At 37.1% G+C, this 288,358-nt stretch overlaps 1 protein-coding gene and 1 pseudogene across 2 annotated transcripts; both read left to right on the top strand.

Annotated features, from left to right (window-relative positions):
- The first annotated feature begins 56,711 nt into the window (after nt 1–56,711).
- On the top strand, nt 56,712–280,914 carry HDX (highly divergent homeobox). Of its 2 annotated transcripts, none has more exons than XM_041741274.1 (10): nt 56,712–56,797; nt 94,665–94,811; nt 100,460–101,566; nt 141,775–141,828; nt 185,031–185,177; nt 231,042–231,249; nt 244,161–244,237; nt 247,424–247,507; nt 275,794–275,916; nt 280,160–280,914. In XM_041741274.1, exons 2-10 carry the CDS (start codon nt 94,665–94,667, stop codon nt 280,283–280,285), a joined length of 2,073 nt encoding a protein of 690 aa, XP_041597208.1. In that variant the 5' UTR covers nt 56,712–56,797; the 3' UTR covers nt 280,286–280,914. The 2 variants fall into 2 exon arrangements, with proteins under 2 accessions (XP_041597208.1, XP_041597209.1); XM_041741275.1 differs by lacking the exon at nt 56,712–56,797 and adding an exon at nt 57,385–57,474.
- LOC121483063 lies at nt 262,584–263,836 on the top strand (annotated as a pseudogene).
- Nucleotides 280,915–288,358: the final 7,444 nt, after the last annotated feature.

Raw genomic sequence — 288,358 nt, 5'->3', positions numbered from 1 at the left:
TTTTCTCCAACTCCTTTGTGCAAGGTGCAAGGTTAGCTTTTGTATTTGAGTTCTTTCCAGTTTTTGGATGGATGCTTGTATTGCAATGAATTTCCCCCTCAGGACTGCTTTTGCTGTATCCCAAAGATTTTGAATGGCTGTGTCTTCATTCTCATTAGTTTCCATGAATCTTTTTAATTCTTTTCTAGTTTCCTGGTTGACCCTTTCATCTTTTAGCAGGATGATCCTTAACCTCCACGTGCTTGAAATCCTTCCAAACTTCTTTTCATTTAGTTCTAATTTCAAAGCATTATGGTCTGAAAATATGCAGGGGGGGGATCCCTGGGTGGCGCAGCGGTTCGGCGCCCGCCTTTGGCCCAGGGCGCGATCCTGGAGACCCGGGATCGAGTCCCACATCGGGCTCCCGGTGCATGGAGCCTGCTTCTCCCTCTGCCTGTGTCTCTGCCTCTCTCTCTCTCTCTCTGTGACTATCATAAATAAATAATAATAATAAAAAATTTTAAAAAAAAAAAGAAAATATGCAGGGGATGATCCCAATCTTTTGGTATAGGATAAGACTTGGTTTGTGACCCAGTATGTGGTCTATTCTGGAGAAAGTTCCATTTGCACTTGAGAAGAATGTGTATTCAGTTGTGTTTGGATGTAACGTTCTGTAATTATCTGTGAAATCCATCTGGTCCAGTGTATCAGTTAAAGCCCTTTTTTCTTTGGAGATGCTGTGCTTAGACAATCTGTCGATTGTAGCAAGCTCTACATTCAAGTCACCAAGTATAAGTGTATTATTATCTAAATATGTCTTAACTTTGGTTATTAATTGATTGATAAACTTGGCATAAATATTGATGATTGTTAAGTCCTCTTGTTGGATAGATTCTTTAAGCATGATATAGTGTCCCTCTTCATCTCTTACTACAGTATTCGGGATAAACTTTCATTATCTGATATAAGTATGGCTACCCCTGCTCTCTTTTGAGGATCATTTGAATGGTAAATGGTTCTCCAACCTTTCATTTTCAGGCTGTAGGTGTCCTTATGTCTAAAATGAGTCTCTTATAGACAGCAAATAGGTGAGTCTTGCTTTTTAATCCAGTCTGAAACCCGGTGCCTTTTAATGGGGTCATTAAGCCCATTCACGTCCAGAGTTACTATTAAAAGATATGAATTTCATGTCATCATTATATCTATTCAGTCCCTGTTTTTGTGGAGTGTTTCCTTGGACTTCCTCTTTCTTTTACAGAGTCCCCCTGAATATTTCTTGGAGAACTGGTTTGGTGGTCACATATTTTTTCAGTTCCTGCCTGTCTTGGAAGCTCTTTATCTCTCCTTCCATTCTGAATGAGAGCCTTGCTGGATAAAATATTCTTGGCTGCATGTTCTCATTTGGGACCCTGAATATATCCTGCCAGCCCTTTCTGGCCTGCCAGGTCTCTGTGGAGAGGTCTGCTGTTAATCTAATATTTCTCTCCATAAACATTAGAGATTTCTTGTCTCTTGCTGCTTTAAGGATCTTCTCTTTATCTTTGGAATTTGCAAGCTTCACTGTTAAATGTCGAGGAGTTGAGCGGTTTTTATTGACTTTAGGGGAGGATCTATTTCCTGGCACTCAATGCCTGTTTCCCTTCCCAGATTAGGAAAGTTTTCAGCTATGATTTGTTCAAATACACTTTCTGATCCTGTGTCCCTTTCGGTGTCCTCAGGAACCCCAATTAAACGTAGATTTTTCCTTCTGAGGCTGTAATTTATTTCCCTCGACCTATCTTCATGATCTTTTAATTGTTTTTCTCTTTTTTCCCCAGTTTCCCTCTTTGCCATCAACTTGTCTTCTATGTCACTCACTTGTTCTTCTACCTCGGTAACCCTCTTCGTTAGGACCTCTAGTTTGGATTGGGTCTCATTTAATGGCTTTTTAATTTCTGCCTGATTAGATCTAAATTCTGAAGTCATGAAGTCTCCTGAATCCTCTATGCTTTTTTTTCTAGAGCCACCAGTAGCTTTTTTTTTTTATGATAGTCACACAGAGAGAGAGAGAGGCAGAGACATAGGCAGAGGGAGAAGCAGGCTCCATGCACCAGGAGCCCGATGTGGGATTCGATCCCGGGTCTCCAGGATCGCGCCCTGGGCCAAAGGCAGGCGCTAAACCGCTGTGCCACCCAGGGATCCCCACCAGTAGCTTTTTAATAGTATTTCTGAATTGGCTTTCTGACATTGAATTGTAATCCAAATTTTGTAACTCTGTGTGAGAGAGGACTGTTTCTGATTCTTTTGAGGTGAGGTTTTCCTTCCTGTCATTTTTGCTCAGTGCAGAGTGGCCAAAAACAAGTTGTACTGGGTAAAGGAGAAGAGAGAAGAAAAAAAATAAAAGAAAAAAAAAAAAGAAGAAAAAAGAGAAAGGGAAAAAAAGGGGTGGGGGAACCAAACAGAAAATAAAAAACAAGGGGGCATATCATCTGATTCTATATACTGTAAATCTCTCGTCTTCCCCTGGAACTTTCCAGTGCTGCTTGGTCAATAACTTGCTTTTCCCCTGTCCTTCTAGCTGTTCCTCTGGGGGAGGGGCCTGCTTAGCTGATTCTCAGGTGTGAGCACCTGGGGGAGCTGGTCAACACCCTGCCTGGTGCATGGCTCAGTGGGAATTGTTTTTCATGTTTATCCTGTGAGGCCACTGTGAGGCTCAGTGGGGGTTGTTTATCCTGTGAGGCCCCTGGAGAAACAACAGTGGCGGCAGCCAGCTCTGCAGCCCTGGAGTCAGCTCCTGCAGTAACTACCTCAGCTCTCAGTCTGCAGGGGCCTGGATGCTCTGGGGACGGGGGCTGCTGATCTGCCCAGTTCGGGCCGCCCAGTGGCAGGAGCGTCCTGTGCCCTCCCGACCTCTGCTTGTCCCCGGGGGTAGCGCTGATCCTGGGCTGTGTCCCCCGGCACCCTGTGCTCCGGGGCCTGCATTGCTGGAATTGCTCCTGGGCCAAGCATCCTCCTCTGGGCGGAGCCGCTGCTCGAGCTGCTTTTGGGCCAGGCGGGCCTGGGCTGTAGCCCTTTAGAGAGCTTGGCCGCAGGGTCTGGCACTCTCCCCCAGGGCGCATGTCCTCTGTTAGTGTCCCTGGGAGCCTGAGAGCATCCCCGCCCCTCCTGGGATCCTGCTCCAACTCCCTGCCAGCTCCTTTCTGTCAAGGAAGATTGGTGAAGCTCCTGCTTCTCTGGTATGGGGCTTTCCTGTCCTGGGGCACTTGCAGTGTGGCCTTAGCATGGTTCCTTGCAGGCCCCTCCCCTTTGGATGCTTTTTATTTCTTTATTTTTTTTTCTGTTTCCCTACCTTGATAGAAGCTCGAACTCTTCTCGCTGTAGCCTTCCAGCTGTTCTCTCTTTAAGTCTTAGGCCGAATTCGTAGGTTTTCAGAAAGTTATCTAGGTAATTTGGTGGGGACAGGTGACTTGGGGACCCTACTCTTTGGCCATCTTGCCTCTCCTCTCTCTGTGTGTGCTTTCATTCCTATTTACAAACCTACTTGTTACTACAGTAGACATTCTCAAATTGTCTTATTTAACAATTAACTTGCAAAAGCATGTTAGAATGTGGGAAAATGCAAGAGTCTTACACTGGTAAATATTTCTTCCATTACTTATATTAACGAAATTGTAAGAATATTAGCTGGGCAACCTAATTAAATATGAAGAAACAGAATTTATTTTGCAGAGGTGAAAAACTAAACATTCATTGAGAAATATATACATAATTCCCAAAACAGAGAACTACATTAGTCAAGATTTAATTAAATTTGCCTCAAAGGTGTTAGTACAGATTTGAAAAGTAATAAGGATTAATTGATCAACTGGATTTTATCACTCTAGGCTCACTTTCTCTATACAATTTGTTTTTCAACTAACATTTTTTTGTTCTTTTTAATTTAAATTAAATTAATCAACATATAGTACATCATCAGTTTCAGATGTAGTGTTCAATAATTTATCAATTGCAAATAACACTCAGTGCTCATCACATCATATACCTTCCCTAATATCCATCACCCAATTACCCCATCCTCCTACCCATCTCTCTTCCAGCCACCCTCAGTTTTTTACCTATAGTTAAACATCGCTCATAGTTTTTCCCCGTTCAGTTTTCCCTCCCTTCCTCTATGATCCTTTGCACTGTTTCTTACATTCCACATATGAGTGAAACCATATAATAATTCTCTTTCTGTAATTGATTTACTTCACTCAGCATAATACCCTCCAGTTCCATCCACATCAGTGTAAATAGTAGGTATTCATTCTTTCTTATGGCTGAGTAATATTCATATATATACATATGTATATATATATATATATATATATATATATCTACATATATATCTCAAACCTTTATACATTCATCCTTCTGTATACAGTTTTGAAAAAGACTTGCATTAACAATTTTTTTCAAAGATTTTATTTATTTATTTATGACAGACACAGAGGTAGGGATTGGTGCAGAGACACAGGCAGAGGGGGAAGCAGGCTCCATGCAGGGAGCCTGAAGTGGGGCTCGATCCCAGGTCTCCAGGATCATGCCCTGGGCCAAAGGTGGTGCTAAACTGCTGAGCCACCCGGGCTGCCCTGCATTAACAACTTTTTTGGAATTTGATACATCTCACTTTTTGACAGAGGTCTTGTTTCTTTTTCTTTCTTTCTTTCTTTCTTTCTTTCTTTCTTTCTTTCTTTCTTTCTTTCTTTTTTTTTTTTTTAGAGGTCTTGTTTCTATCTGAAGTAATCTCTCCAGGAATGGAGACTCAATCTGCATTTTAAGAAGCTAAACCGCTGAGCCACCCCGGTGCCCTGTGTAGTTTTTATTGGCTCTTCTGTACTTCTGTCATTACCATGAGAATAATATACATTTATAACCATTGCTTCTTCAGTCTAACTACCAAGGTGAAACATTAGAAAAAACTGACAGATCTGCAGGCTGTAGAAAAACTTCTCCAATTGATCTACAGAAATATAAATGAGAAATAAGTGCTTGTTTTTGAGTAACATTGATATTTTGTGATTATTTTTTAAACAACAGTAGATGATTGATACAGTGTCTAGCCATTCAGCCATTTATCCATTCATATATATGTGCCAAATGAGATGTCTGGAGTGCTGTCTATTAAATGTTAACAATTGTTGCTTCTGAGTGTATAATTTAATTTTTAAAAATATATTATTTGTTTCTGTATGCATTATTTGAATGTTTATAAAGTCTCATTGCTACAAAAATATAGTTATTATTCCTTCAAAAAGTAGAAAAATATTAGGAAAATTAAATAAGAATGATGTTAGGAAATATTCTATCTTGTTAGGAAATTATTTCTGAGAAAAATTAGAAATTATTTCTTATTATCTCTGGTTTATTGGTATGTATCAAAGGGTTTCATGCACAGACATAAATTTTTGTTGCATCAAATTATATGAAACAACTATTACTTTGCTATCAAATCCCATATACATAAGTACAGGATACATTAAGAGCCAGCCCCCTGGGATAACTAGCTGCTAAATTTGGGGATATGCTAATTTCCCATAATTTATTAATTTTTTTATTTGATGTACTTTCTCTTACAACTTCCATAAAAGGTGACACATTCCATATCACTATAAAACAATAGATATTTAATAAAATGAAAAAGTGAGGTAGATTTTAGACAATGAGGTAAATTTAATTCCCCCCACACTTCCTATCTCGAGAAACTTTGTGGATTACATGAAAGGTTTACAGATGTGAAGAACCAACTTGATTTTTATTGCTTTGAAAAATAAATTCTTGGGCAGCCCGGGTGGCTGAGTGGTTTAGCACTGACTTCAGCCCAGGGCCTGATCCTGGAGACCCAGCATCGAGTTCCACGTCGGGCTCCCTGCAGGGAACCTACTTCTCCCTCTGCCTGTGTCTCTGCCTCTCTCTGTGTGTGTCTCTCATGAATAAATAAATAAAAATCTTTAAAAAAAAAGAAAAATAAATTCTCATTACCTCACAATCATGCCCTTAGTGGTAACTTGAAAAGTTTATTCTGTACTAACAACTATATTTAGGTTAGGGGGAAAAATAAGCTAAAGAGGAAAATGAGATCTGCCTTAAAATATTCCAAGGGGTCTCATGTGGAAAAGAATTATTTTCTATCTTCAAGAAAGAATAAAAGCCAGAGAGGGAAATCACAAATTGATAGATTTTAGTTCAATATCAGAAAGCACTGCATAACTACAAAGGTTCAAATGTGATACATGCAATGCTGTAAGTAAAGGACTCATAATTTTAAGTATTCAAGCAAAGCAAGGATTCATTATCTCAAGAAAGTTATGGAAGGAAATTCTGGTTTCATATTTGAATTTGGTAGAGATGAATATATATTTGAGCTATGAGAACTGAAGTACATTTCAACTCTAAGATTAGAGGATTCTTTTGCTTTGGAGTCAATTCTATTAGAAAATACAACTACTAAGATACCTCTAAAAATTTTCTGGTCTCAAAGCTAAAAGGCAAAAAGCAAGCTTGGGGGAAATGTTTGCAACATATATGATATGAAAGGTTGACTATCCCTACTATACAAAGAAATCATACAAATCAAACAAGAAAATGTGCCTTAGGAAAAAAAAAAAACAATTTACAAAGGAAGAAATACAGATAGCCAGTGAACATAGTATGTTTTGTTACATTAATAATCAAAGAAATGTAAATCATGAGCAACAAGGTGTCATTTTTCACCTATAAAATTGGGAAAAATTGATAATCCTAATGTTGTAAAGTGAATGGGAAATAATCACTCTAATTAATTGTTGTAAAATCAATTGACAACTGAATGACATTTTAAATAATAACAACATTTATTTAGCACTTGTCTGTGCCAAGTAGTCTTTAAGAGTTTTTCGTGAATTGTGTCATTCAGTTCTCCATATAAGAAAGGAAGCAATTATATTCATTTTTACAGATGAAAATAACTATATTTAGGAATTATGGTTCTATGCCAAAAGTCACGTATTTGCCAATTGGCAGAGTCCATGATCAAACAAAATCAGTCTGACCCAAAAGACAATGCTTCTCACCATTATATTATATTGACTCATATTTTCCTCATATCCCTGTGCAGTCTTTTCTATTTTTTCCACCCCCACACATTCCATCCTTCAGCCACTTTGAATGTCATCACTTTCTGAACCTATCTTGCATTTTTAAATGTTCCAATACTGTTTTTTAAATATTCTGCTTTTTTTTCAGATTTAGTGAGAGGACACCTTAAACTTATCCTATGTTCCCATGAGTGTAATTTCTGGAAAGAATCCTGCCTTTGATTTGTTTGCCTCTTCCTAATCTGCATTAAACTTAAAAAAAGATTTTATTTATTATTTTGAGAGAGAACAGGAGAGAGAACATGAACAGGAGATGGGAGAGAGGGAGAGAGAGAAACAGACTTTCCGATGAACAGGGAGCTGCCCTTGGGGCTCCATCCCAGGATCCTAAGATCATGACCTGAGCAGAAGGGAGGTGCTTAACTGAGTGAGCCACGCAGGTGCCCCACTAGTACGAAACTTTTAACCACTAAATTATATTTACAATAGACATCTTCCACTCTAGCCTAGTATTTTTTAAAAAATAATAATTAATTTTTTAAAAAATAATAATTAATTTTAAAATAGTTTTAGATTTCAGGAAAAGTTGAAAGAATATTACAGACATTTCCATACTCTGCGCTCAGAGTTTCCTTTTTTGTTGACATTATTATAATATATACCTCACAACTAATGAATCAATATTGATACATTATTATTATCTAAGTTTCATGCTTTTTTCTCCCTTAGTTTATTTATTTTTAAAGATTTTATTTATTTATTCATGAAAGGCACACACACACACACACAGAGGCAGAGACACAGGCAAAGGGAGAAGCAGGCTCCATGCAGGAAGACTAATTAGGGACTCGATCCCAGTACTCCAGGATCATGACCTGGGCCAAAGGCAGGCACTAAACCACTGAGCCACCCAGGAATCCCCTTCTCTTAGTTTATACCTAATAGTATTTTTAGTTTATACCTAATAGTATTTTTTTCCAGGATGCTATTCAGGATACTGCATCACTTTTAGTCATATTTCATGAGGTTCCTCTGGGATGCAATGACTTCTCAGACTCATCTTGTTTTTAATGAAACAGAGTTTTGAAGTATACTGGTTGGATATTTTGTATACTGTCCTTCAACTTGAGGTTTTCTGGTGCTTTGAATAGGTTTATAGGTTTTGGGGAGGGAGACCATTAGAGATAAAATACCAGCCACATCACATTAAATCAAGTATATATACTATCAATATGAGTTATCACTTTAGTAATGTTTTTCAGGTTGGTCCATTGTAGATGTAGTTTTTACTTTTTCATTCTTCACTTTATGGAAGAAAGTCACTATATGTAGCCAATACTTAAGCAGTGGAGAGCTCTACGATACTTCCTTGAGGGTGGAGTATTCACATAACTTAATTGTTTTTTTTCTAAATGGAGCTTTTGTCTATTGTTTCATTTATATTGTTATTCAATTATTTAAATTAGTATGAACTCAGGTATTTTATATACTGGGTTACCATCCAATGCTACTTTATTTTGTTCAAATCCTTCTAGCTTTTCCATTGAGAATCTTTTCATGTCGCTCTTATGATACTTTGCCATGTCCTCATCTCTCTTCCTCTTTTTGTATGTGTATGTGTTTGAGTATTTCTTTATTTTCAGGCACTAAATGATTGATGTTCCAGGGTCATCTTTGTATTCCCTGCTAAAGTTCTCTAATCTGCCATCTTTCCAAGAAGTCCAAGTTCTGTTTATTATCAAAAATCAAATGTGTTCATTGCTACTGTATTTTTATTGTTTTTAGACCCTTTCAGCTGACAGAATGAAGACATATAAGTATGTATACTAACCCATGTATATACACATGATTTATAATATTTCCATATGTATCCATCTGTATGTATATTAAGCTAAATATGAGTTCATAGTGATATCTCCAACACTAAGCCATTATCACATGGATCATTCTAGCCTTCCCTCCATTTGACTTTAACCTCCCACTCCAACAATGAGTATCTAGGATCCAACTATCTGCCATCATTTACTTAATCATCCAATTTAAGTATACAGGTGCAGTGATTTCAGAACTATTAACCCATACCTTGTGAGAAATAACTATCAACCAAAGTACAATATTTATGCACAGTCTCTATTGTCTTTAATATGACAGTCTTTAATCACTTCCAAAGTTTATTTAGGTCAGCATCTTACTACTCACCCTTTTCAGTGAATGTCTTTCATACATTTGTATACAGTCAAAATATTTTGTCACAATCTGCATCCCATATTGAGTTTTCCCTACTTCCTAATTGATTAGGTTTGATTTGTAAATATTGAGGTTTATTTTTTGTGCTATAAATTCCTATGGGTTTTGACAAATATGTAATGTATCCAGCATAATGATATCATAAAATAAGTTTACCACTCTAAAAAAAGATCTTATATTTTACACACTCAACCCTTCCAAAGTCACTGGCAACTATTTGCCAGTATACTGTTTCTATAGTTTTACCTTTTCCAGGATGTCATATAAGTAGAATTATACAGTATGTAGCCTTTTCAGAATAACAATTTTTACTTAAAAGTATGCATTTAAGATTCATATAGATTCTTGAGCAGATTGAAAATTCATTCATTTTTCTCCTTGAAAAATATGCCATTGTGGGTATGTACTAATTTGTTTATCCAATCACTAATTGAAAGACATTTTAGTTGATTCCAGTTTTTGGAAATTATGAATAAAACTGTTATAAATATTTGTGTGCAGGCTTTTATGTAGGTATATGTTTTCAAATCAGTTGAAAAACTCAGAGCATAATTACTGGAAAATGTGGTTAAGAGTACTTTAAGCATTATAGAAAACTGCCAAAATTATTTCCAAAATGACTGGCCATTTTGAATTTCACCAGTAATAAATGAGTGTTTCCATTGCCCTACATTCTATTTATTGTTATTGCTTGTCATTTGCTCAGTTTGAGTATTAGCAATATTCTCCAATATTGAGAATAGTCTAGAGTGGCCTCTTCACCTTCCACCTAGATATGAAGTTGAATCACAGATAGCCATAGCAGAAGGTATCTTCCAGCCTCATCTTCCCAGAAGGGCTACAACTTTTGAGGTAAGATGTAAGTGGGCCGAGTCGATAGTTTGCAGAGCAAAGTCCGTTGCTTTGTTGATCAAAGGACTTGATGATTAAAGAGATAAAATATCTATACCCTAAAAACTACAGAACACTTCTGAAAGAAATCAAAGAAGACACAAAGAGATGGAAAAATATTCCATGCTCATGGATTGGAAGAATTAATATTGTGATAATGTCTATGCTACCCAGAGCAATTTACACGTTCAATGAATTCCCTATCAAAATACCATGGACTTTCTTCACAGAGTTGGAACAAATCATCTTAAGATTTGTGTGGAATCAGAAAAGACCCTGAATAGCCAGGGGAATATTGAAAAAGAAAACCAGAGCCAGGGACATCACAATGGCATATTTCAAGTTGTACTACAAAGCTGTGATCATCAAGACAGTGTTGTACTGGAACAAAAACAGACACATAGATCAATGGAACAGAATAGAGAACCCCAAAATGGGCCCTCAACTTTATGGTGAACTCATATTCAACAAAGCAGGAAAGAGTATCCACTGGAAAAAGGACAGTCTCTTCAATAAGTGGTGCTGAGAAAATTGGACACCACATGCAGAAGAATAAAACTAGACCATTCTCTTACACCATACACAAAGATAAACTCAAAATGGTTGAAAGATCTAAATGTAGAATCCATCAAAATCCTAGAGGAGGACACAGGTCACACCCTTTTTGAACTTGGCCACAGCAACTTCTTGCAAGATACATCTTTGAAGGCAAGGAAAACAAAAGCAAAAAATGAACTATTGGGACTTCATCAAGATAAGAAGCTTCGCTTCTGCACAGCAAAAGAAACAGTCAACAAAACTAAAAGACAACCTACAGAATGGGAGAAGATATTTGCAAATGACCTATCAGATAAAGGGCTAATATCCAAGATCTATAAATAATGTATTAAACTCAACAGCAAAGAAACAAACAATCCAATCATGAAATGGGCAAAAGACATGCACAGAAATTTCACCAAAGAGGGCACACACATGGCCAATAAGCACATGAGGAAATGCTCCTCATCACTTGCCATCAGGGAAATACAAATTAAAATCACAATGAGATACCACCTCACACCAGTGAGAATGGGGAAAATTAACAAGACAGGAAACAGCAAATGTTGGGGAGGATGTGGAGAAAGGGGAACCCTCTTGCACTGTTGGTGGGAATGTGAACTGGTACAGCCACTCTGTACAACTGTGTGGGGTTTCCTCAAGGGTTAAAAATAGAGCTACCCTATGACCCAGTAATTGCACTTCTGGGGATTTACCCCAAAGATACAGATGCAGTGAAAAGGCGGAGACACCTGAACCCCAATGTTTATAGCAGCAATGTCCACAATATCCAAACTGTGGAAGAAGCCTCAGTGTCCATCGAAAGATGGATAAAGAAGATGTGGTATATATATGCAATGGAATATTACTCAGCCATTAGAAACAATGAATACTCACCATTTACTTCAACGTGGATAGAACTGGAGGGTATTATGCTGAGTGAAGTAAGTCAATCAGAGAAGGACAAACATTATATGGTTTAATTCATACAGGCAATATAAAAATAGTGAAAGGGATTAAAGGGGAAAGGAGAGAAAATGGGAAATATCAGAGAGGGAGACAGAACATGAGAGACTCTTAACTCTGGAAAATGAACAAGGGGTAGTGGAAGGGTAGGTGGGTGGGGGCCTGGGGTGACTGGGTGAAGGGCACTGAGATGGGCATTTGACAGGATTAGCACTGGGTGTTATGCTATATATTGGGGAATTGAACTCCAATAAAAAAAATTTACAAAAAAAAAAAACAACCCAAGAACTTGGGGTTTTCAGTAAGTTTGAGTTGAGACAGCAAAATTATTTACCAGTTTTAGAGTTGCTTCTCTCACTATCCCTGGTCAGAGAATCTACCTTGTAACCCCACTCATCACTGAATACAGCCTATAGCTTCTCTGACTTGGGATCCTTACCATAGCACATGAAAAGGAGTATAACTATTTAATGTACCTATGTATAGTGGCACTGAAATGGAGAGAATAGGGTGTGGCTTCCCTCATCTGCAGAACAAAATCAGGAGCCTTACCTGGTCAGGGAAGTCAGTGCACACTCTAGCTTGATTAAGATCCTGAAACAATGAGATATATAGGCACTGGGTCCCATCCTGATTCCCTGCCAAAGTAAGGAGCTAATTGATACCCCCACGTACTATATTAATAGAGTACCCAGTTCTAACCATCTAGTAAGCCTGACCAGAAAATCCCAGCAACCATGAAACCCATACTAGAACCTTACATAGGTATAGAATCAAGCCAGAAGTCCTATCTAACTTTTCTCAGCCAGCAGCACACTCTGCCACCTGTGTTCTCAGAGCTCCAACAGTTGCTTCACCAAAAATAAGTCGTAATTGCAAGCCACTCTTGGGGCACCAAGACATTCTCAGCAGATGAAATCAAAATCCCAAACTGAGCTACCTGGTGAATAACTGTCTCTGCCAAAGTAAAATTTAAAGTTAGAAGGTAAACTTGATTACTCGAATGAGCAGATACCAATGTAAGCAATCAAGGATCATAAAAATCCAAGTAAATATGACACAACGAAAGGAAACTAATTAAGTTCCAATAATTAACCCTGAAAAATTAAGGTCTATTAACTGTCAGACAACTAAACAAAATTAGGAAAACAATGCACAAACAAAACAAGAAATTTGAAAAGGAAATGATAACCATTAATAAGCACCAAACATAAATCCTACAGTTGAAAAATAAAATAACTGAGCTGAAAAATTCAACAGAGAATTTCAAAATAGACCTGATCATACAGAAGAATCAACAACTTGGAGGATAAGACATTGAAAATTACCCAAAGGGAAAAAAAAAAAAGAATGAAAAAGGACAGAGATGTCATGAACACAATGAAAAGAAATAATATTTGCATTATGGGAATTCCAGAAAAAAAGAGAAAGAAGAAGTAACAGAAAGTTACAGAAACAAAAATTGCTGAAAAATGCCAAAACCTGGAAAAGAAATGTACATCCAGATCCATGAAGCTGAAAGGATCTCAAATAGGTTGAACTCAAATAGGGCTACACAAAAACATTATACTTAAATTGTCAAAAGTCAAAGGAAAATAAAGAATTTCAAGAGCATCAAAAGGAAAGAGAGAAATTACATTCAGGGGAACCTCCATAAGACCTTCAGTGGATTTCTCAACAGAAACATTTTAGGCCAGGAAAGAATGGGATGACATATTCAAATATTTAAAAAAAAGCCTGTCAACCAAGAATAATATATCTAGTGAACTTGTCCTTCAGAAATGAGAAAGAGATAAAGACTTTCTTACACAAGCAAACCCAAAAGAATTTATTACCACTAGACATGCCTTACAAGAAATGTTAAAGGGAGTTATTTAAGTGGAAATAAAAGAACATTAATATCATAAAAGGGAAAAAAGGGCAGCCTGGGTGGCTCAGCAGTTTAGCACCTGCCTTCAGCTCAGGGCATGATCCTGGAGTCCTGGGATTGAGTTCCACATTGAGCTCCCTGCATGGAGCCTGCTTATCCCTCTGCCTCTCTCTGCCTCTCTCTCTCTGTCTGTCCCTCATGAATAAGTAAATAAAAAAATTTTTAAAAAATTAAAATAAATATAAAAAATTAAAATAAATAAAATAGAGCAGAAAAAATAGCATATATCTCACTGGTGATTATACATAATAGAGTCACAGTTAAATTCTACAATATAATAGCGGTGCATAATTTACTTATAACTGTAGTCTAAATTTTTTTAAAGAAACAGTAAAAATAATGTCAAAATCATTAATCTGTTATTGATTACACAATAGCTTAAAAATGTAAATTACAAAGACGCCTGGGTAGCTCAGCAGTTTAGCGCCTACCTTCGGCCCAGGGCATGGTCCTGGAGTGCCATGTCAGGCTCCCTGCATGGGGCCTGCTCTTCCCTCTGCCTGTGTCTCTGCCTCTCTCTCTGTCTGTCTCTCAGGGATAAATAAATAAAATCTTTTAAAAGATGTAAATTACAACAGCAACAACCTCAAATGTGAAGGTGGTGAAGGTGAAGAGAAGTGAAAGTGTCAAGTTCATGAATCCTATTGAAGTTAAGTTGTCAGTTTAAAATAGGGTGCTATAAGTTTAAGATATTTTATGTAAGCCTCATGGTACGACCAGAGAAATTACTGTAATATTACACAAAAGAACACAATAAAGAAGCCAAAGTATACATACTGATGCCAAAAGACATAAAACCACAAAGACAGCATGATGAGAAACAAGGAAAAAAACAGATCTTACAAAACAGCCAGAAAACAATTAAGAAATTGGCAATAAGTCCTTACCTGTCAATAATTACTTTAAGCATTAACTGATTAAATTTTGCAATTAAAAGACAAAGAATGTGTGGTGGATGTAAAAAACAAGCCAAAATCCAACAATATTCTTCCTACAAAAGACTCACTTTAGCCTTGATAACACAAGCTGGGAGTGAACAAATGGAAGAAGATATTTTATTCATTTTTTCTTTTTAAAAAAAGATTTTACTTATTAGAGAGAGAGAGAGCACAATCAGAAGGAGCTGCAGAGGCAGAAGGAGAAGCAAGTTCCCCACTGAGCAGGAAGCCTAACATGGCATTCAATCCCAGGACACTGGGACCATGATGTGAGCCAAAAGCAGATGCTTAACTGACTGAGCCACCCCGGGGCCCCAGAAGAAGACATTTTAAACAAATAATAACCAAAAACAAAAAAAAAAAGAAGAGGTAGTTATATCAGACAAAATACATTTTTTAAAAATGGTAAAAATAAAAAATAATAAAAATAAAATAAAAATGGTAAAAAGAGTCAAAGAAGTTCATTATGTAATGATAAAGTGGTCAATCCATCAAGAAGATATAACAATTTTAAGTGTTTTTGCACCCAAAATTAGAGTACCTAAATATATAAAATAAAAAGAAACAGAACAAACTGGAGAAATAAACAGTAATACAGCAATAGTTGGGAACTTTAGTACTCCACTCACAACAATAGACAAATGATTCCAACAGAGAATCAATAAGGAAACAGTGGTTTTAGACAACATTTCAGACCAAATGGATCTAACGGGCATATACGGAACATTCTATCCAACAACTGCAGAATACACATTCTTCTCTGGTGCACATGAAATGTTTTTTTTACTATAGATCATATGTTAAGCCACAAGACAAATCTTAGCAAATTCAAGAAGATTGAAATTATACCCAGTATCTTCTCTGATCACAATGACATTAAACTAGAAATCAGCAACAAGAAGAAAACTGGAATATTCACACACACATAAAATTAAACAGCACTTCCTAAATGACCAATGGATCAAATAATGAATTAAAGGGGAAATAAAAAGTCTTGAGAAAAATAAAACGGGGAAATAAAAAAATTTCTTGAGAAAAATGAAAATGGAAACACAGCATACCAGAATTTGTGGGATGCAGCTAAAGCAGTTCTAGGACAGAAGTTTATAGCAATAAATGCCTGCATTGAAAAGCAAGAAATATCTTAAATAAACAATTCAATTCTATGCCTTAAGGAATTAGAAAAACAAAACAAATATACCCTAAAGTTAGAACAAGAAAGGGAATAATAAAGATTACAGCAGAAATAAAAGAAATAGATAACAGAAAAAATGATGGAAAATAAAAGCAAACTAAGAGTTGCTACTTGGAAAAGATAAAGTTCACAAATCTTTAGATTAACCAAGGAAAAAAAGGACAGGACCCAAATTAACAAAATTAAAAAGGAGACATTACAACTGATAACACAAAAATTCAAAGGAAAATAAGAAGCTACTATGAACAACTATATGGCAAACAATGAACAAACTAGAAGAAAAGAAAAAAATTCTTAGATAAACTTACAAAGTTTCATCTCACTTGTTTGGAAAACCTAGGATTTACTAAGCTTGAATCAGGAGGAAATAGAAAGTCTGAATAGACCAATTACTAATACAGAGATTGAATCAATAATAAGAAATCTCACAACTAAGTAAAGACCAGGACCTGAGGGCCTCACTGGTGAATTTTTCCAAACATTTTTTTTTTTTTTTTTTTTTTTTTATTAATTAACTTTTATTGGTGTTTAATTTACCAACATACAGAAAAACACCCAGTGCTCATCCCGTCAAGTGTCCACCTCAGTGCCCGTCACCCATTCCCCTCCAACACCCGCCCTCCTCCCCTTCCACCACCCCTAGTTCGTTTCCCCGAGTTAGGAGTCTTTATGTTCTGTCTCCCTTCCTGATATTTCCCAACATTTCTTTTCCCTTCCTTTATATTCCCTTTCACTATTATTCATATTCCCCAAATGAATGAGAACATACACTGTTTGTCCTTCTCCGATTGACTTATTTCACTCAGCATAATACCCTCCAGTTCCATCCACGTTGAAGCAAATGGTGGGTATTTGTCGTTTCTAATTGCTGAGTAATATTCCATTGTATACATAAACCACATCTTCTTTATCCATTCATCTTTCGATGGACACCGAGGCTCCTTCCACAGTTTGGCTATTGTGGCCATTGCTGATAGAAACATCGGGGTGCAGGTGTCCCGACGTTTCATTGCATCTGAATCTTTGGGGTAAATCCCCAACAGTGCAATTGCTGGGTCGTAGGGCAGGTCTATTTTTAACTCTTTGAGGAACCTCCACACAGTTTTCCAGAGTGGCTGCACCAGTTCACATTCCCACCAACAGTGTAAGAGGGTTCCCTTTTCTCCGCATCCTCTCCAACATTTGTTGTTTCCTGCCTTGTTAATTTTCCCCATTCTCACTGGTGTGAGGTGGTATCTCATTGTGGTTTTGATTTGTATTTCCCTGATGGCAAGTGATGCAGAGCATTTTCTCATGTGCATGCTGGCCATGTCCATGTCTTCCTCTGTGAGATTTCTCTTCATGTCTTTTGCCCATTTCATGATTGGATTGTTTGTTTCTTTGGTGTTGAGTTTAATAAGTTCTTTATAGATTTTGGAAACTAGCCCTTTATCTGATATGTCATTTGCAAATATCTTCTCCCATTCTGTAGGTTGTCTTTTAGTTTTGTTGACTGTATCCTTTGCTGTGCAAAAGCTTCTTATCTTGATGAAGTCCCAATAGTTCATTTTTGCTTTTGTTTCTTTTGCCTTCGTGGATGTATCTTGCAAGAAGTTACTGTGGCCAAGTTCAAAAAGGGTGTTGCCTGTGTTCTCCTCTAGGATTTTGATGGAATCTTGTCTCACATTTAGATCTCTCATCCATTTTGAGTTTATCTTTGTGTATGGTGAAAGAGAGTGGTCCAGTTTCATTCTTCTGCATGTGGATGTCCAATTTTCCCAGCACCATTTATTGAAGAGACTGTCTTTCTTCCAATGGATAGTCTTTCCTCCTTTATCGAATATTAGATGGCCGTACATTTCAGGGTCCACTTCTGGGTTCTCTATTCTGTTCCATTGATCTATGTGTCTGTTTTTGTGCCAGTACCACACTGTCTTGATGACCACAGCTTTGTAATACAACCTGAAATCTGGCATTGTGATGCCCCCAGCTAAGGTTTTCTTTTTTAAAATTCCCCTGGCTATTCGGGGTCTTTTCTGATTCCACACAAATCTTAAAATAATTTGTTCTAACTCTCTGAAGAAAGTCCATGGTATTTTGATAGGGATTGCATTAAACGTATAAATTGCCCTGGGTAACATTGACATTTTTACAATATTAATTCTGCCAATCCATGAGCATGGAATATTTTTCCATCTCTTTGTGTCTTCCTCAATTTCTTTCAGAAGTGTTCTATAGTTTTTAGGGTATAGATCTTTTACCTCTTTGGTTAGGTTTATTCCTAGGTATCTTATGCTTTTGGGTGCAATTGTAAATGGGATTGACTCCTTAATTTCTCTTTCTTCAGTCTCATTGTTAGTGTATAGAAATGCCATTGATTTCTGGGCATTGATTTTGTATCCTGCCACGCTACCAAATTGCTGTATGAGTTCTAGCAATCTGGGGGTGGAGGCTTTTGGGTTTTCTATGTAGAGTATCATGTCATCGGCGAAGAGGGAGAGTTTGACTTCTTCTTTGCCAATTTGAATGCCTTTAATGTCTTTTTGTTGTCTGATTGCTGAGGCGAGGACTTCCAGAACTATGTTGAACAGCAGTGGTGAGAGTGGACATCCCTGTCTTGTTCCTGATCTTAGGGGAAAGGCTCCCAGTGCTTCCCCATTGAGAATGATATTTGCTGTGGGCTTTTCGTAGATGGCTTTTAAGATGTCGAGGAAAGTTCCCTCTATCCCAACACTCTGAAGGGTTTTGATCAGGAATGGATGCTGTATTTTGTCAAATGCTTTCTCTGCATCTAATGAGAGTATCATATGGTTCTTGGTTTTTCTCTTGCTGATATGATGAATCACATTGATGGTTTTACGAGTGTTGAACCAGCCTTGTGTCCCAGGGATAAATCCTACTTGGTCATGGTGAATAATTTTCTTAATGTGTTGTTGGATCCTATTGGCTAGTATCTTGTTGAGAATTTTTGCATCCATGTTCATCAGGGATATTGGTCTGTAATTCTCCTTTTTGGTGGGGTCTTTGTCTGGTTTCGGAATTAAGGTGATGCTGGCCTCATAGAACGAATTTGGAAGTACTCCATCTCTTTCTATCTTTCCAAACAGCTTTAGTAGAATAGGTATGATTTCTTCTTTAAACGTTTGATAGAATTCCCCTGGGAAGCCATCTGGCCCTGGACTCTTGTGTCTTGGGAGGTTTTTGATGACTGCTTCGATTTCCTCCCTGGTTATTGGCCTGTTCAGGTTTTCTATTTCTTCCTGCTCCAGTTTTGGTAGTTTGTGGCTTTCCAGGAATGCGTCCATTTCTTCTAGATTTCCTAATTTATTGGCGTACAGCTGTTCATAATATGTTTTTAAAATCGTTTGTATTTCCTTGGTGTTGGTAGTGATGTCCCCTTTCTCATTCATGATTTTATTAATTTGAGTCTTCTCTCTCTTCTTTTTAATAAGGTTGGCTAATGGTTTATCTATCTTATTAATTCTTTCAAAGAACCAACTCCTGGTTCTGTTGATCTGTTCCACAGTTCTTTTGGTCTCGATATCATTGAGTTCTGCTCGAATTTTAATTAACTCTCTTCTTCTGCTGGGGGTGGGGTCTATTTGTTGCTTTTTCTCTAGTTCCTTTATGTGTAAGGTGAGCTTTTGAATTTGAGATCTTTCCAGTCTTTGAATGGATGCTTGTATTGCGATGTATTTCCCCCTCAGGACTGCTTTTGCTGCATCCCAAAGATTTTGAACGGTTGTATCTTCATTTTCATTAGTTTCCATGAATCTTTTTAATTCTTCCTTAATTTCCTGGTTGACCTTTTCATCTTTTAGGAGGATGGTCCTTAACCTCCACGTGTTTGTGGTCCTTCCATATTTCTTGTTGTGATTAAGTTCTAATTTCAAGGCATTATGGTCTGAGAATATACAGGGGACTATCCCGATCTTTTGGTATCGGTTCAGACCCGATTTGTGACCCAGTATGTGGTCTATTCTGGATAAAGTTCCATGTGCACTTGAGAAGAATGTGTATTCAGTTGAGTTTGGATGTAAAGTTCTGTAGATATCTGTGAAATCCATCTGGTCCAGTGTATCATTTAAAGCTCTCGTTTCTTTGGAGATGTTGTGCTTAGAAGACCTATCCAGGGTAGAAAGAGCTAGATTGAAGTCACCAAGTATAAGTGTATTATTATCAAGGTATTTCTTGAGTTTGGTTATTAATTGGTTTAAATATTTGGCAGCTCCCACATTCGGGGCATATATATTGAGGATTGTTAAGTCCTCTTGTTGGATAGATCCTTTGAGTATGAGATAGTGTCCCTCTTCATCTCTCACTATAGTCTTCGGGGTAAATTTTAATTTATCTGATATAAGGATGGCAACCCCTGCTTTCTTTTGAGGACCATTTGAATGGTAAATGGTTCTCCAACCTTTTATTTTCAGGTTGTAGGTGTCCTTCTGTCTAAAATGAGTCTCTTGTAGACAGCAAATAGATGGGTCCTGCTTTTTTATCCAGTCTGAAACCCTGCGCCTTTTGATGGGGTCATTAAGCCCGTTCACATTCAGAGTTACTATTGATAGATATGAGTTTAGTGTCATCATATCTATTCAGTCCTTGTTTTTGTGGATTGTTCCACTGAACTTCTTCTTAAAGGGGAATTTTAAGAGTCCCCCTTAAAATTTCTTGCAGAGCTGGTTTGGAGGTTACATATTCTTTCAGTTCCTGCCTGTCTTGGAAGCTCTTTATCTCTCCTTCCATTTTGAATGAAAGCCTTGCGGGGTAAAGTATTCTTGGTTGCATGTTCTTTTCATTTAGGACCCTGAATATATCCTGCCAGCCCTTTCTGGCCTGCCAGGTCTCTGTGGAGAGGTCTGCTGTTACCCTAATATTCCTCCCCATAAAAGTCAGGGACTTTTTTTCTCTTGCTGCTTTAAGGATCTTCTCCTTATCTTTGGAATTTGCAAGCTTCACTATTAAATGTCGAGGTGTTGAACGGTTTTTGTTGATTTTAGGGGGGGATCTCTCTATTTCCTGGATCTGAATGCCTGTTTCCCTTCCCAGATTCGGAAAGTTTTCAGCTAGGATTTGTTCAAATACATATTCTGGCCCTCTGTCCCTTTCCACGCCCTCGGGAACCCCAATTAAACGTAGGTTTTTCTTCCTCAGGCTATCATTTATTTCCCTTAATCTATCCTCATGGTCTTTTAATTGCCTGTCTCTTTTTTCCTCAGTTTCCCTCTTTGCCATCAACTTGTCTTCTATGTCACTCACTCGTTCTTCCACCTCGTCAAGCCTCGTCGTTAGGACTTCTAGCTTGGATTGCATCTCATTTAATTGATTTTTAATTTCTGCCTGATTAGATCTAAATTCTGCAGTCATGAAGTCTCTTGAGTCCTTTATGGTTTTTTCTAGAGCCACCAGTAGCTGTAAAATAGTGCTTCTGAATTGGCTTTCTGACATTGAATTGTAATCCATATTTTGTAACTCTGTGGGAGAGTGGGCTGTTTCTGATTCTTTTTTTTGAGGGGTTTTCCTTCTAGTCATTTTGCTTAGTGCAGAGTGGCCAAAAACAAGTTGTATTGGGAAAAGGAGAAAAAGAGAGAGAAGGAAAGAAAAGAGAAAAAGAAAAAAGAGAAAGAAGAAAAAAATAGGGGAAAAAGAGAAGAAAAAGAAAGAAAAAGAAAGAAAGGAGAAAAAAGAAAAAAGGGGGGGTGGGGGAAGCAATCAGAAATCAAGAAGAAAGAGAGAAAAAAAAAAGCACAAAACAAAACAAAACAAAAAAAAACAAAAACAAAAACAAAAAAACAAAAAACAAAAAAAACCACGGGGGAGTATCTTCCGATTCTGTGTAGTTTAAGTCCCTTGATTTCCCTTGGAACTGGTCCGTCTCGCTGGTCTTCTGGGGGAGGGGCCTGCTGTGCTGATTCTCAGGTGTTAGCACTTGGGGGAGCTGCTCTGCCCCTGCCTGGTGCAGGGCTCGGTGGGGGTTGTTCACCCCGTGAGGCCCCGGGAGGAAGCCACAGTGGCGGGGGCAGCTCTGGGACCCTGGATTCAGCCCCCGCAGTAGCTCCGGGGCTCTCCTTCTGCAGGGCCTGGGGGCTCCGGGGCGGGGCCGCTGATCTGCTCAGTTCCAGGCAGGAGCGTCCTTGCTGTCCTGGGCCCTCCCGGCCTCTGCCTGTCCCGGGGGAGGCCGGATCCTGGGCTGTGTCCCGGCGCCCTGTGCTCCGGGGCCTGCGCTGTTGGATTCGCGCTCCCGGCGGTGCAGCCCCCTCCGCGGAGCCGCCGCCCGAGCCTCTCCGAGCTGTTCCCGGAGCCGCGCAGCCCCCTCCGCGCGGAGCTTCTTCCTCTGCGCGAGCCGCCGCCGCTGAGCTGTTCCCGGAGCCGCGCAGCCCCCTCCGCGGAGCCGCCGCCCGAGCCTCTCCGAGCTGTTCCCGGAGCCGCGCCGCCCCCTCCGCGGAGCTTCTTCCTCCGCCCGAGCCGCCGCCGCCGAGCTGTTCCCGGAGCCCCGCAGCCCCCTCCGCGGAGCCGCCGCCCGAGCCCCTCCGAGCTGCTCCGGGTCCCGCCGAGCGCTGCAGCCCTTAGGGAGCTCGGCGCACTCTCCCGGGCGCAGTTCCTCTGTTACTGTCCCAGGGAGCCCGAGGGCGTCCCCGCCTTTCTGGGGATCCTGCTCCAATTCCCGGGGAGCCCCTTTCCGCGGGGAAGGTTGGTGCAGCTCCTGCTCCTCCGGGACGGGGCTCTCCTGTCCTGGGGACACTCGCCCCGGCCTCAGCCCGGCTCCTCGCGGGGCCCCTCCCCCTTGGAGGCCTTTTGTGTCTTTATCTCTTTTTCCCCGTCTTCCTACCTTGATAGAAGCGCGAACTCTTCTCACTGTAGCGTTCCAGCTGGTCTCTCTTTAAATCTCAGGCCGAATTCGTAGGTTTTCAGGATGATTGGATGGTTTTCTAGGTAATTTGCTGAGGACAGGTGACCTGGAGACCCTGCTCCTCCGCCATCTTGCCCCTCCCCCCTTTCCAAACATTTAAAGAAGAATTAACACCAATTCTTCTCAAAGTCTTCCAAAAATCAAAGAGAGAAAGGTGTAATCCCAAACTCATCATATGAGGCCAGCATTATTTTGATGCCAAATCAGAAAACAATGCTACTAGACAACTACAGACTAATATCCTTGATGAATATAGATGCAAAAATTCTCAACAAATTACTAGCAAACAAAACTCAGAAGGACATTGAAATTTTTGTTCACCATAATAAACTGATTTATCCCTGAAATGCAAGGATAGTTCAACATATGCAAATCATTCAATGTGATAGGTCATATTAATAGAATAAAGGAAAAGAATCATATGATCATCTCAATAGACAGAGAAAGCAATTGACAACATTTAACACCCTTTCATGATAAAATTCAACAAATTAGAGAACTACCATATCTCAAAATAATAAAGGCCATACAAGACAAGTCCACAGCCAACATTATACTTAATAGTGAAGCCCTGAAAGCTTTTCTCTAAAATCAGGAACAAGACAAGGATGCCCACTCTTGCCACTCCTCTTCTGAAGTTCTAGATAGAGAAATCACACAAGAAAAAGAGATAAAAAGGTATTTTCCAATTCCAATCAGAATTGGAAAGGAAGAGGGGTGCCCGGGAGGCTCAGTTGGTTGAATGACTGCCTTTTACTCAGGTCTTGATCCCAGGCTCCCATATCAGTGGGGAGCCTGCTTCACTCCTTTCTATCTTTCCCCCTGTTCTTGCTCTCTCTTTCTCCCTCAAATAAATAAATAAAATATTTTTAAAATAATTGGAAAGGAAGAAGTAAAATTGTTCCTATGTGTAGGTGAAATGATTTTATATATTAGAAAATTCTGAAGACTCAACAAATTGTTAGATCAAATCAATGAATTCAGTAAAGTTCTAAAATACAAAATTAACACATAAAATTAGAAGCATTTCTATGCACTAAAAATGAATTCTCTGAAAAACAAATAAATTAATTCCATTTACAATAAAACCAAAAATAATAAAATACTTAGGAAATGGGCACCTGGGTGGCTTGGTTCAGCATGCAAGTCTTGGTTTTGGCTCAGGTCATGATGTCAAGGTCTTGAGATCAAGCCCCAGGTCAGGCTTTGCACTCAGTGGGGAGTTTGCTTCTCTCTCTCTCCCTCTGCCCCCACCCTGTTCATGCTCTCTCTCAAATAAATAAATAAATAAATAAATAAATAAATAAATAAATCTTTAAAAAATTTAACTAAGGAGGTGAAAGATCTCTACTCTGAAAACTATGAAACAATGATTCAAAAAATGGAAGACACAAAAGATCTCTCATGTTCATGGATTGGAAGCACTAACATTGTTAAAGTGTCAATAATAACAAAAGCCATCTAAAGATTCAATGCAATTCCTGTCAAGTTTTCATTACATAGTATTAGGTGAGCAAATCAAGTTAAAAACAGTGCCCTAGACATTGGGATATAAGGTGTGAACAAAACAGATATATTTTCTTCCTTCTTGGAAAAATGAGGAAAATAAACATAAAATTACTACATACAAAGTGGTATTATTTATGACAAAGAAGTGCAAGGTGCTTTCAGATGATATAACAGGGAATGTCTTCCAAAGCAAATGTTGCAGGCAGAAGGGATAGCATGTACAAGGGCCCTTAAGTAGAAGAGAAAGTGGTACATTCCAGGAACAGAAAATTTCAATATGACCAAGATACACAAAATAAAGGGTAGAATGTTATAAGAGGAGGCTTAGTATGTAAGCAGGTATTAGATCATGTAAGTTCTGTTATACCTCATGAAGTACCTACTTAGTACTGAAGGTAGAAGACATTAAACTCTATTCTCTAGGAATTTACAGTCAAGTAGGGGGTACATGAAAACCATCTGATTATTTATAATACAAAGAAAAATACACAGTGAAAGAAGTATATATAATTTTTGTATGTATATTGATGAAAAATAATAATTCCTCCTGGCTGGGGGATAAGGGTAAAGCAATATTTCCTGGAAGGCTTGGCATTTGGCATTTGGAGCAAACATTAATAAATGAAAACGATTTACCAAAGGTAGAAAGTGAGGAAAAGATTTACCAGAGGAAGAAGAGTTATGAGTATAAGCATAATTATAAAGAGGGAAACAGGGAGGCTTTTTCAGGAAATGATGAGATGTATATTTAGACTAAAGTGTAATGTATTTATAATAATAACTACCTTTCATTGGGTGCCAGACATTGCTCTGAGTATTCCATGTGTATTAATTAACTTAATCCTAACAAAAATCTTAAGAGGTTGGCCCATAGTTATTCTTCAATTTCCCACTCTTTAAGTGGGAAGATAGGATTCAAACCCAAGGATACCTAATACCAGATCTCTTGTATGTAACTGATTATGCATCCTAATATATTAAAAAGTAAAGATAGAAGATAAGGAAGGAAGGTAGATGGAGCTAAGAAAACAGAGGAAAGCTTTTTCTGTCAGGATAAAGAGAATTTTATTTGTTAGAGAATGGAGATCCACAGAAATTTTGTGAATAAAAAAAAGAAATATTGTGAATATAAGAGATATAAATAGAGTTATGTTTTAGGAAGGTGGACTTGGCCAATAGTGTAATGGAAAACCATGGATTAGAGTAGGGCTACTCACAGTGTTATCCCAGAACTGGCAGCATCAACATTGATTTGCTAATTACAAATTCTTACCCCACCTCCAGACCTACTTAATCAGAAACTAAACAAAAGCCCAAAGTTTCTGTTTTAATAAGCTTTTCATGCGATTCAGATGCACACGAAAGTTTGTGAATTCCTAGATAGGAAAGAGGAAAGGCCAGTGGTTAAAAAAAAAAAGTTGAAACAACAGTAATGATTTAAGTGAAAGATATTGAAAGTCTGGGTTAAGATAATTGTAAGGGAAAATATGGATTTGAGATTCCTCATGGCTCTAGAATTTGCTAATTCAGTCAATTCTTGGACGTGGATAGCAGGGAGATGGAGAAATAAAATAGAAAACTCAGGTCTTGCTAGTTTGAGAGAAGAATAATTTTGATTTTGAATACATTCTTCTTCAGTTAATTCCACCAAAAGGAATTTTTCAAACCTGATAGCTTACCACTCATACTCCCCAAGCCTAATTTAAACAAACAAACAAACAAACAAACAAACAAACAAACAAACAAATATATTTCTGCTTGTGGCATGTGACAACTTGTTTGGAGGAAACTTTTTTTATCTATAAAATAGATTTTGTGCATTTCTAACAAGTACAGAATTCACGCTAAAGCTCCAATAATGAAGCTGTAGCTACTCACATAAAACCACCAAAAAGCATAGAAACAGCTCATCAATTTTAATTGTATAGCCATTAATAAAAGTGGACTCTAACTAACTTTTCCTTTCCAGCCCCAGGTACTCAGAAATGATATTAGAGGGACACATGGTATTAGATATCAGAGGGACACACTTACAGCATTAATCTCAACTATTTGTAGTCTTATTGTACTAGTTAGCAAATTTTTTATTCTCCCCATCTGGCCCTCTTTGCTCCTTGTTTCAAAGGATAATGAACGTTTTGGGAAAAAATACCTCACATGATGCCTCCCACATACTAGGCAAGGGCTATAAATGTTGATTTGATTTAAAACAGTGTTTTTCAGCCACGTTTTTTTCAAGGCACAATGAGATCTCTGTGTAATTTAGATCCCTGTAGAATTATCTGTTGAATAAAATATAAATAACAGTAAAGAGTCCTTACCATAGGATTGAAACTTACTAAATAGAGCTATTCTAACTATAACAATAAACACTGAAATGGGAATAAAATGCTACAGGAGGTTATGAGAAGCAGATACCACCTATCCATTTATTTCTCTCCATTTTATATCAGTTACTGGTTTGAGTATATTTAGGACAGCTGTCATAACATTACCATTCTCCTACTGATTGAGTATGATAAACTATGTTTCTATTCCTCTTCCCCTACAGTCAGTTCACAACTAAAAGAAGAAACAGACTCTATACGACCCTTAATTAATCATCCCCTTTTAATTTTTGTTAATTGGTATACCCAAATAGGTTTACTTTTCTTTCTCTCACACTCCAATAGCCATCCTGCCAAAAGGTGAGAATATTCTTGTCAATAAAGGAAAGATGATATATCCATGAGTCTGGATGAGATATGGTCTAAAATATCAGGAAGGGAGACAGAACATAAAGACTCCTAACTCGGGGAAACGAACTAGGGGTGGTGGAAGGGGAGGAGGGCGGGTGTTGGAGGGGAATGGGTGACGGGCACTGAGGTGGACACTTGACGGGATGAGCACTGGGTGTTTTTCTGTATGTTGGTAAATTAAACACCAATAAAAGTTAATTAAAAAAAAAATAAAATGAGCTTTGCGATAATCCTACCATGTAAAGATGCAGAAAAGACCTGTAGGTTTCATTACAAAACTGAATATTGCTTAGGGCCCACACTTGAGTCCTACTTCTACCAATAAATACCAATAACTTTACATGAACTTCTTGCCCTCTTTTGGCCCCAACTTTCTAATTTGAAAAAGCAGATGACTATTCAGGGTCTTTTGTGGTTCCATACAAATTTTAGTATTATTTGTTCTAATTCTGTGAAAAATGATGTTGGTATTTTGATAGGGATTGCATTAAATCTATAGATTGCTTTGGATAGTATGCTTTGTAGTATGGACATTTTATCAATATTGGTTCTTCCAATCTATGAGCATGGAATATCTTTCCATTTGTGTCATCTTCAATTTCTATCATCAATCCTTTAGTTTTTAGAGTACAGGATTCCCATCTTTTTGTTAAGCTTATTCCTAGGCTTTACAACAACATAGATTATATGATTATATGTGTAGCTCTGGCCAATGAAATGGGAGCAAATATGGCAGCTTTTTCCAAATGTAACTTTGCCTAACTAGACTGATGCATCCACCTAACATAGTGGTTCTCTGCAGATTAAAAAAAAGAAAAGGTATATAAATTACTTAGCACAGTATCTAACTGTAATGAATACTTATAATTCTTTGTAGTTTCCATGCATCTTGAGCATCTGCTTGTGTTTTGGTAATTGTTCACTTTATGAAGCATATCCAACCTCCCACTTTTGAAGCTGACAATATCAACTATTACCTTTACCAACTTCCCTTGAAACTAAAGCATGAGGATATTATGACTCTACCAGTCAAAATCACCTACTTTGAGTGGAAGTTAGAAATGTGAGGACACTGGGGCCATTTAGAAGTAATTTTGGTGCTGGGTGATGGCAGTAGAAGCAATTATGTCCAATTACTGGAGTCACTGGCGGTATAGGTTTTAGTGGTAGTTTCCAGTATCTTATCAATACAACCTGTGAAACTTTCAAGTTTGGTTCTCTGAACTCATTAGACTGAGAGTGTATGAACTAGTCTTCGATGCTTGATTTAGCCTTTTTTGCAACCAAAAACCCTAATACATATACTAAGTCTTCAATATAAATTATCTATTATTTCTTGCAATTTATCTATTATTATTTCCTGCTGCTATCCTCTATTAGATAAAGACAGACACTTTGCTTTGTCTTTTTCTCCACAGAACCTAGCACAGTGCCAGTGATAGGGTTAGTAGTCAAAAAATAGATATAAAGTTTAATAAATCAAAGCACAAATGCTTTCTGGGAATTCAATAGACCTTTCTTTACCTCCACCTCAATTCTAAAGCTGTCAGCCTTTTATGATAATCTTTTCCTCCTTCTACAATAATTTTTCACAATGGAGCATTAACCATCAGGACTGATTTGAAAATGTGCTATTTATCTATATTCTGTGTGAATATTTTCTTTTGCATTACAGCATAATTTTAGGGAATCCTTTTTCATGTTGGGAGAACAGTAATGAAATTAAAATGCAGTTATAAGAACAAACTTTTGATTCTGATTATCACAAACCAATTTTTAGTTTTAATCTATTCATCTTGATTTGATTTTGTTTGGTGAAATGCCTTTACTACATCATCCATATAGCCTTTCTACTGAATATCTAATTCCCAAGCAACCATTTCCTGCCAGTCCTTGAAAGCTTTTGTTTTTGTTTTTGTATATATGACCTTGCACTAATCTCCTCAAAATTATGCACTTGCAAATGCAGGGTAGTTAGCATAATAACTTATATAAAGCAGACACTTGATATAGGCTTGTTGAAAGACCTTTGCCATTCTGACCCCACTATACTCACTTATGTTTTATGTCCAGATATGCATACTCTGAAAATGTTCAGCTCTGCTGGTGGAAAAAATCAGCTGGGGAACTCTTCTTTTCTCCATTCTCATTTGGTAATATCTGTGTTCAGCTGGAAGCTTATGGGTAGTGTCCTGAATTTGATAAAAAAAAATGTATGCAACATTGGTTTGGCCTACAATATTAGTCAGAAAAAAATAAATGCACTTGCCTACAGATATATCTATCATATGCAAAAAATAGTAACTAGTATAAACCTTTGAATATATGTGTAGCTATTTCTTCATGTAAAAACAAATACAAAAACTGATGGATACTCTTTCTACAGCAATATAATATAAACAATATAAGGCAAACATATATGATAAGGCCAGGTATAATGACAAAAAAAGCATAAAATCTTATAATATGCATGACACTTTTTAAAAATTTAAATTCAATTTGCCAACATACAGTATAACACCCAATGTTCATCACATCACTTGCTCTCCTTAGTGTATGATCTTTCATCTAGTAATTCTTAGACATTTATACTAAGGTATATTTATATTAGTATATTTATACTTAGTATATTTATACTGAGAGATGTATGAAAAAATTAATACATAATAATTTTCATTATATTATTTATAATAGTGAAAATTAGAAATAATCAAAATATCCAACAATGGAAAATTGTTCTATTTATAATAACTCTATATAGAGGTAAAGAATATACTACCTTTGGGATCCCTGGGTGGCGCAGCGGTTTGGCGCCTGCCTTTGGCCCAGGGCGCGATCCTGGAGATCCGGGATCGAGTCCCACGTCGGGCTCCCGGTGCATGGAGCCTGCTTCTCCCTCTGCCTGTGTCTCTGCCTCTCTCTCTCTCACTGTGTTCCTATCATAAATAAATAAAAATTAAAAAAAAAAAAAAAAGAATATACTACCTTTAAAAACCATATTGTTACTAAATATTTTTTGGCATGGGAAAATACAATCCAGTGCTAAATTAAAAATTTGGGGGTCAAAAAACATGTACAGTATGATACCACTTTAGAATATATACAGAAATATAATTATAAATGTAATTAAATATATATAAATATATATGCAGAAATGTTAACAATAATTATTTCTTGGTGTTAATATTACATATAATATCAATATTACATATAATATACTTTTTAATGTTTTAAAATTTTTCTGCATTTGAACCATATTTACATTTATAATTGGAAAAAAAATTTAAAAAGATCAGTTATGGTAATATCATAAAAGAGTTTGCTGTTAATAGCAATTCTTTTTTTTTTTAAAGATTTTAGGGATGCCTGGGTGGCTGGCTCAGTGGTTGAGCTTCTGCCTTGGGTTCAGGTTGTGATCCCAGGGTCCAGGGATCCAGCCCAGCACTGGGTTCCCCGCAGGGAGCCTGCTTCTCCCTCTGCCTATGTCTCTACCTCTTTTTCTGTTTCTCATAAATAAATATATTAATTAATTAATTCTAGGGAGCTGAATTTGTTTTCCTCTCAATAGATTGGAAGTACTTTGAGGTTAGAGGAAACTTGTTTATTGTTTTTCAACAACCCGTTTTCACATGTTCCTTCCTTCCTTACATACAAGCACACAATGTCAGTATAGTGCTTAGTATACTGACAGTATTTGATACAAAACAGTGGAGCTTATTTATACAAGGTACCTAATGCAGAATCTCTGTTCTGGGAATAACAATTGCTAGTTGGCTTGATCAACAAGGGCGGAATCAGTTTGTCTAAAATAGTTTATTGGGTTGGGCAAAAGTTGCTATTTTAGCAATCAGATCAGTATAGTTTAGAAGAGCTGCTCTGCTAAACTAGAGAGGAGGGGGACAGCTGGGACTTCATGGTTTAAGTTCAGTTAGGGAGGGAAAATGATTACAGTGAAAATACAAAGGAGGCAGGGCAAATGTGTAATTAAGAAGGAGCTATGTCTTGGGAAGTATCCATCTATGAACTGGTTTCATAAGTATGATTTCAGATGGAGTTTTCTAATGCCCAGGATACATTATTTTCTTTTTCTAAGTGAACCACTATCTTTGCAACACTTTCATACTCCAGTAAAAAGTACTCTGTCAGGTCAAGACAAAGTAAAGTAAAAATCATGCAATAATTGCTTCAATTGACAAATATAAGTTATTGATCTTATTTGGAGGTTTTGCCATGTGTATGTATGTATGAATGTATGTGTGAGAGAGAAACAGACAGACAGACAGAGACAGGTAGAACTACTTTTTTCACCCAAGCAAGTCTGTCCATTGCATATGCAGATAGATCCATCCTTACTTGGTCATGGGGTGATCAGTCATTGTGAGGGTGCATATAGGAAAGAAAACCAGTCATTTGGCCTAAGTCTTGGAGTAAAATATACATGGTACCAAAACGTGAAAACTATTTAATAAGTTGGACTTAGATTTGGGAGGCCATAAGTCCGTAAAGTATCTGTGATCGTCTTTGTTAGAACTTGATGACTTTCTTATGTGTTAAGGAAACCCTCTCCTTGCCAGAAATTACAATTATAATTTTACTTTTATGTCCCATGAGAGGAAGGGAATGCTCCCTCCTCCACTCTCTATGCATTGCTTCTTCTTTTAGCACAGGAAAGGCTGGCAAAAAGCTATACTACAACAACAGTTGCCATTTTGCTTCTCCGGGTAAATTTAGTTGGATTCACAATATTTCAATTTTTGCCTATGGTCTTAGTCCTCATACATTTATCCTTGACCATCTAAATATGGGGAAAATGTTTACACCCAAAACTTTCTAGTGTGATATTACATGCACAAAACTATAAAATCCAGCGTCTTTTTCTTCCATTTTTTTAAACTTAAGTCTCTGAAATTCCAATGTGGCATTGAAAGTGCAATCTAATTGAGGAATGGGAAGTTTATTATGTTAAAATTGGAAACGTGGAGCCAAAGGACTTTGTATTTTATGTCTAAGTTTTTCACAGGAAGACTAGTACACTTTGATTAACATTAGCAAATATGACACTACTTGAGTAAGCTTATGAGACAGAACCTACTGATAAGGAGTTAATTGGACACTTAGGTAGTTAGGGCTAGGATCCCCAGCAAGAAAACATGGAGCCGGGACAGCTAAGATGAAACTGTACTATCATCCTGTTTCACAAGACCACAATAGCATCCTGTCTAGCAGCCTCCACAGAAGTGACTTTTGCAAAATATCCTGAAACAAAACAATTAACCATAAAACGTTGGTCACTATTACAAGTTGAGGCAGTTAGTCTGCAGATGTCAGCCCCAAGGACCGTCCAGATGTGAACAGTAACCGGGTGGATGGATGGGTGCATGATCAAAGTCTTTATTGGCACAATGTAGCAGCCAATCCTCAGGGGGCCCACAGTCGACATGCTAAAGATAGTTCTGCAAAAGAGCTTATAGAAACCCCTAGATTTGAACAGAGTCTGTGCTACATTTTTGGAATGTTTTCTCAGCTAATCTATTGGCTTCCCATTCTTCAAAACCTAACTTGATTTCTTACCTTAAAATCCACACCCTGGTTACAACACTGATTTCTGTTAGCAGGAATTCATTCTAGCTATACATTTAGTTAATTTTTCTTAACTAATGTAGTTTTTTTCTTAAGTATGCATATTCACTGAAGAAACTGTAGAAAATGCAGATATACAAAGAGAATAAGATGTAAAACTACCCCCACGCCCTAGAATGGAAATTCTCTAACTATAGTGTGCAGAAGAATCACCTGTGCTGCTTGTTTAAACTTGGGAGCTCCTGGCCTCATTCTGAAATTTTATTCAATAAGTTTATGATGGAGGGGATCCCTGGTTGGCACAGTGGTTTAGCGCCTGACTTTGGCCCAGGGCGCAATCCTGGAGACCCAGGATCGAATCCCACGTCGGGCTCCCTGCAAGGAGCCTGCTTCTCCCTCTGCCTATGTCTCTGCCTCTCTCTCTCTGTGTATGACTATCATGAATAAATAAATAAAATCTTAAAAAAATAAGTTTATGATGGAACCTGAGAATCTGAATTTTTCAAGTGCCTAGGTGGTTCCAATATAAGCAATCTCCAGACCACAATTAAGAAAAATATCTTGAGTAGGTCAGATATGTCTATACTTCATCAGAGAACCTATCCTTGTTTTTAGGTCCATGAAAGAAAAAGTCGTATCTTTCTTGTTCAAAATTCTATCCTACAGGGCTTGGCAGGTACTGAGTGCTTGATAAATATTTCTTGAAGAAATGGTGAATTGTTTTTCTACTTAGCTTCTTTATTTTATTTTTTCAAATAGTAACTCATACTTGTGGATATATATTTTAAAAGTAGGCTGCAAAGATATATAAAAGTGAAACGTTATCCTCTGCTTCACAATCTCCACTTCCCTCCAATGCTTCTGAAGTGCTTAGTGGAAGCCTGGTTCATATCCTAGCTCAAATTATCTTTACTATGTGAATTTGTTAAATTATGGAATAATCTGTGGCTCCTGGGTGGCTCAGTCCATTAGTCGTCTGTCTTTGGCTCCAGTCATGTCTCAGGGTCTGGGATTGAGTCTCATGTTGGGCTCCCTGCTTAGTGGAGTGTCCGCTTCAAATAACGGAATTATTACCAGAAATAGAAACTATTTCTATTATATGTTCACTTAGATCCTAGAAAGTTAGAGCTAGTAGGGAATTCAAAAAACCTAAGTTTGACACCTTCATTTTTTTTTAGTTTTTATTTTAATTCCAGTTAGTTAACATATAGTGTTTTATTAGTTTCAGGTCTAAAATATAGGGATTCAACAATTCCATACATCACCCAGTGCTCATCACAAGTGCACTCTTTAATTACCATTACCAATTTAATCTATTCCCCCATCCCCCTGCCCTATGGTAAGCTCAGTTTGTTCTCTATAATTAAGAAATTGTTTCGGGGTGCCTGGGTGGTGCAGTGGGTTAAGCATCCAACTCTTGGTTTCAGTTCAGGCCATGATTTCTGGGTTGTGAGATGGAGCCCTGAGTTAGACTCCACACTCAGTGCAGAGTCAGCTTGGGGCTCTCTCCCCTCCCTCTGCCACTACCCTCAGTTTCTCCCTCTCTCTGTCAAATAAATAAATAAGTCTGTAAAAAAATAAACTTTCTTTTGTTTTATTTTTTGTTTTGTTGGTTTTTGTTTTTTGTTTCTTTGCTGGTTTCTTTCAGGTTTGTATTTAAATTCCAGCTAGTTAACATTAGTGCAATATTAGTTTCAGGAGTAGAATTTAGTGATCCATCACTTACATATAACACTCAGTGCTCATCATCACAAGTGTCCTCTTTAATATCCATCACCCATTTAACCTATGCCCCCACGCATCTCCTCTCCACCAACCCTCAGTTCTCTATAGTTAAGAGTCTATTTTATGGTTTGTCTCCTTTTTCCCCATATTCATCTCTTTTGTTTTTTTAAATTCCACATAAGTGAAATCATATGGTATTTGTAAGAGGCAGTTTCTTGATTTGTCTCTCTCTCTTTTTCCCCCTTGCTTATTTGTATTGTATTGTTTTATTGTTTCTTAAATTCCACATATAAGTGAAATCATATAGTATTTCTTTTTCTCTGACTTATTTGCTCAACATCATACTGTCTAGCTCCACCCATCCATGTCATTGAAACTGACAAAATTTCATTCTTTTATGGCTGATATATATATATATATATATATATATATATATATATATATATATCTTCTTTATGCAGTCATCAGTTGATGGACACATGGGCTGCTTCCATATCTTGGCTATTGTAAATAATCCAGCTATAAACATAGGGGTGCAAGTATCACTTTCAATTAACGTTCTTGTATTCTTTGGGTTATATGCCTAGTAGTGTGATTATTACAACACAGGGAAGTCCTATTTTAAATTTTTTGAGCAACCACCACACTGCTTTCTAGAGTGGCTGCACCAGTTTGCATTCCCACCAACAGTGTAGGAGGGTTTCCCTTTATCCATATCCTCACCAACACCTGTTGTTTCTTGTGTTGTTGATTTTAGCCATTCTGACAGGTATGGGGTGGTATCTCACTATAGTTTTAATTCTGATGGCAAGTGATGATGAAAAATTTTCCAGGGTTCTGTCAGCCCTCTGGATGTCTTCAGACAAATGTCTGTTCATGTCTTCTCCCCATTTTTAATTGGATTATTTATTTTTTTGAGTTATGAGTTTTACAAGTTCGTAACATGTTTTGGATACTAACCCTTTATCAGATATGTCATTTACAAATATCTTCTTTCATTCTTTAGGTCGACTTTTAGTTTTGTTGATTGTTTACTTCAATGTGCAGAAGATTTTTATTTTGATATAGCCAGAATATTTTTGTTTTTGGTATAATCACAAATTTTATCAACTCCTTGATTTCTCTTTCTTTGCTTCATTATTGATGTATGGAAATGCAACAGGTTTCTGTAAGTTGACTTTATATCCTACATCTTTGCTGATTTCATGTATCACTTCCAGCAATTTTTTACTGGAGTCTTTTGGGTTTTCTACATAGAGTATCATGTAACCTGCAAATAGTTAAAGTTTGACTTCTTCCTTGCAAATTTGGATGCCTTTTATTTCGTTTTGTTGTCTGATTGCTGGGGCTAAGAATTCCAGGACTTTGTTAAATAGTAATGGTGAGAGTAAACATACTTATCTTGTTACTGATCATAGGGGAAAGGATCTTGGTTTTTTTTTCCATCGAGGGTGATATTGGTTGTGGGTCTTTCATATATGACCTTTATTATGTTGAAGTATGTTCCCTCTATCCCTACCTTGCTGAGGGTTTTTATCAAGAGTGGATGCTATATTTTGTCAAATGCTTTTTCTGAATCTATTGAGAAGACCATATAGTTCTTATCCTTTCTTTTTTTTGTATATTTTTATTGGAGTTCGATTTGCCAACATATAGTATTCTTTTATTAATGTAGTGCTTCACATTAATTTGATTTGCAAATATTTAACCCACCTTGAAGCCAAGAAATAAATCACACTTGGTCATGGTGAATAATCATTTTTATGTACTGTTGGATCCTATTGGCTACTACTATCTTGATGAGAATTTTGGCATCCATGTTCATCAGGGATATTGGCCTATAATTCTCCTTTGAAGTGGGCTCTTTGTCTGGCTTTGGAATCAATGTAATACTAGCTTCATAGAATGAGTTCAGAAATTTTCCTTCCATTTCTATTTTTGGGACAGTTTGAGAAGAATAATTATTAACTTTTCTTTAAATTTCTGGTAGAATTCCCCTGTGAAGCCATCTAGCCCCAGACTTTTGTTAGTTGGGAGATTTTGATTACTGATTCAATTTCGTTTCTGGTTATGCATCTGTTCAAAGTTTCTATTTCTTCATGTTTCAGTTTTGGTAGTTTGTATGTTTCTAGGAATTTATTCATTTCTTCCAGATTAACCAGTTTGTTGGCATATAATTTTTTATAATGTTCTCTTATAATTGTGTTTCTGTGATATTGATTGTATTGTCTTCCCTTTCATTCATGAATTAATTTGTGTTCTTTCTCTTTTCTTTTTGATAAGACTAAGAGTTTATCAATTTTATTAGTACTTTCAAAACACCAGGTCTTAGTTTCACTGATCTGTTCTAGTGCTTTTTTTGCTTGTTTCTATATAGTTCATTTCTATTCTAATCTTTATCAATTCCCTACTTCTACTGGCTTTATGCTTTATTTGCTATTCCTTTTCTAGCTCCTTTAAGTGTAAGATTATATTGTGTATTTGAGACTTTTCTTGTTTTTTGAAGAAGGCCTGTATTGTGATTTACTTCCTCTTAGGATGGCCTTTGCTGCATCCCAAAGGTTTTGGACTGTCATGTTTTCATTTTCATTTGCTTCCATGTATTTTTAATTTTCTTCTTTAACTTCCTGATTAATCCACTGATTCTTTAGTAAGATGCTATTTAATCTTCATGTATTTATAGTCTTTCCAAATTTTTTCTGCTGGTTGACTTCAAGTTTCAAAGCATAGTGGTCTGAAAATATGCATGGTATGATCTTGATATTTTGCACTGGTTGAAACTTGATTTGTGACCCAGTAGGTAATCTATTCTAGAGAATGTTTCTTGTGCACTTGAAAAGAATATGTATTCTGCTGCTTTAGGATGAAATGTTCTTAATATATATGTTAAGTCCATCTTGTCAGGCTTGTCATTAATAACATTGTTTCATTAATACCATTGTTTCCTTGTTGATTTTCCAATCAGATGACCTGTCCATTGCTGTAAGTGGGCTGTTAATGTCCTCTACTCTAATTGTATTATCAGTGAACATTTTTGTGTTTTTTATTATTATTTTATATATTTGGGTACTTCTAAGTTGGGGACATAAATGTTTACAATTGTTAGATCTTCTTCATTGATAGCCCCTTAATTATGATGTAATGCCCTTCTTCATCTTTTGTTACAACCTTTGGTTTAAACTGGGTGTTTTTCTGTATGTTGGTAAATTAAACACCAATAAAAGTTAATTAAAAAAAAATAAATAAAATAAAATATAGTTTTTCTAATATAAGCATGGCTACTCTGGCTTTTTGTCAGCATACATTAGCATGATAAATGGTTCTCCACCCCTCACTATTAATCTTTTTAGGCCTAAAATGAACTCTTACAGGAAACATATAAATGGATCTTATTTTTTGTCCATTCTAATACATATATTTTTTGATAGGAGCATTTAGGCCATTAACATTCTGAGTGATTATTGAAAGATATAAATTTAGTTCAATTTTGTTACTTGTAAAGTTGGTGTTTCTGGTGATGTTTTCTGTTCCTTTCTAGTCTTTATTGCTTTTGATCTTTTATATTCCCACTCAAAGATTCCTCCTTAGTATTTCTTACAGGGCTGGTTTAGTGTACACAAACTCCTTTAGTTTCTGTTGCCTTGGAATCTCTTTCTCTCACCTTCTGTTCTTTTTTAATTTAATTTTTTAAAAGGTTTATTCATTTATTTATTTTAGAGAGAGAGATTAGAGGGAAGGGACAAAGGGAGAAGTAGAGAGAGTCTTAAGCAGACCCCCCCAAAGAGTGCAGAGACTGCCACAGGGCTCAATCTCATGACCCTAAGATTACAACCTGAGCCAAAAGTAAGTGTCAGACATTTAATTGACTGTGCCATCCAAGCACTACATTTCTCCTTCTATTCTGAATGACAGCCTTCCTGAATAAAATATTCTAGGCTGCATATTTTTCACATTCAGCATGTTGAATACATCCTGCCATTCACTTCTGGCCTGTCAAGTTTCTGTAAACAGAAATGCTGCAAGCCTGATCAGTCTTTCCTTCTAGGTTAAAAACTTCATTTCACTTGCTGCTTTCAGGCTTCTTTCTTTGTCTGTATTTTGTGAATTTGACTGTGGTATGCTTTGGCGATGGTGAATTTTTGTTGAATTTAACAGGAGTTCTCTGTGCTTCTTGAATTTTGATGCCTGTGTCTTTCCCCAAATTAGGGAAATATCAGGTATGTTTTGCTCAAATAAACCTTTTGCCCCTTTTTCTCTCTCTTCATCCTCTGGGAATCATATGATACAAATGTTATTTTGTTTTAACAATTAGCTGAGTTCTCTGTGTCTACTTTGTGATCCATTATGTCTGTTTTTTTCTCTATAGGTTTGCCTATTCTGGACATTTCCTATAAATGGTAACATGCATTATGTGGTCTTCTATGACTGTCTTTTTCACTTAGCATGGTATTTCTGAGGTTCATTCATGGTGTATCATGTATCAGTACTTCATTTCTTTATATTACCCACAAAATCTCCTTTATTAAAAATCCCTTCCTTCAAGCACAAATTAGTTCTGAATTTGGGCTGACCTCTCCAGTGAGTTCAACCCTAACTGGAGCCTGTTTCCTGGTGAACCAGCTTCAACATGTGACAAGGGCACCATCAGGGCAGGAATCCTATCCAGTATCTAGTCAAGGAGAGACAGATCTCGGGTTTTTTTCCGGGCCGTGGTCCATAGCAATCCCAGAATTCCTTGGAGAAACAATATGTGTCTCTGTGGATGGCAGGCAGGGACTGATGTCTGGATCCAAAGTGACTAAAGCTGATTGTGTCAGGTCTTTTCTCTGTTTTGCTTTTGTTCTTGGACTGAGTTTAGATTTTTAGATGAAAAGACTTCACTAAAAGCTGCTTCTCCTCCTACAAACCATTTGAAAATCCAGAAGTTTCTGTTACCAAAAAGCTTGATTTTGTTGCCACCTGCTGTTCTTCAACCAGAAACAGCTTTGGAAAAGATGAAGCCTTCTTCTGAACATGGCAAGAGTTACAGTCCTCACAAGGTTTTTCTGAGGCTATGCTTATAAATGTAGGTCTCTTCTTTATGTGCATATATTGTTTTCTACCTAAAGGTCTAGTCCCTTGAGAATGCATCATTAGATGGTTCTTCTAAAATTTTGTAAATAATAGAAGTTCATACAAGTTTTTTTTTAATTTTTAAAAATTTAAATTCAATTTGCCAATATGTAGTCTAACATGCAGTGCTCATCATATCATGCGCCATCCTTAATGCCCATCACCCAGTTACCCCATACCCCCAAACACCTCCCCTTCAGCAACCCTCTGTTTATTTCTCAGAGTCAAGAGTCTCTCATACTTTGTCTTCCTCTCAAATTTTTCTCCATTCAATTTCCCATGCTTCCCTCATGGTCCCTTTCACTATTTCTTACATTCCACATATGAGTGAAACCATATGATAATTGTCTGTCTCCGATTAACTTATTTCACTTAGCATAATACCATCCAATTCCATCCATGTTGATGTAAACGATACTTATTCATCCTTTCTGATGGCTGACTAATATTCCATTGTATACATATACCACATCTATATCCATTCATCTGTCAAAGGATATCATGGCTCCTTCCACAGTTTGACTATTGTGGACATTATTGCTATGAATATTGAAGTGCAGGTGTCCTATAGTTTTACTACATCGGTATCTTTGGGGTAATTATCCAGTAGTGCAATTCCTGGGTCATAGGGTAGCTCTATTTTTGACTTCTTGAGGAACCTCTACCCTATTTTCCAGAGTGGCTGTACCAGCTTGTATTCGCACCAACAGTGTAAGACAGTTCCCCTTTTTCCACATCCTCACCAACATTTATTGTTTCCTACCTTGTTAATTTTAGCCATTCTCACCAGTGTAAAGTGTTCATTGAGGTTTTGATTTGTATTTCCCTGATGACAAGTGATGTGGAGCATAGTTTCATGTTCCTGTTAGCTATGTGTAGGTCTTCTTTGGAAAAAAAATAGTCTTTTCATGTCTTCTGCCCATTTCTTGATTGGATTGTTTGTTTTTGGTGTTGAGTTTGATAAGTTCTTTATAGATCTTGGATGCTAGCCCATTATCCAATATGCCATTTGCAAATATCTTCTCCCGTTCCATAGGTTGTCTTTTAGTTTAGTTGACTGGTTCCTTTCCTGTGCATATTTTATCTTGATAAATCCCAATAGTTCATTTTTGCTTTTGTTTCCCTTGCCATTAGAGACATGTCTTGCAAGATGTTCCACTGCCTATGTTTTCCTCTAGAATTTTGATGGATTTCTATCTCACGTTTTGATATTTTAACCATTTTGAGTTTATCTTTGTGTATGGTGTAAAATAATTGTTTGGTTCATTCTTCTGCATGTGGCTGAACAATTTTCCCAACACCATTTATTGAAAAGCCTTTTTTTCCATTGGATATTCTTTCCTGCTTTGTTGAAGACCACTCGCTCATAGAATTTAGGGTCCATTTCTGGGTTTTCTATTTTGTTCTATTGATTTATGTGTCTGTTTTCATGTCAGTATAATGCTGCCTTGATGTTTAAAGCTTTGTAATATAGCTTGAAGCTAGGCATTGCAATGCCCCCCAATGCTTTGATTTTCTTTTTCAACATTCCTCTGGCTATTCAGGTTCTTTTCTGGTACCATGTAAATCTTAGGATTATTTGTTCCAACTCTGTGAAAGAAAATCATGGTATTTTGATAGGGATTGCATTGAATGTGTACATTGCCTTGGGTAGCACAGACATTTTCACAATATTTATTCTTCTAATCCATGAACATGGAATGCTTTTCCATTTCTTTGTGTCTTCCTCAATTTCCTTCATAAGTGTTCTGTAGTTTTTAAAGTACAGATCATTTACCTCTTTGGTTAAGTTTATTCCTAGATGTGTTATGGTTTTGGGTGCAATTGTAAATGGGATTGATTCTTTAATTTCTCTTTCTTCAGTCTTATTGTTAGTGTATAGAAATGCCACTGATTTTTGTGCATTGATTTTACATGCTGCCATATTGCTGAATTCCTGTATGAGTTCTAGCGATTTGGGGGTGGAGTCTTTTGGGTTTTCCACATAAAGTATCATGTCAGCTGTAAAGAGTGAGCGTTTGAATTCTTCTTTGCCAATTTGAATGCTTTTTCTGTCATTTTGTTGTCTAATTTCTGAGGCTAGGACTTTTAGTACTATGTTGAACAACAGTGGTGAGAGTTGACATTCCAGTTGTGTCCTTGACCTTAGGGGAAAAGTTCAGTTTTTCCCAGTTGAGAATGTTATTTTTTGTGTGCCTTGTACATATAGCTTATATGATATTGAGTTATGTTCTCTCTATCCCTACATTGTGGAAAGTTGTAATCAAGAAAAGATGCTTTATTTTTTCAAATGCTTTTTTTTTTTTGCATCAATTGAGAGGATCATATGTCTTTTGTCCTTTCTATTGTTAATGTGACGTGTCGTATTGATTGAATTGCAGATGTTGAACCAGGCTTGCAGCCCAGGAATAAATCCCACTTGGTCATGTTGAATAATCCTTTTAATGTACTGTTGGATCCTATTGGCTAGTATCTTGGTGAGAATTTTGACATCTTTGTTCAACAGGGATATTAGTCTGCAATTCTTTTTGGTGGAGTCTTTGTCTTGTTTTGTGATCAAGGTAATGCTGGCCTTGTAGAATAAGTTTGGAAATTTTCTTCTTGTTTCTCTTTTGAAACAGCTTCAGTAGAATAGGTATTATTTCTTCTTTAAATGTTTGGTAGACAGGACACCTGGGTGGCTCAGCAGATGGGCATCTGCCTTTGGCTCAGGGTGTGTTCCCGGGATCCGGAATTGAGTCCCACATCGGGCTCCCTCCATGAAGCCTGCTTCTCCATCTGCCTATCTCTCTGCTTCTCTCTCTGTGTGTCTCTCATGAATAAATAAATAAAATTAATAAAAATATTTGGTAGAATTCCCCTGGGAAGCATTCTGGCCATGGACTCTAGTTTGTTGGAAGATTGCTGATCTGTTTAGGTTTTCTATTTCTTCCTGATTCAGTTTTGGTAGTTTATATGTTTCTAGGAATACATTCATTTTTTTCCAGATTGCCTAACTTTTTGAGCAACTCTCATAATATGTCCTCATACTTGTATTTCCACAGTGTTGGTTGTGATATATCCTCTTTCATTCATGATTTTATTAATTTGAGTACTTTCTCTTTTCTTGTTGATAAGTTTGGCTAGGGATTTATTGATCTTACTAATTCTTTTAAAGAACCAGCTTCTAGTTTTGTTGATCTGTCCTACTGTTCTATTGGTTTCTATTTCATTGATTTCTGCTCTAATTTTTATTATTTCTCATCTTCTGCTTGATTTAGGCTTTATTTGCTGTGCTTTCCAGCTCCTTTAGTTGTTTGGTTTAGTTGTGTATTTGAGACTTTACTTGTTTCTTGAGAAAGGCTTGTATTGCTATGTACTTTTCTCTTAGAACTGCATTTGCTGCATCCCAAAGGTTTTGAACAGTTTGGCTTTCATTGTCATTCATTTCCATGAAGGTTTTTAATTCTCCTTTAATTTCCTGGTTTACACAGTCGGTTTTAGTAGGATGCTCTTTATCCTTCCTTCCAAATTTGGCTTCCTTCCAAATTCTTCTTGTGATTGAGTTCAAGACTCAAAGCATTTTGGTGTGAAAATATGCAAGGAATAATCCCAATCTTTGTTACTGGTTGAGACTTGAATTTTGACCCAGTATGTGATCTATTCTGGAGAATGTTCCATATGGATTCAAGAAGAATTTATATTCTATTGCTTTAGTATGGAATGCTCTGTATATATCCGTGAAGTCCATCTGGTCCTGTGTGTCATTCATAATATGAACAGCTATACGCCAATAAATTAGGCAATCTAGAAGAAATGGATGCATTCCTGAAAAGCCCCAAACTACCAAAACTGGAACAGGAAGAAATCGAAAACCTGAACAGGCCAATAACCAGGGAGGAAATTGAAGCAGTCGTCCAAAATCTCCCAAGACACAAAAGTCCAGGGCCAGATGGCTTCCCAGGGGAATTCTAATAAACGTTTAAAGAAGAAACCATACCTATTCTCCTTAAGCTGTTTGGAAAGATAGAAAGAGACGGAGTACTTCCAAATTCGTTCTATGAGGCCAGCATCACCTTCATTCCAAAACCAGACAAAGACCTCACCAAAAAGGAGAATTACAGACCAATATCCCTGATGAACATGGATGCAAAAACTCTCAACAAGATACTAGCCAATAGGATCCAACATTACATTAAGAAAATTATTCGCCATGACCAAGTAGGATTTATCCCCGGGACACAAGGCTGATTAAACACTTGTAAAACAATCAATGTGAATCATCATATCAGCAAGAGAAAAACCAAGAACCATATGATCCTTTCATTAGGTGCAGAGAAAGCATTTGACAAAATACAGCATCCATTCCATACCAAAACTCTTCAGAGTGTAGGGATAGAGGGAACATTCCTCAAAATCTTAAAAGCCATCTACAGAAAGCCCACAGCAAATATAATTCTCAATGGGGAAGCACTGGGAGCCTTTCCCCTAAGATCAGGAACAAGACAGGGATGTCCACTCTCACCACTGCTATTCAACATAGTACTGGAAGTCCTAGCCTCAGCAATCAGACAACAAAAAGACATTAAAGGCATTCAAATTGGCAAAGAAGTCAAACTGTCCCTCTTCGCCGATGACATGATACTCTACGTAGAAAACGCAAAAGCCTCCACCCCAAGATTGCTGGAACTCATACAGCAATTTGGTAGCATGGCAGGATACAAAATCAATGCCCAGAAGTCAGTGGCATTTCTATACACTAACAATGAGACTGAAGAAAGAGAAATTACGGAGTCAATCCCATTTACAATTGCACCCAAAAGCATAAGATACCTAGGAATAAACCTAACCAAAGAGGTAAAGGATCTATACCCTAAAAACTATAGAAGACTTCTAAAAGAAATTGAGGAAGGCACAAAGAGATGGAAAAATATTCCATGCTCATAGATTGGCAGAATTAATATTGTGAAAAAATGTTACCCAGGGCAATTTACATGTTTAATGCAATCCCTATAAAAATACCATGGAGTTTCTTCAGAGAGTTAGAACAAATTATTTTAAGATTTGTGTGGAATCAGAAAAAACCCCGAATAGCCAGGGGACTATGAAAAAAGAAGACCATATCTGTGGTCTTCAGGTTGTACTACAGATTTCAGGTTGTACTACAAAGCTGTGGTCATCAAGACAGTGTGGTACTGGCCCAAAAATAGACACATGGATCAATGGAACTGAATAGAGAATCCATAAGTGGACTCTAACTTTATGGTCAACTAATATTCGATAAAGGAGGAAAGACTATCCACTGGAAGAAAGACTGCCTGTTCAATAAATTGTGCTGGAAAATTGGACATCCACATGCAGAAGAATGAAACTAGACCACTCTCTTGCACCATACACAACGATCAACTCAAAATGGTTGAAAGATCTAAATGTGAGACAAGATTCCATCAAAATCCTAGAGGAGAACACAGGCAACACCCTTTTTGAACTCGGCCACATCAACTTCTTGCTAGATAGATCCACGAAGGCAAAAGAAACAAAAGCAAAAATGAACTATTGGGACTTTATCAAGATAAGAATCTTTTGCACAGCAAAAGATTCAGTCAACAAAACTAAAAGGCAACCTACGGAATGGGAGAAGATATTTGCAAATGACGTATCAGATAAAGGGCTAGTTTCCAAGATCTCAAAAGAACTTATTAAACTCAATACCAAAGAAACAAACAATCCAATACTGAAATGGGCAAAAGACATGAACAGAAATCTCACAGAGGAAGACATAGACATGGCCAACACGCACATGAGAAAATGCTCTGCATCACTTGCCATCAGGGAAATACAAATCAAAACCACAATGAGATACCACCTAACACCAGTGAGAATGGGGAAAATTAACAAGGCAGGAATCCACAAATGTTGGCAGGATGTGGATAAAGGGGAACAGTCTTGCACTGTTGGTGGGCATGTGAACTGGTGCAGCCACTCTGGAAAACTGTGTGGAGGTTCCTCAAAGAGTTAAAAATAGACTTGCCCTATGACCCAGTAATTGCACTGCTGGGGATTTACCCCAAAGATACAGATGCAATGGAACGCCAGGACACCTGCACCCCGATGTTTAAAGCAGCAATGTCCACAATACCCAAACTGTGGAAGGAGCCTCAGTGTCCATCGAAAGATGAATGGATAAAGAAGATGTAGTTTATGTATTCAGTGGAATATTACTCAGCCATTAGAAATGACAAATACCCACCATTTCCTTCAACATGGATGGAACTGGAGGGTATTATGCTGAGTGAAATGAGTCAATCGGAGAAGGACAAACATTATATGTTCTCATTCATTTGGGGAATATAAATAATATTGAAAGGCAATAGAAGGGAAGGGAGAAGAAATCTGTAGGAAATATCAGAAAGGGAGACAGAACATAAAGACTCCTAACTCTGGGAAACCAACTAGGGGTGGTGGAAGGGCAGGAGGGCGAGGGTGGGGGTGAATGGGTGACGGGCACTGAGGGGGGCACTTGACGTGATGAGCACTGGGTGTTTTTTTATGTTGGCAAATTGAACACCAATAAAAAATAATTTTTTAAAAAAAATGAAACACTTATTTCTACACAAAAATAAATTTGAATACGGTGAAAGGAAGCAAAAGTGAACAGTAGATCTCTAAAATGTAAATGAAAATGTAAATTAAAATAAGTCTTAAAAAGAAGAGTTAATAAAATAAGAAAATAGTTGAAATGGAAAAAAGAAAAAGAAAATTTTAAATTGGAATACCAAAGACTCATGAGAAAAAACCTCGAATCCCATATACTGTTTTCCCCGCATACAGTAGTTCTAGTTCTGTGTGATGTATAAACTCGGTATTAGTCTGATGTTCCTGCTCATCTTCTGGGATGGGGCCTTTCCACTGATTATCAGGTGGAGCTGAAGCAGAATTGCACAACCCTTTACCAGGAGGCTTGGCTCAGTGTAAGCTGCTTTGGGCTGCTCTATGTGGCTTTTGTTTCCTGAAGGCTTTCTGTGCAGCTTTGAAGAAGAAAAATAAATAAAAATGCAGTGTCCCAATCTCCAGCCCTGAAGCTGAATGATGTCAGTCCCCCTTTTCAGTGCACCCTCAGGGAAAAGCAGTCAATTTTTTTTTCGGCATAATCTCTACAGACCTCTGTGCTGCACACCCAATCAAATCCTCATGGGGGAAGAAGCATGATCTTACTGTGGTACTGCCACTTTCTGGGCACCTGCTCTGGCAGCAGTTGCTTGATCATACCTGACTTCACATTTTATGGCAACATGAGCTGAGAGCCCACTCTGGGGCTCACTGATTGTAGCCAACTTCCCTGCTCCAATGCTTAGTTCTCTGCCACACTCAGTCACTCCCATTCTTTCTGTGACCCCAAGGATCCTGAGACCATACTTTCCCACCTATGCTTTTGCCCACTTCTCCACCTTAGCAGCTTTCAGGCAAGGATGTCCCTTACCAGAGCAGACTTCTAAAAGTTCCAATTTTGCACTCTGCTGTCATATCACTTCCTGGTAGATGGCTTAGAGAGGCTTTCCCCCCACCCCGCCCATTTATCTTCCAGTATATCCCCTCAGGTTCACTTCTCTGCACTTCCTACTTTGCAAAAAGTTGTACTTTTATATTTGTAGAATTGAAGCAATTCTTTTCTTAGATCTCAGTTTGAAATCACAGGTTCAGAATGAATTGAGAGATATCTACGTGAATTCAAGGGACCAAATGAAAGACCAGTCCCCTATCTTTCCACCATTTTCCCTCCTCCGTTTACTAATTGGAATTTAAATTAAAACTTTTTTAAAAGGACAATGGTTAGATATATATTTATATTATATATAATATTTATATAATACATATATCCTTTTACTTATACATCCTCTGTGCTTTAAGCTTATATGGCTGCTATTTCTTTCTTTCTTTTTAAAAAGATTTTATTCATCCATTCATGAAAGACTCACACACACACACAGAGAGAGAGAGAGAGAGAGAGAGAGAGAGAGGCAGATACACAGGCAGAGGGAGAAGCAGGCTCCATGCAGGGAGCCCGATGTGGGACTCAAACCTGGGTCTCCAGGATCATGCCCCGGGGCGGAAAGCAGGCGCTAAACCGCCAAGCCACCCGGGCTGCCCTGGCTGCTATTTCTTGATTGGCCTTGATTCCCTGACCACTCAATTTTTTTATTATTAAATAAATCAAATTTGCCTGGCCTGAGTTTATCTTCTTTGATCTTTGGCTTCTTTCTTTTCAACCTGACTTTTGTATTTGAATCTGCCCATCTTTTTCCTGTCAACTTAGGTTCTAAAGTACTGTTTTCCCAGTACTTTGACTTCTTTTTGATGCTTATTTTCTTTAACTACATTCTTGATTTCTGTAACCCAGTCTTTCAGCTCTGAGTTCAGAATCTTGCCTTCTGTGAGTTTTGCTAAATATCTTTTTGCTTTTAAGAAAGAGGAGAGCAAAGGGAGAGGGAGAAGAGAGAATCCTAAGCAGACTCCATATCCAGTGAGCAGAGCCACTGTGGGACTAGATCTCAGGACTCTGAGATCATGACCTGAGCTGAAATCAAGAATTGAACAAATAAATGACTGAGCCACCTAAACACCCTCCTGCATGTCTTTTTCTGTTTTCCCTATCTATAATTCTGACTTCACTGTTTGCTTCTGACTGTTGGATATATATATACTAGGGTTTGTTCCGTTCACATGGTTTCAGATCATCAGTTCTACCTTGACTTAAGTCCAGCTCCTGGATCCATTAATTTGACTTGTCAAATCTTATTGCCTCCATTTACATCCATTATCTAGGCCTTAACATGACACAATTGTTAATAGTGACTTTCAAATAATCATGAACTCTATTTGATCAAAAGTATATCATTTAGTAAAGTACTGATCCATCGAAGTTAGGTAATTCACTTTGCTTTCTTTTACTTTGTTTTCCTCATTCATAAAAAGTGATGGCAAAATGATGTATAAAATGAGATAGGTTTAGGGCACCTGGGTGGCTCAGTGATTGAGTATCTGCCTTTGGCTCAGGTGATGATCCCAGGGTCCTGGGATCGAATCCTACATCAGAGTCCTCACAGGGAGCCTACTTCTCCTTCTGCCTATGTCTCTGGCTCTCTGTGTATCTCTCATGAATAAATAAAATCTTTTTAAAAAATAATGAAAAAATCTATCTCATTTTTAAAAAGATTTTATTTAAGAGCTCTTCTTTGTCTTTCCTTCCCCAATTCTCCCTCTAACTCAAATATTAGTTTAGAAAAATTAGGTTTTTTTACTATCTTCTTTGATAGCACAGATAGAAAGCATGTATCTGTGCTTCAGATACATTTTCCTTATTTGGGTAAATGTATTCTCAATGTATATACCTTGATTTGACCTGAGGACTACTGGTCCTTTCAAATCCTCAGATCTTTTAGTTTCCTTAGAGATAGATGAGATTTCATATCAAATTATGGATGTCTGGCTGATATATTTATGTGGTTTGGGGGTGAAAACTTGCAGAGGATACTAATTTGAGGCATTCTGGAATGGCCTATACCTCATAGTGCTAAATAACTAATCTCTTTCTGGATAATTTCTCTGGACTACTACTGGCACTTTTATGACCAAACATAATTTTTTGGACCATTTTGGTTTTCTTTTTTTTTTTTTGGACCATTTTTGAAGATACAACAAAAGAGTTATTTCCTACAGTCTACCCACTCCAGCAAGTTCATAGATGATCTATAGGAAATGTATGTATGTATGTGTGTATGTTTCTGGAGAAAGGATCCATGACTATGTCATAGTAACAAAAGGATCCCTGAATCCCCTGAGTGGCTGACAACAACTTTAAATTTAAAGAAAAGGCAGTTTAACATTGAGAAAGTAGTCTAATTCTTTTCTTATATAAATAGGCTTCAAATTGCTTCCTGAAGTCAATCAACACAAATATGTAGATCCCCTACATATCTGGTAAAATTCTGCAGATATATTTCAATATAGAATTAGAAAAACAAGAATCAATTTTATTATGTGCTCAAGGGAGATATTTTATAAGTGGACTTTTTCCTGGATGTATAAAAAATATTACTTTCTTTCTTTTTTTCCTTTGTAAATGTTTTTGCTATTGCACAACTGCCAAGTTAGAATAACTGAGGCTCTGGTCTCTTGCTTTATCTTGCCATCAATAGCGTGACTAAAGGGAAAAGCATCTGGAGCCATATGAGGAATATAGCTGTGGACATATGAGATATAGAACTCCATGATACAAAGACAATCACTTACACTCATAACTTTAGTTTTCCTGGATCCACTCACAATTCCTGCCCCCCATTCCACCTCTATGTCACTATTTTGCATTTTCTCTTTAAGTCTTTGACTACTGAATTAGTCTACAAATATTTTGAGGACAAAAATCATGATTTTAGCAAATTATATAAGACAACATAATAGGAGCTAAATCAAAGTTTGTGCAATGAAATTGCCTCTGATATTCCCTCTTATAACTTAATAAATTGGATTTCAATATTTATCATACACAAGGATTCTCTAGAGGGCTTGCTAAAACAGTGGTTGCTGAGTCTTACTCTCAGAATTTCTTAGTCTGTGGGTAGGGCCCTCAGATTTACATTTCTAACAAATTTCCAGATGATTATGCTATCGGTCCGGGGAAAACATGCTTGGTTTAAGTAGAAACAGATAGGAATATTAGTAATACACATTGCATTGCATCTCAAAAACCACAGTGCAACTTCAAAATCAGTTTCATTTTTGAAATTTACTAGGAGAACAAATTTCATTAAATATATTTTCTATAAAATGAAGTCCCTTAATAACTAAAGCACAAAGAAGAAATATAATATTCTGTAGAGGTTATTTATAGAGTTATATTAGGTATTTATCCAAAGAACACAAAAATAGTAATTTGAAGGGATCCATGCACCATGATACTTATAGCAGCATTATCAACAATAGCCAAATTATGGAAAGAGTCCCAATGTTCATCCACTCATGAATGGATAAAGAAGTTGTGGTATGTATATAAAATGGGATATTATTCAGCAATATAAAATAATGAAATCTTGCCATTTGCAATGACATGGATGGAGTTAGTATATGCTAAGCAAAATAAGCCAATCGGAGAAAGACAAATACCATAAGATTTCCTTCATATGTGGAATTTGAAAAGCAAAGGAAATGACAATAGGAGAAGAGAAAGAGTGAGGCAAACCAAGAAACAGGAAACTTTAGAGAACAAAGTGATGGTTACCAGAGGGTAGGTGGTGGTGGGGATGGGTTAAATAGGTGATGGGGATTAAGGAATGCACTTGTGATGAGCAGATGCTGATGTAACTGTTGAATCACTAGACTGTACACCGGAAACTAATATTACACTGTATGTTAACTGAAATTTAAATAAAATACTTTTCAAAAAAGTATCTTCAGAGCAGAAGAGGATATGTTGATGATTCTGAGGAGGTTCCCACCAAAGGTTTGTGCCATAGTATATTTTTCTTCTTGATTTTACTCTGACCTGGCCCACAGCTGAGGCAAGTTTTTTCAACTGGCATCTTTTTAACTAACCAGGATCCTAAGAATAAGACTGTCATGGATAATTGAAGTCTATTGAGAATGTATGAAGTCTATTGAGAACATACAAATTTAACATTGCGTTTTCTTTTTTTTTTTTTTGCATTTTCATTTGAAAATTGTTTTGCTTTGTATCAAGAACATTTAAAGGACAGCAGCTAATTTTAATTTTCTCATTAATCTTTGGTGTACAAATTTGATTGGCAATATCAGTAAGCTGAAAATGTCTAAAAGTTGGACAGCAAAAAAGTGAAAGAGAAGAGCCTCAATAATCTACAAAGCATTGAGCCTCTAATTAGTGAAGATTGGCCCTACCAGGGAGATCAATCTAATTTTCAGTACCTTACAAGTTAGTTTTTGAAAACTTTCTTTAATCCTAGCAAGCCATATTGTTAATAGCTGTGGTTTGGGATAATATGGTCAGGTTTCACATATTTTAATAAGTGACTGACTTGGTTAAGATGAACTGGAAATGAATTGCTTATTAATGCGGAACGTTTAAACAGCAAAAATAAAGGTCAAAAGCACTTTCTTTGGGGTCCCTGGGTGGATCAGTGATTGAGCGTCTGTCTTTGGTTCAGGTTGTGATCCCAGGATCCCGGGGTCCTGGGATTGGGGTCCTGGGATCCAGTCCTCATAAGCCTCGCAGCGGGAAGCCTGCTTCTCCCTCTGCCTACGTCTCTCTCTCTCTCTTATAAATAAATTTTAAAAATCTTTAAAAAAAAGAAAAGAAAGCACTTTCTTTGGTGCACAGAGCCCCACACTGACCCAAAATGCACTGCGAAAATGGTTTATTTAGATTCTGTCTACTGAAGAACTGGAAAGCAGTAATTTTTTGTCTTTTATTAGTGGCACCCCAACCTAGAACTTCCCTCCTATTCAGCTCCACCAAACCAAATCCTAAAAAAACAAACCCTCTTCTACTTTGAAGGCATATTCTGAACTAATTCTTATCTGAAACGACACAAAGATTAGAAAATTTCATGCTGGGGGACGCCTGGGTGGCTCAGCGGTTGGGCACATGCCTTTGGCTCAGGTCATGATCCTGGCATCCGGGATCTAGTTCCCCATCAGGCTCCCTGTGAGGAGCCTGCTTCTCCCTCTGCCTGTGTCTCTGCCTCTCTCAGTCTGTGTTTCTCATGAATAAATAAATCTTTAAAAAAGAAAATGAAAAATTCATTTTGGAATGGATTTTAGCAGTCACACAACATAGATAAGCCTTTCTTCCTGATTGATGGTTATTATGCTTAAACATTTCTAGTGATCTGATGCCTTTTGACTTCACAAAGCACCCCCCATCATTTTTGAACACTTGAATGTTAAAATGAAACTTGCCCCCTCATCAGTTCTCATTTTTGGCTTTGGTTTTGCCTTTTTGAGAACCACACAATAAGTCTGTCTTTCTTTTCTGGTAGTCTTTCAACTATTTTAAGGTAGTTCTATTTTCTCCAGATATTTCTTGAATTTAACTAAGCATCCTCACTTCCTGGAGCCTTGCCTCATATCATATATTTTTTAAGATGTTTCATCATTCCTGGTCTCTCTTCTCTAGATGCAGTCATTCATGAAATTTAAAAAATATTTTTATCTATCTATCTATCTATCTATCTATCTATCTATCTATCATCTATCTATCGTGCAAGCAAGGAAGGGGAAGAGGGAGAAAGAGTATCCTAAGGAGACTCTGTGGTGAGTGCAGAGCTCCATGTGGTGCCCCATCTCAGGACCCAAAGATCATGACCTGAGCTGAAATCAAGAGTCAGATGTTTAACTGAGCAAGCCACCCAGGTGCCCCCATTTATGAATTTTAAAAAAATAATCGACTGAATAGAGCAGATTTTATCTGATCAGGGTTAAGGATTATAGGACTCTTTCTTGCTTTAGATGTTAGCTTTTTTTTTTTAATTTTTATTTATTTATGATAGTCACAGAGAGATAGAGAGAGGCAGAGACACAGGCAGAGGGAGAAGCAGGCTCCATGCACCGGGAGCCCGACGTGGGATTCGATCCGGGGTCTCCGGGATCGCGCCCTGGGCCAAAGGCAGGCGCCAAACCGCTGCGCCACCCAGGGATCCCAGATGTTAACTTTTTAAATGTAGTTTAAGTCTTAATTATATTCCTTAATAGCTATGGTATATCAGCTCATACTGAATTTATAAATTTTTAAATAAATTTGCCCATCTTAAGTGTTTATTGCCCATCCTGTACTTGTGCAGTTGCTTTTTTATAAACTTAAAAGTAAGACTTAACTGTTCAGTGCTCTCAAATTTGATCTTGCTGCATTTGAATTTTGAGTCTTTGAGATCTTTGAAATCTTGGTTAATATCCATGCTTTAATTATTTTCCCAGATATTTTTTATCCACAAATTCAATAAATATGGTTTTAATTGATACATTGTGCGTAGAATAGGGATGGATATCTATGACATGGTACAAGAAATATCTCTGATTTCTAAAAACCAATTATTCTAGCTTACACGACACAATCTATGCTTTTCTACATCCATTCATTCAACAAAGTTTCATGCCAGGTACAATTCTAAGTACTGGGGATATAACAATAAATAAGAGAAATAAAATCCTAACCCATTAGGGAAAGGCAAAATAAACAAACAAATTATGTGATTTCCCAAAGTTATTTGAGAAGAATAATGCACAGCAAGAGAATGGAGGAGATAGTATGATTTGGAGATGCTATTTTAAACAGATTGTTCCACAAAGACACATATGAGGTGGTAAACTTTAGCTGGCCACCTGAGTGAAGTAGTATGCTATGTGAAGATCTGGAAGAGTTTTCTAAGAAGGCATTGCAAGTGCAAAGCCTCCAAAGAGGGAACAGGATTTCCAGAAAGAAAGAAGGAGAAAAAAAAATCAGTGTAGCATAGTGAACCAAGGTAGAAAGAAGTGGTAGGAAATAAACCATAACAAGGATTTTGGATTTTATTGTTAATGTGTTGGGAAGCATTTGGAGGGCTTTAGGTTGGGGAGTAATATGGTCCTATTCAACCTTATAAAGAATATTTTGACAGCAGTTAAGAGAAAGTATTAAAGAAGGTAGTAGTAGAAAATAGCAAACCATGTAAGATGATTTTTCATGGTTCAAGCTAAAAATGATAGTGACTTTGATTGTTGTAGTTGTAGTAGTAATGGAAGAAATAAGGTGTGCTCAGATTTTGGACATATTTTGAAGGTGCCACCTACAGGATTCAGAGATGACTTGGACATAGAGTGTGAAGGGAAAAGAAGAATAAGTGACTGGATGAATTTAATTACTTTTTTGTACTCTGGTTTCATATTTGTCTTCTTGTCAGTTGGACTATAAATTCTCTAAGGGTTGGGATCCTTCTTTTCTTCTTCTCTCAAATCACCTCAGTTCAGGATATACAGTAAGTACTGCAGTGCCTGGGTGTCTCAGTTGGTTAAGCCTCCAACTCTTGATTTCAGCTCAGGTCTTGATCTCAGGGTCGGGAGTTCAGGCCCTACATTGGGGTCCATGCTGGATATGGAGACTACTTAAAAATGATTAAATAAACTATGCAGTAATTACTTACTCTATAATAGGTATGCCATATCTGAATCCTCCATTTTCATCCTAATCATTCTTTATTTGAAATTCAATAATTTCTCTTCATTGCTGCTCTTATTATCCTGATCTAGGCCCAAGTCATCTAGAAAATGTATTACCATTACAACTGTCTAACTGATCTTTCTTTCTCCAGCCTATCGTCAATCGGATTCAAACTGCAAATTGATGACTAATTACTTCAAAAATTTGCTTTCAGTCATTCATTCAACAAATAGTTACTGATTTCTCTACCTTATATCCAGGACTCTTCTAGATGCCAGGGATATAAAAATATATAAGATAGACAAAAAATACTGCCCTTATGGAGCTTATGTTTTCAATAACTAAATACATAGAATATGTTACATAGCAATAAGTGCTATGAACAAAAATAAAACAGGAAAGGAATATAGGGAAGTAGATGAAATGTTGAGAAGATCACAATTTGAAATAGGGTTGCAGTGTGACTTCTTTAAAATCTTAAAAAGATTAATTTTAAAGAAGTTACATTTGAGCAGAGATGTGAATCAAATGATGGAGTAAAGTAATACAGAGATCAAACTGAACAATTGTGTAAGGGTCCTGATGTGATCATGAGATTAGTTTGAGAAATGGAAAGAAGGCCCTTGTGATTTGAAAGTAAGTTAATTGAAGAATGACAAAAGTTGAGGACAGAAATATGGTAAAGGCCAGCTCATTTAGGACCTTGAAACTATGGTAGGAAATACGCAGTTTATAGTATATGTGAATGTAAACTATTGGACAATCTGGAGCTGGGCATGATTTGACTTTCCTCTTAAAACAATCACTCAAGCTGCTTTGTAGATGATTGTAGAAGACTGAGGGTCTTCTTGCCCTAGAGTCTTCAGTTGCTTTTAATAAAATGAAAGCTCTCTGTCTACTTTCAAAGACGTTTATTATCAGCCAATTTCCCCACTAGTTCTCATATATGCTCTCTATTTGCTAAGCTGAGTTCATCATGGATTTCCTCATAGCACATGTATCTATGCTTTCCTACTTTTGCTTATTCTTCCTTTGTTAAGACAGTGGTTTCAGCCCTCTCTTCTCCACCATTCAAGAACCATCTCAAGTTTCAATTACAAAATAAAATTCTTCCCCACTATTATCACCTCACTAGTATTTCCAGTCATTAAACAATGTATCTCTTGTCTATAGTTGATGATTGAGCACCTAACAATGTACTTAATTTTATTGTCGTGAGTGCATGCAAATCTTGCCTTCTGAATGATGTTATAAATTCTGTAATAGGGGATCCCTGGGTGGCTTGGCGGCTTGGCGCCTGCCTTTGGTCCAGGGCGTGATCCTGGAGTCCCCGGATCGAGTCCCACGTCAGGCTCCTGGCATGGTGCCTGCTTCTCCCTCTGCCTGTGTCTCTGCCTCTCTATCTCTCTCTGTCTATGCCTATCATGAATAAATAAATAAAATCTTTAAAATAAATAAATAAATAAATTCTGTAATAGCATAGGACCAATAAATTGTGCATCTCTCATGGCACCCAGCAAATTTGGGGAGGGTACCAAGTGTGTGTTAACAGATGAAACATATGGCTTAAGTTCTTTCTTTATTGCTTGCTTGCTTCTTTTCTGCAAGGGTGTAATGGTGATCATGCAAGTAACTTCTGGCAGAACAGGGATTGAGGCTAGGTGAATAGAAATCATAGTTTTAATTTCTTGTTTTAGTCGCAGAGTCAGCTGGTCACATAAAACAGTACACTTGCTTTTATTGATAAATTCCAAAGGATTGATGGAGACCTTCTTGATTTTAGTAACACTGAGTATGTAAATGTCAATTGAACACTGACCACAAAAAAAAAAAAAAGCAACAACTATTAATTCTGTATGTGATCATTTGAGTTTGGAATGCAAAAATTCTGCTGAAAAAAGAATCTCAAATTGTAAGACCAGGCAGCACCTGCCCAAATGGAGGCATATAACTACTATAGTCACAGGGATGTTGGGTGTCCACAGCTATCCAGGAAGAGAGAGGTACAGAGAGGTCTGGCCTTGGACACAGCTGATATGCGCGGAGAAGAGGCAGCCCCACTGCAGGCAGCTATCTTTCCTCCCCCTCACCCCACTCTTGGGTTCTGGGCTGAGGCCAGGGACTGTCCGGAGCTGATCTCGGGCTCCCATTGGTCGCTGTCTTTTGTGACGTCACAATCATGATGAGAATTGATGATCGGACACGCTGATTTCATTGTCTGAGGAGACAGTGAGACCCAGGAAAAATCTTGCTGAATCTGCCTGCTCCAGCACCGGCCTGATTTGGGATTCTCCGATCCTTCCCGTGACCGCACCACGCCCCGAGGTAAGGACCCAGCCTGGGTGGGTGTGAAGGGCGAAGGAGGATGAACAAGGCAAGGAGCTAATGCTCTGCCCAGTGGGGGGCTTATAGGTCCAGAGGCCTAAAGAGGCTGCCAACAAACCCCTGCGTCTTTGGGGGAGCTAACTGCCTCTACTATTTGAGCCAAAGCTGGCAGCAGCATGAGGTTAAAAAAGAGCTGAGGCTAGGGATACAGTGGGTACTGCTAGAGAGCAAAGGACCTTACTCCGAGAGACGGCAATGTTTGGGATGCACTCTGGCTTCGGAGTAGGAGGAAGTGGCACCTCTGCCTGCGAAGAAAGGAGGCGGGGGGTTGGTAGTGAATTCTACCACTTCTAGATTTCACTGGACAGCAGATTTCTCACAGCCCTACTCAAACGCACTGAGTGCCGCGCTTGCGCATTGAAATCTTGGGGGGAGTGGGGAGTTCGTGGCGAGAAGAATAGACATGGAGTTTGCGCAGGCGCCTTTTCTGCTTCGCTGGAGGAGGTGGGGCTGAGCTCCGGGCCGAAAGGGCTGGGGAGTTGTCTGTGTGGTATTTCAAGCGCCTCTTGCTGGAGAGGGATCTGCCAGTTATTTTGAATCTGGCTTACTGGGCATACCCAGACCCCAAATGGACCTGATGAATTTAAGAAAGCAAGTTCTTAAGCTACAGATGTCAGGTTTGTAATAATTGAAAGAACTCGGAAAGTAATTTGTGGAATAGAAATTACTGAGATGAGAAACCATTTAAAAAAAGAACACTAATTATTCAAGCAAATCCAACTTTTAATTTTGAGTGAACTCTTATTTGATGTGCCACTCAGTGATTTTGAAACTTAAACTTTTTGGAGAGACTCAGAGTAAAAAAATTAACTTTCTTCTCTCTTTTTTTTTCTTTCTTGGGATGGTTTCTTACAAAGCCTTGGTTTCTCTTTCTGGTTTGGTACTGAGGCTTCCTTCCTTTCATCCTCTGTGTAAAACAAGAAAGTAAAATTCTGTTTGGGAGATCCTTTCTAACTCTCCTTCTTTGTGAGGGGCAATATTACTTAGCAGTTGTGAGGAACAACCTGCCTGTTTGTCCTTGGTAGAAAAATTGTACAGTAGTGTTAACTCCTGACTATTTCATGGAGAGCTCTGATTTTTTTTCTCGTTTCTTATAGTTAAGTGATTATCAAAATCCTGGTGAATTTTCCTTTGAAAGCTCACTCCTATAATTCTTCCTTTATTCTACAATCTAAGCTCTCATCACCCATGTAGTCATTCCAGGAATCTCCTAACCAGTTTTCACTTGTGCCCCAAATCCCTAATTCATCCTGCCAGATTAATAATGGTTAGTGAACACTCGTTTTAGCAAATCACTTTCTTCACCAAAATATTCTTGGAATTCTTTTTATTCTTCCAAGTCTAATTCCAGTCAGATTGCAAAAACTTAATAATCTGGCTTCATTGTATCATGGGAACCTTATTTTACTTGATTTTTCAGTGCACGATTCTCCTCAATATACCTGAACAATCTACCTCCAGAGCTTTGCTCTTTTCACCACTACCACTCCCTTAATCCAGGATGCCCTCACTTTCTGCCTATTCAGATCTTCCCCAATTTGGAGACTCAAGTTACACCTCTACATAAGTGCTTTCCAAGTGTAACCCAACTATTATTAAGCTCACCTTTTCTAGAACTCCTACATCAGTTCTTCTAGTTGTCACTTTCTTATAGCCTGTTTTATATCATCCCCTTATTTATGTGTGTGCGTGTGTTAGACTAAATTTCTCAACTGGATTTTAAACCCCTTCTTAAGTATTGGGACCGTGCAACCTCATTCTTTATCCTCTGCCTACAGCACCCAGATGATTATTTGAAATATCTATAACTATGCATTTTTTTTTTGTATTCCAATTTCTTGGGTAGCAAAGTATGATTGTTATAGTGAGAACTGTATATGTGTGAAAATGTATTCATCATTGGTCAGATAAGAGACCCTCCAGTGACTGAATAAACTTGAATGTGAGTCAGAGAATAGGTAACATGGATATATCTATATAGTGGGTGGCCCCCAAATATATACTGTCTTCATAAAGGAGACCAAAGGGACATTATCCCAGAAGTGGTTCTGTCTGTAATTTTCCCAGTTTTAAAAATACTAAGTCATTTTCTATTTTCTGTATTTCTCTTTGATGACATTACATCATGTATGCTTTGGTAGTACCTACTAATTGTTTACTCTTTTTGTTGCAATGTATCTTGCAATCACTGCTTTACATTGTCTATCACTGGTAGTTTTCATGTGTACATATATTGAGTCAGAGCTTATCATTGTGATGGCTGCCATAATTGCTACTGTATATCAGTATATCTACCCCTTCAGCTTCAAACTTCATTGTTTCATAAAGCTTAGTTATATTTGAAGGAAAGTGTGATTACAATTTAATATAGAGGTTTTCTACAGATTTCACTTTGGCTTCTACTTCCCAACCATTATCACATCAAAGTTTGTGGTTTAAGAAACATGGATAAAAAACATTCTAGAATAAGTATATAAGCTTTACATTTAAAAATCATTTTCCGGGATCCCTGGGTGGCGCAGCGGTTTGGCGCCTGTCTTTGGCCCAGGGCGCGATCCTGGAGACCCGGGATCGAATCCCACATCGGGCTCCCGGTACATGGAGCCTGCTTCTCCCTCTGCCTGTGTCTCTGCCTCTCTCTCTCTCTCTCTCTCTCTCTCTCTCTCTCTCTCTCTCTCTGTGACTATCATAAATAAAATTAAAAAATTAAAAAAGAAAAAAAAATCATTTTCCTATATCATTATTAGTGAACAATGAATGTTATTTATTATAAAGCAAATCCTTTATTCTCGACTTTTTCTCTTATTACCTACATTATGCAAATTCCCTCAAAGTGTTTTAGCTTGTAGCCATTTCATAGTAATTAATAAGACTTACCCAGACATTTACATGTAGACTAATAGACTAAACTGTTCAAAAGTCGGACACTCTAGATAGAATATGTAATGCTTAGCATTATGCTACCCATTTTAGAAAGCTTAAAATAAAATATAAAAAAATAAGAGTGTGGTATTCATGTTTTAAGATTTATTTTACAATTCCTGTCTGAATAAGAGGATGGCATTGGACTTTTCTCATTTAAGTTTTAGTTTGAGCTGGAGGGGATTTTATAATGATAAGCTAGTCCCCCCATTTTATGTATGAGGAAGCTGAAGTCTAGAGAAGTGAAGTAACTTAACAGAATTAATAAATGCTAATATTTATTAAGCACTTAATGCCAGGCATTGTGCTAACAACTTTACATATGTTTTCACATTTAAACCTCACCACATCCCTATGAGATAGTTTCTAGTATTATTTCTCATTTTACAAATGCAAAAACAGTAACTTAAAGTAGTTGACTTCCCTGGGGCCATACAACTACAAAATGTCACAGTCAGGATTCAAACATAGGTCTGCTTTGACTCTTAATCACCAAACTATACTTGACCAAGGTAATATGCAGTGAATCTTAGGCAGAGCTTTAGCAAGAATATAAGTCTCTCGAGTCCCAGCCCAATGTGTATGTGTGTGTGTGTGTGTGTGTGTGTGTGTGTGTGTTTTATATCATAATGTTTTCCATGAATAGCATACTACTTCTACAAAATCATTGATTTCTAAACTTGACCAAATGGTGTACACTTATATTTCTTTTTAGGTATTTTACTAAAACACACTTGCTCTGTCTTGGTTGAAAAGAATGGCATTACATTTTGTACAAAATATAATTTTTAAGATATTTAATTAGTTCTGCTTCAAAAATTGTACTTCCAGAAGGAATTATATATTTTTGTGTATTGTAACCCCAGAGTAAAAATACTTGAATTGTTGATTTTGATTTTACAGTGGAGTCAGCTAAACATGAAGTTGGTGGTGTCTTAATATACTTATATAGAGTATATTTTATCTAGGCATACTGGTTTGGAAGTAAGTAATGAGAATTTTAGAAAAATATATTTTTAATTAGAAGGGATCTGGAGATGTTAGTATATTCAGAAGCTATCATTAACACCCCGAGACCTTTCTGGTCTGTGTAAAATTTCAAGACAATAAACTGGAACCTATGTGTGCAAATGGAGTCATCCATATACCAACTAGTAGCAAAATTTTCTGGATTAACTGGAGATCTAGATACATGGCAACTGAATAAACGAGATTTTATCATGTCAACTAAATGCTATACTATACATTTGTCATCTATAAAGAACTCTACAATAGCAGCTGTCCTACCTTCTTGGTATCCTATTGTTTTACAACTAGAGTTATGTTCTAATTGGGTTGATCCTTAGAATCTTCAAAATGGAGGGAAATAGGGGTTTGAACAAAATCGGAAAAGGGGAGAATGATATATGGGCTTCCAGTTTTGGAATGAATAAGTCACAGGAATAAAAAGAAGATCCTAAGGACTGCAGTTAGTGATGTTGTAATAGCAATGTAATGGGACAATTGACAGTTATACTTGTGGTGAACATAGCATAATGCATAAACTCATAAACTTGTCATATCACTAAATTGTATACCTGAAACTAATGAAAAATATGTTGTCAGAGTGGCAAAAATTTAGGGAAACATTTTTGTAGCCTTGTTTCCCTTGGAGTTGGTGGAAATTTATTTTAAGATTCTTAAATGCAAAAATGCCCTAGGTAGGCACTTTTTTTATGTAGACAAGAATTTGTGCATGATGCTTGTCTAAGGTCATGCAAGTAGTCAGTTGCAGAGCCAGAGATTTAAAGCAGGTGTCATTCTAGATGCTGCACTCTTTACTAGGTTACAGACTGAAGAGCTAGAATGAGGCCCATCTTTATTTGTTTTTATAAATTGTTTATATGTTTGTGTATGTGTGCATGTGTATGTACATAATTACCCCTAACTTCTCTTTCTAAGTATTTAATGCCTGTGACATTTTCCTTTTTATATTAGTGGAGATACAAATTTTGAATAGAAATGCCAAGGTTTGGGAGAAAGGGATCATTGTGTTAACTTCCAATGGCTTTAGAGGCAAAAGGCAGATAGACCCACACACTATTTTTTTTTTCAATTGTCAAGTACTAAGTAATGGAAAAAGCATTTCTTCTTCAGGTTTTGTTTTACTACAGTAATATATTGTTTTCTTGTTTGTTTGTTTTAGTAATATATTGTTTTAATATGTTTCTTTATATATACATACTGTCTTACTTGATTGACTTGGTCTATGTATTGTGTATTTTATGGATGAAGTAGTTATGCCACTTAGGAAAGTAATTATCTAAGACCCATCCTACAAATAGTTTTGCCTTTCCATAGACCTGCTAGTTGTATTGAAATTTCTTCAATAGAGATCTGAGACATTATGAAATATGGAAGAAAAAATACATTCTATGGTAGTGGGCAATATTACATTAGGCATAGAATGCTCAGCATTGATTTATCTCCACTATCCTGAGACAACACAAAGTTATTTTTGAATATGTATGTAAGTTACTAAAATGATCATCTTATTTGGAGCCTCTAGTCTCACTTTTATTAACAATGAATGCTTAAAAGATGCTAAAGATCAGTTTGAGTTTTTTCTTCTTTCCTCAACTGCTAGTGCTTAATGTAAAGAGACATTAAAAAAAAAAACACAGTTTTTATAGTGCTGTGTAGCCAATTTACTTTTCTGGTAGGATTGAATGCATCTGTATCTATTTAATTCTTGCTCCTCAAAGTGTGTTCCATAGAGTACCAGCATGAGCATCACCTAGAAACTTCTTAGAAATTATGGAATCTCTGGCCTCAACCAAGACCTACTGAATCAGACTCTGCATTTTAATAAGTTCCTCAGGTGGTTCATATGCACATTACACTCTGAGAACCACTGATACAAAGTGAAATATGACTTCCTGTACAACTTAGACTTTTAAGAGCTGATAATAAGAAAAATTCCTTAATTTCTTTTTGACGGTTTTCACATATGTAAAGAAATATGTAATTGAAGTATTATCTATCTAATATACATCAGCTTTGCTCCATTTCGGCTTCTATCTCATTGAAAGAATAGCTACACGGGTATGGGTATTTTACATGGGTAAAATTGTTGAGTCTGAGTGAATCGAATTATTTTGGTGATAGTAATGGCCTTACCATTGAAACAATATTTTTCCTAATTGTCAACAGAGTGTTACAAAAGAATATGGATGTATTGGGGTCACTATCAGTAATATCTACAAGAACTGTACTTGGTTTTCTATTTCCTATTGTAAGAATCACTACAAACATAGTGGCTTAAAATAACACATGTATTGGGGTACCTAGGTGGTACAGCTGGCTAAACATCTGACACTTGGTTTTGGCTTAGGTCATGATCTCAGGTTCCTGGGGTTGAGCCCCACATTGGGCTCTACATTCAGCATGGAGTCTGCTTGAAATTTTCTCTCCCTCTGCCCATCCCACACATGTGCTTTCTCTTTTTTTTCTCTCTTTCCTTCTCTCTCTCTTTCAAATAAGTCTTTTAAAAAAATAAAACAACTTATCTTACTGTTTTGGCAGTTAGAAGTCTGAAATAAGTATCATTGGGTTAAAAATCAAGGTGTCAACAGGCATTTTTTCCCTAAAGCCTCTGGGAAATAATTTATTTCCTTACCTTTTTTAGCTTCTAGAGGCTATCCACATTCCTTGGCATATGGCCATATTCATCTTGAAAGCTAGCAATGGCAAATCAAATCTTTCTCATATCTCATCACTCTGACACTCTTCTGAATCTATTTTCCACATTTAAGGATCCTTGTGATTACATTGTGCCCATTCAGATAATCTAAAATAATATCTTTATTTTAAGGTCAGCTGATTAGGAACCTTAATTCCTCTGCAACCTTAATTCACTCTTGCCATGGGATCTAACATATTCACAGGCTCAGGAATTAGATATAAATATCTCTGGGTATGTTTGTGGGGGCACAAGATTTGATAACCTTTTTGGACAATAAAGAAAGTCAACCTCTAATCTTGTTATGAAAAGACGGGCACTGAGGGGGGCACTTGACGGGATGAGCACTGGGTGTTATTCTGTATGTTGGTAAATTGAACACCAAAAAAAAATAAATTTATTATTTAAAAAAAAAGAAAATAAGTATTTAGTGTTATGGGTTGAATTGTGCTTCCTCCCCCCAACCCCAAAATTCATGTGTTGAAGTTTTAATGCCCAGTAGCTCATAATGCGACCTTATATTGAAATAGGTTCATTGCAGATGTAAGTAGTTAATTTAAGATGAGGTGACAGTTGAGTAAAGTAAACCTTTAATCCAATATAACTGGTGCCTTTATAGAAGTAGGAAATTTGGATACTGTCACACATAAGGGGAGCATGCCATGTGAACATGAAGATGTCCATTTATAAGCAAGGAGAGATGCTTAGAACAGAGCCTTCTCTCACAGCCTTCAGAGACAACCAACCTTCCCAATACTTTGATTGCAGACTTCTGGCCTTCATAATTGTGAGACAATAAATTTCTGGTTAAGCCATCCAGTTTTTGGTACCTTGTTACAGCAGCCTAAGAAAAGTCAGCGTTGTCTTTCAGTCGATAATAAGTGTCATTCTCCTCAAAAGCACTTAATTAGTAAGTTTATATTCTGTAATGTGCTAGATGTTGGACAAAGTGAATTAGACATTAAAGAACTTATATATATTAGACAATTTTCATATAGCAAGCTCTGAAATAAATGACTTTTACACCTCTGGCCCTTCATTTATTCAACTATGAAAAGAGAGCATAGTATTCATAAAATCTAACAGCATTTCTAGCTTAAAAATCCATACTTCTATTTATTAATTGAATTTTAGGAAGTTATTATATCCATACATTAATAAAAAGTATTAAGTTCAGGCAAAGCCATCAAACTTGTCTTAAACTTTTCCTCAGGATCAGTATCTTAATTATTACCATCTCTGCTATTCATTGCCCACTTTCTATCCTTCGATTTTATTTTTTTTAAGTTTTTTAAAGTTTTATTTATTTATCTCTACACCCCATATCAGGGTCAAACTCATGACCTCAAGATCAAGAATTGTGCACTCCTCCAAATGAGCCAGCCGGGTGCTCCTATCCTTCAATTTTAAAGAGAAGTATTAAAGACATTTTTGAGAAACACTTTTGTTCTTTTGACTCGACCCATTTGAGGGATTGTTTTAAGGCTTATGTTCGGGGGTGCCTGGATGGCTACATTGGTTACGCATCCAACTCTTGATTTCAGCTAGGGTCATGATCTCATGGGTCCTGTGATTGAGCCCCATGTTGGACTCCATGCTCTGCATGGAGTGTGCTTGTGATTCTCTCTCTCTCTCCCTCTGACCCTCCTCACCTCCCGTAAAGCATGCTCTCTCTCTCTCTTTCTCTCAAATGAATAAAATCTTAAAAGAAAGACTTATGTTCAGGACATAGTATATTAGTGATACTTTTGCACATGATATATGCTTAATAAATATTTAAATAAATGAGTAAATTGTCAGAAACCTGAGGCAAGACATTTATATATTAAAAAATATTGAGAGCAATGACTTGAAGAGGAAATGGTTATTTTGAAAAAGTTATGCCCTGATTTCTCATTACTGCAAAGTATATTGGAGCAATATGTGCTCTCAGAATTCACGGATGGAGCTGTAGTAGACTTGAGAGTATTTTTGCAAATGGTTATCAGGTTTCCTGGATTAATTAACAGTAAAATAAAAATTGCTGATATGGTAATAATTAAACACTGGAGAGTATATTCCATGTATTCAGGTCTGGTCTGATTAACAACAAGGAATGTAATTGTAGTAAAATATTTAGAAACACATTAGTTGCGTAGCAGTCTCTGCATTAGTGCTTCATATCTACATGAAAACAAAATGACTAGGCAGGAGAAATGAAGTGCCAACAAAAACATTAGGGATCAATGTTAATATCATATTTCAAACATATGTATGTCTCTAATTTGACAGTAACATATGTTTTTTAACTTAATGTTATAGGCTTAACATAGGGCAGTGTCTCTCAAACTGAGGTCTGCAGACCCCTAGGGGCCCATGGACATGTTTTCAGAGGTCTGCAACTTTTATGGCTATTTTTAAATTTGAGGGTTTTATTTGATCTTGAAATAAATTATCTTAAAAAGTAAATGATGAACTTGAAAGAAAAATCCAAATTATGCATGCATTCACTCATACAGAAGGCCTTTCTACTAGGTATAAACACAAATCTTCTCTTTTATAGTCATAAATCACATTTAAAAGACATCTAATGGAATAAATTGAATATCTTAATAGAGAGTTCCTCAAAGTGACATCCAAAGATAGATTTTTGCGGGATAAGAAAGATATTTTTTGTTTTATTCTTTCAAGGGAAGAAGAAAGAATGGGCTTTACCTATGGCTTTCAGATTTGGGATGTACTCTATAAGGCTTTTAAGTTATTAAGCAGCTTCTTAGTCTATTCAAATTATTTGTGGAGATAAATTTATGCTTCCACTATTTGATGAATTAAATATGTGCACGTATCTCGTTTCAACACTCTATGCATGTATGTCCTTATATACTGCTACCTACTAATTTACCACTAGATGGTGTCCATTGAATCTAACCCTAATCCTAATCCTAATCCTAATCCTAATCCTAATCCTAATCCCAATCCTAATCCTTTCTCTAATCCTAAAAGAGGAGGATGTTTAATTTTTCCACTAATTTTTGCAGAAAAATTGAGAATGGAAGATACAAGGCATTTAATAGACTATCTCTTTGGTTCTAGGTGAAGCCATTTACTTAAATCTTACTATATGCCATTTAAATTTGATTCACAAAACACTAAAACAATATCTAGTCTAAGTAAATAAGTGTGGTTTTAACCCTATTAAATCTTACTATATGCCATTTAAATTTGATTCACAAAACACTAAAACAATATCTAGTCTAAGTAAATAAGTGTGGTTTTAACCCTATTAAAACAAATTTTAAATACCAATCAAAATTTTTGCTGGGAATGGGTTAGAGAATATGTAGACAGTATAGGATGGAGTTATGTGGATAATTTTAAAAAGGTTAAGAAAAAACTAATAAGTTTACAGCACAGTAAATTAAGGGGTGTATAGATTATTTAGATATGATGAATAATTTGTTAATAATTACTTTTCCAAAGTGTGGCTATGGAAAATTTCATAGAGATCCTCTAAAACGTAACTGAAAATGCAACCTACATTTTAAAGGTGTTAAACTAGAATGTGAATTGCAAGCTTGTTCATGGTCAGTGTTTGAAGCAGTGCAAACACTTTTATTTATTGGTAGAAGATATAAGTGATTTATATGCATAATTTGCTTGGGGCTAGAAATGTAAGAATAAAGCTTAATTAACAAAAATGTATAGAACAAATAGGTATTTGTGGCCCTACTTAGGCTACCAGGAGATGCTGTATATCACTGGTCATTAATCGTCATATATTTTGAATGAGGGTTTGTGGGATTGTATCAAAGCAGAATTAAGACAACAGGAAATCAATTATCCAATAAAGGTTCTATTTATGCCTCTGTTATCCAACTCATTATCTATTTGAAATTGATCTTATTTATTTTGTTTAAAAATGTGAGATTTGATGTCTGAGTATATGATAAGGTACTTGTAGTTTAAAGGTATTTTATTAATTTAACATTAGGATTTTGTAATAAAACAAGTGTCTTGGGCAGCCCTGGTGGCTCAGCGGTTTAGCGCCACCTTTGGTCCAGGGCGTGATCCTGGAGACCTGGGATTGAGTCCCATGTCAGACTTCCTGCATGGAGCCTGCTTCTCCCTGTCTATGTCTCTGCCTCGTGTGTGTGTGTGTGTGTGTGTGTGTGTGTATCTCATGAATAAATAAATAAAATCTTTAAAAAAATAAAACAAGTGTCTTAAAAGCTAATAAATAATTATATTTGATAAAACAAAATGAGGTCTAGCATATCTACTTACCAATGCTCTGTTTTTAAGCTTATTTTAATCAAAACTTACAAAAACTTTTATTCAGATATACATAAGATATTATATAAATTTCAGATGTACTATATAGTGATTTGACAATTGCACACAATAAGAAATGCTCACCACAATAAGTAGTTACTATCTATCACCATACAAAGTTCCTGCAATATTATTTATTTTATTCCTTATTCTATATTTTTGTCTCCATGCCTTATTTGTTTATTGTCTTAAGCTTTAATTTAAGTTCCAGTTAGTTAATATACAGTGTAATAGTAGTTTCAGGTGTAGAATTTAGTAATTCAACACTTACATAGGACACCCTGTGCTCATCACATGTCTATCCATGTCGTTGCACATGGCAAGGCTTCATTCTATTTTATGGCTAATATTCCATTGTGTATATATATACATATATGTGTATATATACCACACCTTTTTTTAAAAAAAGATTTTATTTATTTATTCATGAGAGACACACAGAGAGAGGCAGAGACATAGGCAGAGGGAGAAGCAGGCTTCCTGCAGGGAGCCTGAAGTGGGAATTGATCCCCAAACCCTGGGATTGCTACCTGAGCCAAAGGCAGATACTCAACCACTTAGCCATCCAGGTGCCCCTATAACACACCTTTTTTTTATCCATTCATCAATCGATGGACATTTGGACTTCTTTCATAATTTGGCTATTGTTGATAATGCTGCTATAAACATCTGGATGCATGTATCCCTTTGAATTAGTATTTTTGTATTCTTCGGGCAAACACCTAGAAGTGCAATTGATGGATCATAGGGTAGTTCTATTTTTGACTTTTTGAGGAACCTCTGTACCATTGTTTTCCAGAGTGGCTGCACCAGTTTGCATTCTCACCAACAGTGTAAAAGGGTTGACTCCCTTTCTCCACATCCTGGCTAGCACTTGTTTATTGTGTTAATTTTAGACATTCTGGTTGGTTTTAGGTGATATCTCATTGTAGTTTTGATTTAGGTTCCTTTGATGATGAGTTATGCTGAGCATCATTTCATGTGTCTGTGGTGGTTATCTGGATGTATTCTTTGAAAAAATGTCTATTTATGGCTTCTGTCCATTTTACTACTGGATTTTTTTGAGGGGGGCGTTGAGTTTTATAAATTCTTTGTATACTTTGTATACTAACCATTTATTGCAACTATCTTCCCCCATTCCTTAGGTTGCCTTTTAGTTTTGTTGAAAGGAAAAAGGAAACATCCTTCACAGTGTAGAAGCTTTTTATTTTGATAAAGTCTCAATAGTTCATTTTTGCTTCTGTTTCCCTTGCCTCAGGAGACATATCTAGTAAGAAGTTGCTATGGCCAATTTCAAAGAGGTTACTGCCTGTATTTTTCTCTAGGACTTTAATGGATTCCTGTCTGACATTTAGGTCTTTAATCCATTTTGAATTTATTTTTGTGTATGGTGTAAAGAAGTCCAGTTTCATCCTTTTGTATGTTGCTGTCCAGTTTTCCCAACACCATTTCTTGAAGAGACTGTTTCTCATTGGATATTCTTTCCTACTTTGTCAAAGATTAATTCACCATATCGTTATGGGTTCATTTCTGGGTTTCTGTTCTGTTCTTTTGGCCTATGTGTCTACCTTTGTGCCGATATCATACTATTTTCAACACTACAGCTTTGTAATATAAGATGAAGTCTGGAATTGTGTTGTCTTTGCTTCTGCTTTTCTTTTTCAAAGTTGCTTTGCCTGCTTGGAGTGTTTTGAGGTTTCATGCAAATTTTGTGATTATTCTACCTCTGAAAAATGCTGATGATATTTTGATAGGGTTTGCGTGAAACGTATAGATTGCTTTGGGTAATACAGACATTTTAACAATATCTGTTCTTCCAATCCATGAGGTTGGAATTTTTTCCATTTCTTCATGGCCTCTTCAGTTTCTTTCACAAGTATTCTACAGTTTTCAAACTACAAATCTTTTAGCTCTTTGGGTAAGTTTATTCCTAGGTCTCATATGGTTTTTGGTCCAATTGTAAATGGGATAAATTCCTTGATTTCTCTTTCTGTTGCTTCATTGTTGGTATATAGAAATACAACAGATTTCTGAACATTGATTTTACATCCTGTGAATGTACGAATTTGTCACTTCTAGCAATTTTTGGGTGCAGTCTTTTAGGTTTTCTAAATAGAGTATAATTTCATCTTCCTTCTTGCCGATATGATGCCTTTTATTTATTTTTCTTTTCTGACTGCTGTGGCAAGGACTTCCAGTACAATGTTAAGTAACAGTGGTGAGTGGAGATTGTGTGTTTTTCCTGACCTTAGAGAAAAGGTTTTTGTTTTTCCCCATTGAGGATGATATTAGCTGTGGGTTTTTCATATACGGACTTTATTATGTTGAGGTTTATTCCCTGTAACCCTACTTTGTGGAGGGTTTTTATCATCAGCCCATGTTATACTTTGCCAAATGCTTTCCCTGCATCCATTGAAATGAACATATTGTTCTTACCCTTTCTTTTCTAAATGTGGTGTATCACATTGATTGATTTGTGAATATTGAACCACCCTTGCAAGCCCAGGAATAAATTGCACTTGATCATGGTGAATGATTCATTTAATATACTGTTGGATTTGGTTTACTAATATTTTATAGATAATTTTTGTATCCATGTTCATTAGAGGTTTGGCCTTTTGTTCTCTTTTTTAGTGGAATCTTTGTTTGGTTTTGGAATCAAAACCATAGATTGAGTTTGCAAGTTTTCCTTCCGTTTCTATTTTGAAGTAGTTTGAGAAGAATGGGTGTTAACTCTTCTTTAAATGTTTTGTAGAATTTACCTGTGAAGCCATCTGGTATAGGACTTCTGTTTGTTGGTAGATTTTTAATTACTGATTCAATTTCTTTGCTGGCTACTGGTCTATTCAAGTGTTCTATTTCTTTCTTTTTCAGTTTTGGTAGATTGCATGTTTCTAGGAATTTATTCTTTTCTTCCAGGTTGTGTAATATGTTGGCATATAGTTTTTCATAATATTCTCTCTTTTCTTTAAAGATTTTATTTATTTATTCATGAGAGACAGAGAGAGAAGGCAGAGATGTAGGCGAGGGAGAAGCAGACTCCCTGCAGGGAGCCCGATGTGGGAACCTCTAGGATCACGTCCTGAGCCTAAGGCAGATGCTCAACAGCTGAGCTACCCAGGCGTCCTGCATAATATTCTGTTGTAATTGCTTATGTTTCTGTGGTTTTGGTTGTTATTTCTCCTTTCTAATATGTGATTTTATTTATTTGGGTCATTTGCCTTTTCTTTTTGATCAATTTTTTCTAAGAACCAACTCCTGGTTTTATTGATCTGTTCTCCTGTTTTTTTTTCTGTTTGTTTCTATATCATTTTTTTCTGATGTGGTCTTTATTATTTCCCTTCTGCTAGCTTTCATATTCATTTGTTGTTGTTTTCTAGCTCCTTTCTAAGGTTAGGTTGTTTATTTGAAGTATTTCTTGCTTCTTGAGATAGTCTTGTATTGCTATATACATCTCCCTTCTGACCACTTTTGCTGCATCACAAAGGTTTTGGAGCATTATATTTCATTTCCATTTGTTTCCATGTATTTTTTAATTTATTCTTTGATTTCCTGGTTGACCTATTCATTCTCTATTTAGTAGCATGTTGTTCAATCTCCATGTATTTGTGGTTTTTCATTATTTTTCTTTTGTTGCCTTCAAGTTTCATAGCACTGTGGTCAGAAAATATGTATGGTATGATCTCAACCTTTTTGTACTTGTGGAGACCTCATATGTGACCTAGAGTGTGACATATTCTGGAGGATGTCCCATGTGCACTTGAAAAGAATGTGCATTATGCTGCTTTAGGATGGAATGTCCTGAATATATTTGTTAGGTTCATCTGTTCCAGTGTGTCATTCAAAGCCATTGCTTCCTTGTTCATTAAATGATCTGTGCTTTGATGTGAGGTGTTAAAGTCCACTACTATTATTATATTATTATCAATGAGTTCCTTCATGTTTATTCATGTTAATTATTAATTGTTTTATACATTGGCTGCTCCCATGCTGGGGAATAAATATTCACAATTGTTAGATCTTCTTGTTCGCTATTCCCCTTTGTTATGATATAGTGCCCTTCTTCATCTCTTGTTGCAGTCTTTGGTTTAAAATATAGTTTGTCTGATACAAGTTTTGTTATTCTGACTTTCATTTGACTTCCACTTGTGTAACAAATATTTCTTTATCCCCTGACTTTCAGTTTTTAGGTGTCCTTAGATCTAAAATGAGTCTCTTATAGGCAGGATATAGTTGGGTCATGGTTTGTTTTTTTGTTTTTTTTTTGTTTTTTTTGTTTTTTATCCATTCTGACCCCTATAGTTCATTTACATTTAGTTCATTTACATTCAGAATAATTATTGATATATATATATTTGGTGTCATTTTATTACTTGTTTTGTCATTGATTCTGGAGATTTTCTCTGATCCTGTCTTGTCTTTATCACTTTTGGTTTTCCTTTCCACTCAGAGAGACCCCTTTAAACATTCCTTCCAGGGCTGGTTTAGTGGTCAAAAACTCTTTTGGTTTTTGTTTTTCTAGAAAATTCATTATCTGTCCTATTCTGAATGATAGCCTTTTTGGACAGAGTATTTTGGCTACATATTTTTCCCTTTCATCACACTGAATATATCATGCTACTCCCTTCTGGTTTGCTCCTTTTCTGTAGACAGATGTATAGCTATCCTTCTGGTTTCTCCCTTGCAAGATGGGGATTTCCTTTATCTTACTGCTGTTAAGATTTTCCTTATTGTTATATTTTGCAAATTTAATTACAATATGTCTTGGTGTTGGCCTATTTTGTTGCTTTTGATGGGAATTCCACGTGCCTCCTAGATTTGGATGTCTCTTTTCTTCCCCAGATTAGGGAAGTTTACAGCTATTATTTCCTCAAATAAATTTTTGCCCGCTTTTCTCTCTCTCCTTCTGGAAATCCTATAATATGAGTGTTATTACATTTGATGGAGTCACTGAGTTCCCTAAATCTATTCTCATGTTCCATAATTCTTTTTTCTCTCTTTTGCTAAACTTCATTATTTTCCATTATTTTTATCTTATGTATCACTAATTCATTCCTCTGCTTCTATCCTTGTGTTCATTCTACCAAGTCTACTTTCAGTCTCAATTATTGTATTTTTATTTTGGACTGATTGTTTTCTTTTTTTTATAAATTTATTTTTTATTGGTTTTCAATTTGCCAACATATAGAAAAACACCCAGTGCACATCCCATCAAGTGCCAACCTCAGTGCCTGTCACCCAGTCACCCCCACCCCCCGCCCACCTCCCTTTCTACCACCCTTAGTTCGTTTCCCAGAGTTAGGAGTCTGTTATGTTCTGTTACCCTCACTGATATTTACCACTCATTTTCTCTCCTTTCCCCTTTATTCCGTTTCACTGTTTTTATATTACCCAAATGAATGAGAACATATAATGTTTGTCCTTCTCCAATTGGTTTACTTCACTCAGCATGATACCCTCTAGTTCCATCCACATTGAAGCAAATGGTGGGTATTTGTTGTTTCTAATGGCTCAGTAATACCATTGTATACATAGACTACATCTTCTTTATCCATTCATCTTGTGATGGACAATGAGGCTGCTTCCACAGTTTGGCTATTGTGGACATTGCTGCTATAAACACTGGAGTGCAGGTATCCTGCTTTTTCACTGCATTTGTTTCTTTGAGGTACATCCCCAGGAGTCTAATTGCTGGGTCGTAGAGCAGTTCTATATTTAACTCTTTGAGGAACCTCCACACAGTATTCCAGAGTGGGTGCACCAGTTCACATTCCTATGAACAGTGCAAGAGGGTTCCCTTTTCTCCCCATGCTCTCCAACATTTGTGGTTTCCTGCCTTGTTAATTTTTACCATTCTCACTGGTGTGAGGTGGTATCTCATTGTGGTTTTGATTTGTATTTCCCTGATGGCAAGTAATGCAGAGCATTTTCTCATGTGCGTGTTGGCCATGCCTATGTCTTCCTCTGTGAAATTTCTGTTGCCCATTTCATGATTGGATTGTTTGTTTCTTTGTTGTTGAGTTTACTAAGTTCTTTATAGATCTTGGAAACTAGCCCTTTATCTGATACGTCATTTGCAAATATCTTCTTCCATTCTGTAGGTTGTCTTAGTTTTGGTGACTGTTTCTTTTGCTGTGCAGAAGCTTTTTATCTTGATGAAGTGCCAGTAGTTCATTTTAGCATTCGTTTCCCCTGCCTTCATGGATGTATCTGGCAAGAAGTTGCTGTGGCCAAGTTAAAAAAGGGTGTTGCCTGTGTTCTCCTCTAAGATTTTGATGTAATCTTATCTCACATTTAGATCTTTCATCCATTTTGAGTTTATCTTTGTGTATGGTGTAAGAAAATGGTCTAGTTTCAATCTTCTACACGTAGCTCTCCAGTTTTCCCAGCACGATTTTTTGAAGAGACTGTCCATTTTCGATTGGATAGTCTTTCCTTGCTTTGTTGAATTTTAGAAGACCATAGATTTGAGGGCCCATTTTTGGGTTCTCTATTCTGTTCCATTGATCTATGTGTCTGCTTTTGTGCCAGTACTACACTGTCTTGATGATCACAGCTTTGTATACTACCTGAAATCTGGCATTGTGATGCCTCTGGCTCTGGTTTTCTTTTTCAGTATTCTAGGGGCTATTTAGGGTCTTTTCTGATTCTACACAAATCTTAAAATGATTTGTTCCAACTCTCTGAAGAAAGTCCATGGTATTTTTTTATAATAAATTTATTTTTTATTGGTGTTCAATTTGCCAACGTACAGAATAACACCCAGTGCTCATCCCGTCAAGGGCCCCCCTCAGTGCCCGGCACCCATTCCCCCCCACCCTCCGCCCTCCTCCCCTTCCACCACCCCTAGTTCGTTTCCGAGAGTTAGGAGTCTATATGTTCTGTCTCCCTTTCTGATATTTCCCACAAACTTCTTCTCCCTTCCCTTATATTCCCTTTCACTATTATTTATATTCCCCAAATGAATGAGAACATACACTGTTTGTCCTTCTCCGATTGACTTCACGCAGCATAACCCCCTCCAGTTCCATCCATGTTGAAGCAAGTGGTGGGTATTTGTCATTTCTAATGGCTGAGTAATATTCCATTGTATACATAAACCACATCTTCTTTATCCATTCATCTTTTGATGGACCCAAAGGCTCCTTCCACAGTTTGGCTATGGTAGACATTGCTGCTAGAAACATCGGGGTGCAGGTGTCCCAGTGTTTCATTGCATCTGTATCTTTGGGGTAAATCCCCAACAGTGCAATTGCTGGGTCATAGGGCAGGTCTATTTTTAACTCTTTGAGGAACCTCCACACAGTTTTCCAGAGTGGCTGCACCAGTTCACATTCCCACCAACAGTGTAAGAGGGTTCCCTTTTCTCCACATCCTTTCCAACATTTGTGGTTTCCTGCCTTGTTAATTTTCCCCATTCTCACTGGTGTGAGGTGGTATCTCATTGTGGTTTTGATTTGTATTTCCCTGATGGGCAAGTGATACAGAGCATTTTCTCATGTGCGTCTTGGCCATGTCTATGTCTTCCTCTGTGAGATTTCTGTTCATGTCTTTTGCCAATTTCAGGATTGGGTTGTTTGTTTCTTTGGTGTGAGTTTAAAAATTTCTTTATAGATCTTGGAAACTAGCCCTTTATCTGATATGTCATTTGCAAATATCTTCTCCCATTCTGGAGGTTGTCTTTTAGTTTTGTTGACTGTATCCTTTGCTGTGCAAAAGCTTCTTATCTCGATGAAGTCCCAATAGTTCATTTTTGCTTTTGTTTATTTTGCCTTTGTGGATGTATCTTGCAAGAAGTTACTGTGGCCGAGTTCAAAAAGGGTGTTGCCTGTGTTCTCCTCTAGGATTTTGATGGAATCTTGTTTCACATTTAGATCTCTCAACCATTTTGAGTTTATCTTTGTGTATGGTGAAAGAGAGTGGTCTAGTTTCATTCTTCTGCATGTGGATGTCCAATTTTCCCACCACCATTTATTGAAGAGACTGTCTTCCAATGGATAGTCTTTCCTCCTTTTTCGAATATTAGTTGACCATAAAGTTCAGAGTCCACTTCTGGGTTCTCTATTTTTTTTTTTTTTTTTTTTTTTTTTTTTTTTAATTAACTTTTATTGGTGTTTAATTTACCAACATACAGAAAAACACCCAGTGCTCATCCCGTCAAGTGTCCACCTCAGTGCCCGTCACCCATTCCCCTCCAACACCCGCCCTCCTCCCCTTCCACCACCCCTAGTTCGTTTCCCCGAGTTAGGAGTCTTTATGTTCTGTCTCCCTTCCTGATATTTCCCAACATTTCTTTTCCCTTCCTTTATATTCCCTTTCACTATTATTCATATTCCCCAAATGAATGAGAACATACACTGTTTGTCCTTCTCCGATCTGTTCCATTGATCTATGTGTCTGTTTTTGTGCCAGTACCACACTGTCTTGATGACCACAGCTTTGTAGTACAACCTGAAATCTGGCGTTGTGATGCCTCCAGATATGGTTTTCTTTTTTAAAATTCCCCTGGCTATTCGGGGTCTCTTCTGATTCCACACAAATCTTAAAATAATTTTTTCCAACTCTCTGAAGAAAGTCCATGATATTTTGATAGGGATTGCATTAAACGTGTAAATTGCATTGACTTTTCACAATATTAATTCTGCCAATCCATGAGCGAGGAATATTTTTCCGTCACTTGGTGTCTTCCTCAATTTCTTTCAGAAGTGTTCTGTAGTTTTTAGGGCATAGATCCATTACGGCTTTGGTTATGTTTATTCCTAGGAATCCTATGTTTTTGGGTGCAATTGTAAATGAGATTGACTCCTTAATTTCTCTTTCTTCAGAGTCATTGTTAGTGTATAGAAATGCCACTGACTTCTGGGCATTGATTTTTGTATCCTGCCACACTGGCAAATTGCTGTATGAGTTCCAGCAATCTTGGAGTGGAGTCTTTTGTGTTTCCATGTACAGTATCATGACAACTGTGAATAGGGAAAGTTTGACTTCTTTTGTGCCAATTTGAATGGCCTTTTTTTCTTTTTGTTGCCTGATTGCTGAGGCCAGGACTTCTTGTATTCTGTTGAATAGCAGTAGTGGGAGTGGTCAGCCCTGTCGTGTTCCTGATCTTACGGGAAAGGCTCCCAGGGTTTCCCCATTGAGAATGATATTTGCTGTGGGCTTTTCATAGATGGCCTTCAAGATGCTGAGTAATGTTCCTTCCTTCCCAGTATGAAGAGCTTTGATCAGGAATGGATGCTGTATTTTGTCAAATGCTTTCTCTGCATCTATTGAGAGGATCATAGGTTCTTGTTTTTTCTCTTGCTGATATGATCAATCACATTGATTGTTTTATGAGTGTTGAGCCAGCCTTGCAGGCGAGGGATAAATCCCACTTGTTCTTGGTGAATAGTCTTCTTAAAGTACTGTTGGATCCTATTGGCTAGTATTTTGTTGAGAATTTTTGCATCCATGTTCATCAGGGATATTGGTCTGTAGTTCTCCTTTTTGGTGGGGCCATTGTCTGGTTTTGGAATTAAGGTGATGCTGGCCTCATAGAACGAATTTGAAAGTACTCCATCTCTTTCTATCTTTCCAAACAGCTTTAGTAGAATAGGTATGGTTTCTTCTTTAAACGTTTGATAGAATTCCCCTGGGAAGCCATCTGGCCCTGACTCTTGTGTCTTGGGAGGTTTTTGATGACTGCTTCAATTTCCTCCCTGGTTATTGGCCTGTTCAGGTTTTCTATTTCTTCCTGTTCCAGTTTTGGAATGCGTCCATTTCTTCTAGATTGCCTAATTTATTGGCGTATAGCTGTTCATAATATGTTTTTAAAGTCGTTTGTATTTCCTTGGTGTTGGTACTGATCTCTCCTTTCTCATTCATGATTTTATTAATTTGAGCCTTCTCTCTCTTTTTTTTAATAAGGTTGGCTAATGGTTTATCTATCTTATTAATTGTTTCAAAGAACTAACTCCTGGTTCTGTTGATCTGTTCCAAAGTTCTTCTGGTCTCGATTTTGTTGAGTTCTGCTCAATTCTTTATTAACTCTCTTCTGCTGGGTGTACGATCTATTTGCTGTTTTTTCTCTAGCTCCTTTATGTGTAAGGTTAGCTTTTGTATTTGAGTTCTTTCCAGTTTTTGAATGGATGCTTGTATTGCAATGTATTTCCCCTTCAGGCCTGCTTTTGCTCTATCCCAAAGATTTTGAATGGTTGTATCTTCATTCTCATTAGTTTCCATGAATCTTTTAAATTCTTCCTTAATTTCCCGGTTGATCCTTTCATCTTTTAGCAGGATGGTCCTTAACCTCTACGTGTTTGAAGTCCTTCCAAACTTCTTGCTGTGATTTAGTTCTAATTTCAAGGCATTATGGTCTGAGAATATGCAGGGGACGATCCCAATATTTTGGTATCGGTTCAGCCCCGATTTGTGACCCAGTATGTGGTCTATTCTGGAGAAAGTTCCATGTGCACTTGAGAAGAATGTGTATTCAGTTGCTTCTGGATGTAAAGTTGTGTAAATATCAGTGAAATCCATCTGGTCATGTGTATCCTTAAAGCTCTTGTTTCTTTGGAAATCTGCTTAGAATACCTGTCAATTGTAGAAAGCACTATATTCATGTCACCACGTATCAATGTATTATTATCTAAGTATGTCTTAACTTTGGTTATTAAATGATTGATATATTTGGCAACTCCCACATTCGGGGCATAAATATTGATGATTTGTAGGTTCTCTTGTTGGAGATATCCTTTAAGTATGATATAGGTCCCTCTTCATCTCTTACCACATTCTTTGGGATAAACTTTAATTTATCTGATATAAGGATCGCTATCCCTGCTTTCTTTTGAGGACCATTTGAATGGTAAATGGTCCTCCAGCCTTTTATTTTCAGGCTGTAGGTGTCCTTCTGTGTAAAATGAGTCTCTTGTAGACAGCAAATAGATGGGTCTTGCTTTTTTATCCAGTCTGAAACCCTGTGTCATTTGATGGGATCATTAAGCCCTTTCACGTTCAGAGTTACTTTTGAAAGATATAAATTTAGTGTCATCATAATACCTATTCCGTCCTGTTTTTGTGGATTATTTCCTTGAGCTTCCTCTTTCTTTTACAGGGTCCCACTTAGTATTTTTTGCAGAGCCGGTTTGGTGGTGACATATTCTTTCAGTTTCTGCCTATCTTGGAAGCTCTCTATCTCTTCTTCTATTCTGAATGAGAGCCTTGCTTGATAAAGTATTCTTGCCTGTATGTTTTTCTCATTTAGTACCCTGAATATATCCTACCAACCCTTTCTGGCCTGGCAGGTCTCTGTGGAGAGGTCTGCTGTTAATCTACTATTTCTCCCCCCATAAGTTAGGTATCTTTTTCTCTTGCTGTTTTAAGGATCTTCTCTTTTTCTTTGGAATTTGTAACTTTCACTATTAAATGTCGAGGTGTTGAATGGTGTTTATTGATTTTGGGGGGGAACCTTTCTATCTCCTGCATCTGAATGCCTATTTCCCTCCCTAAGTTAGGGAAGTTATCAGCTATGATTTGTTCAAATACACTTTCTGGTCCTCTGTCCATTTCAGCGCCCTCTGGAACCCCAATAAAACATAGATTTTTCCTTCTGAGGTAATCATTTATTTCCCTTAGCCTTTCCTCATGGTCTTTTCATTGTTTTTCTCTTTTTTCCTCAGCTTCCTTCCTTGCCATTAAGTTGTCTTCTCCGTCACTCGTTCTTCTACCTCATTATCCCTTGTCATTTGGACCTCCAGTTTGGATTGCATCTCATTTAATTTATTTTTAATTTAGGGCTGATTAGATCTAATTTCTTCAGTCATGACATCTCTTGAATCCTTTATGCTTTTTTCAGAGCCACCAGTAGCTTTATAATTGTGTTGCTGAATTGGCTTCCTGATATTGAATTGTGATCCAAATTCTGTAACTCTGTGGCAGAGAGTACTATTTCTGATTCTTTCTTTTGTGGTGAGTTCTTCTTTCTAGTCATTTTTCCTCAGGGCAGGGTGGCTAAAAACAAGTTGTACTGGAAAAAGGAAGAAAAGAGAAACGAACAAACAAGGAAGGGTATCCTCTGGTTCTGTATACTGTAAATGCCTCGACTTGCCCTGAGCTTTCCAGTGCTGCTCAGTGAAGAACTTGCCCTTCCACTGTCCTTCCAGCTGGTATTCTGGGGGAGGGTCCTGCTGTGCTAATTCTCATGTGTGTGCACCTGGGGGAGCTGCCCCACTCCCTGTCATGTGCTCAGCTCAGTTGCAGGTTTTTACTCTGTGAGGCACCTGTACCCTGGTGGTCCCGCCTCTCTCAGGCACAGGGTAACACCAGGAGGAACAACAATCTGGCGGGGCCAGCTCTGCAGCTCTGGAGTCAGCTCCTGCAGTAACTACCACAGTCTCCCAGTCCGCACTGGCCTGGATGCTCCAGGTACGGGGTTTGCTGGTCTGCACAGCTTGGGGTCGCCCAGCGGCAGGAGAGGCCTTGCTGTCCGGTTCCCTCCCCGCCTCCATCTGTCCTGCAGGGAGCACAGAATCCTGTGCTGTGTCCCCTGGCGCCCTGGGATCCAGGGCCTGTGCTGCTAGAATCGCGTTCCTGGGGCTGCGGCTCCTGAAGGCAGCAGAGTGCAGCTCCCTCTGTCCAGAGCTGCCTCCTGAGCTTCTCCCGAGGCCCCACTGGGCTCACGCTGCACCCTTTACTGAGATAGGCCAGTGGTGTGTGACAGGCACTTCCTCTGTTAGTGACCTCAGGAACCTGGAGTCTCCCGTGCCCTATGGCAGTTCTGCCTTGTTTCCCTGCTAAGCGCCTCTCCATCCGTGAAGAATCCAGTGCAGATATTTAAAGTTCCTGCTTCTTGGGACTGGGCTTTCCTATTCTGAAGGCTTTTGCAGCCCGGCCTTAGCGTGGCTCCTCACGGGCCCTTCCCCCACTTGATTCTTTTTTATTTATTTTTTCCACCTTCCTACCTTGTTAGAAGCACAAACTTCTCTCTGTTCCAGCTGTATCTGTACATGTACGAATGATATCTGTATTGTTCCAGCTATTCTCTCTTTAAATGTCAGGTCGAATTTGTAGGTTTTCAGGATGAGTTGAAAGTTATCTAGGTAAGTTGGTGGAGACAGGTGACTTGGGGACCCCACTCCTCCACCATATTGCCCTGCCCCCTATTGCTGGGGATATTTAGAGTGATTTGATAGTTATCCAGTTGTGTTCCATGGAAGAGATGAGCCTAAGGTCCTCCTACTATGCCATCTTCTTTGCTCCACCCTGTAGCTTATTTGTTTTAAAAATGAAAATTTGTTACTCTTAATTTCCTTCACCTATTTCGCCTGCCCCTCCATGGCCTCCCCTCTGGCATCCAGTTATTCTCCTATCTGTATTTTGTTGTTGTTCATTAATTCATTTATTCCATTTTCTTGTAGATTCTACATGTAAGTGAAGTCATATGGTATTTATCTTTCTCTGTCTTATTTCAAGATTTCATTATTTTTTTGGTTAAGTAATATTTCATTGCATACACACATGCCCTATCTTCCTTACACATTCATTTATTGATGGCATTTAGGTTGCTTTAATATTTTGGCTATTGTAAGTAATGTTATAATAAACATAGAGGTGTAGATATCTTTTTAATTAGTGTTCTTTGTTTTCTTCAGAAAACAAAAGTGGAAATACTAGATTATATGATATTTCCATTTTTAGTTTTTTGATAAATCTCCATAGTGTTTTCCACAGTGACTTCATCAAGTTAAATTCCCACTAACAGAGTTTGAGATTTTCTTTTTATCCATATCCTTGCCAACACTTGTTATTTTTTGTCTTTTTGTGTTTTTTTTTAAAGAACTTATTCATTAATTCATGAGAGACACAGAGAGAGAGAGTAAGAGACACAGGCAGAGGGAGAAGCAGGCCCCATGCAGGGAGCCCAATGTTGGACTTGATCCCGGGACTCCAGGATCACACCATGGGCTGAAGGCAGGCGCTAAACAACTGAGCCACCCAGGAATCCCCGAATTTTTGTCTTTTTGGTACTAGTCATTCTGACTAGTGTGAGGTGATACTCATTGTTTTGATTTGCATTTTCCTCATGATTAATAGTGTTTAGCATTTTTTCATGTCTCAGTTGATTGTATGATTGTATGTATGTCTCTGCCCATTTTTAATCAGATTTTTTTTTTTTTGGTGTTGAGTTGCTTAAGTTCTTTGTGTATTTTGGATATTAATTTATTATCAGATATCATTTGCAAATATCTTCTCTCATTAATTTTAATTAATTATTCATGAGAGACACACACAGCAAGGCAGAGACATAGGCAGAGGTAGCAGGCTACTTGTGGGGAGCCCGATGTGGGACTCAATCTCTGGACTATGGGACCATGCCTTGCGCCAAAGTCAGATGCTCAACCACTGAGCCACCCAGGCATCCCTGATTTTAAAAGTGAGAGTTTGTAACTCTCAATCTGTTTCACCTATTTTGCCTGCTACCTCCAATGTCATCCCCTGTGGCAAGCAACTATTCTCATATTTTGTTGTTTTTGTTATTCATTTGTTTTGGGATTTTTTTGTAGATTCCTCATGTAAGTGAAACCATATGGTGTTGTCGTTTCATTTTCTTGGTGATTTTTTTCACTGTGCAAAATATTTTTAGCTTGGTGTAATCTTGTTTATTTTTCTTTTGTTTCCTTTGTATGGTGAGACACATGCAGAAAAATATTGCAAAGGTCAATGTCCATGAGTTTACTACCTATATTTTCTTTTAGGAGTTTTATGTTTTCAGGTATTACATTAAGGTACTTAATACACTTTGAGTTTATTTTTGTGTATGGAAAGAAAGTGATCCAGTTTCATTCCTTTGAATATAGCTGTCCAATTTCCCAGAACCATTTATTGAAGAGACGTTTTTTTTTCCCAAAATACATTCTTGCTTCATTTGTCATAGATTAATTAACCACATAACGTGGGTTTATTCCTGGACTCTCAATTCTGTTCCATTGATTTGTGTTCTTACTTTCGTGCCAGCACTGTACTATTTTGATTACTATATATAGTTTTGTAGTATAGTTTGAAATCTGAGACTGGGATACCTGCAGGTTTGTTCTCTCTGAAGATCACTTTGGCTTTTCAGGGTTTCTTGTGGTTCCAGAAAAATACTATTGGTATATTAATAGGGATTTCATTTAATCTGTAGGTTATTTTGGATCATATGAACACTTTAACATTTAATTTTTCTAACATTTGAATATGCTATAATTTTCCATTGATTTGTTTCATGTTCAATTTATTTTGTCTGTGTGTAGTTTTCAGAGTACTGGTTATTTACCTCCTTGGAAAAATGTATTTTACATATTTTAATCTGTATACAGATGCAACATGTTTCTGTATATGGATTTTGTGTCTTGCAACTTCTCTGAATTCATTTATTAGTTGTAATAATTTTGGGAAGAATCCTTAGGGTCTTCTATGTATAGTATCATGCCATTTTGGAGACCTTTTATTACTTTTTTCTTGTCTGCTGTGGCCAGGACTTCTAGTACTATGTTGAATAATACTGGTGAGAATAAAAATCCTAGTGTTGTCACTTATCTTAAAGGGAAAGCTTTCAGGTTTTTACTGTTGTGTATGATGTTAGCAGTGGGATTGACATATACAGCCTTTATTATTTTGAACTATGTTCCTTCTATACATACTTTATTATTAATTTTTTAAGTAAATTGATACTGAATTTTGTCAAATGTTCTTTCTGCATCTGTTGAGATTATCCTAAGATTTTAATCATTCATTTTGTTAATGTGCTTTATTAGATTGATTTGCATATATTTTTTATTTTTTTTTATTTTTTTTTATTTTTTTTTTATTGGTGTTTAATTTACCAACATACAGAAAAACACCCAGTGCTCATCCCGTCAAGTGTCCACCTCAGTGCCCGTCACCCATTCCCCTCCAACACCCGCCCTCCTCCCCTTCCACCACCCCTAGTTCGTTTCCCCGAGTTAGGAGTCTTTATGTTCTGTCTCCCTTCCTGATATTTCCCAACATTTCTTTTCCCTTCCTTTATATTCCCTTTCACTATTATTCATATTCCCCAAATGAATGAGAACATACACTGTTTGTCCTTCTCCGATTGACTTATTTCACTCAGCATAATACCCTCCAGTTCCATCCACGTTGAAGCAAATGGTGGGTATTTGTCGTTTCTAATTGCTGAGTAATATTCCATTGTATACATAAACCACATCTTCTTTATCCATTCATCTTTCGATGGACACCGAGGCTCCTTCCACAGTTTGGCTATTGTGGCCATTGCTGATAGAAACATCGGGGTGCAGGTGTCCCGACGTTTCATTGCATCTGAATCTTTGGGGTAAATCCCCAACAGTGCAATTGCTGGGTCGTAGGGCAGGTCTATTTTTAACTCTTTGAGGAACCTCCACACAGTTTTCCAGAGTGGCTGCACAAATAGACCCCACCCCCAGCAGAAGAAGAGAGTTAATTAAAATTCGAGCAGAACTCAATGATATCGAGACCAAAAGAACTGTGGAACAGATCAACAGAACCAGGAGTTGGTTCTTTGAAAGAATTAATAAGATAGATAAACCATTAGCCAACCTTATTAAAAAGAAGAGAGAGAAGACTCAAATTAATAAAATCATGAATGAGAAAGGGGACATCACTACCAACACCAAGGAAATACAAACGATTTTAAAAACATATTATGAACAGCTGTACGCCAATAAATTAGGAAATCTAGAAGAAATGGACGCATTCCTGGAAAGCCACAAACTACCAAAACTGGAGCAGGAAGAAATAGAAAACCTGAACAGCCCAATAACCAGGGAGGAAATTGAAGCAGTCATCAAAAACCTCCCAAGACACAAGAGTCCAGGGCCAGATGGCTTCCCAGGGGAATTCTATCAAACGTTTAAAGAAGAAATCATACCTATTCTACTAAAGCTGTTTGGAAAGATAGAAAGAGATGGAGTACTTCCAAATTCGTTCTATGAGGCCAGCATCACCTTAATTCCGAAACCAGACAAAGACCCCACCAAAAAGGAGAATTACAGACCAATATCCCTGATGAACATGGATGCAAAAATTCTCAACAAGATACTAGCCAATAGGATCCAACAACACATTAAGAAAATTATTCACCATGACCAAGTAGGATTTATCCCTGGGACACAAGGCTGGTTCAACACTCGTAAAACCATCAATGTGATTCATCATATCAGCAAGAGAAAAACCAAGAACCATATGATACTCTCATTAGATGCAGAGAAAGCATTTGACAAAATACAGCATCCATTCTTGATTTGCATATATTGAACTATCTTTATATCCCTAGAATAAACTCCAGTTGATTGTGGTCAAAGATCCTTTTAATGTATTTTCAAATTTGGATTGCTAATATATTGTTAAGGATTTTTGCATCTGTGCTCATCAAGGGTTTTGGCCTGTAATTTTCTTTTCTCGTAGTGTTTTTGGATTTGATATAAGGTTAATGCTGACCTCATAGGATAAATTAGGAATAATTATTTTGTTTTTCTATGTTTTTTTTTGAATAATTAGTAAAGGATTGGTAGTAACTCTTCTTTAAATGTTTGGCATAATTCACCTGTGTAGCGAAATGGTTCTGGAGTTTTGTTGGGATTTTTTTTTTGATTATTGATTCAATTGCATTACTATAAATCAGTCTGTTTAAATTTTCTATTTCTTTGTAAATCGATCTAAGGAAATTGTATGTTTCTAGGAATTTATCCATTTCTCCTAGGTTGTTCAATATATTGGCATATAATTTTTCATGGTAGACTCATAATCCTCTGTGTTTGTGTGGTATCTGTTATAATTTCTCTCCTTTTGTTGTTGTTTTTTTGTTTCTGTTTTTATTTGAGTTCTTTCTCTTTTATCTTAATGAGTTTAGGTAAACATTTATCACTTTTGTTGATCTTGTCAAAAAATCATCCCTTGGTTTCATTGACCTTTTTTATTTTTTAGTCTCTATTTCATGCATTTTTGTTCTGATATTTATATTTACCTGCTTCTATTAGCTTTGGGCTTTGTTCTTCTTTTTCTAGCTCCTTTACTTGTATGTTTAGGTTGTTACTTGATATTTTGCTTGTTTCTAGAATTCAGCCTGTATTGTTATCAATTTCCTTCTTTTTTATATAGATTTATTTTTTATTAGTGTTCGATTTGCCAACATATAGAATAACACCCAGTGCACATCCCATCAAGTGCCCTCCTCAGTGCCCATCACCCAGTCACCCCCACCCCCCGCCCAACTCCCTTTCTACTACCCCTAGTTCGTTTCCCAGAGTTAGGTGTCTCTCATGTTCTGTCTCCTTCTCTGATATTTCCCACTCATCTATTTCTCCTTTCCCCTTTATTCCCTTTCACTATTCTTTATGTTCCCAAATGAATGGAACCATATAATGTTTGCCTTTCTCCAGCTGACTTATTTCACTCAGCATAATACCTTCGAGTTCCATCCATGTTGAAGCAAATGGTGGGTATTTGTCCTTTCTAATGGCTGAGTAATATTCCATTATATACATAGACCACATCTTCTTTATCCATTCATCTTTCTACGGACCCCAAGGCTCCTTCCACAGTTTGGCTATTGTGGACATTGCTGCTATAAACATCGGGGTGCAGGTGTCCTGGTGTTTCACTGCATCTGTATCTTTGGGGTAAATCCACAACAGTGCTATTGCTGGGTCGTAGGGCAGAACTATTTTTAACTCTTTGAGGAACGTCCACACAGTTTTCCAGAGTGGCTGCACCAGTTCACATTCCCACCAACAGTGCAAGAGGGTTCCCCTTTCTCCCCATCCTCTCCAACATTTGTGGTTTCCCGCCTTGTGAATTTTCCCCATTCTCACTGGTGTGAGATGATATCTCATTGTGGTTTTGATTTCTATTTCCCTGACGGCAAGTGATGCAGAGCATTTTCTCTTGTGCTTGTTGGCCATGTGTATGTCTTTCTCTGTGAGATTTCTGTTCGTGTCTTTTGCCCATTTCATGATTGCATTATTTGTTTCTTTGCTGTTGAGTTTAGTAAGTTCTTTATAGATCTTAGATACTAGCCCTTTATCTGACAGGTTATTTGCAAATATCTTCTCTCATTCTGTAGGTTGTCTTTTAGTTACAACAAAAGCAGTCATGAGGGAAATACATCACAATACAAGCATCCATCTAAAAACTGGAAAGAACTCAAATACAAAAGCTAACCTTGCACCTAAAGGAGCTAGAGAAAAAACCGCAAATAGATCCTACACCCAGCAGAAGAAGAGAGGTAATAAATATTCGAGCAGACTCAATGAAATAGAGACCAGAAGAACTGTGGAACAGATCAACAGAACCAGGAGTTGGTTCTTTGAAAGAACTAAGGTAGATAAACCATTAGTCAGCCTTATTAAAAAGAAGAGAGAAAAGACTCAAATTAATAAAATCATGAATGAGAAAGGAGAGATCACTACCAACACCAAGGAAATACTAACGATTTTAAAACATATTATGAACAGCTATATGCCAATAAGGTAAGCCAGATGGCTTCCCAGGGGAATTCTATCAAACGTTTAAAGAAGAAACTGTACCTATTCTACTAAAGCTGTTTGGAATGATAGAAAGAGATGGAATACTTCCAAACTCATTCTGTGAGGCCAGCATCACCTTAATTCCAAAAACAGACAAAAACCCCACCAAAAAGGAGAATTACAGACCAATATCCCAGATGAACATGGATGCAAAAATTCTCAACAAGATACCAGCCAATAGGATCCAACAATACATTAAGAAGATTATTCACCATGACCAAATGGGATTTATCCCCGGATGCACGGCTGGTTCAACTCTTGTAAAGCAATCATTGTGATTGATCATATCAGCAAGAGAAAAAACAAGAACCTATGATCCTCTCAATAGATGCAGAGAAAGCATTTGACAAAATAAACCATCCATTCCTAATCAAAACTCTTCAGAGTGTAGGGATAGAGGGAACATTCCTCCACATCTATAACGCCATCTACAAAAAGCCCACAGCAAATATAATTCTCAGTGTGGAAGCACTGGTAGCCTTTCCTCTAAGATCAGGAATAAGACAGGGATGTCCACTCTCACCACTGCTATTCAACAGAGTACGAGAAGTCCTAGCCTCAGCAATCAGGCAACAAAAAGAAATAAAAGGCATTCAAATTGGCAAAGAAGAAGTCAAACTCTCCGTCTTAGTAGATGATATGATACTGTGCATAGAAATCCCAAAAGCCTCCACCCCAAGATTGCTAGAACTCATACAGGATTTTGGCAGGGTGGCAGGATACAAAATCAATGCCCAGATGTCAGTCGCATTTCTCTACACTAACAATGAGACTGAAGAAAGATAAATTAAGGAGTCAATCCCATTGACAATTACACCCAAAAGCATCTGATACCTGGGAAGAAACCTAACCAAAGAGGGAAAGGATCTATGCCCTAAAAACTATAGAACACTTCTGAAAGAAATTGAGGAAGACACAAAGAGATGGAAAAATATTCCATGCTCTTAGAACGGAAGAATTGTTATTGTGAAAATGTCAATGCTACCTAGGGCAATTAATACATTTAATGCAATCCCTATCAAAATACTATGGACTTTCTTCAGAGAATTGGAACAAATCATCTTAAGATTTGTCTGGAATCAGAAAAGACCCTGAATAGCCAGGGGAATATTAAAAAAGAGAATCAAAGCTTGGGGCATCAAATGCCAGATTTTAGGTTGTACTAGAAAGCTGTGGTCATCAAGACAGTGTTGTACTGGCACAAAAACAGACACCTAGATCAATGGAACACAATAGAGAATCCAGAAGTGGACCCTCAACCTTATGGTCAACTAATATTCGACAAAGTAGGAAAGAGTATCCACTGGGAAAAAGACAGTCTCTTCAATAAATGGTGCTGGGAAAATTGGACATCCACATGCAGAAGAATGAAACTGGACCATTCTCTTTTACCAAACACAAAGATAAACTCAAAATGGATGAAAGACCTAAATGTGAGACAAGATTCCATCAAAATCCTAGCGGAGAACACGGGCAACACCTATGAACTTGGCCACAGTAACTTCTTGCAAGATACATCCATGAAAGCAAGAGAAACGAAAGCAAAAATGAACTATTGGGACTTCATCAAGATAAGAAGCTTTTGAACAGCAAAAGAAACAGTCAACAAAACTGAAAGACAACCTCCAGAATGGAAGAAGATATTTGCAAATGACGTATCAGATAAAGGGCTGGTGTCCAAGATCTATAAAGAACTTATTCAACTCAACAGCAAAGAAACAAACGAACCAATCATGAATTGGACAAAAGACCCGAACAGAAATCTCACAGCAGAAGACATACACATGGCCAACAAGCACAAGAGAAAATGCTCCGCGTCACTTGCCATCAGGGAAATACAAATCAAAACCACAATGAGATACCACCTCACACCAGTGAGAATGGCGAAAATTAACAAGGCAGGAAACAACAAATATTGGAGAGGATGCGGAGAAAAGGGAACCCTCTTACACTGTTGGTGGGAATGTGAACTGGTGCAGCCACTCTGGAAAACTGTGTGGAGGTTCCCCAAAGAGTTAAAAATAGACCTGTTCTCATTCATTTGGGGAATATGAATAATAGTGAAAGGGAATATAAAGGAAGGGAAAAGAAATGTTGGGAAATATCAGGAAGGGAGACAGAACATAAAGACTCCTAACTCGGGGAAACGAACTAGGGGTGGTGGAAGGGGAGGAGGGCGGGTGTTGGAGGGGAATGGGTGACGGGCACTGAGGTGGACACTTGACGGGATGAGCACTGGGTGTTTTTCTGTATGTTGGTAAATTAAACACCAATAAAAGTTAATTAAAAAAAAAAAAAAAGAAAAAAAAAATAGACCTGCCCTATCACCCAGCAATTGCACTGTTGGGGATTTACCCCAAAGATTCAGATGCAATGAAACGCCGGGACACCTTTACCCCGATGTTTATAGCAGCAATGTCCACAATAGCCAAACTGTGGAAGGAGCCTTGGGGTCCGTAGAAAGATGATTGGATAAAGAAGATGTGGTCTATGTATATAATGGAATATTACTCAGCCTTTAGGAATGAGAAATACCCACCATTTGCATTGACGTGGATGGAACTGGAGGGTATTATGGTAGTGAAACAAGTCAATCAGATAAGGACAAACATTATATGGTCTCATTCATTTGGGGAATATAAAAAATAGTGAAAGGGAATAAAGGGGAAAGGAGAAAAAATGAGTGGGAAATATCAGAAAGGGAGAGAAAACATGAGGGACTCCTAACTCTGGGAAACAAACAAGGGGTGTTAGAAAGGGAGGGGAGCGGGGGTTGGGTGTGACGGGCACTGACTGGGGCACGTGATGGGAGAAGCATTGGGTGTTATGGTATATGTTGGCAAATTTAACTCCAATTAAAAGAAAGAAAGAAAGAAAGAAAGAAAGAAGAAAGAAAGAAAATGCTTAATGTCATTACTCAGTAGGGAGATACAGATTAAATCCACAATAATAACATACAATTTTAAACCTTTTAGAATGGCTAGTTTTTATGTATTTTTTATTTTTTAAGTTTTTATTTGAATTCTAGTTAGCATGCAGTATAATATTAATTTCATGTGTACAATTTAGTGATTCAGTACTTCCATACAATTCCTGGTACTAATCAAGTATAACTTCTTAATCCCTATCACCTATTTTACCCATCCACTCACCCACCTCCCCTTGGGTAACTACATCAGTTTGTTCTCTAGAATTTTTTTGTTTGCCTCCCCCCTCTTTTTTTTGTTCATTTGTTTGGTTTCTTAAATTCCACATATTAGTGAAATCATATGGTATTTGTGTTTCTCTGATAGACTTATTTTGCTTAACATAATACTCTCAAACTCCATTCATCTCATTGCAAATGGCAAGATATCTTTTTTCTTATGGCTAATATTCCATTGAATATATATACCACTCATTCTTTATACATTTATTGGTTGATGGACAATTGGGCTGTTTCCACAATTTGGCTATTGTAGATAATCCTGCTATAAACATTGGGGTGTATGTATCCATTTGAATTAGCATTTTTGTATTCTCTGGGTAAATATTGAAACTGATGGATCATAGTGTAGTTGAATTTAATTTTAAAAAATATCTGATCATTGGGGCCCCTGGGTGGCTCAGTTGGTTAAATGTCCAACTCTTGATTTCAGTTCAGGTCATGATCTCTGCATTGTGAGATAGAGCTGTGCTTTATTTTAATGGCATTTCATACTTTATTTTAGAAAAAGAAGGCTTTTGGATTTTACCACTTACAAACCTACCTTTGGTATGTGTATATGACTGTGTCCTCAAACAAGAGCTGTTGGTGACCTTCTCCAAGAAAGGGCCAGGTCTCCTTCTCATGTGATGTTCCCAGCTCCCCAGGGACTGCTCAGTGGCGCCCTCGCTGCCCAGGGCATCAGTTCCTGCCTGGGTCCCTAAAGGAGTCACCCAGGCCCAGGCCGTGCACAGGCTTCCCCTCACCCTGTGAAAGCCCAGCTGTCCTCCCAGCTGGACAAGGGCTCTCCGTGGGCTGGGGAGGCCTTGGGAGTGGCTGTAGCACACACATCCAGGTGGACCCCACAGACCCTGGGCCAGCACCTCACTCTAACCGCTGAGGACGTTGAGCCAGTGAAGGGCTGCAGCACCTGGGGCAGGCAAATCGGAATTCCCAGGGAGAACACATACCAGCTTGGGCAGCCCCCCTGGCATCCTCAGGGCCTAACCCAGCTGCTGGCCTTGTGCTCACTGGGGAGTTGAACTGCTGGGAGAGGTGGTTCTGGCAAACTTACCTTCCCACCTTGCGGGGCCTAGGCATCTCTATCCTTTCAGATACCTGATCCCCACATAGCTGGTGGCGGTGGGGTGCATGTACCCTCACACCCCACCCACACTGGCCAGGCTGGAGCTGGCCATCTGATGCCAGGAGGAGACAGCTCTGAGGCGTGTGCCCTCCCTGGATGGCTCAGAGCCAGCAGAAATGGTCCAGCCTGTGGTTTTGCTCAGAGGGCAGAACCAAGCAGCAGGAATGGCTGAGGATTCCACCCTGAGGCTGCCAGGGACACAGCCAGGCGCTGAAGGAAGACTTGCCAGTGGCCCATCAAGTCCACTAAGGCGCTACCAGAACCAAAGACCAGGGGCTCTGTGGGCATTAGTTCTGGGTCCCTGGGGCCATTATCCTCACTGTTGCTGCTCTGAGACAGCTCCGCAGGACTCTCCAGGTGATGCAGTTCCAGGAAGATGGCAATAAGACTGGCAATGGCTTTCACGTCACTGCAGTGGCCTATGATGGCACTCTGGGTGAGGGGGTGGGAGAAACTTGTCGCAAACTGCAGCACTACGACATAGCCCTTCCCAAAATCCCAAAATGCTGGTGAGAACGTGAAAAAAAACTGAAACTTTCATACAATATTGCTGAGAAAGCAAATTTTTAGTCACTTTTGAGACCTGTGTAGTAGTTTCTTATAAAGTTAAACCTACACTTACCATAACAGAATCCCACACCTAGATATTTACTCCAGAGAAATGAAAAGACATTTGCAGATACCTGCACACAATTTTTTTTTTATCAACTCTATTCACGATAGCCAAGGACTTGAAAATTCCAGATGTTCTCCAATGGATGAATGGGTAAACGTTTGTACATTCTTTGCAATGGGCTACTACTGTGAAATAGAAAGGAGAAAACTATTAATACAGACAACACAGATAAATCTCAGATACATTATACTACTACACAGTAGTCTGCAGTGGAGCTAGCTAAGTGTAGTGGAGCTAAGTGAAAGATGTTAGTCTAAGAGGAATATGTATATACTCTATTATTCCATTTATATAGCATTCTTCAAAAGTCAAAATTATAGAACCAGATTAGTTGTTGCCCAGGGCTGGGGTAACTGGAGGATTTAATTATCAAGGAGCAGCATAAGGGAATTTTTTTGGAGTAATAGATTTGTTTTGTATCTTGGTTGTGGTGGTGGTTTCATTACTATGTATGTTTGTCTTAACTCATAAAACAGTATACCAAAAAGAGTGAAATTAACTATATATAAATTTAAAAGTTAATAATAATAGATAAAATAACAATGCTAATAGAGACTTATTGGTTAAGTTAAAGACTTTCAAAATGTTTTATTAATCTAGGTGCATCTCTTCGTAAACTAAAAAAAAATCAGTGGTTTACTTAAAATTAAAGCTTCTAATATTGGAAAGAATGTGTTATATTTGACTTAGTGATGATTTTATGGACTCAATCCATTTTTAGAATCAGCTTTCCAAGAGTGAGTACTTATGAGTAAAACTGTTTAGTACTTTTCAAATGATTCAACCAGTTAAGACATTATTAGGGCATTATTAGCTGGTTTTATGTATGACATCAGATGTATAAGAACAATGTCATGTAGAAATTTGTCGGAAATGTTCCCATGTGAAAATATGATCTAAGCTCAGTGGTACTGCTAAGAAGTCATTCTTAGAAGCTTCATTTTTCAAGTATTCCTGAAGCAATAAATTTATAACATTTTACTTATTGCTTTGCTTGTTTGAATAGAACACACTGAGCATAATCCTTTCAGTGGCTCAGGATCTTCACTAAAAACACTGAATCTTAAAGCTGAGAGTACCCTGAGATATCCCATATCTGAAAATGATAAAGTGAAGGGCCTAGTCATACTTATAAATGTTACAACTATAGCATGCTTTATAATTTAAGAAAATGAGTTCACATATCCTAAATTATTTGTAAAAACCCAGACTGGTAGGTAGAACATGTCATGTGTTCTAGTATTTTACAAACTAATAAATAGAGCCTCATAGAAATTAAGTGACTTACACAGTAATCTGCAGTGGAGCTAAGTGTAGTACACAGGTCATTTTATTCCTATGGGCTGTCATATGCTGAGTGAGTGGCACATTGCAAGGAGTATTAGATTAGTAAATTTTGAGGTAAATTCAAATAACTTTTTTTTATTTAAATAACTTTTAAAAAATATTTTATTTATTTATTCTTGAGAGACACACAAAGAGAGGCAGAGATGTAGGCAGAGGAAGATGTGGGACTCAATCCCAGGACCCCGGAATCACGACCTAAGCCGAAGGCAGGTGCTCAACCACTGAGCCACCCAGGCGGTTCTCCCATTGAGTGATTAAAAGTACATGGTTTACTTTTATGAAAATGCACATGATTTTGAATTTTGATTTATATACAATTATTTTGGTTAGTATTGCCTAAAGCAAAGATATTTTGAGTCACTAATAGTTCCTGTTTATTTTTAAGCTTTTTAAAATAATTTTTGTCTTAATATATAAAAATAACCCCTTTATCCAAGAAAGGAAAAATAAAAGCACCCCTTTATTTCAGACCACAATTTCTAGCTGTAAGACGTATGCCAAATGCCTTGTTTGATGAAAAATAGTGAGTGTCCTGTTGATAATCTATCATGAATGTATGGATACCACGATCTCTGGCTTTACTGGCCAAAAATATTTATTTCAGTGAAAGAATCTTCATTTCCCATGTAGTGACACTAGCCAGATAGGGTTTTCCTCTCTCTCTCTCTCTCTCTCTCACCCTCTCTCTCTTTGTCCTTAACATTGTTACTTCTTCTGAACAAATTTAATAACTTTTTGCATTATATATAATTTTCAGTTAGAACCTGTCTCCCTTTAGCACACAAATTATTGCCCACTACTGGGATTTAGTTCAATTAAATAAACCTTTCAGCTTTGAAGCATTGTAACTGTATCAAAAAGTGGGAGCATGAAATTCTGCGTATACCTAATTTTTATTCCAATTCTCAGAGTATCTTTCTTTTATTTTTAGATGAATCTACGTTCTGTATTTACTGTAGAACAACAAAGGATTTTACAGCGTTATTATGAAAATGGAATGACAAATCAAAGTAAAAATTGCTTTCAGCTCATATTACAGTGTGCACAGGAGACTAAGCTGGACTTCAGTGTAGTCAGGGTAAGTATTGAGGTCATAATTCTTGAATTTATAGCTTTTTATTATAAGTGATAATTGTTTAATATGAAAAAAACCTTCAAGAGTATGAAGTCACTAACTTTATAAACAGTTTCGTTTCCCTGGTATAAAAATACTACTTTAAAAAATAATAAATGGAGCTAATAATTTAGTATGTGTTTCTGTAAATACCTTGAAAACACCAAAACTTTCACATCATAAACATAGTTTTAAAAAATCCCAGTCCTTTGAACTACTGAATACTTTTAAGATTAGTTCCTTATCCTGTGCCTTCTTTAAATCCAGGATTGATCTTCATATAACCCTCCAAAATGATATTAGTAAAACATCATTTACCAAGAGACTATTATGTACCTAGCATATATTCTTGGTATATTTGAATTTTTTTAAATCAGACATTTTCAGTATTTTTTTTAGGAAAACCTGGCCTTTTTTAAAATGAATTCCCACTCCTCTTTTCTAAGTAAAATGCATGTGTTTTAATGGTTTAGCTAATGAGTAAGGAACAAGAAATCCCACGGGAGGAAATTTTCCTTTATTATGACCATAAGTATTCATCTGTAAAAATCAGAGCCACTTTCACTTTTGTGAAAGGCAATGGGAAGATGATAGGAGACAAGAGATAAATCTAATAGAACTAGTTACAGGTATTATTAAGTGCACAGGTCTGTCTGAACACGATGTTTTATGTTTGTCCGAACATGATGCAAATACTTCTCACTTGAAAACTTACGGATTCAGGGATCCCTGGGTGGCGCAGCAGTTTAGCGCCTGCCTTTGGCCCAGGGCGCGATCCTGGAGACCCGGGATGGAATCCCACATCGGGCTCCCAGTGCATGGAGCCTGCTTCTCCCTCTGCCTGTGTCTCTGCCCCTCTCTCTCTCTCTGTGTGTGTGACTATCATAAATAAATTTTAAAAAATTAAAAAAAAAGAAAACTTATGGATTCAAAGATTGGTGACTTTCCCATTCTTGTCATTCATTAGGGTAATTTGTCAAAGAGAAGGGACATCTGTTTTTAGGTTTATGTTTCTTTTGGAGGAACTTTCAAAGGACCCTAAATAAAAAAAAAAAAAAAAAACTCTTGATAAGAAGAATTGTTTGGAAAATTTCTTAAAAACTAAAAGATATATTCACCTTTGAACAGGGAATTATGACTCCAGTTCTAGGGGGGGAATATCACAGGATATCTGTTTTTTTTTAATTTCTGAAATCAACCAATATTTCAGATTGATGAGATTGTATTTTATAACTACAAACTCAGTTTTTTGAAGTACTGTTTTTCTTCTTTATTTCCTTTTATTTTATCATTACTTTAAAGTGAAAAGCCTTCTCAGAAAGCTGCTTTGTCGACTATGTGACCTTTTATATTTCTAATTTGTTATTGCAATTTCCCCTCAATAACTTGCTTGATTGTACTTGAATAGTGAGAATACTGAAATACAAAGATTTATATTTATGCTCCAATTTATGCTCCAAATGGTATGAAATATAAAACAATGGGAATAAAAGGAATAAACTCCTAGATTGTAAGCTTACAAGAAAGACGTTATTTAAGTTTTAAGGAATTGTGTAAAACAGATTCATTCTCTCTGTTCTAAAAAAATGTAAATTGTACAGAATTTCAGTCTTCCTAATCTAAATTCCAACACAATTTTAGTTGTTTTCCTGCCTGAGAAGGGAGTTGTTTATAGACATCATTCAATAACCTCTTCTGCCTTCAGTATTTTACTAGGTCTATATGTTCTACTTGAAAGATACCTTTATTATTTTTAATACAGTGTTTATTGTGTTTTTCCTCAGAACTCAAATCCCATGGCACTAAGGACCTGATCTCAATGCAATGTAAAATGAACTTAAAAGGCTAAAACATCCATGTAAAAACAGAGTAAGGGAACAGGGAAACAAAGAAGGAAGTATAGAAAAAGGAAAACAGGTTTAGAGACAGTGAATTTCACTTGATCATAGCCAAAAGGCCAAGAAGCAATGGAGACAGTGAATTTCAAAGACAGAAATGAAAGAGGATTTTATTAACTGGCGACCTAATATCTGCCTGTCTTTCTTTCTCTCTCTTTCTTTCTTCCTTTATCCTTTCTTTCTTTCTTTCTTTCTTTCTTTCTTTCTTTCTTTCTTTCTTTCTTTCTTTCTCTTTCTTCTTTTTTTTCTTTCTGTAGTATTACTTTGTTAGCTACAGACCCCAAATTCTCATCATATCAATTTTGTTTGACCCATTTTTTTTCTCTCACCAATGAGGCATTTGGAATGAGAATCATTTATATCCTGTAGGCACTCATTATTTTTGGATCGTGTCATTGAATGATTTAAATAAAATTTAATTCGGTTATTGGGAATGCTCAGGCAATACATTTTCTTTATTTTCAGAATTTTAAAAATATTTCTTAAGTATACACTTTCCCACTTTAACTTCAATGGAAAATATTGAATTGAACCTTTACTTTTTGACTCAGTTTCATTATTAAATGAATTACTGTACTATGCTATAAAATAATAATGCTCATAACATGGTTAGCTATATGGATTTATTTTCTCCTTCACTAAAGAACAACAAACTAATTATTTCTCACATTAATTCTCTTATGTTTTTCCTTACTTCTCCTTTTTTTTTACTTCCCCTTTTTAATGAGCAAAATATCATGGACATTCCATTTCGGTGCTATCAAGTTGCCTCCAATTGCAATCTCTATCACCAATGCTCTACTTATTTTGTTATTTCTAATTTGTTATAGATTAGAATACCAGATTTGGTGAAATTATGTATAAAATAAGAGGAAGTGTGTTTTAAGGTGGAGGATTGTGCTTTAGTAAAGTACATGTATCTTGTGATATCTATATTGTCTGTTCTGGACAAATGAAATTGTTAGATAGCTGAGCTTCATATGCATGTGATATGCTACTGCGTTTTACTTTTTGATGAGTATGTAATATAAATATCTAAAAATGGGTAGGAAATATCAGAAAGGGAGACAGAACATAAAGACTCCTAACTCTGGAAAATGAACTAGGGGTGGTGGAAGGGGAGGAGGGCGGGGAGTGGGGGAGAATGGGTGACGGGCACTGAGGGGGGCACTTGATGGGATGAGCACTGGGTGTTATTCTGTATCTTGGCAAATTGAACACCAATAAAAAATAAAATTATTTAAAAAATTAAAAATAAAAACTACATAAATTACTATATTTAGAAATATACATATATATAGAAATATACACATTGTATATACTGTATATTTCTATATATATGTATATATGTATATATATTATGCATATCATATACTATATATACTAAGCATTTCTATATATGTATATTTCTATATTTAGGTTGCAAATTTATGGCTTATTTAACATTTTATGTAAAACTATTCACTAAGATCACTCTTAAACTTCCTGCGTTAAGGTAGTTATAGTAGAGGACGTTTATTTGTTTTCTTAGAAATATTGCCCAGAGCTACCCTCCAGATTTAGTAGTCCTTGAGTTAAAATATTAAAAATTCACTATGCCATCCCACTGAAAGTTTTTGAGTGTAATGATTGTACATTTTAAAAAATTATGAACAAACACATTATACTTCCTATGCATGTTTTTCATACTTGAAAAACCATAAGAGAGTAACTTATTTTGAATATTTGTAAAATTCACCTTTTTGAACCATACCTTGAAATTATATTTATCCAAAAATATTTCGAGTATATACTTTAAAACCTTTCACTTTTTCTACTCTGCCTCATTCTCCTTTGACATTTTATTTCTTTGTTCCTCTGCTTGTAATTCTCACCTCTGCTGTTTAATAAAACTAAATTAGAATGAGTTTAAAATTCCCACAGCCTCATTTGAAGCAAAATAGAGCATCTACATCTCTAGAATATTTTCCTTGTTAGAAAAATACTAATTATAAAAGTAAAATGGCCAATAAAGATGACCATTTCAGGAGTTTCTTGTCATAGTGGAAGGAGATTTTGCTTTGAGGTCAAGTAAAATTGATTTTGAATCCTTGCTCCAACACTTGCTGACACGTTATCCTTCTATATGCTACTTAATACTTCTGAACCCCAGTTTTTTTTCATTTATACAATTAGAAAGAATAATCAAATAAGCTAATATATATAAACACATAATAGGGATTCAATATATGTTATCTTTTATTTGTAGAATTACAGCAACATTAATGGTGTAAGCATCAAAAACTGAGTAATTTTTGTGGTCTTAAAAAACACATCACATAAAAGTTAACAAATACACCCTGCACCATGTTTGTGGTAGTTTAGTTCATTTAATATTTTCACTTATTTTATTTTTTAAAAAAATATAATAATGTGTTTTGGTAGTTTATAAATATGGTATGCATTTTGAAATAGTTACAAAGTTTACTGATCACATTATGGAATGTAGTATTTCTTAGAGCATATTTCTTATTGCATAATTATGATTCAGTGTAATATCACTGTGATTGTTAAAACAAATTACTTATATAAAAGTACATATTTTTAAATTAAACCTAAATGCTAACCTATTGTATTATTTTATTAATAATGCTTTTTCTGTTTATAAAAGTAATACACATTTACTATATAAAATTTGGTAGGTAGAGAGAACTATAAAGAAGGAAATAACTACCATAAATTAATGACAGACTGGGAGAAGTATTTGTAACTTGTGATGAAGTGTTGCTATCTCTGGTAAAAAAATTGTTTTATATATCAATTTAAAAAGATAAATACTCCAATGTAAAAATGAGTAAAGTTAATGGATAGGCAGTTTATTAAAGTAATACAGTAACCATAGAAATTCCAATGAAAACAGTGATTATATACCTTATATTTACTCCTAGGCTACTAAAGACTACAAAAAGATAGCGCAAAATGTTGTTGAGGGTGTAGGGAAACCAGAACTCATACATCGGAGGGTACTTTGAAAGTATCAAAATGTCCAACACTTTCCCTTCTAGGATAGCATTCTAATGGACCAGTAGCACAAAGATGCACATATAGTGACATGTATTTCGGTATCATTTATAATAGTGAGTACTTCTAAAATAACCCTTTAGTATCTAGCAATAAATAAATTAACCAAGTTATGATGTATTTGTAGAACAGAAGTTGTCAAACCTGAAGATTACAAGTATATAGTTATTTAACAATACTCTGAGCATTTTCCAATGTTGTTAAGCATCCTACTTTTAGTATACTTCCAATTTTTCACTATTATAAATAAATATATGACGAACTTAATTGCATATAAACTTTGTATATATCTATGATTATTTTTAGGGTAAATTCCTAGAAACGGATTTACTAGGTCAAGGGATATAAACATTTTTAGGATTCTTGCTACAGATTAATTGAATGGATTTTGAGGAAAGAAGCAATAATACAATTCTGTTATCAAAGTTCCTAGATATTTGTTGAGTAAGCTCTTGTCTGACCTTATACTTTATTTATTTTTATTTTTTAATCTTATACTTTAGTTACTTTTTCTTTTATTGTATCTTTTTTGTTTTAAATTTGTATAGGACTTACTCCTATGACAAATGAGAGTACAGTTTATCACATTGAAAGTGTTTTTTCTTATTGTTTTTGTTAAGAACATTTTTATATTGTCATTTTTTATCCTTACAGACGTGGGTTGGCAATAAGAGAAGAAAAATGAGTAGTAAGAATTCTGAATCAGGAGCAACAACAGGAACACTTGCTGGTACCTCTTTGACAGCTCCAGACATTACAGTCAGAAATATAGTTAACATCACTAGACCCTCAAGCCAACAGTCTTCTTGGACATCTGCCAATAATGATGTCATTGTAACTGGTACATACAGTCCAGCAAGTTCATCAAGTAGGCAAGTGACAACCAAACTTTCAGATACACAACTTACAGAAGCACATAAAATTCCTGTTCAGAAAACAGCCAGTAAAAATGATACTGAGTTTCAGTTGCACATTCCTGTTCAAAGACAAGTAGCACACTGTAAAAATGCCTCTCTGCTCTTAGGTGAAAAAACAATTATCTTATCAAGACAGACAAGCGTGCTAAATGCTGGAAACTCAGTATACAGCCACACCAAGAAAAACTATGGAAGCTCTTCAATGCAAGCCTCTGAGATAATGGTACCTCAAAAGCCATCTGAATGCCACCGACCTTGCAAAATTGAACCAGTTGGAATTCAAAGGTCATATAAGCCTGAACACACAGGTCTAGCCTCACATAACTTATGTGGAAAAAAGCCACCTATTAGAGACCCTTACTGTAGAACACAAAACTTGGAAATCCGCGAAGTATTTTCATTGGCTGTTAGTGACTACCCCCAGAGAATTCTAGGAGGAAATGCCCCACAGAAGCATAGTTCAGCAGAAGGAACTTGTTTGTCCATTGCAATGGAGACTGGAGATGCTGATGATGAATATGCCAAAGAGGAAGAGTTGGCATTGATGGGAGCACAGATACCAAGCTACTCAAGATTTTATGAAAGTGGTAGATCCCATGGAGCAGAGAACCAAAGTACAGCATTGCCTGGAAGAAATATGCCAAATTCCCAAATGGTAAATATTAGAGATTTTTCAGACAATGTACTGTATCAAAACAGAGACTACCATTTGACACCACGGACCTCATTACATACAGTAGCTACTACAATGTACAGTAATACAAATCCATCACGGAGTAATTTTTCATCGCATTTTGCTTCATCAAACCAGCTGAGGTTATCACAAAACCAAAACAATTACCAGGTAATGTATACATTTATTCTATAAGTTTTTAAAAAGTTTTCTTTGGAATAAAAAGCTGTGCTTGATATCCAGTTAAACATGAAACTTGGCTCTCTTAACTCATATTTTGAAGTAATTTGAGATTTTTTTTTTTTGCTTCAAAGTGGCAGTTTGGCAAGGTAAGTCAGTCATTTCTCCAAGAGATAATGGTTAAGTCAGAGAATACAATAGCTCAGCCAATTGCTTTTTCTAAAAGTAAATGCCCTGTTAAAACATCAAATGGAATATTGATCAGGTTTTAAAAATATTTATAGGAAGAGTTGCTCAGAGTAAAATTTAAAGTAACTTTAAACCTGTGCAAAAAATAGGTATTATTTCTTCACTATTTTACATATTCAGTTGTTTATATATGCTTCAGATAATCTCAACAGTGAGGTGCAAGCCCACCTCAGAACATCTAAGACCATAGTTTTCTCTGAAAAATATGTTTCTGAGAATTTGAATAGCAGGATATGGGTGTTTGCTATTTTTCTTTGCTACTGGCTAGACCTTTTGAATTTTTCAGCCACAGTATTTAAGTTTAATCTGGACTTAAGATCCTTTGGCTATTTTCAACCAATGTAAGGAACCAATTTCTCTTAACTCCGGTTTATAGCTCCATGTTTCAATATGAGAAGCAGTAACAGGGTATCATCATTAATATTCATTTATTACTGAGAATCTACTCATTTTCCTGTGTTTGTTCTTTCCTAAAGCATGCTTAAAGCAACATTGAATCATACGATTAAGATTCTCCACCAAACCAGCTTTAATTCACCTTCTCTTTTGTATTTTTTAACCCCTTTAGTGTTGTTCTTAATAATTGTAATGACAATAACATTACCATCTGTTGAGGGACTTTCACATACTAGGCATCATCAGTCACTTTATATACCTGATGTTATATAATCTTCTGGACATATAGATATTTTATATATATTTCAATAACTTGTCCAGGATCACATAGCCAGTAAGTACATGAGAGAACCATTATTCCAACTAAGAAATATATCATGTGTATTTTTTCTGCTTTATCATACAGCCTAATGATTTCAACTGTGATAGAATTATCTGGAAGTCTGGATGTACAGTTTAATTTTTATTTTTTCATCAACCAACCACTCCCTTAAAAATAATTTAACCTATGCTTTTTTATACTCTCTATTTTTTCCTGACAGAAATTTAAAAGGGATTCAATTTGTTTTATTTAAAAGAACCCCTTAAAAGAAATACAACTTAGCAACTTTTCTGAATAGTAATCTCTTTATGGGATGCCTGGGTGGCTCAGTGGTTGAGTGTCTAACTTTGGCTCAGGGCATGATCCCAGAGTCCTGGGATGGAGCCCCACATCAGGCTTCCTGCATGGAGCCTGCTTCTCCCTCTGCCTATGTCTCTGCCTCTTTTTGTTCTCTCTCTCTCTCTGTCTTTCATGAATAAGTAAATAAAATCTTTAAAAAAATAGTAATCTCTTTAAAGAAAGGCAGTCTGACATAACAATGAAGGGCATTGACTTAGAGCCCAGTAGACTTGGATTCAAATCTAGGTTCTGCCACTTTCTACTTGTGTGACCTCAGGCAAGTGCCACAAATTCTTTGTGTAACAGTTTCTTTATTTGTATAATGTGGTTAATAATATCTATTTCCCAGGAAAGCTATGCCATGATTACATCACAATCCGTGTAAGGCTACTTGCGCATTACTTGAACATAAACTTTCTTACACTTTTTATGATGTAGTTGGAAAGTTAATGAAGCTCTGCTAGTCCAGGTCTCCTGTACATTCAATTTCAAGTAAAATATCATATTGCAGAGACCACAATTATCACAGGGTAGTTGAAGAAGAAATAGCCATAGTGCTGGCTGGAGATTAGCCATCAACTTTAACATAAGCTGTGTACTTATTTATATTATGCTGGATGTTCTCTAACTTGACCTTAGACAGTATGGCAAAAGGTGTTTGCAGAGAATCCTTGGGGCATCACTTTGCCCCACCTTTCTTTTAATTAGTTGAGATTTGAGGGAAATCAAAGCAGCCTGAGGAAGTGTAGTCCATAAAAATGTCTTAGTTCATTTGGGCTGCTAAAACAAACATACTATAGACTGGGTGAATTAAACAACAAATGTTTAAATCTCACAGTTATGGAAGCCAGGAAGCCCAAGATCAAGGTACTGACAGATTTGGTATCTGATAAAGGGATTCTTCTTTTATGCTTACCTAATTGTGGTATCTGGTAAAGGGATGCTTCCTTTATGCTTACCTAATTCATAAACGATTGGCCTCTTCCTATGTCCTCATATGGCGTAAGGGGCAAGGGAATTCTCTGGGTTCATTATTATAAGGGAAATAATCCCATTCATGACAGCTCCATTTTCATGACCTAATCACCTCTCAAAAGCCCAGCCTCAAAACATCATCACACTGAGGATTAGGCTTCAACATATGAATTCCACTGAGATATAAACATTCAATCCATGCTAGTTATTCTATAAGATTTTTTTATAATAAATCTATTCCTTATTGGTGTTCGATTTACCAACATACAGAATAACACCCATTGCTCATCCCGTCAAGAGCCCCCCCACAGTGGCCGTCACCCATTCACCCCTGCCACCGCCCTCCTCCCCTTCCACCAAACCTAGTTCGTTTTCCAGAGTTAGGAGTCTTTATGTTCTGTCTCCCTTTCTGATATTTCCCACACATTTCTTCTCCGTTCCCTTCTATTCCATTTCACTATTATTTATATTCCCCGAAAAATGAGAACGTACAATGTTTGTCCTTCTCCAATTGGCTTACTTCACTCAGCATAATCCAGTTCCATCCAGTTGAAGCAAATGGTGGGTATTTGTCGTTTCTAATGGCTGAGTAATATTCCATTGTATACATAAAACACATCTTCTTTATCCATTCATCTTTCGATGGACACCGAGGCTCCTTCCATAGTTTGGCTATTGTGGACATTGCCGCTAGAAACATCAGGGTGCAGGTGTCCGGCATTTCATTGCATCTGAATCTTTGGGGTAAATCCCCAAAAGTGCAAATGCTGGGTCGTAGGGCAGGTCTATTTTTAACTCTTTGAGGAACCTCCACACAGTTTTTCAGAGTGGCTGCACCATTTCACATTCCCACCAACAGTGTAAGAGGGTTCCCTTTTCTCCGCATCCTCTCCAACATTTGTGGTTTCTTGCCCTGTTAAATTTCCCCATTCTCCCTGGTGTGAGGTGGTATCTCATTGTGGTTTTGATTTGTATTTCCCTGATGGCAAGTGATGCAGAGCATTTTCTCATGTGCGTCTTGGCCATGTGATGTCTCCTCTGTGAGATTTCTGTTCATGTCTTTTGCCCATTTCAGGATTGGGTTCTTTGTTTTTTGATGTTGAGTTTAATAAGTTCTTTATAGATCTTGGAAACTAGCCCTTTATCTGATATGTCATTTGCAAATATCTTCTCCCATTCTGGAGGTTGTGTTTTAGTTTTGTTGACTGTATCCCTTGATGTGCAAAAGCTTCTAATCTTGATGAAGTCCCAATAGTTCATTTTTGCTTTTGTTTCTTTTGCCTTCGTGGATCTATCTTGCAAGAAGTTACTGTGGCCGAGTTTAAAAACGGTATTGCCTGTGTTCTCTTCTAGGATTTTGATGGACTCTTGTCTCACATTTAGATCTTTCATCCATTTTGAGTTTATCTTTGTGTATGGTGAAAGAGAGTGGTCTAGTTTCATTCTCCTGCATGTGGATGTCCAATTTTCCCAGCACCATTTATTGAAGAGACTGCCTTTCTTCCAGTGGATAGTCTTTCCTCCTCTATCGAATATTAGTTGACCATAAAGTTGAGGATCCACTTCTGGGTTCTCTATTCTGTTCCATTGATCTATGTGTCTGTTTTTGTGCCAGGACCACACTGTCTTAATGACCACAGCTTTGTAGTACAACCTGAAATCTGGCATTGTGATGCCCCAGATATGGTTTTCTTTTTAAAATTCCCCTGGCTATTCGGGTTTTTTCTGATTCTACACAAATCTTAAAATAATTTGTTCTAACTCTCTGAAGGAAGTCCATGGTATTTTGATAGGAATTGCATTAAACGTGTAAATTGCCCTGGGTAACATTGACACATTGACAATATTAATTCTGCCAATCCATGAGCAAGGAATATCTTTCCATCTCTTTGTGTCTTCCTCACTTTCTTTCAGAAGCATTCTATAGTTTTTACGGTATAGATCCTTTACCTCTTTGGTTAGGTTTATTCCTAGGTATCTTATGCTTTTGGGTGCATTTGTAAATGGGATTGACTAATTTCTCTTTTTTCAGTCTCATTGTTAATGTATAGAAATGCCATTGATGTCTGGGCATTGATTTTGTATCCTGCCACGCTACCAAATTGCTGTCTGAGTTCTAGCAATCTTGGGGTGGAGGCTTTTGGGTTTTCTATGTAGAGTATCATGTCATTGGGGAAGAGGGAGAATTTGAGTTCTTCTTTGCCAATTTGAATGCCTTTAATGTCTTTTTGTTGCCTGATTGCTGAGGCTAGGACTTCCAGTACTATGTAGAATAGAAGTGGTGAGAGTGGACATCCCTGATCTTAGGGGAAAGGCTCCCAGTGCTTCCCCATTGAGAAAGATATTTGCTGTGGGCTTTTAAGATGTTGAGGAATGTTCCCACTATACCTACACTCTGAAGAGTTTTGATCAGGAATGGATGCTATATTTTGTCAAATGCTTTCTCTGCATCTAAGGAGAGGATCATATGGGTCTTGGTTCTTCTCTTGCTGATATGATGAATCACATTGATTGTTTTACGAGTGTTGAACCAGCCTTGTGTCCCGGCGATTAATCCTACTTGGTCTTGGTGAATAATTTTCTTAATGTAGTGTTGGATCCTATTGGCTAGTATCTTGTTGAGAATTTTTGCATCCATGTTCATCAGGGATATTGGTCTGTAATTCTCCTTTTTGGTTGGGTCTTTGTCTGGTTTTGGAATTAAGGTGATGCTGGCCTCATAGAGCGAATTTGGAAGTACTCCATCTCTTTCTATCTTTCCAAACAACTTTAGTAGAATTGGTATGGTTTCTTCTTTAAATGTTTGATAGAATTCCCCTGGGAAGCCATCTGGCCCTGGACTTTTGTGTCTTGGGAGGTTTATGATGACTGCTTCAATTTCCTCCCTGATTATTGGCCTGTTCAGGTTTTCTATTTCTTCCTGCTCCAGTTTTGGTAGTTTGTGGCTTTCCAGGAATGCGTCCATTTTTTCTATATTGCCTAATTTTTGGCATATAGCTGTTCATAATATGTTTTTAAAATCGTTTGTATTTCCTTGGTGTTGGTAGTGATCTCTCCTTTCTCATTCATGATTTTAGTAATTTGAGTCTTCTCTTCTTTTTAATAAGGTTGGCTAATGGTTTATCTATCTTATTAATTCTTTCAAAGAACGAACTCCTGGTTTTGTTGATCTGTTCCACAGTTCTTCTGGTCTCAATTTCGTTGAGTTCTGCTCGAATCTTAATTAACTCTCTTCTTCTGCTGGGTGTAGGATCTATTTGCTGTTTTTTCTCTAGCTCCTTTATGTGTAAGGTTATCTTTTGTATTTGAGTTCTTTCCAGTTTTTGAATGGATGCTTGTATTGCGATGTATTTCCCCCTTAGGACTGCTTTTGCTGCATCCCAAAGATTTTGAATTGTTGTATCTTCATTCTCATTAGTTTCCATGAATCTTTTTAATTCTTCCTTAATGTCCTGGTTGACCCTTTCATCTTTTAGCAGGATGGTCCTTAATCTCCACGTGTTTGAGGTCTTTCCAAACTTCTTGTTGTGATTTAGTTCTGATTTCAAGGCATTATGGTCTGAGAATATGCAGGGGACAATCCCAATCTTTTGGTATCAGTTCAGACCCGATTTGTGACCCAGTATGTGGTCTATTCTGGAGAAAGTTCCATGTGCACTTGAGAAGAATGTGTATTCAGTTGAGTTTGGATGTAAAGTTCTGTAGATATCTATGAAATCCATCTGGTCCAGTGTATCATTTAAAGCTCTCGTTTCTTTGGAGATGTTGTGCTTAGAAGACCTATTCAGTATAGAAAGAGCTAGATTGAAGTCACCAAGTATAAGTGTATTATTATCTTAGTATGTCTTCACTTTGGTTATTAATTGGTTTAAATATTTGGCAGCTCTCACATTCGGGGCATATATATTGAGGATTGTTAAGTCCGCTTGTTGGATAGATCCTTTGAGTATGATATAGTGTACCTCTTCATCTCTCACTACAGTCTTCAGGGTAAATTTTAGTTTATCTGATAGAAGGATGGCTACCCCTGCTTTCTTTTGAGGACCATTTGAATGGTAAATGGTTCTCCGACCTTTTATTTTCAGGTTGTAGGTGTCCTTCTGTCTACAATGAGTCTCTTGTAGACAGCAAATAGATGGGTCCTTCTTTTTAATCCAGTCTGAAACCCTGCGCCTTTTGATGGGGTCATTAAGCCCGTTCACGTTCAGAGTTAGTATTGAAAGGTATGAGTTTAGTGTCATCATGATATGTATTCAGTCCTTGTTTTTGTGGATTGTTCCACTGAACTTCTTCTTAAAGGGGAATTTTAAGGGTCCCCCTTAAAATTTCTTGCAGAGCTGGTTTGGAGGTCACATATTCTTTCAGTTCCTGCCTGTCTTGGAAGCTCTTTATCTCTCCTTCCATTTTGAATGAGTGCCTTGCTGGATAAAGTATTCTTGGTTGCATGTTCTTCTCATTTAGGATCCTTAATATATCTTGCCAGCCCTTTCTGGCCTGCCAGGTCTCTGTGGAGAGGTCTGCTGTTACCCTCATACTCCTCCCCATAAAAATGAGGGATTTCTTGTATCTTGCTGCTTTAAGGATCTTCTGTTTATATTTGTAATTTGCAAGCTTAACTATTAAATGTCGAGGTTTGATCAGTTTTTATTGATTTTAGAGGGGATCTCTCTATTTCCTGGATCTGAATGCCTGTTTCCCTTCCCAGATTAGGATAGTTTTCAGCTATGATTTGTTCAAATACATATTCTGGTCCTCTGTCCCTTTCGGTGCCCTCGGGAACCCCAATTAAACATAGGTTTTTCTTCCTCAGGCTGTCCTTTATTTCCCTTAATCTGTCTTCATGGTCTTTTAATTGTCTGTCTCTTTTTTCCTGTTTCCCTCTTTACCATCAACTTGTCTTCTGTGTCACTCACTCGTTCTTCCACCTCGTTGACACTCATCATTAGGACTTCTAGTTTGGATTGCTTCTCATTCAATTGATTTTTAATTTCTGCCTGTTTAAATCTAAATTCTGCAGTCATGAAGTCTCTTGAGTCCTTTTGGCTTTTTTCTAGAGACACCAGTAGCTGTATAGTAGTGCTTCTGAATTGGCTTTCTGACATTGAATTGTAATCCAGATTTTGTAACTCTGTGAGAGAGGATTGTTTCTGATTCTTTCTTCTGAGGTGAGGTTTTCCTTCTAGTCATTTTGCTCAGTGTAGAGTGGCCAAAAACAATTTGTATTGGGAAAAGGAGAGAAAGAGAGGAGAGAATGAAGGAAAGAAAAGAGAAAAAGAGAAAAGAAAGAAAAAATTTAAAAAAAAGAGAAGAAAAGGAGAAAGGAAGAAAGGGAAAAAATGGGTGGGGGAAGCAAACAGAAATCAAAAAGCAAACAAAACAAAACAAAACAAAAAAACAAAACAAAAGAAACAAAGACACAAAAAAATAAAACCATGGGGGAGTATCTTCTGATTCTGTATACTTAAAGTCCCTTGACTTCCCTTGGAACTTGTCCGTCTAGCTGGTCTTCTGGGGTAGTGTCTGTTGTGCTGATTTTCAGGTGTTAGCACTTTGGGGAGCTGCTCTGCCCCCTGCCTGGTTCAGGGCTCAGTGGGGGTTGTTTACCCCCTGAGGCCGCAGGAGGAACAACCGCAGTGGCAGCGGCCATCTCTGTAGCCCTGGATTCAGCTCCCGCAGTAAATATGGAGCTCTCTGTCTGCAGGGGACTGTATGCTCCGGGGCGGCCTGCTCATCTGCTCAGCTCGGGGCAGGCGCGTCCTTGCTGTTCTGGGCCCTCCCGGCCTCTGCTTGTCCCGGGGGGAGGCCGGATCCTGGGCTGTGTCCCGGGCGCCCTGTGCTCTGGGGCCTCCGCTGTTGCATTAGCGCTCCATCCATGCAGCCACCTCTCCGCCGAGCCGCCACCCGAGCCCCTCAGAGCTGCTCCCGGTCAATGCGTGCGCGCTGCAGCCCGTTAGGGAGCTCGGTGCACTCTCCCCGGGGTGCAGGTGCCTGTTAGTGTCCCAGGGAGCCCGAGGGCATCCCCGCCCTCCTGGGGTCCTGCTCTAACTCCCTGCGGGCCCCTTTCCACCCGAGAAGATTGGTGAAGCTCCTGCTTCTCCTGGACGGAGCTTTCTTGTCCTGGGGACACTAGCCCCGGCCTTAGCCGGGCTCCACGTGGGGCCCCGCCCCCTTGGATGCCTTTTGTTTCTTTATTTCTTTTTCCCCGTCTTCCTACCTTAATAGAAGTGCGAACTCTTCTCACTGTAGCATTCCAGCTGTTCTCTCTTTAAATCTCAGGCCAAATTCGTAGATTTTCAGGATTATTTGAAGGTTATCTAGGTAATTTGGTGGGCACAGGTGATTTGAGGACCCTACTCTTCTGCCATCTTGCCCCTCCTCTATTCTATAAGATTTTGATGAAGTTTTATTACCAAGCTATATTACTGTTAGGTGATACTTAGAAAAATAGGACCTGCAGACATATTGGCAACTTTGTTTCTAAGAAACTACGAGCAATTCTCAATAGTTTCTCACTGTAGGACTATATAGCAGAGATATCTGCCTCTTCTTCCTGTTAAACCAGAGATCTTCAACTTGATGTCCCATTTCTGGAAGATAATCTAAATCCAAGCAATCTAGGTGAGTGAGTACAAATTGAAGGAGTCCTAAAAGTTGCTGGAAAGTTGAAATCAGCTCTGTTTTGGAATGCCTTGGGAATACCATATTAAGGGTTGAATTTGTAGTAAGGAAACTGTCAGAGGATGGCTATATCAGGATACTATAATTCAGTTCTAATTTTTTTTCTTTATAGGCCAATTTATTTCATTTTGCATACATGTGTTTTTGTTGTACTTTCAAGTTTCTATTTAAATTCCAGTTAGTTAATATACACTATAATAATAGTTTCAAGTTTTAATTTAGTGATTTATCATTTACATACAACACTCAGTGCTCATCACAAGTGTCCTCCTTAATACCCATTGCCCATTTAACCCACCTCCCCACCAACCTGTCCTTCAGCATCCCTCAGTTTGTTCTCTATAGTTAAGACCCGGGAGACCTGGGATCGAGTCCCACGTCAGGGTCCCTGCATGGAGCCTGCTTCTCCCTCTGCCTGTGTCCCTGCTGCAGTCTATTTCTGTGTGTCTCTCATTAACAAATAAATGAAATATTTTTAAAAAAGGTTTGTATTTCAACATTATTCTGTATGATCTCTCCTATTTCATTCATGATTTTATTAATTAGAGTCTTTTCTCTTTTGGTTTTAATAAGGCTGGCTAATGGTTTATGTATCTCATTGATTCTTTCAAAGAATCAACTCCTGGTTTTGTTGATCTGTTCTACTGTTCTTCTGGTCTTTATTTCATTGAGTTCTGCACGAATCTTTATTAACTCTCTTCTTCTTCTGGGTGTAGGTTTTATTTACTGTTCTTTCTCCAGTTTCTTTAGGTGCGAGGTTAACTTGTGTATTTGAGTTTTTTCCAATTTTTTGAGGGATGCTTGTATTGCAATGTATTTCCCTCTTCGGACTGCTTTTGCTGTGTCCCAAAGACTACACGGTTGTATCTTCATTAGTTTCAATGAATCTTTTTAATTCTTTTCTAATTTCCTGGTTGACCTATTCATCTTTAGCAGGATGCTCTTTTTTTTTGTATATTTTTTATTGGAGTTCAATTTGTGAACATATAGCAGAACACCCAGTGCTCATCCCATCAAGTGCCCCCCCCCAGTGCCTGTCACCCAGTCACCCCAACCTCCCGCCCACCTCCCTTTCTACCACTTCTTGTTCGTTTCCCAGAGTTAGGTATCTCTCATGTTCTGTCTCCATCACTGATGCTCTGTTAGAGTTTCTCCCACATTTCTTCTTGTGATTGAGTTCTAGGTCCAAAGCATTATGGTCTGAAAACATGCTGGGGACAATCCCAATCTTTTGGTATTGGTTGAGACCTGATTTGTGACCCAGTATGTCGTGTGTTCTGGAGAAAGGTCCATGTGGACTTGAGAGGAATGTGTATTCAGTTGACTTTAAATGCAAAGTTCTGTAAGTATCTGTGAAATCCATCTGGTCCAGTGTATCATTTAAAGCTCTTTTTTCTTTGGTAATGTTGGTTTTATAATATCAGTCATTTGCAGATAGTGCTGTGTTGAAGTCTACCAGTATTAGCATATTATTATATCTAAGTATGTCTTTACTTTGGTTATTAATTGATATACTTGGCTTCTCCCACATTAGGGGCATAAATATTCATGATTATTAGGCCTTCTTGTTGTATAGACCCTTTAAGTATGATATAGTGTCCCTCTTCATCTCTTACTACAGTCTTTGGGATAAGCTTTAATTTATCTGATATGAGGATTGCTACCCCTGCTTTCTTTTGAGGACCATTTGAATGGTAAATGGTTCTCCAGCCTTTCATTTTCAGGCTGGAGGTGTCATTAGGTCTAAAATGAGTCTCTTGTTGACAGCAAATAGATGGGTCTTGCTTTTTTCTCCCGTCTGAACCCCTGTGTCTTTTGATGGGATCATTTAGCCCATTCACATTTAGAGTAACTACTGAATGATGATTTTAATGTCATCATGATACCTATTCAGTCTCTGTTTTTGTGGCTTACTTCTTTGGGCTTCCTCTTTGTTTTACAGGGTCCCCCTTAATATTTCTTGCAGAGCTGGTTTGATGGTCACATATTCTTTCAGTTTCTGCCTATCTTGGAAGCTCTTTATCTCTCCTTCTATTCTGAATGAGAGCCTTGCTGGATAAAGAATTCTTGGCTGCATGTTCTTCTCATTTAGGATCCTATATAAATCTTGCCAGCCCTTTGTGGCCTGCCAGGTCTCTAGAGAGGTCTGCTGTTACCCTAATACTCCTCCCCATAAAAATCAGGGATTTCTTGTCTCTTGCTGCTTTAAGGATCTTCTCTTTATCTTTGAAATTTGCAAGTTTCACTATTAAATGTTGAGGTGTTGAGCGGTTTTTATTAATTTTTGGGGGGCCTCTCCATCTCCTGGTTCTGAATGCCTGTTTCCCTCCCCAATTAGGGAAGTTCTCAGCTATGATTTGTTCAAATACACTTTCTGGTCCTCTGTCCCTTTCGGCGCCTCTGGAACCCCAATTAAATGTAATTTTTCCTTCTGAGGCTGTTATTTATTTCCCTTAACCTTTCTTCATGGTCTTTTAATTGTTTTGCTCTTTATGTCTCACCTTCCTTCCTTGCCATCAACTTGTCCTCTATGTCACTCAGTCTTTCTTCTACCTCATTATCCCTCGTCGTTAGGACCTCCAGTTTGGATTGCATCTCATTTAATTGATTTTTAATTTCGGCCTAATTAGATCTAAATTCTTCAGTCATGAAGTCTCTTCAATCCTTTATGCTTTTTCCAGAGCCACCAGTATCTTTATAATTGTGTTTCTGAATTGGCTTTCTGACATCGAATTGTAATCCAAATTCTGTAACTTTGTGACAGATGGTACTGTTTCTGACTATTTCTTTTGTGGCAAGTTCTTCCTTCTATTCATTTTGCTCAGTGCAGCTTGGCTGTATGAGTAGGCTGCGTCAGGAATATCAACCTCGACCTAAGTAAATTTCAACCTTGATGATTCTGACGAAGTCAGAGACCAGAAATTGAAGACAAAGATTAGAACAAAATAAAACAAAATGACCACTAAAGTGAAAAACAAATTTTACAACAAGGTAGTAAAAAAGTTCAAAAATACCAAATAATTAAAAAACAAAGGAAAAGAAAAAAGAAGAGAATAGAAACAAAAGTAAAGTGGGGAAAAAAGAAAGAAAAGGAGAAAAAAATGGGTGGACTGGGAGATGGTGGTGGTGATGATGTTGTTTTGGGGGAGAATATAGTCTACCTGGGGGTCCTAGAGGCTGATCCTTTTGGTTCTGAGTATATTAAGTTCTGTATGTTAGAAGATGGTCAGTTTATATAAATCAGAAATAGTTGTAGAAAGCCTCAACACTGACCTCCAAAACATGAATGAGATAAAACGGGGAGGCAGAATGGGAATCAGGAATCTCACAGAATGAACCTGCATGGTATATCACTTAGTTCTGGGTGCATGCTGGTCATGTTTTAGAAGTTATTAACTTCTGCCATTGTAGAACAAAATGAGGCAGAGAAAACAAAAAAACACAAAACAAACAAAAACATATCTTGTATATCTCCCAAAATTATGTTGAGCATATTGAAGGGAATCTAGAAGTGGAAAATATATCTAAGAACTTTATTGTGGAAATATGAAAGTCCAAAAGGGAGAAACTTAAAAATGAAGACGTGGTAAAATATTGTAGTTAAGGTAGGAAAAGAAAAAAAAATTGGAAATTTACAGTCTGATATAAAAACGAGTTGTATTGGAAAAAGGAAGAAAAAAATTGGAAGGGTATCCTCTAGTTCTATATAGTATAAAGCCCTCTGACTTCCCTTGGAGCATTCCAGCACTGCTTGGTCAAGAACTTCCTCTTCCCCTGTCGTTCCAGCCAGTCTTCTGGGGTAGGGCCTTCTATGCTGATTCTCAGGTGTGTGTGCCTGGCGGAGCTGCCCTTCCACCTGCCATGTGCGGGGCTCAGTGGGAGCTGTTTACCCCGTGAGGCCTTTGTTCCCTGGAGGCTCTACCTCTTCCAGGCACAAAGTGAAACAAGGAGGAACAACAACAATGGCAGGGGCCAGATTTCCAGCCCTAGAGTCAGCTCCCTGCTAGTAACTAATACAGTCTCCCAGTCCACACTGGCCTAGAAGCTCCCGGTGTGGCGCCGGGTGCACTGATCTGCTAGCTTGCAGGGCGCCCGGTGGCAGGAGAGTCCTTGCTGTCCTGTGCCCTCCCCATTTCCACCTGTCCTGGTGGTGTAAATATGGAAATGCCACATTGGTTAAGTGCCATCATTTGTAATGCAGTGTGTCATTTGAAAAGAGATTTGAAGAAGCTGACAGCTAAAAAAACAAATGGGAAACCCAAGGAATTCTTAGCAATTAAAAACAAACTATAACATCCTTTGTTTTCAAAATGAATAGTGTACCTTTGAAGCACAAAGTCCAGTCTGGTATAGAAGTGCCATGCCCATTCCCTGCCTCTTTCATAGGACACTTCACTGCCATTTTCTATGCACATGAAAGAAAAATAAATGTGGAAATTTCATCCTTGGAAAAAAAAAATCATGGGCTGTGTCTGCTTGGTGCCCTGGGATCCCGGGCCCTATGCTGCTGGAATTGCACTGAAGGGGGGGGAGGGGAGGAGGGAGGGGTTCGTGGCTCCAGCAGGGAATGGGGCGCAGACCCCTCAGTCCAGAGCCCCCCGACTGATGACCGGCTTCTCCAGGATGCCCCCTGCCCTCCAGCCCTTTGAGATTGGCCCACAGTTTGTGGCTTGCATTACCCCTGGGCCCACTTCCTGTATTAGTGACTCTGGGAGATTGGATGCTTTATTGTCCCTCCTGCGATTCTGCCTGATTTCCCTGGTACGTGCCTTTCCATCCAGGAAGAATCCGGGGTGGATTTTTTAAAGTTTCTGCTACTCGGGCAGCCCGGGTGGTTCAGCAGTTTAGTGCCGCCTTCAGCCCCGGGCGTGATCCTGGACTCCCCGGGATTGAGTCCCATATTGGGCTCCCAGCATGGAGCCTGCTTCTCTCTCTGCCTGTGTCTCTGCCTCTCTCTCTCTCTGTGTCTCTATGAATAAATAAATAAATAAATAAATAAATACATAAATAAATAAATCTTAAAAAAATAAATTCTAAAGTTCCTGCTTCTTGAGGACAGGTCTTTCCTGTTGAGGAGGCTTACACTCTGCCTGCCTTAGCCTGGCTCCTCACGATGCCCCTCTCCAACTTGATTCTTTTTTATTATTTTCCACCTTCCTACCTTTTTAGAAGTGAAAACCTTTTTCTCTGTAGCATTCTGGCTGCTCTCTTTAAATCTCAGGACGAATTTGTAGGTGTTCAGGATGTTTTGAAAGGTATCTAGGTAAGTTGGTGGGGCCAGGTGAGTTGACGACCCCTATTCCTCTGGCTTCTTGCCCCTCCTGTTTCAGTTTTGATAGTTTTTTATGTTTCTAAGAATTTATCCATTTCTTCTGTATTGCCCAGTTTGTTGGCATATAATTTTCATAACATTCTTTGGTAATTGTTTGTATTTCTGAGGTATTGGTTTTGATTTTTCTTCTCTCTTTGGATTTTATTTGCATTCATATTTATTTGCATTTGATAAGTCTGGTTGGAGTTTCAGTTTTATTAAGGTTTTCAAAGAACCAGCTCCTGGTTTCATTGATCTGTTCTACTGTTTTGTTGTTGTCATGTCTATATCATTTACTTCTACTCTAATATTTATTATTTCCCTTACTATACTGGCTTTAGGCTTCTTTTGTTGTTCTATTTCTGTTTTATGTTTATTTGAAAATATTCTTGCTTCTTGAAGTAAGTATGTATTGCTATACACTTACCTCTTTTTTTTTATTTTTTTTTTATTTTTTTTTAACTTTTATTGGTGTTTAATTTACCAACATACAGAAAAACACCCAGTGCTCATCCCGTCAAGTGTCCACCTCAGTGCCCGTCACCCATTCCCCTCCAACACCCGCCCTCCTCCCCTTCCACCACCCCTAGTTCGTTTCCCCGAGTTAGGAGTCTTTATGTTCTGTCTCCCTTCCTGATATTTCCCAACATTTCTTTTCCCTTCCTTTATATTCCCTTTCACTATTATTCATATTCCCCAAATGAATGAGAACATACACTGTTTGTCCTTCTCCGATTGACTTATTTCACTCAGCATAATACCCTCCAGTTCCATCCTCTTATGTCTGCTTTTGCTGCATCCTAAAGGTTTTGAACTTTCTTGCACTGTGCAGTTAACTTATGCAGGTTTGACCCAGAAGGACCTTTGCACTAAAGTGCAGGAGCATGGGGTTTGGAGTAAAGCACAGTAGAGTCAGTGTCCATGTTAGTTGCCATCAGCAGGTGTCTCTGGGCCTATGCTGCGGGCTAGGGAAGGAATATGGCATCTGCAGCTCCTTGTCTCAGTGTGTCCCATGGGATTCTCACATTGCTCCTTCTGCCCCCAGGCTATCTGTCTGCCTTCTGTGCAGGAGCATCACAGTGTCCTCAGGGCTGTATACTAGCCACACCAAGGACCTCTAAATCTCAACTTTGAGCCCCACTGGTTGCAAAAACTCAGGAAAACCACCCCCTCTTTTTTCCCCAGTCAATGGCTTTGGTGAAGTGTTTTCCTTGCATGATCCTCTGTGTGCTGCTCTCCTCTCCTCTGTCTGTGACCATGGCTCCTCCTCTCTGCAGCACCTGAAATCTCTTTTTCCCCTAAACCATGTCTCCACATCTCCTACTTTCCATGATGTTGCCTCTTCTCTCCCTCTAGTTGTGCAGTTTATGTCAGTCCTCAGATATCTTGGGTATTCAGAATGATTTGATATTTATCTAGCTGTATTCAAAGGATGAGTCAAGCCTACGGTCCTCCTACTGCTCTACCACCTTAGCTCTTCCTCTTTCCAGTTCTATCTTAAAAAGAAAAAAAAAAAACCTTCCAGACTAACTTCACTCCTTTGGGGCCACACTGTTACCATATTGGTCTCCAAAGTGCCATTTATGTTTTATAATATCTCTATGTTAGTTCACCTTCTTGTTGTAAGAGTACTGTGATGATTGGAGATTAATATTTGATCATTTATTTGAAGATACTGGAGCATTTTGGGAGACAGGTGCTATAAGTATAGGATATGTTTGTTGCAATTATTATTATGGCTTATCAATTAACTGCATTCCCATCTCTCATGGTCTTCATAAGGACTTAGGAGTTAATAGCTGAGTACTTTGAATTTCCTTTATTACTTTTTTGTCTTTGTTTCTAGGAATCTTTAATGACATTTTAAAAGGTACTTAATAAAATAATGCATCTCCATCTGTGAAAGTGCTTTGGTAGTGCACTCCAACTTTATTCAAGTATTTGTGAACGTTAGCGTATTATGAAATTTTGATAGTTGTAGAAACTTTAAAATCATTCAATTCTCAGCCAATACGGAGGATCCCTGGGTGGCTCAGTGGTTTAGTGCCTGCCTTTGGCCCAGGGCACAATCTTGGGTCCCGGGATTGAGTTCCGCATGGAGCTCCCATGCCTGGGACAAAGGCAGATGCTTAACTGCCTGAGCCACCCAGGTGCTCTATTCTGGATATTATTTTAAATGGAATCATACAATATATGGCCTTTTGTGACTGGTTTCTTTCAGTTAGCATGTTTTCAAGGTTTGTCCATGTTGTAATATGTATCAGTACTACATTATTTTTTATTTCTCTATGATATTCCCCTGTGTGTATATAGCATGTATGGCTTATCTATTCATTAGTTAATGGATATTTGATTTGTTTCCACATTTGTTTTTCATGAATAATGCTGCTGGAAGCATTCATATACAAATTTTTATGTGGACATGTATTCAAATATCTTGAATCTATATCTGGAAGTAAATTTCTAATATTATAACTCTGTGCTTAAAACTCTGAGGAACTGTAAAAATTTTTCAAACTCCCACCATCATTGTATAAGGTGTCCAATTTCTCCACATCTTGATCAACAATTGTTATGTAGATCATTTTGATTATAGCCACTATCATTGGTGTAAAATATCTGATACAATTTTTTTTTATTCGTGAGAGACACACAGAGATAGAGGCAGAAACACAGGCAGAGGGAGAAGCAGGCTCCATGCAGGGAGTCCGATGTGGGACTCGATTCCGGCACTCTGGGATCATGCCTTGAGCCGAAGGCAGACACTCAACCCTGAGCCCCCCAGGCGCCCCTCTGATGGAATTTTTATCTGCATTGCCATTTAAGTGTCTGACTTTGGCTCAGGTCCTGATAGCTTAAGGTCCCGGGATCAAACCTCATGTCAGGATCCCTGCTCAGCAGGGAGTCTGCTTCTCCCTCTCTCTCTGCCCCTTCCCACTGTTTGTTTTTTCTCTCTCTCAAATAAAAACATAAAATATTTTTTTTAAAAAAAGAATCACATGCTTCACTGAGTGAGCCAGCCAAGTGCCCCCAGTTCCACTTGTTTATTTTTTTACTGCACTGCTTGTGTTTTAAATATCATATACCAAAAAAGTTATCACCAAGACCCATGTCAAGGAGATTTTTACCTATCCTTTCTGCTAGGAGTTTTATGGTTTACAATCTTACCTTTAAGTCTTTAATCCTTTTTGAGTTTATTTTTGTAAGTCTTGTATCATTATTTTGTATGTGAATATACAATTCTTCCAGAGCCATTTATTGAGGAGACTGTTTTCTTCATTGAGTATTCTTTGCTTTTTTGTCAAATATTAGTTGACCATATATGCATTAACTCATTTCTAGGGTCTCAATTCTGTTCCATTCATCTATATGCCAGTACATACTACTTTGATTACTATCATTTTTTATCTTGCTTGAAGTCAGGAAGTATGATTCCCCCTTCTTTGTTCTTTCTCAGGATTGTTTTGGCTATCTGGAGTCTTTGGTGGTTCCATATAAATTTTAGGGTTATTTCCTACTCTGGTAAAAAATATTTCATTGGAATCTTGATAGAGAATGCATTGAATCTATAGATGGATTTTGATAGTATGGACATTTTAACAATATTAATTTTTCCAAAACATGAACATAAGATATTGTTTCATTTATTTGTGTCTTTTTCAATATCTTTCATCAATGCCATGAAGTTTTTAGAGTAGAGGTATTTCACTTTTTTGGTTAAGTTTGTTCTTAAGTATTTTATTCTTTTTGATTCCAGTGAAAGTGAAATCATTTTCTTTATTTCTTTTTCAAATAATTTGTTGTTAGCATACAGAAATATTACTGATTTTTGCATGTTAATTTTTTCTTGCAACTATATTGAATTTGTTGATTGGATATAGGTTTTTTGTGGAGTCTTTAGGGTTTTCTACATATAATATCATGTCATCTCCAGATAGAGCCAATTTTATGTCTTTTCCAATTCTGATGCCTTTTCCTTTCCTTACTTGATTGTTGTGGCTAGGACTTCCAGTACTAGGCTAAATAAGAGTGATGAGTGGGCACAGTTGTCTTATTTCTTATCCTAGAGGAAAAGAGTTAAACCATTGAATATTGAGTATAATGTTATTTGTGGACTTTTTATATATGGCTATTTTTAAAAGATTTTTAAAATTAATATATTCATGAGAGAGAGAGAGAGAGAGAGAGAGAGAGAGAGGTAGAGACACAGGCAGAGGGAGAAGCAGGCTTCATGCCAGGAGCCTGAAGCGGAACTTGATCCTGGGACTCTAGGACCACGCCCTGGTCCAAAGGCAGGCGCTAAACTGCTGAGCCACCCCGGGATCCCCCATATATGGCTATTTTTAATGTTGAGATCTCTTCTGCTATGCCTAATTTATTAAGACGTTTTAGCATTAATAGATGTTGAGTTTTGTCAAAATCTTTTTCTGCATCAACTGAGATGATTATATAATTTTTCTCTTTCATTCTATTAATGAATACCTTGTATCACATTGATTGATTTGTGTATGTTAAACCATCTTTAAGGATTTATCATGCTTGAATATGGTGAATGATCCTTTTTTTTTTAAATTAAAAAAATTTTTTTTTAATCTCTAGGATAATTATTTTTTTTAATTTTTTTTTAAATTTTTATTTATTTATGATAGTCACAGAGAGAAAGAGAGGCAGAGACATAGGCAGAGGGAGAAGCAGGCTCCATGCACCGGGAGCCTGATGTGGGATTCGATCCTGGGTCTCCAGGATCGCGCCCTGGGCCAAAGGCAGGCGCCAAACCGCTGCGCCACCCAGGGATCCCTAATATGGTGAATGATCCTTTTAATGGGCTGCTGGATTTGGTTTGCAAGTATTTTATTATTTTATTTTATTTTATTTTATTTTATTTTATTTTATTTTATTTTATTTTTTACATGTTGGACATTAAGATTTAAACTTAGGTCCTTCACCAGTCTCTTTCTTCTGCCTTTCAGTCTTTCTCAGGCTGCTTTTACTTACCACTGAAGTGGGGTGACTGCAGGTGGAGTGGGGTGTGAGAGATCACATGCTGGCATTGGTGATTTTTCTCTTTAAGGTTTAATTTTGATAAAGTTGAATTTATTTTTTTCCTTTCATGAATTGTGCTTTGCTTTTCCCCCCCGTATCTAAAAACTCATACCTAACCCAAAGAATATGCAGATTTTCTTACATTTTTGTCTACCAGTTTTGTAAATTTGTGTAAATATAGTGTGTACATACGAGTATAATTAAGCCTGATTCATTTTGAGTTATTTTTTATGCAAAGTGTGAGGTACGTATTGTTCACTTTTTAAAAACGGGTGTCCATGTGTTCTAGCAGTTTGTTAACAGAAAAAAAATTTGTCCTCCATTGAGTTGCGTTTGTGAAACATCCAGTTATGTGAGTCTGTTTCTAGGCTCTTTATTCTGCTCTACTAATCTACATAATTAACTAAATATGTCCATTATTTAGTTAATGCCACACTGTTTTCATTACTATACGTAAGTCCGGAAGTTTGGTAGTGTGAGTACTCTGACTTCATTCTTTTTTTCAGAATTGTTCTGCCTATTCTAGTGCCTTTGCCTTTCTATATGCTCTAAATAAATTTTAAAGTCTATTTTTGTCAATTTCTACAAAAAAACATTCATTAGGGAATTGTATTGAAACTATAGAACAATTTACAGAAAATTATAATCTTAACTAAGGATCCATGAATAATGCATATTAATCCATTTATGTAGGTCTTTGATTTCTCTACATTTTTCTATATTTTTTAGTATACACACCTTTTATATCCTTCACTACTTATTCCTAATTATTTAATATTTTTGGTACTCTTGTAAATGGTATTTGTTTTTTTGTTTTCAATTTCTTATTGTTTGTTGCTATTATATAGATGCACAGTTGCTTTTATATATTTTCATTCTACATTCTTCTAAAAGTCATTCAGCTCCAATAGCTATTTTTGTAGATTCCATTCAATTTTCTACATAATCATATTTTTTGTGAACATGATTTTCTTCCTTTCTTTATCTGGATGACTTTTCTTTAGCTTGCCTAGTTACACTAATTTGAATTTCCAATAGAATGTTGGAGATAAGTGGTGAAAATGGACATCCATTTATTGTCACCGATCTTAGGGCTAAAGTATTTAGGCTTTTATATTAAGTATGATATTGGTTGAAATTTTTTGTAGATGACCATTGTCAGATTGAGGAAGTTCCTTTTTATTTGTAGTTTGCTGAGAAGTTTTCTTTAATGATTTTATTTATTTGAGAGAGAGAAAGAGAGAGAGAGCACACGCAGGAGAAGCAGCAGATGGAGAAGGAGAAGCAGGCTCCCCTCTAGGCAGGGATTCCAATGTGGGGCTTGATCTCAGGACTCTAGGATCATGACCTGAGCCAAAGGCAGATGCTCAACCAACTGAGCCACCCAGTCGCCCCTTGCTGAGAGTTTTTTTTATGAATGGATGTTGGATGTTGTCAAGTGATTTTTCTTCATCTCAGATAACTCTTAAAAGATTATTAATATGGTGAATTACATTGATTTCTTTTTTTTGGTTTCAAGTTTTTACTTAAATTCCACTTAGTTAACATATAGTGTAATATTAGTTTCAGGAGTAGAATTTAGTAATTCATCACTTACATATAACACTCAGTGCTCTAAATAAAATCTTTAAAAATAAATAAAAAATAAATTGGGAAGCCCTGGGGGCTCGGTGGTTTAGTGCCGCCTTCAGCCCAGGGCATGATCCTGGAGACCTGGGATTGAGTCCCATGTTGGGCTCCCTGCATGGAGCCTGCTTCTCCCTCTGCTTGTGTCTCTGTCCACCCCCTCTCTCTGTCATGAATAAATAAATAAAATCTTAAAAAAAATAAACAGTGCTCATCAAAAGTACCTTCCTTAATACTCATCACAGATTTAGCTCAATGCTCTACTCCTCTCCCCTCCAGCAGCCCTCAGTTTGTTCTCTATAGTTAAGACCAACCCCACATTCCTGGGACAAGCCCCACATCATCATGATGCAGTATCCTACTACTGTGTTGTTGGATTTGATTTGCTAAAATTTTGTTATAATTTTGCATCTATGTCAATGAGAGGTGTTGATCTGAGTTTTCTTATAAAAGAAAACTGTCTGATTTATAAGTATAATGCCAAACCTGTAAAATGAGTTATGAAGTATTTTTTCTTCTTCGATTTTTTGGTAAAAGTATGTATATAGCTGGTCTTATTTTTTCCTCAGATGTTTGATAGAGTTCACTAATGAAGCCATCTGTGCCTGGAGTTTACAGTGTGGGATTTTACTTTCTTCAATATAGGAGTATACAGGCTATCTATTTCTTCTTGAATAGCTTTAGTAGTGTTTTTCTTGTTTAATTGTGTAAAAAACATAACATAAAATTCACCATATTACCTATTATTACGTGTAGAGTACTAGATTGTTAATTATATTCACACTGTTATGAATCAGATTTCTAGAAGTTTTTCATCTTGCAAAACTGAAACTCTATAGCCATTGAACTACAATTCCTCATTTCCTCCTTCCATTATCCCCTGGAAGTCATCGTCCTACTTCCTGTTTCCATGAGTTTGAATAGTTTAGCTTCTTCATATAAGTAGATTCATACAGTATTTATCTTTTTTTGTGACTGGTTTATTTCATAGAGCATAAGGTTATCAAGGTTCATTCATGTGGTAGAATGTGACAGGATTTCCTTCTCTTTTTTAAATTTTTTTAAAAGTTTTATTTATTTATGATAGTCACACACACACACACATAGAGAGAGAGAGAGAGAGAGAGAGAGGCAGAGACACAGGCAGAGGGAGAAGCAGGCTCCATGCACCGGGAACCCGATGCGGGATTCGATCCCGGGTCTCCAGGATCACGCCCTGGGCCAAAGGCAGGCGCCAAACCGCTGCACCACCCAGGGATCCCAGGATTTCCTTCTCTTTTTGAGACTCTACACAATGTATACAGCCATACATTGTAGATATATACAACATTTTCTTTATCCATTCATCCAAAGATGGATATTTGGTTTGCTTCCACCTCTTAACTAATTGTGAATAATTTTTTAATAAATATATCAGGCAAATATCTCTTCAATATCCTGCTTTTAATTCTTTTGGGTATATACCAAGCAGTAAGATTAGATTGCTGGATCATATAGTAATTTTATTTTTAATTTTTTTGAAGAACTACCATACTTCCCATAGTAGCTACACCATTTTACATCCCATCAACAATGCACAACAGTTCCAGTTTCTTTACATCCTAACAACGGTTTTTTTTTTTTAAGTGCTCCCACAATGAGTGAGACAATACTTCATTTTGGTTTTGATTTACATTTCTCTAATTATTACTACCGTTAAGCATCTTTTCATATCCTTGTTGGCTTGCCAGTATTTCTTTTTACTTTTTAAAATATTTTATTTATTTATTCATGAGAGAGAGAGAGAGAGAGAGAGAGAGAGAGAGAGGCAGAGACACAGGCCGAGGGAGAAGCAGGCTCCATGCAGGGAGCCTCACGTGGGACTTGATCCTGGGTCTCCAGGGTCAGGCCATGGGCTGAAGGCGGTGCTAAACCGCTGAGCCACCCAGGCTGCCCAAGTTTGCCAGTATTTCAATGAGAATTTGAGCATTTATATTCATCAGTGGTATTGGCTTGTAATGTTCTTTTCTGATAGTGCCCTTTTCTGCCCTTGGTATCAGGGTAATGCTGCCCATATGAAATGAGTTTCAGAGTGTTCCCTCCTCTTGGGCTTTTTAGAAGATTTTGAGAACAATTGCCATTAATTCTTCCTTAAATGTTTCCTAAGAGTTACCAGTGAAGTCATTTGAACCTGGGACTTTTTTTGTTGGGAGATTTTTGATTATGGGTTCAATCTCCTTATGAGTAATTGGTCTGTTCAAATTTTCTTTTTATTCCTAATTGAGCCTTATTACCCTTCACATTTCTGTGGAGTCAGTAGTAATGGTTTATTTTTCACTTATAATTTTGTTAAGTTATGGTCTAACTCTCATTTCTGTATGTAATCAACTAAAGGTTTGTCAAATTTGCCATTAAAACCACAACAACTCTTAGGTTTGTCATTTTTTCCTAATTTTTCTGTTTTCTGTTTCATTTATTTCTATTTATTAAATCCTTCTATCTGCTACTTTTGGGTTCAGTTTGTTCATTTTTAGTTTCTTGAAGCATAGAGATAGATTATTTGAGATCTTTCTTGTTTTGTAATATAGGCATTTGCTCTTATTAACTTTGTTTTCAAAATGGCTTTTGCTGAATCCTACATATTTTGGAGTGTTGTATTTCCATTTTTGTTGGTCTCAGGATTTTTTAATCGTCCCTTTAATTTTTTCATTGATTCATTGGTTATTCAAGAGAATATTGTTTAATTTCCATGTATTTGTGAGTTTACACTTTTCCTCCTATTATTGATTTCCAGTTTTATACAATTGTGGTGAGAAAAGAAACTTGGTACGATTCCAGTCTCCTTGAATTTACTAAGACATGTTTTGTGACCTAACATAATGCCTGTCTTGGAAAATGTTCCATGTGCACTTAGGAAGAATGTGTATTGGGCTATTGTCAAATACAATGATCCGTATAGCTCTGTTAGCCCCATTTGGTCTATATTGTAGTTCAAGTTTGCTGTTTTTTATTGATTACTAGTCAAGATGATCTTCTTGATACTGTAGAATTAAAGTCCCCAGTTGAAAATGATATTAACTGTGGATTTTTCCTATATGGCCTTTATTATGTTGTGATACTTTCCCTCTAACCCTGTTTTGTTGAAATTTTTTTTTTATCATGAATGGATGTTGTACTTTGTCAAATGATTTTTTCTGCATCTATTGAAATGATTATATGACTTTTATTTTTTATCTTTTTATTTAGATTCTACTTAGTTAATATACAGTGTAATGTTAGTTTGAGGTGTACAATTAGGTGATTAATTACAACAATTGCTCTCCTTAATTTTTAACCCACCCACACATCCAATTCCCCTCTGGTATCCATGAGTTTGTTCTCTATACTTAAAAGTCAGTTTCTTGGTTTGCTATTCTTTTTCTTTCTCCCTATATTCATTTGTTTTGTTTCTTAAATTCTACATATGAGTGAAATCATATGATATTTGACTTTCTCCGACTGACTTATTTTGCTTAGCAGGATACTGTCTCACTCCTTCCATGTCATTGAAAATGGTATGATTTCATTCTTTTTAATGGCTGAGTAATATTTCATTGTATACATATACTACTTCTCCTTTAGGCATTCATCAGTTGGTGGAAATTTGGGTTATTTCCATAATTTGCCTATTGTAGATTATGCTGCTATAAACATTGAGGTGCATGCATTCCTTTGAATTAGTATTTTTTCATTTTTAGGGTAAATACCATGTTGTGCAGTTACTGGATCCTAGGGCAGTTCTACTTGTAACTTTTTAAGGAACGTCCATACTGTTTTCCAGAGTAGCTGCACCGTATTGCATTCCCACCTACAGTGTAAGAGTGTTACCCTTTCTCCACATCCTTAAAACACAAACACCTGTTCTTTCTTATGTTAATTTTAGCAATACTGACAGTTATCTCATTATAGTTTTGGTTTGTGTTTCTCTGATGTTGGGGGATGTTGAACATCTTTTCATGTGTCTGTTAGCCATCTAGATGTCTTTTTTGGAAAAATGTTGATTCATGTCTTTCCATTTTTAAAAGGGATTATTTGGTTTTGGGAGTTGAATTTGATAAATTCTTCATATAATTTGGATACTAACCCTTTATCAGATATATCATTTGCAAATATCTTCTCCCATTCCATAGGTTGGTTTTTTAGTTTTGTTGATTGTTTCCTTTGCTGTTTAGAAGCTTTTTACCTTGATGAAGTCCCAATAATTCATTTTTGCTTTTGTTTCCCTGGCCTCAGGAGATGTAACTAGTAAGAAGTTGTTATTGCTTAAGTCAAAGAGGTTATTGCCTGGTTCTCCTCTTTCCTGTCTCACATTTAGGTCTTACATCCATTTTTAATTTATTTTTGTATATGGCCTAAGAAAGTGGTCCAGTTTCATTCTTCTACATGTTCCTGTCCTGTTTTCCCAACAAAAAAAGTCTTTTTTTTTCCTTTGGATATTCTGTCCTGCTTTGTCAAAAATTAAGTGACCATATAGTTTTGTGTTCATTTCTCGGTTTTCTATTCTGTTCCAGTGATGCATTTGTTTTTATGCCAGTACCCTAGTGTCTTGATCACTATAGCTTTGTAATGTAGCTTGAAATCTGGAATTGTGATGACTCCACCTTTGCTTTTTTTTTTTTTAAAGTTGCTTTGGCTACTCAGAGTCTTTTTTGATTCTATACAAACTTTAAGATTGTTTGTTTTAGCTCTTTGAAAAATGATTTTGGTATTTTAATAAAGATTGCATTAAATATATAGATTGCTTTGAGTAGCATAAACGTTTTAAACGGTATTTGTTTTCCCAATCCATGAATATAGAATGTTTTTCCATTTTTTATGTCCTCTTCAATTTCTTTCATCAGTGTTTTATACTTCTCACAGTACAGTTCTTTTACCTGTTTCGTTAGATTTATTTCTAGGTATCTTATGGGGTTTCGTGCAATTGTAAATGGGATTAATGCCTTGATTTCTCTTTCTGCTGCTTCACTATTGGTGTATATATTTCTGTACATTGGTTTTGTATCATGAAACTTTACTGAATTCATATATCAGTTTTGGCAATATTTTGGTGAAGTGTCTCAGGTTTTCTGCATACTGTATCATGTCACCTGCAAATAGTGAAAAGTGACCTCCTTCTTGCCTTTTGGATACCTTTAATTTCTGTTTTCTGATTGCTGTGGCTAGGATTTCCAATATTATGTAAGATAACAGTGGTCAGAGTGGACATCCCTATCTTTTTCCTGACAATAAAGGAGAAGCTCTCAACTTTTCCCCATTGAGGACGATATTAGCTGTTTGTTGTATATGAAATTTTTTTTGCTGAATATGTTCTCTCTAATCCTACTTTGTTGACTTTTTTTTGTCAGGAATAGATATTGTACTTTGCCAAATGGTTTTTCTGCATTTACTGAGAGAATCGGATGGTTCTTATAATTTCTTTTATTACTGTTGACTGATTTGTGAATAGAGATCCATTCTGTATCCCAGGAATAATCCCACTTGATTATGATGAATGATTTTTTAAAGATTTTATTTATTTATTCATGAAAGACACAGGGAGAGAAAGAGAGAGGCAGAGACACAGGCAGAGGGAGAAGCAGGCTCCATGCAGGGAGCCTGAGTGGGACTGGATCCCAGGTCTTCAAGATCATGTCCTGGGCTGAAGGCAGTGCTAAACTGCTGAGCCACCCGGGCTGCCCGGTGAATGATTATTTTAATGTACTTTCGGATTTGTTATGCTTGTATTTAATTGAGAATTTTATATCCATATTCATCAGGGATATTGGCCTATTGTTCTCTTATTTAGTGGAGTCTTCATGTATCCAGTTTTGGTTTCAGGGTAATGCTAGCCTCCTAGAATGAATTTTTTTTTTTTTTTAAATTTATGATAGCCACAGAGAGAGAGAGAGAGGCAGAGACACAGGCGGAGTGAGAAGCAGGCTCCATGCACCGGGAGCCCGATGTGGGATTCGATCCCGGGTCTCCAGGATCGCGCCCTGGGCCAAAGGCAGGCGCCAAACCGCTGCGCCACCCAGGGATCCCCCTAGAATGAATTTTTAAAAAGATTTTATTTATTTTTTTCATGAGAGACACAGAGAGAGGCAGAGACATAGGCAGAGAGAGAAACAGGCTCCCTGTGGGGAGCCTGCTTTGGGACTCAATCCCATTACCCTGGAATCAGGACCGGAGCTAAAAGCAGATACTCAACCACTGAGCCACCCAGGTGCCCCTGATAGAATGAATTTTGAAGTTTTCCTTCCATTTCTATTTTTTTGAATAGTTTGTTTAAATGTTTGGTAGAATTCACCTGTGAAGCCACCTGGCCCTGGAGTTTGTTGGTAATTTTCCGATTACTGATTCAATTTCTTAGCTGGTTATCAGTCTGCTTGAGTTTTCTATTTCTTCCTATTTCAGTGTTGGTATTTATATGTTGCTAGAAATTTATCAATTTTTTGCAGATTTTCTAATTTAATGCCATTCGATTTTCATATTTTCTTACAATTCTTTGTATTTCTCTGGCATTGGTTATTTCTCCTCTCTCATTAGTGATTTTATTTATTTGGGTCTTTTTTTTTCTTTCAACTCTGGCTATGGGCTTACCAATTTTTTTTCCAATTTTTTCAAAAAACCAGCTCCTTGTTTCATTGAGCTAGTTTATTGTTTTTTAGTTTCTATATCATTTATTTCTGCTCTAATCTTCTATTATGTCACTCCTTCCTTGGCTTTAGGCTTTATTTGTTGTTTTTCTTCTAGCTCCTTTAGATAGATATAAGGTTCAGTTATTTATTTGAGATTTTTCTTGTTTCTTGAGGTAGGCCTGTATTGCTTTATACTTACCTTTGAAGACCACTTTTGCTGTATCCCAAAGGTTTTGGACTGTTGCACTTTAATTTTCACTTGTTTACAATTTTGGTGGGGATGAAAATTAGTGCAGCCACTCTGGAAAACAGTATGGAGATTCTTCAAGAAGTTAAAAGTAGAACTATCCTAAGAACAGTTATTGCACTACTAAGCATTTATCCAAAGAATCCAACAATACCAATTCAAAGTGATATATGCATCATGAAGTTCATAGCAGTATTATCAACAATAGCCAAATCATAGAAAGAGCCCAAATATTACATATATTTTAGGGAAAGAGTCCAAATGTCTATCAACTGATAAAGAGATAGAATGGTGTATACACGAACACACACAATGGGATATTATTCAGCTGTAAAAAGAATGAAATCTTATCATTTGCAACAACATGGATGGATATAGAGAATATTATGTTAAGTGAAATCAATCAATCAGAGAAAGACAAATACCATCTTATTTTACTCATATGTGGAATTTAAGAAACAAAACAAATGATCATAGAGGAAAAAGGGGAAGAGGCAAACCAAGAAACAATCTTTAAAAAAATCAAATTAACATAGAGTGTAGTATTGGTTTTAGGAATAGAAATTAGTGATTATCACTTACATATAACACCCTGTGCTCATCCAAACAAGTGCCCTCCCTAATACCCATCACACATTCAGCCCATCCCCCCACTCATCTCCCTCCAGCAATCCTCAGTTTGTTCTCTGTAGTTAAGAGTCTGTTTTATGGTTTGTCTCCCTGTCTGTATTTATTTTTTGTTTTACCTCCCTTCCTCTATGTTCATCCGTTTTGTTTCTTATATTCCACATATGAGTGAAATCTCATATTTTTCTTTCTCTTACTGACTTATTTCACTTCACATAATGTACTCTAGTTCCATCTATGTTGTTTCAAATGACAAGATTTCATTCTTTTGATGGCTAATATTCCATTGTGTGTGTATTCACCTCTTCTTTATTCATTTATCAGTCGATGGACATTTCGGCTCTTTCCATAATTTGGCTATTGCTGATAGGGCTGCTGTAAACATTGAGGTACATGAGCCCCTTCAAATCAGCATTTTTATTCCTTTGAGTAAATTCCTACTAGTACAATTACTGGATCATGTGGTAGCTCTGTTTTTAACTTTTCGAGGATGTTCCATACTGTTTTCCAGGGTGGCTGCAGCAGTTTGCATTCCCACCAACAGTGAAAAAGTGTTTCCCTTCAAGAAACAGACTAAACATAGAAAGCAAACTGATGAGTACTAGAGGTGATGTGGTTGGGGGTTGGGTTAAATAAGTGATGGTTATTAAGGAGTACACCTGTTGTGATGAGATCTGGGTGTTATATTTAAATGTTGAATCACTAAAATGTTGAATCACTAAGCTGTACCTCTGAAACTAATACTAGACTGTATATTATCTTACTAAAGTTTAAATAAAAACTTAAAAAGTATAAAGTGACCAACTATGGCTATATTATTGTTTATTTTTTATCTCTTTTAGTTTTTACTTTATATATTTAGGTCCTCTGATGTTGGGAGCATAAACATCTACAATTATTGTCTTGATGGATTGGACCCCCTTATCATTATATGATGATTTTCTTTGTCTCTTTTAACCTTTTTATAGTGTAGTCTAATTTGTCTGATATAATTATAGATATTCCTGATTTCTTTTACAGTTTCCTTGAAATGTTTTTCTGTCTCTTCAATGTTAGTCTATGTATATCTTTAAAGGTAAAGTGAGTCTCTTGTAGGCAGTGTGTTATTGAATCATGCCTTTTCATACATTAAGCCATTCTGTTTCTTTTCATTTTATTTCTCCCCATCCATATTTTGGATTATAGATGTTGCAGTTTACATTTTTTTTTGTTGTATAACAAGTAACACATTTTGTTACCTACAGTTGTATTTTACTATACATTTTAACTTTTAAACTACTGGGGTAAGCAAATTATACACTACCACTTCCATATTATAGAATCTAACTTTGACTATATATTTAAAATTACCATTGAGTTTTAGTCTACCTTTACATGTTTTTATGGAGTTATTTATCATCTTTTTACTTTCACTATTAGATCTCCCTTTAGTATTTATTGTAAGGCAGGCTTAGTATGATAAACTCCCTCAGCTTTTATTTATTCAAGAAAGTATTTCTGAAGGACAGCTTTGCTGGGTATAGATCTTTGGTTGACAGTTCTTTTCTTTTCTTTTTTTAAAAAAATTATTTGGGAAAAAGAGATAAAGTGAGAGAGAGTGTGAGAAAGAGAGAGCAAGCACATAGGTGAAAGGAGGGGCAGGGGCAGAGGGAGTAAATCTTCAAGCAGATTTCCCGGTGAATTCAGAGGCTGACACAGGGCCTGATCTCATGATCCATGAAATCATGACCTGAGCTAAAACCAAGAGTTAGATGCTTAACTGACTGAGCCACCCCTCAGGTACTCCAGTTTTTTTTTTTTTCAATATTTTGAATGTATCATTCCATTATCTTCTGGCCTGAAGAGGTTCTGCTAAGGAATCTGCCTATGATTTTATGAGTTCCCTTGTATGTAACTTACTTTATATCACTAATTTAAAATCTTTCATTGTCTTTGACTTTTGAAAATTTAGTTATAATGTATCTCAGCTTAGCCCTGCTCAGGTTCAAACCATTTGGGATCCTTTGGAACTCATGGATATGGATGTTCATTTTTCTCCCCACATTTGGGAAGTTTTCAGCCATTATTGCTTCAAATATATTTTCTGTCTTATCCTCTTTCTCTTTTCCTTCTGATATTCTCATAATGTGTATATTTTTTTATCATGCCCCATAAATTCCATGGGCTTTCTTCCCTCTTTTTCATACTTTTTTTTTTCCTTTTTTCCTTTTCTGTCTGTGTAATTTCAAATGGTCTATCTTCTAGGTCTCTGATTCTTTCTTCTGCATGATTGAACCTGGTTTTGAAGCTCTCCATTGAATTCTTCAGGTCAGTCATGATATTTTTCAGATCTAGGCTTTCTGGTTGTTGTTTTTGTTTTCAGTGGTTTTTATTGTTGAGCTTCTCTTGTTGCTCATGCATTGTTTCCTTAATTTGATATCTTTGTGTTCTTGTAGTTCAGTTCACTAGTACACTTATTTAAAAAGGATTGTTCTAAGTTCTTTTTTTTAATGTTCATAGACCTCCATTGCTTTAGGGGCAGTTATTTAAATTTTATTAGTTTCCTTTGGTGATGTCATGTGACCTGATTTTTCATGATCCTTGATTGTTTACTTTGGTGCCTTTGCATTTGAATAAGCAGTCTCCCCTTCCAGAATTTACATGTTCTCTTTGGCAGAGACAGTTCTTTACCAGTCAGCTCATTTTGGGTTTCTGAATATGTCTCCTGGTAATGTCCTTGGGAAGGTGGAACTTGCTATCAGTATCTATTTTGGGGGCAAAAACACTGCCTGAGCTCTGAGTTTAATTGGGTTTCCTCTGGCTGAAATCAGTTGAATAGGACTTCTTGTGGTTTGCTTCTCTGCACAAGCAAGGCAAGTTACCTTGTAGGTTATGTTCCACAGTTGCCTGGGTTCCATGGACAGGCTTCTTAAATAATTAAGTCTGGGTACTATACTCAGTAATAGTTGATGCTTTGAAATTGTTCAGTGTAATAGAACAGGCCCCAGGTTCTTCATAACTCCTTGTTTAGGGATTTAAATCAGGCAAGACTACATTCTGAATTCCCTAGCCAGATAGGCCACCAGTTTTGCTTTGCAGATGGGGAAAGCTATTGGCTTTGCTTTCTGTTTAAGTCCCACTGTAAGCAGAGCTGTTGGATGAGGTGTGCAACTTTCCATGTTAGGTTCCTTGGATGCTTAAATGGAAAGTTGTATTCAACATTGGGAAGTGCTAAAATTAATTTCTCTACCTGAGTGGAGCAGACAGAGAAAAGGCTGGAAAGGCTCTTCACTTTTAATCTTGACTGAAGTCAAACCACCTCACCAATTTACCTGGCTGAAGGGGGCCACTGCCTTTGCTCTGTGGATAATTAGCTATTCCTGCCAGATTCTCCACTTAAGCATTGCTGAGCTCTGCACATGTTTCAGCCAGGTTTTCTTGTCAGGTGGTACTGGGAACTACACTTAGTAGTGAGTATGGTAGGATGTAGCTCCCCATCTACAAACAGAATGGCCAGCCCCAAGCAACCTCCCATGTATTCCAAGTCAAGGTCGAGAGAGTCTGGAGCTATGCTCCTCAATGAAGGGAATTGCAGATTAACTCCCTTAACTTGGGAAGAGTGGGTAAACTGACTCCAATCTGGGAAAAGCTCTTTATTTATTATCTTCATTCAAGTTGGCCCACTGTCCTTGTTCCCTAGTTGAACAGTGCCACTGGCTGTGTTCTGTGGATAATCAGCTTTGCCTGCCACACTCTGTGGTAGTGATGCTGAATTATGCAGCTTCCAGGTATTCTGGCTAGCCTTTCTGATTAGGAATGGTTAAAAAAAAAAAGGAATGGTTAAGAGCTACACTCAGCAGTTGGTTGGATTATGACTTTGCAACCTAGGGGAAAACTGTACTGCAGAGCTTGAAAGCTCTTTATTTGAGCACCCGAACTGGGCAGACCTGCACCTTGCTGAGTTCCTTGGTCAGACTGTACATCCATGTCGACTCTGTAGAAGAAGCCATACCACTGAGTGGAACTACTGCCTGGGCATTGCAGTTAAGAATTTGGTCTGCTGAAATCTGAGTAGTGGTTGCTGTGAGCCCCTGTGTATAGTGAGTCTCTTTTGCTGCTTTCAGGATTCTCTCCTTGTATGTGTCTTTTGACAGTTTGATTATAATGTATCTCCTTGTGAATCCCTTCCAATTTATCCTAGTTAGAATTGAGCTTAGTGGATTGTGGATTTTTATGTCAATGACTCTCCTCAGATTTGAGAAGTTTTCAGTTTTTATTTATTCAAATCATTTCTCTGCCCCTTTTTCTTTTCCTTTTACTTTTGAGACTTCTATAATACACATATTGGTTTGCTTGTTAATGTTCCATAAGTTTCTTAAACCCTGTTTACTTTTTCTCATCCTTTTTACTTTTTGGTCTTCAAACACAATAATATCAAATTATATTTCTTCAAGTCCACTGGTTCTTTCTTCTACCTCTTCCATTTTCTGTTAAACTCTTTTAGTTAATTTTTCACTTCAATTATTGCACTTGTGAGTTCCAAAATTCCTGTTTTGTTCTTTTTGTAATTTATATTTCTTGGATGACATTCTCATTTTGTTAATATACCTTCTTCCTTTTTTCCCTTAGTTCTTTGTTCTTGTTTTCCTTTAGCTCTTTGAGCATATTTAAGACCATTGTTTTAACATATTTGTCTGGGAAGTCTGATGTCTTCAGGGATATATTCTACAGAATTTTTCCTTTGAATGGGCAATGTTTTCCTGTTCCTTTATACATATTGTGATTTTTTTTAAATTGGGCATTTGAAAAACAATTGTCTTCCAGTCCTTGCAGTCTGGGTCAGTGCACTTTAAGACCTTCACTAATTTGCCTGGTATAAAGGCGTAACGCCTTTGCAGGCCTTTTCTGGGCGTGTGTCTCCCCTGGTCCTGTGTACATGCTTTTTATTGATTATCCTATGAAAGGTCTTCATTTCCCAAAGAGCATCACTTATGCTTCTCCTAGAACTCTAGGTTGGTCTATTATCTCCTCAATCAGTAATCTTTTTATCGAGCTGTCTGTGGGTCTGTGGTGGCCTTGGAGTTTTCTTGAGCCTTGCTTGCTACTTACTCTTATTTTCCCTAGCCTGAGATGTGATTCATGCCACTTTTAGCTATCTGAGCTCCAACTTAGGTGCTAAAGAGATTAATCACTCAGGCAGCCCAAATCCAGGTTATAATGCTATAAATTCAGTCTGTTCTATTCTTTGGTTCACATAAGATAATTGGAAACCAGTCTAATACTTCTCCTGAACTGTGTCACGCTCCACCAGAAAGTGAGTATGACAAGATCAAGTCAAAATTACATAAAACTTCCTACCATTTACAATGTGTAATTTTTTGGTTGGGCTTTTGCCTGATTGCTGTAGATATTTGAATGATTTATAAAGCTACCATAATGTAACTTTTGTCATTCTCTAATTTTTTAATATTTCCATGGGGGATGAGACTATGGAGCTGCTTATTTATCTTGCTGGCATCTCTCTGTTTTTTAAATTACAGGGTAAATGTAGTCCATATAGTGTTATTGCAAAAAATATCCAGGGTGTTTGATTTCTTTTAGATGCCTATCTTTTGGTTAAACAAGGAACCATGTGTAAAGCAAAGACTTGGAATCATAATTAATATTAAGAAACCTGGCCTAACCTAGCAGGAATTTTAACTTGATAAGAACTATAAATCTTTTTCTTTTGTTTAAGGAACTGATCTCTGAATATACCTGTAATAAAACATTTCATTTCAGTTGTATATTTATAACTTAAGGATACTATTTGACAATTTATTTTCTGATGATAGTAAAGAATTTATATTTTTATAATTTATAAAATTTCTCTTATATGAGTAAAATTAATGTAATATTTTAAAATATGTTAGAGTATAATTTCAGGGTATCCAGATTTGTAATTGTATACTCCCCAAGGCCATTGGATCAGAAATAATCATTCCACATGCTAAGTTATATTATTTTTCTAATATCCTTCCATTATTTTTCACAAATAGTATCTCTAGAATCAGTATGGTGAAATCAAGTTAGTTAATGTTATGTCTGACTACTTTTTATAATTCCATTTAACATCTTGGGATTTGAGTTTCCCTGATTTTAGTCTCTTGTGCTTTATGAAATTTAACTACTAAAATTATGTAGGAAAAAGAATAATCCCAAATATCATCTTGGTTTTTGCTTGCAAGAACTTTTCAGGATGATAAGATTTTCTAAACACAAGTTTATTATCATCACTTAATAGAAAAAAAAATCATATGCTTAAATAAGGTGTTAGTTGCTTGGTCAAAAGTTGAAGTATTGGAATTTCAATTTGTAAAGCTTATTTCTGAAAGCTTTTCCAGATTTGGTAGAGAGATCAGAGGGAAGTATTTTTAAATAAGCCAGTACATCTTTTCTCCTTTGCTCCAGAACAGATTGTTCTCTACCAGAAGCTAATTATTCCCTCCTCCCAATGGCCTACCTGCATAGAATGGTCTCTAGTACATTTCCACGCTTGGCCTTTTGTTGAATTTCAGCAAGTAAAACTAGTGTGTAGTGATGGTGCATGATTAATTCAATCAATCAGCATATATTTATTGATTGCTTACCACATACCTAGCAGTATATTCTGTGTGATAAATCTTATAATTTTAAAATATCTAGGAAGCTTTGATGATTAAAGCAGAATGATTGATAGGTTTTATTGTTCAGCTGACATTAGAATAACTGATGGAAAGCTAAAATATTGGTTTACAAATCTGTTACTGATATACTTATCTGATAGACATGATTATTGTCTGATTATTTTAGTTAATCAATTTTTTAAATAGAATATCCAGAATATGTATAGAATTGTTTTGTGGGTTTTTTTGTGGTTTTGTTTTGTTTTGCTCTGTTAGAAAGAGAGGGAAAGAGTGAGGGAGATGGGGTAGAGGGAGAGGGAGACCAAGAAACTAAAGCAGGCTCCATGGAGCCTGACTTGGGGTTTGATCTCACAACCATGAGATCATGACCTGAGCCAGAATCAAGAGTCAAACACTTAACTGAGCCACTCAGGTGCCCTTAGAATTGTTTGTATAAGAAAGTGTTTTGAAATCACATAAATGCTTTTTTGTATATATTCATGTGTAACTATAATTAGACTAAATTGATATGATACTTTGCCCTTAAGAATCTCATAGTCCAACAGAAATATTACAGCAGAGTCATATGTAGGGTCTAAATTGTGTAAAATGAAATGTAGTAAAATTATTTTTAAAAATCCCTTAAATCATTTATAAAAGTAACTATAAACATGCCTTCCCGTGAATGCATACTCATGTACAGAAATATATATATATATATATACATATAATTTATATTATGATATATAGTACCTATGTTAAACATAAATTTCCACAAAAAATATAAGTATGTTATAGTTGGGTTCACAAACCTTAACTATCCATATGATGTGGCTCCAGTTTATATGCCAATAAATGTATTGCTTCCTTTGGTATATCTACTTTTAGCCATGAGAAGCAGATTTACAACATTAGGCACTTCCTTGCATTCACATCCAAAATTGTGACTCTCCAACTCTCTTTTTGTTTGAGTAGGCCAGCCATTTGGAGAGGCGGTCTTATGAGGGCCATAAAAAAACTATTCCAGTGATTTACTGCCTGTCTAGTTATCTTCAATCTCATGCAGATGACCTGTTTTCTGAAACGTATTTTATATGCCTCTTCTCAATTACTACCTCCCCTAACTTTATTCCAAGCCTAGATTGCCTCTTGCCTAAACTATTTTAAGTTTCCATATTTATTCAATTTACTATACACATTGAGTTAAATCAGTCATCTTAATGTATAAAAATATATTTTGACCAAACAACTCATTTGCTTAAAAACATTCAGTGGTTCCCTATTTTCCACTGAATTAGATGTGTATGTACTTTGTTATTCATGGCTTCCCCAAAGTAACCTCAATTCTACTTTGAGGTCTAGTTGAACTGACTATTCCCAAACACATCCTATTTTATTCGACTATGCTCATGCCATTATTTCCCCCTTAAATGCTCTTTTTTATTTCTATTAAAATTCTACTCATTTTTAAAGGTCCAGCTGAGATATAAATCCTCAAGTTTTTTTTTTCACTCTGAATCACTTTACCCAAAAGAGGGTTTTGAATTGAGACCTTCATTACTACCAATAACTGAGTTTACCTAATCTCTAGCACTTTGTTTATCTTTATTATTTTTTTAAATAATAAATTTATTTTTATTGGTGTTCAATTTGCCAACATATAGAATGACACCCAGTGCTCATCCCATCAAGTGCCCACCTCAGTGCCTGCCACCCAGTCACCCCCACCCCCCGCCCACCTCCCCTTCCACCACCCCTAGTTCATTTCCCAGAGTTTGGAGTCTTCCATGTTCTGTCTCCCTTTCTGATATTTCCCACTTATTTTTCCTCCTTTCCCCTTTATTCCCTTTCACTATTATTTATGTTCCCCAAATGAATGAGACCATATAATGTTTGTCCTCCACAAGTTTAAAGTAATTTTGCCATATCTTGAACTCCTGTTGCATTTAAATTGTACCTTTTTTATGACACTTATCATAATATTCTTTATGTTAATGTCATTCACGTTCCTTTCTTACCTTTCCCTCTCGTATCATAATTCTTACCCTCCAGGAAATTATGTTTTACACATCTTTTTTTTTTATTTCCAATAGTACCTAAAACTCACCTATTGTAGAAGAGATGCCTGATAAATATCTGAACAGAATTCAATTAGTTACTTTGGAAAGTTATCTATCTATACTTATTTCAATAATGTTTAATATGTCAAAAAGTTATTGAAGTTCTTTTTAATTGCTTTTAAGGCCTATGAGATTTTTTTAAATGCTCTCACTGGTGGCAAATCTTCATCATTTGAGGGAGAATTTGATTTTGTAAAATAGAATTTATTTTAAGCCACATTTAGTGAACAATATCGATATCCAATTTGGGCTTTTATATTTTCAGTTAAATCAATGGGAATACAAAATAATGAGACAGTCTCTGGGTGTTATGGATTACCAACTTTGAAAGAAAAGTTCCCAAGATGTTTTAAACAATGGCAACATCATTGTAATGACTTTATAATTTCTAAGTTTTCTACTTTGAAACACACAGTACTCATTTGGATGTGTAAGTTTGAATATATTTGTTGAATCAGTTTTTTCTCTTTGTCAGTTAATTTTGCAGTTTTCCAAATCAGGGTGTTAGAAAATGCATTTGGAATTTAAATGTCATTTAAATGATGAATGTGGTATGCTTTTCATTTGAAATACTATTTTTATAGCTTCTGATGAGGGAGAAATCTTATAATCACTATTGACCAAACAAAACTACCGGAATTTGAAGAATATATTTTTACAGCATTATTATTCAAAAAAGCATACAATTTTACCTGCTATCCTTGGCTTTCCTGAATTCTGCCAGAAACATAAAGAACTGAAAAAAGATTTGAAGTAAACAGGGGAAGATAGTTGAATATATCATTTGAGTATTTTGTAACTGGTGTCACAGAATTTTTTTAAAAAGTATGAAACTTCATCTCTTCCTAATGCTCATGGAATTGATAAGATTTGTATGTGAAAGTGCTTATAAGAGTTTTCTATTTTCTTGGTTACATACAATTGACTTAAGCAGAAAACCAAATTTAATTAATTAATTAATTCATTTATTTATTTATTTTCAAACAGGGGGGGGGGAGCTCAAGTAGAGGGGAGGGGCAGAGGAAGAGAATCTCAAGCATTCAGCCCTGAGTGTGGAGCCGAATGTGGGGTTCAGTTCCATGACCCTGAGTTCATTACCTGAGTCAAAATCAAGAGTCGAGTGCTTAACAGACTGAGCTACACAAGCACTCCTCAAAACCACATTTATGTTCTTAAAATGTATAATGCCCATTTTTAAAGACATTCGATTGCCATGTATATTATATGTATCATTTTTTAATTTCACATGCAACTTTTTATTGCTTACTGGTTTATGGGTTTTGGTTTTTCTTTTTTGCAATTCATTTGATTTAACATGTTTTCTTTAGCAACTTTATATAGCTAGTTTCAAATTATCCTCATTAATAGGTGGGAGCATATGCACAGATAATACAAAATAGTTGGATATCTCTATTTTTTCAAGACTATATCATGTGATTATTATAGTAGCATCACCTCCTTCATAGCACCAGCAACTAATTGGGGCACTTGGGTGGCTCAGTGGTTGAGCGTTTGCCTTTGCGTCAGGTCATGGTCTTGGGGTCCTGCATTAGGCTCCCCAAAAGGAGCCTGCTTCTCCTTCTGCCTATGTCTCTGCCTCTCTCTGTGTGTCTCTCATGAGTAAATAAATAAAAATCTTTAAAAAAAGACTAGCAACCAATTTACTTTGCAAGCATATTATATACAAAGTATTGATGGGAGGAAAAGAAAGTATACATTTTGAAGAATTTTTTCCATAGAAATTTCATATTCACTCAGTTTACCATTTAGTATTTATATATTTATGTATTTATTTATTTACTTTTTAGTTTACCAACTTAATAATCAGTTACTCAAAACTTCATGATCCTGAAGCATTAAAGTTTATTGCCATGTTACTGTAATGGGATTTTAACTCAAGTAAAATTAGTTTTGATATTTTTTACTTAAAAGTATTATTTGGAGTTTATATAATTACATTTTTTAGCCTAACCCTAGTATGTTGGTGTATTTTGAACTCAAAATTTCAGATCTAGTAACAGGGACAGTAATATTTTACATGAATTTTGAATAAAGGACATTACTATTTGAATTGTCTGTTCGATTATCATTCCTCATCAGTAAGCATAATACTAATTCATAGGTCATCACTAAATATAATTTTATCAAGAACAAGTGTTCAAGTGAATACCATATTCTCAGCATCACCATTTAGTAAGCTGATTTGACTTGTCAGTCTCTCAGGAGGTATTTATTTGGAAGGAAAGGAGATGGCAAGTGGAGAATTTGGAGTGTTCCTTAAAATTTATGTATGCCAGCAAAAAGTATGGTTACATCTAGGCTACCCTGTGCTGTAGCTCACAGGACCACCTTGGTCTCCCAGAATCCAACTGGAGTAGCACCTATCTTCTTGTGTGTCAATGCTGATGTAATAAGGTGTTGCTGGTTATTCATTTTAGTAGTTTCTGCTTAAAAAGGAACTTGCAGTTACGTAGGATAATTCTAGAGAACTAATACATAGCATGATGACTATAGTTAATAACTTAATTATTGTAACTTATATATTCTACAGAGTACTTAATTTTTACTATAAAAATTTATTTTTATAAGATTTTATTTATTTGAGAGTTAGATACAAACAGGGGCAAGGGGCAGAGAAAGAGCAGACTACCTGCGGAGCAGGGAGTTCAAGACCCCAGGATCATGTCCTGAGCCAATGGCAGATGCTTAACCAACTGAGCCACCCTATAAAAATTATCTTGTCTACAGAATACCTCCAGGCCCCAACAACACCCTAGAAATTTTCTTGAATTTCCCAGGGGAACTATACAACTTCTAAAATTTTCCTACAAAAGAAGGCCCTTTAAATCTGTTGTGTTCAATAAGGAGATGACATTGTCTATGTGGGAGATATGCTCTGAATGCAGACCTATCTTGACATCTTTCTTATATGAATTCTTTGTTGTTGATCAGCATTCCAAGTAGTATCAATTCATACCTTACTGAAATTCCATTTGTTGTTTCCACAGATTTCAGGAAACCTTACTGTGCCTTGGATTACAGGGTGTTCTAGAAAAAGAGCAGTAAGTAATATTTTATTTAAAGCAGCAAGCAGGGTTTTACCCTGTGCTGTTGATAAGAATGACATTGAGAAAATTGTCATGATATTTGTAAAGTTGGCAAAATTGAATCTCAATAAGACAGCATTATCTCAAAGGACATATTTTGAGATCATATTTATATATATTACAAATGTAACCTTAACTAAAATGTAATCAGTACACCATCTAAACTTTGACCAGGTTTTTGCAATTTTAAAAAGCACTCTAAGGTAATAAATGATATAGGTGAAATAGATAAAGGAAATTAAGAGGTACACTTATCATAATGACCATTGATTAATGTGTAGAATTGTTGGATCATTATAGTGTACACTATATAGTGAAACTGATATAACACTATATATTAATTATATATCAATAAAAAGATAATTAATAAAGTATCATAATGTTTTTACTTCTAATTATCCCAGTTAATTTGATCATATAATTGAGTCATGATTGATATAAATATCTCAATCAAAATTAAGAAATTCACATTACTATTTATTATTAGTGCATTTTGGGATTTAGAAGCAATGAGTAACTAGTATTTTAAGTCTTATTTCGCTTTTCTGACTTCCTACTACAGTTTTTGCGATTTGTGTAATATTAATATTAAAAAAAATTAAAATTGTGTTTTCTCAAAGAATCTTACTCATTTGGTCTACATAAGACCTATACATCTGAATTTTAACAAGTACCTTAGGAAATTTTGATGTCAATAGATGGGAAACTATTTTTTTAAAGATTCTATTTCTTTATTCATGAGAGACACACAGAGAGAGGCCGAGACACAGGCACAGACAGAAGCAGGCTCCTTTCAGGATGCAGAACTCAGTCCCTGGACCTGGGATTATGCCCTGAGCCGAAGGCAGATGCCCAACCACTGAGCCACCCAGACATTGCAATAGATGGCAAACTATTAATGGACTTTAATTATAAAAGAGACATGAGTAGACTTTTAGAAAGATACGTTACTTTATGGTAGGTAGGGATAATAAAACTGAAGCTAGGAATTTTTTAATTGAACAATATTGTGTAGACTCTTTTTCTCCTTTTTTTTCTTCCCCAAAAAGTAGAGATATAAACCATGGAAAAATTAGGATGCCACCAGTGGAGATCTCTGAAAGTTGGAAAGGAAGCAACTGGTTAGTAACTCCATGACTTGGAAGAACTACAGGGTATTTTGCCTCCCAATTAACAACAGAAGGTAACTCAGGCCAGGCAACTCATGACCCCCAATATAACAAGAAAAAACAGCTTGAGTAGGCTCATTTCTTCTACTGATGGGATGGGAGTCCCCAAACAGAATGAAGTGATCCTAGAAAGATTGGAAAAGGAGCTCAATTGGAAGCCTCAGTGACAATTAGCAACCAGAGAAGTGCTCTTCTTCTCTGTTGTGCCTGAACCTTTCCTCCCTTGGTTGAGATACCAGGTAGTAATGCTGAAGGAGATTCTACAAAAAGTATTCTGACCTGGAAAGCCTCTTTTTCCCTGTAGGACAGAGAATTCTTTCCCCCAATTAAAGAATCATATGGCTTGGTTAGCACCAACAAAAATGATCAAGACACTAAATGTGCACAGCTTATTAAGTGTGCTATTCATCCCTGAAGGGTGGAAAATCTATTTTCCCACATAGAGACAGTAGCCCATGTGGTACCAAATAAACCAAGCAAATTAAAATAATACCAAAATGATTTGAAAATTAAAATACCACCAGAAAGTACCATTGGAACCACAACACATAAATGTAGACGAGAACCCACGTGCCCGCCTGATAAAATAAAAAAAAGATTTAAATAAAACCTAGAATCTCCTAACATAATGGCTAAAGTGTTCAGGAAACAATAAATCACCCAGCATACCAAGAACCAGGAAAGTCAAAACTTGAATGATAAAAGAAAATCAACTGACACAAATGCTGAGGTGAATGAGATAATGGAATTATCTGACAAGCATTTTATTTTGTTTTTTTTTTCTGACAAGTATTTCAGAGCATCCATTATGAAACTGTTCCAACATGCAATTACACATTACCTTGAAACAATGAAAAAATAGAAAATCTCAAGAAAGCAATTAATGTTATAAAAAACCGAATTAGAATTATGGTTTCAATCATCATATGGTTTCACCCATATGTGGAATATAAGAAATAGTTAAAGGGATTATAAGGGAAAGGAGAGGAACTGAGTGGGAAAAATTAGAGGGAGACAAACCATGAGATACTCCTCTAACTCTGGGGAAAAAAAAGGGTTGTGGAAGGGGAGATGGGCAGTGGGTTGGAGTAACTGAGTGAAGGGCACTGAGGAGGGCACTTGATGGTATGAGCACTGGGTGTTATACTATATGTTGGCAAATCAAATTTAAATAAAATAAGATTTAAAAATAGAATTACACTACTAAAAGTTACAACAAACCTACAGGATTCCTTAAGATTTGAGTAGTTATAAAAGAGAAGCAAATCAATTAACCTGAGTACAGATTGTTAGAATGTACCCAATTGGAACAACACTGATAAAATAGACTGAAAAATAAATAGAGCCTCAAAATCCTGTGGGGCAATAACAAAAATTCAATATTTGTATCATGGAAATCCTACAATAAGAGGAAAGAAAGAACAGAACTTAAAGAATACTCACAGAAATAATGGCCAAAGCTTCTCAAATTTGGGGAAAAATCTAACCTAAAACTGCAGATTCAAGAAGCTGAGTGAATTCCAAGCAAGATACATGAAAAGAAAGCTGCTGCACCTAGGCACATAATAATTAAACTGAAAAATAAAGACAAAGCAAAAAATCTTGAATTCTGATAGATAGAAATGATGCATTACTTATGGGGGAATACCAATTCAAATGACAGTGGATTTCTCATCTGAAACCTTGGAGACCAGGTCTATAGTTCTGCCCTCTATTTCATTGAGTTCTTCTCTAGTCTTTATTATCTCTCTTCTCCTTGGTTTAGGCTTTATTTGCAGTTATTTCTCCAATTCCTTTAGGTGAGTGGTAAGCTTGTGTATTTGAGTTTTTTTTCCAATTTTTTGAGGGATGCTTGTATTGCAATATATTTCCTTCTTAGGACTGCAAATCCCAAAATTTTGAACAGTTGTATTTTCATTAGTTTCCATGATTCTTTTTAATTCTTTTCTAATTTCCTGGTTGACCCATTCATCTTTTAGTAGGATGCCCTTTAACCTCCAAGTGTTTGAGTTCCTTTCAATTTCTTCTTTTGATTGAGTTCTAGTTTCAAAGCATTGTGGTCTGAAAATATGCAGGGGATAATCTCAATCTTTTGGTATCAGTTGAGTCCTTATTTGTGACCCAGCATGTGGTCTATTCTGGAGAAAGTTCCATGTGCACTTGAGAAGAATGTGTATTCTGTTGCGTTAGCGTGGAATGTTCTGCATATATCTGTGAAATCCATTGCATCCAATGTATCATGCAAGGCCCTTGTGTCTTTGCTGATGTTCTGTTTAGAATATCTGTCTTTTGCTGAGAGTGCTGTGTTGAAGTCTCCTACTATTAACGTATTATTATCTGTGTATTTGTTTACTTTGGTTATTAATTGGTTGATATACTTGGAAGCTCTCACATTTAGGGAGGTTATTAATTGGTTTGGTTATTAATTGGTTGATATACTTGGAAGCTCCCACATTAGGGGCATAAATATTCATAATTGTTAGATCTTCTTGTTGGATACACCCTTTAAGTATGATATAGTGGCCTTCTTCATCTCTTATTACAGTCTTTGGTATAAAATCTAATTTATCTGAAACTAGGATTGCTACCCTAACTTTCTTTTGAGGACCATTTGAATGGTAAATGGTTCTTCACCCCTTCACCCCTTGGAGATGTCCTTAAGTCTGAAACGAGTCTCTTGTAGACAGCATATAAATGAGTCTTGCTTTTTTAACCAGTCTGATAACTTATGTCTTTTGATGGGATCATTTAGTCCATTCATGTTCACAGTAACTTTTGAAAGATATGAATTTAGTGTCATAGTATTACCTATACAGTCCTTATTTCTGCAGATTTTTTTTTCGGGGGGCTCCCTCCATGTCTTACAAGGTCCCCCTTAATATTTCTTGCAAAGCCACTTTGGTGGTCACATATTCTTTCAGTTTCTGTCTTTCCTGGAAACTCTTTATCTCTCCTTCTATTCTGAAAGACAGACTTTCTGGATAAAGTATTCTTGGCTGCATGTTTTTCTTGTATAGTACCCTAAATATTTCATGCCAGTGCTTTCTGGCCTGCCAGGTCTCTGTGGAGACATCTGATGTTAATCTGATGTTTATCCCCATATATGGTAAGAATCACTTGTCTCTAGCTGCTTTTAGAATTTTCTCTTTATTTTTGAAATATGCAAGCTTCACTATTATATGTCAGGGTGTTGATTGGTTTTTGTTAATTTTTTTTGGGGGGGTCCTTTTTATCTTTTGGATCTGAATGCCTGTTTCCTTCCCCAGATTAGGGAAGTTCTCAGTTATGAGTTGCTCAAATATACTTTGAGATCATCTCTCTATCTCTATTTCTACTGGAATCCCAATAAGATTATTCCTTCTCAAGCTATCATTTATTTCCTGAAGTCTTTCCTTGTGGGTTCTTGTTTTTCTCTTTCTCCTCACCCTTTCCTTTCCATCAACTTGTCTTTGATGTCACTCACTCTCTCTTCCACCTCATTAACCCTAGCAGTTACAGCATCCAGTTTAGACTGAATCTAAGTTAAAGTATTTTTAATTTCAGCCTGATTGGATTTCAATTCTGCAGTAAGAGAATCTCAAGTCCCTTATGCTTTTTTCCAGAGGCACCAGTAATTTTATAATTGTAGTTGTGAATGTTATCTCTGACATAATACTTAAATCCATATCAAGTAGGTCTGTGGCAGAGAATATTTCTTCTGATTCCTTCTTTTGTGTTGAATTTTCCCTTCTAGTCATTTTGTCCAGTGCAGAATGGTTATATGAGTGAGCAGAGTGAAAAATATCAGCCAAGACCTAAGTAAATTACAATGTAGACAATGCCAAAGAGGTCAGAGACCAGAAAATAAAAGAAAAAGAAGAACAGAACAAAATAAAAGTACCAGGAAAGTGAAAAACAAATTTTAAAAAATAGAACTTTAGAAAGGGTGGGGAGTAGGAGTGACAGAGAGACAATATGGTCTCATAGAGTGGACGTAGATGGTGATCCTTTTGGTTCTGGGTGTATTTTGTTGTGTTTATTAGAAGATGCTAAATCCCAAATTTATATAACCAGCAAAACTTATATAGAGACCCAACATCAGCCACCAAAACAGAAACAAGATAAGAGGGGGGTAGAATGGGAAAGAACAGAGAATATAATCTCACAGAATGAACCAACATGATGTTCCATTTGGTTCTGGGTGTATTTTGATCCATGTGTTAGAAGGTACTAACTTCCACCATTATAAAACAAAACAAGACAGGAAAAAAAAAAACCAAAACCAAAACCAAAAACCCATAGTTCATATATCTCCCAAAATTAACTTGAATACATTTAAAGGAATGCAAAAGTGAAGAATATATTTAAGACATGTAATTGTAGAAATATGAAAGTCAAAAAGGAAAAAGCTTAAAAACAAAGAGTTGGTAAAATATTGAAATTAAGGCAGGGAAAGAGAAAAAGTATTGGAAATTTTTAACCTGAAAGATAAACGAATCATAAGGAAAGAACTTTGAGTTCTATATACTATTTTTCCTCAGTCCTGGAGGCTTCCAGTGCTGCTTCATCAGTAACCTTGCTCTTCCTTTGTTCTTCCAGCTGGTCTTCTTGGGGAGGGGCCTGCTGCACTGATTCTCAGGTATCTGTGCCTGGGCGGGGATGCCCTGTCCCTTGCCAGTTAGCCCGGCTCAGTGTGAGCTATTTATCCTGTGAGGCCTTTGTTCCTTAGAGGCCTTGCCTCTCCCTGGTGAAAGGCAAAAAGAAAAAAAATGGCGGCCAGATCTCCAGCCCCTGAACCAAGAGTTCCTCACATGTACTGAACCACAGTCTCTCAGTGCACACTGGCCTAGATCATCCTGGGGGCAGATGTGAGGGCACTGATCTGCACAAATTGAAGAGGGCCCAGTGGCAGGAGAGTTCTTGCCATATTGTGCCCTCCCTGGTTTCACCTGTCCTGGAGGGAATGGAGGATAGCTGGCTTTTCCCACTTTAGTGCCCTCAGATTGAGGGCCCTGTGCCACTGTACCCATGCTCCTGGGGTTCACCTCTCACAAAGGGAATGGAAGACAGCCTGCCTCCATCCATTGCAGAGCTCTAGAGTAAAGAGAGCTCAGGTGATAGTCCATGCACCCAGCCGGCTTCTCCCAGATGCTCCGGGAGGGTTATGGCATTCCAACCCTTTACTGAGATCCTACTGCAGTTTGTGATGAGCTTTCTCCCAGGCGACCCTATTCTTGTTGTGTCTCTGGTAATATTGAGATTTCACTGCCCCTCCTAAGATTCTGCTCTATTTCTCCATGAGCACTTTGAAGTCAGAGAAGACTCTTTCAGGCACAGATTTCTAAAGTTCCCGATTGTCCACTGTGGTGCTTTCCTGCCAAGGCTTTCCACAGCTCCTCTCCCCCACCTTTCCTCTTCTCTGCCATCCTGTCTTGTCAAAAGTGATCACTTTTCTCTTTGTAGGATTCCAGCTATTCTCACTTTACATCTCATGTTGGATTCATAGGTGTTCAGAATGATTTGTAAGTTATCTAGTTAAGTTTGGCGGACCTGATGAATCAAGGACTCCTACTTTTCTACCATCTTGCCTAGACAAGGTAAATGAAATCTGAAGCTGGCTATGAAAGAATTAATAATATAGATAAACCCCTAGTCAGCATCATTAAAAAGAAAACAGAAAGAACCCAAATTAATAAAACCAACAACAAAATAGGAGAGATCACAACCAATACCAAGGAAATAGAAGTGATTTTAGAAAACACATTATGAGCAACAATATGCCAACAAATTAGGCAATCTGGAAGAAATGGATGCATTTCTGGAAACCTATAAATTACCAAAACTGGAACAGGAAGAAATAGAAAACCTGAATAGGTCAATAACTAGTGAAGAATATGAAGCAGTCATCAAAAACCTCACAAGACACAAAACTCCAGGGCCAGATGGCTTCTCAGGAGAATTCTAACAAGCATTTAGAGAATGATTAATACTTACTCTACTAAAGCTATTTCAAAGGAAAGAAATGGTGGGAATACTTCCAAACTCGTTATGAGGCCAGCATTACTTCGATCCCAAAACCAGACGAAGATCCCACCAAAAAGGAGAATTATAGACCAATATCCCTGGTGAACATGAATGCAAAAATTCTCACCAAGATACTAGCCAATAGGATCCAGCAGTACATTTAGAGGATTATTCACCATGTCCAAGTGGGATTTATCCCTGGGATGCAAGGGTGGTTTAACATTCATAAAACGACTTTGCAATCACTTCAATAACATAAAACACAAAAACCATATTATCCTTTGAGTAGGAGCAGAGAAAGCATTTGACAAAATACAGCATCAATTCCTGATCAAAAGTCTTTAGAGTGTAGGGATAGAGGGAACATTCCTCAATATCATAAAAGCCATTTATGAAAAGCCCACAGTGAATATCATTCTCAATGGGGAAACACTGGGAGCCTTTCCCCTAAGATCAGGAACACGACAGGGATGTCCACTCTCATTGCTGTTATTCAACATAGTACTAGAAGTCCTAGCCACAGCAGACACAAAAAGAAAGAAAAGGCATTAAAATTGGCAAAGAAGAAGTCAAACTCTCCCTGTTTGCAGATGATGTGATACTGTTTTCTATAAAACCCAAAAGACTCTATTCCAAGATCACTGGAACCCATACAGCAATTCAGCAGTGTGGCAGGGTACAAAATCAGTGCCCAGAAATCAGTGGTATTTCTATACACTAACAATGAGACTGAAGAAAGAGAAATTAAGGCACCCAAAACCATTAGATATTTAGGAATAAATCTAACCATAGAGGTAAAGTAACTATACTCCAAATACTACAGAACACTTATGAAGAAATCAAGGAAGATGTAAAGAGATGGAAAAACATTCCTTTCTCATGGATTGGAAGAATAAATATTTTAAAAATGTCTATGCTACCCAGAGCAATTTACACATTCAATGCAATCCCTATCAAAATACCATGGACTCTCTTCACAGAGTTGGAACAAATAATCCTAAGATATGTATGGAATCAGAAAAAAACCCTGAATAGCCAGGCAAATGTTGAAAATGAAAACTAAGGCTGGGGGCATCACAATGCCAGACTTGACACTACGTTATTAAGTTGTAATCATCAAGAGAGTATGGTACTGACACAAAGACAGACACGTAGATGAATGGAACAGAACAGAGAACCCAGACATGGATCCTCAACATTGTGGTCAACTCATCTTTGACAAAGGAGTAAAGAATATCCAGTGGAAAAAAGACAATCTCTTCAATAAATGGTGTTTGGATAATTGGACAGCCACGTGCAGAAGAATGAAACTGGACCATCTCTTACACCATACACAAAAATAAACTCAAAATGGTTGAAAGATATAAATGTGAGACAAGAATCGATCAAAATCCTAGAAGAGAACAGGCAACACTGTTTTGAACTTGGCCACAGCAACTTCTTGTGAGACACATCTGTGAAGGTAAGGGAAACAAAAGCAAAAATGAACTATTGGGACTTTGTCAAGATAAAATGTTTCTGCACAGTAAAAGAAACAGTCAACAAAACTAAAAGACAACATACACAATGGGAATAGATAATTGCAAGTGACATATCAGCTACACAGATTTCCAAGATCTATAAAGAACTTATCAAACTCAATACCCAAGAACAGTCAAGAAATGAGCAGAAGATATGAACAGACTATTTCTCAAAAAAAGACCTACACATTTCCAACAAGCACATGAAAAATTGCTTCACATTCCTTGCCACTTTACGCCGGTGAAAATGGCTAAAATTAATATGACAGGAAACAACAAATGTTGACCAGTTGTGGAGAAAGGAGAACCTTCTTGCACTGTTGGTGGGAATGTAAGCTGGTACTGCCACTCTGGAAAAACAGTGTGGAGATTCCTTAGGAAGTTAAAAATAGAGCTACCCTATGACCCAGGTATTGAACTACTGGGTATTTACACCAAAGTTACATACAGGTGTAGTGAATTGACAAGAATCCTGCACCCCAATGTTCATAGTAGCAACATCCACGATAGCCACTGTGGAAGGAGCTGATATGTCCTTTGAAAAATGAATGGGTAAAGAAGATATTATACATATACACACATATCTATCTATCATCTACCTATCTATCTATCTATCTATCTATCTATCTATCTATCTATCTATCTATCTATCATCTACACACACACACACACAATAGAATATCATTCAGCCATCAGAAAGACGAATACCTGCCATTTACACTGACATGGATGGAAATGAAAGGTATTTCACTTCGTGAAATATGTCAGTCTGAGAAAGACGATCATTATATGGTTTCACTCATATGTGGAATATATGAAATAGTGAAAGAGACCAATGTCAATCCAATTTTATACTGTGTCCTTTTTTAAAAAAAAAGATTTTATTTATTAATGAGAGACACAGAGAGAGAGAGAGGCAGAGACAAGGCAGAGAGAGAAACAGGCCCCATGCAGGGAGCCTGACGTGGGACTCGATCCCGGGTCCCCAGGATCACACCCCGGGCCGAAGGCATTGCCAAACCGCTGGGCCAGTGTGGCTGCCCAAAATATGGCCTTAATACCTATCATCCATCTAACCCATATCCCGCTCACCAATCTCCATCAACCCTCAGTTTGTTCTCTATTTTTTAGAATCTCTTTTGGTTTGTTTCCCTCTCTTATTTTCCCCTACCAATTTGGTCATCTGTTTCATTTTCTAAATTCCACATTAGCGAAATCAAATGGTACTTTTCTTTCTCTGACCAATTTAATTCACTTAGCATAACACATTCTTGTTCTATCCACGTTGTTTCATATGGCAAGATTTCATTTTTGTATTAGCTGAGTAATATTCATTTATATATGCATACATATGCATGTGTACACACATGTATATACATGTACATAAATCTCACATCTTTATCCATTCATCATTCGATGAATATTTGGGTTGTTTTCATTGTTGGCCTATTGTTGATAATGCTGCTGTAAACATTGGGGAGAATATACACGTTCAAATTTATATTTTTGTATCATTTACTTAAATGCCCAGTAGTGCAATTACTAAGTCACAGGATAGTTCTCTTTTTTTACTGTTTGATCAACCTCCATACTGTTTTCCAGAATGCCAGTACCAGTTTGCATTCCCACCGACAGTTTCTCTTTCCCACCAGAAAGTTTCTCTTTCTCCCCATCTTTGACAATATCTGTTGTTTCCTGAGTTGTTAAATATATTCATTCTGATAGATGTGAAGTGGTATCTCACTATAGTTTTGACTTGTATTTCCCTGGTGATGAGTGATGTTAAACATGTTCTTTTTAAAAGATTTTGTTTATTCATGAGAAACAGAGAGAGGCAGAGACATAGGCAGAGGGAGAAGCAGGCTTCCTGTAGGGATCCTGATTCAGGACTTGATCCCGGGACACAGGGATCACAGCTTGAGCCAAAGGCAGACACTCAACAACTGAGCCACCCAGGCACTCCCGAGCATGTTTTAATATCTGAATGCCTTCTTTGTAAAAGGATCTATTCATCTCTTCTGTCCATTTCTTAACTGGATTATTTGTTTTTTTAGATGTTGTGTTTCGTAAGTTCCTTATAGGTTTTGGATACTAACCCTTTATCATATATTATGCAAATATCTTCCATGGGCTGCCTTTTAGCTTTATTTATTGCTTCTCTCTACATTAAAACTATGTACTACATGCTGGCTAACTGGATTTAAATTAATAAATTAAAAAATACCACCAGCATTTTTCACAGATCTATAACAACAGTCCTAAAATTTGTATGGAACCAAAAAAGACCCTGAATAGCCAAAGCAATCCTGAAAAAGAAAACCAAAGCTTGAGACATCATGATCCCAGACACCAAGCAATATTACAAAGCTTTGATTGTCAAGACATTCTGGTACAGGCACAAAAACAGACACATAGGCAATGGAACAGAATAGAAAACTAAGAATTGGACCCATAAATATATGGTCAAATAAAGTTCAACAAAGCTGAAAGAATACCCAATTTGAAAAAGACAATCTCCCTTCCTTTATATTCCCTTTCAATATTATTTATATTCCCCAAATGAATGAGAACATACACTGTTTGTCCTTCTCCGATTGACTTATTTCACTCAGCATAATACCCTCCAGTTCCATCCACGTTGAAGCAAATGGTGGGTATTTGTTGTTTCTAATGGCTGAGTAATATTCCATTGTATACATAAACCACATCTTCTTTATCCATTCATCTTTCGATGGACACCCAGGCTCCTTCCACAGTTTGGCTATTGTGGCCATTGCTGCTAGAAACATCAGGGTGCAGGTGTCCCGGCATTCCATTGCATCTGAATCTTTGGGGTAACTCCCCAACAGTGCAATTGCTGGGTCCTAGGGCAAGTCTATTTTTAACTCTTTGAGGAACCTCCACACAGTTTTCCAGAGTGGCTGCACCAGTTCACATTCCCACCAACAGTGTAAGAGGGTTCCCTTTTCTCCGCATCCTCTCCAACATTTGTGGTTTCCTGCCTTGTTAATTTTCCCCATTCTCACTAGAGTGAGGTGGTATCTCATTGGGGTTTTGATTTGTATTTCCCGGATGTCAAGTGATGCAGAGCGTTTTCTCATGTGCATGTTGGCCATGTCTAGGACTTCCTCTGTGAGACTTCTGTTCGTGTCTTTTGCCCGTTTTATGATTGCATTGTTTGTTTCTTTGATGTTGAGTTTCATAAGTTCTTTATAGATCTTGGAAACTAGCCCTTTATCTGATACGTCATTTGCAAATATCTTCTCCCATTCTGGAGGTTGTCTTTAAGTTTGGTTGACTGTTTCTTTTCTTGCGCAAAAGCTTCTGATCTTGATGAAGTCCTAATAGTTCATTTTTGCTTTTGTTTCTTTTGCCTTCGTGAATGTATCTTGCAAGAAGTTACTGTGGTTGAGTTCAAAAACGGTGTTGCCTGTGTTCTCCTCTAGGATTTTGAATGGAATCTTGTCTCACATTTAGATCTTTCATCCGTTTTGAGTTTATCTTTGTGTATGGTGAAAGAGAGTGGTCTAGTTTCATTCTCCTGCATGTGGATGTCCAATTTTCCCAGCACCATTTATTGAAGAGGCTTTCTTCCAATGGATAGTCTTTCATCCTTTATTGAATATTAGTTGACCAAAAATTTGAGAGTCCACTTCTGGGTTCTCTATTCTGTTCCATTGATCCATGTGTCGGTTTTTTTTTTTTTTTTTTTTTTTTTTTTAAATTTTTTTTTTTTATTTATTTATGATAGTCACAGAGAGAGAGAGAGAGGCAGAGACACAGGCGGAGGGAGAAGCAGGCTCCATGCACCGGGAGCCTGATGTGGGATTCGATCCCGGGTCTCCAGGATCGCGCCCTGGGCCAAAGGCAGGCGCCAAACCGCTGCGCCACCCAGGGATCCCCATGTGTCTGTTTTTGTGCCAGTACCACACTGTCTTGATGACCACAGCTTTGTAGTACAACCTGAAATCTGGCATTGTGATGCCCCCAGCTATGGTTTTCTTTTTTAAAATTCCCCTGGCGGGATCCCTGGGTGGCGCAGCGGTTTGGCGCCTGCCTTTGGCCCAGGGCGCGATCCTGGAGACCCGGGATCGAATCCCACATCAGGCTCCCGGTGCATGGAGCCTGCTTCTCCCTCCACCTGTGTCTCTGCCCCTCTCTCTCTCTCTGTGACTATCATAAATAAATAAATAAATTTAGAAAAAAAAAATAAAATAAAATTCCCCTGGCTATTCGGGGTCTTTTCTGATTCCACACAAATGTTAAAATACTTTGTTCTAAGTCTCTGAAGAAAGTCCATGGTATTTTGATAGGGATTGCATTAAACGTGTAAATTGCCCTGGTTAACATTGATATTTTCACAATATTAATTCTGCCAATCCATGAGCATGGAATATTTTTCATCTCTTTGTGTCTTCCTCAATTTCTTTCAGAAGTGTTCTATAGTTTTTAGGGTAAAGATCCTTTACCTCTTTGGTTAGGTTTATTCCTAGGTATCTTATGCTTTTGGGTGCAATTGTAAATGGGATTGACTCCTTAATTTCTCTTTCTTCAGTCTCATTGTTAGTGTATAGAAATGCCATTGATTTCTGGGCATTGATTTTGTATCCTGCCACGCTACCAAATTGCTGTATGAGTTCTAGCAATCTTGGGGTGGAGGCTTTTGGGTTTTCTATGTAGAGTATCATGTCATCAGTGAAGAGGGAGAGTTTGACTTCTTCTTTGCCTATTTGAATGCTTTAATGTCTTTTAGTTGTCTGATTGCTGAGGCTAGGACTTGCAGCACTATGTTGAATAGCAGTGCTGAGAGTGGACACCCCTGTCTTGTTCCTGATCTTAGGGGAAAGGCTCCCAGTGCTTCCCCATTGAGAATGATATTTGCTGTGGCCTTTTCGTAGATGGCTTTTAAGATGTTGAGGAATGTTCCCTCTATCCCTACACTCGGAAGAGTTTTGATCAGGAATGTATTCTGTATTTTGTCAAATGCTTTCTCTGCATCTAATGACAGGATCATATGGTTCTTGGTTTTTCTCTTGCTGATATGATGTATCACATTGATTGTTTTACAAGTGTTGAACCATCCTTGTGTCCCAGGAATAAATCCTACTTTGTCATGGTGAATACTTTTCTTAATGTAGTGTTGGATCCTATTAGCTAGTATCTTGTTGAGAATTTTTGCATCCATGTTCATCAGGGATAATGGTCCGTAATTCTCCTTTTTGGTTGGTTCTTTGTCTGGTTTTGGAATTAGGGTGATGCTGGCCTCATAGAACGAATTTGGAAGTACTCCATCTCTTTCTATCTTTCCAAACAGCTTCAGTACAATAGGTATGGTTTCTTCCTTAAACGTTTCATAGAATTCCCCTGGGAAGTCATCTGGCCCTGGACTTTTGTGTCTTGGGAGGTTTTGATGACTGCTTTAATTGCCTCCCTGGTTCTTGGCCTGTTCAGGTTTTCTATTTCTTCCTGTTCCAGTTTTGGTAGTTTGTGGCTTTCCAGGAATGCGTCCATTTCTTCTAGATTGCCTAATTTATTGGCGTATAGCTGTTCATAATATGTTTTTAAAATCGTTTGTGTTTCCTTGGTGTTGGTGGTGATCTCTCCTTTCTCATTCATGATTTTATTAATTTGAATCTTCTCTCTCTTCTTTTTAATAACGCTGGCTAATGGTTTATCTATCTTATTAATTCCTTCAAAGAACCAACTCCTGGTTCTGTTGATCTGTTCCACAGTTCGTCTGGTCTCGATTTCGTTGAGTTCTGCTCGAATCTTTATTAACTCTCTTCTTCTGCTGGGTGTAGGATCTATTTGCTGTTTTTTTCTCTAGCTCTTTTATATGTAATGTTAGCTTTTGTATTTGAGTTCTTTCCAGTTTTTAAATGGATGCTTATAGTGCGATGTATTTCCCCCTCAGGACTGCTTTTGCTGCATCCAAAGATTTTGAACGGTTGTATCTTCATTCTCATTAGTTTCCAGGATTATTTTTAATTTTTCTTTAATTTCCTGGTTGACCCTTTCATCTTTTAACAGGATGGTCCTTAACCTCCACGTGTTTGAAACCCTTCCAAACTTCTTCTTGTGATTTAGTTCTAGTTTCAAATCATTTTGGTCTGAAAATATGCAGGGGAGGATCCCAATCTTTTGATATTGGTTAAGACCTGATTTGTGACCCAGTATGTGGTCTATTCTGGAGAAAGTTCCATGTGCATTTGAGAAGAATGTGTGTTCAGTTGAGTTTGGATGTAAAGTTCTGTAGATATCTGTGAAATCCATCTGGTCCAGTGTATCATTTAAAGCTCTCGTTTCTTTGGAGATGTTGTGCTTAGAAGACCTATCAAGTATAGAACAAGCTAGATCGAAGTCACCAAGTATAAGTGTATATTATCTAAGTATTTCTTCACTTTGGTTATTAATTGATTTAAATATTTGGCAGCTTGCACATTCGGAGCATATGTATTGAGGATTGTTAAGTCCTCTTGTTGGATAGACCCTTGAGTATGAGATAGTGTCCCTCTTCGTCACTCACTACAGTCTTCGGGGTAAATTTTAGTTTATCTGATAGAAGGATGGCTACCTCTGCTTTCTTTTGAGGGCCATTTGATTGGTAAATGGTTCTCCAACCTTTTATTTTAAGGCTGTAGGTGTCCTTCTGTCTAAAATGAGTGTCTTGTAGACAGCAAATAGATGGTTCCTGCTTTTTTATCCAGTCTGAAACCCTGCACCTTTATTGGGGTCATTAATCCCATCATTTTCAGAGTTACTATTGAAAGATATGTTTAGTGTCATCATGATATCTATTCAGTCCTTGTTTTTGTGGATTGTTCCACTGAACTTCTTCTTAAAGGGGAATTTTAAGAGTCCCCCTTAAAATTTCTTGCAGAGCTGGTTTGGAGGTCACATATTCTTTCAGTTCCTGCTTCTCTTGGAAGGTCATTATCTCTCCTTCCATTTTGAATGAGAGCCTTGCTGGATAAAGTATTCTTGGTTGCATGTTCTTCTCATTTAGGACACTTAAGATATCCTGCCAGCCCTTTCTGGCCTGCCAGGTCTCTGTAGAGAGGCCTACTGTTACCCTAATTCTCCTCCCCATAAAAGTCAGGGATTTCTTGTCTCTTGCTGCTTTAAGGATCTTCTCTTTATCTTTGGAATTTGCAAGCTTAACTATTAAATGTCGAGGTTTGATCGGTTTTTCTTGATTTTAGGGGGGGATCTCTCTTATGTCCTGGATCTGAATGCCTGTTTCCCTTCCCAGATTAGGAAGGTTTTCAGATAAGGGATCCCTGGGTGGCGCAGCGGTTTGGCGCCTGCCTTTGGCCCAGGGCGCAATCCTGGAGACCCGGGATCGAATCCCACGTCGGGCTCCCGGTGCATGGAGCCTGCTTCTCCCTCTGCCTGTGTGTCTGCCTCTCTCTCTCTCTCTCTGTGACTATCATAAATAAATAAAAATTAAAAAAAAAATTTAAAAAAAAAAAGGAAGGTTTTCAGATATGATTTGTTCAAATACATATTCTGGACCTTTGGCCCTTTTGGCGCCCTCAGGAACCCCAATTAAACGTAGGTTTTTCTTCCTCAGATTGTCATTTATTTCCCTTAATCTATCCTCATGGTCTTTTAATTGTTTGTCTCTTTTTTCCTCAGTTTCCCTCTTTGCCATCAACTTGTCTTCTATATCACTCACTCATTCTTCCACCTCGTTAACCCTCATCGTTAGGACTTCTAGTTTGGATTGCATCTCATTCAATTGATTTTTAATTTCTGCCTGATTAGATCTAAATTCTGCTGTCATGAAGTTTCTTGAGTCCTTTATGCTTTTTTCTAGAGCCACCAGCAGCTGTATAATAGTGCTTCTGAATTGGCTTTCTGACATTGAATTGTAATCCAGAGTGTGTAACTCTGTGGGAGAGAGGATTGTTTCTGATTCTTTCTTTTGAGGTGAGGTTTTCCTTCTAGTCATTTTGCTCAGGGAAGAGTGGTCAAAAACAAGTTGTATTGGGAAAAGGGGAAAAAGAGAGTGGAGAAAGAAGGAAAGAAAACAGAATAAGAAAAAAGAAAAAAGGAAGAAAAAAAAGGAGAAGAAATGGAGAAAGAAAAAGAAAGAATGAAAAAAAAGGGTTGGGGAAGCAAATAGAAATCAAAAGGAAAAATAAAACCACGGGGGAGTATCTTCTGATTCTGTATACTTTAAGTCCCTTGACTTCCCGTGGAACTTGTCCGTCTAGCTGGTCTTCTGGGGGAGGGGCCTGTTGTGCTGATTTTCAGGTGTTAGCACTTCGGAGAACTGCTCTGCCCCCTGCCTGGTGCAGGGCTTAGTGGGGTTTGTTCACCCTGTGAGGCCCCAGGAGCAACATCCCGCAGTGGTGGCAGCCATCTCTGGAGCCCTGGATTCACCTCCCGCAGGAACTACGGAGCTCTCAGTCTGGAAGGGCCTGAATGGTCCACGGGCAGGGCCGCTAACCTGCTCAGCTCGGGGCAGGAGCGTCCTTGCTGTCCTCGGCCCTCCTGGCCTCTGCCTGTCCCGGGGGGAGGCCGGATCCTGGGCTGTGTCCCGGGCGCCCTGTGCTCCGGAGCCTGCGCTGTTGGATTCGCGCTCCGGTCTCGCAGCCACCTCTCCGCGGAGCCTCTGCCCAATCCCCTCCGCGCTGCTCCCGGAGCCGCTCAGCCCCCTCCGCACCGAGCCTCTTCCTCTGCTGGAGCCGCCTCCAAAGCAGCTGCCCGGACACGTAGCCCTCTCTCCGCTGAGCTGCCGCCGGAGCCCCTCCGAGCTGCTCCCGTGTCCAGCCGTGTGTGCTGCAGCCCTTAGGGAGCTCGGCGCACTCTCCCAGGTGCGCAGTTGCTCTGATAGTGCCCCAGGGAGCCCGAGGGCATCCCCGCCCTCGTGGGGTCCTGCTCTAACTCCCTGCGAGCGCCTTTCTGCCGGGGAAGGTTGGTGCAGCTCCTGCTTCTCCGGGATGGGGCTCTCTTGCCATGGGGTCAGGCACTCGCCTGGCCTTATCCAGGCTCCTCACAGCGCCCTTCCCCCTTGGATGCCTTTTGTTTCTTTATTTCTTTTTTCCCGTCTTCCTACCTTGATAGAAGCGTGAACTCTTCTCACTGTAGCATTCCAGCTGTTCTCTCTTTAAATATCAGGCCGAATTCATAGATTTTCGGGATGATTTGAAGGTTATCTAGGTAATTTGGTGGGGACAGGTGATTTGGGGACCCTACTCTTCCGGCATCTTGCCCCTCCTCCTCATGACTTTTCTCTGTCAGTTTATGTGACACCAATAATTTAATGTCAATGCTGTAGAAATAATCTGGAACCCATGTCTTTATTTCACTTCATCTCATTTTTCTCAACTTACTTTCTCTTAAAACATATTCTACTAGATGAAGACTGAGAATGGGAATTCTGAATCACAACATCTGCCATTTGTTCATTCAATTCATATTTTGATTAGAGTGCTTACCACTAGCACATGTAGCTAGACTGTTGCTTACTTTGAATGTGCCTAATGCAGCTGAGGAACTAAATTTTCACACTTTTATTTCATTATTTTAAATTAAAATTTAAAATCTGATACATCAATTTCCACTTCTGACCTATATAGAATAATACTGGATTTATGTTCCTACCTGAAATAACTGGAAAACTGACCTAAATATATGAATCAAAAATGTTCAAAACACCGGACACCTGGCATTAGTTATCTATTGCTGCATAACAAATTGCCACAATCTTAGTACTTAAAATAATATGCATCTATTATCTCACCATTTCTGTGAGTCAGGAGTCCAGGCATACCTTAGCTGGATTTCATGCTTAAGGTCTCACAAGGATGCTAATCAAGGGGGTGGCTAGATTGTATTCACATGTAGGGGCTTGAATGAAAATGAATATACTTTTAACTTCACACATATTGTTGGAACAATACATTCTTTGTGAGTCTAAGTATGAGGCTTTGGCATATTGTTGGTTTTTACGTAGACGTTACTCTCATATCCTAGAAGAGGCTTCCTACAGTTCTAGTGGGCATTTCTTAGTTCCTAGAGTTTATCCACAGGTCCTATATGCGTCTCACAGTTTCTTGTCATATAGGTTTTTAAAAATATTTCCACTTATGTTTTCAAGCAATGAAGGAGTGTCTCTAGAATCTAGAGTGAGTCTGCTAGCAAGACAAAGTACCTTATAATGTAACATTATTATAAGAGTGACATCCGATCATTTTTACTATATTCTGTTGGTTAGCAGCAGATTGCAAATCCCTCCCATATTAAGAGGAAGGGATTATAGAAAGATATGAATACCAGGTGGTGGGATAATGAGGTTGCCACCTTAGAGACTACCACAGCAATGAACAATAGTGATGCTAAAGCTTCCTGGCATGTATTACTATCTTCAGAAACCTACTAGACTCTGATGTAGGGAGGAAAAGCCCAAGTGGAGCCTAAACGGACTCCTTCAGTTGAAAAGATGGAACTTTTTTAGGCCAGAGAGAACAAAATGACTAAAATTTGCTGGACAGACTATTGGAGTGGAGAGAGCTACACATAGAGAGAATTCAGGAAATCTGCAGAAGCTTATCCTTGAATAGTCAACTGAATACTGGTTACCCCTGTGTATGGAGAAACTAAGTCTGGAAAAAGACCTATCTGAAAAGATTAGAAATGTGTTAGTGTTCATATGGGCCAGGAATAGTGACTTTTCCTACCAACCATACTGGAAAACAATTCATGAGCCATTGAACCATTTTGTAAGGCACACAAAAAGCTCATTGTAAACTATATACTGCTCATATTCTCCCTAACAAATCCTAAAAGCAAGTCATTTTCCAAGTAACCCAGAACAAAGTTAAGTATTTATGGAAATTTAAAAATATATAGCACTAAACAAGGTAAAATTTACAGCGCCTGTCATTCATCAAAAACTACCAGAAAAAGAAGCAAAGGAAAACATGGAGAAGTAGGAAAATATGCCCCTTGATAAGTAGAAAAAATAGTTAAAGTAAAATGACCCTGAATTGACACATGCTAGAATTAGCACAAGAGGATATGAGTGCAGTTATTTTAGCTGTATTTTATATGTTTTAGAAATTAAATGGAGATGTGTGAGATATTAAAAAAACAAATAAAACTTCTAGAGATAAAACCTACAATGTTTAAAGTGGGGGGAAAACATGGGATGGGATTAATGGAAACATATATTGCAAAAGAAAACGTCATTGAGTTTTAAGGGACAACAATTCAAAATACCAAAGTGAAATGGAAAGAAAATATTAAAAGAGGAGCATCAGTCATCTGTGAGAGAATTTCAAGTAGCCCAATATATCTTGTAATTGAAGTCTCTCAAAGAGTTGGAGAGGAGACGGAAAAATATTTGAATAAATAATATATTAAAATGTTCCAAATTTGATGTAACTATAAACACACAGACTCAAGAAGCTCAAAGAAGCTTAAGTACAAGAAATACAAAGGCACATCACAAAAATTTTTAATACTAATGATAAAGAGAAAAATTAAAAAGCTGCCAGAGAAAGATGTTATGAACAGAGGAAAGATAGTATCAGGTTTTTCATGAGAAACAATACGGTGATAAGACAGTGGTACAGTACTTTTATTAAATCACTGGAAGAAAAACTCAATCAGACTGTTTTACCAAATAGAATATCATTCACAACTGATCATGAAATAAGGACTTTTTTCCAGATATATATCAATTGAAAGACTTCATCAAGCAGTTTGGATCCAGTGGAGTTTATCCCAGCAATACATGTTTAGTTTAACATTAAAAAATCAACATAGTCATGACACTACCAAATAAAAAGAATATTTATGTGGTTATATCAATTGATGCAGAAAGAACATCTGACAAAATCTAACATCCGTTATTGATAAACACTCAGAAAACTGTAAGTAGAAGGGAACTTCCTCAACTTTATAAATTGCATGCACAAAATACCTATACTTAACATCATACTTGATTTTGAAAAGCCGAGTGATTCCTTGCTAAGGTCAAACACAAAACATAGATACCCACTCTCACCACTTACATACCACATTGTGTTGGGAATTATAGACAGTGCTGTAAGACAAGAAAAAAATATTCAAATTGGAAGGAAGAATTGAAAGTATCCTTATTCCTAGATGATATGATCATTTATTTAGATAATTCAATAGAATTCATAAATTTCAACTAGAATTCATCTATTTCAACTAGAAATAAATGAGTTTAGAAAGATTATAGGATGTAAGATGTGTATTTACAATCCAAAAAATAATCAAATTGAAATTTTAAAAAATTGAAAATATCATAGAAATATTAAAAAACAAGGGATAGACCTGACAAGCTCCAAAATTAAAACAGTTACTATTTCTTGGTAAAATTTAAAGGCTTAAATTAATTAAGATATATTTCAGGATCAAGATATTTAATATTCCTAAAATCCTATTTTCTCCATATTTATCTATATATTCACAACAGCTCTAAACAAAGCACAGGGTTTTTTTTGTAGAAAATGAAAAAAAAGAAAATGAAAAAAATTACTAAAATTTATATTGTAATTCAAAGTATATACATATAATGGAATATTTCTCAGCCATTAGAAACGATGAATACCCACCATTTGCTTCAACATGGTTGGAATTAGAGGGTATTATGCTGAGTGAAGTACGTCAATCAGAGAACAATCATCACATGGTTTCACTCATATGGGGAATATAAAAATTAGTAAAGGGATTATAGGACAAAGGAGAGAAAATGAGTGGGAGAAATCAGAGAGGGTGACAGAACATGAGAGACTCCTAACTCTGGGAAATGAACAATGGGTAGTGGAAGGGGAGGTGGGCACTGAGGGGGGCACTTGACAGGATGAGCACTGGGTATTATACTATAAGTTGGCATATCGAACTCCAATAAAAAATGTACAAAAAATAAAAATATATATACACATAAAAATAAATTAGAATGAAAGAAAAACAAAGTATATAAAAAGCCAAAACAACTTCTACTTTGAAAAAAAAACATAGCTGTATTTGGGGGAGAGAAAGATGGCAGGAGAATAGGGGAAGCCTAGACTTAACTCACCCCATGAACATAACTAGATATCTATCAAATCATCCTAAATGTCACAGAAATAGATCTGAAGATTGAGACAAAAGTCTCCACAACTAAAGGGAGAGGGGAGGCCACACTGAAGAAGGTAGGAAGTGCAGACATATAGTTTAGGGGAGAAATGAATCTCCTCTAGGATTTTGATGGATTCTTGTCTCACATTTAGATCTTTCATCCATTTTGAGTTTATCTTTGTGTATGGTATAAGAGAATGGTCTAGTTTCATTCTTCTGCATGTAGATGTCCAATTTTCCTAGCACCATTTATTGAAGAGACTGTCTTTTTTCCAGGGAATAGTCTTTCCTGCTTTGTCAAATATTAGTTGACCATAAAGTTGAGGGTGCACTTCAGGATTCTCTATTGTGTTCCATTGATCTATGTGTCTGTTTTTGTGCCAGTACCACACTGTCTTGATGACCACAGCTTTGTAGTACAACCTGAAATCTGGCATTGTGATGCCCCCAGCTATGGTTTTCTCTTTTCATATTCCCCTGGCTATTCGGGGTCTTTTCTGCTTCCACACAAATCTTAAGATGATTTGTTCCAACTCTCTGAAGAAAATCCATGTTATTTTGATAGGGATTGCATTTAATGTGTAAATTACCCTGGGTAACATTGACATTTTCACAATATTAATTCTTCCAATCCATGAGCATGGAATATTTTTCCATTACTTGTGTCTTCCTCAATTTCTTTCAGAAGTGGTCTGTAGTTTTTAGAGTATAGATCCTTTACCTCTTTGGTTAGGGTTATTCCTAGGTATCTTATGCTTTTGGGTGCAACTGTAAATGGGATTGACTCCTTAATTTCCCTTTCTTCAGTATCATTGTTAGTGTAGAGTAATACCTCTGATTTCTGGGCATTTATTTTGTATCCTGCCACACTGCTGAATTGCTGTATGAGGTCTAGCAATCTTGGGGTGGAGTCTTTTGGGTTTTCTATGGACAGTATCATGTCATCTGCAAAGAGGAATAGGTTGGCTTCTTCTTTGCCAATTTGAATGCCTTTTTTATGTCTTTTTGTTGCCTGATTGCTGAGGCTAGGACTTCTAGTACTATGTTGAAGAGCAGTGGTGAGAGTGGACATCCCTATATTGTTTCTGATCTTAGGGGAAAGGCTCCCAGTGCTTCCCCATTGAGAATGATATTTGCTGTGGTCTTTTTGTAGATGGCTTTTAAGATGTTGAGGAATGTTCCCTCTATCCCTACACTCTGAAAAGTTTTGATCAGGAATGGATGCTGTATTTTGTCAAATGCTTTCTGTGCGTCTATTGAAAGGATCAAAGGATTCTTGTTTTTCCTCTTGCTGATATGATCAGTCACATTGATTGCTTTATGAATATTGAACCAGCCTTGCGTCTCGGGGATAAATTCACTTGGTCATAGTGAATAATCTTCTTAATGTATTGTTGGATCCTATTGGCTAGTATCTTGTTGAGAATTTTTGCATCTGTGTTCATCAGCGATATTGGCCTATAATTCTCCTTTTTGGTGGGGTCTTTGTCTGGTTTTGGAATTAAGGTGATGCTGGCCTCATAGAACGAGTTTGGAACCACTCCATCTCTTTCTATCTTTCCGAACAACTTTAGTAGAGTAGCTATTGTTTCTTCTTTAAACGTTTGATACAATTCCCATGGGAAACCATCTGGCCTTGGACTTTTGTGTCTTGAGACGTTTTTGATGACTGCTTCAATTTCCTCCCTGGTTATTGGCATGTTCAGGTTTTCTATTTCTTCCTGTTCCAGTTTTGGTAGTTTGTGGTTTTCCAGAAATGCATCCATTTCTTCTAGACTGCCTAATTTATTGGCGTATAGCTTCTCATATAAGTTTTTAAAATCGTTTGTATTTCCTTGGTATTGGTGGTGATCTCTCCTTTCTCATTCATGATTTTATTAATTTGAGTGTTTTATCTCTTCTTTTTAATAAGGCTGGCTAATGGTTTATCTACCTTATTAATTCTTTCAAAGAACCAACTCCTGGTTTTGTTGATCTGTTCCACAGTTCTTCTAGTCTCTATTTAATTGAGTTCTGCTCGAATCTTTATTAATTCTCATCTTCTCCTGGGTGTAGGATCTATTCGCTGTTTTTTTTTTCCAGCTCCTTTAGGTGCAAGATTAGCTTTTGTATTTGAGTTCTTTCCAGTTTCGGAGGGATGCTTGTATTGCGATGTATTGCCCCCTCAGGACTGCTTTTGCTGTATCCCAAAGATTTTGAACGGTTGTATCTTCATTCTCATTAGTTTCCAGGAATCTTTTTAATTCTTCCGTAATTTCCTGGTTGACCCTTTCATCTTTATCAGTATGGTTCTTAACCTCCACGTGTTTGAAACCCTTCCAAACTTCTTCTTGTGATTTAGTTCTAGTTTCAAATCATTTTGGTCTGAAAATATGCAGGGGATGATCCCAATCTTTTGATATTGGTTAAGACCTGATTTGTGACCCAGTATGTGGTCTCTTCTGGAGAAAGTTCCATGTGCACTTGAGAAAAATGTGTATTCAGTTGCGTTTGGATGTAAAGTTCTGTAAATATCTGTGAAATCCGTCTCATCCAGTGTATCCTTTAAAGCTCTTGTTTCTTTGGAAATGTTGTGCTTAGAAGATCTGTCGACTGTAGAAAGTGGTATATTCAAGTTACCAAGTATAAGTGTATTATTATCTAAGTAAGTCTTATGGTTGTTAATTGATTGATATACTTAGCAGATCCCACATTCGGGGCATAAATTTTTATGATTGTTAGTCCTTTTTTTGGATAGATCCTTTAAGTATGTTATAGTGTCCCTCTTCATGTTTTACTACAGTCATGGGATAAACTTTAATTTATCTGATCTGGGGCGGCTACCCCTGCTTTCTTTTGAGGACCATTTGAACGGTAAATGGTTCTTCAACCTTTTATTTTCAGGCTGGATGTGTCCTTAGGTCTAAAATGAGTCTCTTGGAGACAGCAAATAGATGGGCCTTGCTTTTTTATCCAGTCAGAAACCCTGCGCCTTTTGATGGGGTCATTAAGCCCATTCACATTCAGAGTTACTATTGAAAGATATGAATTTAGTGTCATTATGATACCTATTCCAGATTGCAAAGGAAAAAGTACAAATTACTTTATTCACAGATGACATGATATGATATATATAAAACTTAAGGAAGCTATAAAAATTTACTAGACTTGATAAGAAATATACCACTATTTCAGGATATCGGATCTATATACATACTTATTCCTATATGCTAACATGAACAATCAAAAACTGAATTTGAGGAAATGGTTTCATTCAAAAAGATGGTACGCTAAAAGTTAAAAATCTTTGCTATGAGAAATTAAAATTCTAAATAAATTGAGAGATATTCCATGTTAACGAGTTGGAAGACTCAAATTGATCTATAGATGCATTGAAATTCCTAAGACTGTGAAGTTTTCCCAGAAATTATCAAGCAGCTCCTAAAATTCATATAGAAATGAAAACATTGGAAGGGTTAAAACATTTTGAAAAAGAAGAGCAAATTTAGAAAATTATCATTTCCTCATTCCAAAACTTACTGTAAAGCTTCAGTAATCAATACAATGTGGTTCTGACATAAAGATAGACTAATAGAACCATGGAACATAATTACGAGTCCAGAAACAATTTTTTATATTTATAGTCAATTGATTTTATACAAAGATGTCAGGTCAATTTATGAGTGTGTGTGTGGGGAGATAGTCTGTTCAACAAATGATACTGGGACAACTGGATATGCACACAAAAAATTAATCCAAAATAGATCATGGACCTAAATTTAAGAGCTATACCAATAAAATTATTAGGAGAAAATCTTTCAGACCTGTAGTTAAGCAAAGTTTTCCTAGATAAGAAACTAGCACAGTCAATAAGATAAAAAAATGAGGGATCCCTGGGTGGCGCAGCGGTTTGGCGCCTGCCTTTGGCCCAGGGCGCGATCCTGGAGACCCGGGATCGAATCCCACGTCGGGCTCCCAGGCATGGAGCCTGCTTCTCCCTCTGCCTGTGTCTCTGCCTCTCTCTCTCTGTGACTATCATGAATAAATAAATTAAATCTTTAAAAATAAAAAAAAGATAAAAAAATGATAAGTTGGATTTCAACAAAATTCAAAACTTTAGCACACCATGAATAAAATGAAAAGATAAGCAACAGACTCTAAAGAAATGTTTGAAAATCACTTACCCAATAAAAGAATTGTATCCAGAGTATGCAAAAAAATCTTATATTCAATAAAAAACTTATGAATAAATGGACAAAAGATATAAACAGGTATCTTACCAAAACAATTACATTAATATTTAATAAGTGCATAAAAATGCTCAAAATCATTGTTTTATTTGGGAAATGCGTTTTAAAAGCAAAATAAGATATTTCACCCTCTCTCGAATGGCTGTAAGATGAGAAATAACAAATATTGGCAAAAATAGGGAAATAAGGGGAAAATCGTACGTTGATAGTGGGAATGGAAAACAATTTTTGTAGTTTCTCAAAATGTTGAATATAAAACTACCATACAACCCACCACTTCTGCTCATAAGTATCTGCCAATGCAAAACAAAAACATATCCACACGTAGGCTTACATGCAAATGTTCATATCAGCATTAATAATAGCCAAAATTTAGAAACCACATAAATGCTTATCAACTTGCGAATAGACCTAAAAAATACAGTATATCCATACAATGTAATAAAATTCAGCAATAAAAAGAAATCAAGTGCTGACACCTGCTGCATCATAGATGAACCTCAAAAACATCTGCAGTGTGACAGAAGTGGGACACAGGAGACCAAATATTGTATAATTCTGTTTATATGATGTGTCCAGAAAAGACAAAAATGAATTGACAGAGACAAAAAGTAGATCTGTTGTTCTGGGTATGGAAACATGGGATAACTAGAGATAGATATGAGAGGTATCTTGAAGAGATTAAAATTGGCCAAAACTGCTAGGTGATGATGTTTGCACCACCAACTGAATTTACTAAAAATGATTGAATTGTGTACTTGAAATGGGGAATTGTATTATAGGTAAGCATATACTGTACCAAAGTTTTTTTTAAAAAAAAAAAAAAAACACAATTAAGAGAAAGAAAAAAAAAACAAGTCACAGATAGGGATAAAATAATTAAAGTGGTGCATCTGATAAAAGACCTGGAATAGAATATATGAAGAATTCATAAAATTCAGTAATAGGGGAACACAACACAATAACAAATTGGCAAAATTGAAAAAAAATTAGTCACTTCGTCAAAAAAAAGATATGAAAATAACTAATATGCACGTGAAGTAGTCATATGATAAAAGTCATAAGATAAATGTAAATTTTAACCACAGCATGAGCACTACATGTCCATTATGTAATATATCTAAAATTAGAAAGACTGATTGTACCAAATTCTGGTGATGATGTGAAGGAATTGGGACTGAAATACAATGCCATCAGGAATGTGAAATGGTACAACCACTCTGGAAAACAGTTGTGCAGTTTATTAAATAGTTAACTTACACCTGCCCATGATCTAGCTATCCCATAAGTATTTACCCAAGAGAGAGGTTAGCACATATTCATGCAAAGACTTACAAGTGCTGATAGCAGCTTTATTTGTAATAGCCAAACACTGGAAACAAACCAAATATCCATTAACAGGTAAATGAATAAACAAATTGTTTTTAGTCATATGGAGATATACTGCTTAACAATAAAAAATGAACTATTGATACACACAAGAACATGGATAAATCTCAAAATAATCAGGCTGAGTGGGAAAAAAATTTAAATAAGAACACATACTATATGCTTCCATCTATAAAAAAACTACTGAAAATGAAAACTAGTGACAGGAAGTATCTACTTCTCTCTACTAGAAGTAGAAGGGGAAAGGTAGGGGAAATTGGTTGAACGTGGGCATTAGGAAACTTTTGGAGGGCAGCCCGGGTGGCTCAGCAGTTTAGCACAGCCTTCAGCCCAGGGCATGATCCTGAAGACCTGGGATCAAGTCCCATGTCAGGCTCCCTGAATGGAGCCTGTTTCTCCCTCTGCCTCTCTCTCTCTCTCTCTCTCTCTCTCTCTCTGTCTCTGTCTCTCATGAAAAAATAAGTAAAATCTTAAAAAAAAAAAAAGGGAAACTTTTGGAGATGGTGGATATGTTTCCTGAGTGTATACACTTATCAAAATATCTAATTGTACAGTTTAAATACATGAAAAAAATTTTACGTTAATTGTATCTCAGAAAGCTTTAAAAAACCTAAATTTGATTATTAAGGAGCCTAATATTTGAATATATTTTTTCAACTATTAATCTTATAAAATTTACATAGAAATCAAGTTTGGCGATTGATATTTAGCATTCAAAAATCTATGGCATGTCTCAGTAAGAGAATGTTAGAAATAACTTATTAGAGGATTTTGGCTTTGAGTTATTTTGGTGGGGTGTAAGGAAGTTAGGATTTGTTCTAGATTGGTACTGTGAGAGAGTGGGGGCAATTCTATCATTGTATTTTTTGTGTGATGTAACAGCCTTGGTTTTGTCTGTGTTTAGACAAAATTATGAAGTAGCCTTGTTTTGTTTCATTTTATTATGGTGTCAGAGTAATCTTGTTTTAGATTGTAGTCTGTGAAATGATGTCCAACAAGTCAACAAAATGGCCTGCCTGAGTGTCAGGCCAGCTTGTAGTAATAATATTGAGATCTAGCTCTGAACATCAGATCAGTTTTGGAGGACAGTGGCTACTTTTATTTTCTTTCTTATCAATGATGTATATCTAGACCTCATTGTGCACACTGTTTCTAATATTCTATTCATGCAATAGTTATTGTTCACAAACACATCATCCCGAAAGGTCATTTTTGTGAAACTGATTGTTAAATGAACAGTTTGTATCAATAAGTGTCCATGCAGGAAAACAGAAAACATGCCAGAGGAATTTAATATGATATATTGTTTAGACAAATTTTAGATAATTTTTAAAACCAAAGAGGAAACTTTGAAGCAACAAGAGTGTAAATGTGTGAGGTTGCTGTCACACCTGGGGCTAAGAAGACAAAGTGAAGTTTGGATTTTCAGAAGCTACAAAATTAAATGAGGGGATCTGCTAAGCTAAGACTCAGATTTCCGAGTATTGGTACCCTGCCAGCTAATGCTGTTACCTCTGGGGGCACAAGGAGGCTGATTCAAGTAATGTGAGAAAACAGAAACTGATTGCTACTATTACCAGCAATCAATGCCAGGATGAACTGCTATTCCTAGGATGATGCTGACAGAAATAGAAAACAAAATGAAAGGAAGGAACATCTACCACTCTGTTGGCAAAATCTCATTCAAAGACAATTGGTTCAAAGGCAGAAATGTGGTTTACAGAAAGCCTCAGAAAGATTATTGAAGACTGTGCTTAGAAATGTAAAAATGGGGGATCCCTGGGTGGCGCAGCGGTTTGGCACCTGCCTTTGGCCCAGGGCGCGATCCTGGAGACCCGGGATCGAATCCCACGTCGGGCTCCTGGTGCATGGAACCTGCTTCTCCCTCTGCCTATGTCTTTGCCTCTCTCTCTCTCTCTCTCTCTCTCTGTGTGTGTGTGACTATCATAAATAAGTAAAAACTTATTAAAAAAATAAAGAAATGTAAAAATGGGGTTCATTCCCAATACAGAAAAAAATGATGAATTTTGTGTGCTTTAGTTTCTTGTATTAACCAAACTGTAAGAAAATATTCTTTCATTCCACTTGTGGAATGAAAATAGGTCTATATAAATTAGGGAATTAAAGTAGCATTTTAAAAATCTGGATGCTGTATTTTTGAATTTTATGAACTACAAAATCATTCTGATTGTTATTATAACAATCTATGTATGGAAATACTACTTGTATTAGATTTTGGCTCTTCAGTAGTAAAAATCATTCTAACATATGCATAGTTATTTATAGTTTAAAGGTACAATTGACCCTTGAACAACATGGGTCTGAACTGCATGGGTCTACTTACATGCAGATTTTTAAATACAGTACATTATTATAAATGCATTTTCTTTTATAATTTTATTAATAACATGTTCTTCTCTAGCTTACTTCATTGTAAGAATACAGTATGTATTTGTTAATCAAATGTTTATTTCATTGGTAAGAATTCTGGTCAACTGTAGGCCCTTAGTACTTATGGCTTTGAGGAGTCAAAGTTATACACAGATTTTTGACTTTGCAGAGGTTAGTGCCCCTAACTTTCATATTATTCAAGGCTCAACTATATTTTATTTATGCCACCTTATTCTAATCTGTGCAAAAATTTTAAAAGATAGATAGGGTAGACATTTTTATTTATATTTCCTTTATGAAAATACTAAATGCAGAATGATTAAATGATTTGAAAATACTGTATATCTATCAAATGATTAAACTTTGATTAGAACTCAAGTCTCTTCTGACTTGTGATCTAACAATCTTTAGTATTTTGCCTTGTAGTAGAATCAGCAAAGCAAGAAAGCTATTGTTTGTATGGGTCCTCAGCTTTTCTTTCTAGTAAGATCGCCTATTTATTTTTATTTCCTTGGAGTCTTGCCATGTTTAGGATAATGTTTGGACTACAAGGAGAGTGGAAGAAAGAGGATGGGGTAGCTGTTCCAGTCAGATTTGGAAAAATATGGAGGTTTAACTTTTTAAGCAAGTCACTGATAATGGGTACTAATAGCATTCTCTTCTTTTCAGCCCCTGGAATGTAGGGCAAGCCTGGAAAGCAGTCAGTAACTTGAATCTGTCAAGGCAGTATACTGTTCCCCAACCTTGCCTTACCATAGGAATCACTGTGTGTTGAGGGTGGATGTGCTGTGTCAAAATAAATGTCTGGATATTATCCAAAATCTAGCAAATCAGAATCTCTAGGGTAAGACCTAAAAATAGTATTCTTAATAAATGGCCAGCTGAGGGGTGCCTGGGTGGCTCAGTCGGTTAAGCATCTGCCTTTGGATCAGGTCAAATCTTAGGGTCCTGGGATTGAGCCCTATGTCAGGGTCCCTGCCCAGAGGGGGGTCTGCTCTATATCTCCCTCTGCCCCACCCCTCTGCTCATTCTCTCTCTCTCTCTCTCAAATAAATAAAATCTTTTAAAAAATGGCCAGGTGATTCTTATGATGAGTCAAGGTTGTAAAACACTGTCCTCATTCTTCTGGTTAGGGTGCACTGATCAGACTCCATTGTCTGTCAGTAATTAAGCCATATTATGAAAATAAACTTACCAAAATTTTAAGTGACTTTTTTATTCCCAAAAGGACTATAGGTCTATGAAACCTACTGGATTTATTTGTAATTTCATTTGAATTCTAATTTCTGTTAATTCTATCTTTACCCTGAGATTTTCTTAAAATATCTTCTCATAACTTTTAGCAGAAAGAAGAAATTTACAAATTAAATTAGTATTTAACAAGCTACTCACTTAGGTAAATTGCAATATATTTTAAGATCTTTTAACAACTTTACATGATTTTAGGATTTATAAAAAATCAACATTGAGAGCCAAAGAGCACTACAATGTTTCAAATATGTAATGTAATACAATTTAAAACTGCCAAAATATAATATGTTCTCTTTAGGAAAAAAAAAGAGTAATACATGAGAGTCATATAAACTAATAATCAGGCTAAACCTTTGAAATTCTAGTGTTAACCTATAAAAAAATAATGGAGTGATGTCAGCAAGATAGTAGAATAGGAAGCCCTGAACTGTCTTTCCCCTCACAGACCTATCAGTTCCACAGCAATACACAAAGAAGTTCTTTTGTGAGAAATCAAGAAACAAGCTAGAGGTTCCTGCACCCAGGGCAACTGGAAAACTAGCCACATTGAAACTGGTAAGAAAATTGGAGATACTCTTTCATTATAATCCCTACCATTGGCATAGCACCATAGTATTAGGAGGAAACCCTTCGATCCCAGCTTCTTCTTGAAGAGGGTAAGAGATGTATCAAATATTCAGTATCCCAGATTTTCAGAGTGCTACCAAGCAACTGGTTTCTACCTCCTCTGTCTCAGAATGGTAATGGGATGCTACATACACTAGGTCTATGAAAGCTGTAAAAAAAAAAAAAAAAGGCAAGAACACACCCAAACACATTTTTAGAGGCCGGCATTACCCTGATACAAAGTCAGACAAAGGCACTATAAGATAACTACAGACCAATAACCCCGATGAATATACATGCAAAAAATTTTCAAACAAGTAGTAGCAAACTGAATTAAACAGCATATTAAAAGATTCATAAATTGTGACCAAGTTGAATTTATCCTGGGATGCAAGAACTCTCTTTGGGGGAGGGGGTTCTTTTTTTTTTTTTTTGAGGGGGTTCTATATACTCTTTATTTTTTATTTTATTTTTATTTCTTTTAAACTTTAATTTAAATTCCAATTAGTTAACATACAGTGTAATATTAATTTAGGGTGTACAATATAGTGATTAAGTACTTATGACACCTGGTGATCATCAGAAGTGCACTCCTTAATGCCTATCATCTATTTAAACCATCCCTCCGAGGAGGGGCAAGATGGCGGAGGAGTAGGGTCTCCAAATCACCTGTCCTCAACAAATTACCTAGAAAACCATCCAATCATCCTGAAAATCTACGAATTCAGCCTGAGATTTAAACAGAGACCAGCTGGAACGCTACAGTGAGAAGAGTTCGCGCTTCTATCAAGGTAGGAAGATGGGAAAAAAGAAATAAAGGAACAAAAGGCCTCCAAGGGGGAGGGGCCCCGCGAGGAGCCGGGCTGAGGCCGGGGCGAGTGTCCCCAGGACAGGAGAGCCCCGTCCCGGAGGAGCAGGAGCTGCACCGACCTTCCCGGGCGGAAAAGGCACTGACAGGGAGTTAGAGCAGGACCCCAGGAGGGGCGGGGATGCCCTCAGGCTCCCTGGGACACTAACAGACACCTGCGCCCCCGGGAGAGTGCGCCGAGCTCCCTAAGGGCTGCAGCGCTCGGCGGGACCTGGAGCAGCTCGGAGGGGCTCGGGCGGCGGCTCCGCGGAGGGGGCTGCGGGGCTCCGGGAACAGCTCGGAGGGGCTCGGGCAGCGGCTCCAAGCGGAGGGGGCTGCGGGGGGGAGCGCGAATCCAACAGCGCAGGCCCGGGACCACAGGGTGCCAGGGACACAGCCCAGAATCCGTCCTCCCCCTGGGACAGGCAGAGGCCAGGAGGGCCCAGGACAGCAAGGACTCTCCTGCCCGAAGCTGAGCAGATCAGCGGCCCCGCCCATGGAGCATCCAGGCCCTGCAGACGGAGAGCTCTGTAGCTACTGCGGGAGCTGAATCCAGGGCTCCATACCTGGCCGCCACCACTGTGGTTGTACCTCCTGGGGCCACACCGGCTAAACAACCCCCACTGAGCCCTGCACCAGGCAAAGAGCTGAGCAGCTCCCCCAAGTGCTAACACCTGAAAATCAGCACAACAGGCCTCTCCCCCAGAAGACCAGCTAGAGGGACAAGTTCCGGGGGAAGTCAAGGGACTTAAAGTATACAGAATCAGAAGATACTCCCCAGTTTTCTTTTTTTTTTTCTTTTTGATTTCTGTTCACTTCCCGCACCCTTTTTTTCCTTTGTTTCTTTTTCTTTTTCTTCTCTTTTTTCTTTTTCTCTTCCTTTTTTCTTTTTTCTTTTTCTCTTTTCTTTCCTTGTTTCTCTACTCTCTTTTTCTCCTTTCCCGAATACTCCTTTTTGGCCACTCTGCACTGAGCAAAATGACTAGAAGGAAAACCTCACCTCAGAAGAAAGAATCAGAAACAGTCCTCTCTCTCACAGAGTTACAAAATCTGGATGACAATTCAATGTCAGAAAGCCAACTCAGAAGCACTATTATAAAGCTACTGCTAGCTCTAGAAAAAAGCATAAAGGACTCAAGAGACTTCATGACTGCAGAATTTAGATCTACTCAGGGAGAAATTAAAAATCAATTGAATGAGATGCAATCCAAACTAGAAGTCCTAATGATGAGGGTTAATGAGGTGGAAGAATGAGTGAGTGATATAGAAGACAAGTTGATGGCAAAGAAGAAAACTGAGGAAAAAAGAGACAAACAATTAAAATACCATGATGATGGATTAAGGGAAATAAATCAGCCTGAGGATGAAAAACCTATGTTTAATTGGGGTTCCCGAGGGCGCCGAAAGGGACACTGGTCCAGAATATGTAATTGAAAAATGATAGCTGAAAACATTAATCTAGGAAGGGAGACAGGTATTCAGATCCAGGAAATAGATCCCCCCCTAAAATCAATAAAAACCGTTCAACACCTCGACATTTAATAGTTAAGCATGCAAATTCCAAAGATAAAGAGAGGATCCTAAAAGAAGCAAGAGGCAAGAAATCCCTGACTTTTATGGGGAGGAGTATTAGGGTAACAGCAGACCTCTCCACAGAGACCTGGCAGGCCAGAAAGGGCTGGCAGAATATATTCAGGGTCCTCAATGAGAAAACCATGCCACCAAGAATACTTTATCGAGCAAGGCTCTCATTCAAAATGGAAAGAGAGATAAAGAGCTTCCAAGACAGGCAGGAACTGAAAGACTATCCAAACCAGCTCTGCAAGAAATTTTAAGGGGGACTCTTAAAATTCCCGTTTAAGAGGAGTCCAGTGGAACAATCCACAAAAACAAGGACTGAACAGATATCATGATGACACTAAACTCATATCTATCAATAGTACCTCTGAATGTGAACGGGCTTAATGACCCCATCAAAAGGCGCAGGGTGTCAGACTGGATAAAAAAGCAGGACCCATCTATTTGCTGTCTATAAGAGACTCATTTTAGACAGAAGGACAACTATAGCCTGAAAATAAAAGGTTGGAGAACCATTTACCATTCAAATGGTCCTCAAAAGAAAGCAGGGGTAGCCATCCTTATATCAGATAAACTAAAATTTACCCCAAAGACTGTAGTGAGAGATGAAGAGGGACACTATATCATACTTCAAGGATCTACCTAACAAGAGGATTTAACAATCCTCAATATATATGCCCCGAATGTGGAAGCTGCCAAAATATCAATCAATTAATAACGAAAGTTAAGGCATACTTAGATAATAATAAACTTATACTTGGTGACTTCAATCTAGCACTTTCTACACTCAATACGTCTTCTAAACACAACATCTCCAAAGAAACTAGAGCTTTAAATGATACACTGGACCAGATGGATTTCACAGATATCTACAGAACTTTACATCCAAACTCAACCGAATACACATTCTTAGCAAGTGCACATGGAACTTTATCCAGAATAGACCACATACCGGGTCACAAATTGGGTCTGAACCGATACCAAAATGGGGATCATCCTCTGCATATTCTAAGACCATAATGCCTTCAAATTAGAAAAAAATCACAACAGAAAGTTTGGAAGGACTTCAAATATTTGGAGGTTAAGGACCATCCTGCTAAAAGATGAAAGGGTCAACCAGGAAATTTAGGAAGAATTTAAAAGATTCATGGAAACTAATGAGAATGAAGATACAACCATTCAAAATCTTTGGGATGCAGCAAAAGCAGTCCTGAGGGGGAACAACATCGCAGACAAGCATCCATCCAAAAACTGGAAAGGACTCAAACACTAAAGCTAACCTTACACCTAAAGGAGCTGGAGAAAAAACGGCAAATAGATTCTACACCCAGCAGAACAAGAGAGTTAATAAAGATTAGAGCAAAACTCAATGAAATTGAGACCAGAAGAACTGTGGAACAGATCAACAAAACCAGGAGTTGGTTCTTTGAAAGAATTAATAAGATAGATAAACCATTAGCCAGCCTTATTTAAAAGAAGAGAGAGAAGACTCAAATTAATAAAATCATGAATGAGAAAGGAGAGATCACTACCAACACCAAGGAAATACAAACGATTTTAAAAACATATTATGAACAGCTATACTCCAATAAATTAGGCAATCTAGAAGAAATGGACGCATTCCTGGAAAGCCACAAACTACCAAAACTGGAACAGGAAGAAACAGAAAACCTGAACAGGCCAATAACCAGGGAGGAAATTGAAGCAGTCACCCAAAACCTCCCAAGACGCAAAAGTCCAGGGCCAGATGGCTTCCCTGGGGAATTCTATCAAACGTTTAAAGAAGAAACCATAACTATTCTACTAAAGCTGTTAGGAAAGATAGAAAGAGGTGGAATACTTCCAAATTCGTTCTATGAGGCCAGCATCACCTTCATTCCAAAACCAGACAAAGACCCCACCAAAAAGGAGAATTACAGACCAGTATCCCTAATGAACATGGATGCAAAAATTCTCAACAAGATACCAGCCAATAGGATCCAATAGTACATTAAGAAAATTATTCTCCATGACCATGTGGGATTTATTCCCACGACACAAGGCTGGTTCAACACTCGTAAAACAATCAATGTGATTAATCCTATCAGCAAAAGAAAAACCAAGAACCATATGATCTTCTCATTACATGAAGAGAAAGCACTTGACAAAATACAGCATCCATTCCTGATCAAAACTTTTCAGAGGGTAGGGACAGAGGGAATATTTCTCAACAACTTAAAAGCCATCTACGAAAAGCCCACCGCAAATATCATTCTCAATGGAAAGCACTGGGAGCCTTTCCCCTAAGATCAGGAACAAGGTAGGGATGTCTACTCTTGCCACTGCTATTCAACATAGTACTGGAAGTCCTAGGCTTAGCAATCAGACAACAAAAAGACATTAAAGGCATTCAAATTGGCAAAGAAGAAGTCAAACTCTCCCTCTTCCCCAGTGACATGATCCTCTACGTGAAAAACCCAAAAGCCTCCACCCCAAGATTGCTAGAACTCATACAGCAATTTGGCAGTGTGGCAGGATACAAAATCAATGCCCAGAAATTAGTGGCATTTCTATAACAATGAGACTTAAGAAAGAGACATTAAGGAGTCAATCCCATTTACAATTGCACCCAAAAGCATAAGATACTTAGGAATAAACCTAACCTAAGAGGTAAAGGATCTATACCCTAAGAACTATAGAACACTTCTGAAAGAAATTGAGGAAGACACAAAGAGATGCAAAAATATTCCATGCTCATGGATTGGCAGAATTAATATTGTGAAAATGTCAATGTTACCCAGGGTAATTTACACATTCAATGCAATCCCTATCAAAATACCATGGATTTTCTTCAGAGAGTTGGAACAAATAATCTTAAGATTTGTGTGGAAGCAGAAAAGACCCCGAATAGCCAGGGAAATTTTAAAAAAGAAAACGATAGCTGGGGGCATCACAATGCCAGATTTCAGGTTGTACTACAAAGCTGTGGTCATCAAGACAGTGTGGTACTGGCACAAAAACAGACACATAGATCAACGGAACAGAATAGAGAATCCAGAAGTGGACCCTCAACTTTATGGTCAACTAATATTCGATAAAGGAGGAAAGACTATCCACTGGAAAAAAGACAGTCTCTTCAATAAATGGTGCTGGGAAAATTGGACATCCACATGCAGAAGAATGAAACTGGACCACTCTCTTTCACCATACACAAGGATAAACTCAAAACGGATGAAAGATCTAAATGTGAGACCGGATTCCATCAAAATCCTAGAGGAGAACACAGGCAACACCCTTTTTGAACTTGGCCACAGTAACTTCTTGCAAGATACATCCACGAACTTAAATGAAATAAAAGCAAAAATGAACTTTTGGGATTTCATCAAGGTTAGAAGCTTTTGCACAGCAAAGGATACAGTCAACAAAACTAAATGACAACCTACAGAATGGGAGAAGGTATTTGCAAATGATGTATCAGATAAAGGGCTAGTTTCCAAGATCTATAAAGAACTTACGAAACTCAACACCAAAGAAACAAACAATCCAATCATGAAATGGGCGAAATATATGAAGAGAAATCTCACAGAGGAAGACATAGAGATTGCCAACAAGCGCATGAGACAATGCTCTGCGTCACTGGCCATCAGGGAAATTCAAATCAAAACCACAATGAGATACCACTTCACACCAGTGAGAATGGGGAAAATTAACAAGGCAGGAAACCACAAATGCTGGAGAGGATGCGGAGAAAAGGGAGCCCTCTTACACTGTTGGTGGGAATGTGAAATGGTGCAGCCACTCTGGAAAAATGTGTGGAAGATCCTCAAAGAGTTAAAAATAGATCTGCCCTAGGACCTAGCAGTTGCACTGTTGGGGATTTACCCCAAATATACAGATGCAATGAAATGCCGGGACACCTGCACCCCGATGTTTCTAGCAGCAATGGCCACAATAGCCAAACTGTGGAAAGAGCCTTGGTGTCCATCGAAAGATGAATGGATAAAGAAGATGTGGTCTCTGTGTACAATGGAGCCATTAGAAATGACAAATACCCACCATTTGCTTCGACATGGATGGAACTGGAGGGTATTATGCGGAGTGAAATAAGTCAATCGGAGAAAGACAAACATTATATGTTTTCATTCATTTGGGGAATATAAGTAATAGTGAAAGGGAATATAAGGGAAGGGAGAAGAAATGGGTAGGAAATATCAGAAAGGAAGACAGAACATAAAGACTCCTCACTCTGGGAAATGAGGTAGGGGTGGTGGAAGAGGAGGAGGGCGGGAGGTGGGGGTGAACATGTGACGGGCACTGAGGGGGGCACTTGACAGGATGAGCACTAGGTGTTATTCTGTATGTTGGCAAATTGAACACCAATAAAAAATAAGTTTATTATTTAAAAAGGAGGAAATTACTGATTGCAGTTGTCTTTGGTGTTTAGATTAGGAATTTATAAATAAGGAAGAGAGGATGTAGCTTATTTTCTACCTTTCTGAGAGTTTGACTGTTTTTTTAATCAAGTACCTTATTAATTCATTTTTACAGTAAAAATAAAAGTAAAGAGGTATGATCTCTGCTATTAATGAGCCCATTGTCAAGTGGAAAGACAAACAGAATTTCATAAAACAAGTTTGATATCTCAACAGTGCTGCCTAGTGTCTGGATTGACGATTGAAATAGACCTGAACAGTGCACAGCCTACGGAACACTAAAGGAATAAGCAGAGGGAAGTATCAGTTGGATTAGAAATTTTTAATGTTCCTGATTTCAAAGGGGTTACCTCTGAATGCAAATAAATAGTTTAGTTCTACATTTAACTAAGATACACATTTAAAACAGGAAACTGTGCTCCCCAACATCACCCTTTTGACATCTAATTCTATTTTTTAAAAGAAAAACAAATAACTAAATTCCTAGAAATGTTATTGAAGCTGGTGAAGAGGCCAGAAATTTTCTGTTGTATTAAATATAATACACATAAAATCAACACAATTATCTGGTCACTTGGGCCAAGCCTCAGCTTTCACCTAAATTGTCAAGGAATGTAACTGGAATGTCACTCTTTTCACAAAATCAGCAAGAGCGTTGTGTAATATGTCTCTCTAACTTGAGCCAGTGGCTTAGGCTGTAAGTTTCTTTGTAAAGTGAAAGTGGCTTTAGAGCTCAATTGAAAAACAGAACTGATTTTTGACTTCAAGACAGTTATCTACCTTATTCTTTGGGTCCACCTTTTTATCCTTCTCTAAGTCAATATTTACAGTTATAATGCTAAATTATTTTTGTTACCTTATTTATTTGCTTGGTTAAAATATGCTCTTAATAACCTTTTTAAAATTTATTTATTTATTCATGAGAGACAGAGAAAGAGAGAGGCAGAGACATAGGCAGAGGGAGAATCAGGCTCGCCTCAGGAAGCCTGATGTGGGACTCAATCCCTGAACCCCAGGATCATACCCTGAGCTGAAAGCAGAGCTTAACCAATGAGGCATCCAGCCATCCCCTCTTAAGAACTTTAAAAATAGGGACGCTTGGGTGGCTCAGTGTTTGAGCATATGCCTTTGGCTCAGGCATGATCCTGGGTTCCTGGGATCAAGTCCTGCATGGGGCTCCCCAGGGGGAGCCTGCTTCTCCCTCTGCCTATGTCTCTGCCTCTCTCTCTGAGTCTCATGAATAAATAAATATAAACCTTTAAAAAAAGAACTTTAAAAAAAATAAAATAAAAAAAGAACTTTAAATGTAACTACTCTTCCCCCACAAACTTCTACTTAATAAGCAAAAAGAGGGCAGCCCAGGTGGCTCAGTAGTTTAGTGCCACCTTTGGTCCAGGGCCTAATCCTGGAAGACCCGGGGTGGAGTCCCACATCAGGCTCCCTGCATGGAGCCTGCTTCTCCCTCTGCCTGTGTCTCTGCCTCTCTCTCTCTCTCTCGTGAATAAATTAATAAAATCTTTTTAAAAATAAGCAAAAAGTTTCTATCAACATTGCTAATGTTGAGACCCCTTGATTCTAACAAATCAAGTTAGGTTTTATTTAGTTCAATTCAAGGAATGAATCAGCTTTGGGTGTCTTCTAAATGAATTACAAATTAATGGCTGAGTGTGTTTAGTGTTCTAATTATTCCTTCCATTCTGACAGTAATATAGGCTGTCTTTCACTGGAGAATTTGATGCAATGAAAATATATGAGAATACTTATGCTGGCTGTTATGGTGGATTATTTGAATCTACATAGAACTTGACTACCATTTATTTTGCTTTCCATTTTGAGAATTTTAATTATAAAACTATTATTTCAATCAATATAGAATAAAAACCTAATGAGATTTTTTTTAATTTTTATTTATTTATGATAGTCACAGAGAGAGAGAGAGAGAGAGGCAGAGACATAGGCAGAGGGAGAAGCAGGCTCCATGCACCAAGAGCCCGATGTGGGATTCGATCCCGGGTCTCCAGGATCACGCCCTGGGCCAAAGGCAGGTGCTAAACCACTGTGCCACCCAGGGATCCCCCCCTAATGAGATTTTTATGTAAATAACTTGAGGTTATGTGACTTGTTTTTAAAAAGAAGGCTTGGATGGAATATTTTGATTCATTTATTAGGAGCATGTAATTCAGTACTAGTACTTATGATACATGTTACTTATCAGGGCTTTTTAAGTAGAAGAACAGATTTATCTGATAAGCAATTTGGTTGATTAACATACACACAGAACAACTGTATCATATTTCTTACAAATAGACAAACAGGTTAATTATACAACCTAAATTCACTCTTTTGGTAGTAAACCATGCATTCATATATTGCTTTCATTCCTAATGTTTAAAATTCTTTTTCGAAAGATTGTAGCTTTAAAACAAATTTGCACTTGTTGCTTAGTATTGTATTAGTTTTAGTTATGATAACTCTTTTATATAAGTCATTTTATATGTTGTATATATTATTTTCCATTATTATTCAAATCCAGTTTAGGAAAGGGCTCCATTCTAAATTTCAGTTAGAAAAAGAATATTGAAATCTGTATATGTTGGGGTACCTGGGTGGCTTAGTCAGTTAAGCATCTACCTTCCTCTCAGGTCATGATCTCAGGTTCCTGCGATCTAGCCCCACATTGGGCTCCCTGTTCAGTGAGGAGTCTGCTTCCCCCTCTGCCTCTCCTTCCCTCTACTTCTGCTCTCTCCCTCAAATAAATAAATAAATAAATAAAATCCTAAAAAGAAAGAAATTAGTATATCTCTACAAAGGATTTGAAGTGCAGCCTATATGAGACTGGACGATATCTTCTTAGGTGGAGGGCAGCATCAGAACCTCATACCTCATTCCATGATCTGCAGCATTTCTCCTCAACTCATTCTCAAAGATTTTTTTTCTCTCACTCTCTTGTTCTCCAATTCTTGTTATCTCATCACAAAAATATATATACACATACAGGGCTTTGTAGGATATATATTTTTAACTAAAATTTATTTTTAGATTTTTTCGCTACCCTGTGAGATAATTGGAGACATCATGGGGTGAAGTTACTAGAAAAATATCAGATTTCTATTTCTATCTCTGCTATGGACATTCTATGCCCTGTTGAATGAAATCCATAACTCTGCTTTTCTGACTCCTTATCAGTAAAATGGAAGTCATTATTCCATCATACTTCTTAAAAAAGTTTTTATTTATTCATTCATTCATGAGAGACATACAGAGAGAGGCAGAGACATAGGCAGAGGGAGAAGTAGACTCTTTCATAGATCCCAATGTGGGACTCGATCCCAGGACCCTGGGATCATGACCTGAGCCAAAGGCAGATGCTCAACCACTGAGCCACCCAGGGCCCCTCCATTAGGCTTCTAATTTACTTCCTAGGGATGCCTCCAGGATTCATTGAATTAAAATAATATATAGAGACCATAGTTGATTGGATTAAAAAATCTAAGACCAAAAGGGATAGGAACAAATAGAATAGAATTCTATTCTATTATGAAACTTTCTGAAGCCATAAACATGATTTTTATGGCTACCTTTCCTTCTTATATTTCTTTTATTTATACTTTTAATTATAACAGTAGTACAAGATATATGTATGGCAAATCTAGATTAATTTATCCAAAAATAACACAGTGATGTGATCCTGTTTGTATGTATATATGTATGTATGTGTGTATGTATTTATTTATTTATTGTTGAAAGACATTTTATTATCAGTGTTCCATTCCATCTACTCAGGGCACTGGATGAGATGGCAGCTCAAGCAGAGGAGCTGGAGACAAACCCCCACCCTCCTATCCTATTATTTTTGAAATGTGTATAGTGTAAATGTGAATATGGGTATCATAGAAAAATTTTTGATAAATGCACATCATAATTTCAACAAGTGCTATTTCCAGAATTGTGGGTGATTTAAATTCTTTTTAAAAAATTTATCTGTATTTTATAGTGACATTATATTATTTAAGTGATTATAACCATTTAAGGGGAAGCCCCTATGGCCCAGTGGTTTAGTGCTGCCTTCAGCCCGGGGTGTGATCCTGGAGACCCGGGATAGAGTCCCACGTCAGGCTCCCTGCATGAAGCCTGCTTCTCCCTCAGCCTGTGCCTCTGCCTCTCTCTGTGTCTGTCATGAAAAAATATATTAAAAAAATAACCATTTAAAATCAGTACTGCTTAATTGATAACAAATAAAATTTTTTACTTATCTTATTCTAGTATACTTTCATATTATGGAAATAAATATCATAGAAAGGCCCATTTCAGAATATTAAGAACTGTGAATTAGGAGTGCCTGGGTGTCACAGGCCGCTGACTCTTGGTATCGGCTCAGGTTGTGATCTTAGAATCATGAGATTGAACCCAGCATCAGGCTCCACACTGAACATGGAGCTTGCTTAAGATTCTCTCTACCTCTCCCTCTACCCCTCCTCCCACTCTTTCTCATAAATAAATAAATAATAAATAAATAAATAAATATTTTGTTTAAAAAGTACTATGAAATTAATTTCACTACTGTTATGTGTTTAAATTAACCTAGCATGTGTCACCCAGATGGTTCTTTCTATGATATTCTTTCCTTTGATTATTCTAATTATTTTAAATCTGTTTTACAGCTACAAGATCGCACTCAGTTCAGTGACCGAGACTTAGCCACCCTTAAGAAGTACTGGGACAATGGAATGACCAGCCTTGGTTCTGTCTGTAGAGAGAAGATTGAAGCAGTTGCAACTGAATTAAATGTTGACTGTGAAATAGTTCGGGTAAGACATTTTCAATAATTATCATGCTGTGGCTGAAGATTGTCATAAATGAAAGCTTTAAAAATTGCAAAGGTGCTCTAAACAAGAACATCAATAAAGTGAAAAAGATAACCCACAGAATGGGAGGAAATATGTTCAAATCACGTATCTGATAAATAACTTGTATTCAGGTTACATAAAAATCTCTTACATCTTAATAATGAAAACAAATAATGAAATTTAAAATGGGCAGAGAATTGGAATATACATTTATCCAAAGGACATATACAAATGGTCAATAAATGCAAAAATATTCATCATTTGTAATTATGGAAATGAAAACCAGCATAATATGCTGAGTGAAATAAGTCAATCGGAGAAGGACAAACAGTGTATGTTCTCATTCATTTGGGGAATATGAATAATAGTGAAAGGGAATATAAAGGAAGGGAAAAGAAATGTTGGGAAATATCAGGAAGGGAGACAGAACATAAAGACTCCTAACTCGGGGAAACGAACTAGGGGTGGTGGAAGGGGAGGAGGGGTGACGATAGAGGGGTGTTGGAGGGGAATGGGTGACGGGCACTGAGGTGGACACTTGATGGGATGAGCACTGGGTGTTGTTCTGTATGTTGGTAAATTGAACACCAATAAAAATTAATTTAAAAAAAAATAAAAATAAAATAAAATAAATTCAAAAAAAAAAAAAAAGGAAATGAAAACCAGAATGAGATACCACTTAACAGGCAATATGAGGTCTATGATAAAAAAGATAGATGGTAAAAAAAAAACAAAAACAAAAACAAAACAAAAAAAAAGATAGATGGTAACAAGTACTGACCAGGATGTGGATAAATTGGAACTATTATACACTTCTGGCAAAAATGTAAAATATTTTAACTACATTAGAAAACAGTCCTCAAAATTTTAAACATAGAATTATCATATGATCCAGCAATTCCAGTCCAAGTCACATACCCAAAAGAAATGAAATGTATATATACTAAAAAACTTACATATGCATATTTGTTTTGTTTCTTAAACTCAATATATGAGTGAAATCATATAATATTTTTCATTGTCTGACTTATTTCACTTAATGTAATACTCTGCATTTCCATTGATGTCATTGTAAATGTTAAGATTTCATTCTTTGCTATGGCTGACTAATATTTCATTCATCATTCAATGCACACTTGGGCTATTTCCATAATTTGGCTATCGTAGATAATGCTGATGTTAATATTGGCCTACATCTATTGCTTTGAACAAGTATTTTTGTATTCTTTAGATAAACACATAGTAATGCAACTGCTGGGTCATAGGGTAATTCTATTTTTAGCTTTTAGAGATGCTTCATAGTGTTTTCCATAGTGGCTGTACTAGTTTGCATTCCACAAACAATACAAGAGGACTCCCCGTTCTCCACATTCTTGCCAACACCTGTAGTTTCCTGTGTTGTTAATTTTAGCCATTTTGACAGGAGTGAGGTGATGGCTCATTGTAGTTTTTGCTATTTCCCTGATGATCAGTAATGGTGAGCATCTTTTCATGTGTCTGTGGGCCGTCTTCGTGTCTTCTTTGGAAAATGTCTATTTTGTCTTCTGTTCATTTTTTTAACTGGATTATTCATTTTGGGGTGTTGAGTTTTATAACTTCTTTGTAGATTTTGGATACTAACCCTTTATCAGATATGTCCTTTGCCAGTATCTTCTCCTATTCTCTAAGTTGCCTTTTGCTTGTTGATTGTTTCTTTTACTGTGCAGAAGTTTGTTATTTTGATGAAACAAATGAGAATAGGGGAAAGAGAGATAGAGGGAGAGAGGGGAATAAAGAGAGAGAGAGAGAGAGAGAGAGAGAGAGAGAGAGAGAGAGAAACCAAGAAACAGACTCTTAACTACAGAGAACAAACTGATAATTTCAAGGGGGGATTTAGTTTGGGGGATGGGTTAAATAGGTGCTGGGGATTAAGGAGTGTACTTGTGATGAGCACCAGATGTTGCATGTAAGTGTTGAATCACTAAACTGTACACCTGAAACTAATATTACACTGTATGTTAACCTACTGGAATTTAAATGAAAAATTAAACACGTTATACATGAATGTTCATAACAGCATTGTTCATAATAGCCAAAAGTGAGGGAAAAACAAATATCCATCAAGTGAATGCATATAAAATGTGATATATACATATAATGCAATACTATATGACCATGTAAAGGAATGAAACATTGAAACATACTACAGAATAGATGATTCTTGAAAACATGCTAAGTGAAGAAACCAGTCACCAAAGACCACATATTTTATAATTCCATTTATATGAAATGTCCATAGTCACATCTACAGAGATGGAAAGTAGATTAGTAATTGCCAAGGGCTTGAGATAAGGAGGAATGGAGAATGACTACTGAGGATAGGGTTTCTTTTTGGCATGCTAAAAGTATTCTGGAATTAGAAAAATTGTTGCACAAATCTATGAATATATTTTTGGAAAAACCTTTTTATCATATACATGAAATAAGTGAATTGCATGATATACTAAACATATCTCAGTAACACTACTTAAAACATTGTATGATGCAATGTGAAATATATCTCACATTTTATGTAATGAATATTAGATTGAAAAATTATATTGATCAGTCAGGGAAACAGTAGTTTACATTCAATTTGAAAGATGTGGATATAAGATTTAAGTAGTAGCAGTAGTATGATGGTAAATATTTTTAAGGAAAAATACCCTGATTTAAAGTATTTGTTGATTTCTGTGGCATAAAGATTCCCATCCATGGCTGACTTCATGGATCATTCAGTGTGTAAATCGGAAAAGATTCTTACAGCTGGCCCTTTCAAGAAAATACAAGTAGGCTTCAGCTCACACTGGAGAGTCATCCCAGAAGATCATAAAGGAAATGCTATTAAAGAAAAAAATGGCAAAACACAAATTATTCTAAAGGAAGAAATCAAGTATTATCCCATAAATACATGAAGAAAAAGAGAATATAGAGATAAATCATGGAGCACAGGGTTATAAAAAGAAATACTATTTTCAAAATAAACAGTGCCTTGTTCAGAGCCTTGCCTTTTATTTTGTTAGGATCCATAAGGAAAATCAAATTAAATCCTGAGTTTGCTGAATATGCTATGGTATATATACTAACAAAGAAGTAGAAATGCATTAGACACTTTTTCTCTTTTTAAGGAGATTGGAGTCTAGAAGAGGGATAATACAAGAATACAAATGGCTGGAGAGGAACTGGAGTAGGATATTGGTATGAGAAGCCTAAATGCCAAAATAAGGAACATCAGAGCATATTTTTATTGTTATTATCTTTTTTACTTTTTTAAAAATCAAAGTTATACATGCACATAGCTTAAAGAGTTAAGTTCCATAAAACTTGCTATAAAACCAATATTCCTTACTGCTCCTTTACTACTATTTCCTAATGGCTAGAATCAACCACTTTTCACTCTTCTAGATAATTCATTTAGCATTTATTTCCATCTATGAATAAGGTGCTGTATTAATTAGAATTAGGTTTGACTGTAACAAGAAGATTCAAAGTAACAGTGACTTAGCAAGATTTCTTAATTTCATGGACAAGTCCAGGGGTATACAATTTAAAGTTGGCATGGCAATTCTGCCCCATGAATTATCATTTTGTGCAGAACCCTCTAGCCCTATGGAAAATCTTAACACACAGGAAAAGGAAGAAGTGTTACCATTTTCTTTTTGCTTATGACTAGTTAAACTTTTTACTAAAACATAGGGAAATTCTTGCTATCATTATGTTTCTAGTGATTTTCCAAATGCCAGCATCACCACAGTAGAGAGAAAATTTGGAAATATGATGTCTTGTAAGACCTCTTCCATAATGTTTGATAGGTTAATTCCAAAGAAGATGTTTGCCACATGAATATACTCTTAAGATTTCAAGAGAAACTCGATGTAGATGTTTTCAAGTCTAATAGACCTTCTGGTTATTGATCACCAAAACGAAATTTGCCTCAGTATGTCTAGTTAATCATTATTTGTGATATAATTTGGAAATTTTAGAATGTTTCCTTGTTATATTTTATTCTTCTAGAATATATTTCTTTTTAACTTAAAATGTCATTCCCACATTAGTGCCTATTACGTATTGAAATATTCATTCACCAAAGGTAAACTGAACACCTGTTATGGACCACAGCTCTTCGAGGTGCAATGAAAAATTCAGCTCTCCTAAGGAACTTGCAATTTAGCATAGTCAATTTTTTTAGTAGCTGTGCTTCAGTTAGCAGTAAATTGAAGCAATTTAACAAAGGGGCTATTTTGAGAAAATACATGTAAATAATAAGTGCAAAGCACCATAATTCCTAGGTAAAAGTTAATTCCTTCCCCTATCTCTCTACAATTCAGTTTAATGCCTATCCTTTCCATATGTTTTAGTTATAGTTGACATATGTCTGAATGTACTCTTGTATGGTGAAATATTTGTGTAAGAAACATGTGTCTGGTGTTTGAAATACATTTTGAAAAACAAATTTCCTGAAAAATGTATGTTTTTACATTTTAGATTATGTTTATTTTCTAAGGAATATGGCTAGATTAAAAATGTCTTTAAATAGAAGAGTGACTTTCACTTATACTGTTTTTAACCTTGCCTTTTGCATTAAATATAAGCCTCTACCCCCAACGTTTGTACCAAAAAATAATAGTAAAGTTTCTATTATCTAACATAGATATTGACTCAAGGTTGGTAAGTACCTTGAGGTTGAATTCTATACTATTATTTTATATAAGAATAATGAGCAAAAAAGAAAGTTTCAAGATTGTGTTGTGGGAAGTTTCTGAAAACATCTCCGATAGACACACCAAATCTATGTCTACATATGGATCATTTCCCACTGAAAAATATCTGAAAACCCAATGGACTGCTATCCACAACAAAGGATAAATAGACCACACTGAGATGTAGAGACATGGTCTCACAAAACCCTACCCCAGCAACAATAGGGGTTGAATTTGGGAGGTATCTCACCATACAGACAATTATGGAGGAGGAAGGGTAGGTGCCCCACACTGGTTACTCAAGCACCTGGGATCTGCACCAGACAGAGGACCAGGATGTCTGGCTTGGAAAACCAATGAAGCTGAAATATAGAGGTCTCAAAGTGCTATAGGAAACTGAGGTTCCCCTCTTGGAGGGCACATGGGCAGTCTTGTTCACCCTAAGACCCAGCAGTAAAACAACAACTTAAAAAGTACCTAGAGTTGATGACATTCCCTTAAAAACCAGGAAAGCCATCTATTCACTCATAGAAGGAACTCTGCATTACCTCCCTTGCCTTCCTCTCCTACCCCTGGAGAAATGCGGTCTTTGGAATGGCAAAAGCAGCTCCTGATTTTCCCTGGTAGGAAGCACTGTCTAAGGGAAATAGCTAGATACATTCATTCGTGCATGATTTGCTCAGCGGACATGCAGTTGGGCTACTATCTGCCCAGGATTCTATAAGGTGCTGCATACCTTCCAGTAGTTACTTTGGCTTTCATCTCTGATACCAAAATGTGGAATTGGAAACCTGTGGCTGAGGGGCCATGTGACATCAAGGAGGTTCCCTTCTGGCGCTGTGCTTCAATTTATTCTTCATAAAATGCAGCCTGGTTCTATCCTTTCTCTGCCTGGTGGGGATAGTGTGAAGGCAGGCAGGGTGACATCTTATTTGGGGTTGGTTCTAATAATGCAAGGCTGTCTTACCAATAGGTAGACCTGGCTGACCTCCTACACATGAATGAACTCAAAGAATTACCACTGATTTTGTTTTAAAATGGGGAAACTGGTATTTTTGAAGCTGCTATATTTTTCTATTTCTCTGTTAATTTCCTTGTAATAATTGGGTTGGAGTCTTATTATTTGGTGGGGGAAGGGAGCTTTTATTAAGGTAGGAAATTATATAAGGCAGAAGTTACAAGGCACAGTCTCTGCTGTGTTTAAAATCCTTTTGTATTTGTTGCCAATATTTGAAACTTGAGAGATTGCATAAAAAAGCTGGTTTTCTGGGTGGAGGATGGGGCATGCCATTAAGTCTGGTTTGCTATAATCCCCCTGCCCTGGAACCCTCCTCCCACCCACCTAGTCCACCCCACCACTGTACTTCACTCATCTGTGCCACCTGCCTGGTCCTGGTGGACATTTGAGTTTACAAACCTGTGGCATAAAGGGTGGTATACATATTTTTCATTACTTTCAGTTTCCCTGGTGACTAGTTGAAGAGAGAAGGTCTTTACTAAGATTTCTGTTCTGCTTCCCAACTGGGAAACATGGGACTACTTCAGAGGAAGTAGAGGAAATTTTGGAGAGCTGGGTGTGAGAAGCAGACAAACGGGAGAGTAGCTAGAGGGCAGGGGGTGGGAATGGGGCCTTGGCTCCAAGAACTTGGAGACACCCAGAGCAGAGGCTGGGGAACAGCTGGCAATTCACAGACTCCCTGCTGGTAGAGCCTCTCCACATAACAGCTTATTCTCTGAATTTAAGACTCTGAGCTTGTCAAAAGTTCATCAGGAATCCAAATGAGAGGTCTCCAAGGTCCCTTCCTTCCCTCAAGGGAGCTCACAATGTGGTGTCCTTAGGGACAAAAGAATGCACGCAACCCCTCACTTTGCAAGATTCAGAGACAAGATGCCCCATTCCCCACCTACCACCTTCTGGGGAACAGAATTTCTCTGAAAGCTGGATGGAAGCAGAAAAGCTGGACAGAGTAGAAAGCCGTCCATTTGTTGATTTTTTTTCCAGTCCAGTATTTCTTCTTAAAAAAAAAAAAAAGATACTTTTTTGAGATACTTTGGGACTCAGGTTGGCTTTTTCGACACATGGCAAAGATAAGCATGATCTTTTAAGGAATAATCTGGTTGATATTTTTTTTAATTAATTTTTATTGGTTTTCAATTTACCAACATACGGAAAAACACCCAGTGCTCATCCCGTCAAGTGTCTGCCTCAGTGCCCGTCACCCATTCCCCTCCAACACCCGCCCTCCTCCCCTTCCACCACCCCTAGTTCGTTTCCCAGAGTTAGGAGTCTTTATGTTCTGTCTCCCTTCCTGATATTTCCCAACATTTCTTTTCCCTTCCTTTATATTCCCTTTCACTATTATTTATATTCCCCAAATGAATGAGAACATACACTATCTGTCCTTCTCCGATTGACTTATTTCACTCAGCATAATACCCTCCAGTTCCATCCACGTTGAAGCAAATGGTGGGTATTTGTCGTTTCTAATTGCTGAGTAATATTCCATTGTATACATAAACCACATCTTCTTTATCCATTCATCTTTCGATGGACACCCAGGCTCCTTCCACAGTTTGGCTATTGTGGCCATTGCTGCTAGAAACATCGGGGTGCAGGTGTCCCGATGTTTCATTGCATCTGAATCTTTGGGGTAAATCCCCAACAGTGCAATTGCTGGGTCGTAGGGCAGGTGTATTTTTAACTCTTTGAGGAACCTCCACACAGTTTTCCAGAGTGGCTGCACCAGATCACATTCCCACCAACAGTGTAAGAGGGTTCCCTTTTCTCCACATCCTCTCCAACATTTGTTGTTTCCTGCCTTGTTAATTTTCCCCATTCTCACTGGTGTGAGGTGGTATCTCATTGTGGTTTTGATTTGTATTTCCCTGATGGCAAGTGATGCAGAGCATTTTCTCATGTGCATGTTGGCCATGTCCATGTCTTCCTCTGTGAGATTTCTCTTCATGTCTTTTGCCCATTTCATGATTGGATTGTTTGTTTCTTTGGTGTTGAGTTTAATAAGTTCTTTATACATTTTGGAAACTAGCCCTTTATCTGATATGTCATTTGCAAATATCTTCTCCCATTCTGGAGGTTGTCTTTTAGTTTTTTTGACTGTATCCTTTGCTGTGCAAAAGCTTCTTATCTTGATGAAATCCCAATAGTTCATTTTTGCTTTTATCTCTTTTGCTTTTGTGGATGTATCTTGCAAGAAGTTACTGTGGCCGAGTTCAAAATGGGTGTTGCCTGTGTTCTCTTCTATGATTTTGATGGACTCTTGTCTCACATTTAGATCTCTCATCCATTTTGAGTTTATCTTTGTGTATGGTGAAAGAGAGTGGTCCAGTTTCATTCTTCTGCATGTGGATGTCCAATTTTCCAACCACCATTTATTGAAGAGACTGTCTTTCTTCCAATGTCTTTCCTCCTTTATCGAATATTAGATGACCATACATTTCAGGGTCCACTTCTGGGTTCTCTATTCTGTTCCATTGATCTATGTGTCTGTTTTTGTGCCAGTACCACACTGTCTTGATGACCACAGCTTTGTAGTACAACCTGAAATCTGGCATTGTGATGCCCCCAGCTATGGTTTTCTTTTTTAAAATTCCCCTGGCTATTCGGGGTCTTTTCTGATTCCACACAAATCTTAAAATACTTTGTTCTAACTCTCTGAAGAAAGTCCATGGTATTTTGATAGGGATTGCATTGAATGTGTAAATTGCCCTGGGTAACATTGACATTTTCACAATATTAATTCTGCCAATCCATGAGCATGGAATATTTTTCCATCTCTTTGTGTCTTCCTCAATTTCTTTCAGAAGTGTTCTATGGTTTTTAGGGTATAGATCTTTTACCTCTTTGGTTAGGTTTATTCCTAGGTATCTTATGCCTTGGGGTGCAACTGTAAATGGGATTGACTCCTTAATTTCTCTTTCTTCAGTCTCATTGTTAGTGTATAGAAATGCCATTGATTTCTGGGCATTGATTTTGTATCCTGCCACGCTACCAAATTGCTGTATGAGTTCTAGCAATCTTGGGGTGGAGGCTTTTGGGTTTTCTATGTAGAGTATCATGTCATCGGTGAAGAGGGAGAGTTTGACTTCTTCTTTGCCAATTTGAATGTCTTTAATGTCTTTTTGTTGTCTGATTGCTGAGGCGAGGACTTCCAGAACTATGTTGAACAGCAGTGGTGAGAGTGGACATCCCTGTCTTGTTCCTGATCTTAGGGGAAAGGCTCCCAGTGCTTCCCCATTGAGAATGATATTTGCTGTGGGCTTTTCGTAAATGGCTTTTAAGATGTCGAGGAAAGTTCCCTCTATCCCAACACTCTGAAGGGTTTTGATCAGGAATGGATGCTGTCTTTTGTCAAATGCTTTCTCTGCATCTAATGAGAGTATCATATGGTTCTTGGTTTTTCTCTTGCTGATATGATGAATCACATTGATGGTTTTACGAGTGTTGAACCAGCCTTGTGTCCCGGGGATAAATCCTACTTGGTCATGGTGAATAATTTTCTTAATGTGTTGTTGGATCCTATTGGCTAGTATCTTTTTGAGAATTTTTGCATCCATGTTCATCGGGGATATTGGTCTGTAATTCTCCTTTTTCGTGGGGTCTTTGTCTGGTTTTGGAATTAAGGTGATGCTGGCCTCATAGAACGAATTTGGAAGTACTCCATCTCTTTCTATCTTTCCAAACAGCTTTAGTGGAATACGTATGATTTCTTCTTTAAATGTTTGATAGAATTCTCCTGGGAAGCCATCTGGCCCTGGACTCTTGTGTCTTGGGAGGTTTTTGATGAGTGCTTCAAATTCCTCCCTGGTTATTGGCCTGTTCAGGTTTTCTATTTCTTCCTGTTCCAGTTTTGGTAGTTTGTGGCTTTCCAGGAATGCGTCCATTTCTTATAGATTTCCTAATTTATTGGTGTACAGCTGTTCATAATATGTTTTTAAAACCGTTTGTATTTCCTTGGTGTTGGTAGTGATCTCTCCTTTCTCATTCATGATTTTATTAATTTGAGTCTTCTCTCTCTTCTTTTTAATAAGGTTGGCTAATGGTTTATCTATCTTATTAATTCTTTCAAAGAACCAACTCCTGGTTCTGTTGATCTGTTTCACAGTTCTTCTGGTCTCGATTTCATTTAGTTCTGCTCGAATTTTAATTAACTGTCTTCTTCTGCTGGGGTTGGGGTCCATTTGTTGCTTTTTCTCTAGTTCCTTTATGTGTAAGGTGAGCTTTTGAATTTGAGTTCTTTCCAGTTTTTGAATGGATGCTTGTATTGCGATGTATTTCCCCCTCAGGACTGCTTTTGCTGCATCCCAAAGATTTTGAACGGTTGTATCTTCATTCTCATTAGTGTCCATGAATCTTTTTAATTCTTCCATAATTTCCTGGTTGACCTTTTCATCTTTTAGCTGGATGGTCCTTAACCTCCACGTGTTTGTGGTCCTTCCAAACTTCTTGTTGTGATTAAGTTCTAATTTCAAGGCATTATGGTCTGAGAATATGCAGGGGACTATCCCGATCTTTTGGTATCGGTTCAGACCCGATTTGTGACCCAGTATGTGGTCTATTCTGGAGAAAGTTCCATGTGCTCTTGAGAAGAATGTGTATTCAGTTGAGTTTGGATGTAAAGTTCTGTAGATATCTGTGAAATCCATCTGGTCCAGTGTATCATTTAAAGCTCTCGTTTCTTTGGAGATGTTTTGCTTAGAAGACCTATCAAGGGTAGAAAGAGCTAGATTGAAGTCACCAAGTATAAGTGTATTATTATCAAAGTATTTCTTCAGTTTGGTTATTAATTGGTTTAAATATTTGGCAGCTCCCACATTCGGGGCATATATATTGAGGATTGTTAATCCTCTTGTTGGATAGATCCTTTGAGTATGAGATAGTGTCCCTCTTCATCTCTCACTATAGTCTTCTGGGTAAATTTTAATTTATCTGATATAAGGATGCCTACCCCTGCTTTCTTTTGAGGACCATTTGAATGGTAAATGGTTCTCCAACCTTTTATTTTCAGGATGTAGGTGTCTTTCTGTCTAAAATGAGTCTCTTGTAGACAGCAAATAGATGGGTCCTGCTTTTTTATCCAGTCTGAAACCCTGCGCCTTTTGATGGGGTCATTAAGCCCGTTCACGTTCAGAGTTACTATTGGTAGATATGAGTTTAGTGTCATCATTTCTATTCAGTCCTTGTTTTTGTGGATTTTTCCACTGAGCTTCTTCTTAAAGGGGAATTCTAAGAGTTCCCCTTAAAATTTCTTGCAGAGCTGGTTTGGAGGTTACATATTCTTTCAGTTCCTGCCTGTCTTGGAAGCTCTTTATCTCTCCTTCCATTTTGAATGAGAGTCTTGCTGGATAAAGTATTCTTGGTTGCATGTTCTTCTCATTTAGGACCCTGAATATATCCTGCCAGCCCTTTCTGGCCTGCAAGGTCTCTGTGGAGAGGTGTGCTGTTACCCTAATATTCCTCCCCATAAAAGTCAGGGACTTTTTTTCTCTTGCTGGTTTAAGGATCTTCTTCTTATCTTTGGAATTTGCAAGCTTCAGTATTAAATGTCGAGGTGTTGAACGGTTTTTGTTGATTTTAGGGGGGGATCTCTCTATTTCCTGGATCTGAATGCCTGTTTCCCTTCCCAGATTCGGAAAATTTTCAGCTTTGATTTGTTCAAATACATATTCTGGCCCTCTGTCCCTTTCGGCGCCCTCGGGAACCCCAATTAAACGTAGGTTTTTCTTCCTCAGGCTGTCATTTATCTCCCTTAATCTATCCTCATGGTCTTTTCATTGCCTGTCTCTTTTTTCCTCAGTTTCCCTCTTTGCCATCAACTTCTCTTCTATGTCACTCACTCGTTCTTCCACCTCGTTAAGCCTCGTCGTTAGGACTTCTAGCTTGGATTGCATCTCATTTAATTGATTTTTAATTTCTGCCTGATTGGATCTAAATTCTGCAGTCATGAAGTCTCTTGAGTCCTTTATGGTTTTTTCTAGAGCCACCAGTAGCTGTAAAATAGTGCTTCTGAATTGGCTTTCTGACATTGAATTGTAATCCAGATTTTGTAACTCTGTGGGAGAGAGGGCTGTTTCTGATTCTTTTTTTTTGAGGTGAGGTTTTCCTTCTAGTCAATTTGCTCAGTGCAGAGTGGCCAACAACAAGTTGTATTGGGAAAAGGAGAAAAAGAGAGAGAACGAAAGAAAAGAGAAAAAGAAAAAAGAGATAGAAGAAAAAAAAGGGGAAAAAGAGAAAGAAAAAGAAAGAAAGGAGAAAAAAAGGGGGGTGGGGAAGCAATCAGAAATCAAGAAGAAAGAAAGAAAAAAAAAAAAGCCCAACACAAAACAAAAACAAAAAAACACGGGGGAGTATCTTCTGATTCTGTATACTTTAAGTCCCTTGACTTCGCCTGGAACTGGTCCGTGTCGCTGGTCTTCTGGGGGAGGGGCCTGCTGTGCTGATTTTCAGGTGTTAGCACTTGGGGGATCTGCACTGCCCCTGCCTGGTGCAGGGCTCAGTGGGGGGTGTTTACCCCGTGAGGCCCCGGGAGGAAGCCACAGTGGCGGGGCGGCACCTCTGGAGCCCTGGAGTTAGCCCCTGCAGTAGCTCCGGGGCTCTCCGTCTGCAGGGCCTGGGGGCTCCCGGGCGGGGCCGCTGATCTGCTCAGCTCCGAGCAGGAGCATCCTTGCTGTTCTGGGCCCTCCCAGCCTCTGCCTGTCCCGGGGGAGGCCGGATCCTGGGCTGTGTCCGGGCGCCCTGTGCTGCGGGGCCTGTGCTGTTGGATTCGCGCTCCCGCCCCGCAGCCCCCTTCGCGGAGCCGCCGCCCGAGCCCCTCGGAGCTGTTCCCGGAGCCGCGCCGCCCCCTCCGCGGAGCTTCTTCCTCCGCCCGAGCCGCCGCCACTGAGCTGCTCCCGGAGCCCCGCAGACCCCTCCGCGGAGCCGCCGCCCGAGCCCCTCCGAGCTGCTCCGGGTCCCGCCGAGCGCTGCAGCCCTTAGGGAGCTCGGCGCATCTCCCCGGGGTGCAGTTCCTCTGTTAGTGTCCCAGGGAGCCCGAGGGCATCCCCGCCTTTCTGGGGATCCTGCTCCAATTCCCCAGGAGGCCTTTCCACCCGGGAAGGTTGGTGCAGCTCCTGCTCCTCCGGGACGGGGCTCTCCTGTCCTGGGGACACTCGCCCCGGCCTCAGCCCGGCTCCTCGCGGGGCCCCTCCCCCTTGGAGGCCTTTTGTTTCTTTATTTCTTTTTTCCTGTCTTCCTACCTTGATAGAAGCGTGAACTCTTCTCACTGTAGCATTCCAGCTGGTCTCTCTTTAAATCTCAGGCCGAATTCGTGGATTTTCAGGATGATTGTAAGGGGTTCTAGGTAATTTGGTGGGGACAGGTGATTTGGAGACCCTACTCTGCCGCCATCTTGCCCCTCCCCCCTCCTTAAAGCTTTTGGTTGATATTTTTTTAGCAGACAGAAGAGTTAGGTGCTGGAAGGGATGACCTTGGTGGTACGTCTCTTCCCGCAGGACTCTCAGAAGGCATGAAGATTGGGGTGGGCCAGGTGAGGGCCTCCAGGCAAGTCACAGTTGGGGCTGGTGCATATTAATCCTTCTAACATGGCAGTAGTTGTGCTGCTTCTGACTTGGATCAATAATTCCTTGTGTCTAATGAAACCGAATAGTACCTCAAAAAAAAGTGCCTAGACTACATATGAAGGCAATTCATTTGCTGACCTAGAGGCATCAGCTGGAAGAGTAAGAGACAGTTGAGATGCTCCCTGGAGATAGAGAGGCTGGTAGACAACATTTTTTCTCTCTTCACATAGCCTGCTAGTACTGGTAAGTAAGCTCAAACATGGCATCTTCCTGCCACTGTGCTGGGACAGGTAGGGGTGAGCAGTCATGTCACTTACTAGAGAAAATGAGTAGTAGCAGTGCTCCTTCACTTTCTGGCTGGAATGGGTGAACAAAAATGCTTACAGAGTTCTCCCACTCTTTAGCTAAAGATTGCAAGTGCAAGCAGTTGTAACACTCCCTTGCACTCTGACTTGGCTGGCACATGCCTTGTCATGACATTCTCCTGCTCACAGCCTAAAGCCAACACATGCATAGGCAAGGCACTCCCTGCTGCATTGTTGAAACCCACTGGTGCACACTGTCAAGACAACTTCCCACTGCCTTTCTGAAACTGGTGAACTTGCCCCATTCCTGACACATTCCAGCTGCCTTGCTAAAGCCACTGGGTATGTATGATAGACATAGGGGATACCCTTTGATTGCCTGGCCTTGATGGTCCTGATGGCTAATCTTACAGAGCTTCACGGGAACTGAAAGAATCAGAGAACCAATTCTTGACAGGCCACCACACCTAATGCACTGTACAAATAGCAGAAAAAACCACAACCTCTCTATTAGCCTGGAGCTACAGCCAGAGACACAGGCTTCAGGTTATCCACACATTTAGAGACTAAGGAGACACTCCTAGGGAACATAAGCAGGAAGACACCAGCTTTGTGCACCCACCTGGCCTCATTTCATCTCAATAACTCTTTCTCCAAGATGAGCTTATCACTTGTGTAAAGCCCCAGTATTGACAAATGTCACCCAGGGGACATCTATCTTAGTTCAGAGGCCAGGAGAGAATAGAATTATATCCCCATAGAGCTACATATATTTGCATAGTTCAAGAGCTGCTGCCTGAAGGTCTCGTCTGGCTTCTAGTCAGCCTGAAAGTAGATGCTAAATGAGATTCCTCCACTTGGATTACTGAAAGGTCTTATGTTCAATAATGGGGGCATATTAAGAATAAGGCAGTTTAGACAATCCCAAGGTTCAAGAGGCAACCAAGAGTTAGGACAAGATTAAACAAGAGGATTTAACATAGCTACTCCTTCACTCTTGGCCTAATACCTAGAAAAAAATGCAGAGTAAAGCAAAATGAAAAAAAAAATCAAAACAAAACAGAAAAATGTTCCAAACGAAAGAACAAGGAAAAAGAATTAAAAGTGATTATAGTAATACAGAGATAAGTAATCTCCTGATAAAGAATTCAAATTAATGAACATAAAGATGCTCACCAAACTCAAAAGAATGGGTGGATATAGTGAGAGCATCAAGAATAGAATATAAAGCTTAAGGAAGTACAAAATACAAGTCACAGGGCTGAAGAATACAATAACTAAACTGAAAAATACAATAAGGGATTCAACAACAGACTGGATGAAGCAGAACAAAGCTGGAAGAAAAAGCAATGGAACTCACCCAGACAGAGTAGCAAACAGAAACAATTTTTTAAAATAAAGATAACTTATGAGAACTCTATGACAACATCAAGTGAAATAACATTTACATTATAAGGGCCCCAAAAAGGGAAGAGATAGAAAGGGGAGAAAACTTATTTGAAGAAATAATGATTGAAAATTTCCCTAGCAGACATCCAAGTCAAGAAAGCCCAGAGAGTTCCAAACAAGATGAACCCAAAAGAAGACACACCAATACACACTATAATTAAAATTTCAAAAGTTAAAGAGCAAATATTAAAGCAGCAAGAGAAAAATAGTTACATATTAGGAAACCCTAAAGCTATCAGCAGATTTCTCAGAAGAAACTGAAATCCAGAAAAGAGTGGCATGAGATATTTAAAGTGCTGAAAGGGGAAAAAAAAAAAAAAACCCTTCCAATCAAGAATACTCTACCAAATTCAGATTTGAAGGAGATATAAAGTTTCCAGATGAGCAAAAGCTAATCACTACTTAAAACTGAGTTTGTCACTACTAAAAACTGTTCTTAAACTGTCCTTAAAAATATTAAAGGAGTGGCTGCACCAGATCACATTCCCACCAACAGTGTAAGAGGGTTCCTTTTTCTCCGCATCCTCTCCAACATTTGTTGTTTCCTGCCTTGTTAATTTTTCCCCATTCTCTGTGGAGGTTCCTCAAAGAGTTAAAAATAGACCTGCCCTACGACCCAGCAATTGCACTGTTGGGGATTTACCCCAAAGATTCAGATGCAATGAAACGTCGGGACACCTGCTCCCCGATGTTTCTATCAGCAATGGCCACAATAGCCAAACTGTGGAAGGAGCCTCGGTGTCCATCGAAAGATGAATGGATAAAGAAGATGTGATTTATGTATACAATGGAATATTACTCAGCAATTAGAAACGACAAATACCCACCATTTGCTTCAACGTGGATGGAACTGGAGGGTATTATGCTGAGTGAAATAAGTCAATCGGAGAAGGACAAGCAGTTTATGTTCTCATTCATTTGGGGAATATAAATAATAGTGAAAGGGAATATAAAGGAAGGGAGAAGAAATGTGTGGGAAATATCAGGAAGGGAGACAGAACATAAAGACTCCTAACTCGGGGAAATGAACTAGGGGTGGTGGAAGGGGGGAGGAGGGCGGGTGTTGGAGGGGAATGGGTGACGGGCACTGAGGTGGACACTTGACGGGATGAGCACTGGGTGTTTTTCTGTATGTTGGTAAATTGAACACCAATAAAAATTAATTTAAAAAAAATATTAAAGGAGTTTCTTTAAGCTGAAAAGTAATAGCACTAATTAGTTACAAGAAAACATACAAAAGTAAAATCTAAATGGCAAATGTAAAAATGCAGTACAGGTAATGGATTAATCACTTATAAAGCTATTTGAAAGGTAAAAGACAAAAGTAGGAAAATTAATTAAACTACAATAATTAGTTAACGGATACATAAAATAAAAAGGTGGGAATAGTGACATCAAAGCATAAAATGAGGAGTAAAAATGTAGTTTTGAAATGTGTTCAAATTTCAGTCGCTATCATCTTAGACTGTTACATAGGTAAGATAAAATGGGAATCTCATGGTAACTGTAAAGTAAAAACACAAAAGAAAATGAGAAAAATATCTAAAAACACCAAGGAAAGTCATAAAATCACAGAGAGAAAATACTAGAAAGAAGAGAATAGAACTATGAAAATATCCAAAAGACTATTAAAATGGAAATAAGCACAAAGCTATTAATAATTACTTTAAATGTAAATGGGCTAAATTTGTGAATCAAAGACTGTAGCATGGCCGAATGGATAAAAAAACAATTCACATACATACCTACATTGTCTACAACAGACTCACTTCAGAAGAACACACAGAGAGTGAAAGGATAAACAATGATATTCCATGCAAATGGAAATAAAATGAAAGATGCTGTAGCTATGACCTTATCAGATGAAATAGACTTAAAACAGATTCTAGGGATGCTGGGTGGCTCAGTGGTTGAGTATCTGCCTTCGGCTTAGGGTGTGATCCCAGTCTCGGGATCATGTCCCCACATCAGGCTCACTGCAAGAAGCCTGCTTCTCCCTCTGCCTCTCTCTCTCTCTCTCTCTCTCTCTCTCTGTCTCAAATAAACAAACAAACAAAATCTTTAAAAAACAGATTCTAATAAAAAGAGGAGTACTACATAATGATAGTCAAGCCATCAAAAGATATAACATTTATAAATATATATGCACCCAACATAGGAGTACCAGGATATATATCAACAGACATAAAGGGAGAAATTAATTGTTCTTTTCTAGCTCCTTAAAGTGTTATGTTAGGTGGTTTGTTTGAGATTTTCCTTGTTTCCTGAGGTAGGCTTGTATTGCTACACTTTTTCCACTTAGGACAGAGTTTTCTGCTTCTCAAAGAGTTTGAATCATTCTGTTTTTATTTGTATTTGTCTTCGTGTGGTTTTTTTAAAAAAATTATTTCTTGGTCAATCCATTCATTGTTTAGTAGCATGTTATTTAGCCTCCCTGCATTTGTGTGCCTTCCATATTTTTCTTGTGATTGATTTCCAATTTCAATTATTTTGATTCAAAAAGATATATGATATTGTCTCAATCTTTTTTCATTTGTTGAGACTTGTTTTGTGGCCTAATATATAGTCAATCCTGCAGAATGTGCGATGTGTACTTGAAGAGAATATGTATTGCACTGTATTGAGACGGAATGTTCTGAATTGATCTGTTAGATCCATCTGGTGCAATGTGTCATGCAAAGCCACTGTTTCTTTCTTGATTTTATGTTTGCATAATCTATCCATTGATGGTTAAAGTCCCCTACTACTATTCTATTACTATCAACTTTTCTTCTATTTCTGTTTCTAGCAGCTTTCTTTATTTAGGTGCTCCTATATTGAGTGAATAAGTATTTACAATTCTTGCATCCTTTTGTTGGACTGTTCCCTTTATAATTATGTAGTGTCCTTCTCTGTCTCTTGTTACAAACTTGGTTTTAAGGTCTATTTTTGTCTGATATAAGTATTGCTACACCATCTTTGTTTTTGCGTCCATTTGCACAGTAAATGTTTCTCCATCCCTTCACCTTTTTTCAGCATGAGTCTTTAGTTCTAAAATGATTTCCCTTTGGCAGTATATAGATGAGTTTTTCTTTTTTATCCACTCTATCACCCTATATTTTATGATTGGACCATTTAGTCCATTTATATGGATGCAAAGATTCTAAGTGAAATACTAGCAAACCAAATCCAACAATACATTAAAATAATCATTAACCATGATAACATATGATTTACTCCGGGGTTGCAGGGATGGTTCCATATTCACAAATCAATCAATGTGATACACATTAATAAAAGAAAGGATAAGAGCCATATGATCCTCTTAATAGATGTAGACAAAATATTTCACAAAGGACATCATCAACTCATGATAAAAAACCTCCTACAGGGATCCCTGGGTGGCGCAGCGGTTTAGCGCCTGCCTTTAGCCCAGGGCGCGATCCTGGAGACCCGGGATCGAATCCCACGTCGGGCTCCCAGTGCATGGAGCCTGCTTCTCTCTCTGCCTGTGTCTCTGCCCCTCTCTCTCTCTCTGTGACTATCATAAATAAATAAAAATTAAAAAAAAAAACCTCCTACAAAGTAGGTGTACAGGAAACATACCTCAATATAATAGAGGTCATACATGAAAAACACAAAGCTAATGTCATCTTCAATGGGGAACAACTGAGAGATTTTCTTGTATGGTCAGGAACAAAACACAGATGTCTACTTTCACTGCTGTTACTTAACAGCACTGGTACTCCTAGCCACAGCAATCAGATAACAAAAATAAAAGATACCCAAATCATCAAGGAAGAAGTGAAACTTTGACTATTTGCAGGTGACATGATACTCTACATAGAAAACCTGAAACATGCAACAAAAAAATTGTTAGAACCAATAAACTAATTCACTAAATTTGCAGGATAAAGAAATAAATGTACAGAAATCTGTTGAGCTTCTACAGAGAAATAATGAAATAGCAGAAAGAGAAATTGAGGAATTAATCCCATTAAGAATTGCACCAAAACTCATAAACTACCTAAACATAAACCTAACCAAAGTGATGAACAATGTGTACTCTAAAAAAATATAAAACAGTGATAAATAAATCGAGGAGCACAGAACAAAATGGAAAAACATTATATATTCATGGTTTGGAAGGACAAATATTGTTAAAATGACTATATTACCCAAAACAATCTACACATTTAATGCAAACCCACCATTTGCTTCAACGTGGATGGAACTGGAGGGTATTATGCTGAGTGAAATAAGTCAATCGGAGAAGGACAAACAGTGTATGTTCTCATTCATTTGGGGAATATGAATAATAGTGAAAGGGAATATAAAGGAAGGGAAAAAAAATGTTGGGAAATATCAGGAAGGGAGACAGAACATAAAGACTCCTAACTCTGGGAAACTAACTAGGGGTGGTGGAAGGGGAGGAGGGCGGGTGTTGGAGGGGAATGGGTGACGGGCACTGAGGTGGACACTTGACGGGATGAGCACTGGGTGTTTTTCTGTATGTTGGTAAATTAAACACCAATAAAAGTTAATTTTAAAAAAAAAATACCACCAGCATTTTCACAGATCTAGAACAAGCAATTCTAAAATTGTATGAAACTACAAAGATCCGTAATAGACAAAGCAATATTGAAAAAAAGCAAGCTGGAGGTATCAAAATTCCAGACATCAAGTTACATTGTAAAGCTGTAGTGATCAAGACAGTATGATACTGACACAAAAAAAGAAACATATATCCATGGAATAGAATATAAAATCCAGAAATTAGCCCAGAACTATATGCTTTACTAATCTTTGTCAAAGCAGGAAAGAATACCCAATGGGAAAAAGACAGTCTCTTCAACAAGTGGTGTTGGGAAAACTGGACAGCAACATGCAAAAGAATGAAACTGGTCAACTTTCTTCAAACATATGTGAAAATAAATTCAAAATAGTTAAAAGACTTAATGTAAGACAGGAAACCATTAAAATCCTAGAAGAAAACACAGTGAGTAATCTCTTTGACATTGGCTATAGTAGCATCTTTCTAGACATGTCTTCTGAGGCAAGAGAAACAAAAGCAAAAATAAACTATCAGGACTTAATCAAAAGAGAAAGCTGCACAGCGAAGTCAACAAACAAACTAAAAGGCAACCTATGGAATGGGATAAGATATTTGTAAATGACACATCTGATAAAGGGTTAATATTCAAAATATATAAAGACCTTATAAAACTCAACATCCAAATAATGAATAATCCAGTTAACAAATGGGCAGAAGACAGGGATAGACATTTTTACAAAGAAAACATACATTTGCTGTGCAAAAGCTTCTTATCTTGATGAAGTCCCAATAGTTCATTTTTGCTTTTGTTTCTTTTGCCTTCGTGGATGTATCTTGCAAGAAGTTACTGTGGCCAAGTTCAAAAAGGGTGTTGCCTGTGTTCTCCTCTAGGATTTTGATGGAATCTTGTCTCAGATTTAGATCTCTCATCCATTTTGAGTTTATCTTTGTGTATGGTGAAAGAGAGTGGTCCAGTTTCATTCTTCTGCATGTGGATGTCCAATTTTCCCAGCACCATTTATTGAAGAGACTGTCTTTCTTCCAATGGAGAGTCTTTCCTCCTTTATCGAATATTAGATGACCGTACATTTCAGGGTCCACTTCTGGGTTCTCTATTCTGTTCCATTGATCTATGTGTCTGTTTTTGTGTCAGTACCACACTGTCTTGATGACCACAGCTTTGTAGTACAACCTGAAATCTGGCATTGTGATGCCCCCAGCTATGGTTTTCTTTTTTAAAATTCCCCTGGCTATTCGGGGTCTTTTCTGATTCCACACAAATCTTAAAATAATTTGTTCTAAATCTCTGAAGAAAGTCCATGGTATTTTGATAGGGATTGCATTAAACGTATAAATTGCCCTGGGTAACATTGACATTTTTACAATATTAATTCTGCCAATCCATGAGCATGGAATAGATAAGAAGCTTTTGCACAGCAAAGGATACAGTCAACAAAACTAAAAGACAACCTACAGAATGGGAGAAGATATTTGCAAATGACATATCAGATAAAGGGCTAGTTTCCAAAATCTATAAAGAACTTATTAAACTCAACACCAAAGAAACAAACAATCCAATCATGAAATGGGCAAAAGACATGAAGAGAAATCTCACAGAGGAAGACATGGACATGGCCAACAAGCACATGAGAAAATGCTCTGCATCACTTGCCATCAGGGAAATACAAATCAAAACCACAATGAGATACCACCTCACACCAGTGAGAATGGGGAAAATTAACAAGGCAGGAAACAACAAATGTTGGAGAGGATGCGGAGAAAAGGGAACCCTCTTACACTGTTGGTGGGAATGTGAACTGGTGCAGCCACTCTGGAAAACTGTGTGGAGGTTCCTCAAAGAGTTACAAATACACCTGCCCTACGACCCAGCAATTGCACTGCTGGGGATTTACCCCAAAGATTCAGATGCAATGAAACGCCGGGACACCTGCACCCCGATGTTTCTATCAGCAATGGCCACAATAGCCAAACTGTGGAAGGAGCCTCGGTGTCCATCGAAAGATGAATGGATAAAGAAGATGTGGTTTATGTATACAATGGAATATTACTCAGCAATTAGAAACGACAAATACCCACCATTTGCTTCAACGTGGATGGAACTGGAGGGTATTATGCTGAGTGAAATAAGTCAATCGGAGAAGGACAAACAGTGTATGTTCTCATTCATTTGGGGAATATGAGTAATAGTGAAAGGGAATATAAAGGAAGGGAAAAGAAATGTTGGGAAATATCAGGAAGGGAGACAATACATAAAGACTCCTAACTCGGGGAAACGAACTAGGGGTGGTGGAAGGGGAGGAGGGCGGGTGTTGGAGGGGAATGGGTGACGGGCACTGAGGTGGACACTTGATGGGATGAGCACTGGGTGTTGTTCTGTATGTTGGTAAATTGAACACCAATAAAAATTAATTAAAAAAAATAAAAAAATAAAATCACATCAGCAATGATTGAGAAAAAAAAAAAAAAAAGAAATAGGCGCAGCCAGTCAGGCAAACAATACGGAGGCTCCTATAAAAGTTAAAAAAAAAAAGACTACACTATGATTAAGCAATTGCAGTACTAAGTATTTACCAAAAATAATACAAAAATACTAATTCAAAGGGATACATGCACCCCAATGTTTATAGCAGCATTACATACAATAGTCAAATTATGGGAAGAGCACAAATGTCCATCAACTGATGAATGGATAAAGAAAAAGTGGTAAATATGTACAATGGAATATTATTTTACCATAAAAATAATGAAATCTTGTCATTTACAATGACATGGATGGAGCTAGAGTGTGCTGTGCTAAGCGAAATAAGTCAGAGAAAGAGAAATCCCATATGATTTCAAACATAGGTGGAATTTAAGAAACAAAACAAATGAACATAAGAGAAAAGAGAGGCAAACCAAGAAACTGACTCTTAATTATATAGAACAAGCTGATGGTTATGAGGGTAGAATTGGTTGGGGGATGGGCTAAGTAGGTGATGGGGATTAAGGAGAACACTATATGAGCACCAGGTGTTATATAATAAATGTGGAATCACTAAGTTGTACACCTAAAACTAATACTGCACTGTATGTTAACCTAATGGAATTTAAATAAAAACTCTAAAAAGTAATATATATATTATATATGTATATATTATATATATGTTTCTGTTGTATATATACAATTGAATAATACTTTGCCATAAAAAAGAATGCGATCTTGCTATCTTGCCATTTTTGACAACATGGAGGAAACATCAGGATATCATGCTAAGTAAAATAAGTCAGAGAAAAACACTGTGTGATTTTACTTATATGTGGAATCTTAAAATTAAAAAGAAGCTTTAGAAATGGGATACAGATCGTTGGTTGCCAGAAGAGTTTGCGGTTTTGATGAGCAAAGGCTGAAGAGAATTAGGAACAAACTTCCAATTATAAAGTTAAGTCATGGGAATGTAATGTATAGTGTGAGGAATATAGTCAATGTTATGGTATTAACTTCATAAGTTGAGAGGTGGTATCTAGACTTATTGTGGTGATCATTTCACAATATATACAAATGTCAAATCAATATATTTTACACCTGAAACTAATATAATATTTTTTGTCAATTATACTTCCATAAATTTTAAAAAATGTGTTAGAAGAATGACTTGTTAAAGCTCACACTGCTAGTCAGAGATAGACGCCAGATTGCTGTATTACTAGTCTAATATTGTTTCCATTTCCATTTCACCAACGTATGCCTTATCATAAGAATTAACTTGAATGGTTCTTTAAAAATACAGATTACTCCATGCAGGGCCACTAAATCAGTATTTCCTAGAAAGGACCTGGGAATCTGTATGTTTTCTTTCCCTCAATAATTCTAATGATCAGGTAAATTTGGAAGCATTCACTTCACTACACTACAGTATGTCATTGTGGTTAAATATTGTAGATGGTTCTTTTGTCTTATAATACTTTTAAAAAAAGATTTATCAGACACACAGAAAGAGAGAGGCAGATACATAGGCAGAGGGAGAAAGCAGGCTCCATGCTGGGAGCCTGATGCAGAACTCGATCCCAGGACCCGGGGATCATGCCCTGAGCCAAAGGCAGATGCTCAACCTCTGAGCCACTCAGGCATCCCTTGTCTTATAATACTTGATTAAATTTTGTTATTTATATTTTCTTGTAAATTTTTTTTTGTCTCAGGATACGTGGGTGGCTCAGTGGTTGGGTGTCTGCCTTCAGCTTTGGGGCATGGTCCCGGGATCCTGGATCAAGTCCCACATTGGGCTCCTTGCAGGAAGCCTGCTTCTTCCTCTGCCTGTGTCTGCCTCTCTCTGCATGTCTCTCATGAATAAATAAAATCTTTACAAAAAAAATTTTTTTTGTCTCTACTAGATTGTAAGTTTGAGTTCCATGAGGACATATATTATGCCTGGTTGTTTATTACTCAGATTCCAGAACTAGAACAGTGTTTGGTATATAGTTGATGTTCAGTAATATTTGTGGAATGAATGTTTAACAGAACACTGTACCCTCTACATATATATGCTACATATACCATTCCCACCATACAAATATATAATAACATACATTTAAACAAACAGCAGTTTTAAATATTGTTTTATATTATTTCTTTTTTTAATAAATTAATTTTTATTGGTGTTCAATTTACCAACATACAGAATAACACCCAGTGCTCATCCCGTCAAGTGTCCCCCTCAGTGCCCGTCACCCATTCCCCCCCAACCCCCGCCCTCCTCCCCTTCCACCACCCCTAGTTCGTTTTATATTATTTCAACCAAAATGTACTTAGAAGTTTTTAGGGCCTGAGAGACTTCATTTTTTATAGCCATTATATTTGTGCTGCCAGTATATATGGGTTGTAGTTGAAAAGATAGAGTATCATCTTACAGATTGATGAGCATCCAGGAGGGACCAAAATTACCCAGGACACTAAATATTTGGAAACAGTTCCCTCATTTTGCAGCTTCCTCAGATAAGGAAACTGAGGCACAGATTATAAAATAATTTGCCCACAGGTCATATAAAATAGTTGAAAACTGCATGTTTCAAAAACAGGGATGTTCAATTTGAAAGAGAGGAAAGAAAACTACATAATTGATAGCTGGAATATAGAAGAAGGTATTTTGGATGAGGTGGATCCAGAGTGAAGAATCAGAACTAATGCCTAGAATTAGTAAGATAATAGATATTGATTCGTTTTAAGGAAGAATGTTTTAAGAAAAAAAACTATTCAAAAATAGGACTAGGGAACCCTGCAAAGTAACATGTTCCATATTCCCGATTTTTTTTTTGTGGGAGAAAAATAGTCTTTTATTTTAGCTATTTATTCTGCTAAAAAATAAAACTAGACCTATATTGGCATGTTTTATATTTCTTTTATTTACTTCTGGGTTTGTTTTCTTTGTATCTTTTGACAATTCTTCTGTTATTCTATGTGGTTGCTTTTATATTGATGTTTTAGGAGCTATTTATATCTTTATTATGGGTTAAACAAGGTCTTCATTGTTACAAATATTTGTTTCTAGTTTTATGCTTAACTTTATCTGTGGTAACTTTCACCATAGACATTTTTAATTCTTATGTAGTTATATCAACCAATCAGTTCTTTTTACAACTTTATTTAAATTTATTTAATTAGTATATAATGCATTACTGGTTTCAGAAGCAGAGGTCAGTGATTCATCAGTCTTATATAATACCCAGTGCTAATTAATTTACATACCCTCTTTAATATTCATCACCCAGCTAGCCTGACCCCCCACTCTCTCTCTCCAGAGACCCTCAGTTTGTGTCCTATGATTAAGAGTCTCTTGGGATGCCTGGGTGGCTCAGCAGTTAAGCATCTGACTTCGGCTCAGGGAGTGATCCTGGAGTACTGGGATCGAGTCCCACATCAGGTTCCCTGTATGGAGCCTGCTTCTCCCTCTGTCTATGTCTCTGCCTTTCTATCTCTGTGTCTCTCATGAATAAATAAATACAATCTTTAAAAAAAAGAATCTCTTATGGATTGTCTCCTTCTCTGATATCATCTTGTTTTATTTTTTGTTTCTTTCCCTATGATCCTCTGCTTTGCTTCTTAAATTCCACGTAAAGTTAGATCATACAATAATTATCTTTCTCTAATTGACTTATTTCGCTTAGCATAATACCCGCTAGTTCCATATACATCATTGCAGATGGCAAGATTTTATTTTTTGATGGCTGAGTAGTATTCCATTGTGTGTGTGTGTGTGTGTGTGTGTGTGTGTGTGTGTTTGTATCTTCTTTATCCATTCATATGTTGAAGGATATCATGGCTCCTTCCACAATTTGGCTATTATGGACATTGCTGTTATAAACATTTGGGTGCAGGTACACCTTCAAATTACTATATTTATATCATTGGGGTAGATACACAGTAGTGTTATTCCTGGATCATAGGGTAGCTCTGTTTTCAACTTTTTGAGGAACCTCCATAGTATTTTCTGGATTGGCTGAACCAGCTTACATTCTCACCAACAGTGTAAGAGGGTTCCCCCTTCTCCATATCCTTGCCAGCAACTGTCATTTATGGACTTGTTAATTTTAGCCATTTTGACTGGTCTGAGATGGTATCTCATTGTGGGTTTTGATTTGTAATTCTCTGATACCAAGTGATGTTGAACATTTTTTTTTTCATATGTATGTTGGCCATTTGTATGTATTCTTTGGAGAAATGTTTGTCCATAAATTTTGCCCATTTCTTGACTGAATTGTTTTTTCTTTGGGTATTGAGTTTGATAAGTTCTCCATAGATTTTGGATAATAGCCTTTAATCTAATATGCCATTTGCAAATATCTTCTCCCATTCTTTTGGCTGTCTTTCGGTTTTTCCAGTTGCTTCCTTTGTTCTGCAAAAGGTTTTTATCTTGATGAAGTCCCAGTTGTCCATTTTAGCCTCTGTTTCCCTTGCCTTTGGAGACGTGTCTACCAAGAAGTTGTTGTGGCTCAAGTCAAAGAGGTTGCTGCCTCTGTTCTCCTCTAGAAGTTTTTAAAGATTTTATTTATTTATTCATGAGAGACAAAGAGAGAGAGCCAGAGACATAGGCAGAGGGAGAAACAGCGTCCCTGCAGTGAGCCCAATGTGGGACTAGATCCCAGGACCCTGGGATCATGACCTGAGCCAAAGGCAGATGCTTAACCAATGAGACACCTAGGTGTCCCTCTCCTCTAGGATTTTGATGAAATCCTGTCTCACATTAAGTATTTCATCCCATTTGAGGTTATTGTTGAGTATGGTGTAAGAAAATGGTCCAGTTTCATTCCTCTACATGTGGCTGTCCAATTTTCCCAACACCATTTGTTGAATAAACTGTCCTTTATCCTCTGGATATTCTTTCCTACTTTGTCTAAAATTAGTTGACCATAGAGTTGAGGGTCCATTTCTGGGTTCTCTATTATTTTCCATTGATCAACGTGTCTGCTTTTGTGCAGGTACGATACTGTCTTGATGATTATAGCTTTGTAATAGACCTTAAATCCAGAATTGTGAAGCCACCAGCTTTACTTTTCTTTTTCAACATTCATCTGGCTATTTGGAATCTTTTCTGGTTCCATAGAAATTTTAGAATTATTTGTTCCAAGTCTGTAAAGTAAGTTGATGGTATTTTGATAGGGATTGCATTGAATGTGTAAATTGCTCTAGGTATCACAGACACTTTAACAATATTTGTTCTTCCAATCCAGGAGCATGGACATTTTTCTATTTCTCTGTGTTTTCTTCAATTTCTCTCATGAGTGTTCTACAGTTTTCTGAGTACCAATCTTTTGCCGCTTTCGGTTTATACCTAGGTATCTTATGGTTTTCAGTGCAATTGTAAATGAGATTGACTCCTTAGTTTCTCTATTCAGTCTCAGTGTATAAAAATGCAACTGGTTTCTGTGCATTGATTTTATATCCAGCCACATTGCTGAATTCTTATATGAGTTCTAGCAATTTTGAGGTGAATTCTTTTGAGTTTTCCATATAGAGATTCATGTCATCTGCAAAGTGTGAGAGTTTGACTTCTTATTTTCCATTTCAGATGCCTTTTATTTCTTTTTGTTTTCTGATTGCTGAGGCTAAGACTTTTAGTTCTATGTTGAACACATTGGCAATAGTAGACATTCCTGCCATGTTCCTGACCTAAGGGTAAAGTTTCTCAGTTTTTCTCCATTGAGAATGATATTTGTTGTGGGCTTTTCATATGTGTCTTTTGCGATATTGAGGTATGCTTCCTCTATCTCTACACTGTGGAAAGTTTTTATCAAGGAAAGATGTTGTACTTTGTCAAATGATTTTTCTTCATCTATTGAGAGGATCATATGGTTCTTAAACTTTCTTTTATTAATGTGCCATAGCACAGTGATTGATTTGCAGTTGTTGAACCACCTTGCAGCCCAGGAATAAATCCCTGTTGGTCATGATGAAGAATCCTTTTTAATATACCGTTGAAGCCTATTGGCTACTGTATTGGTGAGAATTTTGGCATCCAAGTTCATCAGGGATATTGGTCTGTAATTCTCCTTTTTGGTGGGGACTTTGTCTGGTTTGGGGACCAAGGTAAGGCTGGGCTTAAAGAAAGAGTTTGGAAATTTTCCTCCCATTTCTATTTTTTGAAACACCTTCAGAAAAATAGGTATATATTCTTCTTTAAAATGTTTGGTAGAATTCCTCTGGCAAGTCATCCAGCCCTGGCCTCTTATTTGTTGAGAGGTTTTTGATTACTGCTTAAATTTCCTTGCTGGATATGGGTCAGTTCAAATTTTCTATTTCGTCCTGTTTCAGCTTTGGTGGTTTATACATCTCTAGGAATGTACCCATTTTTTTCCCAGATTGCCTAATTTGTTTGCATATCATTGCAGAAAATGTGTTCTTAGAAGTGCTTGCATTTCTTTGATGTTGATGACAAGCAACATCTTGTGATCTCTCCTCTTTTATTTATGATTTTATTTCTTTGGTCCTTTCTTTTTTCTCTTTGATAAGTCTGAGGAGGGGTTTAAAAATCTTATTAAATCTTCAAAGAACCAGCCCTTAATTTCATTGATTTATTCTATTATTCTTTTTGTTTCTATTACATTAATTTCTCTTTTTAATTATTTTACATATTTTTAATTGAAATTAAATTTGCAAACATACAGCATAACACCCAGCGCTCGTCCCATCAAGTGCCCCCCTCAGTGCCCATTACAAAGTCGCTTCAACCCCGCACCCCCCTCCCTTTCCACTACCCCTTGTTCGTTTCCCAGAGTTAGGAGTCTCTCATGTTCTGTCTCCCTCTCTGACATTTCCCACTCATTTTTTCTCCAATCCCCTTTATTCCCTTTCACTATTTTTTATATTCCCCAAATGAAATAGACAATATAATCTTTATCCTTCTCCAATTGATTTATTTCATTCACCATAATACCCTCCATTCCATCCACATCGAAAAAAATGGTGGGTATCTGTCATTTCTAATGGCTGAGTAATATTCCATTGTATAAATATACCACATCTTCTTTATCCATTCATCTTTCAATTGACACCAGGGCTCTGATCTATTTTTAACTCTTTGAGGAATTTCCACACAGTTTTCCAGAGTGGTGGTAACAGTTCACGTTCCCACCAACAGTGCAAGATGGTTCCCTTTCTCCACATCCTCTCCAACATTTGTGGTTTCCTGCCTTGTTAATTTTCCCCATCTCACTGATGTGAGGTGGTATCTCATTGTGGTTTTGATTTGTATTTCCCTGATGGCCAGTGACGCGGAGCATTTTCTCACGTGTGTGTTGGCCATGTGTATGTCTTCCTCTGTGAGATTTCTGTTCAAGTCTTTTGCCCATTTCATGATTGGATTCTTTGTTTCTTTGCTGTTGAGTTTAATAAGTTCTTTATAGATCTTAGATACTAGTCCTTTATCTGATAGGTCATTTGCAAATATCTTCTCCCATTCTGTAGGTTGTCTTAGTTTTGTTGACTGTTTCTTTTGTTGTGCAAAAGCATCTTATCTTGATGAAGCCCAGCAGTTCATTTTTGCTTTTGTTTCTCTTGCCTTCATGGATGTATCTTGCAAGAAGTTACTGTGGCTGAGTTCAAAAAGGGTGTTGTGTGTGTTCTCCTCTAGGATTTTGATGGAATCTTGTCTCACATTTAGATCTTCCATCCATTTTGAGTTTATCTTTGTGTATGGTGAAAGAGAGTGGTCTGTTTCATTCTTCTGCATGTGGATGTCCAATTTTCCCAGCACCATTTATTAAAGAGACTGTCTTTCTTCCAATGGATAGTCTTTCCTCCTTTGTCGAATATTAGTTGACCATAAAGTTGAGGGTACATTCTGGATTCTCTATTCTGTTCCATTGATCTACGTGACTGTTTTTGTGCCAGTACCACAGTGTCTTGATGACCACAGCTTTATAGTACAACCTGAAATCTGGCATTGTGATGCCCCCAGCTATGGTTTTCTTTTTTAAAATACCCCTGGCTATTCGGGGTCTTTTCTGTTTCCACACAAATCTTAAGATGATTTGTTCCAATTCTCTGAAGAAAGTCCATGTTATTTTGATAGGGATTGCATTAAATGTGTAAATTGCCCTGGGTAACATTGACATTTTCACAATATTAATTCTTACAATCCATGAGCATGGAATATGTTTCCATCTCTTTGTGTCTTCCTCAATGTCTTTCAGAAGTGTTCTGTAGTTTTTTGGTATAGATCCTTTACTTCTTTGGTGAGGTTTATTCCCAGGTATCATATGCTTTTGGGTGTAATTGTCAATGTGATAGACTCCTTAATTTGTCTTTCTTCAGTCTCATTGTTAGTGTATAGAAATGCCACTGACTTCTAGGCATTGGTTTGTACCCTGCCACACTGCTAAATTGTTGTATGAGCTCTAACAATCCTGGGGTAGAGTTTTTTGGGTTTTCTATGTAGAGTATCATGTCATCTTCGAAGAGGGAGAGTTTGACGTCTTCTTTGCCAATTTGAATGCCTTTTATTTCTTTTTGTTGCCTGATTGCTGAGGCTAGGACTTCCAGTACTATGTTGAATAGCAGTGGTGAGAGTGAACATCCCTGTCTTGTTCCTGATCTTAGGGGAAAGGCTCCCAGCGCTTCCCCATTGAGAATGATATTTGCTGTGGACTTTTCGTAGATGGCTTTTAAGATGTTGAGGAATGTTCCCTCTATCCCTACTCTCTGTACCGTTTTGATCAGAAATGGATGCTGTATTTTGTCAAATGTTTTCTCTGCATCTATTGAGAGGATCATATGGTCTTGTTTTTTCACTTGCTGATATGATCAAACACATTGATTGCTTTAAGTGTTTTGAACCAGCCTTGCATCTTGGGGATAAATCCCACTTGGTCATGGTGAATAATCTTCTTAATGTACTGTTGGATCCTATTGGCTAGTATCTTGTTGAGAATTTTTTCACCCATGTTCATCAGGGATATTGGTCTGTAATTCTCCTTTTTGGTGGGTTCTTTGTCTGGTTTTGGAATTAGGGTGATGCTGTCTCATAGAACGAGTTTGGAAGTATTCCATCTCTTTTTATTTTTCGGAACAGCTATAGTAGAATAGGTATGTTTTCTTCCTTAAACGTTTGATAGAATTCACCAGGGAAGCCATCTGGCCCTGTACTTTTGTGTCTTGAGAGGTTTTTGATGACTGCTTCAATTTCCTCCCTGGTTATTGGCCTGTTCAGGTTTTCTATTTCTTCCTGTTCCAGTTTTGGTAGTTTGTGGCTTTCCAGGAATGCGTTCATTTCTTCTAGGTTGCCTAATTTATTGGCGTATAGCTGCTCATAATATGTTTTTATTCCCTTGGTGTTGGTGGTGATCTCTCCTTTCTCATTCATGATTTTATTAATTTGAATCTTTTCTCTCCTCTTTTTAATAAGGCTGGCTAAGAATTTATCTATCGTATTAATTCTTTCAAAGAACCAACTTCTGGTTTTGTTAATCTGTTCCACAGTTCTTCTGGTCTCTATTTCATTGAGTTCTGTTCGAATCTTTATTAACTCTCTTCTGCTGGGTGTAGGATCGATCTATTTGCTGTTTTTTCTCCAGCTCCTTTAGGTGCAAGGCTACCTTTTGTATTTGAGTTCTCACCATTTTTTGGGATGGATGCTTGTATTCCTATGTATGTCCCCCTCAGAACTGCTTTTGCTGCATCCCAAAGATTTTGAATGGTTGTATCTTCATTCTCATTAGTTTCCATGAATCTTTTTAATTCTTCCCTAATTTCCTGGCTGACCCTTTCATCCTTTAGCAGGATGGTCCTTAACCTTCACATGCTTGAAATCCTTCCGAACTTCTTCTTTGATTTAGTTCTAATTTCAAAGTATTATGGTGTAAGAATATACAGGAGATGATCCCAATCTTTTGGTATCAGTTAAGGCCTGATTTGTGACCCAGTATGTGGTCTATTCTGGAGAAAGTGCCATGTGCACTTGAGAAGAAGCTGTATTCAGTTTCATTTGGATGTAAAGCTCTGTATGTATCTGTGAAATCTATCTGGTCCAGTGTATCATTTAAAGCTCTTGTTTCTTTGGAGATGTTGTGCTTAGAAGATCTGTCGATTGTTTAAAGTGCTATATTCAAGTCACCCAGTATAAGTGTATATTATTATCTAAGTATGTCTTAACTTTGGTTATAAATTGATTGATATACTTGGCAGCCTCCACATTCGGAGCATAAATTTTGTGCTACATTTAAGTCATCAAGTATAAGTGTATTATTATCTAAGTATGTCTTAACTTTGGTCATTAATTTCTTTTCTCTTCCCAAACTTTTATGATCAAAGGAAACAGGAAACATTGTGAAGAAACTCTTATCTTCATTCTTTTACCCACACCATTATTTTCACAAGCATCAGTAACTGGGATTTTTATAGGTGATACATTTCTGAATTTAGAATTTGATAAACATCAGTATTCATAGACCAAAAAATAGTGAAAGTACATAAAAATTTAGTAGAGTTAATTAAGAAGTTGCTGCTTTTTGTTTGTTCTGGAATTCTAGTATTTCATTTCAATTACACCATATAATAAGAAATTGAAATGGAACCATATTCTTAGAACTAGTACTTTTCCTATCAAGGATATTAGAAAAAAAAATATATATATATATTCGTTTTTACTGGGTAATTTTCACTTAGGAGTCTACAAAACAATCCATTTGCTTCAGGCATCACATTTAGCACTGAAGGAACTACATTTTCTGAATTTGAAGGAAAATGGCCTCCAACAAATATATAGAAGATCTAGTCTTCTTTGACTACCTGAATATTTCTGTTTTGCTCTGCATTTTCTTTTGCAAAGGCATACCAAGTATAAAATTAACTTCCTTTATTCTTTATATTAGAGGGGCTCCTGGTGGCTTGATCATGAGATCAAGCCCTGCACTGGGCTCTGTGCTCAACGTGGAGTTTGTTTGTCCTTCTTTCTCCCCCTCTACCCCTCCCTCCACTACTGCACATGTGCACACAGGTAAACTCTCTCTCTCTCTCTCAAATAAATAGTCTTTAAAATAAATAAATTATATTAGAGAATATATTCATGTGTATTTATGTAGGCCTTGAATGGAAGAAATACTGCTTGGTACAAAAAGAAAGAGTACCATAATCAAATTTAGAGTCGATGCTATGAAATATTGAATGGCTTTCCACACTGAAAGAGAATACATAAGTTTTAAGAAATACATTTGCACTTTGCATATTGTCATGCCAATTCTATTTTGTAGATTGGTATGGCAAAACTATAAAGCTTATAAATTCTAGTCATATAAAATCAGCTTTTAAAAAAATACAGAAGAAACTTGAAAATAGAATTGGTTTTAGGGATCCCTGGGTGGCACAGCGGTTTAGCGCCTGCCTTTGTCCCAGGGCGCGATCCTGGAGACCTGGGATCAAATCCTGCATCGGGCTCCCGGTGCATGGAGCCTGTTTCTCCCTCTGCCTGTGTCTCTGCCTCTCTCTCTCTCTCTCTCTCTCTCTCTGTGTGTGTGACTATCATAAAGAAATTAAAATTTAAAAAAATAAATTAAAAAATATAAAATAAAATTGGTTTTAGACTGCAGCTTCCAAAAAGATGGAGTAGACAAAATTCTCCTTATTCTCCCCACTATCTGCAACAAAAATTCCTCACCATTATATATAAAACATACCTAAGAAGAATGTGAAGAGTGCAAATAAGTCACATCTGCTAGAAACCAAAGGAACTAAGAAATCACACAATGATGATGAGTTCCTTGGGTTTTCTTTTTCCCTCATATACCCCATATTGGATATTAAAGAAGCTGGCAACCCAGAAATACCCATGGATGCAAATAACAACAATCCCTCTCCTCCCAAAAACGTTTGTTCTATCCAGACAGAGAAGCAGGAAAAGGACAGTTTACCAAGAGTAAAGGTTTAGACAATAACCTCTCCAGCCAAATACCACAGAAAAATCTGCATCCAAAACCCTATCAGAAATGACCAAGTGAAGGGCTTAGTCTTGTGCTCTCACCAGGCTACTAGATGGCCCAACCATTTTCAGAGTGGTGTCAGAGAATAAAGTGTGCAGAGCTGGGCATTAAAAATTCTCCTTCCCTCTCTCTCTGTCATGTCAGTAGTGGGCTTTCACCCCCACCCCCATTTAAAGTTAATGAGGACTTCTTCACGTTCATCATTGAGGTAGTGTTAGAGGAGATATAGTAGAGATATTGGAATCCATATCCAACCAAAAGTCAAAAAAAATCTCTTCCTCTATTGGGTAGCAATGAAAACCAAGTAGAAAACCTAGACTTTTTTCCCTTATGTAATTCTGTCAAAATATATATGATATATAAATGATAGATGGGGAGATAATAGATAGATAGATAGATAGATAGATAGATAGATAGATAGATGACTTGATTTTAAAATGGGCAAAGGAACTGAATAGGCATTTTTCCAAAGACATACAAATGGCCAACAAATATATGAAAAGGTATGCAATCAGGTAAGTGCAAATTAAAAGCATAATGAGGTATCACCCCACACCTACTAGGATGACTATTAGCAAGTAAGTACAAGATAACAAATTTTGGAGAGAATGTGGAAAAAAAGGAACCTTTGTACACTGTTGATGGGACTTTAAATTGGTGCAGTCAGTATGGGAAACCTTATTGAGGTACCACAAAAAAACTAAAAATAGAATTACCATATGATCCATCAGTCTTTCTCCCTCTGCCTGTGTCTCTGCCTCTCTCTCTCTCTCTCTCTCTCTCTCTCTCTCTCTGTGTGTGTGTGTGTGTGTGTCTCATGAATAAATAAATAAAATCTTTTTTTTTAAAAAAATCTTGTCTTTGCGAATATATCCAAAGAAATTTAAACTACTATCTCAAAGAGATCCCTGCAGTCCCATTTTCATTAAAGCTACATGGAAGCAACCTAATGCCCATTAACAGATGAATGGATAAAGAAAATGCAGACCATACATACAATGGAATATCATTTAGCCTTAAAAGCCTTGCAACAATATGGGTGAAACTGGAGGATATTGTGCTAAGAAATAAACCAGACGCAGAAGGACAATTGCTACATAACACCACTGATGTGATAAATATAAATACGTAAATTCATAGAAATGGAGAGTGGAATAGTGTTTACCAAGGGGTGAGGGCAGAGGGTAATGGGGAGGAATTAGTCAAAGTATACACAAATTTTCAGTTACAGAAGATGATGAATAAGTCCTAGAAATCTACTGCACAGCATGGTACCTATAGTAAAAAATATTGTATTGTATTCTTAAAAATTTGTCAAGGGGGTTAGTTAATATCAAATATTACTACTACTACTAGTAATAATAATAATACAAATTTAAAAATAAGAGGAAACTTGGTAATGATGTAGAGGTTTGTGATTGTGGGGATTGTTTCACAGGTGTATACTTCTCTTCAAGCCCATCAGGTTGTATACATTAATTATGTACAGCTTTGTGTGCATCCAAAGATAAAACTACCTTTAATTAACAGGATCTAATAGACATTTATAGAACACAACCAAACAACAGTAGCATACACATTTCTTTTAAGTGTCCATGGAACTCTTATCTCTCTCTCTCTCTCTCTCTCTCTCTCTGCTCCTCCTCCCTGCTCATGCTCTCTCACATCGGGCTCCCTGCATGGAGCCTGCTTCTCTCCCTCTGCCTGTGTCTCTGCCTCTCTCTGTGTGTCTATGAATAAATAAATAAAATCTTAAAAAAAAGAATGAACAGAGGACTGAAACTACGAAATGTCAAAACGTAACAAAAGCTACACTAATTAAAACACTGGGAAAAAGACAGTCTTTTCAATAAATGGTGCTGGGAAAATTGGACATCCACATGCAGAAGAATGAAACTAGACCACTCTCTTACACCATACACAAAGATAAACTCAAAATGGATGAAAGATCTAAATATGAGACGAGATGCCATCAAAATCCTAGAGGAGAACACAGGCAACACACTTTTTGAATTGGCCACAGCAACTTCTTGCAAGATACATCCATGAAGGCAAGGGAAACAAAAGCAAAAATGAATTATTGGGACTTCATCAAGATCAAAAGCTTCTGCACAGCAAAAGAAACAGTCCACAAAACTCAAAGACAACCTACAGAATGGGAGAAGATATTTGCAAATGATGTAGCAGATAAAGGGCTAGTTTCCAAGATCTATAAAGAACTTATTAAACTCAACAGCAAAGAAACAAACAATCCAATCATGAAATGGGCAAAAGACATGAACAGAAATCTCACAGGGGAAGACATAGACATGGCCAACAAGCACAAGAAAAAATGCTTCTCCTCACTTGCCATCAGGGAAATACAAATCAAAACCACAATGAGATACCACCTCACACCAGTGAGAATGGTGAAAATTCACAAGACAGGAAACAACAAATGTTGGAGAGGATGTGGAGAAAGGGGAACCCTCTTGCACCATTGGTGGGAATGTGAATTGGTATAGCCACTCTGGAAAACTGTGTGGAGGTTTCTCAAAGTGTTAAAAATAGATCTGGGGGATCCCTGGATGGCTCAGCGGTTTGGCGCCTGCCTTTGGCCCACGGCACAATCCTGAAGTCCCGGGATGGAGTCCTGCATCAGGCTTCCTGTACGGAGCCGGCTTTTCCCTCTGCCTGTGTCTCTGCCTCTCTCTCTCTCTCTCTCTCACTCTATCATGAATGAATAAATAAAATCTTAAAAAATACAGTTATAAAAATAGATCTGCCCTACGACCCAGTAACTGCACTGGTGGGGATTTACCCCAAAGATACAGATGGAGTGAAACGCCAGGACACCTGCACCCCGATGTTTCTAGCAGCAATGTTCACAATAGCCAAACTGTGGAAGGAGCCTCGGTGTCCATCAAAGATGAATGGATAAAGAAGATGTGGTCAATGTATACAATGGAATATTACTAAGCCATTAGAAACGACAAATACCCACCATTTGCTTCGACGTGGATGGAACTGGAGGGTATTATGCTGAGTGAAATAAGTCAATCAGAGAAGGACAAACATTATATGGTCTCATTCATTTGGGGAATATAAAAAAAAGTGAAAGGGAATAAAGGGAAAGGAGAGAAAATGAGTGAAAATATCAGTGAGGGTGACAAAACATGAGAGACACCTAACTCTGGGAAATTAACAAGGGGTAGTGAAGGGGAGGTGGGCCCGAGGTTGGGGTGACTGGGTGACGGGCAGTGAGGGGGGGCACTTGGCGGGATGGACACTGGGTGTTATGCTAAATGTTGGCAAATTGAACTCCAATAAAAAAAAAATTAACTTTCATAGCAGAGAGTCTAGTTGAAAAAAAAAAAGCACATTGTGGCATGGCAAAAGTATAAAAAAATAAACAATAGAGAAGAATAGAGAGCTTAAAAGTAAGTTCACATAAATATAGTCAATTTACCTTTGACAAAACTACATGGCAATTCAGTGGAAAAATAAACCTTGAAATAGAAAAAATATATATATATATATGTCAACTTCAGTAATAAAAAGTTTGTAGAAAAAAGTAGTAAAAAAAATATATATATAAGATAAAATTTGGTGTGTACTATATATAACATATGTATGTATATATATATATTACCAATTACTACATTTATCTTGGTGATCATTGAGGACTGTAATTTACAGAATTATAAATCAATATATTGTACACCTGAAGGTAATGTAACATTATAAGCCAATTTTACTTCAATAATAAATTAATTGTATTTCAAGATTTAATTTAATTTCTAGTTAGTTGACATATATGGTAAAATTCATTTCATATGTAAAATTTAGTGATTCCTCACTTACATATAACACCCAGTGTTCACCTCAACAAGTGCCCTCCTTAATACTCGTCATCCATTTAGCCCATCCCCCATACACACACCCCTCCATCAACCCTCAGTTTGTTCTCTATTTTTAAGAGTCTCTTGTGGTTTGCCTCCCTCCATATTTATTTTTCCCCTTCCCTGTGTTCATCTATTTTGCTTCCTAAATTCCATGTATGAGTGAAACTATATGGTGTTTGGTTTCACTGACAGACTTATTTTACTTAGCATAATACTTTCTAGCTCCATCCATGTCATTGCAAATGGCAAGATTTCATTCCTTTTGATGGCCCTGTAATATTTCATTCTGTGTGTGCATATGTCCATATGTATCTCACATCTTTTTGTTTTGTTTTGTTTTGTTTTAGTTTCAGAGGTAGTACTTTATGATTCATCAGTTGTATATAACACCCAGTGCTCATTACATTAAGTACGCTCCTTAATGCTCATCACCCAGTAACCCCATCCTCCCAACCACCTCCCCTCCAGTTATCCTCAGTTCATTTCCTATAGTTTAGAGTTTCTTATGGTTTGTGTTCCTCTATGATTTTGTCTTACTACTACATCTGCTTTATTCATTCATCAGTCAATGGAGAACTCTGCTCTATCCATACTATGGCTATTGTTGATAATGCTGCTATAAACATAGGAATGCACATGCCCCTCTGAATCAGTATTTTTGCATCCTTTGGGTAAATTCCTAGGAGTGCAATTGCTGGATGAAAAGGTAATTCAAATTTTAACTTTTTGAGGAATCTACATGGTTTTCCAGAGAGACTGCATGAGTTTGTATTCCTGCCAAAAGTATGAAAGGGTTCCCCTTTGCCCACATTTTTTCTGACAGCTGTTGTGTCTTATGTTGTTAGTTTTAGCCATTCTGACAGGTTGTGAGGTGGTATCTCATAATTATGATGTATTTACCTAGTGATGACAGATGCTCATTATCTTTTCATGTGTTTTTTAGCCATCTGCATATCTTCTTTGGAAAAATGTCTACTCATGTCTTCTGCCCATTTCTTAATTGGAGTATTTATTTTTGGGTATTGAGTTTGATAAGTTCTTTATAGATTTTTGGATACTAGCCTTTTATCTGAAGTGCTGTTTTCTAATATCTTCTCCCATTCCTTAGGTGGTCTTTTAGTTTTGTTGATTGTTACCTTCATTGTATAGAAGACTTTTATCTGGATGAAGTCTCAATAGTTCATTTTTGCTTTTGTTTCCCTTGCCTTTAGAATCGTGTCTTGCAAGAAGTTGTTGCAGTCAAGATCAAAGAGGTTGCTGCTTGTGTTTTCCTCTAGGATTTTGATTGTTTCTGGTCTCACAATTAGGCGTTTCTCCCATTTTGAATTTACTTTTGTGTATGGTAAAAGAATGGATCAAGTTTCATTCTTTTGCATGTTGCTGTCCAGTTTTGCCAACATCATTTGTTGAAGAGACTTTTTCCCATTGGATGGTCTTTCCTGAATTGACAAAGATTAGTTGACCAAAGAATTGAGGGTCTGTTTATGGGTTTTCTATTCTGTTCCATGAATCTACATATCGGCTTTTATTCCAGTAGCATACTGTCTTGATGACTACAGCTTTGTAATATAGCTTGAAGTCCAGAATTGTGATGCCTCCAGCTTTGCTTTTCTTTTTCAACATTGTCCCATACAGGTTTTAGGATTGTTTGTTTTAGCTCTGCAAAAAATACTGGTGGTATTTTGATAAGGATTGCATTAAATATGAAGATTGCTTTGGGGAGTATATACATTTCAACAATATTTTTTCTTCCATTCCATGAGCATAGAATATCATCCCATTTCTTTGTGTCCTCTTCAATTACTTTCATCAGTGTTCTACAGTTTTCAAAAGACAGGTCTTTTAGCTCTTCCTTTCTCCTCCAGTTGCTTCATTATCAGTGCATAGAAATGGAACTGATTTCTATACATTGATTTTATATCTTGCCACATTCCTGAATTCGTGTATCAGTTATAGAAATTTTTTGGAGTCTTTTGCGTTTTCTACATAGAGAATCATGTCATCTTACTTGGTGAATTGGATGCCTTTTATTTCCTTTTGTGGTCTGATTGCTGAAGCTAGAAATAACAATGGTGAGAGTAGACATCCCTGTCTTATTCCTGACCATAGAGGAAAATCTCTCAGTTTTTGCCCAATGAGGATGACATTAGTTGTGGGTCTTTCATACATAACCTTTATGAAGTTAAGGTATGTTCCCTCTATCCCTACTGTGTTGAGGGTTTTTATAAAATATTGATGCTGTATTTTTAATCCATTGTTATGCTTTGTGTCTTTTGATTGGAGCATTTAGTCCATTTACTTTCAGAATGATTATCGATAGATATGAATTTAGTCCAATTGTATTACCCATAAATTTGGTGTTTTGGAGGTGTTCTCTGTTCCATTATAGTCTTTGCTTTCCCACTCAAGGTATCCCCTTTAATATTTCTTGCAGGGCTGGTTTAGTGTTCATGAACTCCTCTAATTTGGAGGGTTCTTGAAGAAGAAATTGTCTCTCCTTTTATTCTGAGTGACTGCCTTGCTGAATAAAGTATTCTTGACTGTGTATTTTTCCCATTTAGCACATTGAATGTATTATACCACTCTCTCTGTCCTGCCAGTTTTCTGTGTTGGGAGGTCTACTTCAAAACTTATTTGTCTTGCCTTATAGGTTAAGGACTTTTTCCCCTTACTGCTTTCAGGATTCTTTCCTTATCTTTGTAGTTTGCAAATTTTGCTATGATTTGTCTTGGTATTGACTGGCTTTTATTGATTTTCATTGAAGTTCTCCATGCCTCCTGGATTTCAATTTCCAGGGAAGAGAAGTTTTCAGCTGTAATTTGCTGAAATAAACATTCTGCCCCTTTTTCCCTCTCTTCTTTTTCTGGGGTTCCTATTTTACATAAGTTATTATGCTTTAGGGATTCACTGAGTTCCCTAGTCTACATTTGTGATCTAATGTTTTTCATTCCCTCTTCTTTTCAGCTTATTTATTTCCATAATTTTATCTTCCATATCATTCATTTGTTCCTCTGCTTCTTCCATCTTTGTTGTCATTACATGCAATTGCTTTTACATCTTGTTTATAGCAGTTTTTATTCCAGCCTGCCTAGTTTTAGTTCTTTTATCTCTGCAGTAATGGACTTAGTAGTTTCTTCTATGCTTTTCTCAAGCCCAGCTAGTGTCCTTGTGATTACTATTTTAAATTCTTGCCCAGGCATATGACATACATCTGTTTTGATTAGATCCCTGGCTATGACTTCTTGTTCTTTCATTTGAGATGAATTCATACATCCTGGCATTTCACCAATATTTCAGCCTTCTCTGTGTTAGGAAAGCCTATTATGTTTACTGCTCCTGAGAATAATGGCTATATTAAGAAGAAGTGATACACTGTTCAGGACCTGGCACTTAAGAAAGTTTTACTGGTGTATGCTCTTTTCACTCTGCTGTTCTTCTGCTCCTTCCCTCAGACCCATCCTGTGCAGTTTTTCCTTGCCTGCAATAGGGTGTTTGGACCTTCTCCAGTGTGTGGCAAATTTTAACTAAATGTGTTTTGGCCTGCTTGTCAGAAGAGCTAGATCGTATTTCCTCTAGAGCTGAAGCTTTGCAGCACTCTATGATCAGTAGACTCGGTGTATGTGGGAGTTTTGTGCTGGTCTTCTGGGGGAAGGGCCTGCTGCTCTGGTTCTTAGGCTGATTTGTCCTAGTAAAGATGCACCTGCAGGGCACAGTGGGGTGGGGCGTGGTTTAGGTGGCTCATTGGGGGTACTATGTTGTTCAATGAAGTCTATCTGTGCTGATTAACATGGGCAAATATGTCAACTGGCTTTCTTGTCTCTGGAGAGGCAAGTTCATGCCTGCCACTGTTCGGGAAGCCTTCACAGAAGAGTGAACATTCTCCACTTTTGTGTCCCAGGCCTCTGTCAGAACACCTCTTTTACCCTGTCTGTAAGTAAGCAATCTCCGTTCCTGTGTTTTGTCTCAGGCATGCCAGCTGGGATTTGAAACTCCCAATTTAGGGACTCAGACTAGGAGAGAGTCTTGCCTTGCTGTGGCTAGTATAAGTTTGTTCCAGAAAAGCAGTTTCACAACTGTTCAGGGGCTCAAAGTTTATGATTAAGTGCAGCCAAAAGCTGACTTCCAGGTTATATCCTTCCACAGGTGCCTCTGTTGTTATGCTAATGAACAGGGCAGCTCAAAGGCAACTCTGCTTTTACTTTTGTCCTCTGAGAGAGTGCCATCTCTTCAAAATGCACTGGTGAATTTAGTAAGGTCTCTGGATACAAGATCAACATACAAAAATCAACTGCTTGTTTATACAGTAAAAATGAACATATTGAAACTGAAATAAAACATATAATACTATTCTCAATCACTGAAAAAAGTCAAATACTTAATGTAAATCTAACAAAACATGTATAGAAAGAAATCAAAGAAATTCTAAATAAATGGAAAGACATCTGTGTTCATGGACTGAAAGACTCAACATAGTAAAAATGTAAATTTGTCCAAAATTAATGTGCAGGTTTAACATAATTCTTATAAAAGTTTCAACAATATTTTTGATTGATATAGACCAGAAAATTCCAAAATTCATATGGAAAGGAAACATGCTAGTATAATTAAAATAATTCTAGAAAAAAAGAATGAAGTGGAAGAAATCCATCTATATAATTTCAAGACTATGTGGTATTCACAGGAAGATACATATACAGATCAGTGAAACAGATGACAAAACCCAGAAATAGCCCTGCACAAGTATGAACAGCTTAGTTGATCTCTGACAAAGATGCAAAAGTAATTTAATGGAGAAGTCTTCAAAAAGTGTTTCTGGAACACTTTGATATCCATAGAAAACAGAAAAGAACTTTGATCCAAGTTTCACACCTTATACAAAAATGATTTAAAGGGCCTGTGTGTACCGGTCCCTGGGAGGAGATGGCGTGCGCCGCCACGCGGTCCCCAGCCAAGCAGGACAGGTTCATCTGTATCTATCCTGCGTATCTGAACAACACCATCACCAAGGGCCGGCGCATCCCCATCAGCAAGCTACTGAGATTCAAGATGGGTGCTCAGCAGTCGGACTTAATGTATTCCTTGAGAAAAATAAAATGTACTCTAGAGAGTGGAATCGCGATGTTCAGTACAGGGGCAGAGTCCGGGTCCAACTCAAACAGGAAGATGACAGCCTCTGTCTCGTACAGTTCCTGTCACTCAAGTCAGTAATGTTGTATGCAGCAGAAATAATACCTAAACTAAAAACAAGGACACAAAAAACAGGAGGTGGGGACCAAAGTCTTCAGCAAGGAGAGGGAAATGAAAAAGGAAAAGGAAAGAAGTGACTGCTTATGGGAACCAAGTCTGGTACTACTGAGAAGAGACCGTGAATGAAGGCTTCTAATTTATATTTAAGAGAAACAGAAGCTTTTTATTTGCATCATTTAACCGAACTATGGACATCTCTGCCTCTCAGCTTCAGCATCAGAGTTGACAGTGTAATAAATTTGCATCAGAACTTTGCATCTAGCTCTTACACAGTATAAAAGAAAATTTTGTTTGCTTTTCAATGCAGAGTTTTTGTGGAAGAAAGAACCATACTTTCAAATGGACAGTGAACTCTACCATAAGTTACTTGAAATCCTGTATCTGTCCTGTGTGTAAACATGTTTTAGATAAATGAGTTTAATTAAAAATTTGAAATACACATTTAAGTTACTGAAATAAAATTTGAAACTGAAAAAAAAAACAAAAATGATTTAAAAATGGATCATAGATTAAAATGTAAAAAAGTAAAAAAAAAATAGGGGATAATCTTTAAGACCTAGGGCTTGGTGACATAGTTTTAGAAAGGATACTAAAAGTACAATCCATAAAAGAAAAAAAGCAATAGCTTGTACTTCATCAAAATTAAAAGTCTTTTTTTTTCTGCAAAAGACTGGGATGAGGGAAATAAAAGCTACAGACTGGGAGTAAATTTTTGCAAACTACATATCTGACAATAACTTAATATAAAATAAATAAAGAAAAAAGAAAAAAAATTTAAAAAAATAAAATAAAATAAAATAAAGAAAGCTTAAAACTCAACATTTTAAAACGTTTAATTAGAAAATGAGCAAAATGCACAAAGAAACATTTCACTGAAGAGAGTATATAGATGGCAAATAAGCACAAGAAAAAATTTTCAACATCACTAGCCATTGGAAATCAAATTAAGAACTCAATGATCTATCACTGCACACACAAAAAAGAACAGCCAATTTTTTCATTATTGAGAATACCAAAATGCTGGCATGAATGCCAAGAAATTGGATTTTTCATATATTGCCAGTAAAAATGTAAAATGGTACAACCTTACTGGAAACAATTTGACAGTTTTTTTAAAACTAAACATGTAATTACCATATGTCCAAGCATTTGCATTCTTGAGCATTTATTCTAGAGAAATAGAAACTTATATCTGCACCAAAAACTGTTCATTACTGTTCATAGGAGCTTTAAGGGCCCCAGATGAGAAATAACCCAAGTGCCCTTTCATGAATTAACGATTAAACAAACATAGCAAATACAATGGAAAAATAGCACGTAAATATTATGGAATACTACTTAACAATAAAAAGGAATGGACTATTGTTACATGCAACTTGAAAAAATCTTCAGAAAATTATGCTGAATGAACAAAGTCAACTTCAAAAAAAATCACATGCTGTATGACACCATTTATATAACATTCTTGAAATGACACAGTTATAGAAGTGGAAAACAAACTAGTGGTTGCCAGGGGATGGGAATGGTAGATAAAAGAGGAGGAAGAGTGCTCCTGGGTGGCTCAGTGATTGAGCCTTTGGCTCAGGTCATGATCCCATTGTCCTGGGATCTTGTCCTGCATTGGGCTCCCCGCAGGGAGCTTACTTCTCCCTCTGCCTATGTCTCTTGCCTCTTTCTCTATGTCTTTCATGAATAAATAAACTCTTAAAAAAGAGGAAGAAGAATAGTGTGATAAAGGAACATAGAAGTGTACATACATATCATGTATTATCAATTTCCTGTTTTAATTATTGTAATATAATTATACAAAACATAAATTGGAGAAATCGAGTGAAGGAGATTTACCTTTGCAACTTCCTGTGACTCAAAATATTTTGATATAAAAAGTTTTAAAATTTTGTTCTGAATCCAATGAAATAAAATTTTAGAATACTAGAAATACCCAAGTAACTATTAAAGAGTCAAAGTTAATAGAATTTACATTTTTACCATGGAAGCAAGAATGAAAATGAAATATGAACTGCAGTTATTCTTATATGTCTAGTCCTTTTAGGAAAAGAATCAATTTATGTTTTGTTTGAAAGATTTGGTGGATTATTTTTACAGAAATACAAAAACAAGTATTTATGAATTTTGACTAATTAAAAAATATAATCATTTATTTAAGAGAAATACTTTGTAACAAATTAATATTGTTATTTATTTATCATTTATCAGAAATTTAAATATGTTTTGTTTAATTTCCTCTCAAGGTTGTTCTGTTTGAATTATGTTTGCTTCATAAAAATAAACATCTGCTTATAAATTTTTATTAGTCCTTTATTCAACATTGTTGGACATTTTGATACATTATACTACATAAAATCAATAAAATAAGCAATTTCAAAAATGTAAAAAAGTGTTCTACAATGGACTGCATGTTGCTTGAAAGTCTGAATATTTAGATAAAGTTTATCTTTCTGCTAATAATATATTTAAAAGTAAAAGCATAATTAACTTTTGTCTATTGACTAATAAATACATTTTATTATTTTAGGTACCTATTTCTTTTTAATCATGTTTTATGCAGCATCAATTTATTATTTTAATGGCTAGAACTGCTAAAGGTTCAATATTTACAAAAACTCCGTTTTTATTTCTCTTATAAGACTTGGATTGGGAATCGAAGAAGGAAATATCGTTTAATGGGGATTGAAGTTCCTCCTCCAAGAGGAGGCCCTGCTGATTTTTCTGAGCAGCCTGAGCCTGGTTCTTTGTCTGCACTCACATCAGGAGAGGAAGCTGGTCCTGAAGTAGGAGAAGATAATGAAAGAAATGATGAAGTATCTATCTGTTTGTCTGAAGGAAGCTCTCAAGGTATTTTAATATGCTGCATTTACTAATAAAAGTTTTTGTAAATTTGATGGATTTTTACTTGCTTTTCAGCTAATTGCATTTCAAATCTAAAGTCTTCAAAACATTTGGTTAAACACTTGGAAAGAAATGGATTTATTTTTATTTATTTTTATTATACTTTATATATTTACACGCATAATGAATTATTTTACAAACTAATTAACATATCCATCTCCTCTCATAGTTATCATTTATGTATATGACTAGAGCACCTAAAATCTACTTTAAGCAAATTTCTAGTATGCAATATAGAATTGTTAACTGTAATAATAATGCTGTACGTTAATTCTCTAAATTTATACATCCTGTGTAATCACAAATTTGTATCCTTTGACCAAATTTCCCCATTTTGCTGACTTCCCGAGCATGATAACTATCATTCTGTTCTCTGCTTCTATTTGACTTTTTAAGATTTCACATATAAGTGAGATCATGCAGTATTTTTAGTTCTGTTCCTGGCTTATTTCATCTAACATAGTAACTTCCAGGTTCATCCATGTCATTGTAAATGGCAAGATCTCCTTTATTTAAGATTTAATAAATTTGGGATCCCTGGGTGGCTCAGCTGTTTAGCTCCTGCATTTGGCCCCGGGTGTGATCCTGGAGTCCTGGGATTGAGTCCCACATCAGGCTCCCTGCACGGAGCCTGCTTCTCCCTCTGCCTGTGTTTCTCTCTCTCTCTCTCTCTCTCTCTCTCTCTCTCATGAATAAATAAATAAAATCTTTCAAAAAATTGAATAAATTCATATGTGTGTGTGTGTGTGTGTGTGTATGGTGTATTCCTATATATAGGAGATATATATATATATATATATTATATGTATTTTACATATATATAATTCTTATATATATATAAATATATATTTTTCTCACTTTCTTTATCCATTCATCTGTCAACAGATACTTAGGTTGCTTCCATATTTTGGCTAATAGTTATGCTGCAGGAAATGTGGGAGCACAGATATCTCTTTGAGGTGATGATTTTTTTCCTTTGATTATATATCCTGAAGAAGGATTATTAGATTACTAGAAGGATTACTAGATAGAACTACATGGTAGTTCTGTCTTTAAGATTTTGAGGAAACTTCATACTGTTTTCCATAATGGCTGTCCAATTTGCTTTCTGACCAATGGTGTACAAGTGTTACCTTTATTCTATATCCTCACCAACACCCATTATCTTTTATCTTTTTTTTTAAGTTTTAATGCCTCCAACTAAAAAAATTCCCACACTGAGTCATCACAAGGAACACTTATCTACCACAATAATGATCTGTCACATTTAGAAATGTTGGTTATTGCAACAATCCATAATTATAATTAAGTACATGATTGTTTTTATTTTATTGAAATTCTAATCAATTTACATTAGAACATTATAAATGTATTGTAATAAATACATATGGTATGGTATAATGTGATAAACACCAGAGTAGTAGTCAGACAACCTGGGTGAAAGCCCTGGATCTTCTACTGGGTGATTTTGTGACTTCAGGCAAAATATTTAGTTCATGGTGCTTTAGTTCCACATCTGTAATCTAAGATGAATAGACTAAATCATCTTAATAGCATTGCCCAGTGTTTTCCTAAGGCGAATTGAAATAATATGTGCCTTCGCAATGAGCAATTTTAGATTTAATTTACATATTATAAATTCATCTACTGTAAATGCAGAATACAATGATTTTTAGTAAATTTCAGAGTTGTACAATTATCACCATCACTAAAATCCAACGTTAGAATATTTTCATCACTTCAAAAAATTTATTTGAGCCCATTTGTAATCAACCCTCATTCTCACATCCAAACCTAGACAACCACAGGTCTACTTTCTAACAATGCAAGCTTGTATTTTCTGAGTATTTCTTATAAAAGGAATCATACAGCAAGTAGCCTTTTTGCATCTGAGAGAAAGAAAATCTTGCACTGACCCATTTTATTTTGCTGATCAGAATATTAACAATGTATTTTCCAGTTTCATTTTTGCCTTTTAAATGTGATTATGGATGTCAGAACTTTTTGCTTATAATATTTATCTTGCTAAGTATATCAATCCTTTTTTTATGATTTCTGATGTTGGCATCATGATTACAAAGTCCTTCATTGTACCACAATTATGTTAACATACCCCTACATTTGCTTCTTATATTATGATGGTTTCATTTTTTCAACTTAATATTTATTCTGCCTAGAATTTATTTAACTGTAAGATGTGTGAATAAATACCTAATTTTATTTTTTCCAAATGCTTAACCAGCTACTCTATTTGTTAGATAATCCAGCATTTTTCTACTGAGTTTAATTGTAGCTTTTTATCAAGTATAATATATACAGACAGATACATACACACATACATGCATACATATATATTTGGGATATCGTATTATGTTACATTGATCTGATTGTTTATACCTGTGGCTTTATAAAATACATAAATATCTGGTAGTTCTCTGATTGCTATTCTTAGCTCTTGTAGCACAAATTCTTTTAGATTAACTTTAGAATTGTTTAGTCATAACTTCCCCAATCCCTCTACCCTAAAATCATTTAAGATTTTTATTGGCACTGCATTAAATGGTAGTAAAATTTGGAAAGATAAATTCAATTTTGCATGTGTTGAGTTTTAGATGACATCAGGACATCCATGTGGAGCTGCTCAGCAAACTCATGGATAATGTGGGTCTGAAGCTCAGAAAAGGAGTTAAAAGAAATATACGAACCACCCACATCAAAGCCAAAAAAAATCTAGCATAGAAATAGAAGATTTAGTTAAATGAGAAAATGGAGAACAAGACAGAAAGATGTACAAGAGCTGTGTGTTGAGAAATATCCAAATTTAGGGGCTAGAAGAGAAAAGGGAGCCACCAAAGGAACATTAAGACTAAATAAAGACATTATCTTATTACTAAAATCAAGGGAAGATATTTCAGAAAAAAAGAAATGTCATTGTTTCAGTCATCTTTTGGAAGTTGAATAGAAATTTCTCTCATGGGACATCTAAAATTGTCAAAGGTATATACGTGGACAATATAATTGTGTGCCAGATGATGAGGGACAAGGATAGGAGCTGTTCAAATATAAAGTTATGGTTATACAACTGGAGTAAAACTGTTGAACAAATATAGTGCCTATAATTGGTAATTAGGGGTCATAGACTTAAAGAACTTGTTAAGAGGATAAATCATACTTTCTTCTTAACACAAAAAAGGACAAGAAACTTTTGGAGGTGATGGATATGTTTATTATCTAGATTGTGGTAATGGTAACATGAGTGTATTCACACGTCCAAACTCACCAAATTGTAAACAGTAAATTATATGCACTTTGTGTATACCAATTATATCTTAATAAAGCGGGAAAATTAAAATAAAAACGAATGAGAACCCACTGAATTGGGTGCTTAAGAGGTTCTTTCTAAAATCAATGTGTGTTGCAAGGTGGAGGTAGGCAGATTACAGTAGGTTGACTAAAAAGCCTTTAGTATTGCCAGGGCCATGTATTTTAATAATAAGTGTCTGAAAAGTTGTATGAATATTCAAGTGTTTTTTCTCTCTCTCTCTCTTTCTATCTCCCTCTTCCCTCCATCTCTCTGTCTTTACCAAAATTTGCTGTTGGTATTGATGAAGATGATAGCATAGAGTTTAGTGTACAGGAAAACTGTGAAGCAGGAAATAAGAGAGACTGTTGCTTCATTTCCAAATCTCTTATTCATAATCAATTTGGTCCATCAAACCATTTTTGTTTTCTGTTAGTCTTTACTAAATTATATGTGCTTAGGAATACTTGTATATTTTTAGTGATTTATATTTTTCTATATTTTTTATTGGAGTTCAATTTGCCAACATACAATATAACACTCAGTGCTCATCTCATCAAGTGCCCCACTCAGTGCCCGTCACCCAGTCACCCCATCCCCCCCACCCACCTTCCCTTTCGCTGCCCCTTGTTTGTTTCCCAGAATTAGGAGTCTTTCATGATCTGTCACCCTCTCTGATATTTCCCACTCATTTACTCTCCTTTCCCCTTTAATTCCTTTCATTATTTTTTATATTTCCCAAATGAATGAAACCATATAATGTTTGTCCTTCTCCAATTGACTTACTTCACTCAGCATAATACCCTCCGGTTCTATCCACCTTGGAGCAAATGGTGGGTATTCGTCGTTTCCAATGGCTAATATTCCATTGTATATAAATGTATATACCACACCTTCTTTATTCATTCAGCTTTTGATGGACACCGAGGCTCCTTCCACAGTTTGGCTATTGTGGACATTGCTGCTAGAAACATCGGGGTGCAAGTGTCCCAGCCTTTCACTGCATCTGTATCTTGGGGGTAAATCTCCAGCAGTGCAATTCCTGAGTTGTAGGGCAGGTCTATTTGTAACTCTTTGAGGAACCTCCACACAGTTTTCCAGAGTGGCTGTACCAGTTCACACTCCCACCGACAGTGCAAGAGGGTTCCCCTTTCTCCACATCCTCTCCAACATTTGTTGCTTCTATCTTGTTAAATTTCACCATTCTCACTGGTGTGAGGTGGTATCTCAGTGTGGTTTTGATTTGTATTTCCCCGATGGCCAGTGATGTGGAGCATTTTCTCATGTGCTTGTTGGCCATGTCTCTGTCTTCCTCTGTGAAATTTCTGTTCATGTCTCTTGCCCATTTCATGATTGGATTGTTTGTTTCTTTGCTGTTATGTTTAATAAGTTCTTTATACATCTTGGACACTAGCCTTTTGTCTATAGGTCATTTGCAAATATCTTCTCTCATGCTGTAGGTTGTCTTTTAGTTTTGTTGACTGTTACTTTTGCTGTGCAGGAGCTTTTGTCCTGATGAAGTCCCAATAGTTCATTTTTGGTTTTGTTTCTCTTGCCTTCATAGATGTATCTTGCAATAAGTTGTTGTGGCCAAGTTCAAAAAGGGTGTTGCTTTTGTTCTCCTCTAGGATTTTGATGGAATATTGTCTCACATTTAGATCTTCCATCCATTTTGAGTTTATCTTTGTGTGTGGTGTAAGAGAATGGTCCAGTTTCATTCTTTTGCATGTGGCTGTCCAATTGTCTCAGCACCATTTACTGCAGAGACTGTCCTTTTTCCAGTGGATAGTGTTTCCTGCTTTGTTGAATGGTAGTTGACCATAGAGTTGAGGGCCTATTTCTGGATTCTCTATTCTGTTCCATTGATCTATGTGTCTGTTTTTGTGCCAGTACCACACTGTCTTGATGATCACAGCTTTGTAATACAACTTGAAATCTGGCATTGTGATACCCCCAGCTCTGGTTTTCTTTTTCAATATTCCCCTGGCGATTCGGGGTATTTTCTGATTCCGCACAAATCCTAAGATGATTTGTTCCAACTCTCTGAAGAAAGTCCATGGTATTTTGATAGGGATTGCATTGAACGTGTAACTTGCCCTGGATAGCATAGACATTTTCACAATATTTATTCTTCCAATCCATGAGTATGGAATATTTTTCCATCTCTTTGTGTCTTCCTCAATGTCTTTCAGAAGTGGTCTGTAGTTTTTAGGGTATAGATCCTTTACCTCTTTGGTTAAGTTTATTCCTAGTTATCTTATGCTTTTGGGATTGATTCCTTCATTTCTCTTTCTTCAGTCTCATTGTTAGTGTATAGAAATGCCACTTATTTCCGAGCATTGATTTTGTATCCTGCCACACTGCCAAATTGCTGTGTATTTTCATTGATTTATGAATAGATCTTTAAAGAATGATGGCTGGAAGCTATTTAGAAGATAATAGGGATTTGTTTGTTTCTATGGATGGATGAGAGAAGAAATATTCTGATGAAAGTAAATTACATAAGCCCCTAAAGGGGAGTTTCAATCCATGACTTCCATTTCCTCATCTAACAGGGAATTTACAAAATAAGTATTTAGTGGGGGGAAAATTAGTGTATTTTAAGGTTGCTAATGGACCACTGCTCCTACTCTGGCATTCTTTGTTGATTAATAGTGTGTTCTCTAGATAACTGTATAGTAATTAAACCTAGTGAGAAAAAGGAGAGAGAATTTAATGCATGAATAAAAAAAAAACTCTTGATGGGAAATGAGATTGCCTAGAATTCCTCTTCGTGGTTTATTTTTTACATCTGCATAATAACCTTTTCATTCTTATCAGAAATTGGAACAGAAAAGCATAAGAGTCTTAAAATACAAAAAGAACCTTTTGGGGGGTTCTATTTCCAATGAGTTCTGTACTGTTTTCCTCCTTATTTTGCTGATGGAAAATACTAATCTGATTAATTTAACTGTGTGATCCTTCTGTGATGATCAAGCAAATTTTATCATTCGGCCTGGACTAATAATATAACTTTAAGATATGCTCACCATATACTCTTTCAGTTATGAGAATGTAGTTAAATGTGTTTATTTTGAGATTTCCATTAGTTACATCTGAGAGATACAGAGAAAAAAATAGTCAATATAATTGTGCATACTATTTCAAAAATCTAGCAATTGAAATTCAGAGTCCTTTATAATATAGCTATTGATTTAAGAGAGTTAGTCTTCTAAATGTCTAAGAAAAAAACATCTTTAAAGCAAGGCTTACATTTTACATGTTAAAAATCAATTAAAAATCATGTTAAATTTCTCTAGAAAAAATCTACAAGCTAAAATAAGCATTATAGTTTTAAAATACAGTAAAAGGCAAGTTTAGCCAAAATCTCCAAAAAGTGTTCTTGATCCTTTAGCAGTTTCAGTTTCATTTCCTTTTTTCTGGTGGTTCAAGTACTTCCCTGACACAAAGCTTCTGACTTACCTCTTATTTCCACCTTCTATCTCCCACCTTCACTACTCCCATTTCTTTCTCCTTTCCCTGTGTGGAAGTGAAGAGAAAGGAGATATGGTAAAGCTACCTGACTTCACCCCTCACACAACCGCAAACTCTAGCAAAAGTAATAGATGATTCAGCTCTTTATTTTAAAGTTCTGTGTCTACTAAAACATATGCATGGTTGAGCAATCTTAAAGATTTTTACTATCCAGAGAATCAAACTGTTTAAACTATGAGAACAATTAACATCTATATTGTTAAATTTTATAACAAAGCTGTATCTATTATGTGGGTGTCCATATAAAATATATTTCTGCATAGTTACTCCACGTAAGTGTATGGCTACCATATAGAGTGCCCTCTAGCATTTTCACTGATTACTAATTTTACTTATTTGTTCACTTTCCAATTTGCAGAGTTGCTTTTCCTGAGGAATAAGCAGACACATTGTACTTAGCTTTCAAACTTGCAGTAATGTCAAAGCTATCTGCAAGCAAAAGAAAACATGCCTCATTTAGCTGTATCACTTCATAACATTATATTTTAGAAATCCTCAAAACAGCTTTTCTTAACATCCAACAAAATAAACCCTGTATGTACATGTGGCTAGTAAAGCAGAAATGTATATAGTTATGAGCAAGTAAGAACAGAAATATGAGACAAACCTATAAGGAATGATAACAGTAATGATCTTATTGATGAGCACTATAACCTCTATTCTTACAGCATTAGTACTAATACTAGCTCTGCACCTAAATCTGTTAACAATCCTCACTTCTTCATTTCATTTAGTTGCTGATTACATAGGACTTGAAATTTCTGTGATTTGAAATGTCTAAATAATGAATAAAGTCTCCTCCATCTAGCAGTCATTTTTATTACAAAATTACATTGAATTTATGGTGTTCAATAGAGGCAGCAAAAACATTTCACAAAACACAACATCCATTCATGATAAAAACCCTCAACAAAGTAAGTGTAGGGGAACATACCTCAACACAATAAAAACTATATATGAAAAACCCACAGCTAATGCCATTTGCAATGGGGAGAAACTGAGAACTTTTTCTCTACAGTCAGGAACAAAACAGAGATGTCCACTTCCACTGCTGTTATTTAACATAGTTCTGGAAGTCCTAGCCATAGGAAACAGAAAACAAAAGAAATAAAAGGAATCTAAATTGGCAATAAAGAAGTCACACTTTCACTATTTACAGATGTTATGACATTCTACATAGAAAACTCAAAAGACTCCAACAAAAAACTGCTAGGACTGATACATGAATTCAGTAAAGTTTCAGGACACAAAATAAACATACAGAAATCTATTGCAATCCTATACACTAATAAGGAAGCAGCAGAAAAATAAATCAAGGAATTAATCCCATTTAAAATTGCACCCTAAACCGTGAGATACCAAGGAATAAACCCAACCAAAGAGGCTCTTTTTTTTTCTTACTACTCTTTATTTTTATGATAATCTTGTAAAGAGGCTCAAGGAGCTGCCTTAGGCAGCAGGCAGCCTCTTTAGCATCTTTTCTCTCTACCAGCATCCTCTGCTTCTGTTTTGCCAGGCACCTCCTGGCAGAATAATGGGCCCCTAGGTCGTGATAGCAGTCCTGGTAGGCCTTGGCCACCTGGGTGAACTGCTCCAGCTCCTTGGCACAGTTCTGCCTGCAGCTATTGCCTTCCTGCTGCTGACAAGCCTTCAGCCTCTCCTGGATAATGTTAAGGATTTCTTTTTTTTTTAATTTTTTTTTTTTATTTATGATAGTCATACAGAGAGAGAGAGGCAGAGACACAGGCAGAGGGAGAAGCAGGCTCCATACACCGGGAGCCTGACGTGGGATTCGATCCCGGGTCTCCAGGATCGCGCCCTGGGTCAAAGGCAGGCGCCAAACCGCTGCGCCACCCAGGGATCCCTGATAAGGATTTCTTGATCCACTTTATAGTCTCCCTTGCATTCTGCTTAAGACATGCACAAGACATCCTTTTCCTGGCACTTATGTGAGAAATTGAAAGGACACAAAAAAATGGATAAATATTCCATGTTCATAGATTGAAAGAGAAAAATACTGTTAAAATGTCTATACTACCCAAAACAATCTATACATTTAATGCGTTCCTTATCGAAATGCCAACATCATTTTTTACAGAGCTATCATAAACAACCTAAAATTTGTATAGAACTACAAAAGATTACAAATAGCCAAAGCAGGGGCACCTGGGTGGCTCAGTGGTTGAGCATCTGCCTTTGGTTCAGGTCATAATCCTGGGGTCCTAGGATCAAGTCCTGCTCAGGTTACCTGTAGGGAGCCTGCTTCTCCTTCTGCCTATGTCTCTGCCTCTCTCTGTATGTCTCTCATGAATAAATAATTAAAAATCTTTAAAACACACACACACACAAATGGCCAAGGTAACCCTGAAAAAGAAAAGCAAAACTGGAAGCATCCCAATTCTAGATTGTATTACAAAGCTGTAGTGATCAAGATGGTGTGGTACTGGCACCAAAGTAGACACATAAACCAATAGAACAGAATAGAAAACCCAGAAATGAACCCACAGCTATGTCAATTAATCTTTGACAAGGCAAGTATGATATCCAATGTGAAAAAGACAATCTCTTCTACAAATGGTGGTGGGAAAACTGGACAGCTACAGGCAAAAGACAACATTCACAATATAAATTCAGAATGGATGAGACCTAAATGTGAGATCTGAAACCATAATAATCCTAGAAGTGAACACAGGCAGTAATTTCTTTGACACTGGCTGTAGTAACTTCCTTCTAGATATGTCTCCTAAGGCAAGGGGAAAAAAAGCAAAAATAAACTATTGGGACTACATGAAAATAAAAAGCTTCTGCTCAATGAAGGAAACAATCAATAAAACTAAAAGACAACGTATGGGATGGCTGAAGATATTTGTAAATGACATCCAATAAAGCATTAGTATCCAAAATCTATAAAGAATTTATAAAGCTCAACACCCAAAAAATGAATAACCCGGTTACAAAATGGGCAGGAGATGTGAATAGACATTTTTATAATGAAGACATTCAGATGGCCAACAGCCACATGAAAAGATGTACAACATCATTCATCATCAGGGAAATGCAAATCAAAACTACAATGAGATATCATCTCACATCTGTCACATGGCTGAAATTAAAAAAAAAAAAAAAAAAAAGCCCTGGGGATGATGTGAAGAACTATTGTGTCCTGTTGGTGGGAATGCAAACTGATTAGCCACTGTGGAAACTTTTGGAAGTTTCTCAAAAAATTAAAAATAGAACTACCCTATAATCCAGTAATGGAACTCCTAGGTAATTACACAAAGAATACAAAAATACTAATTTCAAAGGATTTATACACCCATATGTTTATTGCAGCATTATTTACAATAGTCAAACTATGGAAGCAGCCTAAGTGTGTATTGATAGATAAATTGATAAAGAAAATGTGGTATATACATATTCAATAGATTATTATTCAGCAATAAAATCAAATGAAATTTTACCATTTACAACAACATGGAGTTAGAGAGTAGTATGCTAAGCAAAATAAAACAGTTAGAGAAAGATCAGTCATATGCAGAATTTAAGAAACAAAATATATAAGTAAAGGGAATAAAAAAGGAGAGAGAGACAAACTAAGAAACAGACTCTTAACTATAGAGAACAAACTGATGGTTACCAGTAGGGAAGTGTGTGGGGATGGGTGAAATAGGTGATGGAGATTAAAGAGTACATTTGTGGTAAGCAGTGAGTGTTGTATAGAAGTGATGAATCACTATTTTACATACTTGAACCTTATATCACACTGTATGTTAACTAACTGGAATTTAGATAAAAACTTGAAAATAACTAACTTGATAAATACATAAATTGAATTTATGGTGGACTTTGCATTAAAATTCTGGTAAGGTTTTTCTGTATATCTTAAACCTAATTCTCTATGTCTTCATGTGAGTTCCTCAGTTAGCCATGTTTTTGCTTGTTCATGCTCCATTCTCGTAGAGGGCACCTCTATATATCTTTCCATGTGAAGGAATGGATCTGGAAAAAATCTTAGGAGGACTGATAAATATTTTTGTTCCACTTTCTATAGTGAAATAAAACATCAGTTACCAAGAGGCTGAGAACTTCAACTAGTGTTTAAATAATCTCAATGACATGACTGTGCATAGAAAGAAACATGGGGCAGAGCAGGCTGGGTTGCTCATTGGTTTAGCGCCACTTTCAGCCCAGGTCCTGATCCTGGAGACCCAGCATAGAGTACCACGTTGGGCTCCCTGCATGCGTGGAGCATACTTCTCCCTCTGCCTGTGTCTCTGCCTCTCTGTATCTCTCATAAATAAGTACATAAAATCTTTAAAAAAAAAGAAAGAAAGAAAGAAAGAAAAAACTTACTGCCCTGTTTTACTAAGGAGTAGAGGTAGGGATAATCTAAGACAAGACTTTATTTTGTAGATACCATATGCTGTGAACCAGCCACTTTTCCTAGCTCAACACAGAGAGCTTTTTAATAGACTTGTTCCTCTGAATTAATTTTTCCTAGTTTATTTTTTTCACATTTTTATAATATTGAATTTTTAAATTTCATTTAAAATCAATCAATTAACATATAATGCATTTAGTTTAGAGGTAGACTTTAGTGATTCATCAGTTAACACCCAGTGCTCATTACATCAAGTGCCCTCCTTAATGTTCATCACTCCTTCAGCCCACCCCCCACCTTTCCTCTAGCAATCCCCAGTTTGTGTCCTATATTTGGGAGTCTCTTATGGTTTGTCTCCTTTTTGATCATAAAGGGAATAAATGTTCGTTATAGAAAATATAAGAAAAAACAGTGAAAAAACTTGAAATAATCCCACTTCTCAGTAATGACTATTCTTAAAATTGGAGTGGGTTGAATATTTTCCAGTGTTTTCTCTTTATATATACAGGTATGTGTGTGTGTTCACATACACATGCTTCTTCAAAAAATGGAAATGTACTGTATTTATAGTTTTATATCATGTATTCAAAATTATTTTTATCATTTTTCTCTTATTACAGCAAGCAATACAAGTTCATTGTAAAAATATTTAAATATAAGTAAGCAACTTGAAAAAAGAAGTATCAAAATAAAATTAGACAAAAGGAAGAAAAAATGAATTCCTGTAATTCCATCCAGGAATAATAATGTCTGTTTTAGTATAAATAATGTCAGTCTTTTCTTTGTCTATGAAAATGTACACTTTTTTTTTCCTTTTATAAAATTAAGATCACAGGGGCACCTGGGTGGCTTGGTTAAATGTCCAACTCTTGGTTTTGGCTCAGGTTGTGATCTCAGGATCATGATATCAAGCCCCACGTTGGACTCTGTGCTCAGCATGGAGTCTGCTTGAGATTCTCTCTCTCTCTCCCTCTACCCTTCCCCCATTTGCACTCACTCTCTAAAAAAAGAAATCAAATTAAATTAAATCACAGTGTACCTACATAGTAGGATTTGTCACCTTCACTTGTTCACTTTCCAATAGATAATGATATTTTCCTTATTATAAACTATTCTTGTCCTTCAATTTTATAGTATTTACTGTAGGAACAGGTCCTAAATGATTTCTCCAATTCTCCATTGTGAAACATATAGGCTGCTTCCATGTTTTTCCAATTATACAGTACAGTAGTGGCCATCCTTGTATTTACACCTATCCACACTTCCTAGAATGCAGTGTTAGAAATACAATTGCTCATCAAAGCATATATGATGTGAATTTATCATCTTTGGGTTTTTATTTTTTTCATTTTAAATATTTTATTTATTTACTTGACAAAAAGAGCAAGAAAGCACAAGCAGGGGGAGTTGCAGGAGGAGAGAGAGAAGCAGGCTCCCCACTGAGCAATGTGGGATTCAATCCCAGGACCCTGGAATCATGACCTGAGGAGAAGGCAGATGCTTAATCGACTGAGCCACTAATGCACACCCATTTGTGTCTTTTTAAAATAGAGAAATTATTTAAGTGATCTTGTGAAAAACATTCTCAATAAAGTTTTGAGGAATGAAAAATGAAATCATAGCCTTTTTATTTTTTTATAGAAGAGTCCAGTGAAGTTCCAAATGAGGCAAGGGCTCATAAGGAAGAGGACCACCATGCAGTATCTGCAGATAATGTGGTATGTACATATTGAAATTCTTTCCTCATGATGGATTTCAAGGATATGTTTCCAGTTGGTAATAATATCAGTGTTACCATAATTAAATCCTGCTCCATTTCACAAACCAAAACAAAGCTGTCACCAATGAATTTATATATCTTTGAGGGCTTAAGAAATGAAATTTAAATATTTGAGGGTTTAAGAAATGAAATTTAAAGCACTGTCATTTGTGCCTCAAATTTTTATGACTGAAGAGATTTGCAAATATAAAAATTTAATGCTTACTACATATAGACATTTTTTACATATGTTATTCTTCTTTAACACATTTAGCAAAGAGCAGATTTCTTTCATTTAACAGATGGAGAAATTATGACTGAGGTTAGCCTGCAATCATGAAAGAAGCCTTTGTTAGTTCTAAGATTGTATCCAAGGATTCCTGATTCGAGTTCTCTGTTCAGACCATATCTATCTCTACTATGTTTGGAGCCTTTCCTCTTTCTAGTTGAATTAGATTCTCTTAGTCTTCTTTAAAACTGCACTAATGGAGGAAAGACAATATTCAAAGACTGAATAACAGGCAGAGACAGACTGTATGTGGATTAAACTTGGATTTGTGAAAATGTAAACATTATTAGTATACATAAATGTTCTCCAAGGAGCATGTTTTTATTTTAGCAGCATGTTTATATCCTGACTCCATTAAGTAATACAGAAATCAAGATAGTATTAAAATCAAACATAAAAGCAAGGGCCATTTTGTTTTGTTTTGTTTTGTTTTCTTCTAAATCAATGATTTTTGCTTGATTGCAATCTTTTTTTTTTCTAAAAGATTTTATTTATCCATGAGGTTCACAGGAGAGACAGAGACATAGGTAGAGGGAGAAGCAGGCTCCCTGTGGGGAGCCTGATGTGGGACTCGATCCCAGGACCCTGGGATCATGACCTGAGCCAAAGGCAGACACTCAACCACTGAGCCACCCAGCTACCTCTTGATTGCAATCTTTTAAAAGAAAATAGTACCTGTAATGGATTTTTCTGTTACAAAATGAGTGTAACTTCATCTGGCTTCCATTACAAACAACATTATATGACATTATAATTCTGCCACATATCCTTACTAGAAATTGAACACATAAAATACAGTTTTGCTCTTTTTTGTTAAACATCAACAGTATATAACAGTATTTTCCACATGCAGGATATAGTTTAGGATTACATTTTATTGATTTCAGTCCTAATTTAAATTGATGTTTGACTCTACTAACACAACTCAGTAGGCATATAGGAAAACAAACTTTTATTTTGATGCAATGTTTTCATTGGATAGCTGGTAATAATTATTTTCCACAATTGATTGTGTTAATATTCTTAAATTCCATAAAGTAATAATCTCCTCTGTTCTAGGTTTGGGTCACACTAAATAAGTTATATACTATTATTTACAAATTAAAACTTTTTCCCACAAAAAAACCCAAACAAACAAACAAAAAAAAAAAACCCACTTTTTTTCCCCCATAGACACATGCTCACATTTAATCTGAATTTCTCTGCACTGGATCTCCCTCAGCAGACATTTGGAAATAATAAATGAAATAATGACATAGAATGACCCAAATCACTTAGCACCTCCTAATTTTTGAAAAAAAAATTATTTTTTAGAGACAGAACTTTAAACCTTCAAAGCCTCATCTCTGTCTGCAACTTTTGAATACCCCCAAATATTCATAGATGGCAAATCACAAAAACATATTAAGACTTATTTACATGCACAAATCTATAGAGTGGCCTTTGGTGCTTTCTTCGCTGGGATACTTATCTCCTTTTCCCAAGAACTGATCCAAATAAAGAATCTAAATTTTTTTTTAGAAAGTATACCAGGTCTTGTGAAAACTGACATGATTAAACCCCAAGTTTATAGTGATTTCAATAAAAACGAAAACATTAGATTCATGTCCAGTCATCAGCAGAAAGCAATTTCTTTGCAACTATCCTCTTGACTCAGAAACCTGCAAGTCACACACCCTGTTATGGTTACATATCCTCATAGGCCATGTATTAAGCATGATCATTCCACATATGTTTGGGACTTTTAAAAATTGTTATTCAAATTCCAATTAATTAATATTCAGTATAATATTACTTTCATGTGTACAATGTAATGATTCAACACTTCCACACAACACTGGTGCTCAAATATTTAGAGTTTATTTTGGTTTTGGTTTTTCCTTTAAAAAAAAATATTCCATGATTAGAGAACTTTTCTTGCCCCCATGGTTACAGTATAGTGGTCATTCTTTACATAAGCAGTAGGCTATTTTATTCACTCTTTTGACAGATGTTTAATTAGTACCTACTGTGTACAAAATACTGTACAAACTATGTTGCACCTTAATTCTAAAGCTAATGGCAGTTTAGCATCCCTCTTTCTCTCTCTCCTTACTTACTGTACAGTGAAGGAAGAAAACACCAAGTTATTTTTATTAATATATCATAAATATTTGGTTTCAATTGTGTAGCCCATAATGGAGTGCATTAAATAAGTGACTTAAAAAAATCCCTGGGGATGCCTGGGTGGCTCAGTGATTGGGCATCTGCCTTCGGCTCAGGTCGTGATCCCAGGATCTGGGATCGAGTCCCACATTGGGCTCCCTGCGAGGAGCCTGCTTCTCTCTCTGCCTATGTCTTTTCCTCTCTCTCAGTCTGTGTCTCTCATGAATAAATAAATTTTTAAAATCCCTGTATTTGACTTTGGAATGCATGTCACATGTTGATATTTTACATTAGAAGTTGTAAATAAGTGTATAGTAATTTAAAAAAAAACTTGCAACAAAGTAGGTATGGTTAGCATTAAATAGATTACTTTTACACGAAATGTGTTTCCTATCACTGGAAGGCACTACTTAAGCAGAATTCAAATGCCTATTTTTTTTCAAAAATATTATGGAAGAAATTTTTCTATTTTAAATAGTATTTTAATAGTTTTCTATTTACTAAGCAGCCATAAATTAAAGGTAGAGAAAGATGGCTCAGACACACACTGGGTATAACACTGAAGAGCCATTCAGAGCTTATTCTGGATAACCTAGACTAGATAACCCCATCATTAAAACTAAACATTAAATGTTTATGTTCTATACATTGTTGAGTATAGTGATGATGATCAGATAGGTACTTATGAAAATTTCTCAACTTGTGTTACAGAAAATAGAAATTATTGATGATGAAGAAAGTGACATGATAAGTAATTCTGAAGTTGAACAAGTGAATTCTCTCTTGGATTATAAGGTGAAAATAATTTCAAATTCTGAATTCATTAAGAGAAAGCTCTAAATGAGACAGACTTTTATGGTGCCTATGTACTAACTTATTTCACTTTCCCTTTTATTTGATAAGTTAAACTGGGACTCCCCATTGTCTTTCTCAGGCACTTGATTTCAGTCAGCATGCTGGACACTTTAATCAAATCTGGCTAGTTTACTGATTATGGTTTTAAGCAAAGAGCTTGCTGAGTGAAAGTAGGTATTTATAGTGTATATTAAGATGAGGCAGGGCATAATTGTGGTTAATGTGAAATTTATGACAGTGACTATAAAGCTAAAGTTTATTTTTAAATAGTGGTAATGGGGAGATTTTTTTCCAGTGATCCTTGTTAATTTTCTCTTGAATTGCAACTTCTGAAAAACATTTTTAGGAAACCTCTTTTACATTTTAAAAACAATTCCCCAGGGGGCAGAGCAAGATGGTGGAGGAGTAGGGTCCCCAAGTCACCTGTCCCCAACAACTTACCTAGATAATTTTCAAATCATCCTGAAAACCTACAAATTTGACCTGAGATTTAAAGAGAGAACAGCTGGAACGCTACAGAGAGAAGAGTTTGCACTTCTAACAAGGTAGGAAGACGGAAAAAAAATAAAATATAAAAGAATCAAGTGGAAGAGGGACCCCCATGAGGAGCCGGGCTAAGGCCTGGTGGCGAAAGCCTCCAGGACAGGAAAGCTTAGTCCCGGAGAAGCAGGAACTTTAAACATCCACACGAGGGGGATTCCTGGGTAGCTCAGTGGTTGAGCACCTGCCTTTGGCTCAGGGCATGATCTTGGACTCCCGGAATCAAGTCCTATATCGGGCTCCCTGTATGAAACCTGCTTCTCTCTCTCTCTCTCTCTCTCTCTCTGTCTCTCATGAATAAATAAATAATTTCTAAAAATCTGCACCAGATTCTTCCCACACAGAAAAACGCTTAGCAGGGAAACCTGGCAGAACCAAAGGAGGGGCAGTGGAGCATCCCAGGGTCACTAAGAGGAAGTGCACCCGGGGGAGAGTACTCCACAGACTGTGGGCCAAGGTCTGTAAAGGGCTGGAGCACACGCCCGGCAGGGCCTTGTAAGAAGCTCGGGCGGTGGCTCCCGGCGGAGGGGTCTGCGCCTGGCTGCCTTCGGGAACCGTAGCCCTAGGAGCGCAATTCCAGCAGCACAGGCCCCAGATTCCAGGGCACCGGGCAGGCACAGCCCAGGATCCTGCATTCCCCCAAGACAGAGACGGGAAGGACACAGGACACTGAAGACTCCCCTGCCGCTGGGCGGCCCCAAGCTGTGAAGGTCAGCACTCCCCACCCCCGGAGCATCTAGGCCAGTGCAGACTGGGAGACTGTGGTAGTTACTGCAGGAGCTGACTCCAGACATGGAGAGCTGACCATCGCCAGTGTTCTTGTTCCTCCTTCTGTCACCCTGTGCCTGGGAGGAGCGGGGCAGCCAGGGAAGAGAAACCTCATGGGGTAAACAGCAGCCACTGAGCCATGGACCTGACAGGGGGTGGAGCAGCTCCCCCAGTTGCACACACCTGAGAATCATCACAGCAGGCCCCTCCCCCAGAAGACCAGCTGGAAGGACAGGGGAAGAGCAAGTTCTTGACCGAAAGAGCAAGTTCTTGCTACAAAGCCCCAAGGGAAGTCTAGGGATTTATAGTATATAGACCCAGAGGATACCCCTCCTTTTTTTTTCTTTTTTTTTTCCTTTTTCCAGTACAACTCATTTTTAGCCACTCTGCACTGAGCAAAATTATTAGAAAGAAGAACTCACCACAAAACAAAGAATCAGAAACAGCACTCTATGCCACAGTTACAGAATTTGGATTCCAATTCGATGTCAGAAAACCAATTCAGAAGCACAATTATATAACAACTGGTGAATCTGGAAAAAAAAAGCATAAAGGATTCAAGAGAATTCATGACTGAAGAATTTAGATCTAATCAGGGAGAAATTAAAAATCAATTAAATGAAATGCAATCCAAACTGGAAGTCCTAACGACGAGAGATAATGAGGTACAAGAACCAGTGAGTGACATAGAAGACAAGTTGAAGGCAAGGAAGGAAGCTGAGTTAAAAAGAGAAAAAAAATTAAAAGACCATGAGGAAAGGTTAAGGGAAATAAATGACAGCCTCAGAAAGAAAAATCTACATTTTATTGGGGTTCCAGAAAGGACCAGAAAGCATATTTGAACAAATCATAGCTGAGAACTTCCCTAACTGGGGGAGGGAAACAGGCATTCACATCCAGGAGATAGAGAGATCCCCCGCAAAAATTAAGAAAAACCCTTCAACACCTCGACATTTAATTGTGAAAATTGCAAATTCCAAAAATAAAGAGAAAAATCCTTAAAGCAGTGAGAGACAAGAGATTCTTAATATATGGGGAGAAATATCAGATTAAGAAGATACCTCTCCACAGAGACCTGGCTGGCCAGAAAGGTCTGGCATGATATACTCAGGGTACTAAATGAGAAGAACATGGAGCCAAGAATACTTTATCCAGCAAGGCTCTCATTCAGAATAGAAGGAGAGATAAAGAGCTTCCAAGATAGGCAGAAATTGAAAGAATATGTCACCACCAGACCAGCTCTGCAAAATGTATTAAGGGGAACTCTGCAAAAGAAAGAGGAAGCCCAAAGAAAGAAGCCACAAAAGCAAGGACTGAATAGGTATTACGATGACACTAAATTCATATCTTTCAAAAGTAACTCTGAATGTCAATGGGCTTAAAGATCCCATCAAAAGACACAGAGTTGCAGCATGGATAAAAAAGCCAGACCCATCTATTTGCTGTCTACAAGAGACTCATTTTAAACAAAAGGACACCTAGAGCCTGAAAATAAAAGGTTGGAGAACCATGTACCATTCAAATGGCCCTCAAAAGAAAGCAGGGGTAGCCATCCTTATATCAGATAAACTAAAGTTTATCCTGAAGACTGTAGTAAGAGATGAATAGGGACACTATATCATACTTAAAGGATCTAGCCAACAAGAGGAACTAATAATCATCAATATTTATGCCCCGAATGTGGGAGCTGCCAAGTCTATCAATCAATTAATAACCAAAGTAAAGACATCCTTAAATAATAATACACTTATACTTGGTGACTTGAATGTAGCGCTTTCTACAATCGACAGGTTTTCTAAGCACAACATCTCCAAAGAAATAAGAGCTTTAAATGATACACTGGACCAGATGGATTTCACAGATATTTACAGAACTTTATATCCAAACGCAATGGAATACACATTCTTCTCAAGTGCACATGGAACTTTCTCCAGAATAGACCACATACTGGGTCACAAATAAGATCTTAACAGATACCAAAAGATTAGGATCATCCCCTGCATATTTTCAGACCATAATGCTTTGAAACTTGAACTCAATCACAAGAAGAAATTTAGAAGCAATTCAAACAAATGGAGGTTAAAGAGCATCCTGCTAAAAGAAGAAAGGGTCAGCCCGGACATTAGAGAAGAATTAAAAATATTCATGGAAACTAATGAGAATGAAGATTCAAAATCTTCGGGATACAGCCAAAGCAGTCCTGAGAAGGAAATACATCACAATACAAGCATCCCTCAAAAAAATGGAAAAAAACCTCAAATACACAAGCTAACCTTGCACCTAAAGGAACTGGAGAAAAACACCAAGTAAAACCTACATGGAGCAGAAGAAGAGACTTCATAAAGATTCCAGCAGAACTTAATGAAATAGAGACCAGAAGAACTGTAGAACATATCAATAAAATAAGGAGTTGGTTCTTTGATAGGACTAATAAGATAGATAAACCATTAGCCAGCCATATTAAAAACAAGAGAGAAAAGACTAATTAATAGAATCAAGAATGAAAAAGGAGAGATCAACACAGATAACAAGGAAATACAAACAATTTAAAAAACTTATTATGAGCAGCTATACGCCAATAAATTAGGCAATCTGGAAGACATGAACACATTTATGAAAAACCACAAAGTACCTAAACTGGAACAGGAAGAAAAAAAAAAAACCTGAACAGGCCAATAACCAGGGAGGAAATTGAAGCACTCATCAAAAACTTCCCAAAACAGAAAAGTCACAGGCCAGATGGCTTCACAGGGGAATTCTATCAAATGTTTAAAGAAGCAATACCTATTCTACTAAAGGAGTTCCAAAAGATAGAATTGGATGGATTTCTTCCAAACTCGTTTAATGAGGCCAGCATCATCTTAGTTTTAAAACCAGACAAAGACCCTACCAAAAAGGAAAATTATAGGCCAATAACCCTGATGAACACAGATGCAAAAATTCCCAACAAGATGCTAGCCAATAGGATCCAATAGTACATTAAGAAGATTATTCACCATTCCCAAGCGAGATTTATCCCTGGGATGTAAGGCTGGTTCAACACACTTAAAGCAATCATTGTGATGGATCATTTCAACAAGAGAAAAAAACAAGAAACACATGATCCTCTCAATAGATGCAGATAAAGCATTTGACAAAATACAGCATCCATTCCTGATCAAAACTCTTCAGAGTGTAGGGATACAGGGAACATTCCTCAGCATCTTAAAGTTCATCTATGAAAAGTCCACAGCCAATATAATTCTCAATGGGGAAACACTGGGAGCCTTTCCCCTAAGATCAGTAATAAGACAGGGATGTCCACTCTCACCACTGCTCTTCAACATAGTACTAGAAGTCTTAGCCTCAGCAATCAGGCAACAAAAAAAAAAAAATAAAAGGCATTCACATTGGCAAAGAAGTCAACCTCTTCCTCTTTGCAGATGACATGATATCGTATGTAGAAAACCCAGAAGACTCCCCCCCAAGATTGCTAGAACTCTTACAGAAATTCAGCAGTGTGGCAGAATACAAAATCAATGCCCAGAAGTCAGTGGCATTTCTATACACTAACAATGAGACTGAAGAAATAAATTAAGGAGTCAATCCCATTGACAATTTCACCCAAAAGCATAAGATACCTAGGAATAAGCCTAACCAAAGAGGTAAAGGATCTATACCCTAAAAACTACAGAACACTCCTGAAAGAAATCGAGGAAGACACAAATAGATGGAAAAGTATTCCATGCTCATGAATTGGAAGAATTACTATTGTGAAGATGCTAGTGCTACCCAGGGAAATTTACCCATTTAATGCAGTTGCTACCAAAATACCATGGACTTTCTTCAGAGAGTTGGAACAAATCATCTTAAGATTTGTGTGGAATCAGAAAAGACCCCGAATAGCCAGGAGAATATTGAAAAATAAAACCAGAGCTGGGGGCATCACAATGCCAGATTTCAGGTTGTACTACAAAACTGTAATCATCAAGGCAGTGTGGTACTGGCACAGAAACAGACTATAGATCAATGGAAAGAATATAGAATCAAGAAATGGGCCCTCAATTCTTTGGTCAACTAATATTCGACAAAGCAGGAAAGACTATCCACAATAAATGATGCTGGGAATTGGATAGCCAACTGCAGAAGAATGAAACTAGACCATTCTCTTACATGATACACAAAGGTTAACTAATTTAATTAGAAAAGACAATAGTTTTCATTTTCTCAAAAATCTTTTTAGTTTTACTATAATTGAAGGTTATGTCATTCAACAATTTTTTTCCTAAATGTTTATAACATGTCAGACTTTATAATATTGAATATTGTAAATACAGAGGGAAATTTTCTTTTGAAATTTATTTGGGGATGCCTGGATGGCTCAGCAGTTGGACGCCTGCCTTTGGCTCAGGTCGTGATCCTGGGATCCGGGATTGAGTCCCACATCGGGCTCCCTGCCAGGAGCCTGCTTCTCCCTCTGCCTATGTCTCTCCTCTCTCCTTCTCTCTGTGTCTCTTATGAATAAATAAATAAATCTTTTAAAAAGGAAATTTATTTGATACATGCTCAAAGACCACAGTATAATCCTGTATTTTAACTGTATTTTCCACTAATAAAATTATAAGATTGTTGTTTCTGAACTACAATATATCATCCTGATCTCTCCTCATTGGTCATAAAATATTTCTAAATGCCCATTTCAGGTTTAAATGGGCTCTTTACCACTTGACACAGGGTATGGAAACTATAGAGGGGAGGACGGGATTGCACAGCTGTTAATTATCCATTTAGCAATCTGAAAGAGGTCATATGGGTTAGGCTCAGAACAAAGATACTTTCCAGAACCTCATCTTTCTGGAGTAACACTTGAGAAGGTTTGGAGCTAAAGACCATAGTGGGGTAGAGTGTCCAATTCAGGCATGCTAATTAACATTTTTATTGAACTCTACAGTTCGTATAATAATCTTGTGTTTTCCACTGTGGTAAATGCTGTGGGAAAAAGGAGTTCTTAACTATAAAATGTTTTTGACAACATATCACATACTACATAAATTTCTTTCCCTTAACTCTAAAAAATTAGCACCTATATAGAAATATATTTTTTCATAATCATTATAAATAATACTTCACCTCAGCTGTGAATTGTATTGCCTTAATTCTAAAGTAAGGACAACTTAGTAAAAGAAAGAAGGTGGCAGACTAGGAGACTCCAGAGCTCCTATTCCCATAGACACACCTAGGCAACGCTATATCTATGCAACTAACTCTGAAAACAGCATGAACACTAGCAGAAGAGACATTCCATAGCTAGTCTTAGAGAGAAAGCCACGTTAAAAAGGGTAAGATGAACAGAGATGCAGTTGGGAACCAAACCCCTTGTGTGACTAAACACAAACAAGAGGGATATCACAACTATGGGGATTTGGGAGACTCAGACCCCACACAGGGCACTGTTGGTACTGGAGACACTCTGAGAAGACAAGTCCCTCATAATGTCTGACTTTAAAAACTAGCAGTCTTTAACTCTGAAGCTTTAAAAGTCAGTAAACTTAATGCCAGAAAAGCTGGAATTGATAGGAAAAGAGCCAGAATATTCATAATATAAATGGACCCAAGACACAGCACAGAAGCAGCAGTTTGAAAAGTGGCTGGGTTTTCCATGAAAGAGATTTACTGACTAATCTTAGAACATGTGCTGGAAAGACAAGGGTATCTAAATTTCTACAAGAATGAACATACAAGCTGACACATATTTCTTTCCCTCCACCAGTGTAAATGGCCAGAGGCTTACAAGAGCCATTTCTAATACTCTCCATCTTCCTTGCCAGAGCCAAGTGCTTCAACCTGGAAAACCCCTGTGGACCAACCACACCCAATATACCTGCCACACAATTTCCAAAGTTGTTTTTTTTCTTTATTTTTTTAAATTTGTTTTTATTGAGGTTTGATCTCCCACCTTATAGTATAACACCCAGTGCTCATCCCATCAAGTGCCCTCTTCAGTGCCCATCACCCAGTTACCCCAACCCCCAGCCCACCTCGCATTCCACAACCCTTTGTTCATTTCCCAGAGTTAGGAGTCTCTCATGGTTTGTCTCACTCTCGAATTTTTTCCCACTCAGTTCTCATCCATTCCCTTATAATCCCATTCACTATTTCTTCTATTCCCCGTATGACTGAAACCATATGATGATTGTCTTTTGATTGACTTACATCACTCAGTATAATACCCTTCAGTTCTATCCACGTTGAAACAAGTGGTGCATATTCATCCTTTCTGATTACTAATATTCCATTGTGTGTGTGTGTGTGTGTATATATATATATGTATATATATATATGCCATATATGCCACATCTTCTTTATCCATTCATCTGTCGAAGTACATCTTAGCTCCTTCCACAGTTTGGCTATTGTAGACATTGCTGCTATAAACATTGGGGCACAGGTGTCCTGGCATTTCACTACATCTATATCTTTGGGGTAAATACCAAGAAGTGCAGCTGCTGGGTCATAGGGTAGCTCCATTTTTAACTCCTTGAGGAACCTCCAAACTGTTTTCCAGAGTGCCTGTACCAGTTTGCATTCCCATCAAAAGTGCAAGAGAGTTTCCCCCTTTTCAAAATCCTTTCCAACATTTGTTGCTTTCTGTCTTGTTAAATTTCACCATTCTCATTGGTGTCAGGTGGTGTCTCATTGTGGTTTGATTTGTATTTCCTTGATGGCCAGTGATGTGGAGCATTTTTTCATGTGCTTGTTGGCCATGTCTATGTCTTCTTTGGTGAAATTTCTGTTAATGTCTTCTGCCCATTTCATGATTGGATTTTTGGTTTCTTGCAAGTTGAGTTTAATAACTCCTTTATAGATCTTGATTACTAGCCCTTTATCTGATGTCATTTGCAAATATCTTCTCCCAATATGTAGGTTGTCTTTGAGTTTTCTTGACTGTTTCTTTTGCTGTGCAGAATATCTTTACCCTGAAAAAGTCCCAATAGTTCATTATTGCTTTTGTTTCCTTTGCCTTTCTAGATGTATCTTGCAAGAAGTTGCTGTGGTCAAGTTCAAAAAGGGTTTTGCCTGTGTTCTCCTCTAGGATTTTAATGGATTCTTGTTTAATATTTAGATCTTTCATCCATTTTGAGTTTATCATTGTATGGTATAAGAGAATGGTCCAGGTCAATTCTTCTGCACATGGCTGTCTAATTTTCCCAACACAATTAATTGAATAGAGTGTCTTTTTCCAGGGGATATTAGTTGACCATAGAGTTGAGGGCCCATTTCTGGGTTCTCTATTCTGTTCCATTGATCTATGTCTCTGCTTTTGTGCCACCACCATCCTGTCTAGATGATCATAGCTTTGTAATACAGCTTGAAATTTTGCATTGTGATGCCCCTGGCATTGGTTTTCTTTTTCAATATTGCCCTGGTATTCGGGGTCTTTTCTGATTCCATATAAATCTTAAGATTATTGGTTACAACTCATTGAAAAAAGTCCATGGTATTTTGATAGGGATTGTATTGAACGTGTAAATTGCCCTGGGTAACATTGACATTTTCACAATATTAATTATTCCAATCCATGAGCATGGAATGTTTTTCCAACACTTTGTGCCTTCCTCAATTTCATTCAGAAGTGTTCTGTAGTTTTTAGGGTATAGATCCTTTATCTTTTTGGTTAGGTTTATTCCTAGGTATTTTATGCTTTGGGGTGAAATTGTGAATGGGATTGATTCTTAATTTCTCTTTCTTCAGTCTCATTTTTAGTGTATAGAAATTCCACTGATATCTGTGCATTGATTTTGTATCCTGCTGCATTGCTGAATTGCTGTATGAGTTCTAGCAATCTTTGGGTGGAGTCTTTGGGTTTTCTATGTACAGTGTCATGTCATCTGTGAAGAGGGAGAGTTTGACTACTTCTTTGCCAATTTGAATGCCTTTTATTTCCTTTTGTTGTCTGATTGCCAGGACTAGGACTTCTAGTACCATGTTGAATAACAGTTGTGAGAGCGGACATCTCTCTCGTATTCTTGATCTTAGGAGAGAGGCTCACAGCTTTTCCCCATTGAGAATGATATTCTCTGTGGGATTTTCATATATGGCTTTTAAGATATTGAGGAACGTTCCCTCTATCCCTACACTCTGAAGAGTTTTGATCAGGAATGGATGCTGTATTTTGTCAAATTATTTTTCTGCAACTATTGAGAGGATCATATCATTCTTTTTTTTCTCCTGTTGATGTGATCTATCAGTTGGTTTTAAAAGTGTAAAAAAAAAATAAAAAAAAATAAAAGTGTTGAACCTCCTTTGCATCCGGGGGATAAATCCCACCTTTTCATGATGAATAATTTTCTTAATATACTGTTGTATCCTATTGGGTAGTACCTTATTGAGAATTTTTGCATCTGATTTCATCAAGGCTTTTCGTCTATAATTCTCCTTTCTTGTGGGGTCTTTGTCTGGTTTAGGAATCAAGGCAATGCTGGCTTTCATAAAACGGTTTCAAAGTAGTCCATCCCTTTCTATTGGAACAGCTTTAGTAGAACAGATATTATCTCTTCTTTAAACGTTTGAGAGAATTCCCCTGGGAAGCTATCTGGCCCTGGACTTTTGTGTCTTGGGAGGTTTTTGATGACTGTTTCAATTTCCTCGCTGGTTACTGGCCTGTTCAGATTTTCTATTTCTTCCTGTTCCAGTTTAGGTAATTTGTGGCTTTCCAGAAATGCATTCATTCTTCCAGATTGCCTAATCCGTTGGCATATAGCTGCTCATAATATGTTTTTAAAACTGTATTTCCTTGGTATTGATTGTGATATCTCCTCTTTCATTCATGATTTTATTAATTTGAGTCCTTTCTCTTTTATTTTTAATAAGGCTGGCTAATGGTTTATCTATCTTCTTAATTCTTTCAAAGAACCAGCTCCTGATTTTGTTGATCTGTTGTACAGTACTTCTAGTCTCCATTTCATTGAGTTCTGCTCGAATCTTTATCATCTCTCTTCTTATGCTTAGTATAGGTTTTACTTTATGTCCTTTATCCAATTCCTCCTTTTTGTGAGATTAGCTTGTGTATTTCAGTTTTTTTCCAATATATTGAGATAGGCTTGTGTTGCGATGCATTTCCCTCTTTGGATTGCTTTTGCTATACCCCAAAGACTTTGATTGGTTATATTTTCATTTTCTTTAGTTTCCATGAATCTTTTTCATTTTTCTCTAATTTCCTATTTGGCCCATTCATATTTTAGTAGCATGCTCTTTAACCTCCATGTATTTGAGTCTCTTCCAAATTTCTTCCTGTGTTTGAGTTCTAGTTTCAAAGCATTGTGGTCTGAAAATATGCAGGGGACAATCCCAGTCTTTTGGTATCAGTTAAGACCTGATTTGTGACCCAGTATGTGGTCTATTCTGGAGAAAGTTCCATGTGCACTTGAGAAGAATGTTATTCAATGGTGTTTCAATGCAAAGTTCTATACATATCTGTGAAATCCATCTGGTCCAGTGTATCACTTAAAGCCCTTCTTTCTTTGGTCATGTTGTGCTTAGGAAATTTGTCATTTGCAGAAGGTCCTGTGTTGAAGTCTCCTGCAACTTTTTAATTTTGGACTGATTAGATCTCAATTCTGCAGTAATGATGTTTCTAGAGTCCTTTATGTTTTTTCCAGAGCCACCAGTAGCATTATAATTATTCCTCTGAATTGACTTTCTGACATTGTATTGAAATCCAAATTCTATAACCCTGTGGCAGAGTGCTCTTTCTGGTTCTTTCTTCTGTGGTGAATTCTTCCCTCTAGTCATTTAGTCCAGTGGCGAGTGTCTTTATGAGTGGGCTGTGTCAAAAATATCAACCACAACATAATTAAAATACACCCTTTATGATTCTGAAGAGGTAAGAGACTAGAAAATAAAAGAAGAACAGAACAAAATAAAACAAATGACCACTAATCTGAAAAACAAATTTTAAAACAAAATGGTAAAAATAAAAGGCCAAAAACCACAAAGAAGCAGAAAAAAAAGAAAAAATAATAAAAACAGTAAAGAAAAAAGGGAAAAGAGAAAAAAAAGCAGTCTGGGGGTGGTTGTGGTGAAGAAGTGGTAGTGGAAAGAGAATGTAGTCTACCTGAGGGGTCCTAGAGGGTGATCCTCTTGGTTCTGAGTGAATTTTGTTCTGTATGTTAGAAGATGCTCAATCTCAAATTTGTTTAAACCAGCAATACTTGTAGAAAACCCCAACATTGACCACCAAAAGATAAACAAGATAAAAGTAGGTGTCAGAATGGGAAGAAAGAGGGGATATAATCTCACAGAATGAACCAGTATGGTATTCCACTTGGTTCTGGGTGTATGTTGGTCATGTTTTAGAAGGTATTAACTCCCACCATTGTAAAACAAAATGAGGCAGAAAAAAAAAAACACAAAACAAAAACTCATATCTCATATATCTACCAAAATTAAATTGAATACATTGAAGGGAATCCATAAGTGAAAAATATAACTAAGACATGTATTTTTAGAAATATGAAAGTCAAAAAGGAAAAAACTTAAAATTGAAGAGCTGGTATAATGTAGTTAAGGTGGGAAAGGAGAAAAAATATTGGAAATTTTTAGTGTGATATAAAGATGATTATAATGGAAAATGGAAGAAAAAAGAAGAAGAAAAAGAGGGGACCCTCTAATTCTATATAGTACTTTCCCTCAATTTTCCCTCGGTCCTGGAATTTTTCAGTGCTGCTTGGTCAATAAAGTTGCTCTTCCCTTGTTCTTCCAGATGGTCTTCTGGGGCAGGGTTCTGCTGATTTTCAGGTGTGTGTGCCTGGGCAGAGGTGCCCTGCCCCTTGCCAGGTTTCCAGCTCCATGTGAGCTGTTTATCCTGTGAGGCCTTTGTTCCCTAGAGGCCCTGCCTCTCCCAGGCACAAGGTGAAACAGAGGAAAAACAATAATGGCAGTGGCCAGATTTCCAGCTCCAGATTCAAGCTCCCTGTGAGTAACTAACCACAATCTCCCAGTCTGCACTGGCCTAGATGCTCCAGGTCCGCACAGCTACACTGATCTGCACAGCTTGTGGGGTGCCCAGTAGCAGGAGAGTTCTTGCTATCCTGTGCCCTCCCACTTCTGCCTAACACATGATCCCGGGCTTTGTCTGCTTGGGTGCCCTGGGATCCAGGGCCAGTGCCACTGGACCTGCACTCTCAGGGACAGCCTCTTCTGAAGACAATGGGGCTCAGTCACCTCTGTCCATTGCTTGGCTATAGAGTTAATGCAGCTCCGGAGCCACTCTCTTAACCACTGGCTTCTCCTAAATGCCTTGAAGGGCTGTGGCGCTTTACCGATATTGGACCATGGTTTGCCGTGAGCTTTCCCCTGGGTGCCCCTCCTCTTATAGTGACTCCAGGAATCTTGAGGCTTCACTGACCCAATTTCCCTGCTAAGCACTTTTCTGGTGTGGATTTTTAAGGTCCCTGCTTCTCCATGGCTGGACTTTCCTGTCCTGGAGGCTTTTGCCACTCTGCTTTAGCTGTGCTACTCACGGTTCCTCTCCCCCACTTAATTCTTTTTAATTAAGTAATTTATTTATTTTCACCTTCCTACCTCATTAGAAGTGAAAACTTTTCTCTTGGCAGCATTCCAACTGTTCTCTTTATTTTTTAATTTTTTAAAAACTTTTATTTATTCATGATAGAGAGAGAGGCAGAGACACAGGCAGAGGGAGAAGCAGGCTCCACACCAGGATCCTGATGTGGGACTCGATCCCAGGTCTCCACGATCATGCCCTGGGCCAAAGGCAGGTGCCAAACTGCTGAGCCACTAAGGGATCCCCAGCTGTTCTCTTTAAATCTCAGGTCGAATTTGTAGGTGTTCAGGATGCTTTGAGAGTTATCTAGGTAAGTTTATGTGACCAAGTGAGTTTAGGACCCCTACTTTTCCGCCATTTTGCCCCCAGCCCTCCAAAGCTGTTTCTGCCCTACTACACCTGGTATGCAGCTTAGGCCTGGACTAGCACCACTCCAAGGGGACTCCAGTCCTGGAGAAGGGTATCAAATCCACACACTGGGCATCCACAGTTCCTTCAGCCTGGCTTCTTAACTGTATGTACAGTAACTGAGCCCTGCACTTTTGTGCAGTTTTGGCAGAGAGGCTAATAGCACACTGCTGGGATGTGTAATGGTCTCACCCACCAACCAGTCCTATCTGGTCTCAGCCAGAACTCTCAAAAGTGTGCTCACAGAGGGCAAAGTGAGCCATTGTAGCTCTCTGGGCTGAAGGCAATGATGGCTCAGTCACAACAGAAGGTTACATGCAGCCCACACAGGGAACACCTGTGAGACACCTGATCCTGATGATATGGGGACACTGCACTATAGGGTACCACAGGAGCTCTTCTACACAAGGCCACAAGTTTCAAGATCAGGAGATGTAGCTGACCTATCTAATACATAGAAACAAACACAGAGAGATGAAATGAAGAGACAGAGGAATATGTTCCAAATGAAAGAACAAGACAAAATCACAGTAAAAGAATGAAATGAAACAAAGGTAAGTCATATGCCTGATAAAAAGTTCAAAGTAATGGTCATAAAGATACTCACTGGACTTTAGAAAAGAATGGGTAAACTCAGTGAGAGCTTCCACAAAGAGATAGATAATATAAATAATAATGAATCAGAGCTGAAGAATTCAGTAAGTGATATGAAAAATACACTAGAAAAGAATCAACATCTGATTAGAGAATGCAGAAAAATGGGTCAGTGATCTGGAAGACAGGATAATGGAAAGTAACCAATCTGAACATGAAAAAGCAAAAGGAATAATAAAAGAGAATAGGTTAAGAAAACAATGTAACACCATCAAGCATAATAACATTCACATTATAGAAATCCCAGAATGAGGAGAGAGAGAGAAAGGGGCAAAAAATATTTGAGAAAATGGCTGGAAGCTTCCCTAACCTGGGGCAGGAAACAGAGATCTAGGTGCAAGAATTAAAAGAAGCTGTTAACAAGATGAACCCAACAAGGTCCACAACAAGACACATAATAATTAAAAAAGCTAAATATAACAATAAAGAGAGAATTTAAAAACAACAAAAGAAAATAGTTACAAATAAAGGAAACTCCATAAGGTTATCAGCTATTTTCTTTTATTTTCTTTTTTTTTAGCAGTAACATTGCAAGCCAGAAGGGATTGGCATGATATCTTCAAAGTGATAAAAGTAAAAAACCTACAATTAAGAATACCCAGCAAGGTTATCATTCAGAATTGAAGAGGACAGATAAAGCTTCCTAGGCAAAAGAAGTTAGAGGAATTCATCACCACTAAACCAACTTTATAAGTAATGATAATTAGAAGTAAAGAGAATTAAGAAAGGAAACAATTTCACATATGACAACAGAATGAAAGATTATTTATTTATAAAGCCAGTATGGAGGTTAAAACACAAAAGTAGTAAAATAAAGTGTGTCAAAAATTTAGTTAAGGGTTACACAAAATAAGAAGATGTAAGATATGACATCATATACATAATACCTGAGGGAGGGAGTAACAAGTTAGGGCTTTTAGAAGGTGTTCAAACTTAAGCAACCATCAACTTATTATAGCCTACTATACACACAACATGCATAATATATGAATGCAGTGGTAACCACAAGTTAAAAAAAATCACAATAAACAAAAAAATAAAGAGAAGGGAAGTTAAGCAAACACTAAAGAAAGCCATCAAAACGCAAGGGAAGCTTTGCCACATCTATTGCGAGAATGAAGACCATTCTCAGCAATCAGACTGTCGACATTCCAGAAAATGTTGACATCACCCTGAAGGGACGCACTGTGATTGTGAAGGACCCCAGAGGAACGCTGCGAAGGGAATTAAATCACATCAATGTAGAACTCCGTCTTCTCGGAAAGAAAAAGAAGAGGCTCCGAGTTGACGCATGGTGGGGAAATAGAAAATGGCTACCGTTCTCACGATCTGTAGTCACATACTGAACATGATCAAGGGCATTACACTGGGCTTCCTTTACAAGATGAGGTCGGTGAGGGATCCCTGGGTGGCTCAGTGATTTAGCGCCTGTCTTTGGCCCGGGGCGTGATTCTAGAGTCCCAGGATCACGTCCCGCGTTGGGCTCCCTGCATGGAGCCTGCTTCTCTCTCTACCTGTGTCTCTGCCTCTGTCTATCATGAATAAATAAATAAAATTAAAAAAAAAACAAGATGAGGTCGGTGTATGCTCACTTCCCCATCAGTGTTATTCAGAAGAATGGTTCTCTTGTTGAAATCCGAAATTTCTTAGGTGAAAAATACATTCGCAGCATTTGAATGAGGCGAGGTATTGCTTGTTCTGTATCTCAAGCCCAAAAAGATGAGTTAATTCTTGAAGGAAATGACATTGAACTTGTTTCGAACTCAGCTGCTTTGATTCAGCAAGCGACAACTGTTAAGAACAAGGATATCAGCAATTAGAAACGACAAATACCCACCATTTGCTTCAACGTGGATGGAACTGGAGGGTATTATGCTGAGTGAAATAAGTCAATCGGAGAAGGACAAACAGTGTATGTTCTCATTCATTTGGGGAATATGAATAATAGTGAAAGGGAATATAAAGGAAGGGAAAAGAAATGTTGGGAAATATCAGGAAGGGAGACAGAACATAAAGACTCCTAACTCGGGGAAACGAACTAGGGGTGGTGGAAGGGGAGGAGGGCGGGTGTTGGAGGGGAATGGGTGACGGGCACTGAGGTGGACACTTGACGGGATGAGCACTGGGTGTTTTTCTGTATGTTGGTAAATTAAACACCAATAAAAGTTAATTAAAAAAAAAAAAAAGAACAAGGATATCAGAAAATTTTTTGATGGTATCTATATTTCTGAAAAAGGAACAGTTCAGCAGGCTGATGAATAAGCTCTCAGTTGTCCAGCAACAGAAACAGCAAGTGGCCAGATGATTTTTCAGACTTATTTGTGATACCTTAAGAATGCAATAAAAACTACACTAATTTGGGGAAAAAAACAAAAAACAAAACAAAACAACAAAACACAAGGGAAGTAAAGGAGGGAAGAAATGAGCAGACAAGAACTACCAGAACAACAAGAAAACAATTTTAAAATGGCAATAAATATGTAACCATTAATAATTACTTTAAATGTAAATGGACCAGGGACACCTGGGTGGCTCAGTGGTTGAGTGCCTGCCTTTGGCTCAGGTCCTGATCCTGGAATCTGGGATCGAGTCGGCATCAGGCTCCCTGCAAGGAGCCTGCTTCTCCCTCTGCCTGTGTCTCTCATGAATAAATATAAAAAAGCAAGACCCATCTATATATTGCCTGCATGACACTTACTTCACACCTAAAGACACATGTAGATTGAAAGTGAAGGGATGGAAGAATATTATAAAAGCAGAGGAACACACCCTCTTCAAGTGCACATGGCACATTCTCCAAGATAGATCATAAAACAAGGCCATAAAACAAGCCTCGATAAATTTGAAAAGTTTAAAATAACACTAAGAAAAAACTTAACCACAATGGTATGAAACTAGAAATCAATTACAGGGGTAAAAATCTCTCAAAAACACAAGCACACAGAGCTAAATAACATGCTACTGAACAACCAATGGGTCGATGAAGAAATCAAAGGTAATTAAAAAATACATGGAAACAAATGAAAATGAAAACACAATAATCCAAAATCTTTAGTATGTAGCAAAAGTTGTTGTAAGAGTGAAGTTTATGTAGCAATACAGCTCTAACTCAAGAAACAAGAAAAAAATAAACAACGAAAACTTACCCCTAAAGGAACTACAAAAAGAACAAAGTCCAGAGCTAGTAGAAAGAAGGAATTAATAAATACTATGGCAGGAATAAATAAAATAGAGACTAAAAAGTAATAGAGAAGATCAATGAGTCCAAGAGTTGGTTCCTTGAAAAGATAAAATTGATAATCTTCTATCCAGACTCAACAAGAAAAAAGAGAAATGACTCAAATAAATAAAATGAAGGAGGAGAAATAGCAACCAACACCACAGAAATATGAAGAATTATATAAAAATATTATGAAAAATTATATGCCAACAAATCTGACAACCTAGAGAAATGAATGAATTTCTAGAAACATACAGTCTTCCAAATTGTCCATGGATATATGAATGGGTAAAGAAATAATATGTGTTTGTGTGTATGTGGTGTATGTGTATTACTTTAACTTAAAAAAAGAGTGAGATTTTGCCATTTGCAACCACATAGATGGACCTAGAGGCTATCTAGCTAACTGAAATAAATCCAGCAGAGAAAAATGAATACCATATGATTTCACATATAACATGGAATTTAGGGGGGGAGGGGCAAGATGGCGGAGGAGTAGGGTCCCCAAGTCACCTGTCCTCAGCAAATTACCTAGAAAACCATCCAATCATCCTGAAAACCTACGAATTCGGCCTGAGATTTAAAGAGAGACCAGCTGGAACGCTACAGTGAGAAGAGTTCGCGCTTCTATCAAGGTAGGAAGACGGGGAAAAAGAAATAAAGAAACAAAAGGCCTCCAAGGGGGAGGGGCCCCGCGAGGAGCCGGACTGAGGCCGGGGCGAGTGTCCCCAGGACAGGAGAGCCCCGTCCCGGAGGAGCAGGAGCTGCACCAACCTTCCCCGCGGAAAGGGGCTCCCCGGGAATTGGAGCAGGATCCCCAGAAAGGCGGGGACGCCCTCGGGCTCCCTGGGACAGTAACAGAGGAACTGCGCCCCGGGGGATGCGCCGAGCTCCCTAAGGGCTGCAGCGCGCACAGCGGGACCCGGAGCAGCTCGGAGGGGCTCGGGCGGAGGAAGAAGCTCCGCGCGGAGGGGGCTGCGCGGCTCCGGGAACAGCTCGGAGAGGCTCGGGCGGCGGCTCCGCGGAGGGGGCTGCACCGCCGGGAGCGCGAATCCAACAGAGCAGGCTCCGGAGCACAGGGCGCCGGGACACAGCCCAGGATCCGGCCTCCCCCGGGACAGGCAGAGGCCGGGAGGGCCCAGGACAGCAAGGACGCTCCTGCCTGGAACTGAGCAGATCAGCGGCCCCGCCCCGGAGCCTCCAGGCCCTGCAGACGGAGAGCCCCGGAGCTACTGCGGGGGCTGACTCCAGGGTCCCAGAGCTGCCCCCGCCACTGTGGCTTCCTCCCGGGGCCTCACGGGGTGAACAACCCCCACTGAGCCCTGCACCAGGCAGGGGCAGAGCAGCTCCCCCAAGTGCTAACACCTGAGAATCAGCACAGCAGGCCCCTCCCCCAGAAGACCAGCGAGACGGACCAGTTCCAAGGGAAATCAAGGGACTTAAACTACACAGAATCGGAAGATACTCCCCCGTGGTTTTTTTTGTTTTTTGTTTTTTTGTTTTTGTTCTTGTTTTTTTTTGTTTTGTTTTGTTTTGTGCTTTTTTTTTTTCTCTCTTTCTTCTTGATTTCTGATTGCTTCCCCCACCCCCCCTTTTTTCTTTTTTCTCCTTTCTTTCTTTTTCTTTCTTTTTCTTCTCTTTTTCCCCTATTTTTTTCTTCTTTCTCTTTTTTCTTTTTCTCTTTTCTTTCCTTCTCTCTCTTTTTCTCCTTTTCCCAATACAACTTGTTTTTGACCACTCTGCACTGAGCAAAATGACTAGAAGGAAAACCCCTCAAAAAAAAGAATCAGAAACAGCCCACTCTCCCACAGAGTTACAAAATATGGATTACAATTCAATGTCAGAAAGCCAATTCAGAAGCACTATTTTACAGCTACTGGTGGCTCTAGAAAAAACCATAAAGGACTCAAGAGACTTCATGACTGCAGAATTTAGATCTAATCAGGCAGAAATTAAAAATCAATTAAATGAGATGCAATCCAAGCTAGAAGTCCTAACGACGAGGCTTGACGAGGTGGAAGAACGAGTGAGTGACATAGAAGACAAGTTGATGGCAAAGAGGGAAACTGAGGAAAAAAGAGACAGGCAATTAAAAGACCATGAGGATAGATTAAGGGAAATAAATGATAGCCTGAGGAAGAAAAACCTACGTTTAATTGGGGTTCCCGAGGGCGCGGAAAGGGACAGAGGGCCAGAATATGTATTTGAACAAATCCTAGCTGAAAACTTTCCGAATCTGGGAAAGGAAACAGGCATTCAGATCCAGGAAATAGAGAGATCCCCCCCTAAAATCAACAAAAACCGTTCAACACCTCGACATTTAATAGTGAAGCTTGCAAATTCCAAAGATAAGGAGAAGATCCTTAAAGCAGCAAGAGAAAAAAAGTCCCTGACTTTTATGGGGAGGAATATTAGGGTAACAGCAGACCTCTCCACAGAGACCTGGCAGGCCAGAAAGGGCTGGCAGGATATATTCAGGGTCCTAAATGAAAAGAACATGCAACCAAGAATACTTTACCCCGCAAGGCTCTCATTCAAAATGGAAGGAGAGATAAAGAGCTTCCAAGACAGGCAGGAACTGAAAGAATATGTAACCTCCAAACCAGCTCTGCAAGAAATTTTAAGGGGGACTCTTAAAATTCCCCTTTAAGAAGAAGTTCAGTGGAACAATCCACAAAAACAAGGACTGAATAGATATGATGACACTAAACTCATATCTATCAATAGTAAGTCTGAATGTGAACGGGCTTAATGACCCCATCAAAAGGCGCAGGGTTTCAGACTGGATAAAAAAGCAGGACCCATCTATTTGCTGTCTACAAGAGACTCATTTTAGACAGAAGGACACCTACAACCTGAAAATAAAAGGTTGGAGAACCATTTACCATTCAAATGGTCCTCAAAAGAAAGCAGGGGTTGCCATCCTTATATCAGATAAATTAAAATTTACCCCGAAGACTATAGTGAGAGATGAAGAGGGACACTATCTCATACTCAAAGGATCTATCCAACAAGAGGACTTAACACTCCTCAATATATATGCCCCGAATGTGGGAGCTGCCAAATATTTCAACCAATTAATAACCAAACTCAAGAAATACCTTGATAATAATACACTTATACTTGGTGACTTCAATCTAGCTCTTTCTACCCTGGATAGGTCTTCTAAGCACAATATCTCCAAAGAAACGAGAGCTTTAAATGATACACTGGACCAGATGGATTTCACAGATATCTACAGAACTTTACATCCAAACTCAACTGAATACACATTCTTCTCAAGTGCACATGGAACTTTCTCCAGAATAGACCACATACTGGGTCACAAATCGGGTCTGAACCGATACCAAAAGATCGGGATAGTCCCCTGTATATTCTCAGACCATAATGCCTTGAAATTAGAACTTAATCACAACAAGAAATATGGAAGGACCACAAACACGTGGAGGTTAAGGACCATCCTGCTAAAAGATGAAAAGGTCAACCAGGAAATTAAGGAAGAATTAAAAAGATTCATGGAAACTAATGAAAATGAAGATACAACCGTTCAAAATCTTTGGGATGCAGCAAAAGCAGTCCTGAGGGGGAAATACATCGCAATACAAGCATACATTCAAAAACTGGAAAGATCTCAAATTCAAAAGCTCACCTTACACATAAAGGAACTAGAGAAAAAGCAACAAATAGACCCCACCCCCAGCAGAAGAAGAGAGTTAATTAAAATTCGAGCAGAACTCAATGATATCGAGACCAAAAGAACTGTGGAACAGATCAACAGAACCAGGAGTTGGTTCTTTGAAAGAATTAATAAGATAGATAAACCATTAGCCAACCTTATTAAAAAGAAGAGAGAGAAGACTCAAATTAATAAAATCATGAATGAAAAAGGGGACATCACTACCAACACCAAGGAAATACAAACGATTTTATTTTATTTTTTTTTTAATTTTTTTTTTTTTAAGATTTTATTTATTTATTCATGATAGTCACACAGAGAGAGACAGAGAGGCAGAGACACAGGCAGAGGGAGAAGCAGGCTCCATGCACCGGGAGCCCGACGTGGGATTCGATCCCAGGTCTCCAGGATCGCACCCTGGGCAAAGGCGCCAAACCGCTGCGCCACCCAGGGATCCCACAAACGATTTTAAAAACATATTATGAACAGCTGTACGCCAATAAATTAGGAAATCTAGAAGAAATGGACGCATTCCTGGAAAGCCACAAACTACCAAAACTGGAGCAGGAAGAAATAGAAAACCTGAACAGGCCAATAACCAGGGAGGAAATTGAAGCAGTCATCAAAAACCTCCCAAGACACAAGAGTCCAGGGCCAGATGGCTTCCCAGGGGAATTCTATCAAACGTTTAAAGAAGAAATCATACCTATTCTACTAAAGCTGTTTGGAAAGATAGAAAGAGATGGAGTACTTCCAAATTCGTTCTATGAGGCCAGCATCACCTTAATTCCGAAACCAGACAAAGACCCCACCAAAAAGGAGAATTACAGACCAATATCCCTGATGAACATGGATGCAAAAATTCTCAACAAGATATTAGCCAATAGGATCCAACAACACATTAAGAAAATTATTCACCATGACCAAGTAGGATTTATCCCTGGGACACAAGGCTGGTTCAACACTCGTAAAACCATCAATGTGATTCATCATATCAGCAAGAGAAAAACCAAGAACCATATGATACTCTCATTAGATGCAGAGAAAGCATTTGACAAAATACAGCATCCATTCCTGATCAAAACCCTTCAGAGTGTTGGGATAGAGGGAACTTTCCTCGACATCTTAAAAGCCATCTACGAAAAGCCCACAGCAAATATCATTCTCAATGGGGAAGCACTGGGAGCCTTTCCCCTAAGATCAGGAACAAGACAGGGATGTCCACTCTCACCACTGCTGTTCAACATAGTTCTGGAAGTCCTCGCCTCAGCAATCAGACAACAAAAAGACATTAAAGGCATTCAAATTGGCAAAGAAGAAGTCAAACTCTCCCTCTTCGCCGATGACATGATACTCTACATAGAAAACCCAAAAGCCTCCACCCCAAGATTGCTAGAACTCAGACAGCAATTTGGTAGCGTGGCAGGATACAAAATCAATGCCCAGAAATCAATGGCATTTCTATACACTAACAATGAGACTGAAGAAAGAGAAATTAAGGAGTCAATCCCATTTACAATTGCACCCAAAAGCATAAGATACCTAGGAATAAACCTAACCAAAGAGGTAAAAGATCTATACCCTAAAAACTATAGAACACTTCTGAAAGAAATTGAGGAAGACACAAAGAGATGGAAAAATATTCCATGCTCATGGATTGGCAGAATTAATATTGTAAAAATGTCAATGTTACCCAGGGCAATTTATACGTTTAATGCAATCCCTATCAAAATACCATGGACTTTCTTCAGAGAGTTAGAACAAATTATTTTAAGATTTGTGTGGAATCAGAAAAGACCCCGAATAGCCAGGGGAATTTTAAAAAAGAAAACCTTAGCTGGGGGCATCACAATGCCAGATTTCAGGTTGTATTACAAAGCTGTGGTCATCAAGACAGTGTGGTACTGGCACAAAAACAGACACATAGATCAATGGAACAGAATAGAGAACCCAGAAGTGGACCCTGAAATGTACGGCCATCTAATATTCGATAAAGGAGGAAAGACTATCCATTGGAAGAAAGACAGTCTCTTCAATAAATGGTGCTGGGAAAATTGGACATCCACATGCAGAAGAATGAAACTGGACCACTCTCTTTCACCATACACAAAGATAAACTCAAAATGGATCAGAGATCTAAATGTGAGACAAGATTCCATCAAAATCCTAGAGGAGAACACAGGCAACACCCTTTTTGAACTTGGCCACAGTAACTTCTTGCAAGATACATCCACGAAGGCAAAAGAAACAAAAGCAAAAATGAACTATTGGGACTTCATCAAGATAAGAAGCTTTTGCACAGCAAAGGATACAGTCAACAAAACTAAAAGACAACCTACAGAATGGGAGAAGATATTTGCAAATGACATATCAGATAAAGGGCTAGTTTCCAAAATCTATAAAGAACTTATTAAACTCAACACCAAAGAAACAAACAATCCAATCATGAAATGGGCAAAAGACATGAAGAGAAATCTCACAGAGGAAGACATGGACATGGCCAACATGCACATGAGAAAATGCTCTGCATCACTTGCCATCAGGGAAATACAAATCAAAACCACAATGAGATACCACCTCACACCAGTGAGAATGGGGAAAATTAACAAGGCAGGAAACAACAAATGTTGGAGAGGATGCGGAGAAAAGGGAACCCTCTTACACTGTTGGTGGGAATGTGAACTGGTGCAGCCACTCTGGAAAACTGTGTGGAGGTTCCTCAAAGAGTTAAAAATAGACCTGCCCTACGACCCAGCAATTGCACTGTTGGGGATTTACCCCAAAGATTCAGATGCAATGAAACGTCGGGACACCTGCACCCCGATGTTTCTATCAGCAATGGCCACAATAGCCAAACTGTGGAAGGAGCCTCGGTGTCCATCGAAAGATGAATGGATAAAGAAGATGTGGTTTATGTATACAATGGAATATTACTCAGCAATTAGAAACGACAAATACCCACCATTTGCTTCAACGTGGATGGAACTGGAGGGTATTATGCTGAGTGAAATAAGTCAATCGGAGAAGGACAAACAGTGTATGTTCTCATTCATTTGGGGAATATGAATAATAGTGAAAGGGAATATAAAGGAAGGGAAAAGAAATGTTGGGAAATATCAGGAAGGGAGACAGAACATAAAGACTCCTAACTCGGGGAAACGAACTAGGGGTGGTGGAAGGGGAGGAGGGCGGGTGTTGGAGGGGAATGGGTGACGGGCACTGAGGTGGACACTTGACGGGATGAGCACTGGGTGTTTTTCTGTATGTTGGTAAATTAAACACCAATAAAAGTTAATTAAAAAATAAAAAAATAAATAAATAAAAAAATAAAAAAAAAAAACATGGAATTTAGGAAACAAAACAAATGAACAAACAGAATAAACAGACACTTAAATACAGAGCACAAAGTGGTGGTTGCCAGAGGGGAGGTGGTTCCTATGGGGGAATGAACAAAGTAGATGAAGGGAATTAAGAGGTACAAACTTCCAGTTACATAATAAATAAGATGCAGAGTACAAAAGTACAACATAGGGAATATATTCAATAATATTGTTATGTTATTACCATTATATGGTGACAGATTGGGACTAGACTTATTGTTATGAGCATTGAGAAACTTGTCAAATCAATATTTTGTATACCTGAAACCAATATAACATTGTATGTCAATTTTACCTCAATTATAACAGTTTTGTAGAAAAGAGTAATATCATATATAACATATATGTGTAAATATTTATATCTGTATCTGTATCTATATCTATATCTACACACACACATTTCCACACATATAGAATTGCTGAGTCATAAGGGAAATAAGTAAAAAATGTTCAACTTTATTGGAATTCCCAATTTTACACATCAGCATCAGTGAATGGGAATTCTAGTATTCTCCCTGAGTAGTACTGTCTGATTTTTGCATGTTAGCCTTTCTGTTTCACGTGAAATATTATTGTATTATGGTTTTAATTTTCATTTCCCTGGTAATTAATACATCTAAATATTTTATTATGATATTGGCCTTTTGTATAATCTTTGTGAAGTAACTTTTAAAGTATTTGCCTAATTTTCTAAAGTTTTAATGTCTTTTCCTTATTGATTTGTTGGAGATTAGTTGAATTGAAATCTATTTTCTCCCAGAAAAAAAGGAAATATAAATTAAGGGTAAATAAAACCTCATATAACAATTCTCATTGCTGATTTCATGATGTTGATTTAAAACAGCTTATCAGTTTTGAAATTCAGTCTTTTTTCAGAGAATAGTTTTGTTCCCTTTTTGCATACATATGCTAGTATTCCTTGTTTGGGGATCAAAATCACTTCACTGATTTCTTAAGTATATTCATCATAAGCTTCTTGAAAGTATAGATTTTTCTTCATCTATGTGTTACCTGGTCTAGTTTCCAGCATGTAGGTATCTAGTATCTAATTCCTGCATCAGTGAATAATTTAGTCTACTTATCCTTAAAAAAAACTTTTAATTATAGTATGCAAGTACTTACTTCTATAAAATCAATTAAGATTAGAAACTGGATCACTATAACTTTTCTCCCACATTGAATTAAATAGTCCCTCATTATTCTTGGAATTCATTGAAACAAAATGAAAGAATGGTTTCTTATATGTGTTCAATAATTATTACTATGTAATGATTATTACTAGTAATAATCATTACTATAGTAATATTATTACTATGCAATACTCAGTTTGTGCATAGTGGGTTTTCTGATTGATATATATTGCTAGAAATCCACATGCTGAGTTTTGACCAATCCAAAATACTTATGAGGCAAGTTGGTGAGCTCGACCCCTCAAACACTGTATAAATATTGAGTAAAAGAAATATTTGCATGAGAAAATAGAGATCTGTAAACCAAAAGATGATTTGTGATTTCTGCAAATGTGAGTTAATATTTTGAAATGTTTTCTAATTGACTGTGAGTGCTGTTCATTAAGACTATACATTCAAAGGAGACATTACAATTCCTGCATTTGAAAAGACTTCTGGGTCCGAACTTTACTAATAGTATTGCTCTGACAGTAAATACTAAAAAAATAAGTTTAGAATTAGTCAAATATAATATGGCAGAAGGGTGTTAAATTTTATTATACTGCTTTACTCAATGAGATTGCTGTAGGGAGCTTTTGTATAAGGAATTTGGCTTAAATAATCATTTGTAGATTATTAAATTGATATTAAATTGATAGCTTGATATTAAATTGTCTAAAAAGGAAGCAGTTTTATTAGGTAAAAGAAGTTCTAAACTGAGCTGATGAAATAATTGGTGCAGCTCATAGCATGAATGCAATTAATATAACTGTATCCTTACAATTGAAACAATAAGAATGACCATAGAATTAACTAATTTCAATGTTTTTTATGCAGCTCTTTGAACATATACTGATAAAGGTCCTGCTATGCTCTTTGAGACCAGTTCTCCAGCTACAGAGAATACTTATAGCTTATTTTTAACATTTTTAAGGTGGTTTTTTTTTTTTTTGGCAAGAGGGCTAGCTAACAATTTAAATCAAGTTTTGATATATAATTTCCATACAATAAAGTTCACCTTTTATATAGTTAAATGAGTCTTGACAAGTGGACACAGTTGTGTAATCAAGAACACATTTTGTTTATCTATCTGCTGATGAACACTTGTGTTGTTCTTAGGTTTTGGCTATTATGATTAAAGCTGTTATGAATATTCATGTATGTCATTTTGTGGACACATATTTTCATTTCCCTTGGGTAAATACTTAAGAGTAAGATTCCTGAGTCAAATCGCAAGAAACAAAGATTGTTTGATTTTATAAGAAACTGCCAAAATATTTTCCAGTGTCTGTACTGTTTTATAATCCCACCAGCAATGTATGAGATTTCTAGTTGCTCCACATTCTCCACCATTAGCTATTGTCAGTCTTCTTAACTTTAGGTATTGTAGTTTGTTAGTGGTAGTATTTCTTTGAGGTTTTAATTTGCATTTCCTTAATGACAAATAACAAGCATTTTTTCACATGTTTATTGGTCATTCAATTCATCTTTGATGAGATGTGTATTCAAATATTTTTCTTGTTTTTATTCTGTTGGTGGTCCTAAAATTGTCAACATTCTTTATGTATTGTGAAAACAAGTATTTTATCAGTTTGTGATTTGCAATTATTTTCCCCCAATATGTACCTCATGTTTTTATTTTCTTAAGAGTGTCTTTTGAAGAGCAAAGTTTTTTTGTTTAATTCTTTTAATTTTGATGAAGTCTTTAAGTTTCATGCTTTTTGTGCCTGTTGAAAAACAGCCTAAACCAAGGACACAAAAATTTTCTCCTGCTTTCCTCTAGTTTTATGGTTTTAGGTTTTATAAACTTGTTAAATTTTGTATATGATGTAAGGATTGATAATCTTTTTTTAGGATTGATAATCTTTTTATGTGGATTTACAATTGTTCAACCACTATTTTTGGAAGATTGTCCTTTTCTATTGAATTACCTCAGCACATTTTAAGAAAATATTTAATATATTTAAGAAAATATATATGTTTCTGGCCACTTTTCTGTTCTGTTGATCTGTATGTCCACCCTTTGCCAATATTACACCTTCTTGATTACTGTAGCTTTACTAGTTAACCTATTCAGAACACTTTTGTGACCATTATCATATATGAGCCTTATAAGCCTCAAACCTAGAATTGCCAAAGATTATTAGTATTATATCCATTTCACTGATGAGTAAATAGAATCACAGAAAGCTTGATTGGCGTGCTCAAGTTTAACACAGCTATTAGTAGAACTGGCACTAAAATCCTCACAAATCTTAGTATTGTTCTTTTCCTACCAAACTAACAAAAGTAGTGAAAAGAGACAGTGTCTCAAATAAGTGGTACACAGTGGTACATTAGGAGATATTTTTTGAATAACAGAGTCCTACATAAAGGCGGAGAGCTCAACAAACTACTTAAGACAGTAATAATTTTAGTCTCTCCTTGGTACAAAATAATAATCTTTTTAGTTCTCAGTATTTGGCTTTGTGAATGGTTCTTTCAGCATTACTGCATATTCAATTGCTCTTTAGTTGGAGTTAATTGGACTCTGTCCTTAAAGCTAATTATATTTCATTCATCCAAATGCTAATTAGATTTCACATAGGAGGATTCTTTCCAAAAGGAAACTATTCCTTGAGTTTTCTCTTACTGGAATTTATTTGATTTTATTTTTGACCTTGCAAATTGTTTTCTGTTGGTGATTTGCTTAAAAGGTAGCCTTTGAATAACAGGGTAATTTCCTTCTGTGCTTTACATTCCTTTTGCCAAAACGTTATCTTCTGTGCTAATTTCATTGCTTTTTTTAAACCTTTATTGTGCATCAAACATGTATAGTCTTAGGTTTGCATAGGGTAATTGTATTGTTTTATCTTTTCTCCTTCAGAATGAAGAAGTCAGATTCATTGAAAATGAGCTAGAGATTCAAAAGCAAAAATACTTTAAACTCAAGACCTTTGTTAGAAGCTTGATACTGGCTATGAAAGCTGATGATAAGGAACAACAGCAGGTACGTGCCAAAAGAGAATAGTAAGTTGTAATGTATCATGTTGAAAAATGACTTGTGACGCTGAGTTCTTAATATTTTTTTTCATTTTTATTCTTCATTCTTGCTTGACATCAAGAAAGGATTTGTGACTTTATAACCTTTTTATCACAGTATTTTTAAGAGTAGATTCATATTCAGATATTTGTATGCTGCTTTGTAGAAAATAAAATAACTGATTAACATACTTTCTTAATTTCAGGCTAGACTTAAGCAGGGAAAAATAATTTTAAAATTTAATTTTAAAGAAATTCTCAAAATGTTTGTAGAGACTGGGCTACCTCAACTGGAGAGGCACAGTTTTGGATTGTGAATAACAGAGGTGAGGAATTTGCCCCTCCTCTGGATTTCAGTTACCCTCCAGATCTCACTAGATTCACAAACATTTGAATACTTTCTATTTCATAATATGTTTCTTATCACTAAAAAATATGCAATTTGTGAAATTCTTTGTGGCCACATTGCATCATTTACTTTTCACAATTTAACTAGAATGTTTGGTTTCTTTGCCTCAAAGATGTCTTTTGTTTGTCACTATGGATTTTTATTTACAAATTCCTTCCAAATTACATATCCTGCCTCATTTTTTTCATGTGAAATTTATATAAAATGTATTAAGCTTGCTTAAAAATTATAAAATTTTATTAAATGTTACATTCAGTGCTAAATAATACCAAATGTTCCTCTGAGTTGTATACTATTGTGTTGATTTGTTGTTAGAGACGTTCAGTAAATAGTATGTCACACAGGTAACCATTAATTTGGAAGCAGCCTTGCAGGTTTTTATTCAGCAAGGAATATCAAGCATACTGAGAAAAAAAATAATCCTCTATATCTAAACAAGACTTGTATCCTCCCAGATATCTCCAGGCAAAAAGTCTTAGCATTCCACAATTCTTCTTTTTTTAAAGGAAAAGAATACTCATGAGATTCAATCCAGTATGTACAGTATGTGTCCAGTTTTATAAAGTTTGCTCTCTCCATGCCTCCCACAAATAGATGTTCCAAGACACTTATTTTCAGTTACCTTTGCCCACTTTATTTAAGCATGTTGCTGTATTATGTGAATTATTCATATTCCATGACATATTGAAAGTGTATTTTTAGGAATGTAAATTAGGATTTTAAATGAATAAGATGACAGTCTTAAACATGGCCCCACGGGTATGTAAATTTGAAATAACTGTAAAATTTAGGTTCAATCATAGAAATAACTTAGAGTGTGGTACTGGTTCCAAAAGTTACAGCATGGTTTTTGAATTCAGAGTTACATGGCTAGCTAACTAGCAGATATGTGTCTTGAAATCTAGGAACAGCTCACAGATTGCATTTTGTTTTCAAATTCTAACTTCATCCCTGACTTAGCTCTTTCTCCAAGACCACTAACAAATAAAAGTAGCTATTGTATATCTTACTTTTCTCCTTCTCTTATACTTACTTTTCTTCTGATAAAAGACCGATGAACTAAGATATGACAAAACATTTGCCATCAAAAAGGAGAAAGTCATATGAAAATTATACTGAAAGTAATTGCATATATAATTACACCCAAATAGAAACTACTAATTTTTATAGTTGAGATCAGGTATAATAAATGTCTAAATACAGAAGACACCAATAGTAGTTTACAAAAGTTATTAAGGTGATCTAAGTTACTAATTTTTACATTATGAGATACTTAAAGGTTTATTTATGGGCAAAAGCAATTTTTATTCTACCTAGTTAAAAAAAACATTGTGTGATTGGTTTCTCATTTTTAAAAATCTTAAATTTTTTTTCCATGAATTTTGGTTTGGGTAAGCTCAGTGAGATGAGTGGTCCACAGCATATTTTTCCCCCATGGAGCAGTCCAGGGTTTAAAAATATTTGGCTCTATCTCATTGAAATATTAGATTACCCAAAAGGATTTTTTTTAATTAATAGCCATTTTAAATAAAAATAATGTTGCCAACACTGTACTATCATTAATTATTTTCCTTCTTCCCCTGGCAATTCACTGTGAGATCCCAGCCAGATCAATTGCTTTGCTTTTCTTGAATGTCAATTTATCCACTTTGCAAGGAGGATAAGAATGATTAACATTTTGGAACTTGGCATTCATTTCTCAGGGCTTAGAATAAGTGTTATAAAGACAAATCCCTGGGAATTGCTTTAATCATTTGGGAATATGGCACTAGATCAGACACTGAAGATAGACTAATGAAGAGGATATAATGAAGATAGACTAACCTATAGTTTTAAAAAATTATGTGTTTTGTATCTATGAAAAAGGCAGCTCTTGTCATAATACATAGATTTGTTTGGTGTGCCAAAGTTGCAATCCAGTAAGATAGTAAAAAGAAATTTGAAGTGGACCTTATGCATCAGTAATGCCCCATGCTTCCTTATATATAGTCAGTCAGCTACATGACATGAAATCACAAAATAAATAAATAAATAAACAAATAAATAAATAAATAAATAAATAAAATTTTCTTTTGACTTGAAGGTCTCCCCACTAGCATTTAGAATGTCATTAAGTCCGGTCATTTACTTGGCTTTCTAATACTCTAAGCACATCATCAATGAATGTGAGTTGGAGGACTTTGACTTTTTAAATATGGCTTCTTCACATTTGCAAAGTGAACTAAATGCAGTGGTGTATTTCTCATAAACCATGATCAGCCACTATGAACAGCCCAGTCAGTTCCATTTTGACTGGGTTAGTGATAAACAACCATTGTATAAGAAAATGGCTTTGTGTCCTATGACTGCAACCTAACACCTTAGAAATAATATAGAACCAGTAGATCACTGCTTTGTAAATTCTCCAAATTTCAGCAAGAAGTTCATGAGCTTTAATAGTATAAAATAAATAACAACTGTTCTATCAGATAGGAGTTAGTCTTTCATTATGTAGATTGACAAAAAGGAGAAAGGTTCTAATCTTGTCTATCTGCTATAAGACAAAAGGTATAAATGTCATTTATTTTAATAAAGTAAATAAAATGTTATCTTTTTTCAACAATGGATTTCATAAATTCTCCAACATGCCCTGCCTCTCTGTTCTTTAATTCAGTATGGCAAGCTTGCATTTGTCCCTGTTCCCTTGGTCTTTATTGGTGCTGCACCCAAAGCCCACACTACAATTAATTCTGCAAAAGTACCCAGATATGATATATTATTTTTAATATTGGCAGTGTCAAAATAATCATTTAGTTCACAGTATCTTTTATGGTCCAGTGAGCATTAGCACAGTCAATCATGTAAAACTATTAATTATTTATTCCTCTTGTATGGGTGCATGCTCTACAATTCCAGCTGAAACACTTATACCATGGCAAAGCTTGGTTCATGACTCTTGGCTTATTTTCATTACTCCAATAGAGAAATGAGCAGCCCTCTTAGATACATATTTTCACAGCTAGTTTCATTGGTTCAATGGGTTGGTACTTGGCCATCTATAGATAAGGCCATAGCCTAAGAAAAGAAAAAAATTACTTGGAATTTTCAAGTTGTTAAAGTTTAGTTTAAAGTAGAATAACTGAGCTTTTTTTCCTAATTGATATGTTCTTTCTCCCACTGAAGTACCGATTAATCCTATGAAAAGTATTTTTCTCCAAAGGACAGCATAAGTGGGCAGGAGTATTTTAATAATGAATATAATTTTAAAGTCCTTTAGCAGTGATCAGTGAACATTTAAAACTAGTATGAGGGACACCTGGGTGGCTCAGCAGTTAAGCTTCTGCCTTCAGCCCAGGGCGCGATCCTGGAGACCTGGGCTCGAGTCCCACATCAGGCTCCCTGCATGGAGCCTGCTTCTCCCTCTCCTTCTGCCTGTGTCTCTGCCTCTCTCTGTCTGTGTCTCTCATGAATGAATAAATAAATAAATAAATAAATTTTTAAAAAATTAGTATGAAAATCACTTTTCTCAAATACTTCAAAGCACTTGCTTCAAAATAGTTTCTCATTTCCCTCCTGATTTCCCTTTTGTCTAGGGTTTCATTCTATATAAACCACAATCTCAAGATCCAGTATTTTGTTACTTCCTTAATAGTGTATGAAGAGTTTTGCTTTATGTAAGGTATTGTATAAGGTCCTGAAGAAAAATGTTTCATTCTTTAAGTACATGAAAATAAATTGACAAGAGAGAACACTTATTAACATAAAATTGGGGGAAAAAACTTGCCCACATACTAATTCTAAAAAATTGATTTTTCTGACTCAGGCACTGCTGTCAGATTTACCTCCTGAATTAGAAGAGATGGATTTCAATCATGCCTCACCGGAGCCTGATGATACCTCATTCAGTGTGTCTTCTTTATCTGAGAAAAATGCCTCAGACAGTTTGTGATTTGAGGGGGATATGTAATACAGCCTTTGGCTGCCTAACAGGTGTACATTTCAAGATAACTTCATTCTGTTGCCTCAAAATTCTTCAGTTGGAAAAACATATTGTTGAAACTTACATGTTCTGTGAAGAATGGACAAGATATAATGGCTACAGTGCAAAAATGTATGTGAAATTTAAAAGCAGCATTTGAGAATTTTTTTCCAAACTGACAAAAATCTGGGGAAAAGTGTATTTAATTTTTAGCAGTTTATCTATGAAATGCATAATACCTAATTTCTGAAAGATTTTGTGTGGCTTTTAGAAGAATCTTAGTTTTAGTAATAGTTTTCACCAGAGACACAAAAATAAAGGTATTTCAACATTGCTTATCAAGTTACTAAAGTTTGGTTAGTTTTGTTTTGTAGCCATTACATCTTTCTTCTCTCTCCTTTCCTATCATCCACATATACTTTTACTCAGGAAAGTGGACTAAAATTTGAAAACAAAACTTTAAAAATGATTTTACTTGGATGAGTCCTGGGATTTATTTTCCAATTCTTATGAGAATTTGACTTAAGCTAATGATTGAAAATTGAAGTGATTACTGGTATATATGTGTAAATTGTTGGTATTCTTCTTCTGTTTTCTAACCCAAATATCTGGGGGTAGGGGGAAGCACTATGGAAAAGTAATTCACCAACATGAAGTCAAATAAATTCAGTGTACAGAAACAAAATGTTGTAAAACATTAGTCTTAATGAGGATTCTTCATTGCTGTAAATGAAAAATATTAGGACTTACATTCTACTAGTAAATTTGTGTAACTGAGTTAGATGAAATGTTGCACAAATATTACACATTTATATTTGTTTCAATTCTTGCATTTTATGAAACAGGAAGTCAAGGTGAGGCAGAGTCTTCTTTTTTAATCTAGTCACTCAGCTTTGCCACAAAATTTACCTCATTCTCATGTGAGGCTTGTACAGAGCCATCAGCCAAGGATAATATCCAAAACGAGTTATACACTACTATGAATGTAACTCACAATCCTCTGAATTTCCTGGACGTTATTCAGTGAGTACACTCCTAAAATGGGCATGTTACCCAGTTGTTCTATGAGTAGGTACCAGATGGCTACACACTGTAGAAAATTTTTGCAGACTGTTTCTTCTGGGGCACCAGATGGTATTAACAAGACCCATAGAAAGGTAAATGCCAGTTTCTCAGTTTCTCCCTAAGCACACAGAATCATCTATTTCTGAATTGGCTGTGTGGAATTGTGTTGCATGGTTAATTTACTATTTATTCCTAAAAGATTAATCAAGTAGCTAGATTTTTTTTAGAGAGAGGGAGAGAGAGAGAGATGAGGAGGGGCAGTGGGAGAGGGAGAGAGAGAATCTTAAGCAGGCTCCATCTCCAGCATGGCTCCCTACTAGGGCTCAATCTTACAACCCTGAGATCATGACCTGAGAAGAAATCAAGACTCAGACACTTAACTGACTGAGCCACCCAGGTGCCCCAACTACATGGTTCTTTTCACCAAGTTTCTATGTCACATATTTTTGTAATTTGCAAGTAAAATCAGTTTTGATCTTGGAATTTACAGATACCAATTTATGAATGCAGAAAAGCAGTCATAAATGCTTGAATGAATAAGTGAATATTTTTGAACTTGAAATGTCCCCTCCGCACATGTGTAAATAGTTAAGGTTCATTGATAATCCTTCATTTTGTTAGCTATTGTTTATTATTGTTGCCATGCTGCTGCTATGGTTCTTTTGTTAACAAAAATATTTCAATGGTTAGTTATGACCCCTTTTAGCTGAACGCCATATGGTTCTTTTCAAATAACGTTTAGTACTCTTTGCTGATAAGTAAAATTCCATTCAGAAAAAGAGTGATGAGTAAAAGGATCTCAGACACTAAGATTAAATTTATTAGCCACACCAATCCTCCATGAGCTAGAGTCCCTCCTATATACAGCAAATGTAGAAACCATTTCTTAAGATAGAATGAACAAATTTCAGGCTTTCAAGTCTCTCTTAGGAGCTTCCTTCCTATCCGTTGAATCTATCTTTAAACTCTAATTTCTTCTGCTTTAAGTTCTTTCTCATTCTGTTCTTATCACCAAGTAAGGATAGATAATTATCTCCTACATCTTTCAACTTTATGGACTATATTTGTCACATCTCAGCAACTAGTCACCAAATCATAAACTATTCATTGGGCTTCTGCTATAGGGGCATTGGATTTCTACTCCTCAGCAAGCCATAAACTTCAAAATGAATTATGTCTTTTCACTTTTTCAGGGATAACAATAAAAAATTATTAAGTAGAAATTTTAATAGATTTAAAGATTCTGTTAGGTGTGATTCCTATAAAAAATCCTCATATACGATTTTGAAAATAAGCATAGATGATTCCTTTATTCCTATTTAAAGTTTCATTAAAATAGAAACAACATACTTAGGAATCCTTTTGTTTTGGTATTTGTGTTTCAGCACTAGAATTTTCTTTTATTATCATTAAAATTAAAACATTTTAAAAATGACATGTAGTTGTTCTGTACCAGGAACCAAAGGAAATAGCTGTATCTAGAGAAAAAAATCATAATTGACAAAATGAAATTAACCATTGCAGAGATTTTAAAAGATGTCAAAGCCAAGTATTAAAATTTTATTATGAAAAAATTATATTTTTGTACATATAGGTTGAAATTTTTTGAGACATCTTAAAGCAGAAAAAATATCAGTTTCACTGCTTTTGTGACATCTTCACAAAAGGAAAAGAAAAACAACTAGTGTTTCTTTCTTTAGGGCTTTGACATGTTAAAACAAACCATACTATGTGAAGCATCTCTCACATAGACAGATATCAAGGTGAAAAAGGTTTCCTTTCCCTTTTCACTGCATTTTGATGTCTGCTTTCAGCTAGGGATAGCTAGTTTCTAAGTAACAAATGTTTATCTAAGGGCACTTACCTTAAAATGTGTATTAAAAATAACCTGAAGGTACCCTCCTCATTCCACCCAAGCTAATGTTAGTCACAAGAAAATGAGAACTGCAGTTATCCTGGAAAATAGGAAGCTTAGCACATGCAAGGAAAATGTTAAAAAGAAAATTGGTCTTTTTGGAGGGCACCTGGGTGGTTCAGTCGGTTAAGCAACTGCCTTTGGCTCAGGTCATGATCTTAGGGTCCTGGGATGGAGCCCAGCATTGGGCTTCCTGCTCAGCAGAGGTCTGCTTCTCCCTTCGCCCCTCTCCCACTTGCTGTCTCTTTCTCTCTATATAGTGAATAAACATTTAAGAAAAAGAAAATTAATCTTTTCATGGAAATGGGATATTTTGTTATAAGGTCAGGTATCAACATTAAGACTTCTATGCTACCATTGTAATAGTGATAAAATGTTATTGTTGAAGAAGAAAAAGCTACAAACCAATCACATCTTGTGCTCTCTATACTACCAGACTTCAAGAAATGTTGGAGAGGCCATTTCCCCAAAGGAAGCAGCATCTATTTTAAGACACTTCCATATTCAGCCATTTTAAGTTTGTAGGAGAAAACATAAGTGGTGTATTTAAAAGAATTCTAGGCTCTAAATTATACTTTATTGCTTTATGTTTTGGAGGAGGGGACAGTCAGCCCATTTCCAAGGAATAATTTCCCCCCTTAGCCTGATGGTTCATTATTATTTTCTAGGAGAAATTCTGAAAAAAATTAAATTCTGCCCTTCCCCCACATTATAGTAATGGTATACAAGGAATATTGTCTATTTTTAAAAATATTTTAGATTTTCATTCAGGTCCTCAAAGTGACAAATTCTGTCAAATTACCTTTTTAAGGGAACCATCAGTGGTATAGTGTCTAAAAGATGAATTAATGTTTATCTTTGAAGTTGGTGTTATCCTTGGCAGACAACACTATCATACTCATCCTATCAAGCTATGCTCTGTGATGATATAAAGGAGGATCCTAATAATTTGGGAGACCACAGTTAGCATATCGCCCCAAACAAATGATTATTAAGAACAGATTTGCTAAGAGGGAAAAAGAATAAAATAATATTTTCATGAAAATACAATTGATTGCTCCGTTAAAGTTTATACTGAGTATATATTGCTCTGAATTGAAATTTTATTTTGTATTAACTTGTTAAGTAATTCCTTTAAGTGATCCTGCATCCCATTTTACCGATACTACCTCTGAAATATATTACCACCTTAAAAGCACATCACTGTAATGTGATTTTTGTAGGGTTTTTATTTAAACTTTTATAGAGGCAATAAATGATTTCCAACTAGTAGACATCTATTTCTTTCTTATAATTTTTATTTTCCTAAGTCTTTGTGGTTTTGTTTTGGAGAGAGAGAGAGAGGGAGAGAGAGCAAGAGTCGGGGAAGGAGGGGCAGAGGAAGAAGGAGAATCTTAAGAAAGCTACACATTTAGTGGGGAATCCAATGTTGGGCTCTATCCCATGACCCTGAGCTTAAACCAAGAGTCAGACACTTAAACAACTGAGCCACCCAGATGCTCCATAAGTCTTTTTGTTTTAAGAATGATTCCTTTCAGTAGAGAAGTGAGTGGAAATATCAGTGAGGGTGACAAAACATGAGAGACACCTAACTCTGGGAAATGAACAAGGGGTAGTGGAAGGGGAGGTGGGTGGGAGGTTGGAGTGACTGGGTGATGGGCACTGAGGGGGGCACTTAGCGGGATGAGCACTGTGTGTTATGCTATATGTTGGCAAATTGAACACCAATAGAAAATTTTTAAAAAGATTAATACTAAATTTGAGCTGGGTGTAATAAAAAATGAGTAAATAAATTAAAAAAGAATGGTTCCTTTCAGAAAGGAGGGGAAAAATTAGAGAGGGAGACAAACCATGAGAGACTCCTAACTCTGGGAAACAAAGGGTTGCAGAGGGGAAGTGGGAGGGGGGATGGGGTAACTGGGATGGACAATGAGGAGGGCACTTGATGGGATAAGCATTGAGTGTTATATTATATGTTGGCAAATTGGATTTAAATGTAAAAAATGTAAAAAAACAGCTTTACACTTGGCTTTGAAAAAAATTGCTCCTTTTATAAGGATAATATTTTCCTTCCCCAAATAAATTTCTGATAAAAAAAACCAAAATACAAAGAATAATAAGGCACTGGTGTTCAGAGAAAGGGGAACTTGTAATGTTCAAGTGGAAATTTGGTTGACTTCTAAGCTGCCACATATGTCATTTTTAATTGACTTTACTTAAAAAAAATAATTACTGTAATATCAATGTAATAGAGTGAATATTCTATAATAGATAACAGATTTGTCCAGGATAGGATATTTAAATGGTAAAACCAGCAAGTAAATTGCCACAGCATAAACAAAGAATGTTATTTTCATAGCAAAATTTTCAAAGTGACGGTGTTGCATCTAACTCTTGCTTTCTTTGACATCAGTAGAGCATGCTTATAACTTGGGTAGAATATGCACATGTCTTTTTTTTTCAAAATATTAAATCAATTAAACTATTCATGTTACCTAACTAATGGGAGAGGACAGGGGATGAGTTTCAAAAAGCACATCAGCAGTTTTCCTTCCCAGTTGATAAATTTTCAAGAGTGTTGCAAGGAGAAAAATCACATACAAACAAGAGCTTCAAATGACCCCTCTTTCTCAGCCTGCAAAAACATTGAGTTAAGGTGGTGAAATCCTTTGATTTTACAAAAATGAATGGGAATTATTATAAATCTATTTAAGGTACAAGTTAATGGATGAGTATGCCCCTAGGATTGAGTAATGTTTTTCACAAACTTTTAGACTAGTTTTTTACATTTATTATGTGTATTATATTACAAAGTAATATATGTTCATTTTAGACATTCTAGAAAATGTAAATAGTATAAAAAAAAAACAAACACTTGTAATCCACAAATCTCTATTATAATCATTGATAACATCTTAGTATATTTCACTCCGGTCATTTCTTCTGCATATTACATATATTTAGCAAAATTCGGATATAGTGAATATGTTTTTTCATTTCCTGCTGTTTGTATTTTTTTAAAAAAAGATTTTACCTATTTATTCATGAGAGACACAGAGAGAGAGAGAGAGAGGCAGAGACACAAGCAGAGGGAGAAGCAGACTCCATGCAGGGAGCCCGATGTGGGACTCAATCCCAGGACTCCAGGATAATCTCCTGGGCCAAAAGCAGGCGCTAATCTGCTGAGCTACCCAGGGATTCCCCAAGATTTTCTTAATTATGTATTAATAGCATTCCTATGTAATAATTCTCCACCAAGGAATTTTACATTTGTACTTAAAGGGAGAATTTTAAAAATTTATATCAGAAAAAAAAAACACAAAAATTTCATCAATAACAATGCATCTGTTCTAGAGAACTAATAAGTAGCTGCCTTACATAAGAACCATACTTCCTATCCTATATTGAAAATATATAATGTTATTTTTAAATTTTTTTTATTGGAGTTCAGTTTGCCAACATTTAGCATAACACCCGGTACTCATCCTGCCAACTGCCCCCGTCAGTGCTCATCACCCAGTCATCCCATCCCCCCACCCACCTCCCCTTCACTACCCCTTGTAAATTACCCAGAGTTAGGTGTCTCTCATGTTTTGTCACCCTCACTGATATTTTCACTCATTTTCTCTCCTTTCCCTTTATTCCCTTTCATTATTTTTTATATTCCCCAAATGAATGAGACCATATAATGTTTGTCCTTTTCCGATTGACTTATTTCACTCAGCATAACACCCTCCAGTTCCATCCACCTCAAAGCAAATGGTGGGTTTTTGTCATTTCTAATGGCTGAGCAATACTCCATTGAATACATGTACCACACCTTCTTTATCCATTCATCTTTCGATGGACACCGAGGTTCCTTCCACAGTTTGGCTATTGTGGACATTGCTGCTATGAACATCAGGGTGCAGGTGTCCCGGCATTTCACTGCATCTGTATCTCTGGGGTAAATCCCCAGTTGTGCAATTGCTGGATCATAGGGTAACTCCATTTTTAACTCTTTGAGGAACCTCCACACAGTTCTCCGTAGTGGCTGCACCAGTTCACATTCCCACCTACAGTACAAGAGGGTTCCCCTTTCTCAACATCCTCTCCAACATTTGCTGTTTCCTGCCTTGTGAATTTTCCCCATTCTCACTGGTGTGAGGTGGGATCTCATTGTAGTTTTGATTTGTATTTCCCTGATGGCCAGTGATGTGGAGCATTTTCTCATGTGCTTGTTGGCCATGCGTATGTCTTCCTCAGTGAGATTTCTGTTTGTGTCTTTTGCCCATTTCATGATTGGATTGTTTGTTTCTTTGCTGTTGAGTTTCATAAGTTCTTTAGAGATCTTGGATACTAGCCATTATCTGATAGGTCATTTGCAAATATCTTCTCCCATTCTTGTAGGTTGTCTTTAAGTTTGGTTGACTGTTTCTTTTCTTGCGCAAAAGCTTCTGATCTTGATGAAGTCCCAAGAGTTCATTTTTGCTTTTGTTTCTCTGGGCTTCATGGATGTATCTTGCAAGAAGTTACTGTGGCCAAGTTGAAAAAGGTTGTGGCCTGTGTTCTCCTCTAGGATTTTGATGGAATCTTGTCTCACATTTAGATCTTTCATCCATTTTGAGTTTATCTTTGTGTATGGTGTAAGAGAATGGTCCAGTTTAATTCTTCTGCATGAGGATGTCCAATATCCCAACACCATTTATTGAAGAGGCTGTCTTTTTTCCAGTGGAGAGTCTTTCCTGCTTTGTCGAATATTAGTTGACCATAAAGTTGAGGGTCCACTTCTGGATTCTCTATTCAGTTCCATTGATCAATGTGTCTGTTTTAATGCCAATACCACACTGTCCTGATGACCACAGCTTTGTAGTACAACCTGAAATCTGGCATTGTGATGCCCCCAGCTATGGTTTTCTTTTTTAAAATTCCCCTGGCTATTCGGGGTCTTTTCTGATTCCACACAAATCTTAAGATGATTTGTTCTAACTCTCTGAAGAAAGTCCATGGTATTTTGATAGGGATTGCATTAAACATGTAAATTGCCTTGGGTAGCATTGATATTTTTACAATATTAATTCTGC

The sequence above is a fragment of the Vulpes lagopus genome, chromosome X (genome assembly GCF_018345385.1).
Source record: "Vulpes lagopus strain Blue_001 chromosome X, ASM1834538v1, whole genome shotgun sequence".
NCBI lineage: Eukaryota > Metazoa > Chordata > Mammalia > Carnivora > Canidae > Vulpes > Vulpes lagopus.
This window is presented reverse-complemented; position numbering and strand designations above follow the sequence as displayed.

Excerpts from the sequence above, each read along its gene's own strand:
- HDX (XM_041741274.1), top strand. The coding sequence starts at position 94,665 with ATGAATCTACGTTCTGTATTTACTGTAGAACAACAAAGGATTTTACAG. Across the intron at positions 101,567-141,774 it reads AAAACCAAAACAATTACCAG|ATTTCAGGAAACCTTACTGT; the intron begins GTAATGTATACA and ends TTGTTTCCACAG. Across the intron at positions 275,917-280,159 it reads ATGATAAGGAACAACAGCAG|GCACTGCTGTCAGATTTACC; the intron begins GTACGTGCCAAA and ends TTTCTGACTCAG.